General features: G+C 41.9%; 34 protein-coding genes and 1 long non-coding RNA gene across 55 annotated transcripts; 20 read left to right on the top strand and 15 right to left on the bottom strand.

The window, feature by feature from the left end:
- Positions 1-166: 166 nt before the first annotated feature.
- LOC6585002 (DM7 family protein GM11958) lies at positions 167-4,205 on the bottom strand. Its single transcript, XM_002010606.4, has 2 exons — positions 3,905-4,205; positions 167-2,503 (listed from the first exon to the last, which is right to left on the bottom strand). The coding sequence occupies exons 1-2, from the start codon at positions 4,008-4,010 to the stop codon at positions 630-632; spliced, it is 1,980 nt and encodes a 659-aa protein (XP_002010642.2). The 5' UTR covers positions 4,011-4,205; the 3' UTR covers positions 167-629.
- Positions 4,206-4,237: 32 nt separating this feature from the next.
- LOC122756758 (UPF0746 protein DDB_G0281095-like) lies at positions 4,238-6,213 on the top strand (the record flags this gene model as incomplete). Its single annotated transcript, XM_044007167.1, has 3 exons — positions 4,238-4,330; positions 4,391-5,903; positions 6,102-6,213. Coding segments are annotated over exons 2-3 (732 nt in total), but the record flags the coding sequence as incomplete, so codon positions are not given.
- Positions 6,214-8,063: 1,850 nt separating this feature from the next.
- LOC6584999 (neuropathy target esterase sws) lies at positions 8,064-19,946 on the bottom strand. 2 transcript variants are annotated; one of them, XM_015161046.3, is made up of 12 exons: positions 19,619-19,946; positions 18,770-19,516; positions 15,827-16,561; positions 14,683-15,548; positions 14,026-14,594; positions 13,275-13,693; positions 12,921-13,196; positions 12,656-12,842; positions 10,480-10,596; positions 10,012-10,223; positions 9,595-9,939; positions 8,064-9,523 (listed from the first exon to the last, which is right to left on the bottom strand). In XM_015161046.3, the coding sequence occupies exons 2-12, from the start codon at positions 18,869-18,871 to the stop codon at positions 9,002-9,004; spliced, it is 4,350 nt and encodes a 1,449-aa protein (XP_015016532.1). In that variant the 5' UTR covers positions 18,872-19,516; positions 19,619-19,946; the 3' UTR covers positions 8,064-9,001. The 2 variants fall into 2 exon arrangements, with proteins under 2 accessions (XP_015016532.1, XP_002010639.2); XM_002010603.4 differs by lacking the exon at positions 10,480-10,596 and adding an exon at positions 11,582-11,698 and having other exon boundaries at positions 19,619-19,945.
- A 12,826-nt stretch (positions 19,947-32,772) lies between these two features.
- Positions 32,773-38,208, top strand: LOC6584998 (protein singed). Its single transcript, XM_002010602.4, has 5 exons — positions 32,773-33,173; positions 36,027-36,447; positions 36,508-37,077; positions 37,135-37,383; positions 37,744-38,208. The coding sequence occupies exons 1-5, from the start codon at positions 32,969-32,971 to the stop codon at positions 37,835-37,837; spliced, it is 1,539 nt and encodes a 512-aa protein (XP_002010638.1). The 5' UTR covers positions 32,773-32,968; the 3' UTR covers positions 37,838-38,208.
- Positions 38,209-41,293: 3,085 nt separating this feature from the next.
- Positions 41,294-47,773, bottom strand: LOC6584997 (DNA topoisomerase 1). Its single transcript, XM_044008010.1, has 9 exons — positions 47,439-47,773; positions 45,775-45,998; positions 45,171-45,696; positions 44,586-45,131; positions 44,424-44,515; positions 42,637-43,766; positions 42,307-42,557; positions 42,039-42,232; positions 41,294-41,954 (listed from the first exon to the last, which is right to left on the bottom strand). Exons 1-9 carry the CDS (start codon positions 47,463-47,465, stop codon positions 41,852-41,854), a joined length of 3,093 nt encoding a protein of 1,030 aa, XP_043863945.1. The 5' UTR covers positions 47,466-47,773; the 3' UTR covers positions 41,294-41,851.
- Positions 47,774-47,862: 89 nt separating this feature from the next.
- LOC6584996 (cyclin-L1) lies at positions 47,863-50,048 on the top strand. Its single transcript, XM_002010600.4, has 3 exons — positions 47,863-48,578; positions 48,642-49,529; positions 49,595-50,048. The coding sequence occupies exons 1-3, from the start codon at positions 47,983-47,985 to the stop codon at positions 49,872-49,874; spliced, it is 1,764 nt and encodes a 587-aa protein (XP_002010636.1). The 5' UTR covers positions 47,863-47,982; the 3' UTR covers positions 49,875-50,048.
- A 190-nt stretch (positions 50,049-50,238) lies between these two features.
- On the bottom strand, positions 50,239-51,770 carry LOC6584995 (DNA damage-regulated autophagy modulator protein 1). Its single transcript, XM_002010599.4, has 4 exons — positions 51,602-51,770; positions 51,402-51,523; positions 50,815-51,202; positions 50,239-50,752 (listed from the first exon to the last, which is right to left on the bottom strand). The coding sequence occupies exons 1-4, from the start codon at positions 51,664-51,666 to the stop codon at positions 50,587-50,589; spliced, it is 741 nt and encodes a 246-aa protein (XP_002010635.1). The 5' UTR covers positions 51,667-51,770; the 3' UTR covers positions 50,239-50,586.
- Positions 51,771-51,846: 76 nt separating this feature from the next.
- Positions 51,847-53,164, top strand: LOC6584994 (RNA 3'-terminal phosphate cyclase). Its single transcript, XM_002010598.4, has 2 exons — positions 51,847-51,952; positions 52,012-53,164. The coding sequence occupies exon 2, from the start codon at positions 52,022-52,024 to the stop codon at positions 53,099-53,101; it is 1,080 nt and encodes a 359-aa protein (XP_002010634.1). The 5' UTR covers positions 51,847-51,952; positions 52,012-52,021; the 3' UTR covers positions 53,102-53,164.
- Positions 53,165-53,203: 39 nt separating this feature from the next.
- On the bottom strand, positions 53,204-54,279 carry LOC6584993 (tRNA (guanine-N(7)-)-methyltransferase). Its single transcript, XM_002010597.4, has 4 exons — positions 54,051-54,279; positions 53,568-53,982; positions 53,406-53,507; positions 53,204-53,347 (listed from the first exon to the last, which is right to left on the bottom strand). The coding sequence occupies exons 1-4, from the start codon at positions 54,173-54,175 to the stop codon at positions 53,243-53,245; spliced, it is 747 nt and encodes a 248-aa protein (XP_002010633.1). The 5' UTR covers positions 54,176-54,279; the 3' UTR covers positions 53,204-53,242.
- Positions 54,280-54,342: 63 nt separating this feature from the next.
- Positions 54,343-57,706, top strand: LOC6584991 (nuclear transcription factor Y subunit beta). The gene is made up of 3 exons (XM_032732598.2): positions 54,343-54,563; positions 54,708-56,055; positions 56,120-57,706. Exons 1-3 carry the CDS (start codon positions 54,520-54,522, stop codon positions 56,675-56,677), a joined length of 1,950 nt encoding a protein of 649 aa, XP_032588489.2. The 5' UTR covers positions 54,343-54,519; the 3' UTR covers positions 56,678-57,706.
- Positions 57,707-57,718: 12 nt separating this feature from the next.
- LOC6584990 lies at positions 57,719-64,938 on the bottom strand. Its single transcript, XM_002010594.4, has 9 exons — positions 64,458-64,938; positions 63,471-64,388; positions 62,170-62,600; positions 61,436-61,587; positions 61,156-61,372; positions 59,927-60,277; positions 59,068-59,868; positions 58,791-59,011; positions 57,719-57,965 (listed from the first exon to the last, which is right to left on the bottom strand). Exons 1-9 carry the CDS (start codon positions 64,594-64,596, stop codon positions 57,806-57,808), a joined length of 3,390 nt encoding a protein of 1,129 aa, XP_002010630.2. The 5' UTR covers positions 64,597-64,938; the 3' UTR covers positions 57,719-57,805.
- Positions 64,939-68,459: 3,521 nt separating this feature from the next.
- On the bottom strand, positions 68,460-79,047 carry LOC6584989 (coronin-7). 5 transcript variants are annotated; one of them, XM_044011352.1, is made up of 15 exons: positions 78,828-79,047; positions 74,722-75,305; positions 74,467-74,653; positions 73,843-74,399; positions 73,625-73,777; positions 72,484-73,056; positions 71,750-71,930; positions 71,590-71,666; positions 71,203-71,235; positions 70,940-71,112; positions 69,967-70,875; positions 69,552-69,897; positions 69,238-69,373; positions 68,932-69,026; positions 68,460-68,870 (listed from the first exon to the last, which is right to left on the bottom strand). In XM_044011352.1, exons 2-15 carry the CDS (start codon positions 75,028-75,030, stop codon positions 68,778-68,780), a joined length of 3,822 nt encoding a protein of 1,273 aa, XP_043867287.1. In that variant the 5' UTR covers positions 75,031-75,305; positions 78,828-79,047; the 3' UTR covers positions 68,460-68,777. The 5 variants fall into 5 exon arrangements, with proteins under 5 accessions (XP_043867287.1, XP_043867288.1, XP_043867289.1 ...); XM_044011353.1 differs by having other exon boundaries at positions 78,911-79,047; XM_044011354.1 differs by lacking the exon at positions 71,203-71,235.
- On the top strand, positions 77,009-78,992 carry LOC122757831. Its single transcript, XR_006358004.1, has 2 exons — positions 77,009-77,285; positions 77,379-78,992. It is a non-coding gene; the product is annotated as an uncharacterized LOC122757831 (long non-coding RNA).
- A 543-nt stretch (positions 79,048-79,590) lies between the features above and the next one.
- On the top strand, positions 79,591-109,493 carry LOC6584987 (guanine nucleotide-releasing factor 2). Of its 8 annotated transcripts, none has more exons than XM_044011345.1 (16): positions 79,591-80,022; positions 97,931-98,542; positions 98,622-98,812; positions 99,516-100,171; positions 100,757-100,926; positions 101,005-101,247; positions 102,347-102,812; positions 103,545-103,735; positions 104,787-104,810; positions 106,430-106,535; positions 106,617-107,317; positions 107,513-107,681; positions 107,761-108,294; positions 108,372-108,497; positions 108,574-108,705; positions 108,775-109,493. In XM_044011345.1, exons 1-16 carry the CDS (start codon positions 79,974-79,976, stop codon positions 108,905-108,907), a joined length of 4,503 nt encoding a protein of 1,500 aa, XP_043867280.1. In that variant the 5' UTR covers positions 79,591-79,973; the 3' UTR covers positions 108,908-109,493. The 8 variants fall into 8 exon arrangements, with proteins under 8 accessions (XP_043867280.1, XP_043867275.1, XP_043867286.1 ...); XM_044011340.1 differs by lacking the exon at positions 79,591-80,022 and adding an exon at positions 83,476-83,695; XM_015161045.3 differs by lacking the exon at positions 79,591-80,022 and adding an exon at positions 95,430-95,898 and having other exon boundaries at positions 101,008-101,247.
- A 2,095-nt stretch (positions 109,494-111,588) lies between these two features.
- Positions 111,589-122,184, top strand: LOC6584985 (protein shifted). 4 transcript variants are annotated; one of them, XM_015161038.3, is made up of 8 exons: positions 111,589-111,725; positions 118,743-119,086; positions 119,373-119,630; positions 119,706-119,900; positions 120,547-120,747; positions 121,583-121,678; positions 121,739-121,927; positions 121,992-122,184. In XM_015161038.3, exons 2-8 carry the CDS (start codon positions 118,747-118,749, stop codon positions 122,012-122,014), a joined length of 1,302 nt encoding a protein of 433 aa, XP_015016524.1. In that variant the 5' UTR covers positions 111,589-111,725; positions 118,743-118,746; the 3' UTR covers positions 122,015-122,184. The 4 variants fall into 4 exon arrangements, with proteins under 4 accessions (XP_015016524.1, XP_032588486.1, XP_015016525.1 ...); XM_032732595.2 differs by lacking the exon at positions 111,589-111,725 and having other exon boundaries at positions 119,706-119,849; positions 120,559-120,747; XM_015161039.3 differs by lacking the exon at positions 111,589-111,725 and having other exon boundaries at positions 119,706-119,849.
- On the bottom strand, positions 120,753-122,584 carry LOC6584986 (5-demethoxyubiquinone hydroxylase, mitochondrial). Its single transcript, XM_002010590.4, has 3 exons — positions 122,473-122,584; positions 121,058-121,541; positions 120,753-120,991 (listed from the first exon to the last, which is right to left on the bottom strand). Exons 2-3 carry the CDS (start codon positions 121,529-121,531, stop codon positions 120,833-120,835), a joined length of 633 nt encoding a protein of 210 aa, XP_002010626.1. The 5' UTR covers positions 121,532-121,541; positions 122,473-122,584; the 3' UTR covers positions 120,753-120,832.
- Positions 122,585-122,840: 256 nt separating this feature from the next.
- LOC6584984 (UPF0184 protein CG14818) lies at positions 122,841-123,388 on the top strand. The gene is made up of 2 exons (XM_002010588.4): positions 122,841-122,981; positions 123,054-123,388. Exons 1-2 carry the CDS (start codon positions 122,903-122,905, stop codon positions 123,281-123,283), a joined length of 309 nt encoding a protein of 102 aa, XP_002010624.1. The 5' UTR covers positions 122,841-122,902; the 3' UTR covers positions 123,284-123,388.
- Positions 123,377-124,958, bottom strand: LOC6584983 (WD repeat-containing protein 18). The gene is made up of 2 exons (XM_002010587.4): positions 124,117-124,958; positions 123,377-124,047 (listed from the first exon to the last, which is right to left on the bottom strand). The coding sequence occupies exons 1-2, from the start codon at positions 124,882-124,884 to the stop codon at positions 123,400-123,402; spliced, it is 1,416 nt and encodes a 471-aa protein (XP_002010623.1). The 5' UTR covers positions 124,885-124,958; the 3' UTR covers positions 123,377-123,399.
- A 79-nt stretch (positions 124,959-125,037) lies between these two features.
- Positions 125,038-126,941, top strand: LOC6584982 (probable dolichyl pyrophosphate Glc1Man9GlcNAc2 alpha-1,3-glucosyltransferase). Its single transcript, XM_002010586.4, has 4 exons — positions 125,038-125,220; positions 125,298-126,212; positions 126,270-126,380; positions 126,443-126,941. The coding sequence occupies exons 1-4, from the start codon at positions 125,153-125,155 to the stop codon at positions 126,894-126,896; spliced, it is 1,548 nt and encodes a 515-aa protein (XP_002010622.1). The 5' UTR covers positions 125,038-125,152; the 3' UTR covers positions 126,897-126,941.
- A 90-nt stretch (positions 126,942-127,031) lies between these two features.
- Positions 127,032-127,970, top strand: LOC6584981 (ataxin-1-like). Its single transcript, XM_032732597.2, has 3 exons — positions 127,032-127,292; positions 127,363-127,585; positions 127,644-127,970. Exons 1-3 carry the CDS (start codon positions 127,264-127,266, stop codon positions 127,968-127,970), a joined length of 579 nt encoding a protein of 192 aa, XP_032588488.1. The 5' UTR covers positions 127,032-127,263.
- Positions 127,971-128,283: 313 nt separating this feature from the next.
- LOC6584979 (serine/threonine-protein kinase Smg1) lies at positions 128,284-145,149 on the top strand. The gene is made up of 9 exons (XM_032732588.2): positions 128,284-128,722; positions 128,820-129,195; positions 129,252-131,514; positions 131,925-135,437; positions 140,210-140,508; positions 141,036-142,470; positions 143,155-144,126; positions 144,186-144,534; positions 144,598-145,149. Exons 1-9 carry the CDS (start codon positions 128,380-128,382, stop codon positions 144,795-144,797), a joined length of 9,750 nt encoding a protein of 3,249 aa, XP_032588479.1. The 5' UTR covers positions 128,284-128,379; the 3' UTR covers positions 144,798-145,149.
- LOC6584980 (D(1) dopamine receptor) lies at positions 136,430-139,250 on the bottom strand. Its single transcript, XM_002010584.4, has 2 exons — positions 138,253-139,250; positions 136,430-137,143 (listed from the first exon to the last, which is right to left on the bottom strand). Exons 1-2 carry the CDS (start codon positions 138,801-138,803, stop codon positions 136,459-136,461), a joined length of 1,236 nt encoding a protein of 411 aa, XP_002010620.1. The 5' UTR covers positions 138,804-139,250; the 3' UTR covers positions 136,430-136,458.
- A 2,470-nt stretch (positions 145,150-147,619) lies between the features above and the next one.
- LOC6584978 (E3 ubiquitin-protein ligase znrf2) lies at positions 147,620-150,992 on the bottom strand. Its single transcript, XM_002010582.4, has 6 exons — positions 149,341-150,992; positions 149,155-149,281; positions 148,990-149,085; positions 148,819-148,924; positions 148,671-148,743; positions 147,620-148,171 (listed from the first exon to the last, which is right to left on the bottom strand). Exons 1-5 carry the CDS (start codon positions 149,860-149,862, stop codon positions 148,686-148,688), a joined length of 909 nt encoding a protein of 302 aa, XP_002010618.1. The 5' UTR covers positions 149,863-150,992; the 3' UTR covers positions 147,620-148,171; positions 148,671-148,685.
- A 118-nt stretch (positions 150,993-151,110) lies between these two features.
- Positions 151,111-154,847, top strand: LOC6584977 (TATA element modulatory factor). The gene is made up of 5 exons (XM_002010581.4): positions 151,111-151,888; positions 151,948-153,532; positions 153,598-153,865; positions 153,936-154,163; positions 154,245-154,847. The coding sequence occupies exons 1-5, from the start codon at positions 151,279-151,281 to the stop codon at positions 154,461-154,463; spliced, it is 2,910 nt and encodes a 969-aa protein (XP_002010617.1). The 5' UTR covers positions 151,111-151,278; the 3' UTR covers positions 154,464-154,847.
- Positions 154,743-156,517, bottom strand: LOC6584976 (acidic mammalian chitinase). The gene is made up of 2 exons (XM_002010580.4): positions 155,537-156,517; positions 154,743-155,479 (listed from the first exon to the last, which is right to left on the bottom strand). The coding sequence occupies exons 1-2, from the start codon at positions 156,424-156,426 to the stop codon at positions 155,098-155,100; spliced, it is 1,272 nt and encodes a 423-aa protein (XP_002010616.1). The 5' UTR covers positions 156,427-156,517; the 3' UTR covers positions 154,743-155,097.
- Positions 156,518-156,608: 91 nt separating this feature from the next.
- On the top strand, positions 156,609-158,611 carry LOC6584975 (ras-related protein Rab-40C). Of its 2 annotated transcripts, XM_015161034.3 has the most exons (5): positions 156,609-156,787; positions 157,493-157,647; positions 157,710-157,933; positions 157,992-158,214; positions 158,283-158,611. In XM_015161034.3, exons 2-5 carry the CDS (start codon positions 157,515-157,517, stop codon positions 158,498-158,500), a joined length of 798 nt encoding a protein of 265 aa, XP_015016520.1. In that variant the 5' UTR covers positions 156,609-156,787; positions 157,493-157,514; the 3' UTR covers positions 158,501-158,611. The 2 variants fall into 2 exon arrangements, with proteins under 2 accessions (XP_015016520.1, XP_032588599.1); XM_032732708.2 differs by lacking the exon at positions 156,609-156,787 and having other exon boundaries at positions 157,740-157,933.
- A 2,915-nt stretch (positions 158,612-161,526) lies between these two features.
- Positions 161,527-163,501, top strand: LOC6584974 (glycine-rich protein DOT1). The gene is made up of 2 exons (XM_044011400.1): positions 161,527-162,187; positions 162,252-163,501. Exons 1-2 carry the CDS (start codon positions 162,182-162,184, stop codon positions 163,335-163,337), a joined length of 1,092 nt encoding a protein of 363 aa, XP_043867335.1. The 5' UTR covers positions 161,527-162,181; the 3' UTR covers positions 163,338-163,501.
- A 1,288-nt stretch (positions 163,502-164,789) lies between these two features.
- On the bottom strand, positions 164,790-166,063 carry LOC6584973. The gene has a single exon (XM_002010577.4). The coding sequence runs from the start codon at positions 165,541-165,543 to the stop codon at positions 164,893-164,895; it is 651 nt and encodes a 216-aa protein (XP_002010613.1). The 5' UTR covers positions 165,544-166,063; the 3' UTR covers positions 164,790-164,892.
- Positions 166,064-166,384: 321 nt separating this feature from the next.
- On the bottom strand, positions 166,385-194,130 carry LOC6584972 (putative protein kinase C delta type homolog). 5 transcript variants are annotated; one of them, XR_006357989.1, is made up of 16 exons: positions 190,206-190,413; positions 189,548-190,124; positions 188,235-188,563; positions 188,063-188,178; positions 187,914-187,999; positions 187,712-187,841; positions 172,390-172,491; positions 171,037-171,120; positions 170,567-170,703; positions 170,282-170,455; positions 168,945-169,099; positions 168,737-168,884; positions 168,490-168,669; positions 168,283-168,423; positions 167,915-168,216; positions 166,385-167,057 (listed from the first exon to the last, which is right to left on the bottom strand). XR_006357989.1 is itself a non-coding variant. In XM_044011373.1 (16 exons), the coding sequence occupies exons 2-15, from the start codon at positions 189,650-189,652 to the stop codon at positions 168,067-168,069; spliced, it is 2,037 nt and encodes a 678-aa protein (XP_043867308.1). In that variant the 5' UTR covers positions 189,653-190,124; positions 190,206-190,415; the 3' UTR covers positions 166,385-167,057; positions 168,058-168,066. The 5 variants fall into 5 exon arrangements, 4 of the variants coding, with proteins under 4 accessions (XP_043867308.1, XP_032588467.1, XP_043867304.1 ...); XM_044011373.1 differs by having other exon boundaries at positions 168,058-168,216; positions 190,206-190,415; XM_032732576.2 differs by lacking the exon at positions 166,385-167,057 and having other exon boundaries at positions 167,879-167,989; positions 168,058-168,216; positions 190,206-190,414.
- A 2,818-nt stretch (positions 194,131-196,948) lies between these two features.
- LOC116804553 (ubiquitin-conjugating enzyme E2-22 kDa-like) lies at positions 196,949-197,957 on the top strand. The gene is made up of 2 exons (XM_032732642.1): positions 196,949-197,455; positions 197,523-197,957. The coding sequence occupies exons 1-2, from the start codon at positions 196,949-196,951 to the stop codon at positions 197,955-197,957; spliced, it is 942 nt and encodes a 313-aa protein (XP_032588533.1).
- Positions 197,958-208,104: 10,147 nt separating this feature from the next.
- LOC6584970 (proteasome subunit alpha type-2) lies at positions 208,105-209,697 on the top strand. The gene is made up of 2 exons (XM_002010574.4): positions 208,105-209,061; positions 209,125-209,697. Exon 1 carries the CDS (start codon positions 208,205-208,207, stop codon positions 208,913-208,915), a length of 711 nt encoding a protein of 236 aa, XP_002010610.1. The 5' UTR covers positions 208,105-208,204; the 3' UTR covers positions 208,916-209,061; positions 209,125-209,697.
- A 19,287-nt stretch (positions 209,698-228,984) lies between these two features.
- Positions 228,985-229,784, top strand: LOC6584955. The gene is made up of 2 exons (XM_002010573.4): positions 228,985-229,227; positions 229,311-229,784. Exons 1-2 carry the CDS (start codon positions 229,111-229,113, stop codon positions 229,686-229,688), a joined length of 495 nt encoding a protein of 164 aa, XP_002010609.1. The 5' UTR covers positions 228,985-229,110; the 3' UTR covers positions 229,689-229,784.
- Positions 229,785-230,932: 1,148 nt separating this feature from the next.
- Positions 230,933-232,378, top strand: LOC6584954 (ubiquitin-conjugating enzyme E2-24 kDa). Its single transcript, XM_002010572.4, has 2 exons — positions 230,933-231,013; positions 231,127-232,378. The coding sequence occupies exon 2, from the start codon at positions 231,195-231,197 to the stop codon at positions 232,341-232,343; it is 1,149 nt and encodes a 382-aa protein (XP_002010608.3). The 5' UTR covers positions 230,933-231,013; positions 231,127-231,194; the 3' UTR covers positions 232,344-232,378.
- A 34,540-nt stretch (positions 232,379-266,918) lies between these two features.
- On the top strand, positions 266,919-269,388 carry LOC122756992. Its single transcript, XM_044007993.1, has 3 exons — positions 266,919-267,262; positions 267,795-268,350; positions 268,420-269,388. The coding sequence occupies exons 1-3, from the start codon at positions 266,919-266,921 to the stop codon at positions 269,386-269,388; spliced, it is 1,869 nt and encodes a 622-aa protein (XP_043863928.1).
- A 1,510-nt stretch (positions 269,389-270,898) lies between these two features.
- LOC6586912 (casein kinase I) lies at positions 270,899-272,305 on the bottom strand. The gene has a single exon (XM_002012480.4). The coding sequence runs from the start codon at positions 272,162-272,164 to the stop codon at positions 271,130-271,132; it is 1,035 nt and encodes a 344-aa protein (XP_002012516.1). The 5' UTR covers positions 272,165-272,305; the 3' UTR covers positions 270,899-271,129.
- Positions 272,306-281,001: the final 8,696 nt, after the last annotated feature.

The following is a 281,001-nucleotide window of genomic DNA, read 5'->3' as shown; positions in this document are numbered from 1 at the left end:
AATATGTATATACATATGTACATACATGCATGAAATAGTTTTTTTTTTAATTTTACAATTTTAAGTGTTTGAATAATTGCAAATTAAAAAAAAAAAATTCAATTTGGATAAATATAATACTTATAAATATAAATATGTTCGTAAAAGTGTAAGTGTATGCCTATATATGTATATACATGCGTGAATAAATATGTATATAAATGTATGTTTGTATAAATCAGCATGTAGATATATATGTAGGCATACGATTGCCCATGTATGTTATTGCGTGCATGTATGTGTATATTGCAGGTACCTATACATATCTATTCATTTGTGTGTACATAATGTATTCGTAACGAAATGTAGATTTGTATGTGTGTGTGCGTGTTGTATGTGTATGAAAATGATATATGTGTATATGTATTCATGTGCATGTATGTACATATGTACATATGTATATGAGGTATTCCTATGTCTATGTTTGTACTTTTCGCAAGGCACTTCAAACGTTATATGTATGTGTGTGTATGTTGTGCATGCATGTGTGATTATGTTAATTGCGTGTATATCGATATGCATATCGATAGATTGCAGTGCGCGCGCTGCTGCCAATAAGTATTTGTGTGGTATTGTGATGTCTGGAAGAACTATTTGCGCATCGCGCCGCACTTGAAGCACATTCCGCCCAGCCGGGATGCGGGACATGGCGGTGGCGGGATTGTGGAAGCGTCCGCAGCTGTGGACTCGTCCTCGGATGGCTTTGGTTTGCGACGTGGCCGAAAGCGTTTATTTCTCTCGTTCTGCTCGGCCACCATCTTGGCGATTATCTCGTCGCGGCGAACCTGCAGGTCGAGCCACTGTTCACAGGCACGTTGCAGTGTCTCCTGATCAAAGGTTTCCGAGGCCAGCTTGATACCGGCGGTCTTAAAATCCTTAATCAGAGCATCGATGACCGTTTGTTGGTTCTTCACTTTGAAGAACCAAATGCCGCCATACGGCTTTGAACCAATTGGCATTGCTTTCATTTCATTATTTGGGGCTTTGAATGGCGCTGTCTCTCGGCCATCTTCACTGTTGACGAAGGGCGTCGTCGAGCGATTATCTTCATCGGTTTCTTCCTCCAACGGCGACAATGCCGATTCCTCATCGAATTCATAGTTTTCGAGTTCGGGATCATATTCGAATTCGTATTCGTATTCGTAGTCTTCTAGCTCCGAACCATCTAGATATTCCTCTTTGAGGTATTCTGTCTCTTCACCCGCTGGTTCTTCACCACCTACTGCCCCCTCAAGATCGGGCTCCTCACCTGCTGCCTCTTCACCTGCTGGCTCCTCACCTGCTGCCTCTTCACTTGCTGGCTGTTCACCTGCTGGCTGCTCACCTGCTGGCTGATCATCTGCTGGCTGCTCACCTGCTGGCTGCTCACTTGCTGGCTGCTCGTTCTGGCGGTTGCTTGCTTCCGGTAACTCGTCGCCCATCACCTCCACCTCCTCTTCCAACCTCGGACGCTCTATGTTCATCATATAGGCCTCCCTAGGAAACAAGTACCTCTTCGGCGTCTTCTTGCCCTTCCACTGGCCAATGAAGATCGGCGGTATTACCGGATTGTCGCGCATGAACTGCGGCGGAGCATCTTTGAGCAACTCCATGAACAGGGATCGCGACAGGCTGCCGGACCCAAACACACAGCCGGCAGAAAAGCCGGGCGGCAAGTAGCGCCTTGGCAGATGAACTGGTTCACTCAAGACCATGCTAGATTCATTGCTGAAATATCTGGCTGGTAAATCAACCTTGGGCGTTCGCTCGGTCAGCGCAGCGTCGGCCGCACTCCTCACGTGCGGATGGATGAGTTCGGAGAGGACGGTGATGCACAGCGGTGTCGAATGGTACACCATCATCGGCACGATGCTCAGGTCGGGCACATAGATGGTGTAGTCGGACCTCATACGCTGAACAGAGCGATCCACGTTGTCCAGCAAATCGGTGTGCGAAATGATGTAGCCAAGGCACATCTCCGGGCCCAGATAGTTGGTGGGCAAGACGACATTATCGGGCGTCGCCAAGTCCAGAAGAGTGGCGCTTGTAGCCGTCGGAGCATTTGGCTGAGTCTGGCCTGGTGGAAGGCGACAGCCCACGAACAGCGGAGGTGTCATTCCACTGTAGCGCGATGGCAGCAGCCCGTTCGGATAGAGCTTGCGGCTCAGCACGCCGGTCGAAAAAATGCCACCAGCCTCGAAACCCTTTGGCAGCAGCTCCACTGGCAGATACATTATCTTATGGAGAGGAGCGTTGCGTGGAAACAATTTGGCCGGTATCTCGAACACTGGGCAACGCAGCTCCTCTGACTTCTTGGCAGCCTCCGCATCGTGACGATGCTCCTGCGGCGACAATGTGCACATCACAATCCCATCCATTTCGATGTGGCGCTTGCCAAAGGTCAGCTTCGTCAAGTTTGGCAAATAGCGTGGATCCTTGTTGAACACATACGGAGGTTTTTCGTTCTGATTCTTCTTCTTTCTACCTGTCCTCGACAAAAAAAAAAAAATATATATATATATATAAAATATATAACTATATAAAAATATATAAATTTTAAAAAATTATAAAATTTTAGCTACACGAAATAAAATTTTATAAAAATTGCTGAAAATATAATTATTTCTTAAAAAAAAATAGTTTTTGTATTAATTTTTAAAAATAATTACAGTTGCCAAAAAAAATATAAAAATAAAATAAAATAAAAATATTATGTATATGCTGGAAAAATCTGCATGAACTCAATTTATATTAATATTTAATGAATACTTTAATTTAAAAATTAATTCTAAAGCTTATTAATATTGTGAAACAAGTAAGAAAACTGTAGATACTATCCTGAACTAAACTAAGAAAAAAAGTACATTTAGTACGGTCCAAAATTTCTATTTCGATATATTTAAAAATATAAATTAAATAAAAAACTCATTAAAAAAAACTAATGACATAATGCACTTTTATTCTGAAATAATGAAAAATAAACAATAATTGAGCGGCTCTGGGAGTCGAACCCGGGGCCTCTTGACCGAGCGTTGCGCTGCCAATCGCAACGCCATTGCACTTCTTAAAATAGCGAGCGCAAAACTGAAATACATTCACTGCTGCAGCGCCATCTAGCAAATCTAAGCCAAACTAACTGCTAATGCGATTCGAAGAATATGCTAGAACAATTTTGAATGTATGTGTGCACACGTATACGAAAACTGTTGTAGCTGCTGCACGTGCGTTTCCTAATTGGCCAAACATTTTGGTATTTTTGAACGTTGATTGATCTAACGGAATTTTATGAAACTTTCAGCATATGATATACATATTCTATTTGGCAAATTTACAGCGTATAAAAAAAAAAAATATATATATATATATAATATACATATATACATGCATATATATATATATATATATATATATATATATATTATAATTTAATATTTATATAAATAAATAATAAATTATACATCAATCAATAAACGGTTGCAATTAAATATTGGCATAAAATAGAAATATTGAGCGGAAATGGAAATACAGTAGAATCCGTCGTTATACCCGGAATGCGCTATAACCCTAAAAGTTTGCTCATAAAATTTTATATGCATATAAAATGTTGTCTGAGGACCAGAATTTTCGTCGCTATAACCGTACAGACGCCATAACCGAACTCTACTGTATATATGTATGCAGAAAATTGAAAGCGAAAAATTTGCAAACGTTGACGTTGATGTATGTATGTATGTGTGCATGTGTGTATGTATATGTAAATCAAAATGTAACAGACACAAAAATTGTCAGCGACTTTCAGTTAGCGGTGCTCCCGTTGGGAGACGAACAGGAAGAAGAAGAGACACCAAATTTGAATTTCTATTAGTTGCTATTAAAAATGACTTGCCTGAATTTTGGACAGCTACTCCCACGTACACCGTTCTGGCACCGTCGGCCCGTTGCGCAGCCGCAGCCGCTGCAGCCGCTACAGCTGCCTCCACATTAAAGTCCATTTTCAGAATGAGTCGAGAAAAATCTGTGCGATTCGTTTTTCACAGCACAAAGCACGCGCTCTGCCTTTCAGTGCTGCCCATGAAAGCAATAATTGTCCGCTTTTTCGCTATTGAACAACACTAATTCGGTTAAGTTGCAGTTTTTTGGATTTTTTTCAATTTTACAATACTAGCTCCGACGCCAAAATAAACAAACTGCTTTAAATTGATATATTTACAGGCTTTTCACATTGAATCGATAAATTTGTACTATGCCAACTATGATTGAAGTGTTTGCTGATGGCCGGGGTGGGCAGGTGGAGCATTTGAGAGAGCAAGGGGTATGTCATAGCCGATCACTGCTCGATAATGTCGTAATTTGTTTACCCTGTTTCTTGCAGACTTGCAGGAGGCGCGTCGAGCTGCCGCCTGATAGATGTATACACCTGATACCGCTGATACCGGAACCCTTAGGCGCTACTCAGCTACTCAGTTCTTATATTTGGATGATGACACACGCATTGACAACGGCTTAAACGCTTCTAATTGCCAACAATAATTGATTGACGTCGGCCACAAGCTGAAGTTATTTGAGCCCGCTTCTGATGTTGCGCTGAGGTAGAGCTGACATTTGTTGTTGTTGTTGTTGTTGTTCATTCGATATTCCTGGAACATGACCCACACTTGATGCTAAGTGTGCCACAATACATACGTATATCCAGAGGCAGCCGTTGATGAATCACTCGCAATGTCCGCAATGAGAACGAGCAGCACAATTCTGGGGCATGATGACCCAGCCAATGTTAATCGTACTACACACACACTGCGCCACCGTCTCACCCGCCTCTTCCACATTCTTTTCTAGGGGCTGCAACGGGAAGAAGCTTTGGCCAGAGGAGCTTGACCTGCTCGAGCTTAACCCTGCCATACAGAGGACTCCCCACACACACCGCCTTAGCACCTCTTACATATTGGCAGACGCAGCATTCATCATCTGTAAAGATCCATATCTTATTGGCAAGAGGAAGCACAGCAAAGGCATGTGGCATGTGGTCAGCTGCCTCATGCAGTCCACATCCGCTGAGTCGTCGGAAATCTAGGTATGCATATGTACACAGCTGGAGCTCGATTCCTACTATGTATCCAGCTAGCCTTTGCCTGAGAGTTCAGTAAAAATTGTAGCTAAATTTAGGTGTGCACACAATTTCCAAAAGCAACAACGAATTGAAATACCAAACATCGCTATACGTACATACACACAGACCCAACCACGCATACAACATACAAATTGGCAATGGAGATGGCCAAGAGGAGCATGGGCAGCACTGGCGCAGTTGGCGCTGTTGGCGCTGCTGGCCCTGGCCGACACCGTCGAGCCGCAGCTGTCTCAACGGCCGCAGCGCCGCTCAAGAAGGCGAAAGCCAAGACCAAGCCCCTGGAGCTGCTCGTGGTTGGACAGCAGCTGACGATGCAACCCATGTTCAGGCGCACCACCAAGCCAATGGCAACAGCTGCTGCCCCTGCAGCAGAAGCAGAGGCAGCCGCACCAGCCCCACCAGCCGCACCAGCCGCAGCTCGTGTCAGCTACCAGTGTGGTCCGCCTGTGGAAGAGCAGCTGCTGGAGGATGGCGACTTCATGTACGTCTACAGGGCTTATCCCTTCGAGCTGTGGAGCCAACCGGCGCAGCTGGACATGCCGCAGGAGTCGCTGACATGGCTGGCCAAGCAGCAGCAGCAACTACTGCACTCGCAACAGCAGCAACATCAGCAACAGTCGCTGCATCTACAGCAACAACCACAGCAGCAGCAACAGCAGCAAGAACAACAGCAACAAGAGCAGCAGCAAGAGCAGGAGCAACAGCAACAGCAACAGCAACACGAGAAGCAGCAGCAGAAGCAACCGCAACAACGACAAGAGAAGCAGCAACAGCAGCAAGAGCAACAGAAGCTACAGCAGCAACAGCAACTGCTGCTCTCGCATCAGCAACAGCAACAACAAGAGAAGCATCAGCAGCAACTGCTGCTCTCGCAACAGCAGCAGCAGCAACTGCTGCTCTCGCAACAGCAACAGCAACAACAACAAGAGAAGCAGCATCAGCAACTGCTGCTCTCGCAACAGCAGCAGCAACAGCAACAACAAAAGCAGCAACAGCAGCAGCAACAGAAGGAGCAACAGCAACAGCAACAACAGCAAGAACAACAGAAGCTACAGCAGCAACAGCAACAACAACAAGAGAAGCAGCAGCAGCAACTGCTGCTCTCGCAACAGCAGCAGCAGCAACTGCTGCTCTCGCAACAGCAACAACAACAAGAGAAGCAGCAGCAGCAACTGCTGCTCTCGCAACAGCAGCAGCAACAACAAGAGAAGCAGCAGCAGCAACTGCTGCTCTCGCAACAGCAGCAGCAGCAACTGCTGCTCTCGCAACAGCAACAGCAACAACAACAAGAGAAGCAGCAGCAGCAACTGCTGCTCTCGCAACAGCAGCAACAGCAACAACAACAACAACAAAATAAGCAGCAACAACAGCAAGAACAACAAAAGCTACAGCAGCAACAGCAACAACAGCAACAGCAGCAGCAGCAACTGCTGCTCTCGCAACAGCAACAACAACAAGAGAAGCAGCAGCAGCAACTGCTGCTCTCGCAACAGCAACAACAACAAGAGAAGCAGCAACAGCAACAGAAAGAACAACAGAAGCTACAGCAGCATCAACAGCAGCAGCAACTGATGCACTCGCAACAGCAGCCGCAGCATCAACAGCAACAACTACAGCAGCAGCAACAGCAGAAACAGCCGCAACAGCAGCAACAGTGCCTGCCAATTGCCCAGCAGGTGCTCGACTCCCGCTTCCTGGCCGAACTCTTCGACGAGCTGCTCCTGTGTGCTGAGTGATCGTTGTGCCTCCTGCTGATTTCTTTCGCTTGAATACACTCTATATACATACTATGCATATTTATGTAAAGCTCTTCCTTTCTACTGCGAATATACTAAATCCAGAGTACTATATGTATGTATATATATGTATGTATATGGGATATGCAGCACAAGCAGATGCAGCAGAAGCAGATGCAGCAGTAGCAGCCGCACCAGCAGCAGCTCGTGTCAACTCCCAGTGTTTTTTGCATGTGGCAGAGCAGCTGCTAGAGGATGGGGACTATCCAGCTGGCAACCGGCGCAACTGATATGCCACAGCAACAGCAGGAGCAGCAGCAGCAGCAACAGCAGCAGCAGCAACAGCAGGGTCAACAGCAGCAGCAATGCCTGCCAATTGCCCAGCAGGTGCTCGACTCCCGCTTCCTGGCCGAACTCTTCGACGAGCTTTTCCTGCTGCTCTCTATTTTGTATACTCCATATATGTACCTACTATGCATATTTATGTAAAGCCGTTCCTTCCCTTGCGATTATACTAAATCCAGAGTACTCTACCCAAATATGTATCTATGGTATGCTTCTAGGCATGTGCGCAGATTAGCCAATTTCGAACTTTCGATCTTCGTAAATTATAGCTATTCGAACTCAATCGCACCATAGCTCTTAACTACATTTCGAATCAAAGATAAAGCTTCGAATATCTACTTTGAATCTATCTTTGATATACATGCTTTTCGAACTCACTAATTCCAAAGCTTCTAGTCAAATCCGACATTTCGCTAGATTTGTATTGATTTAATAATGAAACCATCATATTTGAAATCCATCTTCTATCGAAAATAATAAATCAATAAGCAATTGTTGACATAGGCAGAGTTGTTCGAATTATAGAAGTTTTCCAAAGGAGACGTCGTATTTAGATATCGAACTTGAAGCTACAACTTCTTGAATTAGCTTTCAATATCTACCATTGAAGTTAACCAACCAATTTTCATATGAATTCCAAAATCATTTCGAAATCGACCATTTTCGAACTAAATTTTTATTCGATTTGTTCCACTTAATATTTTTTATTGCCTGCTTTTCGGCGCAAAACAAGTGAACTGAAAGAGAGTAGAGAAGAAGTAGATGTGTGTGTGTGTGTATATATGAATATATTAATTCATATATTGTCTATGTATTATCAAAATAAAATGCCTTGCTTTCAGAATTGTACTTTCAAATTCCTTATATTTATTTGCTTGCTCAGCTTTAAAAAAAAAATTGAATAAAATAAAATCGAACTTTAACAAACACGATTTTCTTTTCATTTCTTTTCATTTATTTTAACTAGTTGCTAGGGAGCTGTGTTTTCGTATGTGTGTGTGTGTGTGAGTGCAAATTTGTGTGAGTGTGAGTTAAACATGTGTGCAGATAGTGTAGCGGAATGGAGGGCTGCAGAGATGCCAGCTGTACATACGAAAGTCCATGTAGCTGGCATCTAAATAGATGTATATATGTATATATATACTTATATATATAGTCCTTTGTATACATATAGTTATATATATATGCATATATAAATATATATACAGAATGAATGTATATCTAGTGTATATATCATCAGGTGTGTTTGTGTAAGTAAAAATATATATATGTAGTGATATATATTTTATAGATGGCTCTGTCATAGGAGCCATCAAATATACACATATGTATATAAATCAAGATACATATATATATATATATATATATATATATATATATATATATATATCAGTAATATACAAGGCGTGTGTGTCTTTTGTGTGTGTGTGTGTGTGTGTGTGTGGGAGAGATTAGCTAAAGCTATGCCTAAATATGATATACACTTATTCAACTGAACATTAACAAACTTCTTTTGTTGTCATGGATTAACTACATAATTAATGGAGGTTTTCTTAACCAACTTCGACTCCTATTCCGACTCCGACTTCTGCTATCAAATATATATATATATATATACATATATATATATATATATATATATATATATATACACATATCTACATATATATATATATATATATTCACTTATGTGTGTGTGTATGATAGTGTGTGTATCTGCGTATGTGTGTGTGGGATTTAGCCAATAGTTTTTGGCGGTCTTTCATAATTATAGCTAGTTTTTGGTATCGGCTTCTGTAACATTCTCCGGCTCCTGAATATGGCCCTGCTCCTGCTCCTGCTCCTGTTCCTGTTCCTGTTCTGACTCATTCCCCTGCTCCAGCTCCTGCTGCAATTTTCGCAGCTGATCCAGTTTCGCGTCTATGTCCACATCGCTAGAAGGCGTTTGAGTTGTCGCCTCGGCCATCGGAGCCGGATGCAATGTGGCTTTGCTGTCGCGCTGCATCGACCTGTCACGCTTGTGCTTCGACTTCTGGCGACGCTTGTGCTCCCTTTCCAATTTATCGAGAATTTGCATTTTATCCTTTGCCTTCATACTCAATGGCAAATGCATTAGATTCCCTTGACTGGATGTCGGTGTCGATGGATGCTTCTTGTTTGGCGTCGGCGGTGTCGATTGCGTCGACTTATCCACCTTGCGCTCCAGCTCCAGATCGATCTCCACATCCGAGTCCAGTTCAGTCTCTGAGAAGGATAACGAGTTGCCAGCACGTGGCACCTGAATGCGATGACGATCCTACACAGAATGAGAGTAAACAGAGTTAAGTTGGAAATCAGTTGGATCAGTTAGACCATTGGAAAGCATACCATATTGAGAGTCGTTGGCTCCGAGATATAGCCATCGAAATCCTCATCCTCGCTAAATATATCAACCGCATTTAAGGCATACGTCTCTGGCAGCTTGCAGACGATCTGCGCCAGATCAATGAATGTGTATTCGTTGAGCGAGGCGTGGTTGCCACGCTTTGGCGGCTCCTTGTTGAACCATTGATTGAAGCGGCCCAAGCGGCCCGCTTTAGCCATATTATCAAAATAATTTTTGCCAAAGACGTAGCCCACGTCGCGTATCTCATCGAAGCTGCCAAAGGCGAGTGTCTTATATTTATCAATGGGCGGACGTATATACTCGCAATAGTCCGAGTTTTTCACTTCCTGTTAATGAGACGCAAGAGAAATTCGAGAATCGAAATTAGTAAATATTCTATATAGATATTCTACTCGTACCTCTAGCTGCCGCACGCAGGACACGTAAGCTAAGCGTGATTGTATATCCGGCAGATCGGGCACTTTGACCGGCGATGTAAATGGATTCCACTTCTTATAGAGCAGCCACCAGCCACTCAGATCGTCACCATAGTTGGTTAAATCCGTGTCGTCCTGTGAGCCCACATCGATGGCAATGATGTGCGCGGCGCCCAGATTGTGCATAACATCGGCTACGTTTGTTATTTTTAGCATACAAATGTTAAGTGGGTGTACATGGTTAGCAGTGAATGTAAAATTGTGTTGGTGAAGAGCTATTGATTGAGTGATGGTCCAGAGTGGACGCAGAGTGTTGGATTCTGTTAATGTAACAGCCACGGATAATGTTGCTGTTAACAGTGCATGGAAACTCTTTTCCAATCAGACACTGTTACTGTACGTGAACTGTTACAAACACAGTTACTGTTACTGTTGCTGTTATTGGGTTACCTGGCACATTGTTCGTATAGCATCCGTCGAGCAGCAGGTGCCCGTCACGATAATCACAGAAAGGCGGAAAGACGCCGGCAATGGACATACTGGCACGGCAATAGCGCCACAGATGACCTGATCAAACGGTTGCACAAGCGCGCACACACGCGCACACACACACAGGCACGCAGAATGGACAATATGTATGTGTGTGGTGATGAGAGTGAGAGTGTGACAAACACACACACACACACGTATACATGTGCAAATGCATGTAGAGTTTGGTTTGTATGTGTGTGTAGGTAAAAAGAGAAGAGAGGAAGAGAGAAAAAGAATACACAATTTATATTGCCGTCGTTGCTGGGTGTGAATGTACATATGTATGCAAGTAGGTGTGTGTGTTTAAGTGCGCAAACGAAATAACGGTTCTATGTATATTTACTGTGGTACTACACTACGGTTCAAAAGGTGTTTGTTTGCTTGTTTGTACAGCATCAAAAGTACAACAAATAAGTCACATACAAATACAAATTACACAACTAAAAAACTTCAAAAGCAAAACTAAATGTGTCTGCTTTAAAATACAAACGAAATCAATAATTACATATGTATGTGCAATACAAGTTTGTACTTGTGAAAAGTAAATAATAATAAATAAAAAATAAAAAACAATATTTGCAACTAATTCCGTGTATGGAAAGTTTAAGTGTGTGTGTTTGTGTATGTCTGTCATTGGGTGGTGCGAATGGGAACGAACTCAAAATGTCCAATCGGAAATACGTTGCGGCGCTGCCAGCTGTTGACAGCGTTGCCAACATAATGGAATAAATATGGTTGTGCGCGCAGACTATCAGCGGACGGGGGGATCAGTGGGATCAGCGGAAAAGGAGAACAAGAAGTATATTCAATGCAATGACATTAGATACAGAGTAGAGTTGCAGTTACAGTTACAATTATAGTTTTACAGTCTCATTGACTCATTAATCCAACACTCTGCGCTCTCTTTTTCTCTCTGTGCCATCAATAGCTCTAAATTGAAAATTGATATTGAGAGAATATATTATATCGGATGTGTTTTTCTTTTGATTTTTTAGTTGCTAAGTTGCTAATTGCTATTTACCTGGCAAATTATTTACATAGCCGCCATCCAGCAGAAGATGTCCATCTTGTGGATCGCATAGGGGCGGCATATAGCCGCTGAGTGACATTGAGGAGCGCACATAACGCCACAGAGATCCTGCGACAGTTTGTTTTGGCAAGTGAGCGAGCATGTATGTGTATGTGTGTAAGAGTGTATTTGTATATTTGTGTATGTACGTGAGTATATTTATGTGCGTGTGTGTAAAGAGAGAAATAAATAGAGAGAGGAAAACAGCTTTGAGTGTGAGCTTCGTTTGTAAGAGTGAGCGTATTGACCAATCACAGTTCGTTAATTAATTCTATTTTGTTTTGGTTTTTTTTTTCGTTTGGCAGCAGGTTAGTTTCTAGCTAAGACACAAACACGTACGCACAAATAGGGCAGGCAGCAGAGTGAGAGAGAGAGAAAGAGAGAAACAAAATACAAGAGCAGCAAATTTGACAACAGATAATCCAACAACATTGAGCATGAATTTAGATTTACGTTAAATGAAAACATAAATGAAAATTTTAAATATATTTATTTATGCATTTGATATACTAAAATGCTCCTAGATAAACTATTAGCTATCCAGCTCCTTCTAAAAAAAAACCGTTGTTTTTTTTCGCTGCAATAATAACAACAATGATAATAGCAACAAGAACAACAACGACCATAACATTTACAAGGAGAGTTCTGCGAAGGCATTAGGTAAGATCTGCCACTAGATGGCGCCACACACACACAAGTCAAAATTGTCGCTCTCAAATTGGATTTACGTAAACGTCTCTCAGTTCCGTTGATTTCTGTTTGTATATATTCGTGCATGTATGTGTAGGTGTATAAATGTGTGCTTGTGTTTGTGTTCTATCTACAAGCTACATAAAAGAATCAAAACACCAATAATAGATAAACCAAAGACGTATTAAGCACTAAAAAACAAATACATATATGTACGTACATACATAGCAAATATGAGATTAAAAGAGTAAGATTATGAAACGCAAGCTAATAATACACGAGCAGCAAAAAAAAATGAGTGCATGAGATAGCAACAGCAGCCAATGGGATACTCACCGTTGGTGTGAATGCGATGGCAACTGGCAGTTATGTCAGTGGTGAGCGTAAAGTAGGGTATCCACAGATCCTCAATGCTCACATCGCCAAAGGTATCGTGTATGGTCTTGTTGAATTCACGGCCCGAGAACATCGATGTTATAGGGTATGTGAGGTCTAGCAGTTGAAGGAACCATTTTGTCATTTTCTACAATATATGAAATTATGTTTAGCAATCGACGCATTATGTTATATAGTATAGTACCACACTATTGGGTAATCATACCTTTGACCATTCGCGCGCCTTCTGTGTAACGGTAGTTATATTGCGCTCCGAACACCAGAGGGCGCCCATCAGCGCGCCAATGCTGACGCCCCCAACCATATCAATGGGTATACCCGCCTCCTGTATGGCTTTCAGCATGCCAATGTGGGCAGCACCACGAGCACCGCCCCCACCCAGGACCAAGCCAATCGAATTGCCAGTCAACCACCGAGCCAGACGAGAGAAATCGGAATGCATATTCGGCTCGGAGAGCAGCACGCGGCTATACAGATCATTCTAAACGGTAAACATAAATCAGAGATGAAATGAAATGGAACGAAATGAAATATGGAATATCGAATGCTGCCCACTCACAATGCGATACTGGCTCTTGCGTGTGAAGATGCGTTTCACACAGAGCACATGATGATGCTTGGTCACCCAGGGACGTGCATTGAGCCAGCTGAGCGTGTTCGCTGGCCGGGCGTTCGTTGTCTCCGGATAGAGCAGGACGAGCTCTTTTTGTGTGCGCATCGCTAGCTTATCGATCTCCCGCTCGAATTTGCCAACCATATGGGAGCGTTCGCCCAGGCCGACAATTAGCACCACATCTGCCTGACGCATGCACCGCTGTGTCCAGGGACTCAGCGCACTGTCGCATTGATAGAGCGTGATTATGTTGCGATCCTCCTGCTGTGCAAGCCACGAGGTCAGACGGTATTCGTTGGCCGCCTCAAATATATTGTTGCCCAGCTGCTTGCGCACCACCTCCGATGTGAGACGGAGCACAGGACCTGCAGAAGGGAGGAACGGGATTACACATTAGTTAAGTCAATTTAAAATCAAACAAAACAGAGATGCTAGCTTCTATAACTACAAAGATTATATAAATACGAGAAGAATGGGATAGCTTCTTCTTAAATGTCTCACTTTGTTTCCAAACAAAATTATTCTTGAAAGAAACCTACAGGAAATCTATTTTTTCCTTACCGAAGTAATATTTAATAAGACTTACAATTAATCTACGTAAGAATGTAAAAATCCTATACTAAACCGTGTTCCTCCCTCTCAGGTCGTTCGAGACTATCCAGACTAAATATCTTTCAACGAGCTAGACTAGACTTACCAATGGCACAGAGTGAATGATATAGCTCATAGGTGAAGGGTGTGATCGGCACATCGTCGGTGATGGGAACGAGGGCCACTGTTGAATATTTGTGCGTTACGGGATTGGCCTCAACGGGCGCACTGGATGCATTGGCGCCGCGTGTCTGCATCGAGCCCAAGAAGCGATGGCTAAGGAAACTAATTAGCCGTGTTACCACAATCGGATATCGCAATTTGATGGCATTGAACAAGCCCTCGGGCAATTTGGCCAGCTCCGAGTCGCGCACAGCCAGCACTGTGGTGGTGCGCGACGTTTCGGTTATCATCTCGACAATGCCCACCAGATCACCCTTGCCGTATTCGCCGACGATCTCCTTCTTGCCGCCCGGATGCGTGATGACCGAACGCATGCGTCCGCTTAGCACAATATATGTGCTATCGCTGCTCTCGTCCTGCCGATAGACGGCACGACCCGACTCCAGAAATATCCAATCCAGAGCGTAATCACACTGACGCACCAACGGCGACAAACGGCGCACAACTCCATTGCCCAAATCGAGGACAATGCGTGGACGCTGGCGCATTATTCTGGCAAAGTGGAGAAAACATAAGAATTAATTAAAGGATCTGCACTGAACTAGCTCTGCGGATGCAAAGAACTACGGAGCATACTCACTGATAGATAGCAGCACGGCGTATATAGGCAATACGGCTATTGCTGCGAGCCCTGATGGTATAGGCACTCGCCTCACCGGTGAGCATGGCCAGGCCGCCAACAATTTCGCCGGGATGCACGAAATGGATGAGCATGTCGTTTTTGCTGTCCTGCTTGGCGGCGCGCGTAGCATCCGCGTTGCTCTGGTAGACGGCCAGGGTGCCGGTCATCACAAACCAAATGCACACATCTTCGGCATTGCCCTCGGTGATTAGCGTCACGTTCGGCTCCAATTCGCGGACCTCAACAAATGGCTCAATAATGCTCGTATCCTCTTCACTCAGGCCGAGCTCACGGCGCAAACTGTCGACGGCCGATGATTGCACCAGACGCTGATCGATGTTGGTGATGGTGGCATTGCCCGTGCCATCGGGTGATTCCCCGCCGCTGCCAGTGGGTGTACAGGCACCCGAGCTGCGATGAGTTCCACCAACCGAGACACCGCTCGACTGTTGCTGTTGGTGATGGTACAGATCAATGTAGGGCGCATCGCCGTGCACCTCGGCGAAGAGCATGGCACTGGCATTCGGATTGGGATCCGGGTCGGAGAGTGTGTGCTCCTCGCGCGACATACGTGTGACCGGCGATGTAGCTGGCCGTGAGGCCATTGCACGCGATGCCTGTGAGGCCTGAGAGAGCACCGGCCCAGGCACCGTAACGGGCACTGGATTGCTGCCCTTGATACGCATATGGTTCTGCACGAGCTCCGCATTGAGGCCTAAGTAATTGCGCAATGCTGTGAAGAGCACACGCTGCAGCCGTATCATTATCACCTGTATCACACGTATCATCACATCCGGATTTTCGTTAAACACCTCCTCGAATGCCTGTCGAATAGGATGGAATATTAGTATTATAAACTAAGGAAGGTCAATAAAATTTGTGACTATATCTATTATATATTAAAATATACAGGGTATCTATAATATCTATCTCTCCCCTTTACTCTCTCTCTCTCTCTCTCTCTCTCTGGGTCTCATTCAAACCATACTCTCTCCCGCTGCATTAGCCTCTCACTTACTCACTTTCCCTCTCTCTCTTTATACTTTCCCTTCTCGATCTTTATATCCTACTCTTTCTCTATCTTCCACTCTTGACAACTCACCTGCATGGGCAGCCGAATGACAACCGACTTCTCCATGGCCTTAGCCGTAACTGTCTTGTAGTAGCTGGAATTGCCAGACAGTACATCGATGAAGCTGAGCAACGATGTCACGGATTCACCCTTGCGCACCGTCTTCAGCGAGAGTGTGCTGCCATCGGCATTGCAGATGTAGACATTGATCATTCCCGACTGGACGATGTAGACGCTGTCATCCGGATCGGTTATCTTGAACAGATAGTCACCGGCCATAAGCTGCAGCAGCTGGGTGTGCTTGCAGAGCTTCAAGAAGATCGGCTTCTCGAAATGCCCAAAGATGCGAATACTTTGGAGCATATAGAGAGCATCTGGTGGCACACGATCGCTGCCATCGATAGTCTCCTCCAGATATTCCGCCGGCGGCTCCACTGTCTTCATCTCGAGCGGACGATTCTCGCGCTGCAGCTGCAGGATGCGGCGAGCGAAGCGCATCACCGCACGCCGTTTGTAGCCCTTGCCGCTGCTGTACATCTGGCCGCTGACGTTCTTCATTTTGCGCAACATGCGGCGGCCATAGAAGAGCATTTTGTCGCGTTTGCGAAATCGCAAGCCGCGATGATCGCCGCCCGAGGCGGCGGTGAGAGCGCTCAGTGTACGGGCGCTTTCATCGCGCAGGCGCAACGATGCCAAGCGCTTGAAATACAGAAACCAGGCGATAAACAGCGCTCCGATAGCCAGCAACGCGCCATACCAGTACGTCTGCGGGCGGATATCGATATCGACGAAGGAGAAAAAGCAAATAAATACAAATAACAATTGTGAGCATGATAAACAAACAATAGAAACAATAATAAAGAGCAATTAAGATGTCAGCTGCACTGACTGCTGAATGGCCTTGAAACACATGTAACACAAAAACACATGCGACAGATCCACAATTATTCATAAGACATGCATATGCACATACATACATATACATATGTACAGACACACATACTCAACACACTAGCCATAATAAGTCTCTTCTGCATTAGCATACAATGTATATAGCGTATTAGAAGTTCTGCGCGCCTGTCAATTTGTATGCAAAACAACCGTAATGCATGGCTATACTTCCCATGAGCGAGCACACTTAACCATCCCACTCACTCCTCACTCACTCTCACACGCGCTCTGCTGTGCTCTCATTCTCTTTATGCTCTCACACTTTTGCCAATTGAGCACATTTTTGCATGCACAACGGCGACGGCGATGTTAATATTGAAGCGTCGCTGCCAACACTTGTTGTTGTTGGTGCTCTTTTTTTCTTGGTATTGTTGTTATTGGGCGCTCTGCCTCTTCCGCGTTTGAATTGCATTTTCTTTGCTTTGACATTCGCTATCGCTGCATTTGCGTTTGTTATTGTTATTGTTATTATTGTTGTGGTTGGTGCTATTTATTCGTTTATGATTTATTTCTGTAACAGGTTTCAGCATATGCGGCAAAAATAAAATCAAAACAACTTTGGTGGCAGCGGCACAACTATTGGGAATGCGCAATGAAAACAAAGCTCGACTGATATTGTCTTATTTCCAGTTAATTTGAAACGATAAAAATATTTTCTGTATAACTCTTAATACTCAGTATGACCATGCAACAAAAATCTGAGTACTCTAAATGTATGTACATACATATGTATGGATGTGAGTGCATGTATGTGTATGCGTGTACTTAGGTATTTGCACGCACCTACACGATGAGTTGTATTATTGTACACACATGCACACTTATACACGCATGTGAATGTTTACACATTAAAAATAGACTATAAAGAGAGTGTACATATGGATATTCAAGTCAAGGAAATGTCTGTAACAGGCAGAAACAAGCATACATAACATACATACACATACATACATATCAATCATATGTACTTATATGGAAATTATTTTAGCTGAAATTCTATGTTTATAACATTGTGAATTGTGAATATGAATATAGCATAGATCAACTAAATATTTATTATGGTGCCTATAGCGAGCCTTTGACATGAGTCTGGTAGAGGGTAGCGTATAGTCATGCCAACTGAACTTCAATATCTCCTTTGTATCTTAGAGCGACGCTTGGCAACAAAAAGTCACAAGACACGGCTTTAAATTGATTTGGCCCCAAGGGGTTAATTGAATTATAGCAAACTGATTTGGCTATCAAATGTTGTTTTTTTTTTTTTTTTTTTTTCATTTTGGTGGGGGCGGGTGCGTCGTTCCTGCACGTGCGTAGCTCTTTCTATTTGCCTTAGCCAACTAAATCCAATTGGAACTGGCATTGGCTGTCTAATCAGCGTAATCAGCTATGCCTGATGCGCTTGCGGGGTCACGCTTTAAGCTATTATCACTCCCATGCCCAACGATAAGACAAACACGCATACACCTACACATACATACGTAAGTGTGATATATGTATATGTATGTGTGTTGAAATGCTTGATTGTATCTTTAAGCATGTTTATATAAGTTAGCAGCATTTGTCTGCGAATCAAAACACGGCGACCGAACGCTTTATGTTGACGGAAGTGTGCGCAGCGCAAAATGCCAAACCCACACACACGCAACACGCGTACGTACGTGTGTATAAAACTTGCGCGTGTGAGTTAGCATAAAAGAGATGAAAATAAGACAAGCCGAACAAACGTAACAATAACAGCTGCTGCTGCCGCTGTTCAACGATCGCGCTGCGAAGAGTCAGCAACCACTTGCATGTTATCCTGCTTGAACTGAGCAGAACTTTGTACACACTCACTCACACACACACACACGTGCACATACTCACATGAGTCACGACGAGCCCCTCTCAAAACAAAGAAAGCGCGCACAGTGCACGTTTGTGTGTGTTGTATGTGTGAGCGCGTGCATGTGCGTATGCATGTGTACTTAACATTGACAGTTTGTTGCACTTAACATTAACATTGATTGACTCTGGGAAACTTACCGTTGTGGCGATTTGTTTGGAGACATATTGCGACCAAGCATCTGAGAATAATGTGTTGTAACAGCCGTTAACGCTCGCACGAAGCAATTCCAGGACATCCATTTGGTTGGCGTATGTGTGTCCAGCACATACGTCCTTGGTTGTTTGATTAATTGATTGACTGCTTAATGTTGTTATTGCCTTGTTGTTTTCCTGCTGCTTACATTCACACGCCTAAATGTGCTCTATGTAAAAACGCTTGTAGTTTTGTCTTATATCAAAGGCGGAACTACTATGTTGTGATTTTTTTTTTCTCCTTGCGTCTTTACAAGTGCGAGCGTGTTTGCATGTGTGTGTGCTTGCCTGCTTTTTTCTTTCTGTTTTGTTTTTGTTTGAGCACGCGCTACACTCTACACCCCCGCCAAATCGCAGCGGTGCGAACGAATAAGAGCGTGTGAGACAACAAGCGATGGCAGCTAAGAACTATTTGTTATTACTGCTCTTGTTGGTTTTTGGCTTTAGATTTTGTTTTAGTGTTGTTGCTATTGTTGTTGTTATAGTGTAAGCGTTGCTGCTGCATTTGCTTTGTTTAGTGCTGGTTAAATGGGTTCGAGTATTGGCCAGTGACAACCAACCCCCTCCCTGTCAACCGATTTGAGCGTTTCTTGTGCAATTTGTTGTTGTTTTTCTTGTTCTTTACTTATTATTATTATTTTTTTTTCTTTAATGCAATGCCGCAGTCTTTCAATTGTTTTGCTGTTGTAATTACTGCGCCCGTAATGTAAAAAAAAAAAGCAATGTAATAAAATAAAAATAAAACCAACAAAAAATAATAATAAAATTTGTGAAAAATAGAAACAAAAAACAGACGTTCTCCAATAGGGCCGAAGATTGTTTGGCTGGCTAGCTGGCTGGTCGGGTCGGGTCTGCGGGCGGAATCAATTTGCTTGTTGAATGAAACTGGTGAAAAACGTCGCCTTCGAATTGTAGTCGCGTGTACTTAAAATAATCTAATGTCGTTGCACACAAAGCAGCACACAATTTTCACGAAAAAAAAAGTTAAATAAAAGTGCTGCTCTCGACTTAAATTTAAATTAACTGAGCATTATTTCGTTTCGTGTTTGATTCGCGTTGTTCTGGCTTTAGGCTCTGGCTCTGCGACCAAGCTGTCAACTTGACTGCCTGCTGAGACGTCAGCTGTTTTTCGGCCTCTGTGAACTGGGCGCCAGGGCTGCCAACTAGTGTGACAAATCGCCGACCATTTGACAGCGCTGTTACGCCAACATTGCGAACCATAACAGTTGATGAACAGCTGTTCCCCGGCAATTTCTTTGAAAACATTAATTTGCCTCATTTCGATTTTAGCATTATTGTTCTTTTTTTGTTTATTTGTTGTACTTATGTTTGGCGTGCCAAACATAATTTGCGGTTCATAATTGACTTGTTTAAAATAGCAGAAAATCACGAGGCATGCAATGCAGAAATATATACACATATGTACATACATATATGTATGTACATATATGCTTTTAAAACTAAAAATGCTGGTTAAAGAGAAATATGCAACTGATTAGCAATTACATACTTATATTTGTATATATGTTTGTACATCTAAAGTATGGTACAGTCATTATTAATATTAATGGATTGTGTGTTTAAGGATTTGGTACGTTTGCTCTTGCCTTTGCAGTGACGGTGAAATCGGCAGCTGACTAGCAGACCAATTTTTTTTTCTCATTTATTTTGTTCCTCTTTTGTTTTAACACACGAAATATAAATGCAATGCAAGAAGCACTTAAGATGGGCGAATGCAGCCAGATTGAAGATGCATGCGCGCATTTAAAAAATTAACAGAGCATGGCGACAGTCGGGCTACCTTGCCACACCAAGCATGCAGCCCAGTCGGTTGCAGTTGGGCAGTTAGTTAGTTAGTTAGTTGGCTGGCTGCCTGGCTGGCATTAGCATTGCTTTGTGTGAATATGGATGGATGCATGGATAGCTGTAAATCAAATTGCGTGGCGGCTGCTGATTTAGCGGTAATTCGTCAAGTTCAAGTTATGCGCATTTCCTTTGCCCATTTACCGTTACATTTTTTTTTTTTTTTCAAACCCAACAGTCCTCTAACAGCACTTTCGCCGAGTTGGCAAGACTTGATTGGCAACAACAGTGTTCACTAACAGTATGGCATACTTAACATTATTCGAGAATACCAAATGCTATACTAACAGAATCACTTGAGCTCAAAATTATCAAATTAATTTTATTCTAGGTCAAATTGGTAATCTTTACATTTAGATTCACTGGTTTTCAGCCACTTACTCATTTGGTAGTTTTCTGTGGCACAGCTTATGTTATTGCCGCTCACAATAGCGTTAACAGCTTCGATGAGCTAACAGCGCACTAACAGACATGCTAGATTTAAATTGTATATGGCTCTGCAAAGGGATTCCATTCCAATTCGAGAGCAGGTCGTGAGCGGTTGTGTTCTTCATCCGAATCTTGTGATCCTATTGTGCGCGCATGCGTCTATCAGCAAATTTGAAATCGTGAAAAATCCTTTTGCCATACCAAACATATACACACACGCATACGAACGTGAATAGGCGCCAGCGAAACAAAAGCATCCAGCGGCATACGCGAAAATATACCTGAGCTTAAGCAATAAACAAACCAATTAAAGCGAAAGAAATATATTTCGATAATTGTTTGCCTGTAATTTGTTTACGTAAATATTTTTTTTCTGATTTTTTATTGTGAGTGTGAATTTGAACTAAGGCCAAAGTTACTTTGTTCGTTTACCTACCAGAATTTGAATTGGAAGTGAAGGGTGCAACAGACTTACACCCACACACATACATATGTAAACCTATACACACATACACATTCACACAAATAGAAACGAGACGATTCACACACAGGCAAACGCACTCACACAGAGGCAGGCGAAGGCGTGTAGTAGAAACACCGGCAAAAGCAGAGGAGCGCAAATAAAAAACGACGAAAAGCAACGGCGACTAAAACTAAAGCTAACCGAAGCAACCTAGCGGTGTAAAGAGACAGACAGACAGACACAAACAGAGAAAGATAGCGCGGGCAAAGGATAATAAGCAAAATTGCCATTTAAAACGGTAATTAAAACACTGTCAACTGCAGCAGCAGCAACAACAACACAGCGACGCCCAACGAGCAACAAAGAAAGTAAGTGAATTCCTTTCAACGTGCCTTGTCCAAACATGGCTTCAAATGCATTCGGGCCTGCTTCATTTTTTTCAACTCACACGCACACGCACACACACATAAATATAATCAAACTTGAACACACGCACTTCGTTTCATCTTTCTCTCTCTCTCTCAGTTGATGTGCTCCAGTTCCAGGTTTCAGTATACATCTTCACATTGCTGGCATCCCCCCACCGCACCACACCCCACCTCACTTCACTTGCCGCCCTCCCCATTAAGCACGGCATCGCGCACCTCTTGCAAGTCATAAAATCTATGGCAAGCGACGTCACAGTCGCTCTGGCAGCAGCTCTGTAAACTTTAGCTTCATTTCATAGCTTTTTATTTTTCGCTTGCCTTGTTTTACGATTTTCCTCCTCCTCCCCTTTAGCGTCCTCCTCTACTGCTGCTGCTGCTGCTGCTGCGCTGCCGCTTTTCTGTTGGCATTGTTTTTGCTGCGCCTCGTTGTTGATTTTTCCAACCGGCTTTTGGCTAATTGCCTTGACATTGGCATTCACAGTGGCAGCCGCCTCTATTAAGCTTGCTCTCTCTCAACCCGCTCTCTTATTCGGTCTCTCTTTCTCTCTCTGTCTGTCTCTCAATTTGGAAGTGTAGACTCTCTGTGGCCACGCACAATGTTGCCAGATGAATGATGATTACCCGTAAACTTCTTTTGCCTTGCCTTGACTTGTTTGCTCTCAATCAAACAGATAGACCGGCAGTCAAAAGCTCGCAGACATATCACGCACCCTCTTTGACTTCATATAAGACTTACATACATACATACATATGTATCTATACATATCAATTCGTAACTGTTTCTGTCAATCAATTTGTTGCTGATCTTGTGGCTGCTGCTTTGAGTTTGTTGCTATTCGCACTTTATTAACCGTTTATTGCTCTGATTTAGCTTAACTCAAAGTTGTAGCGATGCGAAGTTGGCCTTCTCAACGCTAACAAATAATATGTATATAAATATATTAAACATATATATATTTCTATGTATATAATATAGAACCCCACATCTCTGCTAAATGCATTTTCCTTTGTTCTTTGCGGGCTACAAAGGAATAAAATAAACACGAAAATTCCTGTGTTTGTGTGTGAGTGTGTGTGTGTGTGTGTATCTGTTGTTTCCATTTCAGCAGCCTGATGCGCTGCTGGGGCGTGTGCTGCCTGACTATCGTCGCTGTTGCTGCTGCTGCTGCGTTTTCGTTTCAGCTTCATTTTGCACGTGCCAACCCCCTCGAACTGCTCTGCTGGCAAATCAATAATTCTCCATCAGGATCTGCATTGAGCCGGCGGCGGTAGCACAGCCGCAGCGGCAGCGGCAGCGCAATTAGCAATTTGTATTCCAGGCAACAGCAGCACAGACTATAAATGCCAGTGCCCATCCACCCCTCACTCTCTCCCTCTCTTTAGCCCTCACCTGCCGCGCCTTACACTGAGTCACGTTTATATTTTATACCTATGTAAATATATATATATATATATATATATATATATATGTATATTTACAAACATACATATATATTGTGGCTAATGGCAACGACAACGTCTGAGACTTGGTTTGCATTGTCAACCATTTGCGTATCAACCAGCACGGCAATCGAATGCTTCCGTCGAGTGCCGGAAATCAGGTATATATATACACACACACATATACACATGCACGAACACATCGCACTTCACTCCTGCTAAACGCATTGCTGGAAGCCCCCTTGTCGCGAGGCAGTCTGCTCAAGACAATAATGTACATGATATACAGTGAACTCTACAATAAATGAATCATCAGTGTTCTACCATTGCAAGCTAGAAGCCATAGCTGCACCATTCTACCAATTGGAATTCTACTAAGGCTCTAATAATATATCTATGTATGTAATGTACTCTAATAATATTCTTGAATACAGTAAACTCTAGAAGAAATGAATCATCAGATCTTCCATTGATTGAGCATTCCAATTGGAATTGAACCAAAACTCTAATTGTAATTAAAAATGTCCCAAAATAGATAAAGAAATTAATTATAATTGCGTTGATGTGTAATGAAGAAAAAAGAAATAAAAATAACTATTTAGATTGCCCATCAAAACAATTGTCTCTCACCCAAGCAGTTCAGACTGTATGCAATACATACATACATACTTATGTTGTTATAACTGTGCACGTATGCATACGGGTGTATGTGTGTGTGTGCACGCCCTATCTCCCTCGCTCTGTTTGGCCATCAAGTGCAGCTGGCGACAGCCCGGCAAGAGCAGCTGCTGTCCTTGAAATAAGCAAAAGCAAACCCCAAACAGACACCACGCACTTTACGCACACCCTACAGCCCGCAAGCAGCAGAATTTTTGGATTAGGGTGTGCGTGTATATGTGTGTATGTGAGATTTATCTGGAATGCTGTTTATTGCATAATTGCATTGCTTTTTGGATTTGGCGAATTGTGACTTAGTCACCTTTGTATAGTTCTGCAAAATAGCTTAAATATGGCTGCTAATATTTATATTTATGTATGTATGTAATTATTTCTGCTAGGGCATTCAAATTATGCTACAGCTTATTCTATATTTATATTTGCTTTTCCTTTTCTTTATGCTCGTTTCCTTTTTTTTTTTTTGACAGTTTTTTTTAGCACAGCTTGACACTCTCTCCCTATCCTTTCTCTTCCCCCTCTTTCTCCGAACTCTCGACTCTCCCAAACACTCTTTGTTCTGCTTGCTGAGTCACGTCTGTCTGTTGTTTTTGTTGGTTTTGCTGCTGCTGCTGCTGCTGTTTTTTTTTTCTTTTTCGTGTCTTTTTGCAACTCCTTTTTTTGACGTTTTCGCTTTCAACCGAGCGCCACAATTGGCTTTAACTGCTTGTGATTCATTTGACGTTGAGGCGGCAATACAAATGCAAATTCACGAAAACGCACGCACATATGTAAGTATGTGCATATATGTACATAAGTGATATGTATTTATGTATGCATGTACTTATATGCTCATATATCAATGGCTGAGTCTTTATCAATGCAACACTTGCAGCAGCAGCAGCAACAGCATATCAGGCGCCTTTTTGTTTCATTTCTTTTATGCATATGCGATATTTTTGGAATGGGCGACGCGCTGTCGCCGTCGCTGTCGCAGTCTTTTCTTCCTTTTTCTTTTGCTTACAATAACAATAATTGATATGCTGTTGCTGCTGCTGCTGGTGAACTCTGGGCACAGTTCAATGCACTGTAATCGCAACGTTGCCACAAGTATCAACATTTCCGTTGCAGCGATGCCGATAAAAGCCAAAAACATTTCAATACATTTCGACTTGCCTGCAACGCCTTCGCCTCCTTTTTGCCATAGCAGGCAGCTTTTGATCGTGGTGGCTTTGATTTATGCCTTTGAGTGCACCGTGGCCCGTGGCCCGTGGCCTTTCGAGTCGTCGTGATCGTCAGTTGAAGGAGGTGTCGCTGTAAATACGTTTAGTGCACTGCTGCCAGGCACACACACACACACACACACACACACACACACACACACACACACACACACACTCGCACACATATTCAAGCAAGTGCAAGTTCAAGTTGGGGCTTGCATTTTAATAGCGCAAAAGTTGGCAACTGGTTGAGCTGGTTGTTTTTGGCTTTTGGTTATTTTCAATTTGCCGGGCGTATCGAAATATCGATACTTGTCTGCGCCTGGTGCTGCCAATCGTTGTAAATATCATGTTTTGATATTATAAGAGATGCCTTTCGCCTCCCCCTCTTCCACTTTCGCACCTTTCATCTTAGCCTGCCGCTCATCACACAGAGCTGTCTGCTATGTAATTTGCGGTTGGGTAAAATATTTATGCTCATTGTTTATTATATTCATTTTTCTGCGCCTATTGAAAATGCGAACAAATTATTAATTCGCCCGCTGTGGCAGCCATCGCCTGTGGCATTCGCTTTCCCGCGCTCCGTGGGCAGCACGAGTCTCCCATATGCATAAGTCTGTGTGTGTGTGTCTGTGTGCATGTAATTGCTGCATAAATCATTTGAGCTGCTGGCCAAGAGAAGCGGTAATTTCAGTGCTGCACAACAACAGTTAACTGTTTTGCTATAGATACATGTGAATGCATATACATATATATGTATATATGTGTGTGTATATGTATGTTAGTGAGTGGACACAGATTACGTTTCTATATATCAGAGACAGGCCAAGAGTTATTTATGTGCGTTCAATCAACCAAACTGAACCAAACCAATCCAATTCAATCCAAGCCAAAGTCAAACTCAAGCTCAAGCTCAAGCTCAAGATGCTACAGCAACAACAGCTGTAGCAGCAGCAGCAGAGCGCAAAAATAAAAACCCGAAACCGTTTGTCCGCCGTTTTGGTGGCTTTCATTGATTTCTCTATTTGAAATCATTTCATTTCATTTTGTGTTGTGTTGTGGGGCTTATTGATTTTGTGATTTTTTGATTGTTCCGAGCGCAGTTTCAAGCGCATGCAGAAGCGCACAACTGTAAATGCAGATACCAAAAATAAAAGGCTTAAAATATAGCTATTTATAGCTTTTAGCGGCATATTTGAAAGTTGCTCGAGCAAGCTATTTAGCTAGAAATGTGGCTAAGGTCAATTTTAGGCAGATACATATTTATGTATATTAAAAAAAAAACTTTAATATTGGTATTTATTATTATTATTAAAGCTACATTTGGTCACTCAAAACATTTGTAAAATTCAATTAAAAAAAAAAAAAATAGACGAAGCTGTTTATATTTCAAGTTCAAACAGCGACTTTTCTTAATTACCAATTAGATATAATCAGTCAAATGTCTTATGTGCAACTCTTGATTTTTTACTTCAGTTTAGCCGCAAAAGCTTTGTCGCCAGATTTGTCAAGTGTGGCAGCACTGACAGTCACCGGTTCAAGCGGTTCGCCCGTTTGCTATCTCTCACGCACCTCTAAATTGTAAAATTTGAAAATGTAAACTCAATTCCACAATTTACATTACAAAAGCAGCGCGAACGTTGTTCTAACGGTTTTTGGCAATAATCATGCCTGCTCGCTCGCACTTGCAGACGCTGCGGAACTGGTGTTTGACAGCTTTAACGTTTCCATTGAAACTTTTACTTTTTTTTTCAGCTCATCTTTTCAACTCTCGCAAGACAATCAATTTGTTGATTCGTCGCGTAATAATTGATTACTGCACTTGTTTTAGGCGCTTTCTAAAAGAAAAAATAAAGAAGAAAAAAAAAAAATACAAAAAATACAAAACTATGTCCAAAAAGCTAAAAACATGTTGGAAGAGTTGTTGCAGTGCATTTGAACATAATTGTACGTTTGTAATTATAAAACAATTGGAAAGGTGCTTGTGCCGAATGATTGTACAGTTTGCCGTTAATTGAGTCGGTTTTCAATTTAAAAAAAGAGTATTTTTTATTTTTTATTTTGCACATGCTTTTTAAGGCTTCATTTCGCCACCACAAAAACCGCAAAATGTTTTTAAAATAACAAGCATAATCAACCACGACAACAACATTAGCTACAACAACAACTTAAGCAACAGTAACTTAGTATTAATCGCCCACGAGAACAGCAACAACAGCAGCAGCAGCGGCAGCGGCAGCGCCAACAGCCGCCAGCAGATGTTGGGCCTGCATCGAAAAAGTTTTACATTTTACGACTGCTCTTATAATTCGCGGGCATCGCTTTTGCATTCTTGACAGCCATAAAAGTCACGATAGACACTAAAGTCGAAGAGTTAGCCTGTGAGCGGGATAGCAGAGTGTGAGAGAGGGAGGGGTGGTGCGAAGCAGGGAGGCAGGCAGGGAGGTAGAGAAACCACACCCGGCACACTGGTGCCAGGTCAGCTATTTACAACATGCGATACCCAATATTTATCTAGGCACATATGCACGCCTTTCTGTGTGTGTGTGTGTGTGTGTGTGTGTTTGTGCGTGCCCTTGAGCACTTGTAAAGCTACGGTAATAAAATGTAAAATGGCGTTATATGGTTTGTGCACTGAGAGAAAAATCATTAGCCACTAATTTCTACATAAATCTAAATAATAATTGAAGCTAAATATTTGTATTAACTTTTCAATTATGTTGGCCAATTTCTTTTTAATTTGAAACCAGTGTGCAATGTGGCAACGTCATTCATTGCCTGTCCTCTTTCATCGCATACCGCACCTGCAGATATATGTATATGTATGTGTGCCTGTGTGTGTGTGTATACGTGTGCATATGCATACATATACAATGCAAATGCAACGCTCGGTTGCGCGCGCGCGTGCGCCTCGAGCAGCAGAAGCAGCCACTTGGAAGTCGGTGGCATGTCTTAAAAACGAAGACGTGGGCCACTAATATTAATGTCTGCCGGCCGTGCTGATGTCTGTATCTGTGCATCACTAAGTGTAACCATTCTCCCTCTCTCTCTCTCTCTCGCTCCTACTCTATCTTTCACTGCGCCTCCCAGTATGTGTGTCTGTGTGTGTGTGCGTATTTTTAGAACGTCTGAAGCCGAGATTTGGAGCAATTCTTTTGTTGTTGTGCTTGCTGCTGCGCGACTTCCACAGCGCGGCGTCTGCTGCTCGTACAGTAAAAATATACCGTACGCTTGCAGCAGACATAAATATTTGTGCGCTGTTGTTGTTGATGGCAAACGTATTATAAGAAATTACGACACATGCTGACGCCGATTTAGTTTAAATTGTTTTCGGTGTATGCAGATTAGAGTCGAGCAATGTCCGTTGGCTATTCTAATGGCGCAGTGGCAACGCCAGAAGAGCAGCCTTGCCACCCCGCCCACTCGTCCTCTCTCCTCAATGTGTTGTTTTGTTATTGCATACATAATTGCGCAAAGCTTAAAGCAACAGCTGCAGTCTATACATGTGAGTGCGTGTGTGTATGTGTGTGTATGTGTGCTTGTATTTATCTGCATTTCTGTTTCAGTCCGTTGGCTGATGAGCTCGTATTGTTTGAATTTGCTGTGCGTTTATCAATTTACCGTTATCATTAACAAGATACACACGCAAAGAGATGAGCGATAGAAAGAGATACAGAGAAAGAGAGAGAGAGAGAACAGGGCAGGGCCACATATAGCGCGACACACGCAAAATGTTGACTGGTGAAAGGTGTGCGATGCGATAAAATTTCATCATATTTTACATTTTCCTAATTTGCTAAAAGCAAAGGTATATGTGTGCGTGTGTGTGTGTGTGTGATGTGATGTGCATATCTACAATCAATTTGTGTGTGCGAGTACAATTTCATTTAATTAGATTGCGTTTAATAATGCCACATGACGAACACACTCAGAGAGACACAAACTAGGCAAATAAAAATACAAATACAAATACAACTAGATACAAGAGTCAATAGTGTAATTTAATTGATTTGCGAGCAGCGCAGCAGCAGCGGCAGCAGCAGTAAATATCAAAATAAGAAGAAGCAGCGGTAAACTGGCCTCATGCCACTCAATTTGATTGAGTTTGACTGTATTGGAGTCTGTTTATGTCTCTGTGTGCGTGTGTGTAAATGAGCCAGTCGCTCAGTCGCTTGTGAGCTACTTAGCCAGCCGAGCCGTTGCAGCTGTGAGCTTTTTACTGCTCCCGTTCTTGTTCTTGTTCTTCAGCGATTGCTGCTGTCTAGTTATGTCTGCTTGGCCATTGTTGCCACACCATTTGCAGTAATTGGCGCTGCCAGCTCTTCTTTAGCTAACTAAATGCAACGGTGTTTAACTGTTTGCCGCTGCCGCTGCCGCTGCCGCTGCCGCTGCCGCTGCTGATGCGCTGCGGCTGTTGCTGCTGCCTTTCTTTCTTGGGTTTGCTTGCATTTGTTCTTTTTTTCCATTCCAATGTACATCTGTATATGTATGTATATACATGTGTGTGTTTATATATGTATGTATGCGCATCGCAGCCAGCTGGAGGCTTCGAAAACAAATCGGCATGCATAATTAATTATGATTTAGTTGGCTTTTCACATAAGTGTATGTGTATGTGTGTATGTGCATATACCTATACCTATACATGATATATATTTGTGTGTTGCAACGAATTGCAATTGCATTTAAAGCGGCAAAAATGTGCAAAACGAATGCAAGAACGGCGCTTATTGAATTTCACTTAACATGGAAAAGGGAAATACATATTGCTGCTGCTGCTGGCGCTGCCTCCGCCTCTTTCACCGCTGCTGCTGCTGTTGCTGCTGCTGTTAAAGCTGACTTTACAAGAAACCAGCGAGCATTGACTTTTCGTCCGAGCGAGATAGCTATATTGAATGAGAGCAATACACACATACACACACACTCACACATAAACACACGCTGTGAACTTTAATACTTTTGGCGATGCCAGATTAGCGCAAAAAGCCATTAGGTGTGCCACAGGGGGGAGGAGAGGATTTGAGTGTGTGTGCGTGTGTGCAGAGTTTTCACTTCTATTTTGCGTTTTATTTGATGTTAATCTGCCATCCGATTTGCCGCTGGTTAACATTTGCCTTTAGTTTATTTCATTTGGCTGCAAAAAGCCAACGCCCCAACGTCAAATGGCTTTGAGTCAAAATGAAAATCTCTCCCAAATGGTCAGCGCCGTAAGCCAACGCCTAGAAATGACAACAACAACAACAACATATGAAGGAGCCATCACCATGGGCGCCGTCGTCTCCTTTGCACGTCCATCACGCAGTTCGCTTGTTGTTTATGTATCTACGTGCCGCTGCCAGCCACAATCGCCCATCAGTTCAGGCTTGGCTCGCTTCCCTTTTTGAGAATATACATACATACATATGTATCTGTATGTATGTGTATTTGTATGCATGCAAAACATTAAAAAGTAACAAAAAACGAAGCTAAGTGAAGCACATTTCAGCTGCACACCTACCAAGTCGTTGCCGCCGTCCATCAACAGCACTTTGAGTGCTGTTCCTGCAGCTGGCTGGCCGGCCGCCCCCACATATGCGCTATACATTTTTGACTACCCTGCACATACATGTGATCATAAAGGGCATATTACAATTGAAGAGATTTGTGTAACAAGTAGAGCAAGGCAATAATATGTGATTATATTAAAGTTATATATAAAATCTGTAAAAGAATCTGAAAATCTAAATCTGAATCTGTAAAATAAACAATCTATTGAAAAGCTAACGAATAACTGATTTAAAAAAAAAAAACAACATTACTGTTTAGAGCAGCAGAAGAGAAGGAGAGTTAGGAATTCATTTATTACAGTTATTTATTTAAATTTAAGGCAAAGAGCCGAGTATCATAAATATGCACATATTTAATATTACATATGTATGTGTAATAGGTATACTCTTTAGAATATAAAAAGAACTAATCAAGTATTAGAGAAGGGTTCCATTGGATCGCCCTACTGGATCTATCCTTAAGATCTAATTTCTGTTATAGGGTATCTGCTATTCGTACAATCTCTACTTTACCTTTATTTGTTATCTTTACCCTGCCTGGCTGTTCCTGTGCGTTTTGTGGGTTTTATGCGGTTGAGTCATACGCCTGGCTGTATGATTCGCTGGCTCTGATTAGCTGGCACGCGTCACGCTAATGAGCTGCCCAAATACTTATGATCCACTCTCACACGCACACACACACACGCATGCACACTCACACGCACTCACACGCACTCCCACGCTCACGGACACACCTACATATGTATAAAAGTCGGCTAATTGGCTTACATGTGTAACTGTTAAATAGAGCCACTTCTCAAATGCTTAACGTCCAGCTTAGACAGATCTGGCAATAAATTATCGCTTTACTCCGCCGATGCTTCGATTACACTTACAAGCCACGTATCGATAGGTAATTAAAGACGCCGCCAGCGCCGTCGTCGCGCTGCCATCGCTAGCTGTTTGACATTTTGACAGCTGATTTGCCGGCGCTTGAATTTGAATTTAGATTTAAATTTGAATATAGCCATTGCTTTGCCTGCATGTTAATCATGCGACATGTGTTGCTGTCCATGCAAAGCAGCAAATAAACTGCAGTCGAACGACTACAAAAATACCCTACAAACAGGAATGCTGAAATGAAATAATATACACATACTTATACATATGCTGAAAGATCGAAATGTTCGACGTGTCATCGACTCTGCACAGCTGCTGCAATAATCCCGTTTTACAGCCATTGACTGTGCATGCTGGGTATGAATGAAAGATGCATTGCCTTATCTGTGTTTCCTGTTCAGCTTGGCGACATTGAAATGAATGTCAGACCAATATCAATGGATGCGTCTGTCTCCTGCAGTTGTCGCCAGTTGCAGCTCGCCTGTTGAATGTTGTGTTGAATGTTCAGCATGCACTGTACACATGGCTGGCGAACTGTCTGGCCCAGGCAGGCGATCTGTTTGCTTCGCTGACATGCACATAAATTTACCTAGCAGGCTGCACACACACATTCGAATGCAGGCATGTAAATCTACATATATACACATGTACCATCAGAGTTGCAAACTAAGTTATCGATACTTCGATTTTATGCTTTAAATGAACTTCCTGTCTGCTGCCAGCTTTGGCTCGTGAGCTAAATGCGTCGAGGATTGAATGCATCAACTAGTTTAATGCACATTTACATACAGACAAACGGACATATATATAGATGTATGGCAATTCTGATAAAATTTGAATTATGTTCCACTTCGAATTCTTACGATGCTTTGACATATACGTATACAATTTTGACATCTTTACATACATATACAAAGCTTCATCAGTAAATTTTTCACTCAAATACACACAAGCTTATTTCAATAAATATATATGTGCATTCATAAATTGTTTTTCCACACATTCATATATACTACACAAGCAGACAAGCAAAAAGCAAACTACGAAGAAGAGAGCTCCACTTGGCACCGTCGACTTGGCACACACAGTCCGTTATACCCAATAGCGACCCAGCGAGAGCAGCAGCAAGAGCAGCAGCAAATTCGTACAGCGATTACTCATATCTGTTCGGGTTCCAACTAGTTTGTGAAACAGCCGCCATCATTGCTCCCATAAGCACCATGAACGGCCAGAGCTGTGAGCTGGGCCACAGCAATGGGGACATCATCTCACAGAACCAACAGAAGGGCTGGTGGACCATCGGTCTGATCAATGGACAGCACAAGTACATGACTGCCGAGACATTTGGCTTCAAGCTGAATGCCAACGGGGCCAGCCTCAAGAAGAAGCAGCTCTGGACCCTGGAGCCATCGAACACCGGTGAAAGTGAGTAGATGACCAATATTTCTAGATAAATGTAGTGTAAGCATATGAAATGAAGACTATATATATAGGAATGGTCGATTGGTATGGTATTCTATAGAAATACATATATGAAAGGTGTGATATAATATCAGACTCAAGTTATTAGAAGAATCGAAGCTAAGCTATAGGGAAAGTAGATGACCGCAGATGAAATGTATACGAATCGTGAATCGAAGCTATATATGTGCCTAGACGTGTACATATTTATATATTTACATGTGTATTTATGCATCATAGCAGCAGTAGATATTAATAGTTAATAACGTGTAGAAGTGTTTTTGTCCATATGTCCATATTCTTATTCTTTGATCTCTATATAATAGATCCCATATAGATCATATATTAAGTAAATCATTCCATATAGATACTCTTATACATACAAATTATCTCACTCAATTTAGGCAAACTGAGCTACCAACATTTTTATGTAGACCACGAAATTTATGTTTAACTAAAATAATATCCATAGAATAGATATAATATCAATAGAAAGATATGCAGTAATATATTCTGGGGAAAAAAGCAAAGATTGAAGGTTGCTTTAAATTTCGAATATTTGCAACAAAAATCACTATAAAAGCTGGCAGACATAGGCAAATTATTATGAAGAGCTTTATGGGTAAATAATCATTGAAAAATTGACGATAAAGACAGCCCTTCAGAGTTCTAAGGATTTCGAAGCAATTGAAGGTAGACAATATTATATAATAATATAAAAAGTATTCAACATTAACGGAGATCAAGACAAATACGCTCTACCGATGACGGTATCTATTTTCTTAATTAATATGAAATGGAAGAGCCAAGTTTCTATTAACTATTAATACGGCTATCTGCCCCAGTTAGTCAGTTGAACAAGCTCTTGCTCACGACATATTTCTATATATATCTCAACATTCCAAAAAAAGAATAACTCATAAATATAACAGTAATTGGTGTGTGTGGTTCCGATTTCATCATTGTTCGTCACAGCGTGCTTTCACTGTGCTGGAGCATGGTGCGCTTATCAACGAACTTCACTGATAAGCGGGCTCAATTAATCTAAACAAACAGAAAATATGCAAATGGAAATGAAAATGAAAAAAAAAAATGAATAGGGAAATGAAGTTTTGATAATGACGAATGATAAAGCTTAATGATAATGATAATGCTAATGTTAAAGAGCATTGGCTGCATTTAATTGCTGGCAATAAATCATTTCAGCTGGCTCATAAAAATGAGAGGGAGGGAGAGAGAAAAGAAACGAGATAATCAGCTGCGGCTTTGGTTCATATATATATGAATATATTTGTATATAAATATATATAGGTATATATATTGCTCAGATATATGTATGTATGTGTATGCATATACTGCACAACATAAATCATCGTTACAATTTGCAGCTGGGCAAATAGATTTGCTGGTAAAACAAAGCGTTTTACGAATTTGGCATCATTTATCAAGAGACGCCACATGTTGCATGCCACAGCGCTGCATTTGCAACGGCACTGCAATTGGCTTTGGTCAGGCCAAGCCAAGCCGAGCCAGGCCAGGCCAGGCCAGGCCAGGTCTGGCTAAGCTGGTCTCTGGTCTCTGGTCTGTGGTCTCTTTAGTCTCTGCTCCGTTGGCTCGCTTGGCAATTATAATTAAAGCAACTCGTTTGCGCTTAATGCTGTTGTTGTTGTTGTTGCTGCTGCTGTTGTTGTTCTTGTTGTTGCATTGGCAATTAATATAAAATATTTAGTCGAAAGCCGAGCTCTGGCATTCGTAACGGCCATTAAAATAGTTCAGCCAAATTGAAATCGACGTTCAAAAACGAAACAATAATTTTTTAAGCTAAATTGCTTAATAATATCATAATACACAAAAAATATAGAAAATAACAAAAAAAAAAAAAAGAAATTCAATAAAAATTAAAGTTAGACCAATTGACAGATACCCTGTAATGTGATAGAGGCATTGGTGCAAACTAGCCCAATTAAAGCCAAATATATATTCAGCCCTGCGATATGCTACAAAAATCAGACAGCCATATCAATATTTATCGATAGAAAAAGGATATGAACCGAAAAAGAAACTACATAAAGAATGAATGAAAATTACTTAAATATTTATGACAGAGTTTAAGATCATTTACAATTTAGAATTATTAAAACCTAGAATTTTAAATTCATTAAACATATATAAAATACATAAGTAAAGCTTAACAACTCCCAGCAGTCTCATATGTACATATATAAACGCATATACACTTGCTTGCGCGTCAGCTTTAATTGGTATTAAAAGCAGCGAGCGCTTTGTGCCTAAGCCGCCTATCGATAACTAATTAAGCATCTTCGCCTGCTGCTGCCCATTTACTCTCTGTGTGTGTGTGTGTGTGTGTGTGCCATCGCTAAGTTGCCATTGACAGCTGACTGTGCTTGTTGTTGTTGTTGGCATTCCCGTTACGCGTACAGCAATTGCAAATAGCACACACAAGTCATGCAAGAGTGAATGAGAAGGAGAGAGCGAGAGCAAAGCGTAAAGTGAGAACGTAGCGTTAATTGGCTGTAGTTTTACTCTAAGACATCGAGTATATGCACTATGGCAAACATCATGTTTAAAGAAAAACAAAAATTAAATAATAATAAAATAAAAATAATTGAAATAAAAATATTAGATAAATATATATTTTTTAAGTAGTTAATAATAATGATAATTATAAATAATTATTTGATTTAAAATAAGCTAATAAAAGAGAGAAATATGTATTTTAAATATTTTAACAATTGATATTTGTATAATGAATTCATTCATATTTATTTTCTTTAATATTTTTATGCACTTTCATAGGTATTATCTATTTACGATCTCATCTGAACAAATATCTATCGGTCGATCAGTTTGGCAATGTGCTGTGCGAGAGCGAGGAGCGCGATGCGGGCAGTCGCTTTCAGATCAGCATCAGCGAGGATGGCAGCGGTCGTTGGGCATTGAAGAATGAGTCGCGTGGCTATTTCTTGGGCGGCACACCCGACAAACTCGTCTGCACGGCCAAGACGCCCGGCGCCAGCGAGTTTTGGACGGTACACTTGGCGGCCAGGCCCCAAGTGAATTTGCGTTCGATTGGACGCAAACGATTCGCACATCTATCGGAATCGCAGGACGAGATACATGTGGATGCCAACATACCGTGGGGCGAGGATACGCTCTTTACTCTTGAGTTTCGCGCCGAGGAGGGCGGCAGATATGCCCTGCACACGTGCAATAATAAGTGAGATATTCCAGCGGAATATCTAGAAGTCAAATCTCTAATTTGTGATATTGTCTTTAGATATCTTAATGCTAATGGCAAGCTGCAGGTGGTTTGCAATGAGGATTGTCTGTTCAGTGCTGAATATCATGGCGGGCATTTAGCTCTGCGTGATCGCCAGGGACAGTATCTATCGCCAATTGGCTCGAAGGCTGTTTTGAAATCACGCTCCTCAACGGTCACCCGTGATGAGCTGTTCTCGCTGGAGGACTCCTTACCCCAGGCCTCGTTCATTGCTGGGCTCAATTTGCGCTATGTGAGCGTCAAGCAGGGCGTCGATGTAACCGCCAACCAGGACGAGGTCGGCGACAATGAGACCTTCCAGCTGGAATATGATTGGTCGGCGCATCGTTGGGCATTGCGCACCACACAGGATCGCTATTGGTGCCTGTCGGCTGGCGGCGGCATCCAGGCCACTGGCAATCGTCGCTGTGCCGATGCCCTCTTCGAGCTCATCTGGCATGGCGATGGCTCGCTTTCTTTCCGCGCCAACAATGGCAAGTTCCTGGCCACCAAGCGATCGGGCCACTTGTTTGCCACTTCCGAATCCATTGAAGAGATTACCAAATTCTATTTCTATTTGATTAATCGGTAAGGGCATCGTGAACTCAGTCGATCTATCATCATTTAATCTATTTCTGGTTTTAGGCCCATTTTGGTGCTGAAGTGTGAGCAGGGTTTTGTTGGATATCGCACGCCTGGCAATCTGAAGCTGGAGTGCAACAAGGCCACCTATGAGACCATTTTGGTTGAGCGTGCACAGAAGGGCATGGTTCATTTGAAGGCGCACAGCGGCAAATACTGGCGCATTGATGGCGAGAGCATTTCGGTGGATGCTGATGCGCCCACTGACGGTTTCTTTTTGGAGTTGCGTGAGCCAACACGAATTTGCATAAGGTAAACTACACAGTTTATAAAACAAAAAACATTTAGAAATTGCCAATCTAACAGCAAAAACAAGTTTCGAATTATAAATAACGGTCACATTTAACATTCAGTGCGCAGACGAGTCCACTGTTATGGCTAAATTTCCAATTGGAATTTAGCGGCTCTGTAACGAGCTAAGCGATTGCATTGCACTGTTAGTTGTGTAACCTGCAGAGTATTCTGTTGGTTAACAGCCAACTGCTAATAACATAAGTGCACTACTTATGCACATAAGAAGTTTTACTTAAACGGCTTTCAACGGTTTTTTAACGAATATATAAATTAACCGTTATATATTGACTTAAATGTTGACAATTCGTTTCGTTTCAGATCCGAACAGGGCAAATTTTTGGGTGCCACCAAAAATGGTGCATTTAAGTTGCTGGATGATGGCTCCGACTCTGCCACACAATGGGAGTTTTAGATTGCAGATGCAGATGCAGATGCAGCACGTGTTTGGCAATTGCAACATTGATAATCTTACGGCAAAAACAACAACAACGCGTATCAATTTTTAGAATTTTAGCAACGTGTCGACTTAGTCCAAAACAAACAGAAATCCAAGAATTTTCGAACGCAAGAAACAAAAGTAAAAAAAAGAAAAATAATATAAATTAATGAAAAAACATAAATAAATAATAAAAAAAAGTCGCACAAAAATATATCCTACATGCGTATTCAAAGCGGAATCTTAAGGATAGGAGCATATTTATACATAAATATAAAAGAGATTTTTTTATAAACAAACCTATTTAGCTTTTTATACGTTTTTACAAGAACAAGAAACAAATCTAGCGTAGAGGAAACAGCAGGAAGTGAAAACCAATTTTGTCGCAAGTCCTTCCGTTTTTTCAATATCAGCAACAAGCAAATACAAATTATATACAAAATTTAATAAATTTGCGATCATATATGAAACATGCAAAAAAAATTTATATATATACAAATATATATACTTATATATATATATATATAATTATATTTATTCGATTTGTACTGCTTTTTGAAAACAAAAAAGGGCCGCTTAACTTAAAAACAGAAACAAAATTAAATTAAATAAAAAAAGCTTAAAAAAAAACAACAAAAAAGTTGCTTAAAACCAAGACATATTCCTATAAATTTATTTATATATTTATACATATTGAAATATGAACAATAATACATACACACAGACTCAGATACACACACACAGTCACAGATACATATATACACACATTCGAGCAATTTTATTATATGCAAAACTTAGTTTTAAGCGCAATAATAATATAATAAAAAAAAAAACTTAAAAAAATAAAAAAAAAAAAAAAAAAAAAAAAACAAAAACAAAAACTTTGATACCCGCAAAATTGCAATATCCGATTTTTAAGCTAACCTACGTAACATTATAAAAAAAACATATACATATGTCACTTGTCATTTTTTGTTACATATTTATTCTTATTATTACATAATTTAATTATACTATTTTTTGCTGTCGCACGTTTTATATCTTTATATAAATAATGTTTTTTTTTTTTAATTGAATCAATTTGTCACTCCAAGAAGAAAATCAACTAAAAAATCTGTCAACTTAGTCGCTTAAACTGAAAAGGATAAAAATAAACAGAAACGGAAATTATGTATGATAAATGATATAATATGAAATATACATATATATAACATACCTAAAATATAGCTAAATTTTTATTTGGAATTTTTGGTACAATTTTCGTTTTCAGCTCTGGCGTGAGGACGTCATTTGCCTGTTTTCGTGCAAAAGACAAAAATTTAGTATTTTTTATGTCCTTTTAGTCTACACTTAAAATGGCCGAAAAGTATGTGCACTCATACATACACACGGAGAGAGGGAGAGCGAGAGAAAGCAAAAACAATGCTACGCGATCGAATAAGCTAAGTAATGACTCTCAGATGGCAGGCTCGCTGAGAGCGCTAATGATTAAGAGAGTCTAGCAAACACGACGATGGAATGGAACAAATATACACATATGTATGTAGCTTTCTTTACTGCGTATGCATGTGTATAAAATGTTGCCAATGCAGCCCAATTGAAAAATGAAAGTCAGAATTTATTTCAGATTTTAAATGTATGTATACATATGTATACACATACGCATATATATATTTATTATACATATATATTATGTGTACATATGTGTTGTTGTGGTAGGTATATTTGCATCGTTCCATTACAATAAACTTATAATTTCTGTTTTTCTCTGCTTACATTATACTGTAATATGTGTGGGTGTGTGTTTATAAATATATATATATGTATATATATGTGTGTCGATGTGAGTGCATGTGCAAACACACACACACACTCAGAAGACAGTACAGGACTTGTCCAATTTTCTACCTTTTAAAAGCGTCACATTCTTTAAAATAAGACAAAATTAATATTTTATTTAGAGTATGAGTACATGTGCACACACATTCATGCACATATCTATGAATACATATGCATGTGTTCGTACATATATTTTGTTTTCTGTTCATTCCTCTTCGACTGTTATTCGTCTGCATATGAGATTAAGAATAATTCATGACCACGCACACTCTCACACATATCGATACTTGCATACAAATGCATGTATGTTTATGTGACCCGCCCTCCCCCAAGATCTGACAGCTCTTCCTTTTCGCGTTCCGCAATTCGCATAATTAAAATACAAATACAACTACATACATACATCAATTTTGGTTTACCAAGAATTTAGTTAATCAATTATCAAGATTCTAAATTTGTTGATTAGTCAGTTTCGATTTGTTTTTCTTGTCTTTACAATTGTGGTTTTTATTTATGTCATCGATCAAACGTTATTATTTAACTCACTTAATTGCACGTACAATAATCATATTAAATCCTATTTATAATGTGGATTTCTCATTTATAACTTAGTTGCATTCTTAATCTGTTTGTTTTTTCTTCTGTTCTGTTTTGTTTTCTTTATTGCGTTGTTCTCTCTGCTTTTGATTGTTGTTTATCATTTGTCCAACATCTGTTATTGTTATTGTTCAGAACGAAATTTGAAACCTGGCTATGTGTGTGAGTGCAGCTGGTCGTTTTATTTGTGTGATAATCATAAAAAAAATATAAGGCTTTCTTTTCTAATAAGTTCTTGTTGTTCCGCTTGCAGTGTTTGTACAAAAGCAAACTAGTTTTGGATAATTAGCATAAAAATAGTGAAAACACGCGGCCATCTTAAACTAAAAGAACTTGTAAAAATAATATAATTGTTTTAAAATTTAATGTTTAATTTAAATTTATAAAATGTATATAAGGTATATTTTCAATATCTGCATGTGGCCATTTTGTTGTGCACAATTACAACGTAATTACATAGTATTAAACTTGTTTATCTTTCTCATAAGGTGTGTGTGTGTGTCTGTGTATTGCCAATAGCGCTTCTTCGCTGTCCTAATCGAATAAATTATGCTATGCTAAAAGTGGGCTACAAGGTTTTTCATTTTTCACTTAGCACTTAATAATATGTATGTGTTTTTTTCTTTTTCTTTTTGTTTTAATTTATTATAAATTGTAGGTATAAACTTTTTGCTAAACGAAGATCAACTATAAGTATAAACATAAAATGTATTCTTTTTCATACACAATAAATTTTACAAAAAAAAAAAAAAGGTTTATATATATGTAGTATCCTTTTATATGGTAAAAAAAAATAATAATAATTGTAATAATAACCTATCAAAATAATTGATTTTTGTAAGACGTAAAAATTTATGTTCTCCGGCGGCGCTACTAACACATACATTCTCGTACACGTAAACACACAGCATGAGTGTGTGTACGTGCATATATATATGATGACGGGGTGTGTGATTGCTTATATAGTTATATATTTATTAACATTTTTCACTTATATATATATATATATATGTGGGTGTGTGTGTTTGTTTCCCTCTCTCTTTGTATTGTTGTTGTCGAGTACAGTGGGAGAGCGCAGGTGACACTACATTGCTGGCAAGTTAAACTTCAGCGTAGTGCACAACACTCCTATAAGCATTACAATAAAAATTATATTTGTTTACATACAGATACATATATGTATGTACATATGCACATAAACATATACTTAGTGTGTGTGTGTGTTTGTGTTGGTGTATGTGCAACTAAGACAAAAGCTACCAAAATAATCCACATCAAATATGTGTATCATTCTGCCTTATTCCTCCATGTCTCTTCGTATATGCATTCATTTGCATAAGCCGATGATAAGGAGGTTTGCCAATCCGGAGATGCGTTCCATGTTGCGGCGACTTTTTCTATTATGTATCTGGGAGCGTGAGAGGGAATAGTATATGAATTTGGTTGGTCTTCGCTCTCGTAGCTGCATTCCTGTTCCGATTTGTTTTATGAGTTTGTGGGTGTCGTTTAGTTACTTTTTGTTTTTCTTTGTTTGGTTGTGTTAAAAACAATTATTTAAAAACGATAATTCTCGTCCGCCATATGTATGGCCCACAGAAATTTGGTTCTATGCGTTTTATTAAAGATTTTCTCAATCGGCACGCCATACTTTTTACACCTGAACAATAAAAGATAGAGGGAGAGAGACATATTAGTATGCAACTCCCAATCGGCCTTAAAGATAGTTAGTTAGTTTATTTACCAGGCAACTGTGATGCGTGGATCGAGATAATTTAGTTTGGATGTGCCCAAGGCAATGGTCTTATTCTCGTCTCTATCAGTCTCTTGTAGTTCTAATTTTTTCAGTTGATCCTTCAAACGTTCCAGTTGTTTGCCCTTCTTATCGGCATTAAGCTTCTCTTTGACGGAACCACGCTTAGCCGCCTTTCTCAGATCCTGTTTAAAGAAAATTTTATATAGAGTATGATTTGAATTGAATAACATTGATAATAATGTCCATCATCACTTACATGATATTCGGATTCGCATTCATCAAGGGCATCCCGCTTGGCGCGAATTTTCTCCTTTAGGTTCTCCATCGACTTCTGATGTCCTTTCGGCACGGATCGCTGATGGTTACAGAGGATGGCCACCGCACGATTAGCGCGATTATAGGTCAACAGCTTCTCGGCAACCGAAGCGTTCGGATCAGTAAGCAGATCCAATTGGTTCTGCAGCGTTTTCGATGCGTTATATGTACGAAATACTTTAGCCGTGAGACCTGTCAATCGAATCCAAGTATGGAATAGTTAAGTAAAAGACCTTGGGCAATATTTATATAATAATCGAATCCAAATTACCTTCCATCAACTCTTTGAGATGCTCATTTAGCACTTGGGTATTGAGGCGATCGAATAGATCATCGCCGTCCTTCTTGTTTTCCATGAACAGTTCGAGATTTTTGAAGACGCGCTTTTCCACCTCGACCTCGTTGTAATAACGTATGGAATCCTTACCAGGAAAATCAAATACGACCACATTCTCTTTATTATTGAGCTCCTTGTGCAGCTGCACATGCTCCACACGCAGCGAACAGCAGCCAACGGTATCGGCTTGATCCTCATCCTTTTCATTGCCCGCTCTCAGCGCGAGCTTATCAATGAAATACAAAGCAACGGCACGTTGGCGGACACGCATCTCCTTCGACTTCCATTCGTCCCGATAAGTGGCGCGTATTTTGTCAATGAACTTATCCAGCCGGCGGGCTGTCTCATATTTAATATGATCCTTCTCGCCCTTTAGCTTGGACGATGGATTCAGCATGATGTATTTCACCTGGCCCTGCACGTTCTCCGTCCAGGATGCTAACCATGTAACGGTATTGTCGTGACGCACTTCTTTCCAGCGCTCGCCTGGCGGTGGCTGTGGCACCTTCGAGTTCTTGCCACAATTGATGGATACATCGCGGGCCGCAATTCTACGCTTGATCATACCCATCTTTGGATGCTCGCCTCGACCACGAAACAGACCGGGCGGCTCCAACCGAAAGTTGCCGATCTTCTCCTTATGACCGTCGATCATGCAGAAACCATATTCTTTGATTAGCGCCTCGCTTTCAACTTTTTTCGCGAGCTTCTCCTCTTTTGTGGCCGCCTTTCGTTTCTCAGATTCAGCCTGGAAGTATTCAAACATTTCTTGGAAATTGCATTTGCGAAAATCTTTAATGATCTCCTTCTCCTTGGGTGTCATTGTCTTGCGGAAATCCTTAAAGAAATTGTTATTGAATACGTCCTTGGTGCAATAATCGTGATTTAACATCTTTGCATAAAATGTGGCCGCCTCCTCGGTCTCCTCGCTGAGCTCCATTGGCTTGCCATCATAAAAGAAGCGCACATTTCGGGGCACACGCTCATAGGGTGGCGCGAAGACGGGTCCCTTATGCTCCAGTGTTGTCCATTTGACACCATCCTCACGTTTCTCCTCTTCCCACCTTGAAATAGTAGAAGCACGTTTTGTTTGAATTTTAGTTTTCTTAACAATGCCGTTATTACTATTGTTGTTCTTCAAGTTTCTATTCTCTTTGCTGGAATTCGTTTTAATACTAGCAGCAATTGTTGCGTATCGTTGTTGCTGTTTAAATATAACGTGAAATTCACGTTTTGCCGCAAACAACGACAGTGACAGCAAATTTGTTGCCATTTGCCATTTGCGCTCACATAACGCATCAAATGAAAATGAAAGAAAAAAAAAAACGAGTATCGGACATAACCACAATCTATTTGGCTGCACAGCTGTTGCACGCGTATCGCGGTGAATGGTCAAAAAATTACACACTCTTCGCCCCAGTCGTGTCACTGCCAAATGTGACTTTCAAAAAATAAATAGGTCAGTGACATTCAAAATTCATACACACACACACCCACACACATGAGCACGTAAACACACACACATACACTCGCGTAAGCATGTAAATTGTTAATGTTAATATCTTTAAACTAACGCAAAAGAATTTGCCTTTTACACTCTCGTTTGTAAACTAATTTCAGCTTGTTGAATTCCAGGGTTATGAATATTTTTTTAAAGAGCTGACCTAACTATCAGTCGTAGTTTGTTATCCTCATACTATAATTAATAAAGAGTTATTTACCATCTCCACACTTCCTCTTCTTCCTCCTTTTTGTCTTTCCGCGAACGCTTCGTTGGGGACGTTTGGCTGGGTTCTTGCTTGATCTCAGATTCCTGCATGATATAATTGAAGACGTTTAATAAACCATTTACTATTCATTTATTTTTGTTTCCCTTTGTTTACCTTTTTAACCTTTTTCTTTTTGGGCTTCCCGCTGCCGTATTCGTCATCTACCTCATTCTTGGGGCGTTTCTTTTTATTTTTCTTGTCCTTTACTTCTTTTTTCATCTTCTTGCGCGCAAGCAACGGAATGTCTTCGTCGTCATCGTCTCCATTTCCGTCCATTTCATCGGAGGGTTCTTGTTTGCGCTTTCGCATTGCTAACGGCATATCTTCATCCTCGTCCTCGCCATCGTTATCAACATTCATATTGCTGTTGTTATATTTGTCAGTATCGTTGTCATTGTCATTATCATTGTCATCATCATCATCCTCCGTATAAGTGGCCTCCTCTTTAGTCACAAACTCTGGCTCATCGGATCTGAACTGCGACAAGGAGTAATCACAGGAACTGGCCTGGGACAGATCAAAGTTATCATCCTCCTTCTTAACATCGACAATGTGTTCTTCGTAGCCATTTTTGTAGCCATTGCATTCTGATTGCAATTGCTGCTGCAGCTGTTGCTGCTGTTGTTCTTGCAACTGCTGCTGTTGTTGTTGCAGCTGCTGTAAGTGTTGCTGCTGCTGCAATTGGAGCTGCTGATGCTGTTCCTGAAGCTGTTGCTGCTGCTGCATTTGGTATTGCTGCTGCTGCATTTGGAGAAGCTGCTGCTGTTGCAATTGCGCCTGCAAGGGATCAGCGTGGGGCTGTGAGACGGGCTCAGGCTTAACGAATACACCATCATAGGCAGGATCTTTCGAGGATGAGCTATGCCTAGAACTTGAACTGGAATGTTTGCTTTTCAATGATGATGATGATGATGACGACGAGCTCTTGTGCCGTGAGCTCGAAGACGACGACGAAGACTTGTGTTTATCTCGACTGGAGGAGCTGCTGCTGCTGCTGCGATCCTTATCGCGGCGTTCTTTGTCCTTGGAGGACGAGCCACCACTGCTGCTTATGCTGCTGCTCTTATGATGATGGCTAGACGAAGACTTGTGCTTGCCGTTTTTATCGCGATGGCTGGACGACGACGACGACGAAGAGCTGCGATTTGAGTTACTGCTATCTCGTTCCTTATCCCTATGCTTGTCCCTGCTACTCGAAGAGCTGCTGCTACTCTTATGCTTATCGCTGTAAGCAAACATTGATACACAACATATTACAGCTAAAGCAGATCAATCAACAAATATTTTCATATTGGAGACTTACCGACTGCTGCTACTGCTGCTGCTTCCGCTTTTATGTTCCCTAGACGACGAGCTAGAGCTCTTATGCTCGCTGCTCCGTTCCCTATCACGATGCTTATCCTTGCTGGATGATTTATGTTTACCGCTGCTGCTACTGCTGCTGCTTTGATGGTGGTGATGGTGTCCATTTGTGGTTACACCATTCGATTGCACTTCGCAGCTGCCGCCATTTTGCACGTGTATATTCTGCAAACACATAAAAAGAAGAGAGCACGTTAATCAAGGGAAAGAAACAAATGCATGGACTAATAAAGATACGGATTGAAATACACACAGCTAAACGAAAATGCATCTTATGCACGTATCAATTTTGAGACTCTTCGCGGAAATATTTAGAACATTTTGACTAATCTTATAAACCTAATTGTAACACGCACGCATACACACACACATACACACTCTTTTATACACATCTATACAATTGTGAAAACATGTCTGCCTATAACTTACAAAGAAATGAAGTATTGACTACCTGTGTGATCGAATGTGTACATGTGTATAAATGTGTGTATGTGGCTATGTTTGTGTGTGTGACACATTTAAGTATCAACTCTACAAGTCAATTGTCAATGATTTACAAAACTCTTTATAGACGTGTGTGTGTGTGTTTATATGTAAGTGGAGATGGACACACCACACCATGCCACACCACCACGTGGTGAAAAATCAACCCTAATAAATTCAAAAATCTTGTACGAAAAAAAAAATTGAGAAGGCAAGAAGAAGAATATGCCAACGTAAGTTGACAGGATTTGGATGTGGGGGGTACGGGAAGTGGGTAGACTATAAAGTAAATGACAGCAGTACTCATGTTTCTGGTGTTTATTGCTCGTACATTCTGTCAAGCATTATTTTCAATGTAAGGTGTAACAGCAGCAGCAACAGCAGTAGCAGCGGCGGCGGTGGAGGCGGCAGATCAAGGCTGTTTTTTTATTTGTGTGCTTGTGTATGCATGTATGCACACACATGTGATTACTTCGGCACCCCCGCGCAGTGTGACCACATTTGTACAAACATCAAAAATACACAAAATACTACAACCGAATTCAACAAATGCATTCCATTCGAATTTGTTTTTTAAAAAACCAAAGCACTTTTTATGTATCTTCAAGTGTTATATTATCTTTTATTATTATTTGCATTAATGTGTTGTACGATTGAAATTGGTTTGCAAAAATTTCTATATATGAAATAAACACAAAGTCGATAAACAGCTGTAAAAATAAAAACAAATAAATTGATATTGCATACTTTAGAAAACAATGATTGTTCACGTAAAATACCATACTAGTATTTAGAGCAGCGAAAATCGGTCACACTGTGCCAAATACACATTGTCGTTGTGTCGTTGCCGTCTCTCGTCGTTTTCATACTGCCTGCCTGTCTCTGCCTGCTACTACTTGCATGCATTGTCGCCATTTTCGTAAATTACCAAAAGGCCTTTTACTCTTCATTGCAATGCGACTACGCATGATTTAGGTGCAGGTCGGTCGAAACTTGCACTGGTTGCAAGTACTTATGCATTTTTGCATGCGAAAATTAACAGCACACTTGCCCCTTTCGTCACTTCACTTTGCTAAGCGGATGAAAATTACATAAAAATAAATACGTCTCAAAATTACTTACATTTTCAGCAGCCACATCCCCACTCATTTTGCACAATTTCTCAGCTGGCAGTCCGGCGCTTACGGCTTTTTTCCCAACTTCACTTTACAATTTTTTAAAAAAATATTTTCTACACTTTTATATATTGTAGTTAGTATTATATGTCAGTTGTCAATAGCCGATATATGCGACTGCAACTACTTTTTGTGTCTCCGCATTTACTGCGTGATACTACAAAATGATATATTTTTTTTTGCTAAGTCCCCAAATATTACACTTAGAAGAGTCTCTTTTACAGCGCGCAGCGGCCACGCGAACACGTTCGTACCAAATCTACTTCGAACTGTATGCTGTTTCGAGATGTGCACATTCCACGCTAATAATTTCCGATAGTTTTCGAAAACAGAGTATCGATATCTGACTGCTGACGCATTATTTTAGTATTTTTAGTTTTCTTGCAAACGTTTTTTGGGTGCACACTGTTGGAAATTCACAAATTAATATACAATAGCATTTATTGTAATCAGAAAAAATAAGTCAAATAAAATAATAAGTTGGAAGTGAAATGGCCAGTCGTGGTGCAACTAGTGTAATCACCGCCACGACTGGCGTCGTCCATACCAGCCTAACATCAAGCTCAACGGTAACGGCAACAGCATTGCAAACAATCACCAACGTACTTACTGTCAGCTCAGTGCACTCCAACAACGTGAACATCTCGAATAATACGCACAGCGGTAACCCAGCTGCCGTTGCCACTGGAAACGATGGAACCGATGGAGGAGCTGCTAAGCCCATGTATCCCCGTCTTTTCAACAAAATTGTGCTAACATTGGAGAACAGCCTGATACCTGAGGAGAAAATTGATGCGACCCCATCCAGTCAAGATGGACTGGATCTTGAAACAGAGAAGGATCTGCGCATCCTTGGCTGTGAGCTAATACAAACGGCGGGCATACTGCTCCGTTTGCCCCAAGTGGCCATGGCCACTGGCCAGGTGCTTTTCCAGCGCTTCTTCTACTCGAAGAGCTTCGTCCGTCACAACATGGAAACCGTGGCCATGAGCTGTGTCTGCCTTGCCTCCAAAATTGAAGAGGCGCCGCGTCGCATTCGCGATGTCATCAACGTCTTTCATCACATCAAGCAAGTGCGCGCTCAGAAGTAAGTCGAGACAGTAAATTGCTTTCATTTGATATTTAATATTGATTTCCATCTGTTTCGCAGGGAAATTACGCCCATGGTGCTGGATCAGTACTACACGAATCTGAAAACACAGGTGATCAAGGCGGAGCGCCGAGTGCTGAAGGAATTGGGCTTCTGTGTGCATGTCAAGCATCCGCATAAGCTGATCGTCATGTATCTGCAAGTGCTGCAATACGAGAAGCATGAGAAATTGATGCAAATGTCATGGAATTTTATGAACGATTCGTTGCGTACGGATGTGTTCATGCGCTATACGCCGGAGGCGATTGCCTGTGCGTGCATATACTTGAGTGCGCGCAAGCTGAATATACCGCTGCCGCATAGTCCGCCGTGGTTTGGCATCTTCCGTGTGCCAATGGCCAATATTACGGATATTTGTTATCGGGTGATGGAGCTTTATACGCGGGCCAAGCCAGTTGTGGAGAAGCTGGAGGCAGCTGTCGAGGAACTGAAGAAGCGTTATATCGATGCACGTAACAAGACCAAGGAGGCGAACACGCCTCCAGCCGTAATAACGGTAGATCGCAACAATGGCTCGCACAATGCGTGGGGCGGATTTATTCAGCGTGCCGTTCCGTTGCCAACCGGGAAGTCGCCGAAGAAAGACTCACGTTCCCATTCGCGCTCACGCACACGCACGCAGTCACGCACGCCACGTTCTCGGTCGCGCAGCCATTCGCCGAGTCGCGAGCGTTCCAAGAAATCGCATCGAGATCGCGATCGTGATCGTGAACGCGATAGGGATCGTGACCGTGATCGTGACCGTGACCGGGAACGCGATCGCGATCGGGACCGCAGTCGCTCGTCCCGATCACGTTCACGATCATTGCCCAAGCACAAAAAGAAATCGCGCCACTATTCGCGTTCGCTGACGCGCTCCAGCTCGCCGCACAGCAAGCATCGCAAGAGGTAAGGCTGCATTAGCTATAAGAGATCTATTATATGCATTGATCGTGTCTTTTTGACTTTCACAGGAAATCATCAAGAGATCGCTCCGATTATTATGTAAAGAAGGAACGCTCCAGCAATCCGGGCAACAGTCTAAGCGACAGCGATAAGTATCGTAATTCGAGTTCAAATTCCGGAAAGTCTCACAGCCGCTACTCGCATCGTAGCAGTGGCGGAGGTGGTGGCGGAGGTGGTGGCGGCAGCGTAGGCAGTGGTGGAGGAGGTAGCGGAGCTGGTGGCGGACACAATAACCGTGGAGGACACAAACATCGCGACAGCGATCGTTCCAGAGATCGCAAACGTTGATTAAAATAACAAATTCTATGCCTAATTGTAACAGAAAGCGTTTTCATTTTTTTTTTTTTTACATTTTACATTTCTATTTATTTCGATTAAAAGAGATTTATAACTTGGAGTTTCACTGTAAAAAAGAAAAAAAACGAAAGTCAAATTGATAACAAATAAATGTAAAAAACTGTATATGTGCATAATATATTTGTAAATTATATATTCGATGGAGGAGAAGGAAATAGAGAGAAACGCTATTTCGCCTGTAATACTAGATTTGCACTATATCACAGTTAAGCGCATTACAAAAGCGAAAGTTTAGCACCTTTGCTGGCAAGTATGGGACACATAAAAAAAAAAAAAAACAATAATTAGCAAACAATTTGAAGTGATTGGAATTTTGCCGAGTGCTGTTTGAAATTCAGTTTCAACTCGAGTGCAGATTTATTATACATTCATTTTCAGTTGGCTGAAGCAGTCAAACATTAAATACTCGATCTACCTCCATGTATATTCATATGTATTCCATTAGGGACAGCTGATATTGATTAAAATCCTACACTACATATTGGTACTTAAGCAATAGGGGATAGCAGGTTGCGTATCCTATGTAGAGCATATCCTGTGGATTCAGTGGCCCAGTCGTGACTGACACTGCGACCCACTGTCGAATCTTCAGATATCTGCATACACTATATAAATCGTAATCCGAAAAAAACGAATGAATCATCTATACGTTCATAGTGTAAGACATCAATGAAATTTGCGGATGCTGTAGCGAAACATCACGGAACTCGGGCGTAAAACTAAGTATGAAGAACGAAAATATGGTGGCGATAATCCATTCCGATATGGTGCTTATTACGTGGTAATACCAGCCACCGTCCGACGGATACCTGCAAAGCGAATTGATTGTTTAAGTCTATTGCCTGGGTAAGGTGTCAAGAGTCGGTCTTACCACTTCCGCGGGTTCTGTCCATTGAACAGGATGTGGGACATGACGCCAGTCACAGCGAGCATAATGAACAGGATCGTGCAGCAGACGGACATGCCCAGACGCAAGTGAGCCGTTTTCCTTGTGCCGGCCATGGGATAAATGATGTACGTCATCAATGCCTGCATCCAAAAGTACAAAGTGCCGCAACCAAAGCAACAGAAGGCGCCAATGAAGTGCATAATCCGTACATTAGTTTCTTGAAAGTTGCCCACAACGCTTATGCCCAGACAGGACAGCATGCCGAACCACAAAGCCAGACGATTGTGTCGCACTAACGTGGCGTCCAGTTCCGGATGATGCTCATACAATTGCAATATATGGCGATATCGCACATAGATAGTAAGTCCCACTTGAAATGAAAAACGATCGTTAAAAGGAGAGGTAGAGAAAAACAGACAGACAGAGAACGGAAGAGCGAGAGAGAAAGAGAGAGATATAAAGAAAGTGAGGGGAAAGTAGGGTATACGGCAGGGTTCAATAAATCAGCAATTCATGACTCATTCGTTACACGCGAGATATGAATTGTTTTGAAATCTGGCGCAACTCACATAGAACACTGCCAATGTTAATTAATTGCCCGAATATACAGCTCTCCGGTGAATAGGTCGCTGCATCGCTTATGTAGGGCACTGTGGGCACCACATGTCCCTCCAGGACGGCCACAATGTAACTGCGCCAAATGCAAAGAACAATAACATATAAGGGTATTTTTTTTTCGCAATTAGAACATACAGCATTAGCGACTTACGTGCCCAAAAAAGTCACTTGAAAAATGAGAAAGGTAGCAACTGGCAGTAGGTAAACATTTGACATAGTGCCAGCAACAAGCTACACGGCAAATAATAAATTCAATTCAATATTTTTATTGCGCAGAACGAATTTCGTACACAAAGTAAATCGCAGTGTTTGTGGGTGATTGCAACGGCAGTGGTGCAGCCCTGCCAACTTGTTCGAGTAAAAACGAAACGTACGACATCTGGCAACGACAATCGATACAATTCGAACAGTCCATCACAGACTCAAGTGACATTTGAAATTAAAATCCAAATAAGTAACATATTTATCACAAGCAAAACATTTAAGAAACTGGTAAAAATCGGTATGTACATGCTAATACCTAATTTAAAATAAAATATTGAATTCGTTGTGCGACTGCAGGTAACCGGGCATGAGTTGTTTTGTGGAAATCGACGGCTCCTATTTGGAAGGCGGTGGACAGGCTCTACGTAATGCATTAGCCTTAAGTGTTGTACTTAATCGCCCAGTGCGTGTGATCAAAATACGTGCCAATCGCCCCAAGCCGGGTCTATCACATCAACATCTCCATGGCGTCAATTTGCTGCGGGACATCTCCAATGCTGAGGTGAAGGGTAATGTGCTGCACTCCACCGAGCTGACATTCACACCGCACACAATCATTGGCTCTATGTACAAGGTGGACACACGAACCGCTGCAAGCATTACGCTTGTTTACCAGATGGTAATGCCGGTGCTGTTGTTCGCTGGCACCACATCACGGATTGATGTGATGGGCGGGACAAATGTCTCGTATTCTCCGCAGGTGGAATATATGCAGCAAGTGCTCTTGCCCAATTTGAAGCGTTTTGGCGTTAATTTCGATCTGAAGGTCCTACACTATGGTTTCTATCCACGTGGCAATGGACGCTGCGTACTCGAAGTGGCACCGGTGCGTTCCCTGAATGCTGTTCAAATAAATGACTTCGGCCAATTCCGTGCCGTCAGGGGCTCTGCCTACTATTCCGGCCGGCTGCCCAAGTGCATTGCCTTCGATATGCAGCATTCGGCTGAACGTGAAATACATCGCTTGTGGCCGGACCATGAGTGCACCATACATGTGTTCAAGCATCCACCAGACAAAGCTCGCGACAATGGAGCTGGCATCATATTGACTGCAGTGACCAGCACTGGCTGCATCATGGGTGTAGCCACAGTGGGTGAGAAGAATATTGATGGGCACATGATTGGATCGAATTCCTCTTGCGAATTGGCTGGCTACATAAAGAATGACATATGTGTGGACGCCCACATGCAGGATCAGCTAATCATCTATATGGCATTAGCCAAAGGCTGTTCAAGTATTCGTTCTGGGGCTTTAACCAAGCACACACGGACTGCTATCTATGTTGCCGAGCTAATGGCTGGGGTCAAATTCAATATTGAATATGGGAATTTCGGACAGACGCTGATCTCATGCGAAGGCATAGGGCACTGCAATGCATATATGTAACATGTCTATACACACAAATACGCACCAAAACATACATTCATACACACACACGCACACACACACACAGAGAGATCAAATTTTGTCTGTTGCATACTTAAATTATTTACGTTAAAATATATATGTATGTATATATTTGTCAAATTAAATGCGACGGAAAATAGCCAAGAAATGTTCGCCCTTATTTCGTACAACCTTAGCGCCCTCCTCACTGCTCTGATAAAGCTTGGGCGTTATAGGATCCGCATTCTACAAATATATATCAATTAGATTCCAGTTTGTATCCAATGTGTTAAAAAGCACTTACGGCTTCCTCGTCGCTTAGTCGTTCAAACAATGGATGCTGAGTCATATGCGAGACTATCCATGTGTGCAAATCCTCAACATCCGTCATTGTATAAACGAGACCCTACGAATGGAACAGAGCTTAGTCAGAGGTATGAGATCGGTGTAATCGGTAATTACTTACCCCTTTTCTGAGCACATAAGCATATTCGGAGAGCAGAGCCTGATTGATGATGCGCCACTTGTGTTTGGCGCGCTTGAAATGCGGATCGGGATAGAGGAAAAACATCTTCTCGAGTTGACTTTTTTGAAAATAATTAGGTAAATATTTCATCGCATTGGTGCGTATACAAGCAATATTTTGGTACGTAGTCGCTTCGTTAGCATTCTTCAGCCTGAGCGCTGCAATGCGGTCGATCACATAGTCAGAGACCTTAACGCGTATCTCCATGCCAATAGCCAGCTTTTCGGGAAACATTTCGCCGAGGGTTACGAGAAAGCCTCCATAGCCGCAGCCAATGTCAGCAAATTGCACTTGTTGATCATCGCCCATGCTCGGATATAACGAGCGCCAGTCCACATCTTCAGGCCGGGCGGGACTGCAACATAAGGTACAAAAATTATTTAAGTCAAGCATCCAAACAAACATCACAAATTAAATGTTTACTAATTAAAACTGTGATCCGCTATGGGATTTGAATGTGCGCGCTGGCGGTAGAAGCGCTTCTGTGGCAGTCCAGTTACCGCGGACGCCCCAGTCAGCGTTTCACTCTCCTTACTATTAGCCACCATTTGGTAAAATTCTAATAATATATATACAAAAAATTATATCAACAATTGGTTTGGTGGCTAATGTGCTCGGCACATGCATGCCTATCGATGCTATTTAAAGCATCGATTAAATTTTCAACGCTAAGTTGACAGCCCTGGAGGTAAGCTGCCATTGTGACCTTATCGATTGTTTTGCAGCACCAGTTGCCATCCCTAGCGCATTGTGTATGCATTACGCATTTGCGAAATTTACCAGCAATAAGTTTTTAAAAATCAAATTTTACTACAATTGGAAACGGGGTGCTTGTGCTCATACCCTTACCAATAGCAGACGACAAACGCGCCCCACCTGAGATAACGTGGCCATGTACGCCACCAATAATGGCAGCGTAAATAAGGCGCCAAATAGGTGAGTCTCGGATCTCCGTGTGCCTCTGTACAGTGTGTACAATTTTATCGTGTTTCGTGTTTCTTTTTTTTTTTTTTTTTTTGTGTGTGTGACTTATTGTGTTTTCTGCGTGGCTTAATTTGTTTTGTTTGTTTTTCTATGCAGTAATGCCACAACTATGTTTGACAACACCATTACTGTCACGCCGATCAAAGTGGAACTCAATGACACTTTGACCAAGGCAGCGGCCACAACAACAACGCCGGCCCTTCGGCGACCAAACGCTGTAATTGTCACGTCACAGCAGCTGACAATGCCAATGCAAACGGGCTTATCCGTAACGAATAGTAGCGTTGCCGGAGCCAATGCAGGCTATGCGACGGGCATTAGTGTGACATCAACGACACCGACGACGGCGCCAGCAACAAAAGAGAAACCGACTAAAGCGACGCGCGCCCAAATCGTACGCAAGCCTCCACCAACGATTGACAACTTTTGGCCCAACATCCTGACGGAGGTGAATAGCATTGGCCAGGTGGATGCCAAACATCAGGTGCTGCCCTTGGCGCGTATCAAGAAGATCATGAAACTGGATGAGAATGCCAAAATGATAGCGGGAGAGGCGCCGTTGCTGTTCGCCAAGGCATGCGAATATTTTATACAGGAGCTAACCATGCGCGCTTGGGTGCACACCGAGGAGAGTCGTCGCCGTACGCTGCAGCGCTCGGACATCGCGCAAGCGATTGCCAATTATGATCAATTTGATTTCCTTATCGACATCGTGCCGCGGGAGGAGATCAAACCGTCAACCACACAGAAAACCAAAGAGCAAACCAGCTCGAATGTATCAACGGCGGCGGCAGCAGCAGCTGCGGCGGCTGCTGCTGCGGCTGCCAACGCATCTGTTGTCAGCAACAACAATGTCAACGCGAGCTTTACCACCAGCAACGTTGTGGGTGGCGCCAATGTACCTGCGGCTGCTGCGGCGGCTGCTGCTGCCGCTGGCCTTAAACTGGATCCCAGCGCAGCTGAAGTGCTTGGCTTTAGCACTGTGACTCCGGATCTGTTTGCGGCGGCAGCAGCGGCGGCCAATAGCAACCAGCTGCAACAACTGCAAGCACAACAGCATCAGCCGCAGCAGGTGCAGATCATACAGCAGGGCGGTGGGGCGCAGCAGCTGCAGTATTTCATTGCGCTGCCAGGACAGCAGCCGGCGCAGCTAGTGCAGCAACTTCAACAGCAACAGCACCAGCAGCAGCAGCACCAACAACACCATCAGAACAGTCTCGGCTTGAACATTGTTGCCCAGCAGCCGACACAACAGCTAATACTCACAGCCGGGCCCAATGGGCAGCTAACGGCGACGCCGGCGCCAGCAACCGCGGCACAGCAGCAGACGGCGCTGCTGCAGAACCTGGCACAGCAACAGCAACAACAACAGCAACAGCAGCAGCAGCAAATACAACTGTTGCAGCAGGTGGTGACGCCCACCGGCGAGCTGACCAATGTTCCGGTAAGTATTTGGTGAAGATTCCCAGCTCCCATTTGATTGCAATTGCTAAATGTTTGCTCAACAGATCGCCATAAATGCCAATCAGCTGCAATTGCTGCGATTGCAGATGCAGCAGCAACAACAACAGCAACAACAACAGCAGCAGGTTGCCGCTGTACAAGCGGCGGCAGCAGCGGCGGCAGCGGCACAGCAGCAACAGCAACAGCAGCACAATCCACAGCAGCAGGTGATAATTCCCACACAGTTGCTAACGGCACAGCAGATCTTGCAGCTGGGCGGAACGCCCACAAATGCAACAACTATAACACAGCAGCAGCTGCAACAGCAACAGCAGCAACAACAGCAACAACAGCAGCAGCAGCAGCAACAGCAGCAACATCATCACCAGCAGCAGCAACAGATACACATCACCAGCACCAATCCCAATATCGGCGGCAATAACACTGCCGGCAACAACAGCAACAATAACAACAACAACAGTGGCAATAGCAATAACAACAACAGCGCAGCATCAATATTCATAAATGCAACGGCGTCGAACGCCCAATTAGCAACGCAGGCGCAAGCGCAGGGTCTAAACGCATTAACCAACGATCGGACACTGAGCACCGGCTTTCGGTAAAACCCAACAAACGGGAGAGAGACGGAGAGACAAATTGAGAGAAAGAGAGAGAGAGAGAGAGATAGAGAAAGCAAAAGCCCAAAAGAAACGAATACATGGAACAGCAAACAGCAAAGGCAACGACAACAACCGAAAACCCATAAGAGCAACCACCTTATTACTAAGCTTAAGTTAATAATTTAGTTTAGGTTGATATATGTTTAGCATTGAATTGAAGTCGATGGCTCATCATATCGAAGCATCGGGAGGCAAGTCTGTTTATAGATTATTTTGGGCTGGCATTTCGATTGCGGCCCATTCATAGCCATTCAGCCATTCAGTTTCGCACTAATGTGTATACATATGTATAGAGGAGAGTTGGATTAGCTAGCGGCTAAGTAAATATGTAATTAATTAAGCGTTTGTATAAATACCACATATATATGGATGATGAGCTAAGAGATGTCATACAATTTTTGTAGCATTACATAATGTATTTTAGTCCTTAGGCAGCAAAGTGAAGCCAAAAATGTGAAGGAAAACAGTTGAGCCAAGGCCAGGGAAATGGCTCTCTATATCGATAAAAATGTAAATTAGAATTCAAATTGGAATTGGTGTCCAGCTTAATGTACATATCATAATGTATTTCATAATTGCTATATCCGATCCGATATATAGTTACAAATTTCATGTTGCCAATTGTATTCTTAAGTTTCACATAGTCTATGTGTGTGTGTGTGAGTGCGCGCGTGATTGTATGCCTGTGTGTGGGTGTTTGGTTGTGTGTATGCTTATATAAATTACGAATATCTAAAAATTATTGAACAGATTGAAAACTGACATAGGCTCAATTGACCTTTCCCTGGCTTTGCAACTGCTCTGCAAACACGACGCTGAGCTGCAGGTTTCACATTCTATTTTAACAATACGTAACAATAGAAAACACAATCCCCCTCAACGTATATATATATATAAATTATATATGGTATATTGTATTTGTATAGTTAAATATTTGTATTTAATGAAAGTAAATTTGCAAAACACAACTCATTTGAAAGCATTCACAAAATTGTCTCTCATATTATTTTTGTATTAATTATTTCATTTTTTTATAGACTACAACATACTCCGTTTAAGCTTGTCTGTGACTCAATTCTTTCTGGCCAATATTTTGTTAATATCCTGTAATTCACGCGTGCTCCAAGGCTCGAGAGGATCGGGCGGCGATTGAGCTTTGCGCGTCGCGGCTGCGGAGCGACCCCGAGTGTGCTTGCTCTCCACTTCCGCTTCGCTCTCCTCCGGAGATACTCTGCAAAGCGGATGGATATATGAGTATATACATAAATGTATATCAGAGAATATATATAGAGATATCAAAATATGTATAGAGTTGATACGAAAACAAGTTAACTTTGTTAGCTTTGGACTCTGTTAATGCTATTCAATTTCTGATCTAATCTATTGATGATTTATCTCTCATATTATAGTTGATGTAAGCATATTTCTTGATATATGGAAAACTCTTAGCTAATATATATTATCCTTATTTAGTTTCCGACCCATCGGATAGAGATCTCATCTTCTACTGATGTCTTATCTCTTATATTATACATAGTTGATTTAAGCTTACTGTTATACATTTCATCTTCTACTAATGGTTTATCTCTAATATAATTGATATATGACCCATTCGATAGGAATACCATCTTCTATTGATGCTTTTCTCTTATAGTTGATGTCTTATGGAAACTCTATGTGGAACTATCTGAAAACTCTTAGCTAATATATAATCCTTATTCAGTTTCCGACCCATCTTTTAGTGATGTTTTACCTTTTATATTATAATTGATTTCAGCTTACTTTTATACTTCTTATCTTCTACTGATGTCGCATCTCTTATATCATAATTGATATATGGAAAACTCTTAATTAATACAGAAACCTTATTCAGACATATTCGATAGGGATCCCATCTTCTACTGATGTCTTATCTCTTATATTCTATTTATACAAGAAATCCCTAATACGGCTGTCTTATCTCTCATATTATTAATTGATATATGAAAAATTCTAAGCTGGCTACAGCTTGTCTACAGTCCACCTGTACGGTAGACACCCGTTTGGTTCAACTCACTTGTTTCGGCGTCGAATTCGTGCGCTTTTGGCTCGACGCGCTGCCTCGTCCTGGCTGGGCTGGCTTTTGCGCAGATGGAACTGCTTCATTGTGGCATGCACCTCGTCGGCTGTGGGCAGATCATCGCTATCCACTTCGCCGTTGCCATCCTCGGTTTCCGCCTCCGCCTCCTGTTCGATGGTCAGGATTTCCTCGGCCACGGCCTCATCAAAGTTGAAGTCCTGCAATGGAAGCACAATGGGTAACAGATGTGCTCCTCCATGGCTCACTCACTTACCGGCAGCGTCTCCATATCTGGCATTTGTTGATTCCACACCGAGGTCATCGAAGTCTTTCCATTGTGGTTGGGTGAGCGTTTAATGTCCGCCTTGGAGAGCGCGTTGTGGGTGCGCTTGGCCAGCGACAGTTTGCCCAGGATGGGACCACCGCTGTCGCTCTCCTCCGTCTCCACCTCGGCGAGCATGTTCATGAACTCCTCCAGCTTCTTGGGGTCCACAATGTCCTTGGGATCCTGGAACAGATTGGTCAAATTGCTGGCCATGGGCGCGGGCACAGGCGCCGGCACGGCGGCCTTCTGTGGCGGCGGCGCAGCACCTGTGGCTCCGGCTGCAGTTGCTATTGGCGCTGCCGCTGCCGCTGCTGGCACGGATGGCTTCCTGGTCAGCTGGGGTTGCGTTTTGAGCGTCTGCTCCACCAAGTCGAATGCCTTGTTGGCCAGCTGCTGCAGTCCGGCAAAGTAGTGCGGATCATGTGTGTCCGGTCGCTGGTCGGACATGAGGATCAGCTCACGGAACGGATCCGGCACGGGTGCAGCCACTGCTGGCGTTGTTGTAGTTGCTCCAGCAGTTGAGCTGCGCAACGGAACTCCATTGCTGGCAGCCGGATTGTTGGCAAACGTCAGCATGTCCATGGCATTGGTGAAGTCGGACTCGTTGTGCAGATTGTACGGATCCTTGAGCTTCTGTTTGGTCACCTTGACGGGACTCGATATGGAGGCACGGCCCCACATCAATCGTCGCATCTCCTCACCGGTCATGCCACGCTTCTTCAGCGCCGTCAACGTGACCCGGCCCACGCGCTGCAAGCGAAAACCACTTGAAGCTAGAGAGGATTAGGGACTAGGGGCCAGGACTCACCTTCCAGTTGGAGACGGCACCTTTGCGCTGCTTGGCACGCGTTTTGCTCTTGCTCTTGATAACCATCACGCCGCGCACCTCGAAGCCCGTATCGTCCGCCGGACCAAGCGGTATAGAGTACGCCTCCAGATAGCCCTTGGCATCCGACTGCGGCACTGCTCGCTCCAGGGTGACCACAATCTTGGCCCATTGCTTCATCCACTCCTTCTCCGACTGCTCAATGACCGTCACATACGTGTTGCCCATCATCGCGATCAACATGTTAAGCAACAGGATCGGCACGAATATCATGAAGATGACGAAGACGGTCTTCGATAAATTCGGATAGGTCGTCTGGTTCAGATCCGGATACTGTTTCGAAGAGAAACAATTTTTATAAACTATATGAGAGTCTGTTGTATAACAATATGTATAGTATATATAAAGCATTATCTGGTTCTGGTCTATTTCGAAATTGTTAAGGATATTCTTATCTTTGAGCCAAATAATATTCCTTTTTTTTTTTTTTTTTTTTAATGTCTCATCTATTTAAAGAAAAAAGAAAAGATTGTTCGCATTGACGGGGAAATCACCCATTTTCGAAATTCGGATATATGTACCTTGGTTCTTTTCGGGGAAGTCAGATCTTCGAAGTTTAGTTATAGTTATAGTTAGTTATAGTTTCCTTCAAGAAATTTAGATCTTCGATTTGCTTCAATTTGGAAAACGATGAAAATGTTTGATAATTGAATTTTTATCGAATTCAGTCATTTTCTAACTTTGAAATTTTCACATTTTCGAATATATACCAAACTCCATTGCTTCTAAATTTTTTTAAAATTTAAATTTTGAAAGATTAACCATTTAAGATGTTTACGAACTTTGAAAAATATACATTTTCGAATTTATAGCGATTTCCATTACCGATTTGAATTTCGAATAAGCTTTCGTATTGAGCTATTTTTGAAGCATGAAAGTTTCCCTAGTTAAGATACTTTCGAGCTTCGACAAATTTACATTTTCGAACTTATATCAAGCTCTATTGTCGATTAAAATTGGAGAGATATGTATGCTCGAAAATTTAATTAAACTATATCAACATGAGTATATCAGATTTTCGAAAATATTGGAGATGGAGAATTTTTAAAAAAGTTTCCCAAGAGTAATAGATTTTTTTTCAGAGAATTACTTCGCTCCTGAGTTTAGACATAGACAGAATTCTATGTCACCGAGTGAATTGTAATACTCACATTGTAGTCACCGAGAGTGGTTTGGAAGAGGGCCATCCAGGTGCTGGTGTAGGTGTTGAACATGGTCGACTGCACCTGCGGATGTCCCTTGTAGAGGAAGTAAAACGCCTGCGAGAAGCCGCAGAGGACGATCGAATAGATAATGCCAAAGGTGAACATGTCGCCAGTTATCATCGAGTAAATCATCGTCACAAAGGGACCCGTCAAGCGTATGGCGCTGCCAAGGAGAAGCAGGAAAATGAATGGCCAGGCAGAGATTGACAGGGGATGACCTGCTTACCCGGCAAAGAACATGAGCAGGAACCAGCTGCCGGGCACGGCAAAGATCAGGATCGCCTCCTCGGTGTCCGTGTCGCCGATCAAACGGAATGGAATGCACGCCAGGATCAACAGATTCGAGAACAAGAATATGGCCTTGGCGGGCGCATGTGACTGGAGTGAAGGAAAGACGTGAGAGTCAGCTAATATGCAATATTTAGCCGAAAAACGGCTAGATTGCCAGTACTATAGTACAGTGGGTGTGTGTTAAAGAACAAGAGAGATAGGTGGAGAGGAAAGAGGGTGCGTATGTATGAATGAAAGAGAGAGAGAGAGGAAGAGCTCATGTGTGTAAAGGAGAGGGAGAGAGAGAGATAGTAAAAGTGTGTAAAGGAGAAAAAGCGAGAGTGCCTGGGAGATAAAGAGAGAGAGAGAGGGAGAGAGAGAGAGTAATGTAGAGAGTGGGAGAGAGTGGGTGATATAAATAGAGAGAGAGAGATAGACTACGTTATAGTGAGATTGAGAGAAAACTGAAAAAGCAATAACGTGGGTGAGAGAATGAGACAGAGTGCATGATAAGAGAGCGAGAGAGATGAATACAACATAGTCTTAGTCATGGTGTGAAAGGGAGTATCAAGCAGAAGGAGAGACTAAAAGTTACATGTGAGAGAAGAGGACGAAGAAAGCGATAGAAAGAGAGGGAAATAAGATATATAGAAAGAGAAGATATAGTGAGATATTAAAAACGCGTCGTACCAGCTGCTTGAGAAATGCGGATAGACCCTGATTCTTGATCTCGTCACCCTGCTGGAAGACCACATAGCTGAGCACCCCCGCTATGGTCGCCAGCTCGGCGCAGTAGCGTGCCACAGTCTGGGCATTGTAGTCATCTTCATCCGCAGCCGCAGCTGGCGCCATTGGAGCGCTGTCCTTCAGCTGCGCCATGGCGGCGGCATCGCCATTGTCCTCGTCGTCCAGGCCGTCGCCATCGTGTGCCGGACGCAAGTAAACGGATACGGACAGACAGAGCAAATGGGTGGACAGGATGAGCAGACGCTTTAAGAACTGATTCTGTGCGAAAGTTTTCCACTTCTCCTCCAGCAGGCGCTGTATTATCCCGCCGTCCAGCATGTCCAGATGCTCCGGCTTGGTGCCGTTCAATATGATAAACAGAGCCGAGTTCCAGTCTGCAAAAGGTCAAGTCACGATGTAAGAGATAACTAAAGAATTTTTGATGTAGCTTGATTGATTGACTGTTTGAATGAATGCATGATTGAGGATGAGCATAGAGGTCAGAGGCTGTGCGAGCTAGGTGCCCATAGGGAAGATAGAATCCAGCTGCTAATGCTTGATTGATGGACTTACTGACTGCTTGATTAATTGAAGGATCGAAAACTGTCGTATACTCCATACAATTTCAGGTAGCATCTCCCCATTGTTTACAATAGATAGTTAAAGCTAAACTTCCGATAGACCGATTGACACATTGATTGTTTGATTGAATGATTGATGATCTACATAAAGCCATATAATCTAGCATGCTTATAATTATAGGGAAGGTATGTTGAAACTGTGTGATTGACTAACTCATTAACTGATTGAACTGACTGCCTTATTGGTTGGTCGATTGAATGATTGAAGGAGCGTATAGACTGAAATTAAACACATAAGCTGAACTATGTAGAATCTGGAATTATAAGTAAAAGCTACGAAAAAGCTTTTGATAGACCGATTGACACTTTGACTGACAGATTGATGATCAGCATATAGCTAAAGCTGTAGGCTGTTGATAACTGTAGGCTATATTTGGGCTAGCTGAATGGTTTACTGTTTGACTGATTGAAAAATTTGTTGATTGAATGATTGAAGTCATGAAAATCGACGCATCACTTGAAGAAGACTAACCATATACTTCCCAAGCTGCGATTGATGATTGATACTCAACGTATAGCTCTTGCTGTAAAAGCCAGGCAGGTTAAGGTCTTACAAAAGGGTAGACATTCTAAAACTCTGAATGGCTGATTGATTGATTGACTCACTATATATCGCATACTCACTGGTGCGTCCGTCAGGCAACAGGGTGTCCAGCGCATTGAGCGGATAGCCGGAGCAGGTGATGTTGCTGTAGCGCCAGAACTCCCGGGCGGAGAGCTCCAACATTTCGCGAAAGACCTCGGCACGGCCCAGCTTGCAGGCGAGCGTTAGGGGCGTCAGGCCCGTCTGATTGACGATGCCATTCTTGGCTGGCGTCTTCGGGTGGCGCAGCGCGTAGCCGAACATGTCCAGCTTGTCGCAAACGACAACCATATGGAGGATCATGTTGCCGAACGAGTCCTGGGCATCCGGATCGGCGCCGCAGTCGACGAGCAGATTGTAGACGCTCTCGTTGGCACAGCAGGCGGCCCAGGCCAGTGGATACTCGCCCATGTAGGCGAGGCCCTCGTAGTCGGTGCTCTTGGCCGGATTCATGCGCTGCTGATCGCGCGGCAGAAAGAAGCTGCCAATGGCACGCTGATTGATGTCGGCCCCCGCCTCGATCAGATCGGCGACCAGCTCGTTGTTGCTGTACGCAATCGACAGATGCAGCGCACTGGCGCCCAGATACTCCTCGCCCTCCATCACGTCCAGGGCCAGATTGGGATAGACGCGCAGCAGGACTCGGGCCAGCTTCGTATGGATCTTCGAGTCGCAGATGATGAGCACGTGCAGCAGACTCTCGCCAAGAGCGCCACGGTATTGCATCTGCCAGCAGGCCTTGTGGTCCTCCCACTTGCCCAGCGGATCGTGTATCGACAGCGATGCCTCAATTGGTATTGTCACCTCCGTGTGATCACGATACTTCCAGCGCAGGAACTCGGCCCGATTGATCACCTGGCCCTTGCCATCGTTGTACATGAAGACACCGAACTGCTCTCGTATCAGCTGCTCCACGGCCACCAGGCCGCCCGTATTGATGGCATCGATCAGATCCCCACCTGCCATTCCATCAGATTCAGATTGAGATTCAGATTCAGATTACTTCCCAGTGGGTCCACCAAACCTACCTCTCTTGTAGTCGGCCAGCTTGTAGAGCAGGCACCTGCAGGCCGTTGCCGAGGACTGCGATATTACCGCATCCAGTATGGCCCCTGGCTTCATTTCGGGCGCCTTTTTCCTCAGACATTTCTTCAGCAGAAATTTCATCCCAAATAAATAAAACTAAAAGTCACCTCCGATTGCTTCTCACTGACCAACTGACTGGCTCTGCCTTTGGGTCTGGCTCTGACTCTGACTCTGGCGTTGCGCAAGCATTTTGGCTTTTGTTTGTTCGATTAGAAGTTCACTTGGACTTGGAGGACTACGTTGTCCCAGGCAACAGCAAATCGGACAAACAGATGAGGAGTTAGGGAGGGGGAGAGAGAGGAGGAGATAGAGGACGTGTGAAAGCTAGAAATTGGGTTAGAGACAAAAGAAAATTCTCGCTTTTCGTTTGGAGATGGAGAAAGGTAGAGAGAGATAGGAGGTAGAGAGAGAAATATAGAGAGCGAGAGACAGAAAAAAGGAGGTAAAGAGAGTGACAGACAGAGAAAGAGAGAAAAATTAGAAATGGTGAGAGAGAGAGAAATATAGAGAGCGGGAGACAGAAAAATAGGAAGGTAGAGAGAGCGACAGACAGAGAAAGAGAGAAAAATGAGAAATGGTGAGAGAGAGAGAGACATTAAGGAGGTAGAGAGATAGATAGGGGCATAGAGCTGGAGACAGAGAGAGAAAACAGATAGAGAAAGAGTTAGATAAAAAGAGATATAGATAGAACATACTGGAGAGAGAGATAGATAGAGAAAGCGTGAGATTTGGAGACAGTGAAAGAGAATCTCCATTCCTCTAATTCACACTTCTACGAGTCTATAGTCATGCTTATATTTCAGCCTGAAATCGATAAATATCGATAGCTTGAATGCATCAGATTTGTCAAAGTTTCTAATTTCCAATAATGTTATAAATACCTAACCGTAACATCTCTAAATACCCTGTAATCAAGTAAAGAGTTCAAACAAGAGAATTGCGGTTAATTTTGAATTGCATTTTAGTTTTTTTTTTTTTTTTTTTTTTTATTTTTTTATTATTTAATTATGTATATAAATATATTTGTTTTTATTTTAATTTAATGTTTTTTCTTTCCTTTTTTTTTTTGGTCACTTAAGTCTAGAGTATTGATATATCGGATATACTGTAAAATAAATTGTATAATATTTATGCCTTGTTTTATGTATTTTATCAGCTTTATCGAGTTTTTTGCCTGCTATATTTAAAGTTTTTCTTTGTTAAATCTTCTTTTACGCGTTTACAAAAATCTTTTTTCTTTTTTTTTTTTTTTTTTAATATTTTATTAATATAGTTTTTGTTATTTTTATTACATATACATTTATGTATACATATATATGCTTTGTATATATATATAAATATAAATAAGAGAGACATTCAAAAAGAAATACCTTATGTGTGTGAGTGTGTGTGTGTATGTGAGTGAGTGTAAGTGTGTGTGTGTTTGTAAATATGTTATGTACTACTATATATATATATGTATATATAGTTATCATAATATCGAGCGCGATGATTATTATAATTATTGTGGATGCTTTGGAGGGCGAACAAATTTAACGAAAAACAAATACGACAAATATGAATATATAAAAATATATAAATATTCACATAAAGAAACTAATATCAATATTGAGAAGGGAAATTTTTGAAAATATAAAATAAATACTTTTCTTTAAAGATCATAATTCGAATAGTTCTCATATATAAAGATATAAATAATACGTATATATATATAAATATATACTTCTATATATAAGTACTACAGAGATAGAGATAGAGAGTTGAAAATTGAACAATTTGCATATGAAGAATTGGAATATAGTTTTGGAATTGGTTTTTGTTTCATGAATTTACGTTTTGTTGAATAAATGCAATATTAAATTGAATGTGTATTGTTTTGTGGTTGTTGTTGTTGCTGTTGTTGTTGTTATTGACTTATCTGCTACATATATAGAGCATATAGCTCTAGGGCCAGCGCTATGTTACGAGTATAGTTTTATGTTGGTCAATCAGTCGCAAAAGTTGTTGTTTCTATTGTATACAAAATATATGTATATATATATACTTTACGGTTTATATATATATATATATAAATATGTATGTATGTTATCTATTGCCAAAGTACAAATACTTGTGTGTGTATATATATATTCTATATATTTAGTCTTAATGGAGTCTTTTGCTCGCTTTTCTATTGTTTGCATATATTTTTTGTTTCTTTTGTTTTTTTGTTATTTTATTTGATTTATTTTTTTTTTTTTCTAATGGCAACGATGCGATTTCAAGTCTTTTCGTTAAACAGTTTTGGAATTGTTTCATTTTCACTTTTGTTTTTATCAATAGATTTGTCTTTTGATCTGGCGTTACATATTTGATTTGATTTGATTTATTTCGTCTTTTGTCTTTCTCTTTCGTTTTATTGATCATTTTACGCTTAGTTTTTATGTTGTAAGTTAACAAAATACTCGCTTGATTGACTTACGCATTAAACGTCTCAGTGTTTAGTACAGTCTATATATTATCCTTCTGCTTCTTCTTCATGTTGCTCTTGTTCTTGTTCTTGTTTTTGTTCTCTATGTGTCATGATCACGTTTTACTGTCGCACAAAAAGGAAGACTAGAAGAACGGAATCCACAAACAGACGAGTAAAATTGCTTCAGTCGGCAGTATCCGACTTGTGTATACCCTGAACCCTGAATCCCGAGCCGAGCTGCTGCTGACTCACTCATGTCGGACTTAGACTTTCTGCAGCAACTGTACTTGCTCTGTATCCCTGTTTAAACTTGGTTTCTCGATACAAGATCTGAATGAAATTTTTAAATATGAATATGATAGCGAAATCTGCTGCTGTGGGAAATGAGTTTTATCTTTTATCTTGAAGAGATCTGAGGGAAATGCGCTAAATTCATAAACTGTGTAATTAAAGCAAGTTTGCCTATCAGATATAGCTTGATTGATCAGGCAATCTATATATATATATATCTATATTCAAGGGTTCAGCCCCGCCTGCTTTTGCTACATACAAAGTATACCCTTTGCACCCATTTCTAATGGGTTCAGGATAACGAACCAAAGAAAACGTCTGTCAAAAAAGCGAATTGTTTCAAAAAATGTCCTCTAAATATGCTTTGAAATACATAATGTAAAGAAGGTTTATATGTGTCTCTGTGGGTATATATGTGTGATGTAATGTGAGACTGTGTGTGTGTGTGTGTGTTGGGCCCGGCTGAACTGCTTCGCATGTGCCAAAGCGAGAGAGAATTAATGCAAAGCAATTTACTAACGAAAACTTATTGATGTAGATAAACATATAGATATATATATATCTGCATCAATATAATATATAGAGAGCACACTTGAAATTAACTGAGAGGTAAAAAAAAAAAACATAAAACAAAAACAAAAAACTAAAAAACTATACATGTAGTTCATGTAATATAAAATCTTGTCACTAACTTTCGTCTCCTACTTTATATCATTATCAACAGCATATATGGCCACGAACTTATACATACGTATGTATATATATATATACTTCTATACATATGTATAATCGAATCGAAAATCTATCGAAAGTCATAATTGTAAAAATATAATATATATGTATATATATATATATTAAAAATGTGTATATGTAAAATACGCTTAACTAATTTCGACTAACTACCTAAATAAACACAAAAAAACACACACATATATATATATATATAAATAAATAAATATGTATGCATATACATATATCTATACACAGGTTTGTCTGTGTAAGGAAAACAAATACAAGCACAAATACAATGCAAACAAAATATTAAACAAAATATAAATAAAATGAATCATCTGCCTTAACATTTGTAATTTGGCAATTTGATTGAGCAACTGCAGTTGGGTATATATAAACGGGTACAGGGTAACTGCGGGTATATTGGCACACAACCAGTTAGCAGTGCATAATTATATATCTTTCTTTCTCTCTCTCTCTCTCTCTCTCACTCTCACTCTTTCTTTCTATCGCTCTCTAAGTTCTAACAGCACCGAGCAGTTAAGCAAAATTAAGATAGAAATCTACAAGCAAAGCTCGCGAATTGCCTAAACTTGTTATCCTAGCCGGGTCCTGTATGTCAGCGTGAGTGTGTGTGTGTGTGTGTCTGTGTGTATTTGTGTCTGTGTCTGTATGTCATTGTATATATATACGCGTAATTATGCATCGTATATTCATATATACGCGTCGAACTTATCTATGAGTGTATATTTAATAATATATCTTATGTGTATGCAATGCGCAGAGGCTACTCCTGCCATTCGTTCTCATCGACACCTTCCATGTCATCCTGCTCCAACTTTGTGTTGTATTCCATACGCGCGCTCACCGACTTTTGGATCTGCAAGGTAAAAGACAAAGATAGAGAGAGCGTGTGAATGAGAGAGCGCTAGAGCACTCACCTCCTGTTGTTTGTTGGTCTCATATTCAGATTTGTTGCCGAACTGCGTGTGCTCCGGTTTCTTGACTGGCGCTGGCACTTGCTGTATGGAGGACACTGAAAAGAATGAAGAGAAGTGCATAAGTCTCACTGTGTAGGAAGAGACTAAGCGAATGAGAGAAAGAGACAGGGAGAGCGATGAAGGGGAAGTGCAGAAAAGAGAGTAGATTAAGAAGTTTATGTTCAGCTAGCAGAGAGAAGGAGAGGAGTTGTTAGCAGAGGAAGAGTGAGAGAGGGAGAGAGAATGAGAGAGCGGACAATCACTTACGTGTATCCATGCCCTCCGGCTTGAGGCTGACTTTAGCTGCGCTCTTGTCGTTGCACGCAAACCAATCCTCTGCAGACAACGTGGCGCTCCATGTGACGCGCGTGGGTGGAAACAAATCATCTTGGAATAGTTCACTCTACAAAACAAGAAGCATATAAATATCGTATATATAGGGTATATAATATATAGTATGTAAATGTATAACTAAATGTTACAATTGGAGATCTACATCGAGACCGAAATCTCTTGCTTTGTTTCACATTTATGTTGTACAGTGTAATTACACTGCACAGCCTAGCCAGTGTTCTAGTTACCTTAATGCGTGGCACCGTAAAGCTAAGCGGCTCAATGGTTGTATTTGTCAGCCTATACGCCTTGGAGAACTCCACGCTGGCCACATCGCAGTGATTCTTGGTCAGGAAACTGAGGCCCTGGTGCAGCGAGGAGCAACGATGGTGGGACAGCGGGCATATATATGGCTCCTCGTCGGTTATCTCATAGCAGTAGATGGTCGAGTCGCCCTTGCCGGTGACAAACAGCGTGGAGCTATCCTCATCGTAAAAGGGTATCAGTATTGATGGCGACACATCCAAACTGGCCGTATTTAGCGGTGCACTCAGCTTTTGTGCATTGTACACGCTTATCTGACGTTCCGATACCCTGTAAGAATATACCAAAATATATACATATATATACACGTATAACAGTTATCGCTCTGGTTCCACCCACTTGTCGAATCCGGTGCAGACAATGTAGTGGCCCTCGAGTGCCCAGGTGATGCGTGCCCCGCGCGTGCCCACTGGGCCGTTGCCCTCGCGTATCGGTGTCTCGGACTTGCGTGGATTGTAGACGCGTATTTTGCCATCCTTGCAAACGCTGGCGCCCAGCTTGCCGCACGGACTCCAGGCGAAGTCGAATATCTGATCCGTGTGACCGGTGAGGGTGCACTTCTCGGTCATGGTGCGCAAATCCCAGAGCTTGATGGTCATATCATAGCTGGCTGTCAGCAGCACATCCGCGGCGAGCGGATGAAAGCGTATGAAATAGATTTTATCCAAATGTGCTGTCAGTTCGCCTTGCGGCTCATTCGTTGGCTCAGTCAGGCCGCCCTCATCGATACGCCACAATTTGACAATGCCATCGTCGCAGGCCACCGCCAGACGCTGTGCATCAAACGGATCCCATTGGAAGTCCATTACATTGCTGCCATTCACCAGCGACGGGATGACTCCGTCCGGCAATCGGCCAGGGCGACTTAGCTCGAATATGGCAATTTTGCCGCCCGGCCCGGCGAGCGGGACAGCAACCCGTTCGTGATTGGCATGGAAGCCATTGCATTCGCCCGGTATCTGACGGCTCAAATTTCGCAAATTCTCAATGTGTGTGGACTTGTGGCCGGGCGTGCCCTTCAAGTGACGAAACTTGGACACCTTGCCGAAGACGGTGGAGGTGCGCTTTATGGATGCAGCACTGAACGCCGCCTCCATAGCCGACTTCTTTCCGCGATGCTCCTCCAATAGTTTGCCCTCGGGCACCGAGATGCGTTTGTTCTCGATGCCGCTCGCCGGAATAACATTGCTATTGCCGCCCAGCTGCTGGCTGGGCTTCAGTGGCTCCACCTTGGAGCTCTCGCGGCGCCTAAAGACGAAGATTCAATTTCAATTTGAATGAAATATTGAGAATTTCGGCAAAAGCTACTCACAGCGGCACTGGGGATTGCGCCTTCTCATCCACCTGGCTTTTGGATCGACTCTCGTAGACGCGACGTCGCTCGGCAATGCTGCTGCGCACCGCTGAGAAGCGTCGCAAATCGGCATCGGTGCGATCTTCGCCCTCCGTTGAGTTCTCCGACGATTCCGAGTTCTGTTCGAATATCTAAATACAAATGATTGGATAAAAAATATTTGAAGTGTGAGCAAAAATCTGAGATTCGAAGTAACAATTGAAATAAATCCTTTTGCAGACCTTATCTGATGATTCATCATCGTCAGCCGAAGACTAAAGTTGTTGTGGTTGTAGGTTGTTTGTTGTTTGTTGTTGCAGTTCGGATTTAGGTAGGCAAGTAGTAGAAAGTAGCACAGTAGAAGTACACAGGTGCGGGAGTAGTTTTGGGTTGTTAGTTATAGCAGGTAACATGTTTTAATTGTTGTTCGATATTATTGTTCATATGTTTGTTGTTGTTTGTTAATACAAAATAGTAAACGAGAGTAGAAACGAATTTTGGCACAGGCATGTAAGAGAGGTCAAGAGTTGAAAAGATTACTCAAGTGTGGCCGTAAGCATAAAAGACAATACTAACTAATATACACATTTACATATATATACATATATAAATATATCTCTGTAAATTACCTTGCGACGCTCCGATGTTGTTAATGACTTCTGCACGCCATTTCCATTGCCGTTGCCGGCCACATTTGGTTCGCTCTCTAAAAGAGAGTGAGAGAGAGAGAGAGAGAGACGGAGAGATTAGTCATTTGCTGCACTCTTCACTCTGCACTGTTTGACTTACTTTGAATTTCGATTTCTACAATGAGATCAGGCTTGCTGCCACCTGCTGGCGCATCACCGCAATTATCCTGTCCAACCGTTGATATATTCTCATGGGAGCCCGGCGCAACGGGCACGGCAAACACCTTATCGAAGGACACGTCGCCCGTGTTGCTAGAGAAGGGCTTCGGGCCAAGCCGTGGCTGTGAAACAAAGCAAATTTGAGTTAAGAACAGGAAATAAAATAAGAAAAGCTTGAATAAAAATTACATAAATTACAAAAATTTAAAAAAAATCAAGCTGAAAAGCTATAAAAATAAAACAGCTGAGAAGAAAATATTCTACGCTCTATAACTAAAACATTAGATTGAAACACCTAAAATAATATACACAAAATGTAGCAAAAATTATATAAAAATAATATAATACTAAAATTACAAAATTAATTAATTAAACAAAATTATGCAACAGCTGAAAAAAAATATTTCACTCTCTATAACTGAAACAATGCAATGAAATGTCTAAAAAAAAAAACAGTACACAAACATATTACAAAAATACAACAAATCTAATAAATCTATATCTAAAAAATTAAATTAAATTAAAATTAAAAAATTAAAATTTAAAAATTGTGAAATTTAACAATACAGATCATTAAAACTAAGCATTTTTCTTGAAATAAATAAATGCTACAAATACAAAAAATAATACAAATAAAACTGAACAAATCTTGACTTTGAGGCTTCACTGTGGCACCTTGTAGGCGGCTGCTGCAGTTGTGCGTGGCCGTGGGCGTGGCGTGTTGCACTCTGAATCGCCGCCGCTGCCCGACTGTGGCGTTGTTGACTCCGGCAGCGAATTGTTGCGCGAGGTGCGCGGCATCGGCTTCGGCGGCGAGTGGCTGCCGCTTGGCGAATTGGTGTCCAGTGCAGCCGATGAGGAGGCCTCCTCACTGCTGCCCGTCGAGTGCTCAGTGGGCGAGTCCTTGTCATCCAGATGGTGGTGCAGCTGCTGTGCCTGCTGATCCTTCTCGGAGTCTGTCTTGTATTTGGCCTCGAATTTGCGTATTAGCTCGCTCTGGTTCAGGCTGCACTCCTCCTTTGGCTGCACTTTGGCCTGATGCAGGCGCTTCTCATTGCAGTCGCCGGCGTTCCCATTGCCATTCCTCTCCTCACCATTGTTGCACTTGCGCAGCATCACGAAATGCTCATTGTCGTTGCGCTTGGCCATCGATGTGGTGGCGGGCTTTTGATGTTGATTCTGAGTCTTGCCCTTGGCCTTCAGGTTCTCAAGATTCTTAACGAAATCGCTCAAATTGCCACGATGTATCTATGTGTGTGTGTGTATATATATATATATATATGTTATATATTGTATATTGAGTTACTGTAGAGTTCTATTCACACAACTGTGATTACCTTATGCATATGCATTCGATATTTCACATTTCTGCTTAGGTTCCACTTACGTTCCACATTAACTTAAGTTGCTTAACTTATTTAATTAAACATATATGACTTTAGTGAGTATATTCTTAAACAACTATATTCTTACAATCACAATGGATTTATTCCATACCAACTATATAAGCACGTATTCTTCCAACATAAATACATATAGAGTATAGCCTAGCTGTTTGTTGTCATTTATTTAGATTTTCTAGAGTTTAAATTTGATATTTCACTAATTCATATTATTTGCCTAGCGCCCAATCTTATCAAATTCCCAAATTCTATAGTTGTTCTTTATACTTAACGATAAGCCTATATATACATACATATGTGTACGACGTATACGACTGTACGCAGTACCCCAGAAGCAATAACTCAAACTCTTTAAGCTTGATGATTTCTATATATATGCATATAAATACATATGTATATATATTTATACTTACGATAATGGGCTCATCGCCATGCTCGCGTTTCGCTGGGTCCAAATTCATTTTGGGCACTGCCTGATTGGTGCCATTTAGCCACTCGCTGGCAATTAGCTCCGTCTTATAGCCCGTTGTTTCCGGATATAAATCCGCATGGAAATCGCGATAGGTCTATAAGGATATGTTTCACACATTAAACAGGATTATAATTTTTTATATGATTTTTCGTCTCTTACTTTGCGTGGCACCTGGTACATAATGGGTATGACCATGTTGGAGGTAAGCTGAAGCACACGATTTACCTCAGCCTCCATCACTTTGAGGGCACGCTTGGGCACCAGGCAGGCGCCTTTGGTTTGTTCGCCGGTATGCCGAAGTCCTTCGATAAGATAGGGATCCTTGTCTGTGATCTCCAGATAGTTGATGGTCGTATCACCCTTGCCAGCCAGGAAGAGCATGTTCGTATCGGGATCGAACAGTGGCATCAATATGCCCGTCGAGCAGTCCAGCTCCAGTGTCTTTTCGGGCGTATTGAAGTTGCGTATATCGCGGATGATCACTTGACGCAAACGGGCCGCATCGAAGCCGGTGGTCAAGATGCGCGACTGGTTGCCCAGCCAGACGACACGCGAGTCCTTAATGCTCTGATGCGACTCAGCCACCATTTGTATGGGCGAGCCGGCGGCACGTGGATCAAAGATGCGCACACACTTATCCTTGCAGCTGGTGGCCAGGACGGTGCCATCCTCTCGCCAGCTGGCGGATTGAATTACCTCGGGATGTTCATTGTTAGCTGGGAGAGAAGCACGTGTCAATTAGCTACAGTTACAATTCGAATGCCCAAGTTTTGTGCTACTCACAGAAGATTTCCTTTTGGGCCGCAATATCGAAGAGCGCCACACAGCCAGCCGCTGTCGAGTACATTAGACCATCGGCTGTGGGATGAAAGCCGACGGTCTCTACGCGGCGCTGCTTATGTGAGAATACAGCCTCCGGGTCAGAGAGCGATTGTTCGAGTCCTTTTTCGGGTATGTGCCAGATTTTGACCTGCAAGTGTTAAAATATTCGATAGTTGAGTGAGACTTTCGTCTCAAATAGATCGATCTTCCACTCACCAGGCAATCCTGCGATGCCGTTGCCAATAGTCCATCATGAAAGGGTGAGAATTTCAAGTCTGTCACTGTGTCCGTATGGCCATGCAGCAATGGCATTGTCTTGCTTTTGCGTCCGCAATCATCGAGCGGCAGGACAGCAACACTGGAGCCGCTATGCTCCCAATTGAAGGCCATGAAGGCAGCGGATGCGGCAATATTATTGCCATAGGTTTGATAGCTGCCCACGCATATTTCGCGTACGCAAGCCTCCGCTTTTGGGACAATGGGCGCGGCATTTTTATACTTGGAAGCCTTAAAGCGCCAGGCCATTCTGTGTGTCTGTGTGAGTGTGTATGTGTGTGTGCTGCAGGTATGCGTGCGTGTGTGGCGATTGCAGTTGGTCTGTTTGATTCGCTGCTACCGTTAGCGATGTCTCACTTTTCCAATTCGAGAAGACGAGTTCCGCACAATTCGCTCACTGGTGGCTTGGCTTAGTTCTCTCCTCTTTCTTTCTTTTTTTTCTATTTCTTTTCGTCTTGCCAATTTGATATTTTCTGTTGCAATTGTTATTTATTTATATGTATGTTCGACTGCGGTCCGCACGGCTACAATTACAAACATGAAATTCTATTATTATTATTATGATTATTGCTAACTTAAGTTATCGAAGCCGGCCACTTCTGCAGCCGTACACCCCACATGAATCACCCTGTCAGTGCAGCCAGGCGATGGCACGGCTCCTAGCGGGAGTTGTGTATGAGGTGTTTGTTGTTTGTATTTATTTTTTAAGTTGAACACAGTTATATATAAATTTAAATGAAGTGCTCTATATTATGGCAGCAGCAGTACATCAATTACATTCAAAAAAACAAAATTTCTCTTTTGCTAAATAAACATAAAGTTTCACTTAGCGAGCGCTTGCTGCATGTAAATCAGACAATTCTTAGCTTTAAGGCCAAACCAGAAAAGAATTTAGAGTTTTTCAAGCTAAACTAGCTGCTTTTCGATCAAAGTCCGGCAGCACCCGCACGCAGCGCAACGCACAAACAGGCGCACACACATATCAATTGATAAGCTGTTGTGTGATATGATGTTGCTGCCTGATGACTGCCTGGCACGCCCACACTTGAGTCGCATTACTCACACAATATGTCAGATGAGCAACAACAACAATAGCACAAGCAACAGCCCATACACAGAAACTTGAAGTGCGGCAAGAATGGAAAAATGGAAATGGACAACTGGGACTTGGACTCGTCTGTCTGCTAATGTTGTTGTTGTTGTTGTTGTTGTTGCTGCTGCACTTGGCTATAATTATTGAGGACTTGCACACTCTAAGTGTGCATGCATATATAGATATATACATATATATGTGTGTGCGCCTTGTTTATCGCATAAAAAGAGAAAGCACAAAAAAAAAAAAAAAAAGCAGCAGCAACAATTGCGTTTGCGTCTGCGATGCGAGGAGAATGCCAAATGCCGATTGCCACAGAGATGCCGGATAGGCTTAAAGCATACACACATACATATGTACATATGAGTGTGCATACACGTATATGGGTGTGTGTGTGTGCATGCCTTGTCCTTTTTCCGCTTTAGCTTTCCATGCATACAAATTGTGGTAATCTAGGTGTTGGCCACTTGTAAGCGCCTTTTATAAACAAGTGCCACGCCTCATTAAAAGCCTAGACCAGAATGTGTGTGTGTGCGTGTGTTTTTGAATGGCTCATTGCAATTACCTTAACTGCCCTTCATAAATTAAGCTCTGCTTTTAGTTCCACTTAAATTCTGACTCTATCTCTAGCTGTTACTAACTACTAATCGCCTTTCAGCAATAATAGTTAAATCATGATTCATACGCAAGCTGAAGACATTAAGAACTAAGAGCTCTATCGAAATTTGCGCATGATTCATGACATTACGAATATTGTGGAATATAACATAAAAGAACAGATATGATCAAAATTCATTATAGACATTCATTATATATATTCATTATATTTAGGCCTATAAGTATGTAAATAACCCTAAATACACTGCTTAAACGGATTTTTATGAGCACATTTATTTATAATAATATTAAATATACAAATTGCTCTATTATAAGACTTTCAACGATTTAATTGTAAAATTATCGTTTTAATTTATCACATCTGTCTATAAACACTTATTTCAGTCTATGTCTAAGCAGGAAGAAACCGAATCTTTTTTTTCCGTTATATTTGCGACACTTGGTAGAACACAAACATAAAAAATATATATCAAAGTGGACTTTGTTCAAAGTTTTTGTTTTTTTCAAGCACTGTATATAAATAAATATATTTTTAATAACTGCACTTATTTGATTTAATTATTAATTTTTTCTGATTTTTTATATTTTGTCCTTTGTCTTTCAAGGTTGCTTAATTATGGTCCACTCTAAAGGCGAGACAGTTTGCCTGTCTTTGAGTGTTTGTCACTGACACACACATACACGTACACGTACACACTCACACTCACACTCGACATTCAAATGGAATTGCAAAAGTTTTGGGGTTCAAATCTCAGCAAGTGCCTCCAAATAGTTGATCGAGCACTTTTCTCTGGTAATTGAATTTATATTCTTCTTTTTTTATTGTTATTTATTTGCGATTTTTGTGTGTTTTCTTTCCACTTTGTATTTGTGTGTATTTGCACAGAGCCGCAACTAGCGGTTAATTTCAAGTGCAGCCAGCGGGGCTAGCAATGTACAACAACATCAACAATAACAGGCAGACGGCAACTGGAGCTAAATGTATTGACAAACGCCGCAACAGCGGTAGCAGCAGCAGCAGCGACAACAACAACTACAGCGAGAAGAAGTAGCAGAAGAAGAGACACAGTTGCGCTCACTTGACGACGCGTGCGCAAATTCAACTGGTTCGTTAGAAAGCGGCAAAACAAATGACCATCATTGGCTGTTGACGCTGCCAGTCTGCTGGACTGGATGGCTGGCTAGCTGGCTAGCTGGCTGCTGTTGGTGGTGCAGATGGTGGTGGTGGTGATGGCGGTGGTGCAGCCAGCCACCAGGTAATCGGGTCAAGTGATTTAGAAATATATAGAAAAAGAAAACTGCGCGCAACTGAGCGGAAGTTGGGTGGCAGCAGCGGCGATGGCGACGGACATTGGCGAAAAAGGGAATTGGAAATGAAGCAGAAACAAGTGCACAGAGCAATGCATTGCAACCTGCAGGAGAGCAGCAACAACAGCAGTATCAGCAGCCGTAGCAGACAGCGGGAGACAACATTAGCGGCAGCATCCGTGCTGCAGTTGCGAGAGAGAGAGTGTTAACGAGTGAGCGCGACAGAGTGAAGCTGCGCGTGTGTGTGTGTGCGTCTGGGGGTCTCTCTCGTTATGGCTACACAGGGTGTGTATTTGTGTGGGTGTTCGTGTGAGCGGGTGCAACCGTAAGAAACTTTGTTGGGGGTGGGTGGCAACACCGGCACCGGTAAGCCGGCAACGCTTTGAGCTACTGTTTTACTGTTTTTTTTTCTTCTTCCTTTTTTGCTGCTTCCCACCACTACACAAAGCGCAAGCAGTTAGAGTGAGAGAGCTAGATAGTAAGCTGGATTGAGAGCAGGGAAAGAGCGGGCGGGGTATAAGGCACAAGTGGCCTCCTGGTGGTGGTTCCGTTACGTGTTTGTTGTTGCATATGCATTTATTGACATTTTTCTTACTGCGTTTGTCATGCACTTAATGCTTGTTACTATTTTTTTTTTGTATACTGTGCCAAATGCGTGCAATTAATTAGGCGTTGTTTATGCACAGCACAAAAAAAAAAAAAAAAAAAAAAACACAAAACGGATGTGAATGTAAAAGGAGCCGCTGCTTCTGGTTTTCCACTGACTTGTTTGTTGTTGTTGTGTTCAGCCGGCACACACCCTTTTTAGCACTGGCGCCGCTGGGAGCGACACTACAACTACAAAAACAAGAAGGAGGAACAAGAACAGCGCAGCCGACGCTGCGTTCTGGGCAAACAAAGGAGCAGTTTTGCACCCGATTCATATACACGTACACTCATACACTCATACTCGCACTCTCACACACACACTCAAACACATACAGGAAACATGCAAAAATTGAAATGTTGCACACACAGACTCACTTACGCAGGGTGGACTATAATTGAACAATGCAATTGCATTTGCAATAATAAAATGAATCACAGCACATTAAACACTTTAACACTCACAATTTTATTTGGCACGCCCTTTCGACCAATATCCCGCAACTGCACAATTTCTTTTAATTTTTGTATAAAAAATGTTGCATCGGCTTTTTTCGGTGCTGTATTGCCCGCTGTTTCACACAGACATCGATGAGTCGATGTTATTTTTGTTATGTGCATCGATGTATCGATTTCTTGTCGATTACCGATTAGCAAGTGGTGAGCTTACCCATCAACTCGTGACACGATGAACGATGGCGCGAAAAAACTTTGGAATAAGAAGCTAAATGGATCGGTATACACTAATTTAGTTTCTGTTCCAAAACTTAAATTTTGATGATTTGTTTTTCAGAAAATCATAATTTATACATTGTTACTTCTAAATGCATTCCACTGTGTACAAATGTAATCGGTTTCATCAGGCTCATCGATATGTTTTTTACGATAACTGACAGAACATTCTCACCTACTGCTTAACGTGTACTATATTTATCAGGTGAAGGATTTTAAAGCTTCCAAACTAGACTATGTAATGGAAATATTTTCAATGGCTATGGTGAAATTCTTTCTTGAACAATGTACTAAAAATCTGTTCGGCAGTGTGACCATACTAGTCGTGGTCGTCTGGCACTGCGATAAGTCGCAATTACAGGGCTACAGTGGAATAATGATTGAGATGCCCTGTCAATTATGTATCGATAGTAACGTAACGATAGTGCCATCGATTGCTTTGCTGCTCTAACTGCTGCAGCAAACTGTATTATTTTTTTTTTGTTATTTATTAAATGAAGTTGAATTAAGTTGATTGCTTTGCAATGTCAAAGTTAATGTACAACCTGAACGCGACTCAGCGCAATTACGCATTGTGATAACGTGAAAGTAACGTAAGACGCGAGCGCTTGTGCTTTGCGGGTGTGCGTGTGTGCCAAGTGTATGTGATTGTAATTCTTCGTATGTGTATGTGTGCGTATGCGTATAATTTCGGTGTGCGGCTGCAGAAGGCAACGACACGGCGCGCCGCTGGCCAGCCCCAGCACCAGGAGCAGCACCAGAAGCGGCATCAGCAAAATACAACAAAACAAATTCAATGCTGTCACCAGCTAAGGAAAACAAAATGAGCCTCTTGAATAAAATAGGTGAGTTAAAAAAACGAGATAAGGAATATTTATAGAGCCTTAAGTTTTTGTTATTCCCATGACCAACACCTGCAACAACAGATTAACTTTATTTATATATGTATGTGTATGTATATACACATAACCCGGCGGCATCAGCAGCATATGCATGTGTGTATACATGTGTATGTACATATGTGTGTGTGCATGCTGCTGAGCTTGTTAATTCCTGCAAATGATTCACAATAAGCACGCACAATAACAACAACAACAACAACAGTTAGACAAAAGCTACAATCCTGTTTTTTAATTCCCGTTGACTCTGCCCACCCACACTCACAAACACACATTAACGTCTTCGTTGGCCCAAAATGTGCATTCGGTTTATGCCGTTGGTTTATCAACAAGTCTATTTTTAGTGCCTGCGCCTCGCAAAGTGTTAAGACTGAAGTAGCCCACGAAATATGCCTGTGTGCGTACATCCGCATCTGTATGTGAGTGTGCTTCTGTACATGTATGCACATATATACATATGTATATATAGATGTGTATGTATGTGCAACGCAACGGAACACGCCCAGAGCAAGCCGCCTGTTGGCTTCTGACGCCGTCGCCGCCCACCTCCAGGAACTCCTTAGGCTGCATTTTATTTTAATACTTCTTCCATTTTTCTCAATTTTGTTTGTCTCTCCGTCTCGCTCTCGCTCTCACATTCATAGCGCCCCTAGCATTTGCTTTCTATGACGCGCGTTTAGTTGCCCATTCGAATTCACTTGAAGGATATTACAGAATTTGATTCGCAGAATCAAGCTGCATTTGAGAATGCATATGAAAGTTGGTTAGATTTCTAGTTAAACGGCTAAAGGGCCAGAGCTTTTGCAGCTAACGGCGAACTTATTAAACCGATAGAAAATTGAGCAATCCAAAGCAGTTTAACCGTTTAACAGTTTAATGTTTCGGCAAGTTTTGACCTGGGTCAATTACATCTAATTGGCAGGTGACAGAGATGAGCACTGATGGGCGATGTGCGTGACACGAAAATTCGAATTTCACGAAAATTAAATTTAAATGTGGAAAATATTAGCTAAGTAGAAATTAATAATAAAAAAAAAAATTAAATAGATTTAGTATTTAGTAGTTAAATAGGGTATACAAAATGTCTGCAGTTATATATGTATAATACAAATTATTTAAAATATCGGTAAAAATAAAAATAATAAAAACCTGTACTTATTTACTCATACATAATATGTACATATATACATATATGTATGTATGTATTTATGTATTTGTACATGTGTTTGTCATGTACATATGTCAAAGCCAACCCGCACTCATCTCTAATGCAAATATTCAATGAGCCGGCAACGTTACCTCGCCTGGTATGAGTTGAAGGTCACGCACAGCTGCCCAGCTAATGTTGCCAGATTATTTACACAAATTGCGAGCGGCTAAGTCAAACACATTTACATGCTTTAATGTTATATCAAAAGCTTATCAGTTAAGTGATAAAAGCGCGATAGGACAAGCCAAATAACCAACCAGCCAGCCGCCCACTCTCCCACCTACGCGCACAAACACACGCACACAGCAACAACTGTCCAAAATGTCCAAGGTCATTAGGGATATTCCGGTTGCAGCTAACAAAAAAAAAAACAACGAAAAGGCCAATTGTTGATAGCTAACGACCCGCCGGCCGCCCCCTTCAAGCTGAGCCTAGCATGCGCTCAAAATAGAAACAAAAAAGCTTTTCAACTCTACCAGCAATTACCATTAATCAAGTCACAAAGTTATCGATAGATAAGCAACATCTTATAAACACACACACACACAGACGCAGGGGGATATGCACATACATAGAAATGAGCTCCAAACCTCCCTTGCAGGGTTTGTTGCCGCTTGCCTGGGTAAGTTAACTGTAAGTAAGCTTTCATACTTTTGGGCTTTCGACTTTCGGCCTTCGAGCTTTTTGGCCGAGTCAGTTTTTGCGGCGCATTTCTCCCTTTTATTGTTTGTTGTCCGTGCAAAGTCTCAGACGTTAGCAGCCGTCGCAGCGCGCGGCTTGCAAAAAGTAAGTAGTTTACTTTACTTTTTTATTATTTTTATTATTATTTTGTTGTTGTTGTTGTTGTTTTTGTTTTTGATTTGATAAGAACTCTGTTTGATAATGTGGCGACAAAGGCGACAGCAAAATGTTAAGCGCTGATCAATACGCTGTTCGCCAGTGTTAAATAGTGCTAAAAATAGCTGTTGCCCTTTGGTTCTGAATCGTTTTCCAAAACTATATGTGACTTTCGAATAGTTGCAAGTTTTCCAAAATTAATTGATATGTGAGTGTTTATCGTAGGTTGTTGGCGTAACTTGATCTTGAAAACTGAATAGCTTTTCATGTAGTTAACGATAATAGTTATTGATCTAAACATCTAACTGAAATTGTTTTAAATGGCATTACAAATAATCGAAATAAATATCTAAACAAACTTCTAGTGTTGCAAAGTGCGATGAAATGTGGAACTTAAGCAATTGCTCGGACAGATGATCTGTGGAGTTTTCTATTACACTTTTAGGCTCAAGTTGTATACCCTAACACCAGCAGCTATTGCAGTAAATGTTATAAAACATTATCAAGTTTCAAACCCATTTAAGAATAATCTAAACAAAATGTGTTAAGTGGAGAACTTAAGCAATTGCTCGAGCAGATGATCTGTTAAGCTTTTTATTGCATTCACTCAAGCTGTATACCTTAGATATTTCTGAGTACAGGGTATACAGACAATAGGCATAACAACACCAGCTACTGCAGTAAAGACAACAAAGCGTCGCATCATTCACACACACACACACACATATGTATAGGGCAAAAGAGAGCAGTTCATTGAAAGTGCAAATGTCGTTGTTGTTGTTGTTGCTGCTGCTCAGCGGGCCGTATGGCCGCCTATTGGCCGCGCGATTAGATTGTAAAAAGCGGCAGCAGCAGCAGCGACGGTGACGGCGACGGCGACGTTGACTGGCGCTCGCTCACTCAACACGCTCGCAGCTCCACAGCTCTGCTGCTCAGTTAGTTAGTAAACAGACAGACAGACAGTCAGTCAAGTCAATTCAGTTAGACTCACGCGAAATATATATATTTACAAACTACACCGCAAAAAAAAAAAAAAAAAAAAAAAATAGCCGTAGCAAATTAAAATAAAGTAAACGCGCACTCAACCTCGCCCCGTGATGATATCATCCGATTGTAGTTAGGGGTAGGGTAACCGACCACCCCCGGGTGCCGCTGCTGATCCTCAGATGTCGCATCAATAATTTGCTTCGCGGCTGCTGCGTGATTTACTTGAGCTTCTTGCTCTTCTTTAAGCGATTTTGTATTACTTTTTGTTTTTGTTCTGCTTGGGAATGTGCAAAGTGAATTAGTGCCGATAGTCGATTGCAAATCGTTTACTCATCTCTAGTGCTGCAAAAAAAAAAAAAAAAAAAAAAAAAAAATAAATTTAAAAAAAAAATCCATTTGTTACATTTGAATTGGATCGTGCATCGATGCGCGTTCTAAACACCGAGCTGCGCCTGCGCTTTCAAAAGCGCAAGCCGCGTCCGTTCAATCGCGCTGCCAGCGCTGATGACGCGTTGCCAGCGACTGAGGCAGAGGCAGAGGCAAAGGCAGCGCACGAGCAGCGGACTAACGGAACTGTCAGCATGCGTATGTATCAATAAATGAAGGAATGTACGTACCAGAGCCCGTGCGTATGTGTGTGTATGTGGGCGTTAATTGATAAGTTGGAATAACTTTGACCTTGACAGCTGCGGATCGATAAGTGTGCCCATAGATAAGAATGTAATTATTGCGTACGATAGACGTCGAACTGCATTTAACTTGAATTGTTAATTAATTAATTACTTATTAAGAAAATTGGGCTTAAAAGGGGTAAGATGAGATAAGTAGAGAATTATAATGGTTATCGATCACTGTAATTTATCGTAAATAATGATGTATATAAATATTATATCAGATAAAAAATTCACGTAGAGCAAGATGAAATTTGATTAACAATTCAATTATTGATTAATTGTAATGGAGAATATTTTATGAATATATATTTGTATTGTATATGACTATACTATATTGCAATACGAGCTTTACAAGTATTATCTTATAGATCTACGCAAGTTTTTATGTCAATTATCGCATCAACCATATATCAATATACATGCATATATATGAATATCTCTATGGGCCTAACACGGCTCTCAACAATATTGTAATAGCCTCAAATGCCAGAGAGCATGAGATAGATACATTGCATGAGCATTCCATAAGTATTTGCTATCGGAATTGTCGCTGAAGTGGGTGGGGCTTAGGGCGGACTCGCTCAATTGATCAATTTGTTTTGCACTCACAGCTGAATGAGCAGGGCAAACCTTTGTGATAATCGGCTCAATCGGCTGGAAGTGGAACCGGATGCTGTCTCAATAAAAATTTATAACAATTGGCAATTGGTAATTGTGTGTATCTGTGTGTGTGTGTGATTGTGATTGTGCGGTTCTTTATGGATAAGGGAGAAAGTTCAAACTGAAGGAAACTATTTTCAAACAAATTTCTATAAGTTAGAAATATAAAAGTGTGTACATTTATGGGGCAGTAAATTATAGGCATATTCTGAACAAAAAGAAGTTGTCATCTCAATATATAATATTATATTTGGCTGTGTGAATGTTATCGATAACGATAGTTGATATTGAAAGCAAATTCAACTTTTCTCCCACTCTTCAATGCATTATAAATGCGTAGATCAAATAGATATATCTATAGGCAAGTTTAAGATAAAGGTTTTTGTTTGGTTTCCAATCTAAAAAAAAAAAAAAAAAAAAATGTAACAACAGTTCGATTATCGATAACATTCGCTGCTTTCACTGCGCTTTCTAATGCGGCCAGTCTCATAAATATTTATGTATGTACATATGTAACTAGTATATTGTGTTATCAATGAATGATCTTGACAAATCATTTTGATGTGTTTGTCATTCAGCATCACTCACTCACTCCACTCACTCACTCATTCGAATTTTTTGGCAAATATTGATGATGGCAAAGTGCAAAAGCTGCTGTTGACACTCAACAATGACAATCCATTTAGAGGCAATAACAAAGCCGTTCGGCCGGGCCTGCCAGGGCTAAAATAGGGTATAGACCAAATACAAAGCGCACAACGAATCAATTCTATTAACGTCTTTCAATGCCAGTTCGATCCATAATTGAGTGCTGCTATAGTTTGAAATGAAGTATAATGGACTTTTAGTTTTTGCTATCACCGAACGCTAAAGAAAGAGTGAGAGTGATTTTGTTGGCAGTGCTCGACTATAAGATATCCTATATGCTGTCGAATTTTCAGCTCACCTTTAGATATGTATATAGAGATTTTGATTTGGCTGTACTCAAATGCTAGGCCAAGAGTGAAAATGCTTTTATTGGCAATGCTCGACTAAAAATACCCCATATATTTTATAGAGCTTTACTTTTTTCCATCGTTGAGGGTTGAAATAAAAGTGTGATTGCTATTGCTGGAAGTGCTTGGCGGAGACATACCCTATAAATTTTATACTTCAATTGAAGACATTTATCTATAGAGCCTTTGTTTTTTCTACCATCAGCTGCTGAAGTAAAAGTGAGAGTGCTTTTGTAAAAAGTGCTTGACTAGAACATACCCTATATACTTTAAATTTCCGAGCCCATCTTTAGTTTATAGCTGTAGTCCAGTTGGGACATGGAATGGCAGATGAATTCTGTTTGCAGAAATTCCAGCTCACCTGTATATACCATATGTATGTATGTACGAAGGTCAGATGAAACGACAAGCGCACAACAATTAGTTCATTAGGGGTATTTCTCATCCACAGCTTAGCAAGCTCAACTGTTTTGTACTACGGAAAAAAAAAAAAGAAACAAGTGCGATTTGTAGTTCCAATTAGTAAGACAATATAGGTATTCCGTTGTTATTTCCATGACAGACAGACGGGCATCGCTCGTCCCTGATGGATGATTGTGTTGCTTTACTCTTTCATTCTCAATTTTCATCATGTTGCGAGATGAAAATACTCGATATCAAATTGTATACCATAAAATTTTCAATGTTAACTACAGTTGGCTGCAACAACTGTACCCATTAGGTGCGCCTGAATAAGTCCTTTAAGTGCAGACAAATTCAAGTTCACTATTTGGTTACTTCAATTACAGTTGAAGTAGCGAAATTCCTCGGAACTACCTATGAATATATGTACTATATATAATTTTAATCAATTTGAGTAAAATGCAAGTAAGGAAACCCGTTGAGTTGAATACTCGGAAATTAAAGCACTAAGCGAAGTTTTTCAATTTGTTTAATCAGCCGAGTTGATTCAATTTGCACAGAAGTAAACTGAAATTCCATTGCGATTCGTTAGAAATGTGAATTTGCTGCTGCTTTTATTTTCAAATTTTCCTAGTTCAATTACATGGGGGAACAAAAGCATACGTAAATCATAGATACACAGATGTGCTCTCCCACACACATATATATATATGTGTATATATAGTTAGATATAGGTATATATATTTCCAGGTGGGAGTAGTACTATGCGTCCTTCCAATTCGTATCTCTCATCATTTTATTTTTTTTTGAATTTTGCATGAAATTTATTTGATGATTTCATTTGGAAGGAACATACAAATCATTCACATATATGTACGTATATATGTACGTATATATATTCGTATATATACGTCTGTGAATCGCTTTATATTTGTTAAATTAAATTTGTGTTTTGTATGCAATTCGCATGCAATTGAGGATATTACTTTGAGACTTAAATCGAAATATATCGGAAAGCATAGAGCAATTTCAAATACGCATTTAAGCGAATTCTAAGCGACAAAGGAAATTTGATTTTGCTAAAATCAATGCTTGATTTCCTAGAATTATTCTTTGCCCGTTCCCACTGAGCTGAACTATTTGACCTTTTCAGTCCACAAAAATGAGCTGAATAAATGATTTGCTTTAACTTGGTTACTTTGAGTTGCGGAGGTAATATTTAATGTATTGCGGATATTCCTTTTACTATTTTTAATAAGTTTCTTAAATAATTTAAAGATATTGATTCATACAAAGGAGTTGGGGGTCTTCCACATTTATTTCAATTTAAATTTTTCCATTAAAAATTATATTTTTATCAGCGCTTAGAGTTATAACTTTAATAAAGTTAACTAAAAATCCAATTAATAGATAAGAGATATTCCCTCAATTATTTGACGAAACTCCAATTTGATCTAAACAAAATTCTCATTAAAAATATTCCCTAATTATTTAAAATTGCCTTCTGTCCACATATGTATGTACAACAGTTAGTTTAAATAATACACTTATATAATTCATATATAGCTTAGGGATATTCCCTAACAATATCTACTCAGAAAAAAGTCGGCGTTAATCGCGCAGCATTCGAACGTATTGAATGAATAGATAAACAAGAAAAGTAAAAAGAAGTAGAAGAATGAAATGAGATATTCGCATGAAACGATTGTGGTATCGAGAACCCAGTGAAATCTGAATAACTATGCTGCTATATGAATAAACTTTGTATGGTATGTATGTATGTATGTGTGTGTATATAACATTACTAGGTGTTCGCTTGGTCACGTATGGCACGGCGCTTTCCCTGCTCGTTGTCAACTTGTTGATTGTGCCAAGGGGGCGGTGTTGGGGCTTGTCTCAGTCTTGTCTTGTCTTGACTTGACTTGACTTGCTTTATGCATTCATATATTATTATTATTTTGTTTCATTTTTTGTTTGTTTTTTGTTTACTTCATGTTTTGTCTTCTCTTTTTTCTTTTAGTTTGTGCATTTCACTTACATTCATTCAGCACTTTTGCTTTCCTATAGATTTCCATTTCATGTCTCGAGCTCTAAACGACGACCAAACCAACTATGTCATAATTGTTGTTGGCTCACCTGTTGCCCACCTCGCTGTGCCTGAGCGCTTTTCATGTACTCGCATACCTGAACGGTATATACTATTTAATATATTTATATGTATATGTCTGTGCTCATATATATTTGGCTTGGCCATTGTCTGAGCTGCGTGTTTGGCTTTCTTCTGGGCAGTCGACAAGGCGTTAAGTTTTCTTTGCAACACCAAAAAAAAAAAAAAAAAAAAAAAAAAAAAAAAAACCAACAACAGCAACAAAAAAAAAACTTTCATTCTTCTTTACCTTGTAGTAAAAACATGTTGAGCCCTTTGGCAAAAGGCAAGTATGAACACTGCATGGGCATACCCTTTACTCCATTTTGGCATATGCACAGATAGATCGAATACCGAGAGTATGAATTTTTCCCTTATCAATGGGTATACAGTAGAGTCCGGCTTTAACGATGCTGAAGGGACCCGGAAGATGCTTAACCTTATAAGCCTACTCATATAAGTTTGTCTGGGGACCAAAAGTTTCGTCGCAATAACCGTACGGAGGCTATAAGCTGAGTCGTTATAGCCGTATTCTACTGTATATATTGGGATTGTGGAAGGCATAAGGATAATGCTAATGATAATGACAATGCTGAATATACTAGTAATGATAATGACAATGCCCAGTATAATGATAATGACAATGAAAATAATGATAATGATATTGTTATGACAGTGACAATGACAATGACAATGACAATGACAATGACAATGACAATGACAATGACAATGACAATGACAATGACAATGACAATGACAATGACAATGACAATGATAATGATAATGACAATGACAATGACAATGACAATGATAATGACAATGATAATGATAATGATAATGACAATGACAAAAAACATATTTGTAATGATGTCAATGAACATTTTAATATAGAAATTAAATGATATGACAAGAATTATAAAAATTATGAAGAGTATTAGTATAGTTATTATGATAATAATAATGATGATTATTCGAAAGATATCTTCAAAATGTCGTCCCTTGACCAGTGGATCAAACAGTTTACCAGCTAAGCAACTCCCCATTCTTGGGCCCCACCTTGAAACTGAGCATCAACCCGTATTGAGCTTCAAGGTGAAGTTCAACAAAGAGTGCTATTGATATGATAATAATGTTGATTATTAGATAAATGATAATTACGATTGTGATAATGATAAATAATGATGAAGAGAATGAATGGGATGATACATATGTTGATGATAACAGAAATGATGATGAAATGATGATTGATAATGATAATGCGTATGTTATGATAATGATAATTTGTGCTGAGCTCGCTCAGCCATGACTAATGAGCAATTAATTTATGGGAGCTTTGACTTCTAGAATAGCTGTCCCATATTTGGATGGCTTAGTCATGTTTATTGAGAACCATTTTTGACAAGAAACTAAATTTGAAGATCCAAACGGAAATCAAAATTCAGCCATGAGTCAAAAGAAACTAAATGATGACAGTTTTTTCAATTTTTTTTTTTTTTTTTTTGTGAATTGTATTCAATAATGCAAATCATTCATGCAAATCGAGCACAGACCACTGTGCAGCTCTGATAAGATGTGCTAGGGCGGGGCATACGGGGCTGGGTGGGTAGATTGCGTAGGCGGTGCGATGTTTGTTTTAGTTTGTTTGGTTGTTTAAATTGATGACGGTCACAATCGTAATATACGAACATAGCTTAGAGCGACGACGTCATAGCTGTTGTTGTTGTTGTTGTGGGTGACGTGCAACCCGTCAAGAGATACACCCGCACAAGCACACACACAGAGACACACACACACACACACTCGCTTACGCTCACACTTGCTCTGGCTGTCATTAAATTCTCTGTAGGCCTCTCTTTATGGCCAGTTCACGAGCGAAATGTAGGCGCAGGGTATAAGCGTTTGTTTGCTCTTGCCAGACAGCAAAGTTGAAAACAAAGCCCAAACAATATAAAATTATTGATAAATTTGCTTAAGCTTAGCATAAAAGTCTTAGAGAGTTGCTTTTGTTGTTGTTGCTGATAGCAGAGGCAAGGCGAGCTGGCCATTTTCAGTATGCCAACTATTTACAGGGTATCTGCCAGGCGTCTATATACTTATTGTGTTAGCTTTTAGCTTCGTTTTTTATATCTCCTATATAGGCTCTCTTGGCCTAGGCTCTGAATTTGTAGTTTCGTTTTCGTTTACGCTCCGAGTTCTTTGCGACTGGTGCTTCTTCTATACGTTGTTGTTGTTGTTGTTGTTATTTCGCTGCTGCTCATATATAGCGCATTATTAATTATGAGGCGCGGTGGTGCTCAAAAGTTATCTAACCGTTGACCGGCAAACGTCGCGAAAAAAGCGCCAGCCTCAAAAGGAGTCAAGAAAAAACCCTGCTCGAAAATATACCAAAAAATACCGAAAATAAAACTGAAAAATTCCCAAAAAAATAAGAAGTGAAAAGGAATTGAAAAAGATTTAAGAGAATTGAATTCAACTTGTTTATATGAATATAATTATATATACATATATTAAACAGAAGAAGAAGAAGAAGACAAAGAAGTGGAAGAAGCAGCAGCACAAGTGCTGACAAACAAAAATTGCCAAGTATGAATAAGTGTATTAAATTAACGAAAGTATTTATTTATTTGAAATGCATGCGGCATGCATGACTGTAGACAGTGTACAAGAGTGACAGAGATAGAGAGAGAGAGTGTGTGAGAGTGATAGTGAGAGCGAGAGGGCTGCATTGGGTGTGTGGGGCGATTGAGTGAATTGAATGCCTGCTGCATGATGACCGCACCTGCGATGACGTCATGCTCAATGTATGTTTGTATGGCACAGGGTCAAATTAAGCCCTCAAACATGCCAATGTGTGTGTGTGCGTGTGTGTGTGTGTGTGTGTGTGTGCAGCATGAGAACGTGTCATGATCAATGAACTGTTACGACCCAAGTCAAAAGTTGTGTCAGTTGTTTTCTTCGTCTTCGTCGCACTTCTCACTCTTTACGCTTTACTCTTTCCACTTCTCCTATTTCGTTTTCTTTTAACAAATTGTTTGTCGTGCTAAGTTGTTGTTGCTTCTTCTTCTTTTGCTTTGTCTTTTCTTTTGTTTTTGGCGTCAACAACAGAGATTATGTCATGTTTGTTGTAGTTGATGTAGTTGCGTTTAATGCCGCGCAAAAAAATGGGTGTACAATGGGGCGTATACGTTGCACTGAAGTGAATGAATGAGTGAACGAGAATAAGTTTGTATGCCAACAGTTTGAACAGTTTCCTAGGCCATTTCATGACAGCTGAAATCATTTAAAGAGAAAATGTGAAAATATGTGCAACAAAATCGATTGGGATGCGTATAAAATTTAAATTATGCCATGCTTAATTTTCTAGCATACTTTGAGGCTTATCATAACACTGGAAATATCAGGATACCTTCAGCTATAGCGTAATCGGATTTTAATTACATTTATATCATATCATATATATGTATATATACGACTCAAAACACTGGAAATATCAGGATGCTATAGCGAAATTCATATATAATAGTCATCATCGACTAGGGGAATTTATATATACATCAAAGTATATGATCATATCACAATATATACATCATTTAAGTTTCTTTAAAACTCAAAGCTCAGCGCTTTGAGCCCATGTTGCCCTACAGTAAAGGGTATCTGTCGGCTGATCACAGGCAAACACTTGGTTTTATTGTTATTTTTCAACTGCTTTGCGCATTGTTGGCAATAGCGTTGATTATGGCTGATTGTTGATCGTGAATCGCGCTGTTGGCAGTTAGAAAGCATAACACATAACACTCATACACACACCCATACATACATACACACACTGACACTCACAGAGACAGCTCAAATTCCGCAAATTCCACAGCTGGCCGCTGGACTGAGTTTGGGTCTTCGCCTCTAGCTCCCTCTCTCTCTCTCTTTCTCTCCCTTTCTCTCTTTTTCTCTCTCTCTCCCTTTTTCTATCTCTTTCTCTTTCTCTCTCTCTCTCTCTCTCTCTCTCTCTCTCTCTCTCTATTTTTAAGAGAGCAATTATTGTTTTGTTTTCATTTCTTGCTCTCTCCTGCCTTCGACTCTCTCTCTCGCTCTTTTACTCTTCTCTCCCACTCTCTCCCACCAAACTGGTTACAGCTGAACAGTTCGATCGATTGATCGGTCAGTCGGTCGACTTAGCTGTTGTCCACTTTAACTGCATGCCATTTGCAAATGTTGGTCAACTATTTTGCATAGAGGCACTAAAAACAACAACAACAATAACAACAACAACATGACGATGATCATCGCGTAACTTGATTATGATCGAGCCGCCTCCTCGGGTGTGTGTGTGTGCGTGTGTGTGTGCCAAATTGTGCCGAAACAGGAATCTATAATCTCTCACCTGTTTAATGCCACCCAACTGGTTGAACCCGTTGCTGATCCAATTTCCAATGCCTCAAATTGATGCCAAAACGGTTCTGGTTACGAATAAATACATATTTGTATAGATAAATACCTATATACATATATGTATGTATGTATATTGTTTGAAACTCGATTTTGTGATTAATGATCGCCACAAATTGAATTTTTGGGAATTTGAATTTGATGTGGGCTATAGGCGTGTCGAAATACTCTATTTATGTTGATATTATTCCACTTTCAATATACTCTATCCATTGACGATTGATCAGACTCTGCTGCTGATCAGTTTGAGATCATCTATCGATAGCATTTAAAGTCATCTAGATTTCTTATTATATTCCTAGAAAATATGTAATGTTATACACTTGGATATACTAGTCATAGCTTCGGTTTAGCATGTGTTGAGATTTTCCCCATACATCCGCAACGGAAAATATTATATAGATATACTTTCATCAGACCAACAAAAATATAATACTGTATCTTCCACAATTTTAGTTGTTTTTTAAATCAAGATTTTCCTTGAATTATTGTTAAGAAAAGTTTATTTTGATCAAAAAGTTTATATAACAGATAGGTTTATTAATAGAACATGTATTACTCATCTAGATAAACAGCAAAATGATTTTCCTTGGAAGTTGAACTGAATCAAATGTTATTGTTCAATCTATGAGAATCATTCGAATTGCGCTCAGATCTAAGATATACTACTTGATGGTAAATTCAATATGAATATATATATATGAGGATAGATGGATGCTATATATGGAATATATTCCATATAGAAAAAGTTCCTGAAATCTTTCGAACTATACCCAATCTCATGAATACCTAGGGTATCTATCTAGTTCAACCATATTCCTATTCATATTTATTATTATTATTTCTATTGATTGAATAGCTGGAAATAAAAAAAACTCCGTTAAACTCGAGCACCAAGCAGTTACGCAGCTTTATTTTCACTTTTCTTCAATTTCAATTGAGTTTTTTATGTGGTATTTAATTTTTTTTTGTGGACTTCTCATGCAGGTAGTGGGTAGTATGCTTCGACTATAGGCTCTATGCATCTTTGGCTTTTATTATGTGAGTGCTCAGCTTCCACAAAACGATTTCAAGGCGAGTCACGATTGCAAATTGAAGAAAAACTCCAAGCCGGGCCTCAGGGCCAACGAACAGAGAAAGAAAAACAGAAAACAAAAATAATAATCTGTAATATGGGAGCCAAGTGTAGGAAGGCCAATAGGTGACAAGCCATGCACGACTAGCTAATGCCCTATAAACAAGGGCAAACAGGAGATGTAACCGAAATATATATTGTGTTTTATATGTATATTTTGATCAGCATTAGCAGTGGAGTTGTTTTCTGTACACCCCATTGTCCTTCTGTCCGTCTGTCTCTCTACCTATCCATCTCGATGCGATATAGATTTACTGTATACTATAGTTCATTAAGTTATTCTACCATCTGATTACTCTATTTAATATAAACAGTCAATAACTTTTTCGTTAACTCGATAAATATCGATATTGCATATCTATATTACGGTTTTTTATGTGTGATAGATTTCTATAAATAATTAATTTGATAAAGTTTTTGTATAACATTCATAAAATCGATAAATATCGATTTGATAAAGTTTTTGTATGACATTCATGAAATCGATCAATATCGATATTGCATTCGCAATTATTTAAATACAAATTTTCCTACTTATTTAGTAGAATTACATACAAAATTGTTGGCCTATTTACTGTAACTGTATGTATGTATTCGTAATATCGATAAATATCGATATTGTATTTTTAGTAATTTAAGAAAAATTTTCTTTTTCTTGTTGTTTTTATAGATATACATATAGTTAGGCTTCGATGAAACAGTATTTTTATGGCGTAGAATCGTATTCATAGACTTATATTTAAAGACAAAAGCCCCGCATTAGTATAACATATGTTAATCGATTGTTTCCAGGTCAACATTTTTAGCATATCCCACTAGGCATTAAATATTTTTTATGACAACATTTTGACGCACTCGTAAAGTGTATATGGAAATCGAGATTAAGAACAAAGACTTTAGGTTTTGTTTTATGATGCTATGCATATTCCAAGAGAAATTAGGAGGGTGTATATATATATTATATATACGTATCTTCTAAATATATATATATATATATATATATATATATATATAACTATTTGTTTATAGGGTATCAAATGCGTTGCTATGTTTGCTGTTTGTTAACAAGCAAAGAGAATGTATGAGAGAGAGAGAGAGAGAGTATGGCAGAGAGAGTTGACAAGCAAATGATAACAGAGAGCCAAGAGCAACTGTAGGCGAGAGTCAAAAAGCTGGGAATGTTGTTGTTGCTCTGTTGTCTATCAGTGAATGTTAAGTGAGTGTAAATGTTGCTGTTGTTGTTGCCGGACAATGTTTGCCATTGTTGTTGCTGCTGCTGTTGTTGTTGTTGTTGTTGTTGTTGTTGTGCGAGCAAGTCTTCATTTGCGTCTACGTCTTTTCTAGCCAAGTTGTGTTGGGAGCGAGTACCATTTGATGCGCTGCTCTGTGTTGTTGTTGCTGTTGTTGTTGCTGCTGCTTAATGGCTGGTTAGCGGACCTGGCGACTGGCTCGGGCTGCTGCTGCTGCTGCCGCTGCCGCTACGGCGTCGGCTGCTGCTGCTGCTGGCGATTGCCGTTTTGCGGATTTTCATAGTTCAGTGCGCTTTCCAGACGACAACGCTGACGACAGCAGCTGCCGCGCGTCTCTCTAAATATACAAAGATATATATATATATATATACAATTCTTTGATTTATTTAATTGGCAAACAACAGCGGCGACAATTGCTCTTGAAAAGTGCCAAAAAAAAAAAAATTAACAAGAAGACGGAAGAGAAAAGATAAAATTGAAACAGTTTTATAGCTCATAAAGTGCTGTGAATGTAACGCTTGACATCATAATATATATAATCACGCACACACATATGCCTAAACACCTGTTATGTGTGCTGGCTGTTGCTGTTGTTGCCGCTGTTGTTGTTGTTGTTATGCAATTGTAAAATGCCGCAATTTGATGAAACTTTTTTGAGCGACTGCGCGCTGGCCGAACGCTGGCGTTTCTATTCGTATACGGTGAAGCAACCGCTTCCAGATGATCAACATGATAAACATGATCAGCATGATCAGCAGCAGCCGCAGCAGCAACAACAACAGCAATCAAATCAGTGTGCGCGTTGGTCAAAGCGTGATAACAACAATAACAACAATAGCTGCAGCAGCAGCAGCAGCAGTAGCAGCAGCAGCAGCAAATACAACAACAACAACAAATCGACGCTGCATGACATCAAATTCCACAGGCGGCGCGAATATACAAAATTGCCACGTTTGGCTTTATCAACAGCAGCAACAACACCAACAACACCAGCAACACCAACAACACCAGCAACACCAGCAACAACACCTCAATGCACACCATTGACACCATCGTATTTGCTGGTCAAGAATGTGTTGCTCTGTAAGTGAAAGCTACAACATGTATGCATATGTCTGCACACACACACACACACACACACACACACACATTTACATCTGTGCAGATATGTGTGTGTTCATTGCGGGTTTTCTATTATTTGTTTGTTTTTGTTTTTGTTTTTTTTTTCTCTCGTGATTTGGGTCTGGGTGGGCGGCCGAGGTTCGTTTACCGTTTGGCATTTTGGCTCGTTTGCCGTGTGGTTGCCGTCGTTCATCATGCAAATCAAATAGCAGCAGCACATGTTGCATGCCCTATGTCAAATGGAGCATATTAGCTAAATGAGCTCAAGCTGGCGCCCAAAAGAAACCTGTTATCGATAGATACGGCTGTTGCTGCTGCTGGCCTTTGTCGTTATCGATTCATAGCTGCCTCTTGTACTTGTTTCACTCAAACTTCGTTCATTTAAAGTTTGTTATCGATAGTCAAATATCGATTCAAGTCGTATATCCAAAGTTGTTGTTGTATAACTTGTTTGAGCACTCTCACTTGATCATTAAAAATTAAAGATTAAAAATGTTATCGATATCAATATATCGATTAATTACCTACCTTTTTATCGATAAGTATCCTCCTTTCAGTCTGTCGCCTTGTGTTTCCTTTATCGGCTGATAAGTGCTACCGAAGAATAGTTGGGACACCCAAAGTAATCGTTAGTTATCTATTCCGATTTGTTAGAGTATCGCCTTTTCGATCTCCTGTCCGCTCTAGTCCCGCTCTTTCATTTAGTCTCTTTCTATTTCCTTCAAAAATTCACATTTGATTTCCATCGGCGATTTGAAACAATCATCGAATAAACAAAACAACAAATCTCCCATGATATATATGATGTATGTATATAGTATATATCTGAAATTTACGTTAAATGTGTTAAAAAGCGACACGTGAAGGTCTCTGAAACACACAGAGTTCATGACTAAGTATATATATATGTATGTTATATAAAAATATATACATTTGACAAGTTCATATACACGAAATCTATATATGTATATTATATATAGAATATACTATAAATAGTACTATATATAAATATATAATTCATTATCATCCGCAAAAAAAAAAAAAAACCAAAAGTAGCAAAAAAATGTCAAAAAATTCGCAAATTTATAAATTTCTTTATATATGTATGTGTGTATATAAATATATGTATGTATGCATATGTTGAAATATTTCAATAATTAATCCTCTTAAAAAAAAACTATAATCATACCATTTTAAGTTACATAAACATTTCTGCTAATATTAAAAAAAAAAAAAAAAAAAAAAAAATAAATCAATATTTATTTTTTAATAAAAAACCACATCATATCACTAATTACATTCATACTCATTATATATGTATATATGCATATTAGTTTCGATTATGATCGATATATGATAAAATTACAAAATTTATTTTTTAGAGTATGTACGACTTGCTGATGCACTACAGCAAGAGCATTTAAGTTTGTTTGAATTGTATATAGATTTTAATTTTTATACAATGGAGTTTATAGTATATATAGATATATATGATATATAGTAAATAGAGATGTTCTTAGAACCATCTACTTCTAGATAAAATATATTTATTCCATCAGAGGTAATCCCAACTGCCTCGGAATCTAGTTAAGGGTCTGTCAAAGTGTAGATGAAGCTTACAATTGAAATTTACAAATAATATCGCAGATATTCATAGCTGATTACAGGGTATACGCCATGAGAACGTGCTGTGATATAGTGGTACGTGAACCGTATTCTTGCAATTCGATAAGTGCTTAATAGGCGCTGCATAATACAACTGAATCATGACTGAATGCAATGAATCATGAATGCGTGATAGGTCTCTGTGTGTGTGTGTGTGGGTTGCCTATTATTGCTCAGAGAACGAAACGAATATCCAGTTGAATAATCCAACAGTCAAATACAGATCATGCAGCTCTCCATAGCAAAACCCAATTGAAATTATATACATATATACAATATATAGAGATCGAAAATAGCTAATTGAAGATAATGTTTTATCTATCTATAGACGGCAGCATCAGTTCTCCATCCACGCCCAGTAATTGCTCGGGGTCGGGCGGCGGCGTCGGCGTCGGCGTCGGTGGCTGCAACAGCAGCAGCAACAACAGCATCAACAGTGGCAGCATCTACACGGCTCACTCTTCCAGCACATCATCAACGCCGCCGCCACAGCCGCCGACAACACCGTTGCAGAGCGGACGAGCCGGTGGCGTGCCACCTGCACCACCGAGCAGTGCATCGTCGTCGTCGTCCTCTGGCGGCGGTGGTGGTGGTGGCGGCAGTGGATCGTCCGGCCATAAGAACAGTTTGAAGGGCACGAAATTGGCGCGACGAGCGCGTTCCTTCAAGGACGATCTAATTGAGAAGATCTCACTGATGCGCACCACAAACAACACGCTCGGCCGGTCGCATTCGCCGCACAGTCCGCGCAATAAGCATGCCACCAAGCCGCCGCCCACCACCGAGGAGGTGCAGCGATCCACACAGACGCTGGAGACGCACGTCAAGGACATATCGAATGCGCTCAAACACTTTCGCGATGTCATACTCAGAAAGAAGCTGGAAGTGCTGCCTGGCAATGGCACCGTCATACTGGAGACCATTGCCAGCATGTATTCCGGTGAGTCTCGCAATGAGTAATCCCCCCCCCCCCAATAGATCATGGCAATAACAAAAATATCCTCTCCCTCTGCTTGCAGTCATCCAGTCGTACACACTGAACGAGAACAGTGCCATCATGAGCTCGGCCACCCAGCAGGTGTATCAATCGCTTGGCAAGCTCATCAAGCTCTGCGACGAGGTGATGCTGAGCGAAAAGAGCACCGAATGCGCCTCCCTGAGTAACGAGAATGTCCGTGAGGTCATCGATCTGCTCGAGGATGCTGTGCGCGTAAGTATAGTAAAACTGCCTGTTAAGCTTAACTGGAAGTTAGGCAAACATAAGCTCAATCTATTTGAGGGTAGTCCTTTGTGCAGCCTTCGTCCGATATTTTGTCACAGCAAACTTTGCTTAGCTGTGCATTTGATCTGATTTCCCTTTATGACTAACTGACAGCTAGTGTTGCGTACCTAACTGTCAGTTAGTTAATCAGCACCATGTCGCATGTAAAGCAATTAAGCCATTAAGCCATTATTTCTCGTTTTCGCTTTGTCCGCTTTAGTTGGCTTTTAATTGAATCTTGGTCATTTATCATCGGCCTTCGCAAAGGCCAGCTATATAGTTTGTTACTGTGCACTCAATTAACCGCTAGTTACAATGCACACGTTAACTAACACGCTGATTACATTGCTGTAAAGTAGAATTGTTAAGAGATTGAAATACTTTAGAAACATTTGAAATTCATAGAAACCTATAAACGAAAGTCTAACTGAAAATCTTGTTAGAGTTAAAGTAAAAAAAAATGCTTTTTATATATGTATTAATTAATAGTTGATAGCTAAATGCAAAACCTTTCCAATGAGATACTAAAAATGAGGTACTAAAAAATCCAGAAGCTTGGCTTGCGGCAAAAGCTCTAATTGAGCTTGTAAACTCAGCCTCAATTCAGTATTTAAATAAATAAAATACTAAAATTTCCATTTCTTGCTTACAGAATTTGGTCACACTGGCACAGGGCAAACTCAAGGAGCAGGATCAGTGCACGTTTCGCTACAGCGGCGGTGGCCTGGGCGGCATCGGTGCCGCCGCCGATATAATGGGCGCCGTGACCGCCGCCAGCACGGCGGGCGGCAGTGTGCCCGGACTGCATACGCCGGCCGATGCGGCCGCGGCGGCTGCAGTCGCGCAGCGAACGTCGCTGCCGGACATTGCGCTGACGCCCAAGGAGCGCGACATACTGGAGCAGAGCAATGTGAATCCGATGCGCGGCTCTCACAGCACCGAGAGCATACTGCGCGACACGAGCCCGCCGCCAAAGCCGCCGCTGCCCAATCGGTCGAGCAATCCGCCGCCGTTACCACCAAAGCGTCGCAGCCAGCCGCAATCGCAGCTGGCGAATGTCAATGCGTCCAATAGCAATATGAATACCAATAACAATACCAATACCAATACCAATACCAATACCAATATCAATACCAATACCAATAACAATGCCAATGCCAATAGCAATAGCAATACCAATGCGAACAGCACCTGTCACTCGTCGCAGGCGAATAGCCCATTGCCCTATGCGCAGTCGCACAACATCAGCCTCAATTCGGATCTGGACTGCAGTTCGAATTTCTCGCTGCTTAACTACGGCGTAGATCGGTTAGTTGAATAATTAAAATGTTATAGTTACTGAATGTTCCATTTCATATTCCTAAGTAACTGGTTCATTATCTTTATTTGATCGGTTCTCTCTCACTATTAGTTCATTTACTAACTCTTTTAACTGATTCAATAACTCTTAAGTATCCTTTAACAATCTATTTGATGTTTTCTTCGAGGATCCATCCTTTGACTAGTTCATTTACCTGGTTCCCATACTTTATTCAAATATTCATAATACTTGTTCACTTTTCTCTAACTAGTTCAATTACTGACTCTCTTACCTGACGTCTTTTAACTGTTAATTTTCGTTATAATCCATTTGCTCTCTATTTTATTCAATTGATTTCCTTTATACGCATCACTCAGCTCTTGAGCTTTAGCTGAATAGTTATATTTCTTGATCTACTACGTGATCATTATAATTTTCTCCAACTAGTTCATTTACTGACTCTTTAACATGATTATTTTGTAATTCGTTCAATTGGTTCCTTTCTGCGCTCACTTTACCAACCCAATGGTTCATTTTAAGAACTACTGTCTCGCATTAAAAGTTTACTCACTGGTTCGTTTGTTCATTTGCAGCCTTTCGGTGCGTTCCCGTTCACCCGACGAGAACAGCCAATGCTCGTTCGACTCGGCGCTGAATCATTCACGCGAGGAGGAGGATCAATTGCAGAAGCCGCCATCGAGAACGCTGCACCATCAGCAGCATCAACAGCTGGACGACGATGTCGACAAGCTCATCAGCTACAGTGAGTATCCGCTAGCAACAACCACTAACCGAAGCAGCTCCAACTCAAACCACAACTCAACTTCCCCAATGCGCTCAGCAGAGAGTCCGAACGCTGCTGCAGTTGCTCCTGCTGGTGTTGCCAACGCCTTGTCCCAGGAGGCGGGCATGAGCAGCGTCCAGCTGACGCCGCACTTGCCGGCCGCCAGCTCTGACCCTGTACCGGGCTCTGGTGCTGGTTCAGGCTCCGGTTCCGGTTCTGGTTCCGGCGCCACTGAAGTCAATACGGAACTGCGCAAAGCGGCGGCTGAGTTAACCAGCAATCGTCATTCAAATGAATCGGGTATTTCTTCTATACTTCTACTGCTTAGCAACTTCTATCGCTACGTTCTCGTCTCTATGTATTTTCGAACTGGTTCCTTTTGGCTAAAAGTTATTCAAGTTTGAGAAAATCTTTCTGATCAAATAACTTTTCGTTAAGTTATTTATTTTTCGGAAGTTTTTTTTTAAACAAGAATTTCATAGTCAAATGTGAACTAGTTCATTGTATATATACTTGCTGTATCTTTCTGAATATCTTTTACTTTGGATAGAATTGGTTTTTTGTTTCGCTTGAATTTTTATTTGTGTTACTATTGTTTGTTTGCATTAGTCTAGTCTAAGCGTCTAACTTTACATTGTTGTAAAATATGTATATTTGTGTATTGTATGAAAAGGCTGCAAATCGAACCGTTTTTAAGTGCCAAATGGAACCACTTTGGTTCCATTACAGAATTTAAATAAAAAAGGACTAAAAATCTATTGAATGAAACACGCGAATAAAGCGTTTGAACTGAACGAAACACTTAGAGCAATCGCAATAGTAAACTGAACGAAACGATGCAACGACAACGAACACAACGATTCAACTGAACGAAAGACCCTAAAATAGTTCAAAAGAACGAAATGATTGCAGAACAAGCAGCAAACGAAACCTTTTTGATACAAGCTTAAATGAGAATTTAAAACAAAACTAGGAAAAAAAATTTCAAGTCTCTAGCTCTTATATCTTCTGAGATCGACGCGTTCATGCATACGGACGGACAGACAGACGGACAGGGCCAAATTGACTCAGCTCGTCGCCGTGATCAAGAATATATTTACTTTTTGGGGTCTGCCACGCCTCCTTCTGCCTGTTACATACATTTCAACAAAACCAATATACCCTGATTTCCCATTTTCAATGGGTTCAGGGTATAAAACGAACTGAACGAACCGATTCAACTGAACGAAACCGTTTGGCTTTGCAGCCTTTTATTTTGTATTGATTTAGCTTTAAATATTTGCGAGTTTCATCATTATTATTATTATTAGTTTGTTAATGTTGTTAACATGTTGTTTATAATTTGCCGTGGCTAAAGTTAACCCTACTAATTACGTTCTTATTTTATTCTTGAATCTAGGCTTCGTGTCGATGATGTCATTTCGCACCTCCACGCAGAGCGTCTCGAAGCGCTCCTCGGAGCACAGCGTGCAGTCTTCGACGAAATCATCGAGCAGCAATTCGGAGATTGTGTTCGGCATTAGCGAGCTGACCTCCGCCTCATCGTCGTCGTCCAACACAACAACAACAACAACCACATCCACATCCACATCGGCGTCAACGACGAGTCGCAGCAACAGCAGCAACAATGACTTCCATCAGCTGAGCCAAACGCAACGCCACATCACCAGCAACAGCATCACCAGCAACAGCATCAGCAGCAGCAGCAATGCGACGGCAACAACAATTAGCAGCGAGCAGTTGCAGGCGCTGGGCAGCAACTGCTCCTCGCCGGAATTGGCGCCGGCGTTGCCACCTAAAATGAATTCACGGGCTGCCATGAAGTTGCTCGATGCGGCCATGGATGTGCTCGACGATTGCAATTTGTAAGTTGGCATTGAAAATGATGATGAAATGTTAAGATGTACATACATATGTAAAACAGACAGAAGGAGGCGTGACACACCCCATATGCATACATATATTCTTGAACAGCAGCGACAAGCTGAGTTCGTCCGTCTGAATGTCTGTCCTTGTTCGCAGAGCCTCAAAATATTGTTTATATGTACATACATATGTATGTATATCCTTCTATACAGGCGCAGATCGAGTTTATTTCAAAAAAGATCGATAACTATTCCCATTCTAAGGCTATCGATTAAAAGTCTTATCGAATATAAGTCTTTTAGTTCTCTGTATAGCACTTAATATAGCCCATAAATGGCCATAAGGCAGTTCAAGCGCAGTCGCTGCGTCATCTGCGCAGTCTGCAGAGCATGTACTTATGCGTATGTATGTGTGTGTGTGCGTGTATTTTGTTATGTATGCATACATGAAGAAGCATGAAATGATTTGAAATAGCAGCTCTTTCTTAGGGAAGGGAAGGGAAGGGAATGGAAAGGATGGGAAGGGAAGGGAAGGGAAGGGCAGGGAAGGGAATCTCGTAGTCGAACAGTCTCGACTAGAGCAAACTTGTTGCACTTGGCAATGCTTTCGTTAAGTGACGAACGACACAGCGCTGCCAGCATGAAATATTCGAATACCTACAAATCTAACGGAAGTTTGTAATTTCTTGCACATTTTTTATACACATTTGTTCTCTCTTTCTAACATTGCAGCGAAATGGCAGAGCTGCGTCAAATGTCGCCGCACCATCATGCGTCGTCGACGCATCTGCAGTGGCACTCCAAGCATCACAGCCTAATGGAGCCGCCGCCGCGCAGCGCCCATCTGCCCACCAGCTGCAGCAGCGCCTTCGACAGGCAATCGGAGGAGCCGCCGCCGTTGCCCGAGAAGAAGAAGAAGTACAGTAAGTGCAATTGCCAAATGCGCACACATATTTATATTTTCGTTTTTTCTTTGTCTTCTCTTTGGTTTGTTTTTTTTCTTTTTGTATTTTTTTTTCTTTTCGATTCCTTTGTCTCTCTAATTTGGTGTAAACTGCATTGGTGTGTGTACATGTACATATACATACATATCTGCCTATGTATGTGTGTAACAATTTGCATGTTTCTGTATGAATTGTGTTTGCCGAACTTGAACGCTAGGTGTCGCCACAAGCAATGCCCAGCGGTGAGTTTTTGAAACTTTTTGTTTTGTTTTCTGTTAAGCTTAAGATTATGTTATGGGTGTGTGTGTGTTTGATGTGTAAAGCTCATTAGCCGCAAAACACACACACACACACACACACACACACACACATAGCTCATTTGAAGTCATTTTAGATGACTTTCTTTTTGACATTTTGTTTGGAGTTTGTTTTGTTTTGCATTTACAACAACAACAAAAACAACAAGAACATGCAATACATTAAACCAAATTATTGTTTGGCTCTTTAAATCAAATGCCACAACAAAAACAAAAGCAGCATCAATTGAGAAAACAAAAACAAAAACAAAAAAACAAAAACTTGCAAGCACGTGTCCCGCCCCCAAAAACCCCTTAAACCCATCCCATATCCCAGATGAAGACAGCAACAACAACAAGCAGCAGCAACAGCAACAACAGCAACAACAATCAGTCAACTACAACAACAACAACCATCATCCAACAGCCAACAGCCAACAACAACAACAACAACAATCAGTCAGCAATACAAATTCATCTATATATACATGCATATATATATATATATACATATATATAACATTTTCAGATTCAGATATATATATTCTATATATCGATGTATATATATAGCTATGTTTTTGTAGTGGGCAGTTAAGAATTTGTAGCAACACACACTTTTATTTATAGCACTCGTAACAATATCGCCACTGAGCAATACCAAATTAAAAAACCTTGCCAAATTGTTGTACGCAAAACTCTAACCCATCTAAATTATCGTTCCAATCAACATCTAGTGTTTCAGAGTGTCGCCTTCTCGGGTAAGTCCAGTTGCTAGCTGACTCTGTTCGCCATGTTTTTGGTTTTTGACTTCGTTTCTGTTTTTATCGTTCCTTGTTATTTCTTTCCTATTTTTTTTTCTTTTTTTTTCGAAATCTAAAGTTGCAATCTTCCTCGGCTGTTTGTCAAGTAAATGTTTGTAGAAATATTTTCAAATTAAATATTTGAAGAAATAAACAACAATTCCATTAGTTTCCAGAAACGCTGACAATGAAACACTTGCCAGGATATTTTGGAATTGGGCTTATCTTGAATGAAACGCTGGTAACAAAACATTTTGCAAGCTGTACTATTTTCAAACTGTTTCATTGCCAAACGTTCCATTTCATAATGATGAGCTTTAGATAGCTATTCCGTCTTAATTTCTTGAGAAATGTTAAAAATATATTTGGAAAATGGCTAAATGTTCAATTCCCATTATGTTCCATGTCATTATGAAAAAAAAAAAAAAAAACAAACAACTGTTATAGCTGCTTGAAATCTATTTAAAAGCTATTTAGAAAATGACTAAAATATTTCAATTTTTTTAATGATAAATTCAGACTTTGTTAATTTAAAAATCTAGCGAGCTCAATGTTTCATTTCAAAGCGTTTCATTTAACATTTCGCTTGGAGTCCAAATACATAGAGCTTACTAGAAGCATTCTGCTTGCTTTGCAGCCTATTGCGCCCCAACACGATTTGCTGTTGCATCGGAACTAGTTCCGACTCGGTGCTGGTTCCGGTTGAGCTTTGTTCTTTTTCGCTATACGTTTTGGTTATATTTGAGCTGCGCCGCACCCCTCTCGTCTTCAATTTCTTTCAGTTGTGTTATTGCTTATGTTGTTTGTTGTCCAGCGCTTACCTGTTGCATATGTCAAAGCGAATGAATACTGTACAGGCAAAAACCTGTGATGGAGTGAAACGAAGTCAACTTGTTGCAGCTGAAAGGAAAAAAACTGCAAAATGGAAGTTGGCCTTATAAATTTAGGAATTATTATAAAATTGTTGGAAATTGCTAAAACGTGTTTCTTTACCACACGTTCCATATTACAGTGATGATTAATCTGGAGAGTTATTATTTTATTTATTTTCAATTTTTCAATTGTGGTAAAAGAAACGTTGCAAAAATAAATTCTAATATTAAAAAAAAAAATAATAATTTTTGAGAATAATTAAGAAGTTATTTGGCTAGTGTTATATATGTTTCAATTCCAAGCGTTCCATTTTATAATTGTAAACTCTGCTACTATTGATATATATATTAAATATATGCAATATATATACGTAATATATCCTAAGCAATTTCCAGTTGCTCAACGTATATACGTACATTTCTATATATATATTTATATCAATCCATATAGTGTAACGCTTCTGCGTTCTATCAGTAACTGGTGTTTATGGCACCTGGAGCCAAGTGGAGCGCAGATCCCCCACATTCATTGATTGGAACTGTTGTCAGCTTGATCGCTTCGTTCGTTGCGCTTGTTTTGCGTTTGCGTTTCCCTTTTCTCATTTTGTTTCAATTGTTGTGACAGGTGCATTAACATTCTGTTTTTTTTTTTTTTTTTTTTTTTTTTCTCTTCTCTTCCGCCCCCACCACTTGAAACGCACACAGTTTTGGCTTACATGGAAATCTGTGCGCCGACTACCGTAGGGCCGAATCGGCATACGGTGCACGCGTACAACACCAGCCGCAACATGTCGCATAGCCAGACCATCAAGTAAGTCATGTTACATATGGTATAGATCCATGCCAATTGCTATAACTCCTTTTCTGCTTCTTCTTCTCGTTCTTGCTTTAGCATAATGTCGGTTAGCAAGGATCTGTCGCCGGATCTGGATACACCGCCTGCGCTACCCCCGAAGAACTACAAACAGCGCAAGTCGTCAACGACGATGGCGACGCTGTCGGGAGCGACGCCGCCAGCGATCATAACCACACCCCCAGCCAGTCCAAAGCCCATGGCGATGGGCGATACGGCGTTACGGAACAGCCGCATGACCACCGTCTGCGAGGAGCTGCACGATGCGTCCAATCCGAAGGATGAGCCAACGGGCAGCACCACGGCCACAGCGATGGCAACGGCGGTGGTGGATAGCAATGAGAATGTGGGCGGCTCCACCTTCTATTGCCACTCGCACCAATTGCCCAGCGAAACGTTGGCCGGTGCAGCAGAGCAACTGGCCACGCCCATTAGTACGCCGAAATTGTTGGATACGAACGAGGCGCTGGTGCCGGATCCATTGGTCAGAGAGCATGAGCTTGCCGAGCTGGACGAGGAGGAGGAGGTCGATGAGATGGAAGAGGAGGAGGAGGAAGACGACGAGGAGGAGGAGGAGGAAGAGGGAGAGGTCGATAATCAATTGCCAAATATGCTCGAAGAGATCGACATAACGCCATACCTAATACTCAAAAAGAAGGAGGAGGATGGGCCCGAGGTGAAGGGCGGCTACATTGATGCACTGATCGTGCACGCCAGTCGCGTCCAGAAGGCCGATAATGGTAGGCATCATCATCAGCATCGACGCCATCGCTCGACCACTCATAATAACAATAATAATAATAATAATATTAATACTAATACTAACACTAATAAGAGCAATACAAATGCGCCTCATAGTTCGAACACCGTACCAAAATTTCGTAAGCGTCCTCAGCCTAATCAAAATTCATCTGTTGTCCATTTCGTTCATGCAGAATTCAGCGAGGCCTTCATTACCACCTTTCGCACCTTCATCCAGCCGATCGATGTGATCGAGAAGCTGACCCATCGATACACATACTTCTTCTGCCAGGTGCACGATCAGAAGCAGAAGGCCGCCAAGGAGACCTTCTCGCTCCTGGTGCGCGTCGTCAATGATCTAACGTAAGTGATCAAATTGAAATTGAAATTGAAATGGAAATTGAAATCCTAATTGAACATTTGTATATAATTTCCCAAATAGTTCAACGGATCTAACCAGCCAGCTGCTCAGTTTGCTGGTGGAGTTTGTCTATCAGCTGGTCTGCTCCGGCCAGCTGTATTTGGCCAAGCTGCTGCGTAACAAGTTCGTGGAGAAGGTGACGCTATATAAGGATCAGCGTAGCTATGCCTATATACCCGATCAATTGGGCAGCGGCAGCGGCAGCGGCAGCAATAGCAACAATCAGCCCAGTCTGCTCGACTTGAAGTCATTGGAGATAGCCGAACAGATGACGCTGCTGGACGCGGAGCTCTTTCAGAAAATCGAAATACCCGAAGTATTATTATTTGCCAAAGATCAGTGCGAGGAGAAATCACCTAATCTCAATAAGTTCACCGAGCACTTTAACAAAATGTCCTATTGGGCACGTTCCAAAATCTTGCGCCTGCAGGACGCCAAAGAGCGGGAGAAGCATGTGAATAAGTTTATTAAGATCATGAAACACTTGCGCAAAATGAACAATTACAATTCGTATCTGGCGCTGCTATCGGCCCTCGACTCGGGCCCCATACGCAGGTAAGTTTAACTAACTAGACTGTGGATTAATATATATTCAAATATATATCAAATTTATATATTGCATTTCGTATCAGATTGGAGTGGCAGAAGGGCATTGCGGAGGAGGTGCGCTCCTTTTGTGCGCTCATCGATTCGAGTTCCAGTTTTCGTGCGTATCGTCAAGCGCTGGCCGAAACGAATCCACCCTGTATACCCTATATGTAAGCTAACTCAACCAGCTATAACTCAATATATATAATGTGTATATAATTAACAATATCTGTGTATCACTTGCAGCGGTCTGGTTCTACAGGATCTGACCTTTGTGCATGTGGGCAATCAGGACTATGTGTCCAAGGGCGTGATTAACTTCTCCAAACGCTGGCAGCAATACAATATTATTGTGAATATGAAGCGCTTCAAGAAATGGTAAATACTTCAAATAGACAACAACAATAATAATAATATAAATTATATATCTGTATCTATCTATTGTAGCACATATCCGTTTCGACGCAATGAGCGCATCATTGGCTTCTTTGATAACTTTAAAGATTTTATGGGCGAGGAGGAGATGTGGCAGATATCGGAGCGCATCAAGCCACGCGGTCGACGCCAAGTCAACTATTAGTCTATAAACCATACAGAAATGAACATGCATATGCAGCAGGAAAAGCTTAACAACACCAACTACATTTATAGTGCAATGTTTATATACACACAAATGCGAACACACACCCACACACACACACACTCACACATACATACATACATTAACTTATCTAAACTGGGTCTGAGTACTATATTGTTCGCTACTCTGCTATATGTATATATTATATATACATATATATATATAGCTATAGATACAGTTGCACATAAAATGTACCTTCAAACAAACTATATACATATATATATACATATATTTATATAGTTGGTTGGAATACGATATGTGTGTAGTTAAAGCAGAAAATACCGAAAATTTATATAAAAATAACTTATACAAACAGAATATATATATAGAGTATATACATATACATATGTATATACATGCATGGATATTGTGTGCAGCATACACGTGTGTGTATCCTTTAACAACTAGCTAAACGATTAACTTAGTTACCGTTACAATATTCGACAGCAATAGAAGCCCTAATTGTTTCTTCAAGCAAAATATTCTAAAACTAAAACAAACAAAACAAAAAACTATTAACAACGAATTTTTTAAAACTTTTATTTATACTTTCGAAAAGAAATACAATGTTAACAACAATGTAGACGTGTATGTAGAGCCAAAAAAAAAAAAAACAAACAAACAAAGAAAACTATCAGAATTTTACGAGTTTTATGTTTTTTTTTTTTTTTTTTTTTTTTTTTACAATATATAAACAAACAAGAAAGAAAGAAAACCCAACGTAAACAATCAACACAAAGAGACAAAGCTAAGAAAAACCAATTCTCATGTTTCATCCAAAATGACCTATCAATATGTTTATATATAGGATTGTGCATACAGCTATTGGGATTGACCTGTCGTCTGAAATCGTTTCATATAGTCCTCAAGAAGCCTCCAGCTCAACTCCAGCTCCAGCTCCAACGCCAACTAGACCACCTCAAGTTTCCAACTTTGTTAGCTGTTTGCACAATTCTGAAAAAAAAAAAACTTTTTAAAATTGGAAATTATAAATTATAAATTATAGATTCATTTGGCATTGACATACACACACATACATATATATATATATATATACACTCAATTAAACGAAACAACTTGAAAAGTTAAATCAAATACAAATTGCTTTTTATGCATATAGCCAACTAAATATTTATATATATACAGCAATTATATATACATATATATTATATATATATAGAAATTCCGTTGCATAAAAACAAACAAAATGAAATCTATTAAAGCTCTATACAAACAAAAAGTGTACATTAGTTAAGCTAAGCGAGAAAACTTTATTAAACAAAACAAACATTTATTTATATGTGTGCATATATAGGCATATGTATTCATACCCACACACACACATACATATTTATATACTTCTAAAATATACAAATTGTTTTGTTTTTGTTCATTTTGCATTCTATGTATATTCCAACTGTGCTATATATACACACACATACATACACTTACTCTCACACACACACACTCACGCACATAGAAACAAGACTGTCTTTAGGTATATATGTAGTACTATTTCATGTATCTAAAACAAAAGCTACATATATATATATATATATATATACATATACATATGTATATGCATGTTCGTATGTAACGCTTATAGAAATTTGTTGTAAACGAAAAAACTTTTAGCCAAGTTGCATGCACACCCCAACCCATACACACCCACACCTACACACATATACGTACATATACTATTATATACTATATACCATATACTATATGCGCTATATACTTTAGCTATGTACACATGAAAATGAAACGCGAACCTAAAAACCTAATCAAAATTTAATGCTACCAACCTATGTACACACACACATATATATATACATATATACATATATCTGATTTAGTCATTGCTTTGTATGTGCCTATTATAATAACATTTTTGATGTATATTTCAAAAGAAAAAAAAAAAAACAACAAAAATTGAGAAAGAAAAAACAAACATCAGTTACCAGTTTTTAATAACTCTCACACACAAAAACAATTTTTTTTATTATGTATGTATTGTAAATGTAATTGTAAACCTACAAAACTTTAAAGATATTACAATTTAAAAACTAAACTAAACTAAAAAAATAAAACAAAAAACAAAAAATTACATACAACTAAGCTAAACTAAATTTTTATTTTTTTTTTCTGTTTATTGTTTAATGTATTTTTTTTTTTTTATATATATATGTTTAACCTAACTGATTAGTTATATATATATATATTGTCATGTAATTGTACTTTCGTTTTTCCCAAAGTAGAGCAATTTTTAATTGTAAATGTATTTGTAACTAAATGTTATACATTTATATGTAAGAAAAACATAAAAAAAGAAATAGCTACAAAATAAATGTATTTTTCCTTTAATCAAGTGTTTTTATAATCTTTACATTAACTTAGGATCCTAACCATTTTTGTTATATGGTTAGTGCCTTAATATAAAAGCCGTTAAGTTAACATGGCAGTTAATTGAATTTGCTGTGGAGCTCACAGTGTTCTGCTAATTAACAGTAAAGTTGGTATTCAACAGGTGCACTCACTGGATCACTGCCTGCATTTAGTATTTTGCCGTTTTTGATCGTTCGTGGACATCGGTCACACTGCGCAGCAGTACACCAACAAAAAGTTAATACTCGTCAACGGTTTCGAACGGTACTACTCGCGTAGTCCTCTCTGCTAACGAATTTTGCAAAAATTGAGAAAGAACATTCACGTTTTTTTTTTGGTTGTTGTTGCAGTTACTTTAATGAATTAAGCCAATGTAAATAAATATGAAATGTTTACACTAATATTGTATGCGCGTGCGTGTGTGTGATTTATTTATTTAATAATTTTTAAATAAAATATAAAATTGCTTAAAAATGATAAATATGCAAAAAGAGGAGTAAAGTGTGTGAAATTTAAGCAATAATTTATTGCGCCAAAATGGCAAGAAAAAGAGCGCGCCGTAAAAACAACAACAACAACAACAAATAGCCCGCAACACTATTGCCCGCCGCTTGCAACGGTTAAATCTGAATCGATTTCAATCGTTGCCCAATGATCGTTCAATTAATATGCCTTCAATTTAGTTGATTGCCTTTAACGAACGCTCCGGGACGATGATAACATTTACGATGATGTTTATGTTTATGATTATGTTGATGAGGCATGTTGCATGTTGCAGGTTGCATGTTGCAAGCTTCCTGGCGACAAATGGCGATGCCGGCTAACAAGCGAATTGTCAATAAATTACGTAATGTCTCGATTCGAACCCTTTTTGCGTGTTGTTGTTGCTGCTAGTGACCCTGAACTGTTACTGCTGCATGTGTGCGTGTGTGAGTGAGTGAGTGAGAAGGAGCACTAAAGCTTTGAAGCTCAGCTTCAATAATCAGCTGAGCTTGTGAACTACGTGATCCTCAAAGCATAAGTACTTGCATATTTTGTACACTGAACAAAATTAGTGCTAGGCCAAGTTGTATTATAAGTCTGGAATAAAAAGTTTTTTAAATACTGTTTAATGGAAATGAAAAAGCCTATTATATGTCTAATTTATTTATTTGGCTAAAATATAACTTTTTTTTTGGCGTTCAGTGTATTCATTTTAAATTGTGTATTTTTGTATGGAGCCGGATGCAGTGTATCATAGCCGTTTGTTGGTTGCCTGTACTTGTTGTACATATACATATACGTATGTATGTATGTATTTATGTACATGTATTTATTTATTTATTTATTTTTTTTTTGTATATGCATTTACTTGCCTTGCTCGCTGTGTTTGCGTTTTGGCGCGCTTGAAAAGCGTGAAAGTCATTGTCCACACAGACACCCCTTGATTGACCCGCCGCCCCGTAAGCCCGCCTCCGCCTCACACTCGAGCAGCACTTCAGTGGCTAACAACCGGTGCCGCTGTTGCTGCGCTGCGCTGACACCTTGGCTTGTTGGTAGGCCAACCAGCCAACCAGCCAGATAGCCAGCCAGCCAGCCAGCCATCCAGCCATCCAGCCATCCAGTCAGCCGGCCGGCCGGGCCACTTGTCTGCCAGCAAGCACAGCAAACAAATGGATTGGTGTGCAAAACTCCTCGATCAAGATGCTATACAGCACTCACACACACACACACAAAGTTGCTGCACACAAGCGCAAAAAAAAAAAAACAGAAATCAGAGTTCTGTTTCTGTGAAGTAGCTTCTGCTGCTGTTGCTGTGGCTGCGCGTCTGCACGTCTGCGCGTCTGTCCGATTGAACAACGTGTCCCACTACCAGTCCCCCCCGAGTCCCGACCCCCGCCCGCCTCCTCCTCCTCTCTAGCTGCATCTCTTTCTCGCTGTGGCACAGCACCCTCTGCAGCCGAACACGTCCCGCTGCGTCTGTCGCTGTGTTTTGGCCAGCCTGCTTGTCTCGCCGCGCGCTGCACTGGACGCTGGCAGCGATGCTGACGTCGACGGCGACGGCGACGTAGACGTTGACAGCGGTACTTGAGCCCACTTGAAGACAGTCTTTGCTGTTGCTAGCCGTGTGCATGTGCATGTATGTGTGTGTATGTGTGTGTGTTAACCTCTATCTTCTTCGCACTGGCTGATCATTGGGCACATGGCCAAGATCATTCAAAATGTACATTAAGACTATATATGTATGTATATAAGTATAAGTATATAAGTATAAGTATACGGGAATCGTCTGGAACATTATGGATCTTCACTTAACGGTTGAAGCCGAGTCTGCTGCTTAAAGCTCATGAGCAAGGCTTTCCCCTTTCGTAAACTTTGAACTTGAGCTTGAAGTTGAACTTGGAGTTGAACTTGAGGTTGAAGTTCAACACATTTGATCTTTGTCCTTCTTTCTTCTCAGCTTATTATAAGCCTACTAAGTGGGCAATTCTTTGGCATCATTGCAGCTATTACTCTTAAATTATACTGATAAATATGATTTACTTTGTTTTTACCGATACACTGCTATATTTTAAGCTGTTATCCTTTTATACTATTGTGCTATTATACTTATGATTATATACGTATTCTAATATACAGTTATACTGCTAAGCTACTGAGCTATACTGTTATACTAGTACTGAGCTATTACTGTTATACTATTATATAGTTCTTCTGATAGATTACCATTATGTTGTTGCTAACGGATAAACAGTTCTGTTCTTCTGTTATACAGTACGACTGTTATACTGGAATACAATTTTATAGTTATACGTTTATATTTGTATCCTTTTATAATATACAGATTGAATGTTATACATGTGTATTATTATACGGATATACAGCTTTTTATTATTACGGTATACTGCTATGCTAGTTTCCCGTTAAACAGTTATATTGTAATAATGTTATACCATTTTTTTACATATTTGTATATAGTTTTATTGCTATTGTCATACTAATCTGCAGTTATACTGTTATACAGTTCAGCTTCTATACAGCTATTATACTGATATACAGATCTGCTGCTATATAGCCATAGTTTTCTGCTGTTATACTGTTCAACTGTTATACTGCTCTACAAAAATATATGTATTGTTATATTAAATACTGAGCTAAATCATTCGCCCAACTGGAGTTAGGTAGATCATCATATGGTCGTATATACCCGATCTGTGGATTTTCTGGCTGGCTGCCTGTTTCGCTGCCTATTGGCGAGTATTTGCTGAAGGTGTTTTTTCTCTCCTCTTCTGCATCTGCTTCTGCATCTGCTTCTTCTTCTTCAAGTGTTGTTGCTGTGTTTCATTAAGCAAACACGACTGCAAGTGTTGGTCACTTGTGTTGCGGCTGCTTCTTCTTTCGTGTTGTTGTTAGCATCGTTTTAATCGGTAGCCAAGTGAATTGAGCCTTGCCACGCCTCGCCTCGCCTCCTCTCGCCACGCTTGGCCTCGAGCTGTGCCAGCCTTTTGGCCATTGTTCTCGCTTGCTTCATATTCAGTTAGCGTCTGTCGACTCCTTTTGGCAACAATTTCTGCTGCCTCTTCTTACACAACGTCAAGTGTGTATGTATGTGTGTGTGTGTGTGTGTGATTTCTTGTTTTTGTTGTCATTTATATTGTGTATAGATTGTTTATGATCGCCTCTGTTTGTGCCCCTCTTAACAAACTGCTCGAGTTCGAGTGCCCGGTTAGTCGCCCTTTTTTCCCTAAAGAGACATATATATATCAGTATGTGTGTGCGTGCGTGTGAGTGTTTGTTTGTGTGTGCGTGCGATTTCCACAGCTCTTCCGTTTGCCGCTGACCAGGTCCAAAAACCCAAGCTGAACTTGTCTTGACATCCAGTCCGGCCGTCTCGCCGTCCCTCAGCCTCTCAGCCTCTCAGCCTCTCCGTCTCTTCGTCTCTTTGGTCTAGTCTGCTTCTTGTTCTCACTGACTGACTGACTTTTTTTTTTATTTTCACATTTCATTGTCGCCTCTCAGTTGCTGTTGTTGTTGCTTCTTTATTTTCTTGGTAATAAGGTGTGAGAAAGGCAATAATCGTAAAGAGCAAACAAATTGTTGCTGCTGCTGCTGTCTTCGGTTTCACGCTAAAATGTTAATCGCTCCTTTTCTGCTGCCTGTTGTCTCTGCTGTCAAAGCAATTATGTATAGATCGGACAGCCATACATATACCCAAATATATGGGCATTTATTTGAAGTAAATTTATGTCTTCATATCATCGGGCTGCCTGCTTGGAGCGTGTTCCCTGAGCCATTCGCTGGCATTCAGCGTTTTTAGGATATGATTATGATTGTAATTATGATTGTGGGAATGAGTGGTTGGGATTGTGACACAATTGAATGAGTAACGGCTCAATTGAATTTACTTTAAGCCTTGCCAATTGGCTTTTGCTTTGGTTTTTGTCATTCATCTTGAAAATCAGAATTTCTGATAAGGCAATATATGAAGAGTATCTAAATGTTATCTTAGGTATATTAATATTTATCAGATCTACATATATGTATGTATTAGATCTTATGTATTAGAGTTCATCTTATATCACAACTTTGGTATATTAGATATGTATATCCATATCGCATCTACCTATATGGAATCTATCTTTACTAGATCTTATGTGTTTCAGATCAATTTATATTCGATCTACCTATCTATCAGGTCAATATCCAAATGAGACCTACCTATATCACATTTTATATGTATTTGATCCCATATATCTGATATTAGGTACATCTAATCTGTATATGTTCAGGCCTGCCTATATCAGATCTATTATTATCTTAGTCATATTCTATCTTGATATATATCTGATTTACCCATATCTATATCAAATCTGTCAGATATGAGGTGTATACAATTAGATGCTAGGTATCGATGTTTAGAGAGAAACTGTGACTTAGCATACTTTGTGGATGAGTCTCACTAAAATCTGAGCAATAAAAATAAATAGTAAATAGTATTACCGATAATGATGTATGTATATTAATGAGACTAGCTAAGTTCTATTGCTGTCTTAAGCAATTTCTAACCAAGTTAAATATATTTGATATAGCATAGTAATTTTCTGTTACTATTTTAATAGATATCAGCTTCGTTTTTTTTTGCATTTTTCAACACTGTCTATGTAGATCACACCTTGAACAGCTGGCTTTATGTTTTGGAACTTCAATTTGTTTACATTCTAAATTTAGCTGTGATCAGATTGGCTACGTCCAGTGTATCGCAGCTCTAAACGACAATACGATCGCCGGCATGTGACTTGGCCATGCTTTGGGTCTGTGGGGTCACGTTTTATGTTTGTGCACTTGTAGCTAACGGCTAATCAGCAATCGCATCATATGTGTGTAGCGCTTATCATTGGGACATTAAATTCCTACAGATAGAATTCTATTGAAAAAGTCGAGGCAAATGATGCCAGCTATTTTTATAACTAAATCATGTCTCGCATATTGCGTTGTTTTTCTTGTTCTTTTTCTTTTTTTTAGTCATGGTTGTCTTTCAAATTCCAATTTGTATTTATTATAATTTTTTAAGAGTCGCAGCACTTCCGCCACAAGCAATCAAAATCCATCTACAGCTTCCCAGGAAAATCGTGGGTGCAAAACGCATTCCGGACTAATTAAGTCAGTCGGGCAAGAGATCACAGTCGAGGCAGCCGGGACGAGTTTAATTGAAGCATAAATGAAGCTACGTTTTTTTTTTTATTACTGTGTTGCAAAACGTTTTGCAACACAAAACCTAACCTCAAAGCCCCATAATCAATTAAAATTGATCAGGTTTCTATACCAAGTGCCTGACTGATGGGATTACTTAACTTGGCTTTGCCCTTTCACATAAACTGCACAAGCTCAATGCATTGGCATTTGAATGCTCGTGCATTTATGGTATAACCAGATGTCATTATCTTCAAGTAATTCCTCATAATCGCCATGTTTGATCTTATTAAGACACCTTAACATGTTTTCTTGGCCCTCCGTTTCGTTCACACAGACAACACACATATCTATATACATACATATATATATATATATATATATTAATGTGTATCTTTGGCCAGGCAAGTGTTCCTGTCTGGCTCTCCGACTCTCTGTCTGCCTCTGTCTGCATTTTTATTTCTTTTTTTTTTTGTTTCTCTTAATTTTTTTAATTTCTGCGTTGTCTGTCGCCTGGGTTCAGCCCCTCGTTAGCCCCTGGACCAACTTTTTACACAGCACCAACACCAAGTGCTAACAACTTTGTACCTGCTCTCTGCCTTCGATTCTTTGACTCTTCGACTCGTGGACCCACAGCCTCTGAGACTCACAGCCTCTCAGCCTCTTAGCCTCTTGGTAGCTCGTATCAGCAGCTCATTGGTCTCAGCTGCAGTTTTCATTAACGCTCGAGCGTTTGTGTTTAATACCCCTTTTTTTTTGCTTTGGTTGGGTATGCTGAAGACTGAGTCTTAGCTCTTAGATTGTTTTTACATGTTTTACAATTACATGTCTATTTTTTTGGTTTTTCTATTTTTGAGTAGAGTTTCATTCTGCTCTTTATGAACCGTACTTTTTTTCTAATCCTTGGCTATATCTGACTAAGCTTTCTTAGAAATATATTTACATATCCAACCGTTTTAGTTTTATATTAATTCTCAATAAATACATATTGAAATATATTTACATTTATAGATAAAAAATATGGGAATAATAATATTTAAAGATATTTTATTTTATATTATATATCATATATTTTATTTATAGTCGTTATCACACAAATATTCCCATTGGATTTGTGTCTTATAAGAAAAGTTCTTTGCTATAACGGTAAAAATAGTTATCGAGGGCCAAAGTCAATAATTGAAGTCAACTGTTGAGAGCTTAGACAAAGAGCATACTTTATATCTGATATATATGTATGTATGTATATAGAGAGATATATGTATATATGTACATATGAATGTGTCCAACTAGATTCAGTTATTGGATTCTTTGTGATTCCAATTGGAATGATCAATGAGACGCAGTTGGCCTATGTATGTATGTGAAGTGATATCAAACTGATTGAGGCGCATGCTAACTATAATGATATATCAATAAGTGTGCAAAATACAAACACACACACACACACTCACATGGATATCAGGTTTTAAAGCGCGACTATTTGATGAATACTTAACACAATATTTGCGAATGCGGCACTTCGTTGCCTGCACTGGGGCGGGGGTAAATGGAAAGTAAACAAATGGAAATGGAAATGCAAATAATCAAATATCATTGATTGCATGCTAATGAAATTGATTTGCATGAGAATAGTCTGCAGCATTGCCTTTGGATTTTCCTATTAATATTTTCACAAATTGTTTATTTTCCTTTCTTTTTCTCGTCGTTGCATTATTAGAAATATGCCAGAGCAGGAATTCAGTTGGTTGGTCAAGTGCGTCTATCTGGTGCTAATTGTGCAGACACTGCTGTGCATTGGCCAGCTGGAGTGTCGGCAGCATCACAATCGCAACAACAACAACAACAGGCGAGGTGATTCAGCTAGCTCGGAGGAGAATCACAGCAATGGAGATGTCGATGGCTTTGATAACTTGGCGGACAGTGACAGCAGCATCGGCGCTGGTCATGGCCATCGGCGTGGTCCGCGGAAGAAACATCAGGGCAATCATAATCGCCACAATCGTCTGGAGGAGCATGGCATATCGCTGTGGATCAACGAACAGCAGCTCAAGATGTTAAGCGGTGAGTTCGATCAATTTGCAGCACTGTGAACAGTTCGGTTCGGTTCCTAAGGTCGGTTAAAACTGGTTCGACAGGCAATTAGCATATGTTTGAAAATGAATCTAACTAGTTCTGGAACAGTTGCACTTTGAGCCTGTTCACTGAGCTTGCATTTTATGTTGGTTAACAGCAGCATAACTTAACCGATTCGAAACTTGACCGGTTATGGGTTAGAGCGCGAACCGCTTTCGTTTTGAATTGTGTGTAAATCTGAACCGTTGCACCGCTCAACTGACAATCCTTGCAGCTCTCTACTTTCCACAGGGCTACTCAGATCGCATCTATGCCATACACAATGGTCGGGTGACGAACGAAATGCGCGACACGACAGTCTATAGCTATCTGGTGATACCATCGGAGGTGAACTATGTGAACTTCACCTGGAAATCGGGCAGACGCAAGTATTTCTACGATTTCGATCGACTACAAACGATGGACGCCAGCATACTGAAGGCACCGACGCTGTCGATCAGCAAACGGGGTCGCATACCGCAGGAGCAGAAAAGTAAGTGCAATCAGAGTCAATCCATTATGGCAGCTGGCGCACCAATGTGGCCCATTTGATATCTATCTAAGCTAGATTTTAGCATATTCCTGCCCTGTACCGGAAACAGCTCGGGCACGGCATCATTCAATGTGGGCCTGAAGATACAGACTCGCAAGAATGCCTCCCTATCGGGCACACCCATACGTCTTAACTTTAAAAAGGAATGCGCACATAGAGGTGTGTATGATATAGACGCTTCCAACCCTACTTCACTAACAACTTTGCAAGGTAGTGTATATGAAAAGTCAATTTAATGCTTTATATCAACTTTACAAACTACACGTGGAAAGCGCTTAAGAACGAAAACTGTGTGAAAACATTTCTCTTCTTCTATTAATTGAATTGAAATTGAATATACATACACTTTTATGTAGTATATACATACATACATATATAGAGCTAAAGTCTTAAGCGATTTCTACTGTAATCACATTTGATCACTCTGTCGCTAATGCCTTTCGGATTGATGTACATATGTAAAGCCATTGCTTACGCCCACAACTGTTGAGCACAGCTTCCACTCTACCTTAGATTCCTTATGTCTGCTTCTGCCCTGCCTCCCCCACTCCATATCGAATGTGAGGAATGATTTGGTGTGCGTGGGACTTCTGCTTGGCTCTGATGCATTGTCTTTGTTTTTTCCTTCTCTCTCTCTCTCTCTTTCTCTCTGTCTGTCACACATTATGTTCTCTGCTGTGCACTTATTCGTATATTCATATTCATAATTCGAACAACTCTTGCCAAGCTTAATTGCAATCCAATCCACTTCAATGCTTATGTACACACTTATCAAACACACACACACACACACACACACACACACACACACGAGCCGAATCAAAAGCAATCTGAACTAAACTAAAAACAACTTAAGTTCCCGATCCAGAATGCAGTTTGAAGTGCGGCAAGAACGGATATTGCAACGAGCATCACATCTGCAAGTGCAACGTCGGCTATATGGGCCAATATTGTGAGACGGCCTTCTGCTTTCCGCAGTGCATGCACGGCGGTAATTGCACGGCTCCGTCGGTGTGCACCTGTCCGGAGGGCTATCAGGGCACACAGTGCGAGGGCGGTAAGTACTTTAACAGAATGTATCTTTAATGCTTAAGCTTCTATAACTAAACAAACACACGCACGCAACATTTCGATGTTAGAGCTTAGATCTTTTTCGATATGGCTATGGCCGTCTTGCATCCAAATTTAATGACCTCGGTAATGGCCTTGTAGAAGGGCGCCTGTTCGGCACCACAATCGATGCCCGTGTCGTGATGCTCCTGTTCCTCGTCACGGAACTTTGTGATTGTCGCCAGCAGCTCCTAAACGAAGAATATTTATCAGTATGGAACTGTTATTAGATTCCCTTTGTCTTGCGCTTCACTTACCTTATCCGGATTGGGTGATTCCATGATCTGACGCAGCTGATCATTGTAGTGCTCCACAATGACGGTCTCGACGGCCACAGTGCACGCCATGGCCGCCTTTTCGCCCAGCAGCGCTGTGCCGGCGCCCAGCGCAAATGCGGCCACATTCCAAATGGGTGCCATTATGGTGGGACGCACACGATGCTGCTGGATCAGCTGCTCGAACTGTTTGCGATGGCCCTTCTCCTGCTCCCACATATGCTCAATGGTCTTGCCCATGGGCCCGTTGCCCAATATGGCCATCTGACCGGCATAGATGCGATCGGCGCCCAGTTCGCCCGCATGATCCACACGGATTATCTCATCCGTCAAGGCGTTGGCGCGTGGCCGCAATGGTGGTGGCGTCTGTTGCTGCTGTTGCGTGCTGTTCGCCTGGCCACGTCTTGCCGGTGGCATAGCCATGCGAATCAATTGTAGACCCGTCCTGCGATACATCTTCTGAAGCCTGCAAGCAACAACAATCGATTAATAACTATCCCATTGCAGGTATTTGCAAGGAGAAGTGCTTGAATGGCGGCAAATGCATACAAAAGGACAAATGCCAATGCTCCAAGGGATACTACGGCCTGCACTGTGAATACTGTAAGTGCAATTAACTAAGGTCAGCTAGATATAGGTTAAATATATCCCAAATCCCTTTAGCCAAGTGCGTAATACCCTGTAAAAACGGGGGTCGCTGCATTGGCAACAATCTATGCCGCTGTCCGAATGGCTTGCGCGGCGATCACTGCGAAATTGGCCGGAAACAGCGCTCCACCTGCAAGTGCAGCAAGGGCAGCTGCCGGGGCAACAAGGACTGCAAGTGCCACACTGGATATCACTGTCGACGACGTAAGTGGCCGCCACGAGAGACGCATGCCTGTACGTCCAACTTCATTCCATTTACATTTTTCAGGCTTTCCGAATCGTGCGCATTGAGCGTGGAGCTGGGCCCCAAACGGCATAAAAATGTGACATGTAACATAACCACATAGCAATAGAAAGCAACAATTGGGCTCTACAGCATCAATATCAACAGCGACAACAACAACAATTATACTATTTAAAATGTAATGGACAAAATAAAATAATACTAATTGTGATACAAATTTTTTTGTAATTTAAAACTTTTAAATAAAAAAGAATAAGCAAAAATCTAATTAATTATAGGCGTATATTGTTGTTATGGCGTATTTAATTATGTATATTATCTTAGGCCTCTCCATTTGGCTGAGCACGTACACCGAAAGCAAACAACACACAATTTATTGTTAACTGTTCGCTGTGAAGTGGCAATGGTTGTTTGTGTGTGTGTGTGTGTGTGTGTGTATTGTGGCCATAAATACAAGCCGTTCAATGACAATATGCACATGTGTTTTTATGCCGCAACGACTTACTTGTACCAGGTAAAAGTGTTCAATCTAAATTTTATGCAACAGTCACCAGAATGTGTGTGTGTTTGCTATATATTGTTATTATAGCCGGCTGATTGACAGTCAGTGCTGTAAAACGTATGTTGAAGTAGCAATAAAATTGCCTTTATTTGAAAAATTCATCGATAAGTTGATCGAAATAAACGTCACCGCCAGGCATGGGCGTAGTTAGGGCTTGGCAGAGGATCGTCAATATTTTTATTAACTTTTATTATGTTTCGGAAAGCTAATGAAAATTAAATATTTCTACAAAAATAGTTCCCTTGTTTGTTATAAATTGTGAGCAAATGAGACAAAATGGAACCCCTTTGGTCATAGCTATGCATACGCCTATGTTTGCCTTATTAATCAAGCAAAAGTCAGCTGACGTTTTGTTTTAGCAGCAATAACAACGATGCCTCCCAGAAACAATCACGATCCGCTGTCCCCTGGCGATTCGGACAATACCAATGTTCCAGAGGCTGATCTCCAGGGTAATATGCTAATACATAGATAAAATATATACATATATTTAGGCACTTAACATGTGGTATTGCGTCTTGCAGAGATGGAGGATGTCAATCAGAGCCTTGATGCTCTAAGTTGTGCCTTGGACGCTGTGGAGCAACGTACTGAAGACATTTTGTCGCAGCTACGCGAGCTCCTCGACTCGAATCGCGAAATACGTCGTCAACTGGCGCAGGAAAATGACAGCGCTTCTGGTGAGCAGAGCGAGGATGATGACATGGACAGTCAGCCGGGTGACGAAAATCCACCCAGCTCACATATCAATTAAGCCCACAATTTTGTTTCTTTGCTAGTTATAGCAATTTGTTTCCACAAAACATTTATTGGTTATAAACAAAAAATATATGATAACATAACATAATTGTAAATCAAATCCTTATAAATTTATTTTTTTCGAGGTTTTTTGTCTTTCTTTGGCGGTTTGCCACTTTGTACAGGTGTCACAATTTGATCTTTAATATTAACGTCCTTTAGGCGCTTAGCGTCCAGCTTGAGTCGCGCATTCTCAGCGCGCAGCTCCGCGAGTTCCACTTGTAGAGCACTGGCAGCAGCTTCTGGCATTTCCGCATAAACAGCAGATGACTCCTCTTCTGGCTCGCTCATCGCAACGTCCTCGTAGTCATCTGAAAGGCTGACAAAGTTTCCGGCACTGCCATCGTAGCTGTTGTCAAAGTTTGGCTCGAGGAATTTGGGTGCCTTTGGATACTCCTCTGTGATGAGCAGCTCGATGCAATCATCGTCATCATCGGGACTAATCATACGCTTCAGATTGTCGGCAAATGATTTTTGTTCCTTGGGACCTGGATGAAATCGGGATGTGCTTATGAGGCGCAAATACAAATTCGTAATGGCGCCTGGCTGTGAAATGCTCTTCACCAGCTGCCGACTGACGACATCCCAGATGCACACCTGTTTGTCCTCGCCACCAGAGATCAGCTGTTGCGCATTCACAGACAGAGCCAAACAGGTGATGGCTGTGCCGGCGGTGTGGCCAACAAATGCCTGGCTCTCCTCCTCCTCTAGATGGTATTCCTGTAGGTGACAGTCAAGAAAATAGTAGAAAACTCAAATGAAACAGCTTTCAATGTTATTGGTATTTACCTTCATGCGCGGCACTTTATCCATGTGGAAAACAAGCACCTGACCCTCACTGGTGCCCACATAGACGCTCGTCTCTAGTTTGTCAACGATCACGCTGTGCAGGGAGACGGGAAAGACGATGCTCAAGAGCATTGTGCCGTCACTCAGATCATAAATCTTGCAGCAACGGTCCATGGAGACGGTGTACATGAAGGCGCGAATGCCACCAAGCCCAATGTGCACATCAGTCACCGCTAGCCCATGGTCATTGAAATTGTAAAGTGGAGCGTTCTCCTCGCTGTCGCCGCCTCCGAAGGGAGCAACCGCACGTGTTAAACTCCACACAAGCACGGCACCATCCTTGCCGCCGGTGACAAAATGCTCGCCGTTGTCCGTAAAGCGAATGCAATTGATGGGCTGATAATGCTTGGATAGCGTGTTGAGAAGTCGCCCAGAATTCAGATGCCACACGTAGATGGTCTCCTGTATGGCAGCGACCAGATAGGCACTGTCTGGCGTCAAGGCCAAGGCATTTACCTTGCCGGGCACCACGTAACGTATGCTGGTCATCTGTTCCTGCCCATTGATCGGCCACACATGCAACAAAGGCTTCGTACTGTTGGCTGCTATCACAAAGTGATCCTCGAGCATTTGGAGGCTGTGCGGCTGCATCGTGCCGCCGCCTTTGTAACGCATCAGATCCGTTCCCGTGCGCAGGTCTTGTACGCAGCAGGATGCTCGCTCATTATTAAGTGTGCTTATAAATAAAGCTTCGCCAATGTCTCCCATTATTAAAGACGAAGAGTCCACGTGCCTACAGGTGAACGATGTAAACAAAACGCTCAAATCCAATCCAAATTGCGCTTAAAAATACCGAAAACTTGTGGCTGCCTTGAAAATACCAAACATCGATAGGTCAGCGAACAGTCGATATTTACTGAAGAAAAATAGAAAGAATACCATCACAAACGACGTTAACGTGCGTGTTATTAAAAAACTAAAGAATAGAAGCTTTTCAAATGGTTCCCCAGCTGATGTCAACATTAATTGCAGCAATATGAGTGGCTACTTTTTGGATTTGGTGGCCATAAGCAGTGCACTCAAAGTGCTACTCTTTCCCGCCTAGTGAGTATAACTTTAAAGTGGCGTTTGCCGGCCGGCAAGAATTGGTGATTTCAGTTCAATTTCAATTTCCTTTGCAGCTATTCGACGGATTTTGAAGTGCATCGCAATTGGTTGGCCATAACACACAGTTTACCAATCAACCGATGGTATTTGGATGCAACAAGTGAATGGACACTGGACTATCCGCCCTTTTTCGCCTACTTCGAGTGGCTGCTCTCACAAGTGGCCAAATATGTTGATCCCAAAATGCTTATTGTACAGAACCTAAACTATGCCTCCGAGGCGACGGTGTATTTCCAGCGCAGCTCTATAATTGTAATGGATCTGATCTATATGCTAGGCGTTCACAGTATCCTCGCCGCCCTTGGTGTCGTACAATCCACACAGAAGCACATTGCTGGCTCCATGCTCCTCCTCCTGAATGTAGGTCTCATTTTTGTAGATCACATTCACTTTCAATACAATGGATTCCTATTTGGCATACTGTTCCTAAGCATAAGTGCCATGATTAAGAAACGCTACTTGTGGAGCGCATTTGCATTCGCCGTCCTGTTGAACTTCAAGCACATATTCCTTTACGTGGCGCCCGCCTTTGCTGTCTATCTGCTGAAGTTCTATTGCCTGGGCGAAGGAAAGTTTGTACAGAATACGATTAAGCTGCTCGCTGCGGGACTTACACCATTCGTACTATCCTTTGGCCCCTTCTGGCAGCAGTTGCCGCAGCTGATGTCGCGCCTGTTCCCCTTCAAGCGCGGCCTCACACACGCCTACTGGGCGCCCAACATTTGGGCACTCTATAATGCCGCCGATAAGGTGGCTGTCAGCGTCTTGGGGAGAAGTCGCGATCCCGATGTGCCCTCCACGACCTCTGGGCTGGTGCAGGAGGTGCAGCACATAGTGCTGCCCACAATCACGCCGTCCATTACGTTCGCACTCACTGTACTCTCTATGCTGCCCATACTGCTGAAGCTCTTCCTCACGCCCACCAGAGAGTAAGCAATCCAACTGTTTCACTGTTGCATCATCTAACCACGACTCACAATTGCCAGGCAAGCCAAACTGGTGTTCATGCGCGCCATTGTCCTCTGCGCCTGCTCCTCCTTCATGTTCGGCTGGCACGTCCACGAGAAGGCCATACTCATGTGCCTGTTGCCCATGTGGTGAGTAGTGGAAGTCTCTGAGTTTGGCTAGACTGTCAATTAATTCGTTGTCCAATCCACAGCCTGCTTGCCGTGATTGATCATCGAGATGCCAAGTTTGCGTACATCTTGGCCATCACGGGCTACTTTTCGCTGTTCCCGCTGCTCTTCGATGTGGATTTGCTGGTGCCGCGCTACTCGCTCTACATGGCCTACGTGGCCATGATGTATGGCCAGCTGGAGCGTGTGTATAAGACCAAGCCGAGCATCCATATACTTGAGTGGATCTACTTCTACGGCTTCATAGCCATTCCAATCTACGAGCATATAATCAGTCGGCTATTGGGTCTGCACTTGTCGCTTCCGTTCATGCCGCTGCTGCTCACCTCCGTCTACTGTGCGCTGGGCGTGACCTATTTCTATGTGCGCTACTATCTCTACGCCATGGACTTCCAGTGGCCGCCGAGCTTTGGCAAGCGTCGCCGCGTCACACAAATCAAGTCCTCAGTCTCAAAGCGAAAACGAAAAGTCCAATAAAAAATGTGTACAAATGTGTGTATACGAATATGCATGCCAACCCAAGAGCAATTGCGTTCCCTTGCCGGTTTTGTGTATTTCTAGGGTGTCCGGTTCAAGGCGCCTGGCGCAACAGCCGCAGCAGCAACACAATGGCTGTTAGCCAGAAACCTAGGTAGAGCCCTGCGGGCGGTGCCTGAGCTACCTGCCACTCTTGGGCAGGTAAACACAAATTGAAGTGCGTGAGCGATGGTCGGCGAGTGGGTGACGTTCCTGGAAAGCCCAGGGAAAGCACCACATTCAATTGAATGAATCGAACTGGGTGAGAGATTGAGTCAGTCTTCTATTGCAAGTGCAGCGAACAGGTCGTGCCAAAGACGGAAAAACCATGGAGCATCCATACAACCCATACAAAATGTTCGCACACACCAGTGACAAAACATTGCCGAATGTTTAATGAAATAATCACGATTCGAATCAATTGCAGCCCTCAAGACATTGAGGCGAGCGCCTGCTTCAGAAGAGGCACCTACATCGAGCTGTCGACGGGCGTGTTGCGCCGTGTGGAGGACATACGCACCGAGGATTTCATTCAGTCGGCGTTGCGTTGTCCGCAATTCGACCTCAAGGAGGCGACGGTGGTCAAGATAGACAGGAGCTCAGAGCATATGAACAAGATTACGTTTAGCTATGATATGCAGCATTTGAAGGTGCGGCCATTGCACATTTATTGAATTTGATTTGGATTTAATTTGTGCTCCGTTCTAGGTCACCATGGAGGTGGCATCGGCTCATCCTTTATTTGTGTATGGCCAGGGCTGGGCATCGTGCAACCCGCAATTGAGCTTTGATCTTTACGAGCTAAAGTGCCAGCAATTGCAGGTCGGTGACATTTGCCTTTCGTTGGTGGAACGTGAGCAGCCACCACCGCCACCGGTGGAGGCTCTGGATCTTCAGCCTGTTCCACTACTGGAAGCCCAATGGACAAACTGTCAATCTGCAGCACTGCCCCAGCATCCGTATCAAGTGTATGCGGAGATGGCAAATCTTGTGGCAGCCTATACACAACATTTGATTGGCAAAATGGCAAATTGACAAATTAATTCACTTAATTCATTTCTTATATATTGATTAAATATGTACTGTAGTAATGTATTTAGTATTAAATTAATAAAATCTTGAAAGTATAGACGTAAAATATATTTCTAAGTTCGTTTCCTTTAAACTTGAGCTCTTATAAATAAGTATCAAAATGATTTTGAATTTAAAATTTGTAAATAGTTTTTGCATAAAAATTTGAAAAAAAACTGCGATCTTTGTTTACGCAGTGCTGCCAAGCACTTTACTATCGGTTACCGAATCAATCGATAGTTGTGTGCTGAAAACCGTAACATATATCGAATAATGTGGACACACTGTTTGTCAGTGGTTGACATCTCCATGAACTGAACGTGAAAGCCAAAACAACAAAAACAATTCGGTGGCGCAAATTTAATGTACATATATGATCACAAGCCTTGGTGATCTTTCGATGAAAAGCGCTGTCTTACCGCTGGGCAATTGCAATAATGCCAACGAGGATGCATCGATACTGACCGATGGTTCTGGCTACAAGAGCAACAAAAGGAGCGGTAACAAACACATTGTGAACGACAACACCAGCAGCAACAGCAACAGCAACAACAATATTAATAATAACAACAACAGCAACATTAATAATATAAATGAAAATACGCTGTGGCCTCCAGCACACGATATGCAAGCGTCCGCCAACGCTAATCCAGTGCTGCGTAATATAAACAATGATATGACAAAGGGCATTTCGCGTAAAGTGCATCAATGCAGGAGTAAGTGACCCATCCATCCATCTATCAGCTCTCCCAACTGCCTATGTATGTACAGTCTGTAGCTGTAACTGTCTGCATTTGCTTCTTATATTCACAGTGCAATTCTCATCCAATGATCGAGGAGATAAAATGGGCGGCGACGACATGCGCATGTCGAAGATCATGCGCCGCCTGCACAACGAATCTAGCCCGGCGGCTGCTCTCGAACTATGCAATAAACTGGACATGGCCGTGCGGACTCCAGTCAATGTGGGCTATTTGACTCGGTCTTTTGACGTTATCTTGGATGGGATGCTGTCGTTGTTTAAACAATGCCCGGCCCCAGTGCTAGAGGAGTGCAGCAAAACTCTTGGAGTGATTGGCTACATCAATCGCATGTCATATCCCATCTATGAGGACTTCATTGTGAATAACTTTAGGATGCACAAGCGCATGCAAAAATATTTAATTGTTGCGCTACAGACGACGCTCAGGTGAGTGTCATCCCATGTCCACGTGAACCGTGATCTGTACGCCTGCTTTATTTTAGCTGCGACACAAAGGGCGATCTGCACATTTTTTCGGACAAGATAATGGCCCTATTGAAAGACTTTCTGGAGGGAGCCGAGAGCCCCGACATCTTCATGGGCATCAGTACGTGCATTGTGCAGTTCTCGCTCAATTATCGCGACACTTTCGAGTGCCATTTTACGGATGTGGTGGACATCATCATTGGCTGGCAGCTGGAGGTTGGCCAGCCCGAGGAAGTGAGGACGCATTGCGCCTACGTGCTGGAGCAGCTGACACCATATTTTAGCAAGCAATTGGACTTTAGCTATGGACTTTTAACCCAGTTCATCGAGGACATATCGGACAAATCGGAGCGCCTGGACGAGCGGATCGGCGCCTTCGTTGGCGCCTTCAATACGCTGCTCAAATGTCTCACCCGCATGCACATTTCATGCGAGTCAATCGTTGCCCTAGCACTCGTGCATCTCATCAAAGTGCTGCCCGCCATGCTGGAGAACCCGCACGGCGTAGGCGACGATGCTCTGATGAATATCAATGAGCTGTTCTGCATTTGCTTGCTCAATGGCTATGCCAATCCGGACGCAGAGACTCTCGACAAGTTAATCCACATGCAGTTCGAGCACATATCCAAATTGTTCGACTCTCAAAAGTTGAGTTGCCTGTATTTGCTGTTGTGCACGGTGCGGAAGCTGCGCGCTCGTGTGCCCGCCAGCCTGGTCCAACTGATCTTTCAGTCGGATCCCGCTGATGCTGCAGAGCAGACATATTTGACCAGCATACGACTACAGAACGAGACAAAGGCCCACAAGCTGCTGCTGCGCACCTGCCAGGAGACGTTGCTGATTAAGAATGTGCCCATCTTGCAGCAGGCATACAAGCAGCTCGTCCAGGACGTGGACAAATGCATCTCACAGCTGGCCCAGGCCGAGTGCGATTCCAGCGAAGCGGAAATCTTGCTCATCTTTCATTTGGCCACATTGGCGGCACTGGCCAAACAGACGTCCTCAATCATTGGCATGTACGCCTGCAAGCCATCCATACTGGAGCTCTTGATAACCAATTGTCGTGCTGGCGAATTGAGCATCTGGTCGAAGCATCCGACCACCCATCATGCCATACTCGGCCTGCTCGTCGTCCACTGCCAGGCCAATCACAATTTCCGCAACAACTCGAGTCTGCTACGCGAGAGCGACGCCGACAAGAACCTGCATCCGGGCAGCTGCCAGTCGCCGACGGCTCACAGCTTCGGTCAGATACTGAAGTTCTTGGCCCACTGCTTGGTGAGCAGTGCACAGCTGGCGCCGGTCAATATCAAGCATCTGCTCGGCTGGACAAAATCTCTGCTGGTAGAGTGTGGCTCGCGCTGCGCCGTATTGCTGGAGCATGACGATTTCATGACCATTTGCGAGAGCATTGCGAGCACAGCTGCCAAATACGCGCCCCTGGAGAGTGCTCTGTGCATCCAGGCCGTGCTCGGCTATGGCACATCGAATCTGAGCCTTGAGCTGCTCCTTTTGTATCGCGAGACGGCGCTGCAGCAGCTCCAATCGCTGGTCAGCAGCGCCCATGAGGCCTACGCCCAGATCTATGCCCAGCTGCCGCTCAGCTTGATCATCGCCCGACGCGTGCCCTCCGGCATTGGCAGCAATCACATTTGCGTCTGGCAGCAGCGCCTGAGCCAGTGCAGCGCCATGCGCGAAAATGTCTTTCGGGATTTCTTTGAGCGCCTGCAAACGCCGGAACAACAGCCATTCGGCGAGTGCTTGCGGTCGATGTTCATACGCAGCTGCCAGGTGACGCAGCTCGACGAGCGGCAGGAGAAGCTCTCCCAGTGCACGCGCCGCTGTCAGCGTCTGGCCACCGTCTGGCTGCAGTTCGAGGCGGCGCGCTTCTGTGTCGACCAGAAGCTGCGCACGCCGCTGGGCAAGCCGCAGGACACGTTCCTCGCCTTCGAGGCCATTGTGACGCGCTATGCCCGACTTCTCAGTGGCTGTGGCAAGGACAATGAGCGTCGAGACTTCGACGATCTCTCACTGCAGCAGCTCTCCAACACGCGTGCCAACTTGAACCTGCTGCTGGGCTTCCTGGATGCGCTTGAGAAGCTCATCTACAATGCGGCCGAGGGCAGCGCCTTTGCACTGCGCGCACCCGAGAAGCCAGTCAGCGCCTTCTTCCGGCTCAACAATCCCACATGCCAGTCCTGGTTCAATCGCATTCGCACCAGCGTCATTATCATAGCCATGCACTGTCATCAGCCGGAGCTGGTCATACGCTATGCCCAGGTAGGTTTCATTGCTTTCGATTCTCTGAACTCATTGAAGGAGTGAAAATATCCCAAGACCCTTGATTAGAGCGTTCAGCTAAGTTGATCTGGCCATGTCCGCTCTTTCTGATCGTCTGTCCGTCAGCATGAACTCTATAATCTCGTAAACTATAAAAGGTAGAGATCCAGAATTTGACATCTAGATTCTTGTAAAGTACACGCAGCCCAAGCATATAATTTTTTTCCGATAACTGTACCATATTCTTATTATCGATAAAAATCGATCGCTCGTTTGTTCTGCATCCATAATAGAAAAATTTAGTGTAATATTTGTGTTTGGGTGCAGAGTATTTCCCAGTCGAGCATTCTCTACCATACTCTAGTTTAAAAGACTTTGGAATTCGTACTTATTTCCGTCTCTTTTCACAGCAAATCCTGCTCACCCATAAGACGCAGGACTCCACGTACAGCCAGGCGATAGTCTACCTGGCCTGGGCCTTTGTCAGCTGCCAGGAATCGGACTCGCTGCGCGGCCTGTACGTGTGGGCGCGCGCGCGCAGCAGCAAGTGCTACAAGTGGCTGCTGTCTGCCGCAGATCAGGCAGCTGAGCGCACGGAGCTGGCGCTGGCCGGCTACCGGTCCGTTCTGGCCGATGGGGATCTGGAGACGCATACGCGCCAGTTTGTGCAGGCGCAGCTGTTCGAGTGCCTGCACTGCACGGGACAGTGGACGCAGCTAGTGGAGCTGAAGGCGAAGTGGAAGCGCGCCGGCGACAACATCCAGGTGAATCCCTTCCTGCACAAGAGCATGACGCAGCTGAGTGTGCTGGAGCAGCTGCTGGCCAAGAGCGAGGCCACATCGGACGAGCTGAACGCTGCGCTGCACACGCTGAGCATCTGGCCCAGCGACAACGAGCCGCACGCCAGCTTCTCGGCCGACTGTGTGCTCGAGAAGCTGGAGAACATTGTGCTGCAGCAGTGCCACTCAGTGGACGACCACAAGCCGTTTGAGGTGGGTCCACCCGTGCAGCAGCTGCTGGACATGAACTGGCGCGAGTGCCTGCTCAACTACAGCTGCGAGCAGCAGCACTGGCAGCAGCTGACGCTGCTGAAGCACATCACCCAGACGCTGAGCAGCAGCCAGGAGCCGCTGATGCTGCTGCCCATGGACAACAAGGGCAGAGAGGAGCGCCAGCAGCAGCAGCTGCAGCAGGGGCATCAACATCATCAGCACCATATTGGCAGCTTGGGCAGCTCCTTATTCCTGCGCTGCGTCGCCTGGACGCAGCTGCTGCGCAATCACTGCAACGTGAACAGCCTGGGCAATCTCTATCTGGAGACGGCGGCGGTGGCGCGCGAGGAGGGCAACCAGTCCACCTGCCAGGCCATGCTGGAGCTGTTCTTTGGCCAGCCACTCGCAGACGTTGCGGGCTACCTGTTGACCAATTCGCCGGACATCAACAATTTGCAGCTGCTGCATGGCTACACCGAGGTGGCCAAGTGCCTGCACCTCCAACAGCAGCTCCAGCCGCAACAGCAGCAGCAGCATTTGCAGTGCAGCGAGCTGAGCGCCATCAATGTGTGCACATCGCTTTGCCTGGCCATACAGAAGCAGCTGCCGCAGCCGGAGCTGACTTCCAATGTAGGGGCCGAGCTGTTGCTGACACTCTCCGATTGGATAGCCGCGCGCAGCTGCAACGGGCTGGCCACCAACATGTCCACCCACATGCAGCAGCTGCTGGAGCAGCTGCCCGAGTGCCCCTTGGCGCGCAGCGGGACACAGCCGACGACGCTGCCGCACGGCGAGCGATTGGTGGCGCGCCTGATCAATGCCAGCCTGCAGCAGCGGCCGAACAACGAGGAGGCGCTCATCGCGTATGGCAACTGGTGCTATCGCTGGGGCAAGAAGACCGTCGACAGCGGCACCGTGCTCAGCCAGGCGGATATCACGGCCATTGGCGAGGCGCTGGGCGGCGAGCAGCCCCTGGATGGCGACACGCTGCAGGAGCTGCTGGAGGCACTGCGCACGGAGCCCCAGCCGGGCAACAACTGCGAGGAGGACGAACTGCAAACGGATGCACAGTGCGAGCTGCGACTGCGACAGCTCAGCGTGCTGGCCGACAAGCCAGCCAGCGTGCTGGAGTCGATTGTGCGCATCTGGCGTCGGGCCATGGCCAATACCTTTGACTACTACAAGGCAGCGGCAGGCTCCTATTTCCAGTATCTCAGCCTGAAGGCGGGCTCCGGCGAGGGATGTGCGGTGCAGCCGCAGCAGCCGCAACAGCCGCGTTTCCATGTCGACGACAGCAACATGGTGACGACAACGCTGCGTCTGCTGCGCCTGATTGTGAAGCATGCCAGCGGACTGCAGGATGTGCTGGAGCAGGGCCTGAAGACGACGCCGATTGGGCCGTGGAAGGTCATCATTCCGCAGCTCTTCAGCCGGCTCAATCATCATGAGCCGTATGTCAGGAAGAGTGTGTGTGCGCTGCTCTGCCGCCTGGCCGAGAGTCGGCCGCAGCTGGTCACCTTTCCGGCCGTGGTGGGCGCCAATCGTGAGCTCCAGGCCACGCCCATCAACAGCAGCGCCAGCAGCGGCGGCGGCAGCGGCAGCAGCAGCAGCCCGGCACAGAGCTATGCAATATTGTTGAATGCGCTGACCAAACAGTCGCCCGAGGTGGTGCAGCATGTCCAGCTGCTGGTCAAGGAGCTGCGACGCGTCTGCCTGCTCTGGGATGAGTATTGGATACACTCGCTGGCGCACATCTACAACAGCTACGTGGGCCGTGTCAGCGGATTGGCCAGCGAGTTCAAGCCCGACGATCATGAGGGCAAGCAGAATCGCTTCGATAGCTGGCGCCCGCAGCTGATCAGCGATATGGAGGCGCTGATGGCATTCACCACCCGCGAGGCGGAGACCAACTACGAGCGCAGCTTCAAGCGGCGCTTCGATGCGCCCATTGCGAGCACGCTGGAGGCGCTGCGTAGTCGCCCGTACCCGGAGGCATGGGACAAGCTGAAGCAACTCTACCACGTGCTGCAGTCCAACATGCTGCGCGGCACGAGCAGCACTCTGAGAATGCAGACGATCAGTCCGGTGCTGTGCGAAATTGGACGCATGCGCATTTCGATGCCGGGCCTGGACGCGCAAGACGAACAGCAGCCGGTGCACATTGAGAGCGTGGAGAGCACCGTCTGCATTCTGCCCACCAAGACGAAGCCCAAGAAGGTCGCCTTCTATGGCAGCAATGGGCAGAAGTACACGTTCCTCTTTAAGGGCCTGGAGGATCTGCATCTGGATGAGCGCATCATGCAATTCCTGTCCATATCGAATGCCATCATGGCTACCAAAAATGATACGCCGCACAGCTGCTATCGCGCCCATCACTACTCGGTCATACCGCTGGGCCCCCAGTCGGGTCTGATCAGCTGGGTGGATGGGGTCACTCCGCTGTTTGCCCTGTACAAGAAATGGCAGCAGCGCCAGCCTCAGCCGGCCACAGGCGCCACATCGCGCCGCCTCACCGATCTCTACTACAACAAGCTGTCGCCACTGCTGGCCAAGCACAACATGCTAGTCACGGATCCGCGTCGCCAGTGGCCCTTGTCGGTGCTGCGACAGGTGCTTAGCGAGCTGCAGCAGGAGACGCCGGCGGATCTGCTCTCCCGTGAGCTGTGGTGCCATGCGGGCAGCGCCGCCGAGTGGCGCCAGTCAGTGCGTCGCTACACGAACTGCATGGCCGTCATGTCCGTCATTGGCTATGTGATTGGCCTGGGCGATCGCCACCTGGACAATGTGCTCATCAACCTGAGCAGCGGCGACATCGTCCACATCGACTACAATGTCTGCTTCGAGAAGGGCCGCACTCTGCGCATACCCGAGCGTGTGCCCTTCCGCCTGACACAGAATATGGTGCACGCCCTGGGTATTACCGGCATTGAGGTAAGTGCACAATTCATAAGTTCTATTAGTGTTCTTATCATGCTCCGCAGAGACTTCGTATTTAAGTCTAAGGTTTTGCCTATGCTAGCCCGAAAGACTCATTCTATATCTCATATGTCTTAGATTCTTAAATTCACCATATAATTCTAGGCGTATCTTAACTCCTTAAGGGCCTTAGCCTCCTAGCTCCTTAGCTCCTTAGGGTTTTAAGTCCTTAAGATCGTTAGCTCTCTAAGGTCCTTAGCTCCTTAAGGGCCTTAGCTTCCTGTGGGCACTAGCTCGCTAAGAGTTTTAGCTTTTTAAGGGATCTTAAATATCCTTAAGGTTCCTTATGGCTGCAGTTTCTTTGATCTTGCCCAACATATTTTAAACTTTTTATTTCAGCCGAACTTATTTACGAAATACCTGAAATAACTGCCCAACATCAGCTGTTATAAGGGGATTGTAATAAAATACCCTACCCTCATGTTGTGCATTCAATCTAACTAACACCTGGTGTAGTATTCTTTGTAAATATTCGTATTTCGCATTTGCAATTAACACGATATTTCAGCTTTGACTTTTAATTCAAATAATTGTTTAAGTTCTCCTATTGCCACCTGCTTTCTCAAGTTTTCCCAGCCCGACTGGACGACGCCTCGAACTGGGCTTTCAACTCACCCCACTCAAGCTTAGCAATAACAATTGCTAAAATGCTCATTTGAGTCTCTAGTTAGGATATGCACAGTGCTCATGTGTTCAGCTCTCTTTCAGAAGCCAACTGAGATAGAGAGCTAATAATGGGTCAGTATAGATTGTTTCAATGAGACGTGAACTCTGCGTGAGTTAAGGCTGGATTTCCTAATGGTTTTCCTTAGTCTGTATGCCCCATTAATCAATCCCATTTCACTAAACCGTCAATAAATGTCTTTGATTCTGTTCATTGTGATCTCCCAAGTGATCGATGTAGCACCCCTCGGGGTTTCTCCCCCTCCCATTAAAGGTATTCCTTCTTGTGATTTACATCCGATTTATTTTGTATTTATTGCGCGCCCTGGCACTGAGTTGAGAGTTTTTCTGTGGGCTTACATTCCTTGGCGGCTGTGTAGCCGTTGCAGCTGTTGCTATCGATGCGCTGCTTGACACTGTCCGAGGGCAGGTTGAGCTCCAGGTCGGCATCGATGCGACAGCAGCTGCTGGACTTGCAGCAGAGCGTCTGGGCGAACGCACGCCGAAAGCCGGCATTCTTCCATGAGTAGATGATGGGATTGAGCGCCGAGTTGGCCATGGCCAGCGAGAAGGCTGTCTTGTAGATCATCGAGTTGCTGCGGCACACGCGAAACAGCTGGGCGATCGCCACACAGAAGTAGGGCAGCCAGCAGAGCGTGAAGCAGCCCATGATGAAGACCACAATCTGCACGCTCTTCCAGTCCGGGTGCAGCATGCTGTGGCTGCTGTGCGTGTTGTAGACGACAGACTGGCGCAATCGCTGCGCCTGCTTGGACGCCTCGCGCATGATGCGCCAGTAGAAGACCAGCATGCATATCCAGATGATGGCGAATCCGGGCGTTATGATCCCAGCCACATACCATGGCAGCAGCACCTCGTCAAACTCGCAGCCCTGCGCCGCGGACCACTTGTTCCAGAATATGGGTATCAGAGCCACCAGAGCGCCCACACACCAGTTCAATGTGATGATCATGTAGGCGACGCGACGCGTCATATAGCTGCCATAAATGAGCAAGGATTTCGATTAGCTGAGCACTCAAGAGGGGACAACATACAAATTAAATATAACGAAAGCATCGGAAGTGGAAATAAGTATCGAGTAAGCCAGCTATCATCGCTAAAATTATACGAGTGTCATACGTTCATTTATGGACTGTAGACGTTGGCCTTAAGTGAAAATAACCCAAAACACGCTATAAAGATAAGATTCGGATATTGGAGATTATATGTACAATCGACCAAGACATAAACTGCCTATTGTAATAGTTGACTAGGCGATAGCTGCTGCCATTTGCCCACCTGGGTCAGATAATATATTCACAATGACGTCTACCGATATGAAAGCCCAGTGGAAAGCCCGCTGAGCTGGGACTCATCTTGAGGTATACTGAGTCAAAATTTGGTGTTCATAGTTCAAGAGATATAGCAAAGTAGAGTACGGTTATAACTAACGTATATGGGCAAACTTTTATGGTTATAGCGTCTTGCGGGTATGTCGATGGTTCCTTGAGCGTCGTTATAATCGGATTCTACTGTATATGATATCGAAATATTAGCTATATAAGATTCTTCTAGACATTGCACTATATTATGGGCTGGTTAGTTATACAAGGTATAAGCTATACTTGGTCTTTCAATGACTAGTTTAATGTCTTTAGCAATAGCTAACGTATCAGCCTAGCTTAAAATAGCTACTTGAAATCGATCTTTATCGATTTTTATTTTAACATTTTTCTTTAGCAGTTAATAACACTGTAAATCAATTAGTTTATCAGACGGAATGTATATAGAAGTAAGTCAGCTGAGTAAGTCGGAAAACAGAAACAGATCTGTAAGAATTTACAGTTTAAAATTCTTGTTTCATATCGACTTTGATCGATTTGACGATGGAGAATCTAATGATCATTATGGATATAAGAAGACTAAAATCGGATTAGTTTTTAAGTCGGAATGCATATAGAAATAAGTCAGACGGGGGGACAGCTAAGCGGATCGAAAGATTCCAATGCAATTCAGACTCGGAAGACAAGCAGATTATAGATCTGCATAGACTTAGTCCGACTCGAAACCCGAATTGTTATAGACAATAGTTCATGTGAAGACTTACCGTCTGTAGTGCAGAGCGTACATGACCGCGATATAACGATCCACGGCGATGGAGATGAGCGTCAGTATGGAGACGCAGCAGGCGCAGATGAAGAGAAAGAAGCGAAACAAACAGAAGCCGCGCAGTCTGCCCAGATCGAGGCTGCTGCCCATGTAGAAGACGACGTGATAGGGCAGGGCGACGCCCACAATGAAGTCGGAGATGGCCAGCGATAGGATGAACAGATTCGATATGACCGAGCGCAGATTGCGGCAGGTGCGCACGGCGACAATGGTGAGCGCATTGCCCACCAGAATGATGACAAAGATGATCGCATTGATGATCAGCCAGAGCAGGAGGCCAGCGTTAATCCGGGAGGGCAGCTGCGCTCCAACGGTGGCGGCAACAGTTGTCATATCCATATCCATGAGGGCATCCTCTAGCCCGTTAGCTGTTGTTGTGGCGAAAGTGCGGCTGCTGCTGCTGTTGCTGCTGCTGTTGCTGGTGCTGTTGCTGATGCTATTGTTGCTATTATCGCTGGGGTTTAACCAAGCGTACTCCTGACTGTCCATGACACCCACTCGACCCGCACGACCCGCACGACCCACACGACGATTCGGGAATCTCCCGCACTCAATACACAATTAACGTGAGCAGCTGTCAAAAAATCAGATCAGCCAATGTGAAGCGCGGCCACGAAACGCACCGAGCGCCAGTTTTGAGCAATCTGCCAGCCGGCCACTCCACATGGGGCAAGGACTTTGGTGTTTAGCCAGCGCAATATGTGGGCGTCGTTTGTTTACGTTTCGGTTCGCTATTATCCGCAGCACCAACTGATAACGGCGACCTGATCCAGCGTGAGAAACGCAATCCGCTAGCACAGCTCTCGACCACATTTCCAGCTACCCTACACCAAAGCAACGTTGATTTGCCACTGCCAATCGAGTAGGGTATGCTGCTCAGTCGACTCGATTGGCCCCACTGTGCGAGTGTGTGCGAGTGTGTGCAACTGTGTGGGGGAGGGGCTACATGATTATTAGCTATCTAATGTGGCTGACACATTTCTATCGATATCGATATGGAGGCATTCGTATGCGCTTAACGTATTTTTAGCACTTCACAAATTAACCCTAGGTGAGCCGCAGAGCTTACATCTATTAATGTATCAAGTGGTAATTGATAAGTGGATTATTTGTTTATCTACATTTCGCTTGGCCCCCGGTCGAGGCTAGGCGCATGTTAAAGTTCATGTTAGCGGGCAGCCAGAATGAGTCAATATAGAAAATATATTTATCCTCATGTTATGCCCATAATCAAACTCTAAAAACAGCTGACAGCGTTTACTTATGTATGACTGCAAAAAAATACTATATATGTATATAATATATATATTTATATATTTACCAGCTGGTTTAAGTAGCTTGTAAATTGACAGAGAAATCAACAAACAGAGAACAAACAATGTAAACAAATTTGATAAAAGCCCATTGAAATGCTAGCGATTTATCAGCTGCATAAATTGCCTAGTAAATAAACATTTGCACGCGTTAATGCTATGGGAGAAATGTGTTTGGCCAACGCGTCGTATGGGTAATAATCAGATAAACTATTTACGATGCGCAATCAAGTGTGGGGCCATCGAGCAAGCCACAAATTACGCACAATTTCAAAGTTAAAATCATTCAGCAATGGCTCTATCAGATATTGAATTTATATTTCTAGTATATAGTTGTATATGCAGGTATGCATATGTGGTATAATCATATGTATATCGTATAATCAGTCGTTGTAACAGTCGATATAAAAATGTTCTCTTATTTTACGATGCCTGCAATTTGTTTGCCTTTTTTGTTGTTGTTTAGATATGCCTAGCGATAAAGGCGATTCGTGGGACTTTATTTACGAGTCTATCTGTGAATCGTATCGATTTATGATCATGATACCATATTTGATAATCCATGTCTTTTTTTTTTTCTAGGGCGCCTACCGTCTGGGCTGCGAGTATGTGCTGAAGGTGATGCGCAAGGAGCGCGAAACCCTGCTCACCCTGCTCGAGGCGTTTGTCTATGATCCGTTAGTCGATTGGACAATCAACGAAGATGCCTCGACTCTGAGACGCGCTATCAGTGCGAAACCGCTGGCCTGTGCCGCCGTCTCCAATGAGCTGAAGTGCCTCAAGAAGGACAAGTGCAAGAACAAGCTCTCCGACTGGGACGCCAAGCGACGACACTACGTGAGCAAGCTGAAGCAGTGCCAAAAGTTTTGGTCCAAGTACAAGTGAGTTAACGAGTCGGTAGAGCGCTTTAAAAGACTTTCGACTTTGCCTTAAACAGAAATAGATATATTGGGTCGAGTCCTTTAGTAAAAAAGGCATGTAAAGCCTTCTAAAGTAGACTTAAAGTTATTTTTGGGCTGCCCTTTTTGATCAGTCTTTCTAGTTTTCGTGATGGGTTGCATGTTAGATTATTTTCTTTCTAAGGAAGAAAATCCCTTATTTTAATATATGTGTTGTAAGTCATGTTCCGTATCTTTAAACTTCCTACTTCAATGCCTTTACAAAATGTTTCTTCTGAAGGAAAAAAGTTCGTTATCTTATAAATTCTTAATTACACCAAAGCTGAACTAAAGTTCTTTGTGGTTTGAGCTCTACATTTAATCCTTCTAAAGAAGAAAGTTTAATATTTCAATTTGGAGAACCAATGGGCTCTCCTCTGAATACATTTCCTAACTGGAAAAAAGTTTTTCTATGGTTGTTAAAGTCTTCCCCGTTCTCATCTTGGTTTCTATCCGTATCCATAATGCAGACTGGGTGTATTGCCTCAGCTAACGGACATGATGCGAGAGATTGGGAAGCTGCAGCAGATACAGACGCAGCGCCTGGCCACGGAGCAGGAGCTGTTGAAACTGAACCAGCGCAGCGCCCTGATAGCCGAGATCAATTCACTGGGCACGGCCATTGAGAGTCACAGCTTCAATTCGGCCTCGCCGCGCTACGCCACCAAGCTGTACCACACGGAGGCGTTGGCTCGCCAAGTCCAGTTGCGTCAGCCCGACTTTGAGGCGGTGTCGTCGCTGCTGGGGAGCTATAGGCAATGCCTGGAGCAGCAGCACCTGACCGACTTCAACATGCGGCTGATTCACTTTAAGCTGGACGGAGGCAACTTGCACAGCGAGTACCTGGCCTTGGTGGAGCTGGTGCAGTGCCATTTGCCGCCCCAGACGCTGGAGTCGTACGAAAGCACACGCACCCAGCTGGACGAGCTGTTCGAGCGGCTGAACGATCTGGGCCTGCAGTGCGTGGAGCACATGCAGCAGTATGCGGCCATAATGGCCTACTATCCGGATCATCTGAAGAGCAACAACATCTTTGTGCGCTTCCACGAGAGCTATGCCAACTACTTGGCTAAATCCGAGAGCAGCAACAGCAGAAGCCAACAGAGCGCCGCGATCCAGTTCGACACGGACAGCAAACTGAGCACAGCCCGAACCTTGGAGGCGGTCCAGCTGAGTCTCAGCTGTCAGCTGCACGATTTGACGCAGCACTTTGCCCACGAACAGGCCCTGGCCCAGTCGCAGAGCCCGTCGCACGTCCTGCTGGCGGCTATAAAGCACAGCGGCTGCAGCAAGGTGCAGCTCGATGCGGCGCTCCTGCACACTCTGGAGAAGGCCAACAGTGCGTTCGCCCACTACGAGCGATCGGCTGTGGAGGAGCGTGAAATGAAACTCCTGGAGCATCAGGTGCAGCACATTCAGCTGGTGCGTACAATGTGCCTCAGTGTTACGGAGCCCGTGGACCAGGCCAACGATCACCTCAGCCAGCTACAGGACACGCTGTCCATGCTCATCCAGCTGCAGCACAGCTTCGAGCACGGCCTCACCGCCAGCCTGTTCCGTCTATTGCTGTTGCCAGCCAAGCAGAACCATTTGGAGGCAATTCTACAGCTGGATAGCAACACTCTGGCCGAGCGTTATCATCGATCAATGTCAGTGCAGCAGCAGCAGCAGCAGCAGCAGCAGCAACAGCAGCAGGAGTTGGAGCGATCGGAAAAACAACTGGAGCCGGTGGAGGACTCGTTGCAGCAATTGGCCATTCCACGAGCTTTGGAAACTCAGTTCATGCAATGCCTGCAGCCCGGCTACGATCTCTTCCAGCAGCTTACCAAGGCCCTGGAGCGTGTCACGCGCAATATTAAATTGATCATTGGCGATGTCAACGATGCTCCGACAGAGCAGTACATGGTGAGTGATCCAAGCTAGAGGGACTAAAGTTAGAAATATGAATGAATGAAGCCAGTTGATAGTTGAATGGAAGCTACGTAGTAAGAGTGAGATAATGGAAACAACAGCAATAGTAAGAGAGAGATAAGGATAGAAGAACGATCGAGAGATCGAGGCAGGGAGATAGGCTGAAATGAAAATGACAAAGACAGAACGAAGAATGCGTATGAAAATGACGCATGATTCAGTTTTTGTATACATATATATATATATATATAGATAAACAGTAGGACTAGAGAGTGGTAATAAAATATTTAGACATTTATCTTGAATGGCGTTAAAGATTAAGTAGCCATGCACATATATACCAATTGTGAGTGATCTTTGTATTAGAGGAGAGTTAGAGATGATGTCAGAGCAGAGCTACATAATAGAAGCTATATAATATATGAGATCATTGCCTTGGTATAATGAAAACGTAGAAAGGAAACGAAAGGAATACGGAAATTGAGGAAGAGAGATACCAGAGAAGAGCTATTTATAAGGAAAACTATATGTGAGATAAATGTTTAGGTTTAATAGAGATCTAGGTGTAAGGTGAGCTACAAAGAAAATATCGATTGATCAGAGGTAACGGACTTGGATTTCGAAGTAGCCCAAGAGAATGATAAGATTCCTCACCTAATTAAGCAATTTCGTTTGCAGGAACTGGGCATAATTAAGAATGCTGGCAACCTGATGTCAGAGAAATGCTTCTTCGATCTGGTGCTGCAGACGGTGGACGCCAGCAGGAGCTGGGATCAGCGACTGATGCGAGAGCCGGTACAGAACTTGGTACAGCGCCTGGAGATGACGTGCATTGTGGGCGTGGTGCCGTTGCTCTGCCGTTCCCATTACACTAACTGTTGCACCCGCGGCCAGGAGGTGGCAGCCGCCATTGCCCTGTGCTCGCCGGATGTGCTGCAGCTGTGCGATGGCTTCTTTGCGGCGCTGCAAGCGGAGGCGACGCTGCAGCAGCGCCAGTGCGAAATTGGTCAGCTCAATCAGCTGATCGAGGCACAGACGCTCATCGCAACGGCGCACTACTGGGCATACGGCGAATCGCTGGGCAGCGAGCTGAACTGTGGCCACGTCATCAGTAGGCAGAAGCTGTCCGAGGCAATCAGCCAGAACTTGCAGACGCTGTCGGACAAGGCGCTGGCTATGGAGCGACTGCAGCATCACCTGACCTCGCAGCTAGACCAGCTGCAGACCCATCGCAGCAACTGGAACCGCAATCACATCGACAGCCTGCTGCGCAACGAGCAGCAGCAGCACAAGCTGACCAGCAATCAGCTGGGCGTGATCACTGAGCTGAAGAAATGCGCCAGTGCACTGTGCAGCATCGAGCAGACGGACGGAATTGGCGGAGAGCAGGAGAAACTGCTGCTGGATAACATGGAGCAGTGGCTGCAGGCCTACCAGCAATGGGAGGTGAGTAATGCGCGGATTAGCGCCGTGGAGCAGGCGATTGTCCAGCTGCTGGATCCGGAGGGAGCCATCGATGACTGCTGGGTAAAGAACGTGCAGGGTCTGCTCGAGGATTACACGTGCAAGGTGCAGCGGGAGCTGTCGATGCTGGAGTCGGAGCAGCAGACCAGGCGCAGACTCATCTATGAGGCGCTCAAGGAAGTGCAGGTAAAATGAGTAGAATCACCTCGATTTCTTATTGAGTGTCTAACACATCGTTCCCTCAGCGCCACCAGGAACAGATGCCGCGCATTTACTCGCGCAGCCTGTGCAGCGACTCCGAGGAGCAGGCCAAATTGACACCGCTGGATATTCAGCTGCTTTGTGGTCATGTGCGCGACGCACAGCGCACCCTCATGGACTTCTTTCAGCGTGTGGTGGAGCTGCGCAAGGACATGAGCGGCGAACGGCATGCACTGCACCATGACACGCTCGCCAGATGGCAGCAGCAGCTGCAGCAAATCGAGCAAATGGCTCAGCACGGCGTGGATGACTTCTTCAGGGGCATCGAGGACTTTCTGCAGCATTCAGTGGACAGTGATTCGCTGCCATACGAAACGTTTACGCACAACAAGAGTAAGTAACATGGAATCACTTCCAATTGCCTCACAGTCAAGCAATCTTAATGGCTTCTTTCAGGTGCACCCAATCTGCACGAGCAGAAACGCAATGCGTATGGCGTGTCCGTGTGGAAGAAGATACGCATGAAATTGGAGGGACGCGATCCGGATAGCAATCAGCGTGCCAGCGTCGCTGAACAGGTCGACTACGTGTTACGCGAGGCGACCAATCCGGACAATCTGGCCGTACTATACGAGGGCTGGACGCCATGGGTCTAAGTTGACGGACGTGGCCACAAATTGCCAGCAAATGGCAAACGGGCATCAAAATCGCATAAAACGCATTATGGAACGGGGGTCGGTCACAGTGGCAGGGGGATGCTCGGAAGTGGAGTGCCTGTTGCCAAATGTATCTACATACATACATACATACATACATAATATATATGTATATATCTATATATGCAGGCTGGGGTTGCGCTAACAGGCGCATCGATCACCCCGCTCCCTTCCACATCCACACGACGACCTGCCCCCATCCAGACATCACAAAGTATAGAGGATAATACGACAAATATGGAAGGAGAGAAGGATAACAAACTACAACAAATGGATAGAACATAAAGGAGAACAGGACAACATCGTTTCGGTTGCTTTCGAAGCTCAACAGCTCAACATGCCCACACTCGGCCGAGCAACCCACACAGCGGGCGCCGCAGGACACAGCACCTGATGCGGCCGGCAGGAACACGCCCAAATGCAAGCAAGCAACTCAACGGGACTTGGAGCAGTTCGCGTATCCGTTGCACTTTTCAAATTTGAATTCTCATTTAATCACACTAAAAAAGAAAACACGACGCATATTATTATTTTCAGCCTACAATAGAACGAGAAAGAGAGGAAGAAGAATGGGAGAGAGAGAGAGAGAGAGAGGGAGGAAAAGAAAATGGCTTGTTATATATACATTTATATATATACATATATATATTTTATTTAAATTTAAGCTCAAAAGTTGTTTTAATTTAAGTTTTTATCCTTTTTATCGAACTATCCTACAGCTTACTTGGCATATTTTCAAACCATCAACAGGCGCGGGACATGCGCTCCAATTAGATTTGTTAACTTAAAGCTCTCATTTTGTTTGCTTAATAGTTTCATTCTTTTTGCGGTGAATCAATGCGATCTTCATTAAATATTAATACAAAATAAATAAAAATGTGTTTTTATTTACTTTAACATCAAGGAGATCTCCTTGGGCGATTCGGCAGGCTATCGATAGCACTATCGATACGCTCAAGCAGAGCTTAAGGCACAGAACTCGGCTCAGCAGCAATGCCAATTGGAAATTTGCGGTGCTAATTGGAACTGCAACGCAATTCGATTTGATGCATAACTCATGTGTAGCTAAAACAACAAAGAAACGAATAAAACGCCAACAACTTGAATATATCGTTTGTATTTATATATAATCACTCATTTATTTTCTAAATTTTCCACTTTAGCTCAATTTGCTTAACTCTCTTCCTTATTCTCTTCCACGCTTCGGCTGTCATTTTACTTGGTAACCGTTCGTTTATCAATTACGTTTATATTTGTTTTCACTTGGATAGGGTGTAAAAAGTTTGAAATGTTCTTAATAGGATCAAGACATATTTATTTACCAGCTAATGCGTTACTTATTTTCTGCTTCATTTTCTCGTTTTGTTTGTTTGTCTGTTTGCATTTATGTTTTCTTTGTTTCATCTTTCTATTTATATTTTTGTTTATATTATTCTTTAATCCTTAGGTATTTGTTGCAAATTAACATTAACTTTATTGAACTTCTTGCTTACAACTATTTTTGTTGTTATCTCTTTTGTGTGTGTAGATGTGTGTTGGTGTATGTGTCTGAGTGTGTGTGTGTTGTGTAATTTTACAAACAATACAATTAGAAATCAAAATTCCAGCTATGTTTAAATATTGTTTACATCTCCAACTATTTGTTTATGTTTATTTCTGTTTTTTTTTGTTTTTTGTTTTTTTTTTCTGTTCGGGAAACTTTTGTCAGTTAATGTTAATGTTGCTTTTACGGTTACACGCTATAGTTATACAATTAAATGTTTATATATATGTACAGTACATTAATGTATACATATCTATTTATTCATATATTTATATATATATATATATATATATATATATATATATATATAAATATATTTATATATATTTATATCATTTACAAAAGAACTTAACGAGCTGTCATCGTTCATTTATTTGTTATTACATACAAAAGATTAACAAATTAATATTAAAAACTACATTAAAAAAAAAAAAAAAAAAGTATACAATAGTTTTGTTATACACATATATATGTAAATATATGTTTGCATATATATTTTTTCGTATGTATTTACGGCACTGCTCGTAAGCTAATTTACGTTACGGATTGTGAATGCGGCTAGATCATTTGTTTATGTATTAGTTTATATAATTTTCGTTTTGTTATGGATAGATCCGTTTGTCTAGGACAGGAACTCCATTAGCCAATATAGGTTTTTGAAACATAAAATACAGTTAAATTGCCTTTAGCATTCCTTTGACCAGAATTTTCACATGACAGAAGTGTTTTCAATATTAGCAATATTTTCTCATTTTACTTGAAGTTTTTCATAGTTTTGTTTTGAACAATACAAACAGAATACAAATTTAACAATAAAAATGACGGGGGACAATTATATATACAAATAATATAAATAGCAATAATTGATTTATGACATGGATAAACACAAAATATTTGTCAAATTTGAAATAAAATAATAATAGAAAAAAGAAAAATACAATTATACAAAATGACATAGTTAAACAATTTTTTAGAGTAAGGCTTTCATCCGTTTTTTTTTTGTTTTGTTTTTGGTTGCTTTGCTTCTGTTTACTTATTTAAGCATAATTATTTATAGTGTTTGTGTGTGTTTGTGTCATTGTGTGTGTGTGTGTGTTTGTGTCTGCCTGTTTGTGTGTCTGTTTATCGATCTTTTTAGTTGTTGTTTTGTGTTTATCCTATTTTAGTTTTAGTTGTAGTTTTGTTTTTCATTTTAAAATAATAAATACATACATACATATACATTACATTACAATTACATCATATCCATAGTACAAAATATAAAATTTAACATCACATTGGTTGACATTCTTTTGTTGGTTGGTTGGTTGCTTCGCTTACATGCACTTACTTTCATCATCCTCCTCCTCATCATCATCATCATTATCATCATCAATATTAACTTTACATTATGCTTAACATCGTGTGTTGATTTTGCTTTGATTTACATACATTGTATAGTTTGTTTTTGTTTTTACTTTGTGGGTTGGTTGGTTTCGTTTACTTTTGTCCTTTGTCCATTTCTACAATTGATAGCATTTGAAATTAATCTGCGTGTGTATGTGTGTGAGTGTTTGTGGATTTGCTTAAACTGTCGGTCGGTAGGTCATAACGATCGATTGCTCGATCCGAATTTCGTTTCTCTTAGCCTCTGCTCTTCGCACATCCATTTCCATTTCCGTTTCGATTTCCATTTGCATTATTTTACATTTTCTGTTAACAATTGATGTTCTCTCTCCTTCTTCCTCTCTCTCTCTCTTTCTTTCTACAAAGTTGGCCTCTGCTTTCTAACCTGCAAGTACATATAAAGTCGTTCATTACAATGCACAATAGCCACACTAGAAACTTATATACATATACATATATGCATATCATATACATACAAATGCCTGCTGAGAAGTCGTCTAGAATTCAGTTTGATTTATGGCGCACGCTCTACGCACTGCTCACTCAGAAGTTAAACGACTTAACGAGCTTTACAATACAAATACAATGCATTAAGCACAATACACATATCTATATCTATACATTCATATATATATATATATATATATCAATCCATATATCTATACATAAGATACTGATTACACAGACCAAGCACATTTACATATCAATATGAATACATTAAATACTTATATACAAATGAAAAAGGGTAATTTACATATTCACATTTATTTATATCGCTAGCTAAAAAGTAAAATAAAAAAATAATATTGCATGGATGATGCATATGATAGCTACTTGTCAGTAGCAATTTATATACATAAATAATTTTGCGTATTCGGCATTACCTAATGAGATTTTTACTAATCTCCGGGATGCTCAGGACAGGAGCGATTCACCTCAAACCAACGATCGATGCAGCTGCAGGCGAGACGAATATATTAGTATATTGATTTATAGATTTAGTATGTATGCTACTAAGCGGCTTCTAGTTACCCTTTGTGGTATATGCATAGACATGGCAATCGAGCAATTGTATCACCTGGACTCAAGTCTTCAAGGCAAATGACGCACTCACCCTTGGCGTCCAGCAATGTGTCCTCTGTAAAATGCGAATGTGAATTTATGATAAACAATGCAAGCAATGCCGACATTCCGGCTGCATACCGTTATATGAGAGTCTTGGTTTTGTTAGGCACATGACTAAATGGCATTCAATATCGTCTGGCAACACGAACTTATTGCACACAGGGCATTTGATACCTGTGCGGAAGGAAAGAATTCAACATCGCTGACCAGGAAAGAGGTATATATATATATATATATAAGTACCATTGAAGGACCAAATGTGCGATGGAAGCGATGTTGCTGTATAAACGCGGCCAATGCCATTCGCTGATGTTGCCGATGCAGCCAATGCAATGCTCTCAACGATGTTTGCGCCAGTCATCGACATATCCTGCAGGACAATGGGCAAATGAGAATGGCAGACTGTGGGGAGAGTCGAGTGCAACTTACGCGTATTGAGTCACCAAACGCGCGTCGCTGTTGCATATAGCTTTGTGCGGCAGCCGCGGAACTGTTGTTGTTGCCGGCTGCCGCCTGGAAGCTATTGCTATTTGAATTAGCTGACACAGAGACTGAAACGGCGGGATGTGTGTTCGGGTACGTGCTGGATCCCTGCTGTAGTTGTTGCTGTTGCTGCTGCTGTTGTTGTTGCTGTTGCTGCTGTTGTTGCTGCTGCTGCTGCTGTTGTTGTTGTTGCTGCTGTTGAATGTCGGGCACTGAGCTGAGGCTGCGTGCACGCTGTCGATCTATGGACGTGGAGTTCGGCTGATTGTGATGATGATGATAGACCTGGAGACCGGGCAATGTGCGCAGCAAATTGAAACCCTGACCGGCATCGCCGCTCCGGCCGCCAACCGCTGAGCTCTGCACCGTTGTCTCGGTGGCAGTGGCACCCGTTGAGCTGCTTGAGAATGTTCTGGAGCGGGGGCTCTGCTGGCCGCTGGTCGCTGGTGTGCTTGCCTTTTGACCCATAGAGTTTGAGTTTCTTTCTATCTCGCGCGGCCTCTGCTTCTGCCCGCCCCCCGCTGCCGCTGCGCCCTTCGATCGCTGACTGGTTGAGCTCGCACTCTTTGCCACTCGCGCGTATTATTGCACTTTTCGAATTCGCTCTCAATTGGAGTCTCTTGCTCTCGCGGTCGCTCTCGTTGTGATGCAGCTTAATTTATTTATTTTGTTTTTTTTTGTTTCTTTTTTTTTTTTGCGAGCTGTCTTTGTTTGCTCCTTCGTATATTACGCGTGTGTGGGTGGGCGCGCGTGTGTGTGAAGGTGTTTGCCTGTGTATGTGTATGTGAGTGTGTAGGAGAGTTTCTGCGTGCGTTCACATTTAAGGAAACAAAACAAATGACAGCAGCAGCAGACAACAATAGCAAACAAAGTTGATGTTATGGATCAGGGTTTTGGGGGCTGGTGGGTGATGGGTGCTGGGTGGTGGGAGGTGCTTGGTGGGTCAGCAGCGGCGGCAGTAACGGGCGGCGTTGATAAATGCGGTATATAGATAAGTGTTTAAGTGTGTTTATGTGCCTTCTGCTGCCTTCGCCTGTGAAATGTTGTTGTTGATGATGATGATGATGATGATGATGATGAATGTGTGTACTGAAAGGTGTATGCGTGTGCGTGCGACCGTGTGTGAGTGCGGGTGCGGGTGCCAAAAGTGCGGAGCGTTGGGAGGGCGTTAATCGCACGTCGGTCGTCGGTGTCAGTGTCGGTGTGATGGTTCTTAGTGTTGGTGTCCGCTGTCGGTGCGTAGTTGATTGCTGCTGTTCTTGTTGTTGTTGTGATACCGAAAACCAGAATAGTTGTGGACTCTAACTACGCTTAATCCGCTTGATTACCACTCGCAATTTAAATTACTGTTTCCGTTTTCTCTATATTATTTTTAACATCTCCGTTTTCGTTTTATGTGTACTCTTTGCTTTGCTTTTGACCACCACAATTTATTGGTCGACCACCACAGCGTATTATCGCAGTTCCCGGTGTTGAAAAATGCCAGTATACCAATCAAGCTGATAGCGATATATCAATTCACTATCGAATGTCAGCGATATCGTTGGTAATGTTGTTCGATGTTTAACAAAAAAATTTTACTTTACGTATTTTGTTTATGTTTCTGATCTTAGGAATTGTAAATAGTACAAAAAATTAAATTTCTTTAGTTGCTCGTCATAGTTGGTAAAGACATTTAGTGCCGGGGCAACTTAAATCGATAGTAATGTATCGAAATTTCGTTGCGATATCAATAGATGTTGCCAACCAGCTAAGAAACATAAGTTTTTTAATAATGTGGTTGTGTTTGTAAAATTGCAGTTGTTGGCAAATTGTTTAATTATTCATGTGCTGCGGTCACTAAGCCTAACAAAGAAAGCGCACTAGAACAGAAACAACTTCGGCATGAGTTGGTTTGAAAAAGCCAAAACGGTTCTAATCGAAGCGCTTGACATACAGGATGATGACAACAAGGCAACAGATAACGCTGGCAGCAGCACAACAGCCAGCAGCAACAGTAGTAGTGCTGGATCGTCGATGGCCGCCGCCAAGGGTGCATCAGTAAACGCATTGAATACATCTGCAATAGATGGGGCCACATTCTACGACAATCCGCATGCCAACGAGATGGTTACCATTCCGCCCAGGGCAAGCGATGCCTCAGTGTCAGCACCAGCCAATCTCTATGCAAAACGCCAGTCGGCCACGTCAGATTCGGTAGATCTGCTGTCTTCGCCGTCACCGACGTCGCCAACTGGTGGCGGCGGTTTACGCAATTCCGAGTCATCACTGGAGCTTATAACAGCGCCAACAACTGCCAGTGAAGTAGAAATGAATATGTCGCCAGATACAGAACCTTCGCTGCCCGATAGCATAGTCATAATAGCCAGCAATGAGACATCCGACAATGCGGATGGCGACGTTGATGACGACGATGATGATGATGCCATTGATGAAGAAGATGATGGGCAAGTGATTAACTTGGATCAAGACGATCATTCGTTGCATTTGAATGGTGAGTATACCCTTGGCTCGAGCTAAATTGCATTTCAATTCTCATCTGCACTTCTACAGACTCTACCAAAACGATGAAAGCCTTGGTATTCAGCGACACCCAGACGGCTGTCAATGTATCTGGCGCTGGAGCTGGTGCCGATTCGGACTCGACGCAAAGCTTTGAGGACATCCAGCTACAGTTGAGCCACAAGAGCAAGTCGGCCGACAGTCCGGTCAGCACGGAGGCCTGCCAGCATGGCAGCAAGACGGAGTTGCCCGATCAGAGCTACTCGTCCACCTCATCGGACATTGAGATCATATCGAATCCGAATGGGGATTCCAGTACAAATAGCACGACGACGCGCACCAGTCCGCAAAAGTTCAAGGAGCTGTGCGGCGGTGTTAAAGGCCATGGCCATGGCTTGCATGGCCAGAAGCAAGGCAAGGGTCACCATCGCGAGCCATCGGAGATCTCATTGCTGTCGGAGGACTCGCAGTCGGAGCTGGACAAGCTGGTGCATCGCATAAGTGAACTCAATCAGGTTATCGAGGCGCGCGAACAGCGTCTGCTACAATCGGAGCGCCAGAATGCGGAGCTCCTGGAGCGGAATCAACAGCTGTGCGCCCATATGGAGGCGGCTAAGAATAGTGCCAATAGCAGCGAGGCCAACGAGGCGGTGCAACGTCTCTCGGCATTGGAAAAGAAGTTTCAGGCGAGCATTCGGGAACGGGATGCGTTGCGCATACAAATCAAGAGCCTAAAGGATGAGCTGCTGAACAAAATACCCAAGGATGAGCTGACCGAAAGCAACGAAATGATCATAGCACTGCAGTCCGAGGGCGAGAAACTATCCAAGGAGATTTTGCAGCAGTCGAACATCATCAAGAAGCTGCGTGCCAAGGAGAAGACCTCAGACACACTGCTGAAGAAGAATGGCGAGCAAATCTCACAGTTATCCAGCGAGCTGGAGCGCCTGAAGAAATCTCTGGCCGCCAAGGAGGAGATGGAGCGTTCGCAAATTGAAGCCGTTTGCCGCATGACCAACGAGAAACGGCGCGTGGATGAGGAGAACGCCGAGTATCGAAGCCGTATCGAGGATCTGCAGTCGAAGTTGGCGGCGCTCCAGGCGAGCTTCGATGGCGTCAAGGGTGATCTGCAGCAGCGCCAGCGCCACGAACAGAATCAAATGCAGGCCGAGAATCAAGAGTATGTGCAGCAGCTGAGCGAAATGCGCGAAAAGTTGCGAATCACCGAGCACAACATGGTCAAGCGGGAGCAGCAGATGCGCGAGGAGAAGCGCGATCTGTTGCGTCGTCTCGAGGCGGCCGAATCGCGTGCTGAGAGCAGCACCCAGGAGTTGAGCTTGTCGACGACGCCGCTCATCAGACAAATTGAATCGCTTCAGAAGACGCTCAATCAGCGCACTGTCGCCTGGAGCAAGGACGAGCAGCTGTTGCTCGAGAAGCTGGAGGATGCGCAGGCTCAGTTGCGTTCGCTGCAGCAGCAAGAAACGGTGCACCAAGAGAAGCAGGATCTGCTGCGCACCCGCTGCGATCTGCTCGAGGAAAAGCTGGCCAATGCTCTAATGCAATCAGAGAGCGCCAAGATTCAGCTACGTCAACAGGAGTTGGACGCCAGCATCAGAGAGAATGACTACAAGAGGTGGGGATGACCTATTCCAGTTTTATATATATATATATTAAATATCTTGTTCTGCTCGTGTCCAGCCAGCTGAGCTCGCTGCAGGAGCAACTGAAGCAGCGCCAGGACAAGTTGGATTCCTTGGCCGAACAATGCCAGCAACTGGAAGCGGAGCTGCGCAAGCTGCACGCCTTCCAGCGCAGCAGCGAGCTAACCGTGGAGGCAGTCAAGGCCAGCAACGAGATGTCCGAGAATCGCTGCCAGAAGCCGCTGCATGTCTCTCCGCCGCTCAGCCTGGAGGATGAGAGCGGCTCCAATGAGGATGCGCTGGGCGGCATAATTGATTGGCAGGGCGTAAGTGAATCAGTCGTACGAAAATTATTCTATACATCCAATTGAATACATTCTCATATTGTCTAACCAGGACGATTTGGAGTGCGCATCGAACAGCGGGCGACAGCCGTCGGGCATGATTCAGGGCGTGCATTTGAGCTTCTTAGCTGGTAATACCACGACGCTGGAGCATCTGCAGGCGCTGCTCAAACAGCGCGATGGTGAACTAACGCACCTGCAGTGGGAACTATCGCGTCTGCAGGCGGAACGCGGCGTGCTGGACAACGAAATATCCAAATTAACTATGGAAATGGAGACGGTTAGTGCAGTGACTACTCTAGCTTATCGTTGCCTTCATTCCTCATTCCTCATTCAATTCTTTACTTTCAATTCGATGCAGTTGAAGGAGAAAGTGCAATCTTATGAAGCCATGGAGAAGTGCTATGAGGATCTGCAGCATCGCTACGATGCTCTGCTGCAAATGTACGGCGAGAAGGTGGAACGCACTGAAGAGCTCGAACTGGACCTGGTCGAGCTGAAGCAGGCGTATAAGATCCAAATTGATGAGCTGCTCGCGGCGCCGCCTCCAAATCTTCAGCGACCAGCCAAGCCCACATGATTGCCGTCCCTGGCATGGTTGCGACGTGCCTAATAACCGGCAATCCAGTCGGATTTATATATCTGGATATATTTCTCTTTGTCGACCTTATGCAAATGCAAAATGCTAAATGCTTCGGGCATACTTAACGAAGCTGTTGTTTTCTTCATTCCTCTATTTTGCTTATGTATATGTGTATCAGCTGTGTCCCATTTCCAGCCAGCACTCCCGCTCCCTCCCTAGCCACCAATTATTAATTATCTATGTATAATCGTCATATTAACATACAAGTAAATATAATTTGCGTGTTAAAATTTCTAGTTATATTATGCATATGGATCGATTGTGATAATTTTTATTTATACTTATGCGTACATAAATTAAAATATAATTCGTACATCATTATTTATTTCGCTCTTTTACTTGAGTTCAAGATCTGATCTTTGGGCTGCATAAGAATTCTTCTCTAGGTGGAGACGTCTTTTATCACACAGTGCTTAACAAACTTATGGCTTACTCGTAATTAAAGCTTAAATAGTTATTTAGGTATCTCTGTTCACAAGAAATTAAGGTAACTAGGGATTGTAATACGTGAAAATACAAAATTTTACTATGTGGCATCATGAACAAGAGTTAGCTAAGTTAACTTCACAGTTTATGGCGCTCTTAGAATGGCATTTGCCACTTGAGTTAGTGGAAATACAGGCTTAGCGGGCTCATCGCCAGCTCTGTCCATGTAGCCACAGCTATTGCTCAGATCATCCGTGTTGAGGGAGAAGATCATTAGGCCGCCCACATTCATGGACTTGACATAGTTGGCTTTGCACGAAATGCTCGTCATGCTCTCATATGAGATCCACTCCTGCACACCGCTGATATAGGGCGAACAGGTGTCGTTGTCGTATGTGTAAAATGGTTCGATGATGAATTGATGGGCGCACTCGCAGGTCTCTGAGAGCGTAGTGAAGCCCAGTTGTCCACACTCGCCAAAGCCCGAGGCAGGCGCACCTATCCGACGGTTCAAGGGATTCATGAGGCTGTAAACGGATGGGAATGAATGCATTGTATTTTTATCCAAATCCCATGTTACTCACGTAAAGGAATGTCCATAGGTTGGCAAGCCGATGACCAAACGCTGTGGCTCCAAGCCATTTTTTAGCCACCAGTGCACGGTATAGTTGATGTTAAAGGTGGCCATTATGGAGTGCTCCGTGGAGCGGGCATAGAGCGGGGCATTCAGTCCAGTAAATGGCGTATCCTCGCGATAGAAATGAAAGTCGTAGGACATTAGATTCACATAGTCCACGTAGAGGTTGATTTCGCCAATGTCGTAGCCAAAGAAGGCGATGCCCTCGGGTGCAGCGACGGCCAAGGTTAGCAGATTGTTAGTGCGCTTCTCGCGACGCCACTCAAGGCGAATCTCGTGCAGCAGCTGGGAGAAGTGCATGCGCTCATTGTCGTAGGCTCGCGGAAACTCCCAGTCCAAATCGATGCCATCCAAGCTGGGATATTTGTGGAGCACGGCACGGAGTGAGCGCAAGAATTGTTTGCGCCGATCATGATTCGCTACCATGACGGCAAACTGGTGGCCACTGTCCGCACCGCCAATCCACAGCAGCAGCTTCACCTGCGGATGGGCGGCACGATAAATACGTGTCTCATCCTGCAGGACTTGCTCGAGGCGCGCTGACAGCTGCAACGTCGTGTTGACCAAATTGGCAATGCCAATGTTAATGTGCGTGCACAAATCTCCAGGCACATCCAGCAGGCTCAGATTGTCGGGTCCCGAAGCTGAGTAATAGCACACTAGGCGTTGGTTGCGCTGCACTTGCAGGCGATTCAGTACCTTGAAGTGCACCGTTAGTAAACAAACAAGCGCAAGACACGTAAACAACAGTATGTAGCGTATCTGAAGGTCATGCTTTTGCAGTCTTGATGGCACAATATTTCCATTATCACGTTGAATCTTGATATAATTCACCATTGCTATTGTTGCTGGCAAAATGTGTTAATGAGCAAGCAACGTAGCGTTGTTATTTGCGTTGCTTCAAAAGTCAGTGTAATCAAAACAAAAACAGAAAATCAGAAACATCGATAGCATGCGAATTCCATCGATAGCCCAAGATTGGCGATAGATGATATGTGGTTGCAACCCTGTTCGCATGTGCATATGCGTATTTGGGTAAAAAAAGTTTCTGTCGTTTGTGCTGCAATTTTTACGTTCGCCGTGCTTTTCGTTTGATTTTTTTTGCAAACTTCAAAAACAAAACAAAAATGCAATTGTTGAGCGTAAACATTAAATAGCTGCTGCGGCCGTACACTACTCTATAATAATATTGCCGTCTGTGAGTGTCAGTCTTAATGTTTGTATAATTTGCTCATTGTTTTTCCGTGTGTGAGACAAAGTGAGTGCGAGTGTGTGTGTTGGTGTTGCTGCTGTTGTTTTCGCCGTCATTGTTGTTGTTGTCGTCTCGCTTGCGGTGCAAAACAAAACACACCCAAATGACTGGCACCAGCCAAAAGTCGAATCAAACACAGTCATGCTGACCATAGGGTGGTGCAAACCGGCAAAAGGCAGAAATGGCTGTAGGATTCTATATTAATAAATACATATATGTATATATATTTATATGAATGTGTGTGTACGTGCTTTCGTTTTTGGCATATTCACGCCCATTTGCATATGCACATCTGTGTACGTTTGTATCTATTTGTATCTGTGTGGCTCTGCTGAATGACTCACTAGATAAATGTTACTCTGCCCACATACCAAAAAAACAAAAAAAAACTAATAAAATAATAATAAAATTGCCGGTTCGACTTTGGCACCTTGCGATTTCTGTACTGATTGTTGTTGTTGTTGTTGCGCTGTTTGTGTACGCGCTTATCTGGCGCAGTTTACGGCCCGCCCTCTCTCCCTTCTAGCGCCCCCTCAACCATACCGGTTAGCCCGGGCCACAAGCACTGCAAGAACTTCGGCTCGCATTCTTTAGCTTGTTAAAAATGGTAACTAACCTGCTTTTTTAATTTTTGTCTCGTTATTGTTGCAGGTTGAGCAACACGGTTAGCTATATGAGAACCATGACAAAAGACTACGATTATCTGTTAAAGGTGCTTCTGGTTGGCGACAGCGATGTGGGTAAACACGAAATACTGTCCAATCTGGAGGATCCGTCAACCGAAAGCCCCTTCTGCAGTGGCAATGGTAAGTGGGCCGACAAACATTGTTATATTTATGGCTCTGGCATACAGCCAACTCATATATAGATTGCACCTCTCACATATTGCAAACGGTAGCATACAAAACGACAACCATATTGCTGGAAGGCAAACGGGTTAAGCTACAGATCTGGGATACATCCGGTCAGGGTCGTTTCTGTACCATAATACGCTCCTATTCGCGCGGCGCTCAGGGTATTATCTTAGTGTATGATATAACAAACAAATGGAGCTTCGATGGCATCGATCGCTGGCTCAAAGAGGTCGAGGAGGTGAGTGCTCAAATCAAAACGCCTTAACCAATGAATAATATGTGAATATATTCTACAGCATGCGCCTGGCATACCCAAGGTGCTTGTGGGCAATCGCTTACATTTGGCCTACAAGCGCCAGGTGGCTGCCAAGACGGCGGAAACCTATGCCTCACGCAACAATATGTCCTGCTTTGAAATCTCGCCACTCTGCGACTTCAATATACGCGAATCGTTTTGCGAACTCGCCCGGATGGCGCTGCATCGCAATGGCATGGAGCACATCTGGCGCAGCAATAAGGGTACGGCAAATAAGCTATATTTGTGGCTGAATGATATTATGTTAATACTTGTATTTGTGTAATTGCAGTATTGTCGCTGCAGGAGCTCTGCTGCCGGACAATTGTGCGTCGCACTAGTGTTTATGCCATCGATTCGTTGCACCTGCCGCCCTCCGTTAAATCGACACTGAAGTCGTATGCCATGACAACGTCACAGTGCTACAATTCGTTAACGCAAAACTCGAAAAGTCGGAATCGCTGCAAGACGCCAACCAGCCACAGTCGCAACAGCTGTGCGATCGCGTGATTGCCGGCTTGTAGGTGGTTTCTCGTCTCTTCTGCAACTGCCTACGCAACGGCTGCGCAATTGCGCCTAAATCTACAATCTACTTATATTTATACTATCTAAGCTTCAACACACATACACACACACACACACACACACACACACACACACACACACACATTATACATACATACATATACACACACAACCCACATAACATGCGCGAGTATTTTCTTTAATACAAATATGTCATCAGCATTAATATTTATTATCGTATGAAAAAGAGCGAGAGAACGATGTTTATATTTTTACATCCTATACATACTACTTATTATTATTAAATATATATATATATAAACATATGTGCATCCACTAAACGATATACATATGAACATATTAATATATATATATATATTTTTTATTCTTTATAATGTTTACCATTATCACTAAAAAGTTAATAACGCATAACTGTAATGTTGTTAATATTATTATTATATTTGTATAACTTTAATGTCTAATACGCTGGATATAGTATACTGATACAAGGTATTCCTTCTTTAATTTTTTTTTTTAATACACATATATATATATTTATACATATGATACTTTAATTTTTCATTTTTGTTAACAATCAATGAATATTTGTAGAACTCTTTTTTTTTTTTTTTTAATTAAAAGAAGGCGTTGGAACAAACGAATTGATAAGATGATAATGATGATGATAAGATGATGTTTATAATAATGAAGATACTGATCACCATTATCACGATGATGATGATGATGATGATGATAAACATGAAAAACAACTACAACTAAAAACCACATGCGATATCTTTGTCTTTGTCTATGTAGCAATCCATCTCATTCTATTTCAGTGCAGCAAAGTGAAAGTTCAGCTGATGTGATACGTAATATATATATATATTGGAATATTTTGTATTATGATATATGGCATATATGTATGCTTTACGCTATTTGGTCATATATAGTTGAAAACTCGTAGACTTTTTGAGCCACATTCTATAGTCGGGCTGAGCTTAGAAAAGGTTCAAAAACGTTCAGCTGAAACAGGCTCAATCTGATAAGAATGATTGATTGATGATCCTTCATGAAATAAATCAAAACATATCTTCCGAGATTTTGATATAGATATAACACTAATTGGTATAGACTAACTATATTTATATAATAGCACTGCCAGCTTCTAGCCTTGGCACATTTGAAAGACTTTGTGTAAAAAGTTTTGAAAAATTTTGGAATTATACAAACTTGATAGATATACATATAACTATATATATGTACATATGTATATATCTTATCGAAAAGTGTCAAAGCTTTTTCTACTTCTATCTCTCCTTGTAGATATCTGTTGACCGGAGCGGATAGCTTTAGGGCTAAGGCCTCATAGATGAGCTTTACGTAAAGCTGATCTCTTCAGTTTAGTTTCTATTTAAATGCCGTTTCTTAGCCATCCACACGGCTGCCAATTGATGTGTCAACCACATCAAATTGGCTTTTATTACAGATCTTCGTATAGCAAGTTCACACCTTTGCTGATTGATTAGTCCATTGAAAGCACAATTTAACATTGTTTTCTCATTCACAAGTGTGTTTTCCCCCCAGTTTTGTGTTTTTTTTACACTTTTTCTTTTTATTACGGCAAAAGACCTGAAAAAAATATCAGCCCGCGGTTTCATTTTTAATGGCTATTCAAAAATTCGCAAAAGCTTTTACACAATCACAAACGAAACCCGAGTTGGCCAATTCAAATCTGACAACTGATTTCCATTTGATACCAAAACCAGCAAAAAAAAAAAAAAATTATAAAAAAAAACGAGCATAAAAAAACTTGGTTTATGGGTGTTATACTTAGTTTAAACGTATCAGGGAGAGCTTAAAAAAAATAAAAAATAAAAAAAATATATATACTACCATAGCTTAGAAATAAAAGCAAAATATTAATAAAAAAGCAATAAATGGCAGCCGAAAAATTTACATATGTTGACTTGATTGCATTTGTTATTGTGTGGGTCTTGGTTTTTTTTTTTTTTTTTTTTTTTTTTTTTTTTGTCATTTCACTCTTGTAAGGTATTTTACACTAAAGTATTGTGTGATGCGCCCTCTTCGGGCAGAGCTAAGGAACAGCTTTGCTATGCTAGAATAATAATAACAATTGAAAGCTAAATATTAGCCTTCAATACAGCTTTGAGAAGCCAAGAAGCTTTAAGTCAGATTTTGCCTATAGATATTGCGAATTATTCGTTTTTAGCGCATGAAATCGGTTTAATGTAAAAGAGGCTTAAGAACTTGAAATAAAACTGAAAGTTTGTATAACAAAAGTCTTGCTTCATAATGAGCTGAAATTTTGAGAGCTGAAAATAAGCATTCATTCTAAGAATTACTTCAGAATTATTGAGCAAATTTAGTACAGCTTTAAATAAATTGTAAGCTATGAAGAACGCTTTAGCTTTGCATAAAAAGACCAAAAATTTTTTTTTATAATATCAGTCGATATGTATGTAAAAGTGTAGATAGAAGCATAGATCAAATATTTATGGAATAAAGAGCATAGGAGCTTTGTTTTATCTCGTTCCTAAAATGTACTTGAAATGCATTCGAAACTACTCAATTTCATTAGTTTCAAAATAATCCCTGATTTAGCTCGAGCTTACAAAATTATATCTTAATGTAGCTTTAAGAAGCTTCGGAGATTTTGAGTTGGTGCAAATACTTCTAAGTAAATACGGATTGAAAGCCCTTTTTGAGGGAGTGAGTTTTCAACCTAGCTCAGTTGAGAGCTACGTCTTTTTAAGCCTAAATACAGATTTAAGCGGCCTTTAAGTTTAGTGATATCTTATAGTTTTGGCATAGAATGGGATCGAATATGATAGATCTATAGATGGCCTATTCAGCATAGAAGAAGTTTACTGTTAATATACTAGAGCTTTAATGAGCTTGGAAGCTTTTAAGAACATAGGGCCTACTACATGGCACAGAGAAACCATTTGGCATCAGTTGAGAGCTATAGATCAGCTGTTTATCATGTATTTAAGAGATCTTGCGTAATGCCAGATGGGTCTAGGGCTCGACCCAGACCCAGAGCACATCGAGCTGAGTGAACTGTAATGGTGCCATAGAAAGTGATGGATCTGAGGCAAATGCTGTCGAGGTCAGGCAATGACATGACCTACCTTTGATAATCGCGCCGGTTTGCTTACGCCTGATGCGATTTGGTTATTTAGCTTAAATGTTTATGTTTTTTATTTTTTTTTTTTAATGCTGGTCAACGGGTTTTTTTTCGTCTCATTTGAATATTTTAGCCATTTAGTGCTCCATTTGCCCCGCTCACAGTTCGGCTCGCCGCTGCCCTACCATTAAATCCGATTCGGGGGCCCGCGCCATCGATGACGAAAGCAAACAGCGGAATCTTCGCTGCCCGCCTCAGGCGAAAGCCGCAGCAACGGCTCATTGGGCAAGGCACCGGATAACGACAAATTCGACGCCAATGACGCTGACGCCAACGACACGACGATGTAGTAGCTGAAGAGGAAGAAGAAGAAGACGTATCAGCATAATGATTGCGATCGGCGTATATAAGCGTGCGACTGCTGGAAGATGATCATCAGTTGCCTGCCTCTTCGGTTGCATTCTTCAGCTACGTGAAGTTCCACAGATTTCGTCCCAAGCAAGAAACTTCCAGCAATGAAGGTAAGCCGACTTAGCTCCAGGCAGGATTGGGCGGTCATCCCTAATGCTCGCTCCTCTTTCACAGATCTTTGTGTGTTTGTTTGCCGCACTTGTTGCCACCTGTTCCGCCGGCATCATTGGCGGTGGCGGCGGCGGCGGCGGTGGCGGTTACAGTTATGGCATCGGTAGCAGCGGCGGTGGCCATGGACACGCCGAGGTGCGCACGGTGAAGGTCATCCATGAAGGCAGCCATGGCGGTCATGGTGGCTTTGGGCACGGCGGACACGGCGGACACCATCAGGAGGTGAAGACCATCAAGGTGATCCACCAGGAAGCACCAGCTGTGCATCACGGCTTCTCTCATGGCGGCGGCTTCGGTGGTCACCAGGAGGTCAAGACTGTGAAGGTCATTCACCAGGATGGCGGATTGGCTCTGGGCGGCGGCGGCGGCTATGCTGGCGGCTTCTCCCATGGTCACCAGGAAGTTAAGACTGTTAAGGTTATTCACGAGGAGGCACCAGCAATTCACCACGGATTCTCCCACGGTGGCGGCTTCGGTGGTCACCAGGAGGTCAAAACTGTGAAGGTCATTCACCAGGATGGCGGATTAGCTCTGGGCGGCGGCGGCTACGCTGGCGGCTTCAGCCATGGCGGCGGACATGGCCACCAGGAGGTGAAGACTGTTAAGGTCATCCACGAGGAGGCACCAGCTGTGCATCACGGCTTCTCCCATGGCGGCGGTTTCGGTGGTCACCAGGAGGTCAAGACTGTAAAGGTCATTCACCAGGATGGCGGCCTGGCTCTGGGCGGCGGCGGCTACGCTGGCGGCTTCAGCCATGGCGGCGGACATGGCCACCAGGAGGTGAAGACTGTTAAGGTCATCCACGAGGAGGCACCAGCTGTGCATCACGGCCTCTCGCATGGCGGCGGTTTCGGTGGCCACCAAGAGGTCAAGACTGTGAAGGTCATCCATCAGGGTAGCGGCTATGCTGGCGGCTACTCCCATGGCAGCGGTCACGACATCGGCCACGTCCACCAGGAGGTGAAGACCGTCAAGGTCATTCACGAAGAGGCCGCCCCAGCGCCCATTGCCGTCCACAACGAGTACCTGCCCCCAGCTGTCTCGGCTCCCCAGCCCGGCTACCTGCCACCCGTCGGCGCCTGGAAGTAATCTCCTCAACTGTGCCCAGTTGATCTGTGATTCGAACTGTGTCATAACTGTGACCTCCTTTGTTAAATAGTTTTAGTAACACCCCCCATTTTTTTTTCATTAGCCTAAGAAACATTTTTTTTTTCTGTTGAAAAATATATACATATTGAAATTTAGAAAAAAATGCTTAATATGATATGTACTTTCTTCTTGAGTTTGGAGTTTACGAATAGCAAGTTTTGAACTTACCAGGGGAAATATCTAACTATATTTTAAAATTTCCAAATCTTTTTCTATTTCCGTTTATTCCTATTGAAAATGGTTTGGCTAACAGTCGACTCTCGTTATTTCGAAATTCAAGGGACTCTTAAAACATTTCGAATTGTCGAGTGTTTAACCATATGAGTACGAATTACCGCGTCTTAGCAATGATTTTTAGTTCGAATTACTGAGTGATAACTTTGAATTAATGAGAGGTTCGAAATAACGCAGGTTTGAAATAACAAGAGTCGACTGTATAATGAAACTGAAGTTAAATATTTGGTGGCTTTATATTGTTAACTGAAAGTCTATCAAAATATCTGAAAGAAAAGACTTCATGTATATTCCCCATTTATTCATTTCAAAACAAAATTTTCCTTACAAAATTAGAAATATAAAGTTTATTAATGGATGATAATTAAATCAAGCTTAGTGTATCAGAAAAAAGCCCCTATTAGACTTGTCTCTATGCATAGTTCTCTATTTCAAACTTTAAGAACTTTTTCACAATGGAAATCTAGGTTAAAGCCTCTTTAGATTTTAATCAAAGTCTAAGAAATCATATAATATACCATATAAATATGATATAATAAGATATGATAAGATTTGAGATTATGATAGTTCCGATATGTAGATTCTATAAATAAAACCATGAATCTAGAAATCGGTTATCATGTATCATATATTATAGATAATATGCATATATATCATATATCATGAATGCTAAGCTTAGAGTATCTACTAGTCTAGTTACAATATCTATCTCTCTCTCTCTCTCTCTCTCTCTCTCTCTCCATCTCTCAGTTTTCTTAGTTCGCCACAGATTTTCTTGGTTTTATGTTGATTTTATTTAAGCTTCACACATTTACCGCTTGCCATCAATTTGGGGGATTGGGTTACCAAATACCCAGGCATCGCATATATCATTTAACTGTAGTTAATTAATGGGCATGCATCACATTTAGATTTCACATTCAATATGAATTATTGTAATTCCCAGATCTGCTTTAGCTAGTCATTTGCATACGGAGTGCAACTGGTTTTGGGTCCACCCACTTTCGTTTGGGCTTCGTTTCGTCAGTCCATTACCATAAGCGCTATGAGCTAAACGAGCTGATTAATAAGCCCATAAAATGTTGATTTTTCTTCTTCTTTTTTTTTTTTTTTTTTTTTATGTATCATTTTGTTTATCTTTAGTATAACATAAGAGCTAAATGTGTGTGTGTGTGTGCTGATGAAGGTGTGTTTGACAAATGTGTGTGGGTGTTTGTTGAAAATAGATTAGAGATTTTTCATGAAAAATGGGGTTCGCTTGTCAGTGGTAGATCCAATCTGGACGAGCTCCAAACATGCGTCGCTGTTGCGTCATGGGAGCCTGCTCCACGCTATTCCCACTGCTCAGATACTGATGCAGAGGCAGTGGGCGCGGCGAGGATGATGTTATCAGCGGAAGGCTTGTTGTGGGTCGCCATCTCGATGGTCGCCAGGGCGCGCTCATGTCCCCATCTAAGTTGTTGTTGCTCTTGCCGTGACTGTGACTGTTGCTCTTGGTGTCGCTGTGCACGCGCAGATTGAGCAGCAGCTCGCCATCGTCGTCGATCAGATTGTACAGCTGGATGCCTGCATCCGCGTCGGCTCCTCCTCGCATGTGGGCGCGCTCCAGGCGCACCTGTTGCTTGACCTTTGGCTTCGTTTTCCGGCGCACCGGCTTGGCGTAGCGAGCGGGCGGCAGCACACGCGAGATCCGCTCCTGTGCTTGCAGCTGGCGCAGGATGCCCAACGGCAGCACCAGGTCCGATTCGAATGGCAAGAAGCCACTCGCACGCACCTTGATTATATTGCGACGCACGGGGGGTAACGGTATCGGCAGCACCAATTCCCAGCGGCAAATCAGCAGCAGCACTAATAACAAAAACAACAACTGCAATCGCAGCGCAGCTGCCAGTGGTGGCAGTATCAGATTCATCGCTAAGCTGCGGCGGGCTGGCACATGTTCACTAATTGCAGTCCTTTACAACACTTGTCTTCCTTTCAGCTTTTTCAGTTTATTAACCGCCAATTGCAGCGCACATTAGGCAAACAAACAACAAACAGAAAAAAAAACGTAACAAAATAATGATGAGAGTTAATGACGGAGCTAATATGGAGTCAAGCAGCTCGTTCTAGGCCGGCATTGCACCAACTGATTTTGACCGAGCCACGCACTGCGCCGCAGACCGCCAGAGAGCAGGGCTTGCTCTCACATACATGCATACACTCGACTCACATACACAGGCGCACACAAAGAAATGAATTAATTAGAGAAAATTCCGACGCATGCTTTATGAAACGAGCCACCGCACAGTGGTTTACTGCTTTGAAATTAAACATTTTCCAGCTGAAATTTACAAATATCTGATTTTAATTATTTATTTTGACATTTTTTTTTACATCTTATTTGGTTTTCTCTTGAGCAATTGGCAATTATTGGCAAATCAATGGGCAACGCAGATCGATAAATTCTAACGACTATCGATTATCAAATAAAATGCAATGGCGATATTTAAATACTGTGAGGCGCCATGCTGCAAAATTTAACCGAATTTACATACTGTATATGTATGTTACATGGCAAAGAAAATAAAATTCAATGTAGTAAACTTTATTTGAAGAGCTCTATATCGAAAGACACAAAAATAGATAAGAAAATATCTATCTATCTATAATGCATCTCGTATGCAGCTAGTAATCGTGCACTATTCGCTAGATCTTGAACCACTGTGCATTAAATACTTTAAGCTTTGAAATGAAAATAAAAATATAACAGCTAACTTGACTGTGTTTATTGTTGTTGCTGCTGGTTGTTGTTTGTTGTTAACATTTCACTTCTTCTATCATTTTTATGGCCTACACACAAATTGTCGCATGTGCCTGTGTATGTGTGTGTGCGTGCGTGTATGTGCGGCTTTAGCTGTTTAATAAATGATTTATGCTACAGTTAACAAGAATAATTCTTTTAATGTTCAACTGGCGCTGCTTTTGTCTTTGCCCAGAAGCCGGTCATCACAACTGGCTCTCAACCTGGTTGGGGTCATAAATGGCGCTGCTACCGTCCAAGCCGAGGGCTCTCGCTCCCTCCTCACTGGGGCACACTCTCGCTTAAATTGTTCTTCTTGTTTGCCGTTTGCTGTTTTGTGTGTCACCTGGTGCTGGTGCTGTTGCTGGTGCTGGTGCTGTGGCCCAGCTCATTTGCATGAAAATGCTGCCTGGGGCGAACAATGGCTTATGCAAATCGTCCGATGGAAAAGCGTCCACCGATCACTGGAGCACAGCTGACAATGAATGAATGGCCCTGGTTAGCCAGTGGCTATAGCTATTCTACTATTTTCACTGGCATCGGTTCGCAATACGGTACAGTGAACTCGGGTAGGGGTGAACACTCTCGCTGGCCCATTATCATTCGCATTATCATCTCTAACGGCCAAGTCATTCAGTTAATTCCTAAATGAGATGCATGTAAACAGAAATGAACATAAATGTCTCTTTTGACTGCATACAGAATGCACACAGGAAAACCAGTTTAGGCCATCTCGAAGACTTTAACGGCTTTGAGATATGCATCTTCCAATTATAGCCAAGTTTAACTGGGAATACCTCAGATGCAGCCCGTAAGAGTCTGTTATGTTTATTATGGTGTGAATCAGTGTGAGAGATACATATATAGACACCTAAATCGACTTATAATGCATATGAGCATAATTCTTACGATTCTATATCAGCTCCTAATTTTAAATACGTAGCTTTAAGCGCTAAGAACATAAATATTTCTAAAGATATGCCCGGCTTGAAAATAATAGATTTCCCGTTGTATCTGTATTATTTACATGTTTTTCTCAATTTTTATTTTAGCATAACAAGTACATACTTAGACTTTGGTATAGAGCTAATCAAAAAAAAAAAAAAAAGGTGCTTGATTATAATATGTGATTCATATATATATATCCATATATATTGAAAATATAGCTATATATATACATACAAATATATATATGGTATATACAGTTAAGTTCTTATATGTAGATTTATATATTGCTAAGTGACTATCATTATAAACGTATTCGTAGCTTTGTAACTGCAATAGCCAAAATCAACTCCGATTTCCACATAGTACACACATACAATACATATATAGACATCGATCTGAGACGATACTTGGCTCAGCTTTACTTAGCTAGGAATCTGCACATTGATACATTTAAGTAAACCTATTTATGCGCATTTCTATATATCTATTAAAAAAAAAAAAAACTTACACAAAAAGATATTGATTGAATCATATAATAGATATATATACATACATATACAAATACTGTTGCTCTATGAAGTAATTATCGGGCTATGGCTCCGGAGGTTAGGTTCATGAATATGTATAGCTAATATTAGAGATAAATATGCTAAATATATATGGTCTATGGCCAGCACATTGACTACTAATATATACTTAGACATCCTAGTCCAATGTGATGTGCGGATTTGTATAGGTGAAGCCATGAAATTGTTTCTGATCCATTGATGCGAGTATTTCCTTATCGATGGGCGTTAGACGCACGCGTTCTCTGGTAAATACCCGATCGAAATATTGCGTATCCAACGGATGTTTCTATCAAAGAAGAGCCGGAAAGAAATATTGATGTATGCACATCGAGAAATCAATGGGTATACGTACCACTTGGGGTTTGAAAGGCGGCTCGATTTGCCTCTTTTCGAGCTGGTTCCAGTCAATGGGCCTAAAGAATATATGATCTGCTATATCACCAGCTGGACTATACTGTGACCCGATACGTTTCGTATAGTCCTTCTCCAGCAGCTGTAGAGATTTGGATTGATTCGGTCAAATGTATTTCTTATACGTGCAATATATTGATTGACTTACGCCTTTGAGTATGCCCGTTGCCTCGGCTGATATGTAGACCGGAAACCATGGAATTTCATTGCATATGGACCAGAACAATTCGTCCTCATCGCAGCCACTGAATGGCGATTGGCCAATGAGCATTTCGTAGAGCAGCACACCGAATGACCACCAATCGACATTCTGATTGTACTTTTCGCCCTGGAAGCATAGGAAATTCAAGTGTTATCGTTATCGTTCGAGGGCGCTTTACTGATCGATAACTCACCTTGATGATTTCGGGCGCCATGTAATCGGGTGTGCCACAAAAGCTATCGGCCGTCTTATCTAAGTATATCTGCAACTTACACATACCAAAATCTGCAATACGCACATGGCCCTCATAGTCGAGCAATACGTTATCCAACTTGAGATCCCTGCGAAAAAGAGAGTTTCAATTCGTATGCATATACTTATGGATAGTTGGCATTGCTCACCTGTATATGATGCCCTTCTTATGCAAGAACTTGAGGCCGGATATGATTTCGGCGCCATAGAATCGCGCACGATCCTCCGAAAAGCGTCCACTCTCCTGTATGTGAAACATGAGATCTCCGCCGTTCAGATACTCCATGACAAAGAACAAGTGACTCTGCGGGAGATAGAGCGAAAGAAATATGCAAATATACTCAGCAATACAATATATGTACATATATGTATAGAAATATATAGAGCGTAGGCACGATGTGGTTAACCTATTTCTAAGTGTTTTATCCACATATATATTGTATATTTTATTTTCTCTATTTTCTATTTAGAAAATTTTCTCAAATTTCCAAATTTCTGTGTCTCATTCCACCTTGATGCATTGGCATATTTTTCGCTGACTGGCACTAGCTAAAGGTGTGCACTGCGCGTATCGCTAGGCTCCCAAAATAAATGGGCGTGTATCCTCAAAGTCATAAATAATTAAAATACCTTCTAATCGGTGTCAATGCAAACAAAGAAAACTTATTGTTTGCTTTTACTGAATCTGTTTTGTTTTTATTGTATATAGTACATACATATAAGTATATGCTTTTTATGCCCGCTCACAAAACGTGACTAAGTATATTAGTTGGAGCGAATTTTGTTATATTATATAGATTATATTATATATTAGATATGGATATATGACACAGCCATAGCTGCAGTTGACAGAAAGGGAAAGTTGGAAAAGGTGAAAAAGTGGGATCTGGAAGCAGCTAGGGATAACACTGCTTAGTTAGACCATGTGGAAGGGTTCCACTGTAGAATGTAAGGCGGTTTCAAGCTGGAAAGCTGTTATGGAAGATGTCAGTTGAATTCTTTAGTTGAAAAATATAAGAGATAAGAGATAAGAGATCTGCCCTGTTCATCCAAATCTTTTCATAATCTGTGAACTGTGAACGGGTATTGCACCGTCGCTTGGATGCGACTAGAAAGTTTTTGAATGCTTCGTGGTCAAAATGTTAAGAGAACATTGTCGAACGCTGTGCCGGACGTGCGTGCCAAATTACGTGCTGCGCGGATCGGTCGACTATATGCCATGTCGTGTGCCCCAATCGATGGTCAAAATAGAAACAAAGCACACACACACACACACACACACACACACATGCACAGAGATAGTTAGAGAGAAAGAGAGAGGGCGAGCGTACTCTAATAATAGTACGTTTTACCTTTAGGCTGTTTATTTTCGTATCTTTCGGATACGTATGGCGGGTATTACCTACACGAGTCGAGAAAGCCCCATATGTATATGACCAACCTATCGACCTTGCTGGCGACATTGTCTTGCAAGGGCGCTACTCACCTCGGTCTGAAATGTGCAAAATAGATGGCACAGATACGGATGCTTGGTGCCCAGTGCCAAAACCTTGCGTTCGATTAGCGTGGAGTCAACGTCGTCGTCCTCAAGGACCACGTCCTTCTTAAGGCACTTGATGGCATAGTAATATGTCGTATCACGCAGCTCAGCCAACAGAACCTGCAGAGAGGGAGATAAATAGACAGAGAGAGAGAGAAAGAGAGAGAGATGGAGAGCGTGGAAGAGGGTAAGTTCCATGTTGATCTGAAATTCTTTCATTTGATCACTCACCTTGCCAAAACTGCCTTTGCCCAGCACGGCCAGAAAATGAAAATCATCTACCGAATAGTTCTTAAATCTAGGTATTACTGTTGCTGGCGCAGTGAAACGTCCGGATTTTTGGAATTGTGAATATGTATATGATGTTTCTGTACGACATCCCAGAAGTATCCGATAGCGATAGACAGATCGATAGATATATATACACATGTGTATATACATATATGTATACAGAGAGTGAGTAATAAAGTTGTAATACATTATAAAGTAGAAAGAGAGAGTTCTTTATATAGTATATAGGGTAAGTATAAAAGTTGGGATTGTCGCGTCCACAGTTAAGTCCGTTCGGTGTCCGACAGTTGGTCACTTGAGCAGCGTGGCATTTACTACAATATGTACATGCATATGTAGGTTAAGGCGTTGCGTGTTAAAGTGCCATTGGATTAGTGTTAAACATAGTGATTAGATTGGATTCGGCCTACCATCGTGTTCATCGCTGGGATCTATCTTATAGGCAGGATTACTGCTGGGCGGAGTGCTCGGCGAGTCTCGTGTCTCACGTGCGCCTAGTTCATGTGGGGAGGAGATCAAAGTTGGACGCGTTAGAAATACCGTTACGCATACGATATCACTCGATTCACTTAGTGTGTAGGTGTGTGTGTGTTTGTGTGTATGAATCTTTCTATCTATGTATCTATGTATCTATGTATCTATGTATCTATGTATCTATGTATCTATGTATCTATGTATCTATGTATCTATGTATCTATGTATCTATGTATCTATGTATTTATGTATCTATTTATCTATATATCTATGTATCTATGTATCTATGTATCTATATATCTATCTATGTATCTATTTATCAATCTCATTATGCATGTATCTATCACTAATACTATATATACCCCAGCAAGAGCGCCTATCATGCAAATGTGCTTTATCTTCTATTTGTAAATTTATCTATTGAACTTTCACACACACCCGCACACCTTGACAGTTATGAAATCGTAATGTCAGCCATATTTAAGCGCCATTATTTATGGATTTTTCTTTTAATATTTTCCTTTACATTTTCATTTTCATTTAAATATTCTCTAGATTTGTTGTTGTTTTTCCTTGTCGCTTTCAGTTTGCTTTGCAACGCACGCGCCCCCATCTGGCTGAGGCGCGTCTCGCTTCCGATACGAGGCGGTGTCTTTATACTCTTGTGGAAGGCATTTCAATTTTGGGAAATTAATAGATATATACATATGTATATCTATATGGATATAACTAAGTATAATTTATATTTCCCTTCCAGCATTCGATCGGACAGAATGAATATTATATATAGCATAAACTTGCTAGAGGAATTGAATGGAAATGCAAAAATTTTCTGTTTAAAGAAAACGAAAATTTCGGAGGAAACTACTCTTCAGTCGAACTATGTGATTATGGACTATATAAAGCTAATATATCATTGACATGTATAATATATATAGTTGACATAGAAATGGTCATGGGGCGAATCTTGTTTGAGCTGAAAAACTAATTTGTTAACATTAATCAAATATGAATTTTGAAAATCTGTTTCTAATTTTGTTTCTGATTGGAATGGATGCTGTATGAAATATACGTACATGTATATGGATAGATATAATTATGGATTCTTCTATATATTTAGCTAACTATATACCTATTCAAATCATGCGACATCTATTGATTTCCCTGCAAGAGTATTCGAGCTTCGACCTGCCGTAGCTAAGAACTTCCTTTATTGTTTATTATTTATGGAATGTTTTATGTTTTTTAATGTTGTTGTTGTTGGCATTGTTGTCTTATGTTTTTTTTACCTCGCTTTACGTGATTGAGCGCCTCGACGATGAGCTTCTGATTGACGCCGCATAAATTGGCCGTGAGCCGTTCGCATTTCTTGTGACAATTCACGTCACATTCTTTTTTTTTTTTTTTTTTGAGTATTTCAATTTCATTTCAGTTTTAATTTTTTTGTATTTTTTTCGATTTTTGATTTTTTGGCAGCATGGACAGCGCAAATGTTGAGATTAATTAAAACAAATCGTTATTAATATGATTATAAATTGCGACCGTGTAGATGAATAGAATATATATATAAATACATATATGTATGTGTGTATATATATATATTTATATGTTTATATTGAGCTAATTTGAATTGCGATTTATTGGCTGCACGTTTCTGGTCTAAGATTTACCTTTGGCCAACACCTGAGCAACTAGCCTCAAATTTAAGCACTTGGCTTTGTTTTTTATGAAATGCTTTGGCAGCAATTAAAAAACAGCTAAGCGTAAGCACCAACAGATTTTGAATATACAAATTGTGAACTCTATCAAAAGGAAATACACACACACACACGCACACGTACACACACGCGCGAGAGAGCATTCGAATCGCATTTGAAATCAAACGCACATCCGTTTTGGCTTCAACCCAAAGGGTGTGCGTATGCGTGTGTGTGTGTGTGTGTGCGTGTGTTGTGTTGTGTGCTTGCTTAATGTTCATTTAATAAACAACAAATATTTGCAAATATTTGCATGCAATCACATGAAATTGTAAACGAATCAACGCAAGAGACGATGATTTTATGCAAATATCACGCATACGCAGCGTGTTGCGGACGTGCGAGAGCAAGAGAGAGAGGGAGAGACTCGAACAGCTGATTGCCTGCTAGGGCAGCTACATATGATAGAAGAATACTCAACTTGTGCTATATTGATTATTGAACTTGACCAAAACATTGAAGAAAATTCGTGTAGTTAAAGCGCCACGGATCATCTTGAATACGGAGAATTTTCTTGTTTCCTTTTTTACAGCTTTTTGAACTCAAATCAATTTCGAACCAGAAAGCAATGGGAACTATGTGGAAAATAAATAAGGAAGTAATATGGCATAGGAAAAATAAAAACAGTTTCCTATTTCACATTCTCATATAGTGGTCTATGAGTATTTCCTTCTCTTTGCAGGGTATTCAGGGGTTGGGCGAGTCCTCGACGTAGCCAAATGCGTATTCTTTTCACACTTTCGATATCTATAGCTATGGCTAAGACACATATAGATAGAATGGATATTTGAATTTGGTATTGCAAATATTTGGAAAGTCTTTGTTTACATGTTTCGCATTTATTTAAAATTTTTATGAAACTTTTGCTTTCGGTAATTGTTGCATTTACTGTACGAAATGTTCGAGCATATTTCAAATGTTTTCTTGTGTTTTCCCTGCATGAGAATTCAGTTTCTCGTTAACTTGAGAGCAAACAGAAAAAAAAAACATAAGATGAAAGACAACGACAGATCCCGAGAAAACAAAAAAAAAAAAAAAAAAAAAAAAAAAACGACGACGGAACACGACGATGACCTAAACAATTTTGTATACAATTTGCTAAAAGTAAATTTGCCAAATTGTCTGTCTCTTGGTATCTTTGTAGCTATATCTCTATCTCTATCTCTATCTCTGTAGCTGTGGCTGTGGTTGCATCTTTTAGCTGTTCGCTCTCTAGTTCCACATTGTGCTAGCGAATTCTCAACACAATTGTTTGCTACTGAGTAACGAGCTGATTCAACCAAATTATATAAATATATATATGTTGGGCATCTTTGGAGAGCCAAGAGTTAACAGAATGTTAACTACATATGTTATTAGGTTTCATAATAAGATGAGACATAGTAAGGCATAATAGGCTAATGAGCAGCTTAGATCTGTTTCATTTCGAGGGCAGGGAGCAGCGATAAGGAGACTGGAACCAACTCCTTGCCTCTTAAGTGCACTCTCTAAGAGGTTTTGAGACTTCTCACACCTATTCCTATTACACATGAATGGTCAGCCTTGGACCCTTTACTCCTGGCGCTCTTTCGCCTCCTGCTGCTTGGCCAGCTACTCAGATTCATAATCCAATTAGATTTCAGTTAGTTCAATCAGTCAAGCGCTTAAGCTGATATCTCATATTGACCTGATTAGAGCACCAGATCTTTCAGATAAGGTCTATAGGTTGCTTGGCTTGGCTATAGGAACTCACGCGTTGACTGGACAGGATGCCTGTTACTTCTGGTGCTCCCTCAGCTCCTGCTGGTTAGCCAGCTGAACAGACTTATAATGCAGTCAGATTGTGTTATGCTTATAGAGATGAGATGATTAGATCATTTAGGCAAGTTCTATAGCCTGCCTCAAAGGGTTTTCAGGTAAGATCTTTAGTTTGGCGCATAGACTCGGCTATCAGACTTTACACAAGAATGTTCAGGAGACTACGAAGCCTTAGAGGTATTTATTACTTTTTGCCTCCTCAGTTTACTCCTTCTGATTAGGCAGCCAATCAGATGCATAGTCTAATTAGAGTTCGATTAGATGAAGTTCTAAAATGTCAAGTTCGATTAGATCGACGAGGCTGCTCTACAGGAAATTATAATCTAGCATCAGATATTCTTTAGCTGTAGCTATTTAGTAAGGCATAAAAAGCTACACAGATCATAAAAAGTAAATAAATATTGACAATATTTTGATGATATTTCTAAGAAAATGTTTCAAAATAAAATTCCCTGCACGAAAAGTCGATATCTGTCAGCTATGCATGGGACTAGATAGACATGTATATATGTGCGTACACATATATGAGCAGACTATATACACGCATATATGTATCGCACATATATAGCACTTTGGTAGTACTTATATCAAATTAGCTGGAACCAGGTCTAAGCACAGCATTTGTATTTGGTTTTCCCTGGAACTTTGACTTTGACTTCCTTTGGCGCTGACTGTTTGAGTGTGTTAAGAGTCAGCGGAGCAAAGTTTGTTTTTCAACTTTCGTTGTTTTCCCATTCGTATATATATATGTATGTATGTATGTATGTATTTGTCTCTGTACAAGTGTATAGTATATTGTGGCCATATTAAAGGCATTTTTGTATATACGCAGCTACACAGATTTATAGCATGTTTATTTGTTTTTCAACTAAATATTCCGCATGCCAAGCTCTCTCGCACTCTCGCTCGCACTCTCACTCTCCCACTCGCTCTCTCACTCACTCACCCTCTCACTCACTCACTCTCACGCTCTTTGTGAAAATGAAAGCAAATTGCATGCACAACAAGCTCTAAGAAGCATCAGCAGCAGCAACTGTGGGGCAGGGGGGCCATAGCGATGTGTATGTGTGTGGGTGGGTGGTTTACTTGTGGGTGGTGCAGTGGCACGTGCAGCTCTACACTCAAATGGCCAACACCGCCGGCCGTCTGTCCGGGTCGAGTCAGCTGCGATGAATGCCGTCTCAGTCGAAGTGATATTCGCTCGATCGCTTACCTAACATCTTTTTGGGGCTGGACGGCGCCGTGCCGCCCTCGAAGCCGGAATCATTGCTGCACGTGCTCATCCGGATGATTGATGGGGAGCTGGAGACGGACGGGCTGCCCGGCGCTGTGGTCGAGCTGCTCGCTGGCGTCGAAGCATTCTTATTATTATTATTATTATTATTTATATTGGATGCTGGGGCATTTGTGTTGCGTTTCTCAGTTGCTCTGGCCGCCTCCTCGTCAAAGTCGGAGGAGCTGGTGCTGCTGCTGCTGCTGCAGGCATCGCTGTCATCCTCGTCGCTCTCCTCGTCCAGTGAGCCGCCGGTCGCCTCGCTGCCCTCCTCGCTGCTCTCGTCGTCCGTATTCTCATCGGAGTAGACGATCTTCTCGCGCTTCCACAGCGGACGTGGTGTGGCCACCAGCGGATATCGTGGCGCCTCCTCCTTCACATAGCACTTGCTGCTCGTATCGATTTTGATTTTCTTCTGCGGATCGAAGCGTGCGGGCGCCGCATCCTTGCCCTTCTGTTTCTTCTTCTCCTTGCGCTGTTTCTTCTTCATGCTGGCACTCAAATTCGCGCTGGACAAATCGCCCGAGCTGTCTGTGTCGCTCTCTTCGCTGCTTTCCGCCGACGACGGTATATAGTCCTCTAGCTCGGCGTCCACGTCTCGCAGACACTGTGCCAAATTCGATACTGTTGCAAACTTTGATAAATTATTGCCGACGCCTTCGCCGCAGCTGTTGTTGCTGCTGTCGACAACAGCAGCCGCAGCAGCCGTCGCTGTCGTAGCAGCAGCAACAGCTCGTAACTGCGACGTTTGCTCATCGCCAGTTGTTGCTATTGTTATTGCTGCTGTTGATGTTGCTGTTGATGTTGCTGTTGCTGTTGCCGCTTCTGTTGTTGTAGGCGTTGCTGCTGTTGCGGCGGTTGCAATTGCTGCCGTTGCTGCTGCTGCCGCTGCTGCTGCAGGCGATGACGCATTTGTGGCCGCTGCCGCCGCATTGGCCGCCTTAGTGGGGGCCAGCGTTATAAATTGATCGGCATTGATTGGGGTCACATTGCTGTCTGGCAGAGTTGTTGCTGCTGCTGCTGCTGCTGCTGCTATTGGTGCTGCTGCTGCTGTGGGAGTAGCTGCGACTTTCTTTTTGGCTGCTGTTGCAGCTGTTTTTGGCTTTGTCGCTTTCGGTGATTGCACCTTTGACTTTGGCTCAGCAATTTCCGTCAATTTCGATTTGGTTTCCGTTTGTTGTTTCCCTGCAGTTGCAATTGTTGTTGCTGCTGCTGCTGTTGTTGCTGTTGCGTTGTCTGGTGGTTGCTGCTGTCGCTCATTATTATGCGTTTTATTTATTTTCGTTGCTGCCGCCGCTGGCGCTGCCGCTGCTGCCGTTGCCGCCACTGCTGTTGCCTGCTGTTGTTGTTCAGGTGACTTGGCTGCTTGCCCGGCATTTATTTTTGGTGCTGTTGTCGCTGTTGCTGCCGCTGTTTTTGCTATTGTTGCTGCCGTCGCCGTTTCGTTCAGTTTTGGTTTGCCTAGAGCTGCTGCTGTTGTTGTTGTTGTTGTTGTTGCTGTTGTTGCTGCTGCTGTTGTCTGTGCGTTTACTGTTGATGCTGTTGTCATGGCAACAGCGCTGTTTGCGGCGTTGCCAGACTGTTTTCCTGCAGCAGCAACAGTTGCTGCTGGCTTGCTTACTGCAGCTTTGGCCCCATCAATAGCAGCAGCTGTTGCCGCTGTCTTTGCTGTTGCTAGCTTTGATGTTGCTGGCTTTGATTTTGGCGAACTTGTTGCTGTTGCTGCTGCTGCGTCTACTTTATCGCTGTCGATTGCTGCAATTGTTGTTGTTGCGGCTGCCAACTTGGGTGTTGTTGGCGTTGACTTGGGTGAGCTGATTGCAGCTGCAATTGTTGCTGCTGTTGCTTCAGTTTTAGTTGCAGTTGGTGTTGCTGGCGTTGACTTTGGCGAGCTGATTGCAGCTGCAACAGCTGTTGTTTTCGCTGTTGCTGCTGCTGCTGCCTTGGGTGTTGCTGGTGTTGACTTTGGTGAGCCTGCAGTAGCAGCTGCTGTTGTTGTTATTGCCGTTGCTGCTGCTGTTGTTATTGATGACTTTGCTGTTGCTGCTGCTGCTGCTGCTAGCTTGGGTGTTGCTGGTGCAGACTTTGGTGAGTCTGTTGTTGTTTCAGTTTTAGCTGCTGTCTTAGGCGCTGTTGTTGCTGTTATTGTCTTTGCTGCTGCTGCTGTTGCTGTTGTCTTTGCTGCTGTTGTTGTCTTTACTGTTGTTGCTGTTGGCTGCTTGGTTGCAGCAGCAGCAACTGTTGTTGTTATTGCTGGCTTTAGCTCAAACAAAATTTCGGATCTGAGCAACGGTGTTGTAGGTGTTGCTGTCGCTGCTGTTGGTGTTGCTTGCTCGTCTTTGGGCGACAGCTCCGCTCCTTCTGGGGTCGCCTCCAGCTGACGCTCGCTCTGCGCCTTCCTGCGATTGGTCATGTAGAGCGTCTCCCGTGAGCCGATCTGTGACCAGAAATCTTCGCCACTCTCCGACTTCTGCAAGGCCTTGCGTATGGGCTTGGGCGTGGCAACGCCCTCTGTCTTAGCGGGCGTGGCCGTGAGCGTGGGCGTGGCAACGACTGTGGGCGTTGCTGTTGCTCGATTCTGCTGAATGGCGGCCTCATCGAAAGTAAAGATCTGAGCAACACTCACATGTTGCTCCTGCTGCAGCTCCTGTTGCTGCTGCTCGTGTTGCTGCTGCTGCTGCTGCTGCTCCATCGGCTTAGCTGCCTTTTTGAGCGGCGATGTCTTGGCCTTGGGCGAGGCTTTCATGAAGCCCTCCGGCAGCGACTGTTGCTGCTGTTCTGCCGGCAGCTTTTTCTTGGGCAGCTTGAATATCTTGTGTATCTGGTGATGCTCCTCCACGGTCTCCACATTGGCCGTGAATTTGGGCTTGGGGCTGCTGACCTGGGGCGGCTGTTCCTCCAGCTCCTGGACGCTGGGCATGTGCTGGGCCGGCAGCACCGCGTTATCCACGGCCACCACGGCTGTGATCTTATGGCGCAGCTTTTTGCTCTTCTTCTTGGCGGGCAGCTTGGCGCCGCCGGGCGCAGCTGCGGATTGGCCCTCGTCCGCTGTGGTGCTGTCGTGGCTGCTGCGGCGCTCCAGGTGTATCAGCTGGAAGCTGCCCGAATTGGACTTTTGCAGCTTGTTGAGCAACTCCTGCTCCTGCTCCTGTATGATGGAGGCGCGTCGTCGCAGCTCGCCTGCATTCAGATCGTCGTCGATCTTGTCGGAGGAGATGTCCTCGCAGATGTCGTGAAAGGTTGGGCACTGCACTAGGCTCAGCCGGCGTATGGACTCGGTTATCTGTGCCGCTTTCTCCTGTTGCTCCTGCTGCGGCTCCTCCTCTTCCGTTTGCTGCTCCAGCTCGGACTCGTTTCCGCTGCTGGCCTCCGCTGTCTGCAGCGTTGCTTGCGTCGGCTGCTGCAACTGAAACTGTTGCTGCTGCTGGCGCTGCTGATGCCGCGGCGCCAACGTCTCCTGCTTCTCGTCGCGTATGTAGAAACGCTCGCGCAGCAGCTCGCCGGGCGACTTCTTGTTGCTGATCGTGGGAAAGGCGGCCAGCTCTTCGGCCAGCTTCTGGCGCCAGCTTAAGCTGGGCTCCGCTGGCGGCGGCAGATCTCGGAACTGATGCTCCTGCTGCTCCTGCTGTTGCTTCTCGCTGGTCGCTGTCGTCTGCTCCACGCGCTCCTTGCTGCGCCTGCGTATGGTGGAGAGACGCACCACAGCTCGATTACGGCGTATGGTGGATCGGCGGGGCTGCTGCTGCTGTTGCTGTGGCTCTGGTTGTTGCTGCAGCTCCTGTTGTTGCTGTTCCTTTGGCTCTTCCCTGGCCTGTTCTTTGTTTGCGTCTGGTTCGCGCTTGCGGTCCACCGGCTCAGCCGAGCGTCTGTATCTCGCCGAGCTCACATCTATGTCCGCCGTATTGATGGCGATGGGTCGCGGCGGTATATAGCGATTGCTGCTGCTGTTGCTGCTGCCGTAGCTGGAGACGGATGTGTACTTGGGCGACTGGATGCGCGTCAGTGGCATTAGGCTGCTGTGTCCGCTGTGGCGACCCGTCAGCCCGGAGCTCTCCGTGATCGTAGTCAGCTTGGGCTGATAGCGCGAGGATAGGCCCAAGATGCTGCTGCTGCTGTTGCTGCTGCTGCCGATGCCGATGCCGCTGCTGCTGCTGCTGCTGTAGCTGGGCGAGCGCGGCGAGGGCAGCAGCGGCACCATATAGCTGCCCGGATAGGCGCGATTGTAGCTGGACGTGTAGCTGGGGCTGGTGGTGCTGCTGCTGACCAAGCTCGAGCTGTAGTAGGGCGAGTACAGCTGGCTGCTGCCGCCGCTATAGTAGTAGTTGCTTGAATCCGAATAGAGCGGCATTTTCCCTCTCTGTCTCTATCACTCTTTTGCACTCAACAAACACTTAACAAAAATTCTTGAATTTTTCACAATTTTCTTTGACTTTGTTTCTTTGCAATTGTTTATTCGGTTTTTGGCGTTAGTTCTCGTTAACTAGTGAAAGAAGCGTCTATATTTATATTGCCAGCACTGTATTCATCTTTTCTTTAAGCTATTTTCCATTCAATGCAAAATTTTGTCAATATTTTGATTGCCATTTCTATAATTTTTCAATTGAAAATTGGCTTTGAAAATGTTTACAGCTTAACGCTTGCATGATTTTCGAGTATTCAGATAGATATATATATATATATATATATATATATATATATATATATATATATATATATATATATATATATATATTTGTATTTTTTGAATTTTACAATATTTTTAGATCTAGAATTCTTGTCACATTTCTGCCAACAATTGTTGGGCTGATGTGATTGAAGGACTAATTGTTAATTGAAATTGAACAGGTTTATTGAAACGAAAACTTATTAAAATTTTGCTTGGATTCTAAATTGTGATTGCAATTGAATTGAAATAGGAAAATTCAAAGTAAATTGAATTAAAATAGAATTAAGTCTCATTGAAAGTCAAATCGAATTGACATTGGACACTTGGAGAGAAAATTATATAGTACTATATTTTTGGCTAATTGAAGGTCCAATTGTCAATTGCAATTGTACAGAATAATCAAATTGAACTGACAAGCTTAAATCATGAATCTTCTTTAGTCGTACGAATTTCAATTGAAATTGAAAATGATGTCGTGAGTTGAATTGAAAGTATTTTAGTTCAACTGAACATAGTTTAATCTTCTTTAAATTGAAGTTGACTTTAACATGGAAAATAGGGATTATTTAATATTCAATTGACAAAATTCAACTCGAAATTGAACATGAAAATTGAAACATATTCAATTCAATAGATATTACAATTCTCAATCAAAGTTTCGAAATAAAATTTGGCTCTGGTAATTAATAGAAATTGAGGCAGAAATCTATTGTGATTGAAATTGGAATTCTGATTGGAATTGAAATTGTGAAGAAGAGGTTTATCGTAAGTACCTAGCTTGAAAAGAAGCTAAAACTTTAAAGAGCTTTGATTGGAATAAAAGCTAAGAACTGTTAGAGTTCATAATTGAAGCAAAAGAGACTTTCAATCAAACTTAAAGTAATATTTAAGAGGATATACTTGGATTTTAAATACTGAATTTAGATTCTTTATATACATAGCTATATTTTTAAACTCAAAATCGGAAATTAAAGTAAAGCTTTAAGTGAAAATCTTTGAGTGAAGTTTCTTCTAGACTTTTCTTTGCAATTACGTTCGAGTGGCGGGCAAACGTATTCAGCTCACAAAAGAAAAGCAAAGAATGATGCTAACGGATAAATATGTATATTAGCTCCGACCACATGCGGCATATAGAAATAGACTATGTTCCATCTAGTATATAAATTTGTATGACGTAAGCTCACGAGTCGTCGTCGTCGTCGTCGTCGTCGTCAATGTTGTTGTCGTCGCCTTTGACGTTGCTAACCTCTGTCTCAACTGAGAATGTCTTTTACTTTGGTTGATTTGTCGCGGTTGATTCTCCCGTTGACAGTTGTGATATTATTTGATTGCTTTTCTGATTAACTTTGCAGTTTGTTGCAGGACCGGCGCGTTGTAAACCGAAGCGTAAAATCGAAAGAACAAAAACAAAAAAAAAGAAGAAGAAATAATGAAAAATGAAAAAAGGCAAATCCCAAGTACAGACACTTTTCAACGAGCCGAACGCATTAACGGAAACTACTGAAATGTGAAAAGACACCGCAAAAATGTTCAAGCATTGGAGCTGTTCCTGATCTCACACACACACACACACACACACACATATACAGTCAAGGCAGAGCAAGAGAGCAGCCAAGTTTCTGCAGAGACTGGGGCTAACTTCGATATTATTGATGCTGCTGTAGATGTTGCTGCCGTGCCTCGTACATGTTGCTGCTGTGTGCGTGTTGAGTTGGCCCAGACCAACAGCAGGCAGGCAGGCGAGGCAGGTGCGGCAGGGGCGGGGCGGGGCAGGTCGGGGCGGTGCTGTGTTTGCCTGTTCTTCGAAAAATTGCTCTCAGTCAAAGTTCTATATATGCTTGCTGCCGATTTCGAAATATGCCACACACTCAAACACACACACTCACACACACTCACACACATACCCACACAGTCATAAATTAAATGTCCGCGAGAACTGTTTTATTTTGTTCGAATTTCGAAAAACATCAAAATTGAGTTTTGAAATCGTTTTGGCATACGCTGCCGCGTCATTCGACATCTTTCTTTGTTTTTAGCGAAAGTAAAAGCTAGAGCAGCTGACAGAGCGAGCGAGAGAGAGAGAGAGAGTGAGAGAGGGAGAGAGCAACAGTCAGAGAGAGAGAGAGAGATTGCTGAGCGAATTATGAAAGGCAATCATCTGAGCAGACTTTTCGACAAGAGCAACGATCTCTGCTTTTTGCACTGTCTGTCGTCTTAATCGTTTCAAAACTATATTTATGAACGTGTGGAAATATTTGAGAAACGTAACTTTATTATCTAACACAATCAAATAGCTAATAAAAACGATGTTCGCTGTGCTGCCTCTGCCCCCAGGCGCACCGAATGACAGAAATTTTGATCAAAGCTAATTGGCTCAAATGGAATTTGCTATAAAAATTAATGATCTTTTTAAGGGAAGCACAAGATGAAAGATTCTGTTACAATTTAATTTGTGTTGCCATTTTATAGAAGAGATAGAACACCTGGGATAAGTGCATAGATGATAGCTAAGCATGTGCCCATATTTTATGCTATCCTCATAGCATATATACCAATTGACAGCATTGTCTTTGGTTCCATATATGTGTGGGAGGTATATCTATACACTGCTGCCAAGGATTTAAGATACCGGTAAATGCATTTTTCCAATCGCCACGCCCCTAATGGGCAGATCGGATTATTTTTTCACGGGTATATATTCAAAATTTCAAGTCTATAGCTGCAATAGCGGTTCATGTACGAACAGACAGTCGGACGAACATTGCACAAAACCAATATACCCGCCCTAGACTTGCTTGAATGAGTATAGAAACCCGCATACTTCACCCAAGAACTCAACAGATGACTAAGGAAAACTCACACCTGTTCAGCGTTCATCTGTTGCGTATTTGCATCGTTTTTTAACACATTTTCATTTTTCATTTCATTTCTTTTTATTATTATTTTTTATTTAGTACGCAACGCAATTTTGCCGATGATTTTGCAGATGATTTTGCAGATGATTTCGGTTTAGCAGAAATATATGAATTATAAATATTTCTTTGGCCATTAGGCAAATATTTTGACACTTATCTGGCACGTGTGAGCCAAAGCCCAATGAACGCCGTGCAGATGCCCAAACTGATCATTTCTAGTTTCTCTTTTTTTAATATTAAGTGAACTCTAAAAATAAATCTTATTAGAGATCCAATTATGTTTGTTGTCAACAAACAATATTCGCCAATTCGTGTAAGAGATTATATACTATATGGGATTATAATAAGTATATACGTATGTGTATACGTGGCTATATATCTATCGGGGCTGGCAAATAATGCTCAATTTGGAAGCTGATTGATTCGTACACCTGCTAGCAGAAATGTTTTTGCGCAGCTTTCGAATATGTTCGCCTTCCCCAAGGGAAGGAAACACTAAATGCTAGAGGTATGTTTTTTTTTTTTTTTTCATTTTATTTTTATTTTTTTTTTTTTTTTTTTTTTTTTTGTATTTTTGGTATTTTTGCCACACGACGCGGTGCGCTGCGACGTTTGGTGACGCTTTTCGGTTCCGCAAAATGCATTTATAGCCGGCCAAAGGTGAGAGCGAGAGAAAGAGAGAAAGAGAGAGAGAGAGAGAGAGAGAGAGAGAGTGAGAGTGAGAGAGGGGTAGCGCCAAACAACTAGAAATAGAACTGCAACATGTACGAGGAGGCATTCGTCGGGCGAGTACTTAATCTTTGCGATTTATAGCCAGGCCGACTTTCCATTATTTTTAACGTTTTGCTTGTCGCATCTATGGTGTCTCTGTATTGCGGGCATGCACAACACACACACACACACATATATATATATATAAATTCATGTATTTTTAGTATTTTTGTGTAATTTTTGTATACTTTGCTTGCATTCCTATCATGTCATGTTGTTGCGCATCCGTAAGAAACTTTGAGCAAAGGAATGGAAAATGTTTCAATTGTTGCAATATATGACTTTATAAATATTATATATGATTTCTCAAGTAAAGTCTAATTTTCTAAAATTCATCTATTTGTAGTATTTTTTATGATAGTACTTAGCTAGTAACTATCGCACTTTTAAGTATTTTCCTTTGCAGTATTATTCTCGAATCGTTTTAGTCTTTCAGTTATTTAGGCTGAACCAATCTTTCGCTCTAGTGTTAATATAATTTCAAATTTTTACCTTACAGTTTCCTCACATAATGTCTTAGCTAAAGGGTATTTCATAGTCGATCACAATCACTGTGCGTGCTGTTATTTTTGGTAGCTGCTTTGGCTCGCTGCTTGTTGCTGGCAAACGCGCAATAAATTGATTTCTAATACCGTCTGTCTTGGCTGTCTGCATCAATATTACGGATATATGTATGAAATGCGAATCGGTTTCTTAATTGGGATTAAACATAACGAGCATTTCCGTCATATCCAATAAGTTGCCAGAGGTGAGAGGATTCAAGGTCAAGCTGAAGCTTATCCTAAGGTACAGTAGGCAGAGGAACTACAGTATATGTAACAGCATATACCCAGTGATTCCATTACAGGGTATCTCTAGCAACTACATACATACTTTGTAAAAAGAAGATAGAAAGGATACCATTCAGAGTGCTTTCTAGCTCTATCATATGCCTATCTATCTATCTGATACATGTTAGTTACTTGAGTAAAACATACTGAAGGGTATTCCCATAGATCATATTTCATTTCTCTAAATGACAGGGTATCTTAAGACACATCACAGTCTTCACTAAGAGGATCAATAACAAGGCATTCCTAGTACTTTCCAAATATATCTCATATTGATTCGAATACTTTAAGCATATCTCATTACAGGGTATCTACAGCATCAACATTAGCAAAACTCAAAAGATTATTCCTTAGCTATTCAAAAGGCATCCCATATATGTCACATATCACGTCCCCTATATGAATATTATTTGAGTTGCGCATTTTACAGGGTATCCGCAGTAACGACGTTGCCCACACAAGTGCCAGCTTGTTAAGATTATTTATGCATCTCATCGCATACTCTCTGTTTTAACTGCAAAATAAATATTTCCCAGCTATATATTCGACATGCATGTAATTGCAGTGGGACGAGTATATATCAGGAGACGGTGCGCTCATTTCGCTGCGACATAAAAATACAGAATGTAATAAATATAAAACTGAATAAGTGGTATACCTATACATATACCTATATACATGCATATATAGAGATGTATAATGTATTTTTCTGTTTCGGCACTCTTTTTGTTAAATATATTTTTATTTCGACCTGAACTTTTATTATGCATTTTGTGCAATTTTAATCGCTGCCTGAACAAAGTAAACAGAACTTTTCACTGTCAGCGATAGAGCAAGAGAAAACAGAGAGAAGAAGATATATATGTAAATATACATATAGAGAGAGATAGATATATCAAGAGAACGAGTGAAAGGAAGCGCTAATCTCAGATTGAGCTTCACTTTTTTTTTTCAAGAGCTGTTGATCTGAAATGTTGTACCTAGAAGGTATAAGAATATATACTGAAAGAATTGTACTATCTGTACATCTATATCTATGTCCTTTGATGAGCCTCATTATATTTCATAAAATATATATTTCTTTCATTTTTCATTCTATATGCGATTTTTCACTCTGTAACTAATCAGACATGAAACTCTGAACAAAAACACTAAATATATATATTTACATATATATATATTCGCACACGCACAATTTATGGCGAAAAGTAACAATGAGTAACATTATAGAGGTCCATTTCCTTCCCCTTCTTGGCGCATTGGCAAACGAGATGGTTCGTAACAGAGACTCATGTTGTCATATGTAGCTGCTAGAGATGTATGTATATTAAATGTATTTGCATGTAGGGTAAAAACATGCCATTTGCACGCTGAGCGATTAAAATAAACGTTCTCGAAATTGTAACAACAGGAAGACATTTAACCAAAAGTGTACAAAAAATTGCACAAGGCTGAACGAGTCCCACGAAAACAAACGACGGCATTTAAAATACGTACGAAATATATTCACTTACATATATCAATACAAAATGAGCTAATTATGTATGGCTCTATATATAAACTACATATGTGTATATGTGTATATGCATATACGCATACATATTTCATATACTGTGCGACGTCATATGATAAGAGCTTTTGTTGTTTACTACATTTTAATAGATAGATAGATATACTATATTATTATTATAAAGTGTAATACAAGCAACTGTTAGCTATTGTCATCTACAACTGAAGAGTCATAGTCAAATTATGGTGGGATTGAAAGAGCATTAGATCAGATATTTGGCTAATGATAGGGGCTTTGATAGCAAAAGTGTTTAATCTAATTGCAGCTGGGATCATTGGGAATATTGAAATACATTAAAGAATCTCTTCTATCATATGAACTAGCATCATGATTTATTTATAAATCTATTTTAATTGTTCATTTTGCATACAGTACTGTACAATGAATCTTCAGGATTTTTATATAGAAAGGTTCTCACTAATAATATTCTTGATTTATATAAAACATATATTCTATCTACAAAATTATTTATAGATCTGTTCTTCAGTAGCATTTAATAGATTTTGAATTATTATTAGCTGTTTATGGGATATTAAAGAATGCTAGAGGTAGGTAGACCTATAGACAATGGAGCTAAACTAATTCGCACATTTATTCATTAGTTATTTAAGAGCGCCAAAGACTTATAAAATAGCGAGCTACACTGTTTGCTCTACACTTCCCAACATTTCAGAGTCAATTATAAAAGCTAACTGTTAAGTCTCCCATAAGAACTAACATCAGCCTTACAAAATACCGAAAATTCCACACAAATTCGAAATTTTCAATACCACTTCTATAGTTTTCGCCTTCTTCAGGTCATCGCATCAACCACTATTATGCATTATTCCCAGCTTTCCCATTTGACCGTTACATTTTGCTGGCTAAATTTCCCAGCTAAGAGTGGAAAACTTTTGGGTTGTTGCACTGACTAAAGCCAAAGCTTTTGCATAATTTGAACGCCTAGCGCCACCTGGCGTGCGCCAATAAATCGCAGTGCAAACGTAAAAGCTCTATAGACTAATTGTGCTTTTGTGGAGCTTTTGGACTTACCTTCGCACTTCAGGCCCTGTATGAAGAAGCCGCCCATCAAGGAGCCGCAATGATCACAGAATGTGGGTGACATAAACGTGTGCGGCTTGAATCTGTGCGGCATATCGATCTTGAAGCGTTCGCGCAGCAGCTGCAATTGGCATAGATTGAAAACTAATGAATAGGGGTCTTCCTCGTCAGACGAGTCGAGTGGGCCACCTACAATTGTGCTGGCGGAGTTGAAGACGGAGCCGGAACACTTGCCGAGCAGCTTCTCATGGCATTTCTTGTGCACAACGGTTTGGCAAACTGTAGAATACATATCGATTAGTTATCGATAGACGATTAGTGCGGCCCCATGCGATTACTCACTGATGCACTGGTAGCCCTGCTTGCCAAAGCCCCACAAAAACAAATTGCAGAACGCACAGAACGTGGGCTGACGGAAGAATTTCGCCACAAAGCGATGGCCATTGATATCGTGGGTTCTGTAAATATTACAATATCGATTAACTGAAGTTTTGATAGGGCTCAGCGTACTTACTTCTGGTGTTTGATAGCGCCGCGGCGATTCGTAATGCTGCGCGGTCGCGTGCGACGATCCACGTAGCCACCGCTGCCTGCACCACCAATCCCTCCCCCGACGCCACTATCCCTGTCCCTGTCTCTGTCCCGGGTGTATGCATCCTCTTTGGAGTGCTGGCGAGGTAGCTCAAAGGAATGCTGCTTGCCATAATGATAGTGATTGTTATAGTGATCATCACAGTCACGATCCCGTTCACGGTCACGATCACGCCGTACGCCGCTTGCGCTGGAGCCACTGAGGCCGCTCCCGGCGCCACTGCTGCTGGATGAGCTCGGCTTATAGCGCAGCTGAAAGAGATAGAGAGAGGGAGAAATAGAGAGAGAGAGAGAGAGAGAGAGAGAGAGAGGGAGATATCGTTATTCTACGTATAATTAATAATCAATCAATTGATTCAAGTTTAGCTTACGATATCAACCAGATCGTAGTGTTCAATGGGGTGGCTTTTTTTCTTCTCCTTCCAAAAATATAAGAGTCTCATTTTAATAGGAGTGCAAATTCAATATATTTCTAGCTGGAGCGACAGTGCTTGAATTAAATGAAGATAATACGAATTGCATCTATGCTTCCCCAACCGAACCAATTTGCCTCAGATTTCACTATGAATGAAAGCCCGACTACGTCTCCAGTTGATATATTCGATTTTACGGTTGCTTTGACGGGAATATACCGAGAAACAAGAACTAAGCTGGATATGCCTTGAATTTTTTAAGAAACTGAAAGTAGTTGGTTTCTAAGGAGCTAGAAAGATATTCCTATATAAGATAAGATATCCTTTTTTTTTTTTTTTGTGTAAACTAGAAGCTCTAGGTTTAGCTAGACCGGAACGAGATTACGAACTAGTTCCTTTTTAAAGCATTTACAAAAGATCTCATAACATTTTGAAATATGACCATTCTATCCCATAGATATATAAGCAAATGATTGGATATTAATCTAAAGAGAGAGAGAGAGAGAGAGACTACGACTTATCTTTTAACACTAATCTCATTGCATTTGGAGAACTGTAACTAGTTCATTATAATATCTTTAATATTAATGGTCTATGACTGTACTACATTGTAGTAATAACAATCGTCGCATGTAAGAGATATATTACAATATTTCTCTTCTATCTTATTTTTCCTCCTTCTACAAATAACGTTGAATTTAGAGATGTAAACAGTTAGATATCACATATTGGTATACCAAATTGTGTCTATAGGGTTCTGGAATCATTCTCTTGACCTGTGTAAGTACTTAGAGGATATCCAACTGGTTTGCCTTGCACTTACATCATGACCCTGGAGACGCGATGAGCCGCCAGTGCTGCGCGCTCGCTGGCTGCTGCTGGCGCTGTTTGTCTTCTGCTTGCGCACCTGGGCGCGGGTGAACATCATCTTGGTGGGCAGAACGGTAAAGGAGCGCTCCCAACCACATTCACATCCAGTTTCAGATTCAGTTTCGTATTCACGCTTGCCTCCGCTTCTGCGTCAACAGTTCAACAAAAGCTTCACGCGACGGTAACTAGAAGACTACGTCGAATGCCTCAATTCCGTATGCGATCCGCTCGCGCTCGCACATATACCAATGCACACATATATATACGGCTATATCTGCGTATGTGTGTATGTATGTGCGAGTTGAGGCAGTGCAGGCGGCAGGGGCTGCTGTCCGGCTGCCGTTTCTGGTTTGTGTTAGGTGCTTAACGATACGAAAGGCGAGAACGAAGCGTATTTCTTGTAAGTATTTATATTAAATAAGATGATCGGCGATGATCCGATATTGTTGTTGTTGTTGTTGCTGCTGTTGTTGTGTTGGCCTTCCTTTCAGTTCAACTGCAAGCGACTTTAAAGCCCCGCTAATGGACATCTGAAATATAGAAGCACTAATGAGAATCAAGTTTAGATACTCGCGATTTCTTGGGAATGTCTGTTAATAGATAATCTATACTTATGTATGTATATCGAGACATGTATATTGAGCTGATATTGCCAGCAGTAGTAGCTGAATTTATTTCTCGACTCTGCACTTCGTATTGCATTGCATTAGAGCAAGATCTGTGTTTACTTCATATTTCAGTTTATATTGCTGATCGTGCTTTGTGGTCAGAGCGCCGACTTGAATTTTCTAGATCATATTTAAATGGGCTTTGTTTTCATTTGAAATGAATACGTTATTTATTGATTAGTTAAACTGGCGAGCTTGAGCAGCAGCTAGAGCTGAGCAACTATGGAGATATCGAAAGAAACCTTTGTGCATTACTATCGATAGTTGTGTTGTCTCTATCGATATAAATAAGCAATGAGACATTAATGTATTTATTTATTTCATTTAAACTCACATTTCTAAATTTATTGGTAGCGTTTTCAGTTTTTAGCTTCTGTTAAGTTAGATATTATCGATAGTATCGAATCTTTGCTCTAAAATCATTGGAAATATCGATTGGGGCCAATGTCGACTGTTTCGCAGCTCTAACACAAGCTAGATGCGTCTGATCTCAAGAAATGTGAGTGAAGTAGAGTTGGGCTGAATTAACTTGACCAGAAAAATATGCGTCTGGTCTAGTAAAGTTAGTTCCATCAAGTTTTATGCTTAAGTTAAGTTAGCTTCGCCAGGGCACAGAAATATGAGTTAAGTTAGCTGCGCTTGCGCACAGTTCTAGTTAAATCTAGCTTGATATGATATACATATGATATGCATCGAGTCAAGTCAGGTCACAAGAAATATGTTCCAAGTTAAATGAAATGAGCTACATCTGCATTTCTGCATTCACGTTAAGTTGGCTGCGCCTGGGCATTCGAAATACGTAGTCAAGTTAGCCGTTTCAAGTTTTGCAGTCCGGATAGGTTGACTGCGCCTATTTGTATCAACAAAACGGATCATAATAAAGTATATAAATTATTGCATTCGTACTTCCTGCGAGAGGGAACTCAATAAATTACCGAAACCTAAATAAATCTTGAAATTAGCTCAAGTCTATGAGTTTCCTGTAAATATAAAATGTGGAAAACATGAAGCAGCAGCAACAGTGCTTGCTCATGCGGCAAATGGGATCGTGCCTAGAGGCAGGAAATGCCTCTCTCTCTATATAGTATATATACATATCTCTGATAAATGTGTGTGTTTACAAAGTGTCTGTGGGCAAGGCCTTCAAATAGTAAGGGCACTTTGTCACGTATTCCCATAATGATCGATAGACTGACTGACTGACTGTTCGTTCGATCAGGCTGTGATTAATGCGGCTCACTCACATACATACATACATACTCACAGTCTATGCATTCTACATATACGAGTATGTACTACATGTGTAAACTATTCAATCTGAGCTATGTCTTGAATGGGATGGATCATTCGATAAACAATGGACTCAACAACTAGTTGTTGTTGTTGTTGTTGTTGTTGTTCGAGTAAATGTATCAAATGTTATTGTTTATGTGTTCGATTCTAATTAAATGCTGTTGGCTGTCCAATTTCTGGGGAAGTTCATTTGAGAAATTGCACAAGAGCAACAAGAAAATAAAATGAAAACGAAAATGAAAATCAAATTAAAAAGAAAACAAACAAAATTTAAGTTGCGATATTTGACGGCATTTTGTTTTGCTTGAATGCTCATTTATATACAATTATATATGTATGTAAATATATATATATGCATATACATATATTTATAGCCCGAAATGTATTTGCACGCTTTTGCCTTGAAGGGCATTCACGCACACACACACACACACACACACACACACACTCTTGGTTGTTGTTGCATTTGTTTTAGGGATTCCACCAGCTCATGTTGTGGGCCTCTGATGAGTCGTCGTCGTCGTCGTCGTCGCTTAAATCTATGAATGTTGTTGTTGTTGTTGTTGTTTATTTTTTATACTCATTTATTTTTGATTTTTGTTCGTGCCACCAAAAATAAGTTTGCGATTCATACAAAATTGTTGCTGCCTCTGCCGCTGCCGCTGCCGCTGCCCAATATAAATAGAATTAAGTGGCGATTTGTGTGAGATTGCGTGCCAATTGATTGCCGGATATGATTAAAGCCAAAGCCAAAAAAATAAAAAATAAAAAGTGCCAAAACTATGCGTGTGCTCGGCTTTTGCTTTTAGTAATGAGTAAAACACTTAGCGGAGCGAGAGCGCATGAGTCGAAGAGAGGAAGAGAGAGAGAGAGAGAGAGAGAGACGGAGGCATTGCACTCGCAATTTGTTGCATAGCTTCTGGCGCATGAGCTGGCATGCGATGAGTCGAAGCAAATGGAGTGACTAAAAGAAATGTCCAAGAGAACTTCTTCTTCTTCTTCTTCTTCTGCTTCTATATGTACAATATAATAGATATGCTATATACACATCTGCATACAGTCATTATATGCTATTCTTTATTATAGCCAACTGTATATAGCTAAACATCTTTTGGCCAGATCTAAGCTGAATACTTAAACATATTTTTTATTGGTTTCTGTTTTGTTGGTGTTGTTGTTGTCTTCTCTCGCATCCTCTGCTTGGCATTCGCATTACTTTTTAACACATTTTTTATTACAATCTATAAGTGTCTCAAGGCTATCCAACAATAGAAATATCTAGCGGAATCTTGTGAAGTTTTATGTAGTTGGCATTTCATAATTTTGATTAAGTATTCATAAACTGATTATTTACACTATTTTGTTTACAAGAATTATATATTGTTGGAAATCAAGTGAAAAACTAATTGATAAGGATAGTGAAAGTTCGAAAGCCAAGTAAATGTTTAATTGAAAAGAGTTTATGTCCTTATTTATATGAGGTAGTCATCGACTGAATCTGCATAGATTCCGAGTTTTCGATTATTTTCACACATGCTGTATTTTGAATTAAATAAAAATCAGTTTTCCAACCGAATTGATGGGCTTTTGAATAGCCTACAGCTCAAATGCCCAGAACTGTATATTTATTTATAATCTATTACTTGGATTATATCAATATAATAATAGTTTCTTCTGCATCAGTTAAAGGTAGGTGGGTAGGCAATCAACTGGAATATTTTTCAGTATGTATAACTATATATAATTAAAATATATCATTTTAATAAATATATTCAACATCTTTAAAAAGTCAACAAGAAAATTTTCGAATGGATCCATTATATAAATCGGCTATAAATAATAATACAAGTTTCTATATCATACAATGATTTTATCCTAACAACTACTTCTGACCTGACTTTAGCTATTAATGAAGAAGGAGATGGGAGATTAAAGCAAAACAAATAAAAAAATAAAAAAAAAAAAAAAATTTTTACAACAAATTCTCCAAGATACAAAATCTGAATCACTCGACTACACAGATCGGTTGCAAGTATAAAAATAAAACTCCAAGTCAAATACGTCAAAAAACTACTTCTGTCCAAAGAGTTGCTAAGGATCGAAGAAGCATAATTAATAATACAATTTCTAATCAAGAAAATAAAATAAATAAATAAATGAGCTTTACCAGAGACATATATTTATACATATATGTATATGCATGTAGATATGGAGCAGCATGTGTCAAGTTCAGCAATGAATCGATTCAATGCTCAGATGAGATGTGGAGACTGGGATGGGATTGAAACTGAATCGGAATCGGAATTGGAATTGGAATCGGAATCGGAATCCCAATCGGGCTGGGTTGGCGGCAACTTCGATGGCAACAGCGTCGGCTACTATAAACACATTCCGCATTGGTACAAAGCGCGCACACACACACACGCACACAGATACAGGCAGAGAGGCGTATGTAGACACAACAATAAATATTTCGTAGTGAAATGCTTTTGTTTTAATGCCCCGCAAAACACAGCGCAAATTGACTGGATGATTGTGCGGCCGTTGCGGCGGCTCTGGCAGTCTTTTAAATATGTATCTATATGGCTATATAGCTATATATGTACATGTATAGATTGAGAGGTGTATGTGTGTGTGTGTGTGTGTGTCTGCGTGTTTGTGACGTCATCAGAGCCTCCCACGTAGTCCGGCTTCACTTTAGTACAATTCTGATTTTCTTACTTTCACGCAAATGATTTCAGTTGGAAAAAAATTGAAAAAAAAAAATAGCGGAACTTTTTTTCACTTTTCACTTTGCACTGGGTAATTGCAACACGTATACGCCGCGTTGTACCGCGCGAGATTTGTCACTTTGCCTCGGATTTGATAGACTTGCAATTTGTTTGATTATTCTTATTTTGTTTATTGCCAGCTGAGCCTCTTTTTATTTTGTATTTTATATATTTTCCATTCCGCCTCTTTTTTTTCTGTATTTATCGAGTCTCTGCGCTCGCTCGGCCACACAACAAACGTGAAGACGAGCGCACAAACGAACGTGCGGACAACTGAAGAATACAATATTTTGGAAGAACAGAAATATATATATTTGTATATGTATGGTAGGAAAATATATATTTACATATATGTATATACATATATTTGTTCTGTTCCGCAAATGCAAGGCGAAAAGGCAAATCTTACGCTCTGCGTTCGATCGCGGCACACGAAACAAAAAAAAAAAAAAAATTAAATTTGTATATGTAATATATGTTTGTATATATACAAATATATGAAGAAGCGAAAAGTCCGCCGTTCGACAACGGGCAGCGCACTGAATCCGCATCTGAAAGTGATATATAGTCAGTCAGTTGTTGTGTCTAGTTGTGTGTGTGTGTGTGTGCGTGTATTGCCTCGATCGCTCTCCCTCTCGCTCTCTCTCTCAGTCACTCGCTCTTTTTATCTGGCACTCTCTTGGTATCTTTAAATATGCATAAAGTTCCGAGTTATGGACTAAATATGATTTGCTCTTCACATTTCTATCGAGATCAAGTTGAAGCGGAGAGTGTACTAATGGGAGTAAAGAGAGAGAGAGAGAGAAAGAGAGTTGTTGGGCAAAACAAGAAATCGAGAGAGCGAGAGTGCAGGAGCATTCCATCACACTAACATCTGGTTTACAAGTCCTTCAGTTTGAGATTAATCTATATAAACTATTTGAAATACTCTGCAATTTACTATATAATATACATATACATAAAATAATATAAATATTATAATTTTATTTAAAAAATTTTTAAAATATGTATTCTCTTTTTGTATATAATGAATATGTATATAATTTCTTACAGTAAAAAAAATACATATGTATATTTAAAAAATAATATGTATGTATATAATTCTTTTTTAAATATTATTAGATTTTATATATATATGAATTATTTATGAAATTTTAAACTAACATAAACAATTTATGTATACTCTTAAAAAAAAAAAACATTAATAATATTAAAATAAAAAATAAACATATTTAATTATATATTTAAAAAAATCTTTTTTTTTATTATTATTTTCTTTTTTAATACCTAAAATTGTGTTATTTATATATATACATATATATTTTAGCAGCGAGTTTGCTCAAACTATTTAGCTCAAATTATTCAATTCCTTTTTAATCTTTTCTTTCTAGTTTTTTGGATATTCAAAAACTCACATATGAAAAAATTCCGCCGTAAGAAATCGTTTCACGTAGAGCATTCATCAATCGCCTGGGGTTGAGCGCAACGTTTTGCAGCTTCTATAGGCACGCGCCCTCGCGCTTCTCTAAATATTTCATTGTGTATATTTTTAAATTTCCAAGTGAGAGTAAAAATTGAGAAAGAGGGACAGGGGAAGACAGAGAGAGATATGAAGCAGAGAATATAAGAAAACAAACAAACAAACAAAACGCCCTTTAGTGGCATCATGTGGAATTTGTTCGATTGCAGATCATTGGGAGTTTATAGAGTCTTGTTTGATGCGGTCGTCGTGTCGATTGTGCCAGAAGGCGACTGAGTTCCCTAGGCTGGAGATCTGCTGCGCCTCTTCTCTATGATGATGCGCTATGACTGCATCCATTTAAGCGGTTTGCTGGCACTGCGATGACTCCAACTCTGCTCAGCGACTAAGGCTGGGCTTAAATGAAGCTGGCCTTGGTAGAGCTGGGGTTAGTCATATGAAAAGTGAATGGGAACTTCTTTCAAACTGAAGCTTCACATGCAGTTGCCGACTATCTAAAAATATTTCTATATATGTAATAAACTGTAGAGCATTGCAATATTAAAGAAATACTTACTCTAACATAGAATGCGATTAATGACTCTATCAATTTAGTGTAAGGCAAAAACCAATTGGTCAAAGCTTATATATTCCATTGAATATATCGATATGCGTGCCATCTCTAGCGTGAGGCAATAAACGATGGCTAAGGCTGACGATACGTGACTTGCGATAGTTGCTGTTATAATAAATATCTATAGTGGTATATATTAATACGAGACATATATCCATATATATATATATATATATATATATATATATATATATATATATATATACATATATATGTGCATGTGTGTATGCATTCAGGAATGTACATATACATATTTATTTATTGACAAGCTGCCGCAAAGCAGCGGCGTGTTTATAATAACAGAAAGCCCAGTTAAGAGCCCAGGCAAATAGCAGCCAGTGGAATTATAATCAAAATTTGGGTGACAATCGAAATCGGAGTAGGAGCAATCGGTGCGGATGAACAGTGTCATAAATTTGACGACTGACAATCGAAGCTCGACACTTTTCACATCGAGAAAAACTCTGAGACAGACAACTTGCACGCTGCTAGCTCAATTCTCCAGTGATTCGCGAAAACACGTCCAGACATGGCCGAGCGTCGTTTGAGAAGGGAACTGAATGAGCTGTACAAGCAACAGCCGCGCAATTGCTGTGTCTGGCCCGTCACCGGCGATTTGATGCTCTGGGAGGCGACCATTTTGGGCGTCAGAGACACGCCCTACTACTTGGGCGTCTTTTCGCTGCGTCTGCAATTTACCCGCGACTATCCATTTGTGGCTCCCCGTGTACACTTCCTGACAAAGATATACCATTGCAACATTGACTACGACGGATACATTTGCTGGGACCTTCTCAGCACCAGGTGGACAGCTTTCATTAACGTCTCAACCATACTGCATGCCGTGTGCGCCCTAATGCGCGAGCCCAACACCGACGACCCCTGTGACGAGATGATGGCGGCCCTCTATCGCGACAATCGCAGGGAGTACATGAGCAACGCGATCGACTGGACGCTGCGCTATGCGATCGCTCCAAGCGTCACTCTGCCGCCGCTGCAGCTGCAGCTGCAGCGCAGGTCGTTGTTCCAAAGTCGCGTACGTCGTCTAGGTGTAGGAGGAGGCAGACGTGGTTATGGTAGCTTAGAAGGTCCAGGCAGCGAAGGTAGTCAAGGAAGTGGACGTGCCCGAGGAGCCAGAGGAGCTGAAGGTGGCGGAGGTGCACAAGGAGGCAGACGTGCCCGAGGAGCCAGAGGAGCTGAAGGTGGCGGAAGAGCTGAAGGTGGCGGAAGAGCTGAAGGAGGCGGAAGAGCTGAAAGTGGCGGAGGCGCCCAAAGAGGCAGAGGTGCTCAAGGAGGCAGAGGAGCTGAACGTAGCGCAGGTGCACAAAGAGGCGGCGGTGCCCAAAGAGGCGAAGGAGCTGAAGGTGCTGAACGTTCCCAAGGTGCTCAATGCGGCCAAGCTGGTCAGGATGACGGCAGTGGGCGCTTCAATTCGCAGCTGGACTCAGGTGGCGCAGCAGTTGGATCAGCTGGGCAGCAGCTTGGCATGGATGAGACCAACAACGAGACCGAATCTGTCGCAGGCGAGGCACAGCTGACAGCTGAAGAGCAGCAGTTCCACTTTACTAACATATGAAACGCAAATTAGCTGGAAACATTCTCAACTTTTTTTTTTTTTTTTATTTTTCTAGTTTTTTTTTTAAACATTTGTGTACCAATACATGGCTACTAATATTTTGCGACTGTCTTCTTCTCTTCATTTCGAAATTCAGGCTGACAACAGCTGAGCTGCATAAGACGATACCAACTTCTGTTCCTAGGATTTTCTAGATGCAACACCATTATATATATATATCATAGATACATTTACAATACATATATCTGTATATAATATGTAGATGACTGATGAGGTAGTTCAACTGCATTCGTAACTTTGCCTTGAAATGATAAATTTTGTATGAACTTGTATTTTTTCTAAAAATTTATTGATTTTTATCAGTGATATTTCCCACTTCCCGACTGAACTTGTTGTAGTTTCTTTTATAGGCGAGCTTAAATCTTCATTTAATTAATTTCCACCTTCTGCCATCCCTTCGACTTTCAAGACATTCCTAGAGATATACCTTCAGGTATAGACAGATCTATAGCTAGCTTGAGCTCACTAGCTGAAGTGCAATACGGAGGGATTCGCTTAGTCTAACACATCGATAGAGAACCTTAATAGAGAACATACACTTAATTATTATATTATATAGTATATGATATTGTCTTAATAAATTTTATTGTTCAATTGACAAGACAAAATGGAATCAAGATCAATATAATCTCTATTGATATTAATATTGAAAACAACTTTACCGTCTCTTTCTACAGGATAAGGATAAGGATGGATATGGATTGATCACTGGGGGCGTGGTAAATTGAGAGAAGTTGCATCTGTTCAAGCTGATCTGCTCTATTGTTAAATCGGATAAGTCTATATATTGCATTGTCTGGGCGATATTGCTACCAAATGGACAGATAATGGGTATTATGCAGTCGGTAGCAGCCGCTATTACTTATTTCACACCATATACACTCCTCATTTGCCAATTCAAGTTAAATTTGAATCCCTTGAACTACTTTCTTGCTGGAATGTTTCAGTTTCTTTGGGGTATCAGTTGCTGATTTATTGACATAATTTGTGGGGCAAGCGAATGCGATTTGAATGCCATTAATCAGCAATGGGAGACAATAAGAATAACAATGGAATATGACGCTGCTGAACAAAATGACGCACTTGAAATACCCTGGAAATGGCAAAGTGAGAATAGAGCTCAGTTGTTTCTCTAAGAGCTTAAAGAAAATCTCATTCTAAAGTCTCTAAGACGTCCCGAGTAAAATAAAAGAAAAATTTCATCTCTAGCACTGAATGAAAATTCCCTTTTGCTAGGGCATAAACATATTGCCTCCGCTTGTGTGTGTGTGTGTATGTATATTTTATTATGTTATATTATTGATATGCAATCCCGAAAACTTAATCAAGCAAAATTTATTCAAGTTTTCGCTTTCGTGGCACAAACCCTCGCCACGCCCCTGTCGAGGGGCGACTTTCATTTTGTTGCTGTTTTGCTGGCCATTTGCGTGCCGGAATCTGGTCAAGCGCTTGGCCAGTTAAAGAGTTTTCGATTCGATTTTCTTGCCTTCAATCTTAAAGATACATTTGTATCTTTGGCCTTCCCACACACACACACACACACACACACACTCATACACACACAGCCATAACAGATAGTCGCGTGCGCTGTGCTTATAAGTAAGCTCCTCCCCATGTAACTGGCCATCGCATGCGGCCATCGCTTGGAGCTACTCCTGGGAACCGCATGAAGCTCGACCAGCTGTTGGCTTCGACGGTTGCATGCAGCCAACGCAAGCGCCTCAGATACATTTCACTAATAAATGCACTTGCCATACACATTTGTGGATGATGCAGTGCACTGCCGTAATCTACCGTCCGCTGTCCCGCTTCTCCTCTCCCTTATCGCTGTCTCCCTCTCTATACAGAAGGCATTGATTGTAGCAGCTGCATATGTTGCTTGGAGAACTCGCCATGTCTAAGACCTGAAAGGCGTAAAGGGTTTAAATAGGTTGACACTGGATGTAGATTCGATAAAAGTATTGATAAAGATAAACATATTTGCAGATATATGTAGATATGGCATAGACTCTCAGCTATGCTCGAACAGGAATGCATAGTTTATGTTAAAGGCGAGTTCTGAAAGTATTTATATAATATTTATAACTATGAACAATAAGAAAATTAATTTGTATTCGAAATTGGCAGAAGCTATTATTAGTGCTTATCGATACTCGATTATTGACATCGATAGCTGCCGTAAGCGACTCTGCGTTACAAAACTCCTCCCTATTGTCCGACTGAATTTCTAAACTAAAAGAAGAGACTCGCAAAACGTGAATTAATATTGAGAACTAGTGCTGCAAAACCATCGATGGACCGTCCATCGATTTTGTTTGAGTCCGATGGATTAAAACATCGATAGTATCGATGGTTCCATCGAAAATAGCTCCATCATTCAAAAATTATTGAAAATTCATAGAAAAAAAATTAACTTTATAAACATTTATACTCAGTAAGTTCAAAACAATTCATGATTTTTCGTCTTAATTCATAAAAATAATATTTGTATTCCAGTTCATCACAAAACAGTCTATCCTAAAAATCAACTTTGGTTCATATTTATCTTATAACTAAAAACCAAAAATTTCGACTGTAATTAACAAGTTTTAAAATTTAACTTAAAATTAAAAAACAAAACTTGACTATCTTTCACAAAAGTCTTGAGCTTAAAGCTGAAATTAATTATCGTGAGATCCATTATGTGCACGCTTTAAATGCTCTTGCATATTTGATGTGTTCCCGCTCGTTTTATATTGCTGCCCACACAACAGGCATTTCACAAAGTTTTTTTCTTGGCATTTTTCAAAAAACTTCCATACTTGAGATTTCTCAAATTTCTTTCGCTTATTCGGAGGCGCAATATTTTCAGTGTGTACCGTAACAGCAAATGAAGATTCCTTATTGGCGTCTGCAGGCGAAGAAGCACTTTTATCTAAAATCCAAAACAATTAGAAAAAACGTGTTTGCTATTAATTGTATGAATCTTACCAGATGGGATCAAAAAATGTTCCATTTTCCGAGGAGGAACCGCCAACAATTAAATAATGTGGTAAATAGGTATCTATGTGCTATATGTTAAAAAATAAATCAAATTGTTTGTGTAAAATAGATTCTAATTTTAATAATAATTTGAGTATCAACGTATGAACTTACTTGTGGCTTGGCGTCTGCAGCGATCTATCGACATCGAGAAAATTCCATCGACCTATCTAACAAAAGAAAGTCCATCGATACTATCGATATTTCCATCGATGGATTTGCAGCACTATTGAGAACATTAAAATAGTTTTTCTTGAAACCTTTTATTACCAAATCAAGTTTAACAAACTTATTGAGCTCAAGCTAAAAAGTTGAGAATATTTCCAGCTAAATTCTTGCTCATATACCAGTAAAATGGAACTGCAGCTCCCGTGCCTCGAGACAGCTGCGGCCATTGGAGCGGCCCCGTTGCTGGTCTCATCCACGCTTTGGTGTTGCCCAGCTGGCTCCTCCGCTCCACCACCTGGTTCCAGGTCGTCATTGAGATGGCTGTTGGCATCACCTGCGCCGCCTTGGCCCCCTTCGCCATATTGGATCAGCAGCGGCAGAGTAACGCTTAGAGCAATCGCATAGCGCAGCGTCCAGTCAAGTACAGGGAGTACTGCACCGAAAGAGGGCCGCCTTCAGCTCGATATAATAAATATATCTATATATATGTATATGTATATATATGTATGTGCATATTAATATCATGTTTAATTGTGCTTAAAAACTAGAACAAAACTATTCTTGAAACATAATTGGAGACACTTGGCACACTCTGATACAGTGTATACATATATATGTGTGTGTGTGTGTGTGTGTGTGTATACCAATTATCAGGTGTCCGGCTTGCGTGTTTACGAAGACATCGACAAATTCCAATTGGCATTGGGCTCAGCTCAACTTACATACATATATAAAGGCAGCCGGGGCTGGGCTTATGATATTGAGGGTCAAGCACTTTGTCTGACTTGACAGGGCAGTGGGCGGGGTCGGTCAAGGGGTGAGGGCGGAGGCTGAGGGCAACAGCCAAGATAGCATTGAAAGGGCTATATTCACGTCGTACAATCAATTGCTATTAGTTTTCATTACAGTCAAATTACCATAAAATCACATAGACCGTTAGTTGAGTTCGTGCCTTGCGGGCCTGTTCGCGTTGCCATTTGTCGCTGCCAGCGTTGCCACCTGACCGCAATGTACACACTTTTTCGATATTCATGGAATAATTACACTTTATCAAGACGGCGCAGTTCATGAATTAACACCAAAATGAAGCTGGGGCCCCCTCCAGGTCTCTGGCGAATCGAGTGGGGCAGGGGGGCGGCGGGCGCTGTCTGTTTCCTGTTTCGATAGTTTTGCCGGCTGTCCCTTGGCTGTGGCTTGGAAATTAGTCAAGTTTGTTACGTTTATGTGAGAGAATTACCGTAATTAGAATATATTGAGCAATAAAAGTGATTTTTATTATTGGAGCGCACAACGTGAACTCGGACAAGGAGCATTGTCGATGATGAGGACGACGACGATGGTGACACAAAGTCAGAGAGCACTGTAAGGGTGAGCACACACACACACACAGACACAGTCACAGTCACAGTCACAGACACAGACACAGGCACACAGGTATATCAATTGGAATAACTGTAATGGGGTCAGAGGACATTGTCGACATTTCTGGCCTTTTGTTGGTCATTTCATGCGGCTTCTGCGTTCAGCCAATAGCCATTAAATGGCTGCAGCACACACTTTTCTTATTGTATTGCAGCCCAAAAAAGGCAGCCGAGACACTCGAAGGAATGCCCATAGCGTGGCGATTCCAGCCTCAGCTCTTCCAAATGAAAATATTGCCTAGGCTTTTGTATTGGCTTTTGCATTAGCCGAAACAGTTAAAAGATGCCAAGTTAAAGAGCTTAAATCGTTATATGGGATAGGCAAGTGGGGGAATATACCTGGCTGTTCGACTGTGGGCAAAGGCATCAAATGGAAGAGAATCAGCGCAGAAGAGGAATCTTTGTTGGCATTAAAATGAGTTGGAGAGGGTAAAACCCTTTAGGATCAGACATGATTTGAATACTTTATATTTAACTATTGCAATTGGAATATTTTTCAGTTCGATATCGATTAGATTTGAAAAGATTTTTAGCGTAAGCTCTTGGAATTATGACATTATGAGACCAAATTACAATCAATCAGAAGTTAGGAGTTGATTAAAAAGACTAGAAATTGTTGATATATTTATATACTATTATTATTATTTCTTTCTGATTTTATTTCTAAGCTGTAATTCTCGGAATTTGAGTTCCAAGTCTCCGACTATTTCATTTTGTGTGTCGACAATCAATTCGACACCTTTTCTGATATCATTCAATCAAATTATTATTATATATGTATTAGGTATTCGAATATAGCTTAGTTGAGAGTTTGTTAGATTTTTGTTTGCCCGAAGTTGTTACTTAGTTTATCGGAATATGTATATTGGAATTTGTGGTTATGTTTATTGTAAATTTTACATTTTCTTAGAAGCTCGAAAAATTTGAAGGTTTTTATATTTTAGCTAATATTCTGTTGTCATTCAACCTAACATGTGAGCGAAATTTCGATGCTATACTTACTTCATATACTTACTTGATTTAATATGACGAATAGACAGCTACAAATCCAGAAATCTCTCGATTCGATGTTGATAATATTAATAGCAGCAGCGGAATTCTAGGAATTTACGTATCAAGATTTTATTTTAACTCCAGTAAAGATAAGCTTTTTATTAGTCTTAAGTATAGTGAATGGAACGCTCGAAGATTTTGGACTTCGAAATAGATTTGAGTTTCGGAAATTCATTGAGGCAGCTAGTTTATGGCAAGTCTACTCAAAATTTATATCATATGTACTAACAATTCTTAACTGTGGGAGTTGAGCACAGAATTTGCTTAATGAACTACTATTATTATATAGTTTTAATTATTATTAGATTATTATATTATACTATTATTATATTATATTAGAAAGCCGAGAGGAGTACCAATAGATTATACTTTCGAAGAGGTGCGAAGGGATTTCGAACAAAATTGTTGAGAATTTAATAAGCAACAAATTATAGCAACTATTATAGTTATATATAGTACTTATAGCAACTATTTATAGTTTCGCATTGGCTATAGCCCAATGTGTCCAACTACTCTCTGGCACTGCTGTCAGTTGCCACAAGCAACATCAGCAACAGCAACAGCAACAGCAGCACTCAACAGCTGTCCCATACGCAAAATGTGTAGCACTTCATAAAGACTGTGCCGAAAATTAACTTTGACACACACTCCAATAGCCAAAGGCCTCGCCCACGCCTTCTCTGCTCCTGCTGCACCCTCTCCCTGTCTCTGTGGGTGTGAATGCCATAAAAACGCAGCTCATTGGCTACTAAACATGCCGTTTATGAGCATAGACAAGCCCACGCCAGTCCGGCCGAGATGGGGATAGGATGGGATAGGAGTATTGTCGAGTCGATGGTCGCCTCTGCCGTAAAAGGAAGATGGACTAAGTACTGCGCCGTAGCTGTCATAGAGCTGACCATAACGTTGCATTGTGTGCTTACATTGACTATGTGTGTGTGTGTGTGTGTGTGTGTGTGCCAAGAAGCGAATGTCAATAGCCAAAAGCAGCTGTCAAAATACAGACACCCTATGTGCCCGGGCTGTTAATGTAATTTGACAATGAATCGTTACGTCTAAAATCTGACTGTACCAGAGGACCTAGCGACTTTTCGACCTTCCGGCCAGTCCGGCGTATCCATGTGTGCGGAGCTCAGAGTTCAGGGCTCTCAGCTCAACTCAACTCAACTCAATCGATTGGCAGTGCGGCATTTTAGGGCATTTTCTAGGTAATCGACTTTGATGGCCAGCAGAGACAGTGAACGGCAACTTAATGAGTTGCCAGCTCGCGTGGCGATATACATAGATGTATATATGGAGTATGTGTATATATGTATATGTATATGTGTATATAGAACATAAATCGCGTCTGGTCGTTTATGAAAACATTTGGCGAGATCGTTAAGTTTGAATTCGCATTAAACATTGGCACTTGGGGCCGACATTTTGTTTCGCTTGCGCAATGCAAAAAGCTTATGGTACAAACAGCAAAAAAAAAGAAGAAGAAGAGGAAGAAACAACGCATTTTAATAGAGCCGCACTTTCATAATGCTCTCCTAACGGCCTTAATGCGTGTGCACTTAAATCTATAATATAAGAATGCATAAAATATTGCATAGTATAAATTATAAGGGCCGTGGCGTGTGTTAGGGTGGACCTATTTTGCGTAGTGCGAGCGCTAGAGCTTTGCGAGTGAATGAGCTTGTCTCTCAGAGCAAGAATGATCATTATGAACAGCTGATAAGCTAATGAGCTAATTATCAAAAGGGCTTTTATCAGAAGGGCTACAGCAGCTTACTTTAGAATATTGAAACTAATCATAAAGGTTTTGAAGTTGATGTCTTCAATCGAATATATATATAGATATGACAATACATATATCTCACTCTCATAGCTTTTAAGCTAGAGAAAAGCAAGCTACAACGAAAATGAATGATTTCACTCTTAGCACTGAATCTTGCCCTGGCAGTAAAACTCAATAAAAACTGTATGATGCATGCATTTTATGGCTTAGTAGTTGCAATTTGATAATTTAGTTGTAATGGAAGCTTTTAGTTAATCAACAGGATTGATTAATAGAAATGGAGAGGCTGCAGCTATTACAGCGATCAAGGTCCAGCCTAAAGGCAAGATAGCAAAATTGCATTAAATTAATGCTATGTTAACGCAAAATTGCGTTCACAAATCCAATCTGCCAGTTCCAGTTGCCAGTTGCCAGTTGCTGGCGTCGATAAATGAGTGGAGAGATGGGCGCTTATGGGCCGAGGACCACATTGGATTACAGGCTGCACGGCCTGCTTTGTCAATGGAGAACGGCGACCGGCAGGAGGGGCCGGAATGGACTTGGACCTGCTGAAAGCCGAGCAGCTGTAATTTGGGGCAGCATCTTTCGGAGCACTTGAGGCTGGCTGGCAGCTTGCCTGGCTCCAGTAGCTACTGCTGCTGCTGCGGCAGCTGCTGCGGCAGGCATTCATTTGCACAGACCGGGTTTCGATTTGTGGTCGGAGCGGCTCTTGAAAGCCAACGGCCAGCAGGTGTGCCAGCAGGTGTGTCAGCTGTGCGTCAGGTGTGTCAGGTGTGCCAGCGTGTGCTGTGCAAAAACTTAACAAGCTGGTCAGGCGGCCAAATAGATAAACTGGCGTCACATGCTCCGCAATTTGACTCCATTGCACATCAGCTTATGTGCCAGGTGTTGGTTAAGGCACACACACACACACACATAGTATACAGGTGCATGCCAGAGACAAGCGTTTCAGATTTACAAAACATTTTATACATTGAGGGCGAGGGTCGCCAGTTGCAGCTCAGATTCCGCTAGATGCTGCCCTCTATGTTTGCGGTGCCTAGGGACGACTGTTGATGCCACGGCTCCTGCTCCTGCTGCTCCTGCTACTCCTGCTGCTCCTGCTGCTGCAGCAATTGCAGCACGTCCATCAGTGGCCCATTGTCTGTGTCGCGCATACATAATGAAGTGGACCCGAACCAGCAATGTGACTGGCCCTCTGGCCTCTGGTTACCCAGCTCCCCTGCTCCTGCTGCCACGCCTGTTGCATTTACCTGCAGCAGTTCCTGTTCCGCCTCGTCTGCCTAATGACGATGCCAATGATGATGATGATGATGATGCTGCTGCTGCTGCTGCTGTAGATAATGAAGCTACTGTTGCTGCCATTTTTGGGGCTGCAGCTGGCGATTGGCTGACTGTTTGAATAGGGCTTAGAGAGTGGAGGAAGTGCAGGTGGAAATGGAGGTGGAAATGGAAGTGGAACTGGTAGCGGAGTGGTACTTGTGCTCTGTATTGAAAGAAGCGCAATTAGCACTTCGATTGTGTGTCGGGCTGACGCGATTTGCATCAAATTAATGTCTTCATCAACGGACAAACAGAGGCGACAATTTGTATACGAGCGACAAAGGTCACCAAAACAGTGCAACTATTCAGAGGGAGAGGGAGAGGGAAGATAGAGGGAGACAGAGAGCGAGATAGAGGGCAGAGAAAGAAGAAAGAGAAGGAGCTGGTCAGGTCATTTTGCAGTATTTTATCAACAAGCTCTTCAGCTTCACTAATCAAGTTGAGTCCTGACTATGATATGAGAAACTGTGTTGCGATTGCTGAAAGAGCTGCTAGGACTGATTGACTGATGAAAGGATTGCGAGTGAGCAAATTTTTTACTTGGAAAGTGTTCTAATTAGTTGAAGTTGTACCTTAAGCTGAGCTCTAAGAATGTTTGCTATAAATGTTCTTGGCGGCTTTGCTTTGTGGTTCACTGAGAACTGAAATCAAAGCTCAATTTCAGCTACTGATTTGATTGACCTTGATTGACCTCGACCCTAGAGGTTAATAGGTGTAAGACGCAAGACTGATTTCTTGGTTTTCCTCGGCCTTCCTATAACATCATGTAGTAACTGAGCTTGAAGTTAAGCTCAACTTGATTTGAACTTTACGTGAGCTTAATCAACTTAACTTGAAGTTAATTTAACGTAAATTTAACTTGAACTTGACCAACGTAACTTGACTTGAGCTTAAACTTAACTTCCTTTACTTACTTTAACCTTAACTTGACTTTCACTTTAAGTTAGTTTGATCTTAACTTAAACTATATTTAACTTAAACCTAACTTGAACTTGACTTAACTGTTAGTTAAACTCAGATTTGCATTTAACAACAACTTAAATTCAGCCCGTAAAGAACTTAACTTGAGCTTGAATACTGCAATAAGGGATTATTCTTATCCGCAGGACTTCAGCAATCTGCTCAGGAAATGTAGATATTTCCATCATGAACTTTATTCCAATCTCTAATAAGTAAATAAGAAGAATTGCCTAGAGCAAGTAGGCCTTGTTAACTTTACTCCAATCTCTAATAAGTGAGTAAAAAAAAATTGCCTAGAGCAAGTAGGCCTTGCTTTTCACTGGAATATATATATAGGAAAAACAATTCGATAGACTCAGTCAAGCATACGAAACGATTCAAGTACTCATAAAAAAATATATTTTGTAATAATTGGACACAATGTATTCTTCGGATATAGATGAAACCAACCGATATTGCTACAATCTGTGCACATTTAATCCATTCGGGGAAGTGAAGCAGGTGGACTATGCCAACACCTGTGCTATGAAGGGTGAGCCGGCTGTGGGCATTGTGACCCTTGACGGCGTGGTGTTGGGCACCCAGAAGAGGTTGAAACTGAAGTATGCCATCGGCGAGTCGGTGGAGAAGGTGAAAGAAATCGGCCCCACCATGGGCATTACCTTTTCCGGCCTGTTTCCCGATTTTCGCATCATCACCAAATTGTACCGCAAGACGATTGCCGAATTCAGCCTCGTTCACGACCATCCATTGCCAGTGCACTGTCTAATGAGATCCGTGTCCACTTCCATGCAGGAGCTGACCCAGTCGACGGGAGTGCGTCCCTTCGGCTTATCCCTGCTGCTTGCCGGCTTTTCTGATAATCGTGGTCAGCTCTACTTCATGGATGCCGCTGGCAGCAATTCGGCCTACAAGGCCTGCGCCATCGGCCGGCATATGCACGAGCGCACGATCTTCCTGGAAAAGAAGTACCGCAAGCGCATGGATGCCGAAGACGGAGTATCGTTAGCAGTTCAGGCCCTGATGCTGAGGAGCCCAAGGGGACTATCCGCCGATCAAATGGAGGTTGCGGTTGTCGAGGACTACGGGATGTATCGCATTGATGAGGAGACCATAGCCAAATATATGTAAAATGACAGTTAGGCTATGTTAACTGTGGGTTAACATAGCACAATTCACAATGCAATTCGAACGGGTGGGATGAAACATAGCACAATTCACAATGCAATTCGAACGGGTGGGATGAAACATTTATTTTACAATTCACGAGAAGTTAGGTATGAAACAGAAGGAATGAAACACTGTCTATAAAATATCAGCTAAATTCTCTTCTTTTCAAGGAATGACTGGAATGAAACAGCGGTGTACTACAATACAATCCGAACGGATAAACTGGATGAAACATTTCTCATTTCTGACTTACAATTGAGACAACGTTGGATGTGAAACAGGTGGAAGAATTGGAGCGAAGTAAATTAAATACAGCACGGATGGAATGAAACACATAATACAATCTATGAGCAGCTCAGGATGAATGGAGCGAAGTTTTGAGTAGAGCAAGCTTAGCATGGAAGACTTTGGTAGAAACAGAGAGAATGAAACATGGGATAGGATGAACCGTTGGGCACTTTTTACACTTTGAATTATTGCAATTCTCTTACCTTTGATTAGTCGTGGAACACTTGGATTGAATGAAACTTGTATTATTTATACTCAATTGGGCATATACCATATATTTCAAATACATACAGACCTGGAAGACGACTGCATATGGAACACTGAAACGTAACCGACATTAGTTCAACTAATGTTGGGCACTTAAATAACACCAGAATAGAATACTTGTACTCGAGCAAATGCAACAAACAATGAATGTACCAATAAATCAGTCAACCAGCCTTGTTACAATGGAATGGAACATCAACTTTTTAATTCCTATTTCTAAGAATTTTCCAAGAGCGAAATGTAACAAATGCGAAGCGCGATAAGCTAGAATGTTAGCTAAAAGATTTGTTGCGTCGCGCTAAACTTTCTCACTTTTATTGTTTCCCTTTCCCACTTTCTCTTCCTCTGTCTCTCTCTCTCTCTGGAGGCATTTTCATCTGTTGCAGCGATCTGTTGCATCAGATTTGATGCATTGTTCCTGGAATACAGCCACGAGAAGTATAGTTAGAAAGACAGAGAGAGAGAGAGAGAGGGAGAGAAAAGAGTGAGAGAGCGAGACAAAGTGAGAAAGAGAGAGACTATACAAATGGAATCAGCACAATTCTGGGCGTTAGGATGTGAACTGGTGCACGACGATGACGAGGTCAAGGAGGGGGACGCGAAAGGAGACGCAACAAAGATGAGGACGATGATATTTTGCTCTCTTCCTCTCCCGTTGCAGATGTGTCAAGTGGCACTTGCGGCGTCGCTTGACCGGAGAGCAGGCGTGCACCGGCTTACAACTGGCTATTGGGATGCTGCGATGCTGCGGTGCTGGGATGATGGAGCCGGCGTTTCACCTGGCGACCAGAGTTGTCGTGTTTTTGTCTCCCGGCATCCTTTATTTATTTATTTTCTTGCCCGGGTTTTGGTTGCCCAGCCATTTCTTGTTTTCCCTTCGCTCTCTTCTCTTTTTTTTTTTTATACTTTTATTTCATTTGCCTTCAATGCAATTATACTGGATAAATATCTTCTTCCGTTTTAGCTGTAATTACAAAAGTTTAATTGAGTTTTCTCGGCTCGTTGTGTTCGTTTCTTTTTCCCTACTTCATTTTTTGTTTTGCACTTGTTTTTGTCCTGTTGTCGTCGTCCTGTTCACCGCTCGTCGACATCTCTGGCGCTGGCTGTCGTTGCGGCTGGCTAGGAACTTTATCCAGCATCCTCTCGCTCTTGCTCTCTCTCTCTCTTTCTCTTTCTCTTACTCTCCGTCTGTCTCTATGTTAAGTCGTCGTGGCAGTGAAGCTGTCGCCGTGGCTGCCGCTGACGCTTTTTTCCCCATCTGGATCTGTCTCCAGCTGTATATTCTTTTTATACCCTGAACCCATTGAAAATGGGAAATCAGGGTATAATGGTTTTGTTAAAAGTATGTAACAGGCAGAAGGAGGCGTGGCAGACCCCACAAAGTATATATATTCTTGATCAGGGTGACGAGCTGAGTCGATTTGGCCCTGTCCGTCTGTCTGTCCGTCCGTCCGTCCGTCCGTCCGTCCGTATGTATGAACGCGTCGATCTCAGCAGATATAAGAGCTAGAGACTTGAAATTTTTTTTCCTAGGTCCGTGTATATCACGCGCATATCAAGTTTTTCTCTATATATCGATAACTACTCCCGATATTTTATTATCGATTAAAAACCTTATTGAAAGCTAGTTATTTAATTATATCTCCTACACCTTTAAAGCTAGAGCTTCCAAATTTTAGATGTAGACTTATATGTATTTTATATAATTTCGATTTTTGTTGTAATTTACCCCCCACCCCTATATTCACCCCCTCACCCTCACCTTTGTAAAAGGCGTATTTCAAGTACTAGAGACGTGTGCTTTAGAATGTGCACACATTTTTACCATATGATTACGCTCTGAAAGTTTCATTAAGATTGTACATCTAGAAATTAAATTATTCAACAAATAAATTCTTATAATGTTGCCCACACTGCAGCGCAGCCCAAGCGCAGTCGCTGCTTACTGCGCAGTTAGCAGAGCGCGTTCTAATACGTGCGTGTGTATGTATGTGTGTCGAAAAGAAGTGCAGACTGATTAGAATATCAGATTAGAGGGTTCAGGGTATTTCCTAGTCGAGCAGTCTCGACTAGAGTCTTCTTACTTGTTTTATTGTTGATGTTGCAAAAACAAAAACAAAAACAAAAAAAAAGAAAAAAAAAAAAGAGTTGTTTTCAGCCTGCGAGGCCTGTCTATCTGCTGCCACGTGATTGTTTTTCGCCACAATAAGAGAGAGATAGCTAGACAGACAGACAGACAGACACCGAGTGTGCGAGAGGGAGGCAGAGAGAGAGAGAGAGGGGCAGATAGGCTGTCAGACTGCGGACCGCCTGAGGCTGAGTGATTTCTTCTACTTTGAACGTCCCAAGGACAGGCGTAATAAAAAGTGATTAAAACTGAGCGCAATTTGACTTAAAGCCGTCTGCCCTAACCTCACTCGAGCAGTGCTGCCAATTTGTTTTAAATAAATAGCGAAAGTGTTGAGCAACGGCGCAAAGCAACGCACACGCCTCACATGACAGTTGCTCTTGGATTTTAGCCGAGCGCATAAGGATGAGCGCTACAGATTCTGGTTAATTTATTCATTGCAAATTTACATGCTCATGTTTGCAAATTTAAAAACTGCACACACATGCACACACACACACACACACACACACACACAGACACATAGAAAGCGAAAAAGACGGCAAGTGCATAGTTAGAAAGAGTGTGACAGAGAGGTGGGCGGCATGGCGAGGGGGCAGAGATAAAGCCGAGTACTGGGGCCGTGCAAGCGAGTTTATTCAAAGCAGACTCTCCTAGTAATATGTAAATCGCATTGCCAGTGCCAAAGTGGAATTTGCTCAGAGTCAGCAGGCTTCCCAGTTGCAACTGCAACCGCAGGTCCACCTCAGCAGCGCTTCACTTCCATTCTCCACTCTCCACTCTCCGTCCTCAGCTATCCGCCTCTATGTTCTCGGTGCTCTACCACATCCACATTCACATTCGCATCAGCGCCTCCGTATGGCGAAACGTTCAGTTATTTTCCTATGGGAAAAATCCACTTGACGCTACCCCAATATTTACATATCATAGTTGGCTCCACAAATGAATTGGTGTGAGAAACACACACGCAACGAGAGAAAGAGAGAGAGAGAGAGAGAGGGCAGATATGGGAAGAAGTGTGAGAAAAGAGAGTGGAAGTACGTGCCAAGTCAATGCGACGTGTTGCGTTAAACACTCAAGCCTATTCACTTATATACATACATACACATTCATATAACATATGTTATATATTATATGTACAAGGTCTCGAAATTGGAAAATTGTATGCACTTATCTCTGATATATCTGTAGAAATAAGTACTTATAAATTACACATGTTGTGTATCATGTATATGTTATATAACATATGTTAAGTATTATGTATATGCTACATAACATATGGTAAGATATATTTTCTTGAGGAAAGTATGTACAAAGAATAATCCTTAGTCGTTTTATATAAAGAAATCCTTTAGTTCAGAAAGGTTATATATGCATATATAGTTTAAGAGGATATTTGGTATATATTGAGTATTATTTGAAAGAAAGATTCATGTTAAGGTTTTCCGAATAGAACATATGTCTGCCTCTTTTTTATTAATTTCATGTTGATGCTTAAAAGATTTGAGGCAGCAATTGAAGCGCTTGACAAGCTCATTTCACCCACCTCATTCTAAGCTACGTTTAATAAAAATACATATAAAAAACAAAGAACTTTTTTAGCAAATATAATATAGCAAATTAGATGCGCCTGAGTAATCGAATATTTATGATGGGACATGAACAGCAGCCAAAAATATATACATACCGATGTATTTACAGATGTCCAAGCTTCCCCATAAAACATAGCTACACGCTGTACCCAAGAAACCACACATACTACTACTACTACTACTACTACTACTGCTGTGGTACGAGAGGTGGGAGTGTGTCGCTTGTCAAAACAAATCCGTAAGAGATTACATTAAAAGGCGCATTTGGACAGCTCAATCGCAAAATAGAATACACCTATACGAACCGACAGACAGGCAGACAGGCAGACGTACATAACTTTATATGAAATATCTATATTTATATGTAGTCCATGTGGAATGCATGCGAAAATATCCCCATTGGATTTAGCAGACGCCAGCGTGCACCCAACTCAAGCCGAGTCCTTAAGTCCCTCTATCCCTTTTCCTTCAACGCGAATATTTTCCTTTTACTAGTTGTGTTTTTATCTCCCTTCCTGTGTGTTTGTGTGTGTGTGTGAAATTGATGGAGAGTTGTGTAATACGAACTGACAGTAGTTTTCATTACGAATGCATGCGATTTACTGTTTTTTACCTTTTTTATTCGATTTTCGAGTGGGCTGTGGTCGGGGCCAAAAATATGAGCAATGTTTGTTTAGTTGTTTGATATTAAGACAATTTGAGTTTATTAGTTGCTGAACTTTTTTGGCACTGCACACATTGGAGATGGAGTTAGAGTCTCACCTAGACTTTAAGGCGAATTGACACGTGGGACCTAGCACTTCAGATTGAGCACTTGAGCTTGACTCTTGAGCGGTACGAGATGGCTGACTTGAGACTCGAAAGTCGAGACTTGGGGCTTAGACTTAGAGTTAAACTTGGACTTGAGATCTGATACTTCAGATGAAACACTTGAGCCTTTAGGCTTGAGTCTGAGCTTGGCGTCAGTTCTGATACTCGATACTGGAAAATCGAGAGCTAAGGCTGAAGCTTGAACGTAGAGCTGGACTTGGGGCTTCAAGCTGAGATTTAGAGTAGAGGTTAAAAATGGACTTGACACTTGAGATGTGATACTTGAGTCAGAGATTTGGAACTTCGATATGTACTTAAGCTTTAACTGCAGGTTAGATATAGATATGTACATGAGGCTTCATATTGGAAGCTTCAGATTGAGGACTTCAGATTGGAGACTTCAGTTTGGAGACATCCGATTGGAGACTTTAAATTTAAGACTTCAGATTGGAGACATAAGATTGAAGACTTCAGTTTAGAGATCTACGATTGTGGACTACAGATTGAAGACATCAGATTGAATACTTCAGATTGAAGACTTCAGATTAGTGATAACCGATTGGAGACTTCAAATTTAAGACTTCAGATTGGAGACATAAGATTGAAGACTTGAGATTGAATAGATTGGAGACTTCACATTGGAGACTTCAATTTAGAGACATCACATTGGAGACTTCAATTTAGAGACATCCTATCGAAGACTTCAGATTGGAGACTCGAGTTTGGAGAGTTCAGTTTGGAGACCTACGATTAAAGACTTCAGAGTAAAGATTCAGAGATTCAGATTGGAGACTTCAGATCAGACATTTCGGACTGAGGACTTTGAATTGTAGACCTCAGATTGGACACATCACATTGCAGACTTCACAGTATAGACTTAAAATTGAAGTCTTCAGACTTGACTCTTGAGATTGAGTATTTGGCATTTACTGTCAGCTACAGATGTATAAATTAATTATCTAAATTACATAACATTCTGTGTAAATAAGTAAATATTTCTGCATAGGTGTTATACAGCACTATGTTTGCTCATTGACCAACACTGCTTTAGAGTCAAATCCAAATAGACAGCACTGAGCCGATGCTAACTGCATGTCAAATTAATGTCTGCTTGGCTTAGCCATGACTCAAGGCAATCAGTCAAGTTTTATTTATATGGGTTTATTTACATACATATACATATACGTACATACATGTATTTTGCTATTTCAAGTATAATTATGAATTAGCATAACGGCATATTATCTGCTTATTCATTTGATTGCACACAGAATGCTGGAAGACAACGAACGTTAGACAAAATTCACCTTTGACCAAATTTTATCTGTGATTTGTTTGTGGCTGTGGAAATGTAAGCAAATGCTTCTAAGCCGACAAAGCTGCTTACCTTATTGCTGTTGTTGTAGTGGTAGTCGTTGTTGTTGTTGTTGCGAATGGAGCATCTTGAGCAGACATTTCAACTGACAATTTGAAGGACTGGACACGCTGTTTGCCTTTGTTATGCAAAGAGCTGTCCTCTCTCTACCCGCCTCTCTCTCTCTCTCTCTTCCTCTCTCTTTATCTGTCTCTTTCTCTTTTGCCATCTATCTTATGCCTTATCTCTTCTCGAATTTGAATCTGATTCTGACCTTTGTGTAGGACCACAGTGGGCACTCTATAAATTGTATAACTATTTTCAATAACAGCACATAACAACAACGAGCGTGCTTCACGTTGAGCTATTCCCCTCGCCCGTCGCCCGTCGCCCGTCGCCCGTCGTCCGTCTCCTGCGTGCTGCTCCTGCTCCACCTAGGGCTTCTCCGACATGACCCAATCTGTAGAGGGGGCTATGACCAGGTTTGCCAACCTCTTGCACAGGTGCGGCAGGTCCCATTCCCTATTTACAGTGACTGGCTTCTCTTCTTCTTCTTCTTCGTCTTCTTCTTCTCTTCTGCCATTACCCAGCACTGGTTTTTGTCTTTGCTTGTTCTCGACTTTCGGCAACTTCTTGAAAGTACTTTAACCCCCGCCCACCCCATCGACTTGCTATGCACCAATACTTATCCACAATGTGTGTCTGTGAGTGTGTTTATATTATTTTCCTTCTTCTTTTTTTTTTTTTTTTTTTTTTTTTGGTAATTTAGCATATTTCTAAAGCATTTGTTGTGGCTGCTGCTGCTGTTGTTCTTGTTGTTGTTGTCGTCTGTCGTGTTTCAAGTTTTGGTTCACCGTTTGCGGTGTGCAAATGCAAATTGCTTGGCTTGCATATCCTTTATGTCTTTTGTTTTTCCTATATTTTCCTCGAGATATACCCTAATTGAAGAGCATTATTAGCTGACTATCTAAAGAAAGTCGTCCAGGGTCTCGCGCAACTGTGGAGGTCTAAGCCTCCAGGCAACTTATGTCGTCATCACACATATGTCAAGTAGATCCTAGATATATTTTATTTATATATCCTGTAGGTTATATACATGTATCATCTTTAAGTCATATATATCATATATTACATAAGACAAAGAGACATATCATAGCAGACTTTTCATCTTGGGAAATCCGTTTTATTTCCATCAAATAAATTACCTTATTTTTCAGCTCGTACTTCGTACTTCTAGTGTATTTAGCCTTCGGCTTAGTCTCCCATATTCAATTTCCTAATTTTTTTCCTTTGCTTTGCTTCTCCCTGCTGCAGCCTGGTTTGGGCGCAGAGGCAACAGATGCTGTTCTTACTGAAGTACGTCCAGCCGCGTTGATAGTTTTATTGTTGGAATGCATATACATATATGTATGTATATGAGCATACTGTATATACCCATCTATTTGTAAACTTTATATTCGAAATGACTGCATGTAAGCAGATGTCTTAAGCCGTCTATTAGCTCCCTAAGCAAAGCTAATAATGTTTAACAAGTTACTTAGTGCGTGAACAGGTCCTTTGCCTGTCCCAAAGTCCCAAACAGCAAGTTGGAAAGTTTTGTTTAAGCCATGTCGCTGCGCCTATTGAATAGTTCTGATCAAAGTCTCTAGCTGGAAGCTAATCAACAATAAAAGCCAGTTAATTTGCCTAGCTGAGCTACAGGACAGAGCAAGTAAGTCTTGGCGAGGCTCTGGTTGGCCTAGGAATAAGGCTAAAGAATCCCAATAGTTCCTAGAGTGGAATAATTATAATTTAATGCTAGAGGTCTGTCTAGCCTATGTTTAGATTATCATTCTTAATGTTAGCAGTTAATACATATCATCAAGATAGAGTCCCAATACATGCTAAGGCAGGAAACAGATCCTAAAACTGAAATATTCTAATTGAAAGCTATAGGTCTGTCTGACTGTATGAAAGGAAGTTGCTGGGAACTTCAAAGTCTACAAAAATCTATATAAAATATATGTGAGTAGACTTACAGAGAAGAGTCTAGCTGAAAGTCTTTTCTTTAGCCAAACCCTGACTCTAGTATAGAAGAAGTATTCGTAATAATTGAGTGGAATGGACTAAGGTTTGTATGTATATGTGTGCATATATCCACACATATAGAATACTTGCCAAACAGACCCCGCCAGCCACCTGACTGTGCTAAGACGGCTTTCAGTTGAGACTTCCTAAGGATGCAGCTCCACCTAAGAGTCTCACTAGACAGTATTCAATTCAGTCAAGTAACTGTCAATTGCTTTGGGTTAATCATCGGATCCATAATTGTGCTGTGCAATTATCGCGTCTGTCATGAAGATGAGCTGCAATTGTCTGCCGCGGACTAATTAGTTTCTGTTTACTAATATTTACAGTCCAGCTGGTTTCTGGATAATCATCGTCCGTTGTCCTATGTTAAGAGAGAACTAGAGGGTGGAAATATCTACATATATGTGGGTATACATAGATATATTTCATATATTCATTAATCATTGAATCAACAGTCGAATAGAAGTTAAATGCAATTGTCATGTCACACTGTGCACAGTGGTTGAGCCAAGACGTGCCACATTTCAAGTATCATTTCCCGCTTGTTGTCGGAGTTGGGGAGTTGCTGTTGTTGTTGTAGGTCCTTGGCCCTTTGGTGGTCCAGTTGCTGTGTTTATGTTGTCTCATGGTCGTGCGTCCAGATGTTTTGATTCAGTTTTAATTCATTTCAGTTGGCGGCGCCAGCGACTGTTATTGCTGCCATTGTTGCTGTCGTTTGTTCTTGTTGCTATTAAGAAAAACGCCTCCAAGAATAATCGACTAAACGAGCGAGCAAACGAGAATTGGTTGACGACCCTTCTCCGGCCTCGCACTCTCTCTCACTCTCTCCCGCTCGCTCCCACTCTCTCGCTCCTTCTCGTCGACATGCAGCCAACCAGCCGGCAATAAAAATATGATTGTATTTTCGCTTGAGTTGTTTTCATTTCTCGATGATGTCGAGGACCGTAGTGAGCGAGGGCAGTGGAGAGGGAGACGGGGCGGTCGGTCCAGGCGACCGCAGCTTTACCCCAATTCCTTCAGTTTCCACTTCCTGCCTCCATATACAGCTGCGGGCTTTTGGTCTTGGCCTGGCCCAATGCATGGTTAAATCAAGCAAGCGCTCGACCATTGAACCGCTCTCCGCTTTTTGTTGTTTTTGCTTCAGCTGGCGGATAACAACTTGGGGCTTTTGTTTTGTTTGCCGCCCCCCTCACACACACACACACACACACACACACACACACACACACACACACACACACACACACCCATAAGCAGAGTGTGTGTGTCTGAGAGAGAGAGCATTTGAAATCAGTACGGCAACTCGCATATTCGCTACATTACATTCTCGGTTGCCATTAATCGTGGGGCTGCGGCTACGGCTGCCCAGTTGGCAAGGGGCATCTTCACGAGGGCCGCCTTGCAGCTGCTCTGATGTGTCCATGGCTGGCTGTGCGGCGTCGTCCATGTCCTCCATCGACATCAGACCGGCTCGCCAAGTCTTTCATATTTACTCGAGTGATGTAATTTTTGAATAGCTTAAGGCTTTTCAAAATATTTAGCATGGCAAATCCTTTTTAAACGTTGATTTCGACTGCAGTCAGCGCCGCTTCTGCTTCTGCTCCTGCTTCTGGCCCTGGTCCTGGCTCTGGATTCGGTTTTGGTCCTCGGCCAAGTCTCGGTCCTCTGCCCTCCGTCGAGTGCTTTGCATATGCATATGCGTATTATTGTTATTAATAATAATAAATTAGATGGATGCCCTGCATGAGCAGCAGATTTTGCGTTTCATTTCCCACGAACGGCGACTCCTCGAGTCAAGTTCAAACATGATTATTCAACAATTGATTCGGAAGCTTAGCCAAGAGACCGCTTGTCCGACAGCTACCGACATGTAAGAGCTTATTGGAGTTATTGTTACAACTATCTTTTGTATTATAGCTGCTGCAATTAGAGCTGAGCTTCAGATTTGCAGTGTTGTTAAACGTTTATTGACTGTGGCGATTGTTAGTCTCTCCAAAAGTTTAGATTGCGGCGTTTCCTATCGATAGGAATTATCGATAGAAATGTGTTGATTGTAGATTGTAATAAATAACTTACTTATTGAATGAGTCTTCTAATATGTTGTCAGCAGTAAGACACTTTATGTGTTTTATATTATCGATAAATTGTCGATAAGTTTCTGATAGGCGGAAAGTCAATCATATCAGAGCATATTTAGCAGAGATCCCTGGATCACATGGTTGGTGATAGATGCCATCATTATAGTATAGAGTATAGTTTGAATACACTGTGTCAAGAAATTATCGATTAACGAAGAACAGAAGTGAAGAGAAGTGAGAGAGAGAGAGAGAAAGAGAGAGAGAGAGAGAGAGAGAGAGAGAGAGGGAAAGAGAAAGAGAGAGATAGAGAGAGAGAAAGAGAGAGAGAGAAGAGCGCTATGGTACGGAGGATAATCCGAAAATAAAGGAAAAGGCTAACAATTAGAAAACGAACTGCATATAATAGTATTCCAACGAATCGATACAGATGTGAAGCTATCGATAAATACACAAGTTATTGCAATTATGCCATTAATACAATTGACTAAGCCAAGGACTTCAGCAGCCAGTACTTGACTATAAGTTGACTTTAATTAAATATCATCTCTAACCCCTAAATAAATAAAATATTGACAATTGCCTAACTGATGCATCCGCAATTGCAGCGGCTTCTATGTGCGATACACTTTTGATTATTATCGAATTGAATTTCTGTTTACTTTTTGCACTTTTTTTCGCCAGCAAATGTCGTTGTTAATTTAATGCAGGCCCGAACTAAAAGCCTTAAATTGCATTAACAGCGATAAATAATTATTGCGTCAACAATGTGGGCGATGATTGAAACTGATTGAAGCATTAAAAAAAAGGGAAAACCAAAAGCTTTAAATGAAAATGTAAAAAAAGAAAAGAGACAAAGTGGAAAAATTGTAGGAGAGTTGATTAAAGAGCTAAAGTTGTTGCTTTATTTAGCATTTATTATCAATTTGCCCGGCATTTAGTGTTTAGCTGTTGCACAACACTGTTTGGCCAACTGACGTTTATCAGCACTGAACGAGCGAAACTTTTGGGCCAAAGTTGAAACGGAAATAGAAATTCGAGCAGCAGCAACAAGAACAACAGCAGCTGTTGCTGCTCAACTTTGTTGTAGTTGTTGTTGTTATTGTGCACAAACAAAGAAATAACAACAATGACACACACACACACACACATACACTAGTGTGTCCAAAAAAAAAAAAAAAAAAGTGCGCATAAACGCAAAAGGCAAATAAAAATTTGTAATGAAATTTTGTGCGCTGACATTTCGAAAAATTGCTTTTTAACCTTTGTGCCTTGGCTGTGGAAGTTGTATCTAAAGCCGGAGTCGTAGCCGTAGCCGTAGCCGTAGACGTAGCCGTAGCCGTAGCTGTAGCCGTAGCAGCTTCTACATGTCACTGACATGCTACACGTGTATCTCTTTGGCCTGGGTGCCGCCTCGTCCAGCAGCAGCACTACCTCCCTCTCTCACCTTTCCACCCCCCTCTCCCCCTCTCTGTGTGTGTGCGTGCGGTTGGGATGCCAAGCAAAGTTGTGCAGCATCGAAATCTGTAAGCTGAAAACTCTGTGACATGCTTTTAAGTTTTCGGCTGGCATGCACATGCAGATTATTATTAGGTTGTTGCCCCTCTGCTCCTGCCGCTGCTCGTTCAGGTGAGCTGGCCCGAGCGCCGCCCGACGAAGCCCCAAAAAAACTTTGCCCATGTCCAGCTGGACGATGCGGGACGGAGCTCGGAGGGCATTTGCCATTTGCGTTGCTATAAGTTTTGTTCTAACAAACCAATTACTCGCACCAATTTCCACAGGCTGCCTTCGACTTTCGCATCGCCTTACATGATGGAAGAGTTCGACTTTGAGCTGTGCCAACTGAATAGACACACGGCTGAGTGAGAGCGAGAGAGACAGAGAGAGAGAGAGAGATGCTGATGCTGAAGCAAAATACAAATACGACTTTCAGTTACTTTTTCATTATTTTGCCAAGGAGTTTGTCCTTTTGCGTGTGCGACACACTCGGCAAAGACACTTGGCTCGCATGTTCCCATATCTCAGGACCATCACTCTCCGTGTCTCCCTCTCGCTCCCTCTCGCTCCCTCTTTCTCTCTCAATCTCGCTGTGTGTATTGCAATGTTCAAAACATTGGCAGATGTCGCCGCACTAGCAAAAGTTACCAGAACGAGCCAGAGAGAGAGAGAGAGAGAGAGAGAGAGGGGGAGGGAGAGTGAGAGGGGGCGCTGCAACAGGGCTGGCAGCGGAAGGGGATCCGCTTGGCGTATGTACAGATGCCGAGACAAGGACAAGACATGGCAGTCAACTCTGCAGAAATGTCTAACAAAAAAAAAAAAAAAAAAAGTTCGTACAAGTTTACTTTCTTTTCTTTCCATATTATTTTCTATCTCTCTCTCTCTCTCTCACTCTCTTTGCTCTGTCTTTTTCTACTAATTTTTCTTGTTTATTTCCATTTTGGCAAAAAGGCGCTCCCCGCTCGCTGTTTACCTCCATGGCAATGGAGGCGTGCCAGCCTTAAAGCGGCTCCAAGCAGAAGAAAATGTCGCTGGTACAAATGTTGGCATCAATAAATCATTGCAATGGATCAACAATTGCGGCCAGAAACTTGTCAACAACTCGAGGCGAGCCAGAGAGCCGCCGTGGCCAACTGGCAAATATTTGTGATACAAATTCAATTAGGCCCATTTGGAAATGGAACGATCTTTGATGGAGTGGAAAAGCCTTAAAGGTGCGCCACATATTGATAGAAAATCTCAGCTGAATTCGAGCTCAACTGTCTCTGGATGGACTGCTAAATCACGGTTGCAGATACGCGGATAGACATTGAAGGCAGGGGCTAAGGCTGAAAGGCTGACATCTTTTAATATAGAGGCGAATATAAAGCAGAAAAAAATCTATCAAATATGCTCCTAAGACCTGTCTCTTCATTATATTTTTTTTTTGGAAATTTTGAATTACAACAAAATTAGTCATAGCCGTCTGAAGGGTGGCAGAAATATATGTATAACTAAATAATATAATAAAATTGGTATAAAATGTATATGAACTGATATATATGAACTGATATATAAAAGACATCAAAGTTTCTCTTATTGCAGACTATGTAGAATCAAGATATCTATGTATGTATATATAGGCTACATTCCTACGAAAATGCATTAGCACTATGAACACTGAAAATACCAAGCGAAGGCACTTTTAAAAGTTTTCACGTCATGGATTTTCCAAATAGATAGTATGTAGATACTGCAATATGTTAATGTTGTTCATGTTGAGTTCTATAGCGCTCCATTTGCTTAAATTTTTAAAATGTTGATCGATTTATTAATGAGTTTAGCACAGATCACAAATAAAAATTAAATGAAAATACCAAAAAATTAATATATAAACTTATTTATATATTGATATATGATATTATATATAAAGTTCTTGATTTACTATGATATGATATTTTATATAAATTTATTGATATACTATATGAAGTTTTTTTAAAACAATTATAAGATCTTTTCTATAGCATACTTTGAGGCGTCCAAAGAAATATAAAATGCGCTGTTTTTTTTTTTTTTTATAATGGTTCGCTTCTGATTCTTGCCCATTAAAAAAAAATGAGCAAAATGTAACGCTATTACCATGGGCAGAGCCCTATAATGCCTTCTTATTCTCACAACTGGAGAGGCCCCTGAGGAGATGAAGACAGTAACAAATGAAAGCTGACGAAGATCACAAGACTTGGTTCGAATAGCTTCAACCCTATAATATCTGATGAGATATTCATGAACAAATCGTACCATCACAGACTCAGCAGAGCAATACAAAAATATAAGCAATATTCTCACTTGATGTCCTTTGACTCCTTGCTCTTCAGAATGCACTCGCAGCTTAAATAAATATCCATAAGCAGAATTTAATAATCGAGTCAACTATATCAGCCTGAGCAAAGCCAATAGAATTTGTCTAAGAGACCTAAAACAGCATTTGACATACTTTGTACGGGACGAATGTCCGGGCGTATACGTGATAATTGAAGCAAGGCCGGGGCTCGTATTGAAGTGACGAGAGCTGAATGTGGCACAGCTGTTTGCGGCCTGAAGATTGTTAATCTTTAGTTTGAAATGTTCATCAGTGGAGGAAGTTGTCAACTTATCTTGGCGCACCTGAAGCATAAACATGCAGCTCTTTTGTGTTGTTGCGGCTGTGGCATGTGCCACATGCAGCAAAGTCCAGGAGCGAATGTTCCTTTCTTTTCTTTTCATTTCATTCCATTGTTGCTGTTGTTGTTGCTGTTGCTGTTGTTGTTGTTGCTGCTGTGTGCTAAGATTAAGTCGCATGTGGAACGTGTGTCTCCCTCTCCCTCTCACACACCTCCTCTCTCACTCTGCGCGTGTGTGTGTGTGTGAGTTGTCTTTGGGCTGCTTTGGCCGTTTAACTTCTTTCACTTGCACTTGCAACACACCCCACTTCCTCCTGCCCCTCCCACCCTCCACTCAATCCCACATCAGGCAGCATATTATGAAGATGAAGCAGCAGCGGCAGCAGCAGCAGCGGCAGCAGCTCGCGCATGCTGTTGTAAAAAGTTTTTAATTTTTCTTTTCAAACATTTAACTAAAAGAGCAAGTCCTTGCTTCCCACGCCAAAAGCGCTGCCAGCAATAACAACAACAGCAACAATAGGAGCATCAAGATTAAAGGGGGACTACGAAAGAAATTATCCTTCTCAATGCCCTAGCTATGGGTATTTTCATATCAACTATTCATATGTAACATCCACTAGGCTGAGATGCACGGGATGCTCTCGGGAATGTAAGCCTTCTAGTATATCATTGTGTCAGCATTAGACAGAGCTTTCGTTTGGATACAAGCTAGTTAAGTTGAATTTGCTTTTAGAGGAAAATAATATCATTTGAAGTACACGAATACTATAAAGATTTGATCTGGTATTGGTGACTAAGCTCTTTCAAGTGAGCTATGGGAGCGCATGGTGGTATATAAGAACATTCCCAAAGGACATGAACAGAGCAGAAGGACATAAACAGACTTCTACATTCCCATAGTTACAGTAGGATAACATCTAGTGCAGCATAACTCTAATATGATTGCCATATATCTTCAATTGTTCCACAGTTTGTCTCCCTCTTCTAGGGTATTTTCTAGCTGGACTCGCTTCTAACCTCAGCTGCATCTTCGGCCTTTTCTTCTTCTTCGTTTTCATATTCTTCGTCTTCCTCTTGCTGCTTTGCCTTACAACTTTTTGCTTGGCAAAATATCATACGCATAAAACAACATACGCCGAGACCGAGAGACCCTTTCCCTGCGGCCCCCTCAGACAGGACATCATGTGATCTGAATACAGAGCACCCGCTCGCTCTCTCTCTCTCTCTCTCTCACACTCTTCCTCTCCCTCTCCCTCGCAGTCTGCCCCTTTGCCTCTCTCGCTTTTGCGCTATTTAACTTGCTTTATTTTTCTTTTAATGAAACAGTTGTTGCTCGCGGCATTATTATGATTATTATGAGGCATGCAAAAGTTGCAGTTAAAGCGTCGTGTAAAATAATATTTAGATGCCAACTTTCTGGCTGCAGTTGGTAGCTAAGCCCGCATCGCCCACCCCTCTTTCTCGCTGCTCTTCAAATTTTGCAGTTTAATTAAATTTTGCCAGGGCCGAAAATCTGAGCAAGAAGACCGCCAAATGCCAAATGCCAAAGCCAGTTGCCAGTTGCCAGTTGCTAGTTGCCAGTTCGGATTGCACCGCAGCAATGTTGCTTTTAGTTTTTGCCAAAATCCCTTAAATTAATTGAGTCTGGCCGGGCTGAGCCCTCCAAGCTCTACATGCTAGAGAGAGCGAGAGAGAGAGTGAGAGAGAGAATGAACTCAGGCAGCAACCAGTTGCCGTAGTTTCTGTCACATCACAGATTGACTGCCGAAGCCTCACAGTTTACTCCCCTCTCTCTCTCTCTTTCTCTCTCTCTCTCTCACTCTAACAGCCACTAGCCCTTTCTCACTCTACCACTCTAGCATGTAGTTGGTGAAATTAAGTTGCAACCTTCTTGGCATCAGCTCGTTCCCCCTCCTTCACCCAGCTTTGCCGTCCCAAGTTTGAATAAAGCATTTGCATTTCTATGTCTTCGCTTAGATTTCAATTATTAGCTGCTTTCCTAATTGCATTACATTATTGTAATCGTCATGGAGCTTTTGAAGGGAGTCTTATTGATTTATGATTGCAGTCGATAAGCAACAAGTCGCGCTGCTGTCTTAACTCTCTGTTAGCATCCCAATTTACCTGCAATCGAAGTTCTTTTTCCACATGTTATCGATCGTTATGATATGCCTGCATATAAAAGGGTATTCTAGTTACATGCAATCGATAAATATAGTGCTCACAGCAACTGATAGGTTTGCTATCGATATTACGGCCATCGATAAGCTTTATAGTTTTTCTGGCTTATCAAATACTTATATCTAGCATCTTCAATCTTCTATCGATTAGTATTTCTAATCGATATATATTTTCTGTATATCGATAATTGTGTTATTGATGAAAGTAGCATTTACATTTCATAAGATGTTCCGAATCTATCTCATGTTCTCCCAATAAAAAGTCATTTAGTTGCCATAGCTTTCAGATTCTTTCAGATTTCTAAAAATTAAATTAACTTATATAAATTGGCTTTTGGAAAACAATGCAGAAGGCCACTTGAAGCGCTTGGTTGGGATTGCCTATACGGCTCCACAGACCCAATCCAACTGCTCGGCAAACCAATTTCGATAAGCATCTGTGTCTGGGTCTCTGTGACGGATGCCTGTCCGGAAGCACAGTTCCACTCGTATCGGAGTAGAATCGGCTTTTGGGCTTTGCTTTGCGGTCGGACATAATCTCTAGCAAAAATCTACTGTGCCCGCATGTTGGGCCATAAACATTCAAAGCAGCAAAATTTGTTAACCGAGTTGTCGCTGTCATCAACAGATGCGAGTCCCATTCGGTGCGCCGGGCTAGTTCCAGTGAGAACAAAGAAAGGCTCGCATTCCTACAAGTGCCTAACTCCCCTGACTGAGCGCCAACAATGAACGCACCGAAATTCTGTGCTAGTCAAAAGGATTTTGGATTTTTCACATTTTACCGGAAAATAAGTGCATGGCAATCAGACGAGGCAATTCAAGCCGGCAGAAATAGTCGATTATCAACCGTGCTCAACTATCGATAGCTACATGCGGACTTTGAGATATTTATATAGTTCTTATTTCCAGCAATACTTATTGAAACTTGTCGTGCTAAAGTCGAAAACCAGAATATATCGATAAATATTGATATGCGGTAGTCGATATTGATCGATATATGCATAGAAGGATATACTGATAAGAATTTAATAAATAGTTTCTAATGTTACCAACTAAATGTCGGTATTTAACTTATCGAAATCAATAATTATCGCTATTAGGCAACTGAGAAGACCTTACTAAATAATATGATCTTTAATGGTTTATTAAAATAATATATTATGCTCAATCGTCTTTTTTAGGGGTAAACTAAAGGATCAACGCTAAACTGTCGATAAATATTGGCATTATGCAATCTATATTAATCGGTAAAAACAGCTCATTGAGGTGAACCGGCTCACTCGCTCTTTTTTGTGAAGTGAGCCAACTCACTCATTTGGCTCACTGGCTCACTTGCTGATAGCTCATGAGCCGATAGTGAGCGAAAACGAGCTTGTGAGCCAAATGAGCCATATTGAAGGAGCTAGTTCAGTGGCTCAGTTCAGTGAGCCATTCATTTTGGCTCACTCACTCATGAGCTACCCAAGTCTAATGCATACATTTAAGGTTCATTTAAAACTCTACATATGTGCGATAATAGCTAGTCTTTAACTCGCTAAAATCGATATTATCGATATTGTGGAAATGGGAAGAAACACCTAAATAAGTAACAATTAAAATGTCTCAAGATTTGATTATCTTTCATTCAGATAGATGATAAATAAACAGATCTAGGCACAGACTCCCATATAAGGCTTCCAGCGTCTCGTTTAGTATACGAATCTCTATGAGTAGATGCAAAACTCGACTGACTCGATTCGACTGCAGCTGAAAATGTTTGCCAATTGTCTATATACATATGTGGAGGTGCACACATACAGCATGATTGACAACACTTATGCACACACACACGTACTCAGGAGAGTACATGGAACGACTATGGCAATTGAGCTGGCCACCCGGATGGACATCTTAATGGTGAGGACATCTAAAACAATTTCCCATTAATGACGACAACGTCAATTTCAGGCACTCGGCTACTGCAATGTTTTTTCATTATTTTCAGCAGCTATGACGTTGGGGTCCTTCGCTGAGGATGACGCTGTGGCTGCTGATGTTGGTAGAGTCGCTCTTTTATGATGACGTTACAAGGGCTCGCTGCTCCGCTGTCCGCCTGACTGACATGATACTGTAATGGAATTCAATAAAAGCTGAGAGTGCACAAACTGTTTGGCATGCAAACGACCGACGGCCTTTTCCGTGGACTTGCATCGCGGAGTCATCGGGCGTTTGTCAGGCTCATTTGTTAATTTTGTCGCAGTATTGCTGAATGTTACCGTTCAGCAGCCCATCCGTTGGTGGTTGTTCGCGCAGCACATGGACGCACAACATTCAACATGTGCCGTAATTTATGCCCTGCAAGAAATACACACATGCCCTGCCCGACATACACATAAGAAAGTGTGGTCCATCGGCTATGATAGAGCGTTTACAGCTGCATATTTTGGGCGAATGATTGGGGGTTTTTCTGCTTCCTTAGTTCTTTCCTTCCCCCATACTCATTCTGTAAGGCAGAAAGGTTGTTCAGGTTGTTCCATCTATTGAGATTCTTCCGGGTTCCTCCCTTCATTCTCCCTTTCTAATGTTGTCCATATGCGTTTTCAGGTATTCCATATTTATATTCAGGTTGTTTCATCTATTGAGACTCCGTTCTTCCTCACTCCCCTCCTCATTTTCAAAGTATTCCTTTACACATATATTGTAAATATATTTATGTTTTCCATATTATATTCTGGTTGTTTCATCTATCGAGATTCTTCCTGGTTTCTCCCTTCATCCTCCCTTTCTAAAGTTGTCCATATGTGTTTTCAGGTATTCCATATTCATATTCAGGTTGCTTCTTCCTCACTTCCCTCCTCAATTTTAAAGTATTCCTAAAGGAATATGGAAAACATAAATATATTTACAATATATATGTAAACATATATATTGTAAATATATTTATGATTTCCATATTCTATCCAGCTTGTTCCATCTATTGAGATTCTTCGTTCTTACTCGCTTCCTTCTTCCACCATCTTTAAAGTATTCTATATATATGTATGTATATTCAGGTATAGTTCTGACTAGCTCAAACTATTTCTCATGCCCTACACTCTGTTTCAGTGTTGTATAACTGGCTGAAAACATAGAGTGCTGTGCGTCGAGCTGATAAGCTCCTGCCTACGGAGCTCGCCTCAAAATTTCAGTCTGATGCTGGCAGGCATTGAAGCATATTATTTATATTTTTTTACTGGAAATTAAAATTGAAATTAAAATTTGTTCAGCTCATTCGAAAATGCCTCACATCGTGAGCCCAGTGTGCTCCAGCCTCATCATGCAGATGCTTTTGGACGGCAATCTGTATGTGGCCATCACTTGGGCCTTTGGTTACTTGCTGTGCTTGTTTATTTATGTAAGTATTCCCCATATCGTTGCCATTATCATAATCAGTATCGCAGCTATACGGATTCGTTCATTGGCTTTCATTTCCCGCAGGAATGGGATCGCTTGAATCTGAACATGCTGCTGCTCTATATGCTGACCGTGACTATCGAGTCCATGCGCATCTATATGGGCTACATCCTCAACCTGAGCCCCAAAGGGCCGCACTCCAAGCTGGTGCTCTTCGTGGCCCTGGGCGCCTGCTTGCCGATGATGTGCGTCAGCTGGTATCTGTACGACGATCACGGCCTCTGGATGCGCGTCATCTACAATATCTGGTCTGTCTTCATAGTGCTCGAGCTGTTTGTCGCTGTGGGCATCATCTGGAAGCGTATCACGAATGTGCCACACTTGCCCGACTGGTCGGCAATAGAGGCCAATCAGAGGGCTCGGCGTCGCCGCCGTTGCGCTCCGTGCAGAGCTTACTTGTAAATCGTTGAATCCGTTAAAAATTGTTCAATCCGTTCAAAATCGTTCAAATCGTTAATTGTTAATGCAGTATTGCAAATAAAAAAAAAAAAAAGCTTAGAGAGCCAAAAAAAAAAAAAAACAATGAAAGAGAATGTTAGAGTGAGAGAAAGGGAGAGCGAGAGGGAGAGCATCTGCTAGTTGTTGGATCTTCTGAGCACTTTTGCCATATTGCCTGCGTCTCGATGGGTGGCTAGTGAATGTGCTACTGCCACGCCCACATGTATACACCTTGGCTGCCCAATCCCTTTCGGTGTTGCTTTTATTGCATTTACTTTGCGTCCAGCGGCCAATGAAGCCGCTTGATGGCCCGACCGGATGTCGTTTTCAATAAAGCCGTCGCAGGCGTTAAGCCAAACACACAGCACAGCCCCAGCCCCAGCCCCAAGGCCAGCCCCAGCACCAGATGAGACACATGTGGCTGACTTGGCTGGCTGGATGGCACTTTAATTAATTTCTTTAAGTTCATTAACGTTTGACTTGTTCAAGCAAGCGAAAATGGCGATACAGCGAATGGGCGGTCGAATCCCTCAGTCCCGGACTTGCACTCCGTTTGATGGTCGTGTCAACTGAATATTGCCTTCGGCAGCGAAGGCATCCCTCCCAAGAAGACTATCCAGAAAGAAATTAAGTGCAAGGAATAAACTTAAAGTGCATTCAACATAAATATGGGCATATCGCAACTTTGTTGCTTGTCAGCTGATCTGAAATGAAAGCTAGAGCAAAGCTTGCATCGATAGACATCGGATAGAAATGATTTGCCTTGGCGATACATCGCATTAGCTCATCTCTAGGAGCAAGCAAAGAAACGATAGTTGGACGACGAAGAATATCGAATTTGTCTATGCAACTATATATACTTAAGCTTTGACTAGATCTTACATTCATGGGATAATGATCTATTCATATGAATATGTACATATATCGCATCAGCGGTAGCCTTATGATACGCATTTGGCATTAGAATGCGGTGGTACATACGATACTTATATTAATATTCCATATATCGCATCATCACTAGACTATCAAACGTATATATCGATAAATAGCCGTCATATAATAATATACCTATAAGAAGTGGAAAGAGTGTTATGCATATCACAATTTGATTTTTTAATTAAATATTAAAGATTAAAATAATAAAAGATTAAGGAATTCATTTTCGATTAACGATTAACGATTGTCCCATTTGGCACAACGATACATTCACATTACAAATCTATCGTCGGGCTGTCAAGCAGGCAGGTTGTGTTTTGAGGGATTTAGTTTCAGATTGAAACTCCAGAAATGTAAGTTCAAAAATCATGTGAGCAACGCATGAGAACAATAGAAAATTTCCAATAACAATTTTTCCAATAAAAAATTTTCCAAATTGCACAACCGTTTAATTTGAACCAAAAAGCGAGAGCGAGTGAGCGAGAGACAGATAGAGTGACAAATAGAAGAAGAGAAGCCGCGTAGCCCGATAGCATGTCGAACCTGTCCTGTAAAGCCCAAGGCAGCACGTCCGAAACGAAGAGCGTGCAGGAGTCGTCGTCCCCGATGGCAGCGAAGGCGCTCCCTGCTGGCGAGGAGCCGACTCGCGATGAGAACGCGCCCAGCACCAGCCAGGGACGCCAGCACCGCTGCAGCCACCACAGCAGCAGCGCCGGCAGCAGCAGCAGCCGCCACAGCGAGCAGCTGCTTCAGGCAGGAGCTGCCAGCAGCAGCAGCGGTAGCAGCAACGACAACGACAACTACAACGACAACATCAACGACGCTAGCCACAGCCGCAGCCACAGCCACAGCCGAGTTGGCTCGGCCACGCCCATGACCCAGCTGAACGGTCCGGTGATGCGCATCAAGCGGGAGCTGAACGAGATCATGCAGAATCCGCCGCCCAATTGCAGCGCCGAGATGTACAAGGAGGATCTGTTCCACTGGAAGGCGATCATCATGGGGCCCAGCGGCACGGCGTACGAGGGCGGCATCTTCAAGCTAGACATACGCTTTCCGGGCGCGTATCCCTTCCGTCCGCCACAGATCCGTTTCATAACGCGCATCTATCACTGCAACGTGGACAGTCGCGGCGTCATCTGTCTGGATGTGCTGAACGAGCGCTGGTCGCCGGTGATGAACATTGCCAAGGTGCTGCTGTCCATTTGGGTGCTGATTGGCGAGTGCAATCCGAATGATCCACTAGTCATGGGCATTGCCGACCAGTACAAATGCAATCGCAAGGAGCACGACAAGGTGGCGCGCTACTGGACGAAGCGCTTCGCCATGCCCAAGCCCAAGGCCAGCTCCAAGGCCGAGCAGGAGCTAATGCAGTCGAACGCACAGGAGCCGGACAAGTCGGATCAAGTGTCGAGTCAGGCGTCTGCTCAGATGTCGGATGAGGCGTCGGCTCAGGTGTCGGCTCAGGCGTTGGAGCAAGTGCTGGAGCCACTCTCGCTGCAGTCCGTGCCGGAGCAGCACGAAGAGGCATCTGAGCTGAACCAGAACCAGAACCAGACCCAGACCCAGAGCCAAACCCAGAACCAGGCACAGGCACAGGATCAGCAGGAGCCGGAGACAACGGTGAGCAGCGGAACAGGCAGTGATGCCGCTACTGTTAACCCGAACCGTAGCGAACTTTAGACAGATTTCCCCATAATAAACAGACTGCAAATTTACTCCAGCGTATATAGTGTGGGCCCGTGCGGGACGGTGCTGTGGGTACGGCGGGGCCTTGGGTGTGAGGTCAAGTGTTGGGCGTGAACAATTTGTGTAAATGCGGCAAGCGGACAAAAAATATGACTTGCATAATATGCCAGGACGCCCACTGCCACCTCTATCCGCTCACCCGCCCACCCGCTTCCTCTCCTCTGCTCAGCCCCTGGCACCCGCTTTGCTCCCAGTACAGTCCAGCTGCTGACGCCAGTAGATAGCTAGTCGAGCCTTTGCGCGTTCATGTCCATGAATATTCATGAGCTGCCAAAAATGAGGCGTGCATAAGGCGCTGCCAACGACTCGAGGCTGGCGTGGGAGTAGAGCAGGATGCGGGGGGCATGCTTGAAAAATGAATTGGAACGCGAATGGGTTGAACGGCGGTTAGAAAGGGTAGGCGGGTGGGCAGGAGGAGTGGCTGGAAGAGGAGCTGGAACATGCGATTGGAGTCAGTTGGCTGAAGGTGTTGAAAGCGAGCTACCAAACACACACACACACACATCTATACACATGTATATATAAACACACAGTGGGGACACGCGTTGAGGGAACTGCAGCGTTGGCAACTCTGAGATGCGAGTGTGAGGCATTTTGGCATGGGCGTATACCTAATTAGGACAAGAGATATATATCTCTTAAAATAGGTACTACAAAAATAAGGGTGTTGGGGAAATATTTATTAAGCTCGGTCCGATTGTGTCGAGCCGAGGACAATCACTGCAGAGGCTGCTCCAGGTCTACGACATTCAAATGCTTTATGTTCGCATTGAGTTATTGCATTAAAGAATGAGAGAATCGAAAGCGCAGATCTGAAAATAGCTAATTATAAAGTGGGCTGCGAGTCGAGCACAATTGGGTGTCAAGACACTGCCTAGACTAGAGAGAGAGAGAGAGAGAGAGAGAGTTAGAGTGAGAGGGAGAATGAGAGCAGTGGAATACGGCAGATCTAAGGAAAGCGACACTCAATTTGCGAAATGCGATAAATTGAATGAAAAGTGTGAAAATGAAGAGGAGTCATCAGCGACAGGATAAAAGAGTGGGCGGCGGCCTGGGCGGGTCAGTGTTGCAAGCTTAAGCAGAACTGAGGCGAAACACGCAAAAAAAAAAAAAAAAAAAAAAAAACAGAGAAGAGAAAAAATGTAAATGAAAATTCAAGGAAATTTAATAATAAAAACATCAGCATAAAGTAAAACGCATAAAATCCAATGAAATGTAAAAGGCAACCAGAGTTTCGTCCGCTGGACGGACGCCAGGACAGCAGGGATGTGTCCTTGTGTGTCCTGGTGCTGATGCTCGATGCTCGCGTGTGTGTGTGTGTGTGAGTGTGTACAAAATAGCGTTGGGTAATCACATTGCGTCGCTGTGTCCTGCCCTGGCAGGATATGCTCAATTGAACATGTTGATTGCTGACAGCGCAGACTCCGCCTCAGCCGGCGCATTCTCCTTGCCCACACAAATGAGGAGTCAATTGAAAATCAACTTAGAGCTTGCTTTAATAAAATTAGTTGTACATAGTAACAGCACCAGCACCAGCAGCAGCAGCACCAGCACCAGCAGCAGCAGCACCAGCAGCAGCAGCAGCAACAGTTCCATCGAGCTCCATCATCAACATCATCTCCAGATGTAGCTAGCCGAGCGTTGCGCTCCACACACAAAGATCCTGCGACGCATTTCTGGTTTACTGCAGTGCTGAAAGGGTAAAACACCTAACAAAATACAGTTACAAATACACACACACACAGACAGATGAATGCATATAATAGACGTGCATGTGTGTGTGTGTGTGTGTGTTTATGGCATTCTATATTTACCTGCCCGCATGACCCCAGCGGGTCAGTCAGTCGATTGGGCGTGCAGCTAGAAAAACATTTGAATGCAGCTCGATTGATGTTGAGCAGTGTTGAAAAGCGTGTAAATGAAATTAGAAAGCAGCTACATGGGCGACACGCCCCAACGCCCAAACGCCCCAACGCCCACACACGACCAGTCACGCCCAGCAGACCCACCAGCATGCATACATGCACAGCTCGCATATCCCTTCAGTTTGTACAGTCAACGCGCAGGCGACATTAGAAAAACAGAAACCAATTCGCAGAGGTTTTGTGTTCTCGTACGCAGCACCGACTCTCGCATGCCCTAGCTTGAAATTAGAAAGTAAACATAGATTCAAGCTCAAAGAATTCGTGGAAAAATCCTTGATTAGTGTTGCAAAACACATCAAAATGAGAGCAGCTCGGATTTATACTGTTTATAATTGTATTCTCGATTGCAATTGAGTTTGATAGCGGACAAACGTCACGCCAATTAAGTGCAATTACGGCCAGCACTTTCACCGGTCCACCTATCAAGTATCCCATTAAGTAAGGCTTCATTAGACAAACCTCTTCCAGCTGACCATCGAGTGCCGCAAAGCCATGCGATTGAATGCCTGAGCGAATTGGTGCATGAATGAAGGAGCGAATGCCAGATTGAAACTGGCCATAAAGAGCACTCAGCTTACGCTCACCATCATCGTCATCGTCATCGTCATCGGCATCGTCATCGTCATCGGCGTCGTGGCTGTCATCGCTTTGGGTTGGTCGAACTCGTGCGGTCCTTGGCTTTTGCCTAACTGCCTTTGTAGTTTAATTGAATTTAAGTGCGCCTCTACAATATGCAATATTGCAGAATGCGATGCATACACACACACACACACACACACATGCACACTCACACATGCACACTCACACACATACGCACTTGGGCGGCCTAAGTGCATTTCACTTTGTTGCACGATTTGGTGGCATGAACGCAAATGCAGTAGCTGCCGACAATCAAACTAAGCCAACCTAATGGGACGGTGCTGGACGGGTGGGAAAGGGTAGAGGCGGACATCTGCCATATGCAGAGTTTGACACAAACTGAGTTAGTCAAGTAAAATAGTTTTATTAATTGAGCCCTGGTGAGGGCAGCCAAAGCAGCCAGTGTTGAGTAATGCATATATGTATATTTACATATACATAAATTTACATACACACACACATATACATATACAGGGAAGCTGTGTAGCGCATGCAGCAAAATTTTTATTACTGAAAACTTTCGAGCAAAACGAAAATTTGCAAAGCAGAAGAAAAACTTTAAATTAGTGTTCAATTTTGTCGTTTTCTATTTATGTGCACATATTTATGTTTATGTTTACATACATATACATATATACATACGTGTTTATATAAATATGCATATTTTTTTGCAATGAGATAGAATAAATAGAATAATAAATTAATATTGCTAATCATTAGTTTAATAGCATGGGCCACATCATTTGATAATCAATGAGCAGTGTTAATCAATGCTAACAGCAAGTGTTGGTAAACAGCATTGAATCACTTACTCATAGATGGGAAAATTTGATTACGTTGTATGGCTTGTGATTGAATCATAAAGTGAACTAGAGTTTAACAGTTGACTGTGAGCTGCAGTGTTGATCAACGCGAAATTCGTTAGGCAAATTATATGTTAGCCACAATAAAATCTGATTGGAATGTGCAGGAGTGTTGGTAAATGCTGATCTAAAGGTATAAATATTGGCAAACACTAGTTAAAATGCCCTAAAAACTAGTGTTGTTAAATGCTGTTATGCAGATATAAGTGTGTTTTCAAACACTAAATGAATGCTGCCTGAAAAGAAACTGAATTGATGGACAATGCTTGAGCGCCGCTCTGAAGTACAACTCGATCTTTCTCAATTTTAGCACCGAACTAGGTCCGATCTACATTAATATTTCTAAATAAAAATAAGAATATTAAACAACACTTGTTGCCCAAATGTCAGCAAAGGCCCGCACGATGTGAACAAAGTAATTTGCGATTTAATCAGAAGTGGAGGATCTCGACAAATGAACTGAAATGCAGCCAAGCGGCACTTGGAGCTGGACATTCGCCACTCGGGCTACTTGGGCGGTCAGTTTTAGTCAAGTTTGGGTGCTTTGTTAAACGTCGCTTTAAAAACTTGCTCGTGTCCAGTTAAGGCACATAAACAAACCGTGGACACAAACAAACAGTCGTGCCGTGCCGCCAGTCCACCGTCCGTTGTCCATTTTGTCTGGCAAATAAAAAGCACTGAGCGAAAATCGATGTGCATATAAGAGTAGCCAACAAGTGCAGCACCAAAACAAGAAAAAACAAAAAGAGAAAAGGAAACCAGAAAAAAAGTAAGCGAAATACTTCCAACTATACGGCCAGCATATTAGGCCACGGTCTGGATCTGTTGGGTCCAGGGCATGGGCATGGGCATGGGCTGGGTCCAGAAAATGTCAGAGCGCCAAAAATGGTGACAAAAAAAATTTATATATATAGACGAGGAATAAAGTAAGAACTATCAGCTATAGCACGCCGACGAACAGATACTCTAAGGGGAGTTTGAACTGTGAGCTTGAGAAGGTAAAAGCCGGCTGGATTTTAATTTTGGTTAAGATGTAGCTAGACTAGCTAGTGAACTATAAAATTCTGATAATGAGTTCATCTGTAGGGGACTTCACTTGCGAGAGGATCGGATAGGATTACAAAGGGTAGATGTAGATCTAGTAAATATGTATAAAGACTTTAGCTTTGAGCTATGGAGATTATAATGAAAGAGTTTTTCTGTAGAGGCTTTCACTTGCGAGAGGATCGGATAGGATTACATCGGGTAGATATAGATCTAGTAAATATGTATAAAGACTTTAGCTTTGAGCTCTGGAGTTTATAATGAAAGAGTTTCTCTGTAGAGGCTTTCACTTGCGAGAGGATCGGATAGGATTACAAAGGGTAGATGTAGATCTAGTAAATATGGATGTCACAGGATTACATCCGGTAGAGGCTGATTCATTCTGATGTGCTAAGAAATAGAATAAGATGATATACTGATATATGCTATATCATATGATTTATTTGCCATCTATATAATACAATGAGTTCATCAACTATGTAGAGATACAACTATAGAGTTCTTGAAAAGGAACTCTCGCTTAACTCTGATATTTATATGATATAGCTATTCGATGTATAGCATTTTGATAGCTGGAGAACTCTTGTTGGCATAAAGCAACTCTCTCAGATGGAAGAGTATTTCCGAAAAAAAGAAGAAATTAAATGTCGACGCTTGGGCTTGGACTGCGCTGACCAAGGCAAACACTTGGCACTTGGCACTTTTTGATGTTGTTAGTGGCCATGTCGGCGTGGAGCCACAGCTCCAGCTATAGCCACTACTATTGCTGCTGCTGCTGCTGCTGCGGCTCCTGCTCCTGCTCCTGCTCTGGCCATTCCTGCAGGTGTCGCGACGGCCGCGCAGACTTGCAAACTATGCACATGGCGGTAAATACTCTACACGCCACGTGGCCATTGCCGCCTCCTGCTCCAGCTGCAGCTCCAGTTCCTGCCAGCCGCTTAAATTTACTGCCCTCAGGCATTTCATTTTGGTCGTCCAGCTGGAGAAGGAGCTCGAGCCGCTGTTGCTGTTGCTGTTGCCTCGCTCTGGGCGCAAACATTTCCGAAATGTGACAAAAAAAAGGAGCAAGGAAAAAAGCGAAAAGGTAAATAAAAAAGTGCTGGACTGAAAAAGATGCGATACATGACATTTTTTCTGTTTTCTATTTTTTTTTTTTTTGGCAACGAGCCTACCAAACACGGTATATCGGTAGCCAGTGTCTGATTGGAATGAATGTCTCTGGCAGCAAAAAAGGGGCGAAAAAATGACAAAGAAAACAGCTCAAAAACTAGCGTCATGCACTACTAAATGGCAGCGCGGCCATCGTGAAGGGCCGTACATATTCCTAAAACGCGCGAGATAACAAGCATTTAACAAACTACAGTCGATGCGGAGCAGAGGGGAGGGGAGTGGCGAGTGGCGAGTGGAACGTGATGCTCACTGGCAATGCTATGCCGTTAAATGCAACTGCCGAAGCGAATGCCATTCAGAGGTGGACCCTACTCAGATACCTAATGGCAAAGTTACAAGCCAGTTGCAGAAGCAAAGAGAGAGAGAGGGAGAGAGAGAGAGAGACAGAGAGAGAGAGGGAGAAAGAGAGAAATAGTTAAATGAATGAAGAAATAATGATGATGTGTTAAGCGCTTGTCTGGCCCGGACAAAGGACGTTCAATATGCTCCAATGAAATCTAGAGTACTCATATTCTGATTGGAATTGTGAGTACACTAAGGTTAAACATAGAAATAACTCTTATGAAAATAAAGCTGACTCCAATTGGGCACTCAGAAATTTATAATGTTTATAAGGTCCTCGGTTTGCTTAGGGACAAATGCTTAGAAGCAAGAGATAAGTCGCATGGGCTAGTATAGCAAATGCTAATAAGAAGTAGGTAATTCCAATTGAATATATGTTTTACTGCGTCAACTCTTAAGTGATATATTACTAGATCTATTAGAAAAGAGTGTTTACTTATCGTAAGCTAATAATAATAAGAAATCTTTGGCAGAATCTGTAAATTCTGGTCTCTAGAAACACTCATATGAGCATACTTACATAGTTATAGTGTCTTGTCACTCCACACTCTGCATTGGCTAAGCCAGAGAGTACCAAACTCCCATAAGCGACTTGTTCTAATTCCAATTGGATATCTAGCCTATTTATCAAGTGTTCTGAGTAGTCGTTAAGCAATTCAAAACTTGGTACGTTGACTGAAGGCAAGCGAAGCAAAAGCTAATAAGAAACTCAACTCGATTCCAATTGGCAATATTCTTCGCTCGGCTGTGCGTGTGCAATAACTGCAAATGCATTTCCAACTGCGAATGTTTGCCAATCAGAGGAGGCAATAATAATGCAATAAGAGCCGAGGCCTAAGGCAAATGATAAATCAAATCAACAAAACTCTTCATTAAATTTAGCAGCGCTCATTGCTCTGCTTCTGCTTCTGCTTCTGCTTCTCTGAGTTCTATGTGTGTTCCCTCTCCCGCTCGCTCTCTCTCTCTCTCTCTTTCGCTCCCAGGTGGCCTTTCCCATTGAAGCTGCTTCAGCTCTCTTGTTGCACATCATTTCACACGGAAATCAAAGACGCTTCCTTATTTTTCTTAAGTTCAAATTGCAGGAAATTACTTTGCCAGCGCCAGTGCCAGTGCGAGTGGCTTCACTTGTCCATGTTGCGAATCCAACCCGGCAACCGCCACCCCCCCCCCGCTAGCCGCTCCCCGTCCCCCCGCTCCCCTTGCGGATTCCCTATGGACGACTGTGTTCCTTCAATGAGTTTTATCGTTTTCACTGCAATTTCTAATATTAAACTCAAGGCAGGTATTGCGTCCCCCTCAGAGATGGCAGCTCCCACTCCCCTCTCCCCTCTTGCTCACACTCTCTGTCCTCCTCTGTCGTACTCACAGCTAAACCGCGGATGTTGAGCAGCAAAATCCTAACTGCTACTTATCGAGTCGCGACCTCTGCCTCTGCCCCACCCCCTCCCCTCCCCCTCGCGCTCAACGCTTCATGCTGAGCATTTTCATTTTCATTTTGGCGTCGTTGCCTCGGAAATTCATCAAAATCATATAAACTCGTTCGCCTCGAAAGACCCCCCAGACGCCCCCAACGGCCCTTGGCTCCACTTCGCTGCGGTTTATCATTCGCGAGCAACAGCCAAAAACTCTTGACGGACCATCTGCATGTTTTCTTACACGGCAAACCGCTGAATGTTGTTGTTTGGCTGTTTGGGTGCTCGACTGCTTGGCTGCTTGGTTGTTGCTCCTGCCAGTGGCAGTGGCACTCGAGCAATATTTGATTTTCTTCTTTGATGCCATTAGTTTTTTGCTCCCATTGCCCCATCCGCTGGCAGGGGCCGAGCTACACTTTGGCCTGAGCCGCTTTCTTGTTGCCGGAACCATCCACTAACCTAACCATTCTCCTTATCTATCCACCTCTCCCTCCCTCTCTCTCTCTCTCTCTCACTCTCCCTACTCTCTGCAATCGCGCACTTGTAGCTAAACTTTTGTAAATGAAATTGCAAAATGTTATATTTTTCTAGATTCTCATTTCTTTTCCCCGCCCGCTACTTTTCTCGCAATCTTGATTTGGTATCTTCCTTCCTGCCTCCACTCTTTTTCTACTTCTGCTTCTTCTTCTTGTCCACTTGACAGGCGAAGCAGATAATGCGTTTTGCGACTGTTGCATTTGCAGTTCGCCAGGTGCTTAGAAACCATTCGAGTAATTAAAGCTCGGCTACAATGCGCTTAAGCAATCAGCTCCAGAAGCCCGCCCATTGCCTGTACATGAAAATATTGCTCAGATACACAAACACACACACACACCAATGCACGCACACGCACACACATACATATAGCATACGCACAGAGCTATCGCTGTATTCCCCGAACTCTATATATATACCCCAAGTATTTGAAGTAGTTGAACACCTGGCATAACAGTTCCTAACAGTTCCGGCGCCTTTTGTAACACGCCTGTGTGTGTGCAAGTGCGTGTGTGTATGTGTGTGTGTGTGTAGTAAATCAACAAAACCCAAAATACAAACAACAACAATAACAAATATAAGCATGGCAAATGAAAAATGCTTCCACTCTGCACAAATGTGTTACACACACACGCACACACACACACACAAGCCCACTCACACACATACACAGCGCAATCTCAGTTGCATTTTAATTACCGAATCAAAAATCACAGAAGCGGAAATACTTATGAATTTCTTATGAGCCTGCAAAACGAAGAAAGTGCCGACGAGACGCGACGTCGACAGCGCACCTTTAACATGAGCATGGAGCGAACTCAACTGTTCAATGGAAGCCGGCGAGGAAATGCCCTAAACGCAGTGAGAGTTGTAGAGAATACGATTAAGCCATTAAGGAACTATAATAGGAACTATAAAAGAACTCCTGAGATGAAGTTTGTGAAATTACTTAAAGAGAGGAGGAGAATGAGGGAGATAGTGAGTGGAAGAGAGGTGGAGAGAGAAAAAGATACAGACAGAGAGAGAGAGAGAGAGAGAGAGAGAGAGAGAGGAGAAAAGGAAATGCATAATGAAAGAGAGAAAGGACAAGAGACAAGAGAAAGAGAAAGGGAGAGAAACAGAGAGAGAGAGCTAGAGAGAGAGAAATAGATGGAGAGAGACAGACTTTCCTCGCTGTTGAAAGAGAGGAAGAAAATCATTAGAAAAAAACTTGAGTGAGATAGTGTAAGAGGTAGAGAGAGAGAGACTAAATTATACAGAGATATAGATTGAGGTGGAATAAGGGGTATCAAGATGGAGATAAGGTAGATTCCAAATGCGAGAGAAGGAGAGAGAGAGAGAGAGGGAGTACGACCGATATAGTAAGAGGAAGAGGGAAGAGCAAGACCTCCCAAATAATGAAAGAGAGAAAAAGGATAACAAAAACTGAAAGTGATAAGTGAAATAAGATTAAGAGAGAGAAAGAAAATGATGTGGGAGCGAACGTAAAAAGAAAATGGATATGAGAGAAGAACGGTGGAGTGCAAGAAAGAAAATCCAAGGGTTTGATTTAGAGAAAGAGAACTGTTTTAAAATGAATTAAAAGAAGAAAGTTGTGTTTTAAGCTAGGATAAGCTAGAGTAAAGGCGAAAGAGAAGTTGAGAGAGATCGAAAGAGATATACTAGATTACAATTTAATTCAGAGGTACTACAATTTTCCTTTCAATAGTTTTCGATCTTTTTCAAGCCTATCTGATGAGAGGGGAGCAATCATTCACATAGGAATACATTCATGGCCATATTTTCAACCCTATGCTGCCAACTCGTTATCAATTCGATGTTGCCCCAACGTGTGCGATAAATAAGCAACAGTAGAGACGCAACAGCAGCAGCAGCAGCTGCTCAGATGTAATGTGGCTTCACCTTTGGCCCTGAGCGGGCAGCTCGAACAGTTCTCCGAGTGCCCCGCACACTCGAGCTGCTGTGCACAACAGTCGCTGGAGCAGAAGTGTGTGTTTGTGTGTGTGTGTGTGGAAATTCCAGAAATTATCCATGATGTTTGATGTTGATTTGATAAGAAAATATTGATAAGCTGTGTGGCAACTATTCGATTGCACCTGGCTGTTTAACAGCGGCAGCAACAATATTTACAATCAAATACACACAGAAAACGAGTGAGAGAGAGATAGAGAGAGAGAGAGAGAAGGAGAAGAGAGAGTAAGAGAGCAATACTGAGAGTGAGAGAGAGAGGGTACGTACCACAAGCAGCCAGACAAATTGGTTTAGCACATGCGTCTCTGCACTTTGCTTTTGTGTATATATATGTGTGGGTGTGTGGCTTGGTGTATACACATACATGTGTGTGTGTGTGTAGCACATGTAACGTCTTGTCACATCTAGCATACAAAATATGTACCATAAGATCTTTAATTCTAGTCCCGTGTACAAAAAGCTCAGCACAAGGTTTGAGGTCCGAGTTCAAGGTTTTTTGGGTTTCAATACCCTCTAAGCATCAGAAGTCCCTCATGTTGTCTATATCTATCAATCAATCTATTCCGTGTTTGTCTCTATGCAACTATGCTGGGCTATTTATAAAAAGATATACCATTCTTATCTGGAGAAAATAAGTTATATGAAAAGAGAAAGGAGATAATAAAGTATGAATTATTATGGTGCTAGGATATCTTTTTAAACTTCCAATCCAACTTAGATACTCTTATAACAAGAATAGAGAACTAGCACTTAAAACTTATAGGATATCTGCCAGAGCTGCATTCGAGTCAAGTCTAGAGTGAAGTTGGGAATGTTTTCGGCCATGATCCTTGGGCTGGGCGGCTGCTCCCTTTCGTTTTGCGGCTGGACTGCGGTTGTCCGACACTAAAAAATGATATACTACCTGACATTTCATCTGCCGTCTGTCCTCTGTCCTCTGGCGTCTGCGAGACGCTTCACACTTTGCGGCTTTCGAATGGAACTTATTTGGTTTGCTCCGCCCGCAGCTTTACGTTTCATGGCTCCGACTCCTGCTGCAGCTAGAATCTCTCCTCTGCCAGCGACTCCCTGCAGTTTCTTTGCGGCTGCTGTCTAGCTCGATGAGACAACAAGCTTATATGTCTGACTGTCTGACAGAGCGCCAGAGAATCGAGCAGGAGGGGCAGGCCTCTTGTTTGTATAATGCAATTGTTGTCAATTAGCGAGCTGCTGCAGCAGCTTCAAAGTGTGCAACGGGCCCAAAGCCGGAAATATGAAGTCGTCTTTTAATAGGCTTTTGCATAATCCTCTCCTATAAGCGAGCATAGAGTGAGAGAGCGAGAGAGAGGGGGAGACGGGGGATTTTTATTTGTATAACATTTTTATTTATGTTTGAATTTTAATTTAGGCCTTAGGGCTTGGTTTATAAACTTTGTTTTGGATATACGAAGTACTTAGGTTTCGGCAGAGGCTTTGGCATATCTCAACTCATATAGATCTTTAATGTCTATATAGATATCGTTATATATATCCATGAGACTATCTACCTATCGGTATGCTCATCGATCTGGCTATGGATCTGCTGGCATATCTATCTAACGATCTGTATATTAGTATATTTGGCGACCTATTTAAGTATATCTGTTGCTATGTCTGTCGGTATATTAATCTGATCTGGTGAATAGATCATCTATTTATGGATATGTCTCTCAGAGCTAACTTTTGATATGTCTATAGGTCAATTAATATATCTATCAGGCTATATGTCTATAGGTCAAAAGGTCTTTCTATCGATATGTCCACGGGTCTATGTATCTATTGGTTATTCTATTGATTTACTTATCGGCGTATCTATCGGTATATCGGTCTATCGATTGTTATGCCTATAGCTCAGTGTCTGTTTATCTTGCGAGTTATCTACTGCTCTTTCTCCTCTGGTATAACTATATATTAATCAATCGGTATGTCGTGTTTACGTTTATTTAATCTATCTATCGCTCTATTTTTCATACATTCATATAATTTCCATATTTGTCTGCACACACAGTATTTCTTATATTTCTATACATATGTTTTCTCCCCATCTTTATAAGCATTCGAGGTGCTTTTTATGTAGAGCTGAGCTTTTCCATTTTAGTGGTAACTCAATCTGAAACGATTCATCTCGAACTACAATGGCTTCAGTCGGCTGAATCTAGTAAAACATATGACTATATACAATAATGCTCAGTCCCGGTTTAATCTGCATGAAAGAGCATTTGATATTCGCGTAGTGGGCAGAGGAATTTTGTATTTGTTTTCAAGCTTTACATTTGTGTCCCTTTTTTTTGTGGGAGGGGGGAATGGGCTCCAGTTTGTGTGGGTGGCTTTTGGGTGGTTGGCAATGAAATTTTTGGCTACTTTTCGACTGCTGGTAATTTGTTGTCTGCTGCCTGTTGCGAGTGCAGTGGCGGTGTCTCCGCCTTCAGCTGGATGAGTACGCACATATATTTGTGCTTAACAATTATTTATTTATGAGGTAAACATCATTCAGTTGCTGCAGCAGGAGCAGCAGGAGGAGCAGCAGTAGCAGTGGCAGCTTTATGAATACATAAATGCGCCGTCCATGCCACATGCCATATACCACATGCCACATGCCACATGCCACATGCCACATGATAGCCGTTAGATTGGCTGGACGGTTGGCTGGCCAAATGACCGTTGCAAATTTGATTGCATTTACATATGCAGATGCAGATACATTTACTGATGCACACTGGCCAAAAGGGGCGTGGCAGCCGGACCCCGGCAACGGAGTGCGGCGAGAGAGGGGGTGGCCAGGCAGAGAGTGCGCCACTGCGAGAGCTTTGCGTTTGTAATTGCAACAAAGCCATCATGATTTTTGCTTACATTTGGGCTTAACATCGAAAATGAGTTGCATCCGAAATGCGGCTCAATTGTTGTTTAAGTACTTAACAAATAAATCCCCCAGCTGCAGCTGCCGCCCCTCATCTGTCAGCTGCTAGCTAGCTAGTGTGAATGTAATTTGTCCGTTGACATCCAGTCAAAGTTATTTATTTAATTTCATTTCAATTGACTCGGCCAACAATCCGACTATCGTCCAGGGCGCCACGAGCTGAGCCTCGGCTCAAACAACTTTCCAACTCTTTCTGAATATTAAATGCGACTAAATTATACGAATTCTGCTTTAGAATGATGATGATTATCTATCTGATATGAGCAGGGAATTGAGCTCCGAATATATATGAGTCTTGCTGCACTTCATCAATAACAAAGTTGGGCCAAGAGGAGAAGCGAAAGTTTCCTCGATTTTCTTTCCCTACAGCTCGCCTCGCACCTCGAGAGATATTAATTGAATATAACAAAATGAATCAGTGCAAAGAGGAATACAATTGTATCGATTGCTATATTCAGCCAAAGATAAAGTAAAAGAAACATCAGACCAATAACTGTATTCAGCCAAGGAGCAGCAGCAGGAGCTCATTGAGCAGCAGCCCATTGAGCAGAGAGCCGGAGCTGGGCGGGGGCAGCGCAGCCAGCGGAATAGGTGCTCAAATATTTATGCCAATTTCGGTTGGCTTTGTGCTGAGTCGGAGAAAATACAATGACTACAAAATGAAACTATTTGCGGCAACGCCACCGATATACAATAACCGAAGCGGCTCCACTGAATAAAACATGGGTGCCGGCAGCACGGGGGCTCAGCCCTTCGGACGAGCGCAAGCAACGTCGAGCGAAGGCGGAGCGGGGAGCAAAGGAGCAGCGGAGCAGCAAAGTACCGGAGCAACGAAAAAAATATAACTAAGACTCGAATGCTTTTTGTTACGACAATACTAGAGATGAACGAGCAGCGCGTGGAAGAATACATATATGCAAATATATAAATATATATATAAATATATATATATATATATATATATATATATATATATATATATATATATATATATATATATATATATTTATAAATATGTTTATATAAATAAAAAATTAAAAATTAATAAATAAATAAAAACAAATTTAATATACAAATAAGATAACTAAATAATTTAAAATAATAAAAAAAATAGACAATAAAAAGAATAAAATAAATAAATGTAGAAATAAGATAACTAAATAATTTAATATAATTAAAAAATGATAATAATAACAAAAATAAATAAATAAAAAAAAAATATAAATCTGTTTATAATATATGCATATATTGTTATATGTGTATGTATTCATATATATTCAACAAATACAAATAATAGATTTAATAAAATAACCAAAAAAATATTATATAAAAAATAATAATAAATTCTCAAATAAAAATTAAATTAATAAAAATAATAATAAAAATTAGAACATAAAAATCAATTACAATACTTTTGGGCAATATTCGAGTCAGCTATTTATATGTATCGTAAATTTCATTGATATGCAAAACTTGCACTCCTTAAAATATCGTGTCACGCTGTCATCTCTAGGTCCAATTGCTCTTGAAGTTGCGCTCTGCTCGCCGCCCACTGCTCGCTGCTCCCGGCTCGCTGCTGGCTCTGCTCCCTGGCTGCCCGCTTGGATAATCATCTAGGCAGCCGGCAATGAATTTCGCTTTATTAAATCTGTCCCGTTTGGATTGTTATGGCGCAAACTTGATATGGATATGGATATGTATATATACATATATACATATAGATATATGTATGTATATGTATATGTATATGGCTGCGCAATTACACACTGCAGTCTGTATGCCTGAGTGTGGGTGTGCGTAAGTGTGTGCATGTGTGTGTGTGCGCGGCACATCAAATATTTATAAACGTGTTCAGAAAGCCGTCGCAAGCAATCGCTTCATATTCAATATTCAGTTGTACCACGGCAAGTGCAGCCAATTGCCAATCGACATTATTCGATATTGGAGCGAGCCACGCCCCTTCCTACCTTATACATATATTCAGCAGCCTCCCTTTCCATGACCGCCAGACCCAAAGCAAAGCACCACAGCAAACTTCAGACAATATGAATTTTTTCAATTATGTAAAAAAATTTAATACAAATACATAAAAATATATACAAATTTGTATAAAAATTTATATAGTTTTTAAAGTTTGTCGGAATTTGAAATTCATTGAATTAGCGTTTCTTTAAGAACTAGTTCAATAAACAGTTTCCATAGATCGAATTCTATTTGGGTTCAGATAATAATGGGTATAATAAATTACAGAAGAAAGCAGGAAATCAGCTTTCTGCTGAAGAATCTTTGAATGAAGTGTGGCTAGTGTTGCTCTTGAAATGGAGCATGATAAAGTGTGAAATCGATTTAAATCGATTTCAGAAAGTTATCGATGATTTGTAACAAACTTGAGCTGCAGAGGATGGGAATTGCAACACGTTTAGATCTGGTAGGCAATCTCTTATACCTGCAGAAGGTAAAAACTCAGAAGACTTTTCTCCTACTCTTGATCAAGAATATGTTATATATAGGATTTCTGGTATGAGTTATTCTCGCTTTACAATGCAATCCAGTAATACATAACAATGTTGGCAGACAATAATAAATCTAGTTAAATATTTGAAATGCTGTTAAGCTTGAGCATCCAGATAAAGTGCGTGTCAAATATTTACAATGCAGATACAATGCACGCGCATAATTTTGAAGTTGCTGCTTGAAAATAAATGAAAGCAAATAGAATTGAACAGGTTGTCATAGTGCTTGTTAAATTTGGCATGAACATGCTGACAAACGGGGCCTATTTGTTTGCTCTGCCGAGTGTGTGTGCGTGTGTGTGTGTGTGTGTGGGTGTGTGTAAATTACTATTGAGAGCCGTGGAAAAGATGCGTTGCGGCAGTTGCCGACGACCGACCAATAAAATGCAATGTTGGTATAAAAACAAATTCACGCGGGTGCGACAAACCAAATGACAAGGACATTAAGCACACGCGCAAACACACACACACACAGCGAGTGTGTGTGCGTGTGTGTGTGGAAAAGGGCAACTTTTGCAATGATTTCCACATTAGATTTTATTTGCACTTTCGTTGACATTTGCGCAGCCCCAAAATACACGCAACACAAGTTACAAGTGCTGTGGGTGGTGGGTTGGGGTGTAGGCCGGTGGGTGGGGCCAGTGGGGGCGTGCAAGGTGTTTAAAGCGACTACAAAATCTCCAAAGCACACTTGACTTAAATGTGTAGAATATGTGTGCAAAAGGTAGGACAAGGACTATTAGGAGCAGCATCAAACTGGCTGCGGATGCGGATGCGGATGCGGATAAAGCCTGAGCCTTCCACTGGGCCTCAGACCTGAGACCTGAGACCTCAGACCTCAGACCTCAGACGGTGCGGATGTGCAGCCAGTGGAGCGCAAAGCGACGAGAGTTGTTGCCATTACCACACGGAGTCCACAGCTCTGTATGAGAGAAGGGCAGGTGGACCACATATGACACTTGTTAATCCAACAACAACAACAACAACAACAAAAACAACAACGGTAACAACAGCAACAACAAGTGGATGAAGGCAGTCGATGACGAGCAGAACATGAAGCAATGCTTGCTTGCCATGCAGTAAAGGACATAAAGTCTACGCTAGTTGAAGACAATTCCTGTCAGGATTTTCCTAAGCAAAAGGCAAAGCGAGTGTGTGTGTGTGTGAGAGAGAGAGAGAGAGAGAGAGAGTGAGAGGCAGAGTAAGAGCAAGATAGAGACGCACACGCATACCAATAAAAAGAAACGAAACGATGGCACATTTGGAATCCTCATTGCAACGAAAGTGATTTTAATAATAAATGAATTTTTTGTTTTCCTCTCATTTTTTTTTTTTTTTTTTAAGGCTGAGACTAAGGTTGAGGCTTACGTCTGGCACTTCGGCCTCGGTGTGCCGCTCGCATAGTTTTTTTTTTTCGGGACATCCACAAAGGACACTTCTTTGCGTTCGCTTTAGTGGCATTTGGCTTGGGCATCGACAGAATTCCTGCATCAGCAGAAAACCCAAGAACATAAAAGTTCCGATGTGATTCAACTTGAATTTCTCGAAATCTTTGCAAATGTTTGCCATCAAAATATTGAAAACATTTCGACGTACATCATTTGATAAGCGAGTCGCTTATTTATGTTGCCAGACAGATATTTTGAATTTATGATTAGCTGTGCAATGAAAACCGGAAAAGATTTGATATAAGCCTTATATTAGGAGTTTATTATATTTTTTGATCAACTAAACGTATCAAGTGAGCTTAAAATTGTATGTAGATATTTCTTATTTTCTCGGCAAGCATAATTACTATTTACTATTCTGGGTATCGAACATACAGAACATGACGGAAGAATGATGAAACCTAGGGGGTCTCTATATTTGTGATCAGGTGTAACAATTCATTCGGTTTATTTATTATCTCCTTGTCTGTCTGTCCGTTCAACGTTATACTGATATTTCGTCTATCCGCCGTATCGTCCTTCGTTCGTCCTCCTCCTCGGTCGTTTCGTATGTCACTTCGTCCGTCCGTCTTTCCGTATGCTCGTTCGCCCTTCCGTCTATTTGTTCGTCTGCCCAACTTTCAGTCTGTTTGTCTATCATTCTGTCCTTCCGTCCGTTAGTTCGTCCTTCCGTTTGCTCGCTCTACCGTTTGTCCATCCATGTGTCTTCTTGTCCATCTGTCCTTGTATGTGCTCCAAGGAACGTAAAGATCTTGGAATGAATAAAAGTTAGAAAGAGATGGGATATTTCTTGCATAAGCTATGCCAGTTATGCTGATGCAGTTGGTTTCAAGTTATCTCTTTCGATATCCATGAAATCGATTAAAATCGTAATTCCTTAAATCTACTATTTAAATGAAAATATGGTTTTCAGATTATTTTCTAGTCGGGCTCTCCTAATTAAAACTTTTTTCACTTCTTTTAAGCCACATCAAATCTAATTAAGTCAGGATTATAGATAAATGGTTGAGTATCTAAAATCCCCATGTCACAAAATCTAGTCAATATATTTTGATATTTAATTGCCTTTCGCAATATTTTCTCAAGCCCAACCCGCTTGAATTTATTTATTATACTATAAGTATATATGTCTAGGCCACATCTTTGGTTTCTTTGAAGCGAATCCATTTTGGTGCTCGGCCGCAATTTATGACGGCGTGGCTTATCAAATATCTCGGCGTGGCGCATATTTCAGAAACTAATTGACGCTGCGCATCCGAACAGTTGGCAATTATTCTAGTCGAGAAAACTAATCTCAGACTTTCGTAATGAATTTGTGGCATTTTGCGTGTTGTTCGCCGCGATACGCTTAAAAATTAATAGCTTACCTCAAAGAGCGCAGCCGAAATTCATAATTATACTTTGTACAAGTGCATGGCTCTGGACTGAGCTCGCTTTCCTGGCTTTTGGGCTTCGCGAGGGGTTGGCGCTGGAGCTGGGGCGGGGCTGTGTGCGGGGGGCTGGGGGTGGATGATGCTGCCTGGATATACGATGCGGCCATAGGCTCAGGTTCGGAGCTCGGGTTTTGTGCTTTGGGCAGCGGTCATAACTCATAAACATAAATTTAAATTAGAAAACAAATGAAAGCGCTAAAAGCGCATGCCGTTAATTTTCGCTGCCGCAGCCGGAGCCAGAGCCAGAAGAGAGCTCAATCAAAGGATTAATCCTGGAAAAGTGTTACAAGCGCACAAAAGTCGATTGTTTAAGCTGCCAAGAGTATCTATTATCCAAAAAGCAGTAAAAGCACATTAAAGCTTTAGTTCAAGCTAAAGCAGCAGTTCAAGCACATTTCAGCTTTTGATTAAAGCAAGCTAAAAGAAAATACAATTCAGCAAAACCGATTTGCCTGACTGACCTAATGGGAGCTCTGCTCTGATTCCACAATAGAAGCTTTTTATGAGACTAATAGTCGATCATATAAAATACATTTTGATTTTAGTCTGTTAAATTAAGTAATGTGTGGCAACAAAAGCTTCTCGAAAAGCTTATTCAAGTTTTTGGTTTGAAATGCAACAATTAAAGCTCTTTCTAAAGCTTCAACTGAGTATATAATAGAGAGATCATAAAAGAGACTGTAAGCTTTGAAAGCTCATGAACAATGTCTACAGAGACGATCTCCTGACACTTAATCCAAGCTTGGACTGATCACAGTTTAGCTTGTGTGCTACAAACCCCAAAGCCGTTCAGTTTATAGTGCCAGAAGGGACTGCAATATGCAATATGTCAGTGATATCTAGTAAAATTTTGGATAACGAGGTGTTATGAAATGAATTCTAATGGCATAAAGCTCGTTGAATGACTTTAGTGATTATTTAGATATACATCAATTGGATGTGGAGGTGCCAGTCGAGCAGGTCTCTCTTGGCGGAGGCTGGTTCGTTTGAACTTTTGATATGGGAACGGATCGATAAATAAACGTTGCGCTGAATAAATTCATAGCAGCCACAATCAAAAATAAACACAGCTCACGAGCTGTCGATGGCTGATGCTGATGCTGATGGCGGAACTAAACCTCAAATATCAATATCAATGCCAGCCAACCAACAGCTAGTAGTTGTGATAATAGGAAAGGGCAAGCGTCGAGTTAAGCGTCTGAGAGGGGCTGCGGGGCTGCGGGGGTGCTGGCATTCAGTAAAATGAAATGGAACCAACATAAACAAAAATGCGACCACAATCGATGGCCTCTTCTGCAGCTGGGCAGCCTGGATAGCCTGGTTGGTTGGAGTAGTTGGAGTGTCTGGGTAGCCTGTCAGGGACTGTGGCCTTGCCTTTGATGTGGCTGCCCAACAGCAAAGGCAACCGACTGGGATTCCCAAACTGGGCAACTTTTCTGCTCTTCTTCAATTTTTTGTTTTGCGCCAGAGATTGGGGCCAGCGGGGCGCTCTCTTCTTATTATAAGCCACATTAATGCACAGACATGCGCCTGCAAAAAAAGGTTCAGAAACTCTAAAAACTCCAAGCGCAAAAGTAAAAGACGAAAAGGCACAGATGATGAGGGGCAGGGGCCCCAAAGAGAAGCTCCAGCTGAAGTTTCGGCCAGCGATACGCATACGTATTTGTATTCGTATACGTATTTGTATTCGTATTCGTATTCGTATTTCGGGGACTGCAGTAGATGGGTTCTACTGGGTGGCTTGGGTCGAGTGTGGGCGGAAAACAGTTTTAATTAAAACAAAACAAGGCTGAGCCGAGCTGAGCCAATAGCGGGAGAGCGACACTTGAATATGCTTACGAATGCTAGCATTGGGCTGTTCTCGAGCAATGCGCTTTGAATGTTGTGCCAGGTGGCAACGCCAAACGATGTTCGGCAATTAGTTCGCTATCTCATTAATTTCGATTGAGCGTGTGCCATGAAAGACCTTGCTGGCTAATTAAAGACAATGCTGAATCTGGGAAAAGAAAGAAAGCGCTTGTACTCAAATCTACTCGAGCAAAAAAAAATAAAATAAAAATAAAATAAATAAATAAAAATAAAATAATAATAATAAAGAAAATATAATAAAAATATTATTAAATGGGATAGCTCATGATATTAATAAATTAAGAATCACGTGAATCACGTAATTATATTCTTGCCAAACGATTTAAGTTGAAGTTAAAATAAAAATAAAAATATACATATTTTTTAAAATACGTTTGGTATGTTAATTATTAAATACAAATACATAAATACAATGTATAAATAAGAAGAGAATATTTATTTCTTAGCCATATTGTTTTTAATTATTTAATATTTATTTTTTAATTTTTGAAATTTATTTTGTATAAATTTAAATATCGAAATAGAGAAAAAACTTAGTTTATTTCTTAAATAATCAATTAAATTATTTATATGTATTTGTTTATTTATAAGAATAAATATTTATTTATTAATAAAATATATTAAATATTTATTTCAATATTTTTTTCTCGTTTTATTTTGCAATAATTTTTATCTATTAATTAGCTTGAAGCAATTTTATTTTAAAGTTTATTATGTTACCAAATAGTTGGCCAATATCATGTAGCTGTTAGCCAAGTTAGAGCATGGCGTCGACCGCAAGTCAGAGCGAGTGCGCCTATAAATAAATAATGTTAAGATACGTGCGAAAGAGAGGCAAGAGAGAAGACACACACACACACACACAGATAGATGGAATGGCTATAAATGAAATGAAGTGCAGTGCGGAATGAAGACGCGGTGCTGGTCATAAAGTCCGCTAAGAAATGTAGACATTTTCGGCCCCTTTTGCCGGCCAACAAAATGTGCGGAAAATGTGACGGTCAACAAATTATCAAAAAATACCAACGGCAAAGGAGAAAGAAAGGAGTAAAGGGACGCTGACAAAGGGCAAAGAATAACAAACGCGGATGTTGGCCAAAAGTAAAACGTGAAACAAGTGCGAGAAAAAAAAGGAAGTAAAGGCAAAAGCAAAGTGAGGCAAGAGCAAAGGGCAGAGGGAAAAACAATTGGGGGCGCTACGAATGAACAGCTGTGAATTTCAACGCCCAGCGCGGAGGTCAGACGTTTAGCTAAAGAGTCAAAGCCAAAAGAAACAACAAACAAGAAACAGACAAACAAATAGACAAACGAACAAAGCAACAACAACAACAACAACAGCAACGGCAACGGCAATAAGAATAACAACAATAACGAAGCGAAGCGGAAACGCGCCCCAAAGAGCTGGCCTACAAAATGGCCAAAATGAAAAACGAGTCAGCAGCGTAGGGCCCGAATGAGGTAGTCGAGTGCATGCGACTGCATGATACCCGCTCAGAGCAGAGCACTCGACGGATTTCGATTCCTAATTACATTAAAAATATCAAAATTGAAGGTATCGATATGGCAAACACTTATCGATATGATGTGGTATATAAGATATGTATGTTTCTTTATCATTAATCGATATTCGATTGTGCAAAGAAATATTAATCGATTTTTAGCTAAAGCCCACCACTACTTCCCATTATAAAGCGCTTAAACCTATCGATAATTTATCGATTTTTTATTTTTTTATTTAGATTTGTATGTTTATATCCATAAACATTTTCCCTAATATTGTATTTATCGAACATATAGAGAGAATTCCAAGAGAAGAACCAATATACCCGTTCGACTTGTTCGAGTAGTGTATATTAAAAACAGAGCTGACCAGCTGCTATCGACTCTGGCGTGGCATCTAAATAATGGGGTTAAGCACTGTAGAGAATGTGTAATCATATATTGCCAAGTTTATGCTAGTCCAGGCTTAATTATCCCATTAAGTGAGACTCGAAGAACTGCCGAAGCGTTGCCAGATCGTTGCCTGATTGATAGCATTTGCGTATGGCATTCTGATGAGCTGCACTTAAGGTAAGCTGTTTGCTAATTAAGGTGTAGGCATATAATTGGCACATGCTAAAGATGCTGTGAAACGTGCTTAAACGTTGCCAGATCGGGGAGAGATTTTTGCTAGATGTTTAAGATTAATGGTTGATAGGTTGGGTTTTCCCAAGTAAACTATTGAAAGGAGAGAATAAAGTATGTCAAAGCATTGTCGAAATAATGCTCAATGAAAATGTAATTACCGGCGTTGCCAGATTTTATTATGATATATGTTGTATTGTAGTATGATACACTGATAAAAAGAGGAGCTACAGCTGAAGATGGGTTCAAATTGTCATAAAGTTAGTTGGTCTTGCTAAAACTTTTAAAGCGTTGCCAGACTGTTTCTTGGTAGTTAAAAGAAAACCTATAACAAATTCTCAGTCTGATTAAATGGTTCTGCGAATAATGTTGCCAGATGATTTGCTTTCGAGTTACTTTCGGGTCTCTGGAGCTGCCATATTGCAGATAGATAGATGAGTTGCTTATCCATTAAGACATAATCATTAAGCATAATCATTTACATATTTCCGTTTCTATAGAGTTGCCAGATAGCGGACAAATTGCTCATCCTTAATGAGAGTAAACAATTTCATATTTATACATAGGTAAAGCATACAAACTTATCCTATCTAGGCGTTGCCAGATCGTCAGGCAATGTCATAATACTCAAATAGAGCTCTATTGATGACCGAATTCAAATCAAATACTATCAATGCCACTGATGAATGAACTCAATTGCCAAGTCAAAAACTTGACCTGCCAAAGGTTGCCAGCGGATGGAGAGGAGGTCAGGCAATGCCGGCAAAAATTAAGTTGTTACTTTAGCTGCGAGGGGTTCTTCGTCTGTTGTTGCTTCCTTTTACTTACATATATATGTATATATCATACATATCTACTTAGGCGTACGTATGGACATATTGTTGCTGCCCGGTGTCTCTGGGAGCGGAGCGAGCTGTTGGGTCGCGTCTGCGGGCTGGAAAGGATTGGCTTGTGCTTGACTCGGGCCGAGGCGGTGGATGTGGCAGTGGCTGTGGCTGTGGTCGGCTCTGTGGACAGTCCCAGTGTTTTTTCACTTCTCTGTGTGCCCTTGCCTATGCGAAACCTTTTGCCTTTCATTTTGGTCAACTTGCACTTGGCGTCGACTCGCGTCTCTCCCCGGCCATCTCTCATCTCACCCATTCGGCCAGCTCGCAGTCAGAAATGTTTTTTGCTCTGCCGCCCTCTTTTTTATATTTTTATTTTTATTCTTAGTTCTTTTTTTGTTGTTTTTGTATATTTTGTGTTTCTTTTTGTTGTTGTTGTTGTTGCTCCTTTTTGTGGCTAAATACAAAGGCGGCTGGTTTTTGTGCCTGTTCCTTGTTATTGTCCACGTTATTGTTGTTGCTGCTGCTGCTCTAGTCCGCAAGTAGCAAAAGTCTGCCTCTGGCTTGGGCTGTGGGTCTTTTTTCTGTGTGTATGTGTGTGCGAGCCCGGTTGTTAGTTGCATGAATATGAAGTGGTCTTATAATCCACACCAAACAACAAAATGACCCAAGTGCGAAATTAAAAGGCGAAAATGTGCTGAGGGGAGTTGCCACAGTGTCTGAGTAGGGGCTGGGCCTGGCAAGCAAGGGAGGGGGCTACTACGCGACGTGCTGACTGCAAATGGACGAAACGTTCATTTTGTTGTTGGCATTCCATGAAGATGTTACGGCCGGAAGAAGCCAACGGACGAGCATGTGACACAAAAACTGGACAGTAATCGAGTACAATTCACACCACACACCACACACCGCCCACCGCCCACACCACCTACTGCACACCATCCCCATGTACATGAACCTCCTCATCCATTTACTTTAACTCCGGCCCCGTCAATTGTGATTAAAGCGCAGTAAAGCTCTGAGCATAAGCCGAAAGTGCCAGCTAAGCCAATTAGCTTTATTCCAACTGATCGGAGAGCATTATAAATAGTTGCTCTATATATAACAATAACATTGCTCAGCTATGCTGAAAGTTAACAGCTGTTGAAAACTGTGCGAAATGTTAGCTAACAGACGCTCTCAATGCGCCCGCGCAGTAGACGTTCTCTCTCTCTCTCAATCACCCTCTCTCTCTATCACTCTCTCGTTAACTGTCTCTTATATTTATAGCAGGTGCTGAAACTTGGCTAAAAGTAACGGTTGCCTTAATAGCCAGAGTTTCAAATATCCAACAGATTTGAATTGTGTTTCGTTCATGAATCTCTTTGATGTTAGCTCCATACAAAGTAGAGCTCCTGCGCAGGCAGGAGAACGAAAGTGTACTACAACTTACATTGTAAACTCTGATATTCTCTTATATTGCCATATGATAACAGAAATTCGGAGTCCTTAGTCGAAGTTACATTCAGGGAAGGTATTTATAACTTAATTACAAATTTGTTCTGTGGTGTTTTATTTTGTATAAGAAATTAATTTGTAATTTTTAGTTGTATTGTATTGTATTATATTAATTTGTTTTATTCATAATAAATAACTATATAATTTAAATTTTAATTTTTTTTTTTTTTAGAAGTTTATTTTATTTTTTTAGTTTTGATCTTCAATATTGACAATTTTTTGAAATATCAATATATAATTTTTAAATATTTTGCTTGTTGACTTTAGTGATTTTGAGATGGATTTCTTTAGAACCTTTTTTTGTGATATGCTGAAATATAGAAATATAGATATATCAAAATCAGCATGCAAAAAAATCTATTTCCAAGAACTCCATTTCAATAGTAAAACTTTGAAAGGGATTTCTGTTCAGCTTTTGCATTGCATATCATTAATTAGATATTAGGCAGAGCAATGGAACCTTAATGTAAAATTTACTCTGAAATCTGTTAACTGAAGGCAGAGTCAGAGTCAGAGAAGTAAGAGCTGAGCTAATGAATCAAGGTGTTATCCCATCTCATTTATTTATTAGGAATATGCCTATTACTGTTCCTGTTATTTGTGCTTTTCGTAAAATTCTCCTTTGAACTGCATTATGACTTTATATAATGATTATCACTTCAGCACCTAACAGACTTATGAATTCAAGTCATATTTTTTCTATATGGTTTTTGTGCTCTTGACTCTATTGTTACATATGCTTGAACAGCTTTCCAATACATACATTATTTATTACATTTAATATACTCCTATAATCGTAGTTTATCATCGATAAAGATGAGCCCCTGAATTTTTTGGGCTCACTTGGCATTCCAATCGCATTGACAAATGACATTCGAATCGCATTGTGATACCAATTACAGTGATTTGTAAGAAAAACTAGACCACAGCATTTATATAGCTGTTAATAATAATACTCCATTTATGTTATGCTTTGTTTGAAGGAAACTTTTTAACATTGATACAGAATTTAGTACACTCTGCTTGAAAGCACTAACGAAAGCTTTGTTAGCATTAACATAGATGCGATGTTTAGCAAGTAACAGTTAACTGAAATGTTACATTTAACAGTACAGTTAACATGCTGTTAAGTAACAGCGCAAAAAAGCTTGTGTTACATTTTCACGAATATTAATAGCTTGTCTTTTGGGACAACAGCTAAAAGCACTTCAAATAGGGATTTTTGGGGGCATTTTTCAATAGGAAATTTTAGGGAGTTTTCATTTGGAGGCAATTTGAAATCGGAAATTTTAATGGGCAAGCATTTCTGCCCTACTTAATGCAATGGCGGTAGGCCTTAACCTGATTGCCTGCACGGCCGTAGATTACGTATACGCCAGCGTGTCGCAATGCTGATTGCATGGCCTGCTGGCGGCTGGCTGCTGGGAGGACTCTGACTCCGTTTGCGGCTGCTGTGAAGGCCAGCGACTATCAGCGCAGCATCGATAAATAGAGAAGACAATGGCGTAAACAAGGCCACCGACAAGTCCATTGTGTATAATAAATTTCCAATTATGATCGGTCGACTGTTTGCGGTTGCCGAGCTCCGTGCATGCAAGTAGGCACAGTTGTATACATATACATATACACATACATATACATATACTCATGTATGTATCTATCTGTGCTTAATTTATACGCTTAACAAATTGGATTAATTATGGAACCATGAAAATTGGGTTAATACCTTTTGGTTAAATAATTGCCAAGCATTTGCTGGCCATTGAACTCGACAACTGTTGCAGCAGCACTTAGTCTCTCTCCCGCTCTCGCTCACTCACGATGAGCCTCCATGCGGTGTCCTGCTGCAGCGCGTGGCACGTGCTGTTGCAATTACAATGCGCTAATAAAAATAAATGAGTTTCACGCGGCGATCAGCTGCCATTTAATGTAATTATTTATATACAATTTACAATTTGGCTCGCTTAAACGAATGCGCCAGGTCAGCAGAGCCCAAAGAGAAGCCGCCAAAATGCCAGCCAATCCACCCAGCCACCCAAACAGTTATGTGGCCTATCCACTCTGATACATACACACATATACGTGTATGTATATAGGTGTACACATCCAGTAAACACGTGTCGGCCGCTGCTTAACTCGCGCTTACTTCGTTTACTTATGTTTTGATTTCCGCAAGTGTAATTAATATTTCACATGATAGCCCTGAAATGCAACCACTAGGGCGTGTGGGCGTGGCAGCACGCATTAAAAAATCCGTCCACAAAGCTGTCTTTACCTTTGCCCTTGCATAATTTGCTTTAATGTGATTCCCTATGGGGCATCGCATTTATTCCTCTTCTGGTCAGAGCGAGAAACACAATAAATGCATAGACTGAGCTCGTTACGATGCTCAAAGTATTTTATCGACTATGGAATATACATATATAACTTGCTTATACTGCTACAACTTCGTTTTCCTATTGCATTGTACAGCTATTTCAACATCTCTTGCATCTTTACATCTATCTTTCCAAACAAAAAGATAAACCATATAGTATCTCTTCCCTCATATATTGGGTTTTTAAATGTATTCCCTCTTTAAACTGTTTCGCGGAATTGTCCATAACAAGGACATTAAATTCACTCAACTTTCCCGGCTCGAAAGCTTTGCTAGCGCCATCTACAGCATACGCTTTGCAACAGTTTCAAATCGAATTTCGAATTGAAAGCTGCTGAAGCTAACAGTACTTGAGCTTTGAAGTTATGTTAAGGAAATGTTAAAGTTATGCTAAAGTAATCAATATTTGTTGACTGTACTAAATGTTAGTGTTAACAGGGCTCAACTCTTAATTCTAGAAAGCTAACTATAACTAAACTGCAAAATGGGTATGTTACAAAATAAATAATAGAAATTGAAGTGTTAAGAACTGTTATAAAATTGTTACAGCAATTGCCACTTTATTTATAATTTAAAAATTTGTATAATTAAATAAATTTTATTTTAATTAATTATCAAATAGAAATAAAGTGTCATATATAATATGAATATAGTATATATATTTACACTTAACTCACCTGTCACCTTATCGACCTAGTTTTTTAAGAGCTCTGCTCCAATTGCAGCTCTGTTAAGCCATCGATAGCTCTTCCATCTCTTTCATCATTCTGCTTGATAGCCGTAGTGAATTAGTCTAGTATTCTTCATTAAATGTGATGTTAAGATACCGAATCAGGGCATGGAATCAACACTAATTAATAATAATACAGACTCTCTTTAATGGGTATGTCTTGGTCTATTATACCCCACTGTAATCAATAAAAATAAATTAAGAAACAATAATAATAATAACAACAAAACCAACAAATAAGTGAATTCCATGACTTTTGCCGCTCACAGACGGAACCCTTTTAGCCCCCACCCCTCCCCCATCGACTACCCGCCCCTGTCAACAGCGAGCCGGCGGTCTCTGGGCCACTTTGGAATCTTTATTCATAGAGCGTTGGTGACGTTGTCAGCCCAATTATTTGGTTATTAGTTATTTATGCAGCCGCCGTCGCTTATTCGTATAAGCTGCTCAACCGGCCACAAGCCGGAGACCCCTGGACCCGAAGACCCGACTCCTGCCCCCTGGCTCTCGACTCTGCCCTCTGCTCCAGACTCGTCTAATTGCCCAGCATGATTCGCATGTCAGAGGTCAAAATATGTTGGCGGTTGCCCATTGTCCAGGTAATCAATTGGCCAACTGACTGGGCCTATTCGATTGCTACGCGCTACTCACTAGCGAGCCGGAGGGTCGTGCAGGGTATACCCGACGGCTGGCCGAGTTGAGGCACTCCATTGAATTAATATCGAGCTTAATTTTCAATGATTGTGCTTTAATTAATGCAGCAAACAGCTAAAGCGCTTGAAGTATACGGCGACTAGATACCCTGTAAAGCTAACCTTATGGAGGGGAATCGTTTCTGAATGCACATATTTTTATTGGCTATGACTATCAGATGTATTTGATTGGGCTATAAATGAGAATTTACTTCTCGTTTAAGCATGTGTCCTTATACATCCTCCTTATATATGTACAGGGTATATTTAACGAACGAAAAATATGCTAAGCGATTTGCAAAAATTGAAAAAAAAAAAAAAAAAACAATGGAGTATAGCCGGGCAAACTAACTAACGGCTATTGTTTGGCCAATGGGCCATCATTTACATGGACTATCACGGATTCGCATGGCTTCGCTCTTCCTTCCACTCTCTCCCTCTCTCTCTCTCTCCCTCACTCGCTGTGTCACATAGTTTCAAAATATCGACTGGCCATTTGGCATGCCTTTCGATACAAAATTATTTTATCCGAGTATGTGTATGTGTGTGTGAGTGTATGTGTGTGTGCCTTAGAACAATGGCTTTAAATTAAAAGTGGAAATCAGCGGCAAAATATGCACAGCGCGTACTTGCTCCATCTCATATTCCCTCTCTCTCTCTCTTCCACTCTGTCCTTCTCTCTTTCGCACGCACTTAAGCCACACTCCAGTTGTCCTGCTCACTCTTGCTGCCCGCTGCAGTGCACAATGGCCTGCATTAAACATAATACGTGTAATTATTATCGTTTTGCATCAGTTTCTATATGACCTATGCTCAGCGCAGTGGCGTCCGCTTGTTTACAATGCAGGCAAAACTGGTTGGCAACTGAGCCTTGAGCCACGCTGGTTGATCGAGTGAGAAAGGCAATTCCAAAGAGAGATAGCAATAGTTAAACTGAGTCATAATCAGATCGGACAAAAAGTCTTATTATTTATTGCTTTTACATGATCTGTTTTCCTATCTATCTCTATATTTCTCTAGTCGTCTCTCTTCTATCTCTCTGTTTATCTCTGTCTCTTTCCCTCGGCCTCTCTCTCTTTCTCTCTCTCTCTCTCTCTCTATCTCTATCTCTATCTCTATCTGTCTATATACTTCACTAATTGTCTCATTCTCTCCTGTCTTTCTCTTAATATCTCTCTCTCTCTCTCTCACTATCTATCTATTTCATTTTCTATCTATCTCTCTATCTTGGCTCCCTCTATCTTTATCTGTCCATATCACTCGCTCTCTCATTTTCTGTCTCTGTCCCTATCTCTCTCATTTGATTTCTTTCTCTCTCTCAACTTAGCTCTCTCTCTCTCTCGACAGATCAGTCATACTTATAGATATGTATAATTTCGTAGCATTTGTTAATACCTCAACGCCCTGTATTGGTGATATGGAGCAACTTGTAATCCCTCTTGGTATCTACGCCCCTGTAAAACGTTCTCTGGTTCAATTCAGCGAGCCACACGATTATTGCCAATTTATCGTTGATTGTTAACTATTTATTAACGAATAACTTTATAAATGAGCACTGCACAAATACACACACATACATACACACGCGCACACTCACACGCATACACTCACACAGACAATGGCAGTGCAATCGTCAATGGTTGCATTTCAATTGCATTTGCAAAATGTAATTTTGTCATAATTCCATGGCAAAGTCAATTTGTTCTCTCACCTGCAGCCAGGTGGAAAAGCCGGGACTCGAGAATCTGGGCGGCGTGTGACTCATTAGCGTATGATGCAGCGATTGATTGATTTTAATTTGTTGTTCAATTAGTGGCGCTCATTCAATACCAATTTCAATGCAATCAATCAAAAATTAGGAGAATTTATCTCACACCTGCGTTTCCCTTTCAGTTTGACATTTTAAATTCCACTCTTTTTTTTTCATCTTTTTGGTATTCCGTAATTAAAAAATTGATTTCAATTTCATTTCATTCAGTTGTGCATGTTGCATGTGTTTCGATTGGATTGATGCCGCGTGGAACTGAACCAGTTCGCGTTTGGGCAAATGAGCTAGTTGAGTAGCAGTCTAAAAGGTTTTTATATTTACGAATTAGTTGGTGAAACTTGGCAGATAGGCAAGGTAGGTTTTTCTTTATAGCGCATGAGTTTTGAACTAGTTCCGATGAACTAATTTTTGAATATTACAAATGCTCAAAAACTTGATGAATAGATCTATGATCTTGAACTGGTTCCGTAGCTATGAACTGGTTCCGTAGCTATGAACTGGTTCACAATTACTAACTTCATATAAGCTCATGCTTCATTTATGAACTGAGCTTAAAAGTAAACAACTTTATAAATATTTGAGTGTGTCACATAAAAACGCACAACTTTCGTATCGATAGTTCTATATATGTATGTATGTATGTATATACATTTTTTCCCCCCTTTGATATCGATGCATAAAAAGCGGCTTGTTCGCCCTGGCACATACATACAATACATACATCAATTCGCACACATTTGCGCCCGCAGGCATGCAATAAAACTTTATTTATGATTCACAGATAGTTTTCGAATAGCATTTGGCCGAACAGAGCCGCTCAGTTATACTAAACCAGGTAATGCCATGCTTTGGAAATCTCGTAACTCTTCAAGTGATTTCTATAATCGCATTTGGCTTTTACTGACTCTGACTGTGAGAGAGAGGGGGGGGATGGAGAGGGGGAGGGTTTGCTATGTTGCTTTGAATGCAATGTATATCCATATATACACATGTTTAAATAGCTAAAATATATATTTATACAATATATTTTTAATTTTCTCTATGCGTTGCGGACTGTAAAATGTGCTTAGGCTGGCATTCAGGTGGGTAGCTGGCATTCAGGTGGGTAGCTGGCATTCAGGTGGGTAGCTGGCGGCCAGGTGGGTAGCTAAGGTCTTTGCGGCCGCCAACAAGTGCCAGCAAATGTGCCGTGAAGAAACCATTTAGGATTAGTTTAATATGATACAAGCACACACACATAGACACACAGACACACACACACACACACACTCGCACATACAATGGGAGACTAGAGGCACAGTGGATAAGGCAGCTGAAATAGGCAAACAGTGCTTAAAAATGGCCAAGCCGCAACAAAATGTTGACTACTTAGACACGCTCCCACACTCACACACACACACCTATACACGCACACAAGGACAATACTATTAGCAGCGTAACGAAGGACCAAAATGAAAGCTAAGGCAACAACAGCAACTACAACAACAACAAGAACAACAAAATACCTCATAAGAACGAAAAGAAAAGAAATGTTGAGCCGGCATAAGAACACGGACAAGCAAAATATTGGTTAGCTAAAGCAAGCAGCCATCAGCCCCACCTACTTAGCCCACACCCACCCCCGCATACACACACACACACACACACACGTACACAGAGAGAAGAAAGAAAAAAAAAAATGACAAATTTGCAAATGTTAAGACGAAAAGAAAACATCAACATAAGTTATAGGCTTAGTGCGTAATCGTTTTTCGTAAAACGATGGCAGCCAGCGACAGCCGCATGGACGGAGCCGCATGGATGAGCCGCAGGATGAGCTGCAGGATGAGCCGCAGTGCCCGATGCTTGCGACGAGCGCAAGCCATTTGCAGCCAATTGCAACATGGTGGCAACTCTACACACTACAATTGCTATCAATGAGCGCAAGCTAAATAAGTATATAAGTATATGTATAGATAAATATAGGTGTACTATAGTAGAATAAGTGCTCTTTGAGGTAAAAGTGTTATCGATAAACTAAAAGTGCCTATCGATTCAATGGCAGTGTATAGCTCAGAGCTTGTCAATACTAGGTAAACCATAACTATGATTAAATTGAACATTAAAACAAGAATAGTCTATTCCATTTATTAATAATTTCTATACATAGAACAGTTATCGATAAATGTTTCAACATTTACAATCACAGATAAAAATTTCAATTTTTAAATATGTTCATGATGCTTTCAAAGGCGCCAACGACATCTACGTATTTATCGGTATTCTTCATAATCGAAACTGTATCGATAATCGGAGAAGTATCGATAACAACATCATAATTGTTCGTATTCATTACTGATCATTAGTTACTAAAACTAGTTGACAAATAATCATAAATAATCTCTACGCACTGCATTTATCGATACATTTAGAGCTTCGAGTCCTATCGAATACAGTAATCGATATTTTTCCTTTATATATTTATATATTTACACTCATTATTTAATATTTTCCGCGCAGGTATAACCTCTTGAGCCCGACCCAGCCGCCTAAGCATGTACAGGCTGGAGCGCCACGCCCTCCACCGCCCCCACCGTTGCCAGCGCCCACAGGATTGTGCGCTGTTCAAATTAAAAATGCATAAAAGCAAAAATGTGGAATTATTGTGATAAAATAAACACAGGAAAGCAGCCGCAGCGCAACACTAAACTACGTGAATAATACAAAGAGAAAGAGATAGCAAGCAACTAAGACGCATAGACGAGTGAGACGCAGAGAGAGAGAGAGAGAGAGAGGGAGAGAGAGAGAGGATAATAAGAAAAAAGAACGTGACATTGGCCTGGCTATTGTGAGGACTCGGTTCTCGGGGCTGATGATGTGGATAAAATAAACATGGGACATTGGTTTCGGTTTGGCTGGGGCACCGAATGGACGTGGTGAGGGAGGGCCTGGGCGGCTTGGGTGGCTGGGCATTCGCCAAGGACAAGACAGACGAAAGCGTGTTTAAACATTAAAAGGACCATTAGATACGCCTTAAAGTATGCTTCAAGTAGATTATCTTCCATCAGTTTTGTTTGCTTACTTGGAATTGTTTCGCTTCATTTTTCTCGTTTGCAAACACACACACACACACACACCAAATAGAGATATGTGTGTGTGTGTGTGTGTGCGTGTCCTTTCTGCACAGCTCAAGTCGCTCGCCTTGGCTTTACTTTACTTTACTTTACTGTACTTTACATTGGCGCTCGCACACAGTGAGGCGTCAATCGGTGGTCCACGGCCCGCTAGCTGCGCTAGCCAGGACGAGCTGGCAGTCGGCAGTCGCCATTCGGCGTTATTATAAATTGTGCGCGTGTCCTTGTAAAATAACATCAAGTGAACCTAAAGGCCAGCCCCGGACCAGAGCAGCTCGGCTCAGCTCACTCCTGGCCTGGCCATTGCAAGTTTTGTCCCTGTGCTGCTTCTTAAATTACCAAGAGTGCGCGTTTTGTGGCGCTTATTGCTTTTGCCCCGCCTACTTGGCCGCATTTTCAGTAAGACGAGAAAAAAATTGAGAGACAGAAAGGAGGAGAGAGAGAGGAGGGGAGGGGGGAGGGATAGGGAGCCAAGCAGAGGCTCGAGTCGCCTTGACTCAATTTAAAGCTGCATTTGCTATATTTTCAAACATTTCACATTTCAAATTCAACCTAACCTCAATGTGAAGCTCCCAACCTTACTTTGTGACATAATTTGATTGAATCATTTATGTGCAACTTCATTCGATTACTGCGAATTGTCTTTGCCTTTGCTTTAGCCTTTGCGAATTACCCTTAAGCCCATATAATTTACTCTGAGCGTATTTTTGCCCCGAGTCCATAGAGTTTTAAGTGCCCTCTTACGTATTTAGAGAAGCTATGAATCTTTCTATATCCCACTGCAATACTAGTCTATTAGTTTGTCTTACTTGAGCATCCGTCTCACTTGCCTTTAATCGATAAAAATCGATACATTCGATACTTAGGTAGCTCGCTCTATGCCGATGTCTCTCAACTAGCTAAGACCTAGGCTATGACATAGGCAAATATTGTATACATGATATTTGCAGAGTTGAGGGTATCTGCTAGTCGAGCACTACCGACCCGCTGACTCCCCCGCACACTCGATTCACCCAATCAAGCATATCGGCTTATGTAAGCGTAGGCAGCCAGCGTAACGCATTTCCAGCTGCATTTTTAATTATTCCATTTGAGCCAGCGGAGCCGAAGTTAATCGAATCCAAGTTGCGAGCATCAAGTGCAATTGCCTCCAATTAGTCAAAATTATCAGCACAATTCCATTAGGGCGTATCAGCGCAATCAGCAGCAATTACATTAGCGCCTGCCAGTTTTACCGAGCCCTGCGGCGGCTCCTGGTCTGCCATTCAGCCCGAAACGCTGTCCTCATGCGGCCGCCAGTTGGCCTCTTGCTGCTCTGCTGCCTCTGCCTTGGCCTGCAGCCAGGACAGCTCTTTGGCTTGCCGCCTGTCGATCGGGATGTGCAGCGGCTGGGCGAGGCCACGCTGCATGTGGCAAGTCGCTACATTGCCACCAGGATCAACACGCTCCTGGTGAGACAGCATTGCCACAACTGCTCAGCACTCGTGGATCATCAGCAGCGACAGCTAGTTGACCAGCTGCTCCAGAAGCTGGCCCTGCACATGTCCATCCTCTTCTATCGGCCAACCGCCTACATTCAGCAGCCCTGGGACTATACGCTCATCGTGGTCAACGAGGCCGAGGCCTTTGAGTGAGTAGATCGATTGAAATGATTGTCATTTGTCTATCTCTCTGAATGTTCTATCCAACTCATGAACGAGAGAGAGATCAAGAGAGAGAGAAAGAGAGAGAGAGAGAGAGAAAGAGAGAGAAAGAGAGAGAAAGCGAGGACTCCTTTCTCATGCTAATTTACCTTCCATGGATTTGCTTTGATCTTAGTCTCTAAGACCCTCTCTCTTTGTCTTTGACTCAACTTCATATAAATTTGCTCTCTTTCTCTCTCTCTCTCTCTTTAATAACCCTTTCTGTCTCCGTGTCGCTTGTTAGCTTACCTAACTATGATCTTAGGCTCTCTTTCCCACTCTCTATTATTCTTTAAGAGAGGTCTTTCCCTCTTGTTACCCCTCTATCTCTGTCTCCCATCTTCCATCTCTTAGCTCTGACCTTAGACTCCATCTCTCACTCTCTCTCTCTCTCTCTCTCTCTCTCTCTTTGACTTTACTTAACTTGATTTTTTACTCTCTCCTTCTCGTTCCCTCTCCATTCCTCTCTCTATCTACCAGGCAACTCCATTTGAACTATACGCACCCTCTGCAGGAACGTGAGTTCTACTTTCTAATTGTTCTCATGGCTCGCTTGCCGGAAAGCGAACTGCACCGCTCAGTGGGTCGCATGTGTAATATGGCGCTCTTGAAGCGCATCATCAATGTCGTCGTGCTGGCAATGACCAGATCGGACGATGACCAGATCGGACTCTATTCGTACAGATTGTTCCGGGAGCACTGCACGCCGGGCATCCACACCTACCGGAGCAATCAGTTTCGGTCGGACGGCAGTCTGGTGCATCCGGAGCTGTTTCCCGTACGCTTCGCCAATCTGAGCAATTGCGCCTTCAATGTAACGGGGCATGTGTTGCCGCCGCACTTCATGTACCGTGCGCCAGATGGCGCTGCTCTGCCCGCGGACGGTGCTCTGATTGACATGCACGACTTGCATGGCATCGGCGGCGAGCTGCTCCGCCTGCTGGCCACGGCGCTGCGATTCCGCGTTCACCTCAAGATACCCATGGAGAAGAGCGAGATCTTTAGCACTGACAGCCTCAGCGGCTGCTTCGCACAGGTGAGAGGAGGATTATTGGATCATTCAGCTCAGCTAGATCACTTTTCGTTTTCGTTCTCCCCCACTCAGCTGGCAGCTGGCGAGGCAGAGCTGGCCATTGGCGGCTTCAGCGGCTCGGACATACGGCGCCACATGTTCTCCACCTCGTCCGTGTATCACCAGAGCTACTTCATCTTTGTGGTGAGGTCGGAGCGCTACCTGGGACCCTTCGGCCAGCTGATACGTCCCTTTGAGTCGGTCGTCTGGCTCTGCCTGCTGGCCACGCTGCTCGCGGCGCTGATCTGTGTGCGCTGCCTGGGCCGACGGCTGCGACTGCAGCATCCAGTCGAGAACCTGCTGGCCTCAACCACGGGCAATCCGGTGCCCATGCACCGTGTGCCGCAGAGCAGCTTCCTGCGCCACCTGCTGGCCAACTGGCTGCTGCTGACGCTCGTGCTGCGCTGCGCGTACCAGGCCAAGCTGTTCGACGTGCTGCGCATACCCAAGCAGCAGCCGCTGCCGCAGGGCCTGACCGGGCTGCTGCGCCAGAACTACACGCTGCTTAGCAGCGGCTACCACGACTTCTATCCGCGCCAGCTCACCCAGCTGACGGAGGGCAACTTCTCGCAGCGCTACCGGCTGCTGCAGCAGGCGCAGCGGGGCTCGCGCCTGGTCACCATCTCGCTGGACAACAATCTGGCGCACTGGCAGCGCCAGCACCGGCGCAGCAGCCGGCTCACCCACATCCGCAAGCCCATCTACCTGTACCAGCTGGTCATCTACTTTCCGAACAGCACGATTCTCAAGTTCAGCATCGACCGCAAGATCGAGCAGCTGCTCAGCTCGGGCGTCCTCGCGCACATCGAGCGCCGCTATCTGTCCACGCCGCAGCTGGGCGACGTCGGCAGCAACGTGGAGCTGGTCACACGCATCACCAACGACATGCTGCACGGCCTCTACCGCTGCTACGCGACGCTGATGGCCCTGGCCGGGCTGCTGCTGCTGCTGGAGTGCCTGGCCGGGCGCAGGCTGCGGCGCCTGCTGGACTGGCTGCAGTAGAGTCTCAGGTCGTAGCTGATGGCTTCGGCTTCGCTTCTTGTTGGCTGCTGGGCACTCAAGGGCTTTGAATGCTTTCAGCCTGCTTAATGGTCAACTCAAATGCTATGCCCACACTTTGCACCGTTTTCTTTCTCTCACTCTCCCCTCTCTTTCACTCTGCGTGTGTGTGTGTGTGTGTGTGTGTGTAGTAGCTCTTTCTTTGGATTTGTTGCACACATGCCCTTAACGATTGATTCAAGTCTTGTAATGCATGACCCTATAGCCTCTGTGCATGTGTGTGTGTGTGTGTGGAGCAGCGGCAACTGGCCAAGCGGCACGGAGCGACACTTGAGTTAAGCTGCGCAAACGTTTGCATAATCACGTTCCAATTTAAATTGCTCTATTTGCCGTTTCCCCACTCTCTCTCTCTCTCTCTCTCTCCCTCTCTCTTGAGAGGGGGACGGTTGGCGTTGGCATCTCTCAAATTGGAAAAACTGGACAATTTTTATTAGCTGTCGCCGCTGAAGCGTGGCTGTTGATGCTGTCCATTCCACCAACGCCCCTCAGGCATTCATTGTCTCCCTTACACACTCTCTCTCTCTCTCCCGCTCTCCTTCTCACAATCTCTCTCTATATATATCTATCTGTTTGTTGAGTGTGCTGCAACTATGGCAACATCTGATTGTGTTTTTGATTTCTTTCTATCTCTCCCATACGCCCATCCAGAGCTCAAGTGGGTGTGAAGGGGCGGGGATTTCTGTTGCGGCTTGTTGCTCCAGGTACAATGAATTCAGGTGAATGCAGTTCGCTTGCCTGCTAAGCACTTCTAGTTCTCCTACACCGAATTTCTCAAGAGGTTTTGCGAAGAAATGTTGGCCAACTTTTTCTTATTTTCGATATTGTTGCCCAATTCGAAATTGTTTTCTTTAGATAACTAGAAAAAAAGCGGAAATGTAATTTTCTCATATTATTCAATAAAAAAAAATACAGAAAAATAAAAACAAAATAAAATAAAACAAATGTAATAAAGTTTCAAAGCTTACTAAAATTATATTTGTTTTTCGCGAAACCAACATGAATTATTTATATAGTATTCCCTCTTACGCTGAGATGATTTCTGGTGTGTTCGAAGCTCACTCAGTTTATGGGCAACGCCTTTGTAATTGGAACTAGTTCACTTAGAGTATCTATTTAAGGGTATCTAAAGCTCATAGCTTTTTTTTTTTTTTTTTTTTTTTTTTTTTTTATTACGTTAAGAACTAGTTCATTTAGCCTAGCTCTCAGTTTATTGGTAATTCATTTGGAACTAGTTTACTTAGCGTATTATTATACCTATTCAATGGTATATAAAGCTGGTTTCTGTTTGGTCGATTACCACCGGAACTAGTTCAGCCTGGCGCTGACTCCATCTATTGGTAACTCGAAATTGCTATTGGAACTAGTTCACCTAGCATATTACATCTACATATGTCGCGCATCTGGAGGTTACACAACTTAGTGATAAATCATTCACCATTGGCACTAGTTCATATAGCTTATTATTATCTGTTTATTGGTAATACGTAGTTTAATATTGTAATACACTTGGAACTAGTTTGCTGAGCTTGAATACTTTGGGAAACATTTAACTATTATGAAAACGGGCATCGTATAGTTTGCAATAGATTTACGATTTGGGCTCATTCATCATGGATATTCCTGCAACCATACTCTAATTTCGATCATGTGGAACTAGTCTGTAATTCCGACATTTTGCAAGTGGCTAACTCCAGGATCTTGCCTTATCGTTGCGTATGATTGGATAGCCACTGCGTCCATCATCCGGAAGATATTTGCCGGGAGCATATCTGCTGCCTACGCCAGGATTTTTCTGATCACGATGAAACTCTAAACTGAGTTTCTCCCAGTCGTAGATCAGGTCCCTTTTATAGTACAGCTTGTTGAACAGCCCGCGGAACCTCTTGCGCAGCATGGCGTAGTCCGGCTTGGTGGTGAAGCCTAGCTTGTAGCAGTAGTTCATGTACATGGCAAACTCGTTGGGATAGTCACTGCAGAGCTGCTCGCTGCTCAAGGAGCGCTTCATCTCGTAGATGGCCTCATATTTCTTCTCCTTTGTAGGGGCCGGCAGGTTCTGCCAGGGCAGGCTGCCGCTCAGGAAATAGATGAGCAGATATCCCACGGAGACAAGATCATCGCGACGCGATTGCTCGATGCCCTCGTGGGCGTTGATGGACGCAAAGCGCGCCGTGCCCGTCAGGCTGCAGTCCTCCCGGTAGGGTATGTGCACATTGGAAATGGGATCCCAGTACTTCTTGGACAGCCCAAAGTCGATCAGATGCACGAACTTGCACGTGAGATCATGGCCGATACACAAGTTCTCCGGCTTGATGTCCCGATGCACAAAGCCCCGGCCGTGCACCTGCTCCAGGCGCAACAGGAGCTCGTCCGCCAGCATCAGCACGGTCTTCATGGTGAACGCATGCCCGCAGAACTCGAACAAATAGTAGAGCGACGGACCCAGCAGATCCATGACCAGGGCGTTATAGTCATCCTCCTCGCCATAGTAGTGGACGCGCGGTAGTCCCAAAGCCGGACGCATTGTCTTGTACACGCGATACTCGTACGCCAGCTGCGGATGCGCCGTGCGCTTCTTCTCCAGCTTGATCGCCACACGCTCGCCGGTGTATAGCGACTTGCCCATGTAGACGTCGCCGAAGCAGCCCTTGTCGAACTGGTCCAGCAGCTTGTAGTCGCCCACGAAGTATTCGCGTACCTCGGTTCTGCGCAGACTCTCCATTTCGTGTGGATGCCCGCCCCCTGCTACTCGCTTAAAGCTATTACGAAAATTTCACTTTTTCTATTCTTTGAATGTGTGTGTTGACTGGTGTGTGTGAATGAGGTTAACAAACATTTTTTAAAATTAGAGCTGCGGCTTTAGTTCCCGTTAACAAATGACATTAGCTGCAAAGCCTTCGGCTCGATTCGAAAAGCACATGAAAGCTGTGCCAAGCTCAAATGAGCAAAAAGCTCAGTTTGGAGTTGAAGCATTCAACAGCTTGAGATGTAGCTTTGCGAGCTCATGCATGATGAAAAAGCTTTGTTAACACTTCAACTCGTTTAAGTGCATACAATGTAATTGCAGTATCCAAATAGATGCGAGATACGATGCAGCTTCGTTATACGTCAATTTTATAGCTTACTTATATAAAGCTATCTATGAGTTAAAGCTTTTTATCTTAGAAGAACAGTTAATACAGCAGCAAAAGGAATTCTGAAAGCTATTTCAAACTGAATTATCAATTTTTAATTAGAATAAAACATAATTTCTTAAATAATTTCAAATATTTAATTCCAATAAATAACATAAAAAATCCCATTCGAGGAAGCGAAGCTCTGTGAAAGCTAGGATGAGCGCAATGTATCACACACGGCAACAACTCAAAAGCTGCAAAGAGCACTTGGAAGTATATGTAAAGCAATCTCATAGATAAATCCTGTAAAACAATCTCTAAGTTAAAGCTCCATTTAAGCTTGTTTTACCTTATGAGCATAGTTCGTGTAGCAGCAGAATGCAAAGTGTTTGGAATTTAAAATCCTACTTAAAGCTTTTTTATCCGACACGAACTTGTATAATTTAAAAAATTTTAATTTCAATAAATAATTGATTGGTTTTATTTTGTAATACATCAAACGCTATTTAATGAATTTTTGCTGTAAGCTTAAATTAGTTTTTTCACTCGAGCCTGATGAGCAAATTAAAAGCCAAGGCTGTTGAAGTTCAAGCTGAAGTTTTTAAAGTCCCGTACAAAGCAGACAGCAGTAGCAGGAGTAGCAGCAGGAGCAACACACGCTTGATGATGTTGGCTGATGGGCTGACATGGTCTCGGTTTTCAGTCTCACACACCCAGAGTGAAAGAGCGAGAGAGAGAGAGAGAGAGGGCACGGAGAGAGAGGGAGAGGGCATGCAATGCGTGTGCGTATCGATTATCTGCGCCGTTGCAGACGAAGACAATCCGTACCAGGATGAGGCGTATGACAAGAAGGCAGGCAACAAGCAGAAGCACCAGTTGGAGTTTACGGCGACGACGACGACGACGACGACGGCGACGGAGACGTCGGATCAACTAGCCAGTAATAATGTCTTTCGCTGACATTTGACATTTTGGCTATATTTCACTCACTTTGTGACAACTGGCAACTTGGCATTCAAATATAACCAGCGCCGGGCTCCAGCCGCAGTGCCCGATACCCACTCCCGATAGCAATACCAATGGCCAGACGCAAGTTCCAGTTAGCTGGCACAGTCATTCATTCATGCTCAGATGTTTAAGAACAATAAATTTGTGACTGAGCATGTGTGCGTGTGTGTGTGCGAGTGTGTGTGCGAGTGTGTGTGTGCGCCGCAGACAGACTAAATGTTTGGCAGCTTCGTCTGCCGGCTGCAAAGCCCAATGACAAGACGGGCAGCGACATATTTGCCTCGAACAGGAGTCGCAGCCAGAGCTGCAGCCGGAGCCAAAGTCATGGCCGGACTCGGAGCTGGAGTCGGTGTCGGTGTCGGTGGTGGAGCTGGAGTCACAGCCGGCGGATTGTGGTGGCCATTATCATCAGTGGCAGCAGTCGAGTGGCTCGGCATTTACATCATAACATGGCCAGCTGATGGATAGACAGATAACCAGCATTAGCATTAGCGGCACGATGATGACCCAATCCCCGCCTACATGGGAGTCAGCTTCATCTTCATGGATATCCCATCCGCTCACGGCGCTCTGCCTTCGCCTGTGCCTGTGCGTGTGCGTTGGCGTGGGCGTGGCATGGCATGCTGATGTTGAAACATGCGGGTAAATTATCTTTTCATTTCCGTCAACGTCGTCGCTGTCGTCGTGGCAATTGCCACGTCCTCCCGCATACGGCCGCAGCAGCAACAAATTAAAGTGCTGCAAAATGCTCAGCTAGACAATACCCTGTAATTGCATGACATCACTCACACAAATCACAGACTAGCATCGCGATAAACTTCTTCATCATTTGCTCAATAAAATGTTATCGATATTTATCGGTTTTATTTCGATATTTATCGAAATTATTCACTATTAATTAAGTAAATTAAATAAATACTTATTTGCTGACTCTCAAATTCCATTAGACATGTCTGCAAATTCTGATTGGTAATTATCGATATATTTTAGTGATTCGATTGCTACTACCCAAGCCCCATTTATGAGCCTCATCCTCAAGCAACTCTCTACAGGGTATATATTAACTGCGGGCAGTCAGGCGAATGGGCAGCAACGATTCAATTGCCGGCTCTTAAGCTTTTTGCCTATCGGACATGCCGTCCAGCCCTGCGCGTCCCGCAGGGACTGCTCGAGTCCCATGTCGAGTTTCATTAAGAATGCCGCGAGAGGACATACGTAAACAATGGACGCATTCTGTCGTTGTGTGCGGCACTTAAAAGCGGCTTAAATCAATTTCTTTTCCTTTTGCGCTAATTGTTAGCATCAAATTATGTACATTCAGGCAAGTTGATTATCGGACAAAAACGACCGAATCGAAGTTCATAATTGATCGATAAATGAATGGGTGGCTGAATAAAGGATGGCCTGTGAGGCAATTTCCATATGCTTGGAGTCGATAATTATCGATAATGCAGATGGGAATGCGGATTGTCATATACATTGTAATAAAAGTGGATAGCAGAATTATATATTATCGATTTCCAGCTTCTATAAATGCAAAATGATTCAATTATTCAAATCGATAACTATAGACACTAGAAATTATCGACTTGACTAAGTTATTTATCGATATTTAAAGTGTCAGCTGCATGAGACCGATAACATGACTTGATCTGACAAGCTAATCGATACTCAACGTTTAATGCGCTTCAAAGCGATAACAATCGATAACTGAAATGAGCAGTTAGCACTACCATGGCCAACTCGAATGACAGCGTTGCCACCTGGCCTGAGCTGCTTTTTGGCAATTTCCCCTTCAGTCCAACACCACGGCAGCCGCATGCTTAATTTGCAGAGTGAATTCCCCAACGCGTTGTGATAAACTACGGAATTTGAACGTGACAAAAGTTGTTGATGACTGAAGCAGCAACAACAATCGAAGCAACAACAACAGAGAGGCAAAAGTGCAATTGCCAGTGGGCGGCAATGGCGTAGGGCTGAGGCAGAAGTAGAGGCCAAAGTAGAGGTAGGGCTGGAGATTGTTGCTTGTTAGACGAGCCGTAGCAGCCGCACAACAAACAGCAAAATAGAAATGACTTTAATAGCTCATCAATGATTCAAGCGGAAATCCGGGCTGTCCAAGTGCAGTCGGTTTATTGGATACCGGAAAGGCATTATGTAGCCGTTGTCCGTTGCCCTGTCCTGACTACTGCTTTTGTTGTTGTTGTTGTTGTTGCGCTTGTTTATTTGTTTGATTGGGCTGACTGACTACAGCAGCAGCAACAGCAGCAACAGCAGCAGCAGCAGTAACCGTAGCTGGGTGTCTGCTTAGCTGAAATGATTTTCACGCTGTCTCCAAAAAGTATGCAACAAAATTTGCATATTGTTTTGTCATACGTCTGCGCCCTGTCCAGGCAACGTCTGTCCATGTATGTGTGTGTAGCATATGCACCCCATTTAATGTGTGTGTGTGTGTATGTGTGTGTGTTTGTGTTCACTCACACCTTGGTGCATCTACATACACACATATATGTATGTATGCCCTGACATTTCCCCTCGAATGCAGCCCTTTGGCACCTGTCTGTGCGCCCGTTCCCCCAGCTGCCCGCACCACGGCCCTTCGCCCCGCTCGGCTGCCATTCTCGGTTTTATCTGGCTATGTTTGTTTGAACATATATCTGCATCATTATTATCATCATTATAGATGGCACACGGCCAGTGGCTATGTGACAGTAGCCGCTTGGCTTTTGTATCTCATTTATTATGCAAATCTGAACGAGACTGCAGCTCGAACTGGGACTGCGCCTGGTCGACGGGGGAGGGCTAGGGGCTGGTGGGTGGTGGGTCGACTGGGGACTGGGGGACTGGGTGACTGGGGGACTAGGGGCTTGCCTTCAATATGGGGCGGCAAATGGTCAACAAGTTCAACAGCTACAACAATTATGTTGTTGCACTCACACGAAGCAACAACACGTTGAATTACTGGACATGGCCAGGTCTCGTCCTCAGTCCCCATTCCCCTCCCTCCCTCACGCTCATCAGCATTGAGCACATCCTGTGCTTTGGCATTGTCGCCTTCGTCTATTACTCTGCAGCTGCTAGCAATTACAGTTGTTGTTTTATATATACTCTAGCAGAGGGCATGTTAATATCGGTATAAACTGTGTCTCTCTCTGTCTCTCTCTCTCTCTCTCTCTGTCTCTCTCTCTCTCTCCCTCTCCCTCTGTCTGTCGCACAGGTGTTGCCCGTAGTCAAGCTGAAGTGTGTGGCTAGGTGCCTGGTAATGAAAGACATTCAAATATTCATATTAAAGCCATGACTATCAGCATTTCGAAGCTCATTATCATCATTGTGAAGGGCATTTAACCAGCGGCCCCTCAATGAGAGATGTGCTCTGTTTTTTACGCCTTGTTTGTTTGTTATTTATTTGTTTACATTTTTATAAATTATGAATGTAATTTTTAAATTATTACACACCCACACATGCACGCACACCGGCGCACCACCGGCGCCCATTAATAATGAAGCTTATCGAGAGTAAATATTACAAATCAACCAAATTAAACAATTTAAACGCCAATTTGAATGCTGAAATGCATCTCGTGCAAATTTTGAATGAAATTAAAGCAATTAAGATGACCCTAGAGAGGTGTGATACAATGGATAGAGGGAAAGAGGCAGCAGATATAAAAAGGAGAAAAAGACAAAGAGACAGAGAGAGACATAGATATATTGAATGAGAAAGACACCTATATAAAGACATAGAAAGAGAGAAAAAGATAAAGATATAGAAACTAAAATATATATAGAGAGAGCAGCAAAGAGAGGGCGAGAGAGAGAGAGAGACGGAGGGAGTGTGATAGAAAGACTTATATAGCGATAGAGAATTAAAGAGAGAGAGAGAGAGAGAGAGAGAGAAGGGAGAGATAAATAGAAATAGAGAGGCATAGAAAGAGATGGAACATAGAGACACACATGGAGAAAAATAAACAGAGACAGAAAGAGAGAGAGATAGAGAGAGAGAGAGAGAGAGAGAGAGATTGCTGCAAATAACTGAAGGCTGATATCGTTTCTAATTGATTGCCTAGAAAAGGAAGAGCTTATCCATTGCATGAAACACACTAGCCCAAAAGAGACTGGGTAAGCTTATCTTATATGGCCATATTGAGTTTGTCTTGGTTTGCTTTGGCTCCAGCTCAAAGTATGATAAATTGAAACTGGGAACCGATTCATATTAATCATATCATTCGGATTAAAATCTATTCAACATATTTAATGCGAGAGAAATGCTTGATTAAAGCTAGGCTCGAGGAGGGGAGATTTGTCCCGTGGCAATAATAAAATGTAAATAAAAATTTCAATTTTGTCAGTGTTCATCAATTACGTGTTTTAATTGAAAATTCCAAAGTCAATAGCAAAAAAATAAATATAAAAGTAAATATAAACCTATAAAAAGCTCCATATACAAAGGAATATATATATCTATATATATGTATGTGTATGTAAATATATATTATATAGAGATGTATATATATAAATTTCAATATAGCTTATCTATCAATTTCAAATGCACAGAGTTCTGTTTATTCAGGCCTACTGAATATGCCACGCGCCAGAGGGAAAGAGATGGAGAATCAGCTATTTGTGCGAGAGAGTGAAAGAGACGGCAATAGATATAGACAATTGGAACTGTGCGCAGTGATTCGTCGCATTTTGTTTGCCGTCAAATTGGTTTTCAATTAACATAAAGCCGCAAAAATTAAAATGCGATTGAAACAGCGAAAACAATTGTATTTACTTATCGAAGGACTCCCCATGGAAGAAATAAAACAAGCAAGAAAAAAAAAATTAAAATATATTTACTGTATATGTAAACAGAGGCAAGGGAAAGAAAGAGAAAGAGAGAGAGAGAGCAAAGAGGAAAAGCGAATGGTAAATTACATTTACCAAAAAGCAAAAAACAATGGAAGTAAATGATTCTAGAAGACATCAAGAAAGGAAGTAGAAAAGATATATTAGTGTTGTTCTCTATCATTTATATATATGTCGGATCTTCGATATCATGTTCGTAGTTATCTATTTCTTCTTAACGCTGAAGCTATGTGAATTCCGTGATTGAAGTAGTAGTAGAGTACAAGAGTAGTAGCGGTAGAGTCGTAGTATTGGTAATTGTAGAGTGGTGGAGTAGATAGAAGTTGTAGTAGAGGAGTAGTAGTAATAATAGTACGGTAGTAGTTAAAGTATATAGATTGTTAGTATTAGTAGGTTAAAGTAATAGTAGTAGTGATAGAGTAGCAGTATTAGTGAAGAAGTAGCAGAAATAGCATTAGTATTAGATTAGTAATGTTAGTAGGTAAGTCATTGGAGTAGAAATTAGGGTAGTAGAATGTTGTAAAAGTAGTAGTAGCATTAGAGCATTAGTAGAGTAGTACGAGTAGAAGTAGAGCACTAATAGTAGTAGTAGAGTAGTAGTATTAGTAGTAGAGCAGTAATAATAGTAGTAGTAGTAGTAGTAAGATAGAAATAGTAGTAGTAGAGTAGTAATAATAGTACTAGTAGTAGTAGTAAATTAGAAATAGTAGTAGTAGAGTAGTAATAGTAGAACCAAAATAAAAGTTGTAATGGTAGAATAATAATTGTAGTAGTAGTAATAGTAGAATAGTAGTGGTAATAGTGGAATAGTAGTAGTAGCAGTAGAATAGTAGTAGTAGTAGTAGAATAGTAGTAGTAGCAGTAGAATAGTAGAAGTAGTAGTAGAATAGTAGAGTAATAATAGTTGTAAAAATAAAGTAGAAGTGGTAGAGTAGTAATAGTAGTAGAATAGTACAATTAATAGTAATTAGCGTAGTAGTAGAATAGTTAGAATAGTAGTAATTAGACTAGTAGTAAGTAATAGGTAGGTAGTAATTAAAGTATTAGTAGAGTAATAAGTGTAGTATAATAGAAGAATTAGAGGATTGTTATAGTAGTAAGAATAGAAAATTAGTACTAGCAGCTGAATAGTAGTAGCTTTATTAATAGTTGAATAAGAGTAGTTGTAGTAATAGTTGAATCGTAGTAGCTGTAATATTGGTAGTAGTAAAGTAATAGTAGTTGAATAGTAGTAGCAGTGTGGGTATAGTAGTAGAGTGTAGTATAGGTGCTCAGTTCATTAGTCGTGCGATTAACAAGCTGCAGTTGAAGATAATTTTCGAAGTATGCGCCGCACAGGCCTCAATGAGCAGGAATCTGGTCTCACTCCTAAATGCAGCGCTACGAGAAAAAAGTGATATAAAAAAGCTAGAGAGAGTCGGGCTAAGAGAGAGAGAGAGAGGGGAGAGAGAGAGATAGAGTGCGAGGGAGTTGGGGAGGTGAGGGAAAAGAATAGCAAAAGGACATTTTGCAGCGAGGCTGTGTGAATTGTTTCGACGATGCTGGCGATAGGGAAACAATAAGAAGGCACATCCGAAGGCAGCCAAGGAATGCAGAGCAATCCAGGCGAGGCGTCCTTGTACAACTGGCTGTCTGCCTTTGGCTGTGTGTGTGCGTGTGTGTGTGTGCGGGTGTGTGTGTGGGTGGGTGTGGGTGTGTGTGTGTGTCAAAACAAATTTCATTTCACATTCAATTAAATTAATTTTAACACCATTTGCAGGCGGCAGCACGACAGCAGGCAACACAAGAAGATGCCAATGCCAATGAGGACACAGCAGGATGCTGGACAGCAGAGATGGAGTTGGTGACTGGGGAGCGGGTGCTAAAGTTGAGAGTTCTGTTCGGGCTGCCGCATGCCTTTGCCACGTTTTCCACATTTCTTCACTTTACCGTTAATGGTTTTATCTTTTCCTTATTGTTGCCGCTGAAACGCAGCATCGCCAGCCTCAACACCCCCAACCCGCCCACCGCATATAGATCGATCGAGTCCGAGACCGAGTCCAAGTCCAAGTCCGAGCCTGAGCCTGAGCCTCTGCCTCTGCCTTGGCCCCTCCCCTGGCCGAGCGAGCGAGCGAATTCGAACAGCGAGTTAATATAATTACAGAAATAAAGTCTGGAATTTTAATTAAAACACAACTTCATTTACAGCCGCAGACGACAGGCGAACGCTGAACAAACAGTCGAGTGGGGATGAAGAGCGGCAGCTGTGTGGAGTGTGCTCGCGTGTGTGTGTGTGTGCGAAGTTTGCGGGGTGTGTGTGGCAGGTGTTGCCGCAATAGACAATGACAAACGAATAGCCGCAGTCCCAGTTCGCAGAGTTCGAATGACTGTCATTTGGACTAGAAAATTTCGATAATGAAATTCGAACAATTAAGAATAAGCGATAAAGGGATGGCAGAGAGATGGGGAAAGAGAAAGAGCGAGCGGCAGACGGAGAATGGAACAAACTATCGCTACAGACTAAGAAAGGAAGAATTGAAAGCATTTTATGTGATGCTTACTCCCCACAAAGTCCTCTTTGTCATCCGAGTTCATTTGAGTGTCT

This window comes from Drosophila mojavensis, unplaced genomic scaffold, assembly GCF_018153725.1.
Source record: "Drosophila mojavensis isolate 15081-1352.22 unplaced genomic scaffold, ASM1815372v1 contig_136, whole genome shotgun sequence".
Classification (NCBI taxonomy): domain Eukaryota; kingdom Metazoa; phylum Arthropoda; class Insecta; order Diptera; family Drosophilidae; genus Drosophila; species Drosophila mojavensis.
The sequence above is the reverse complement of the archived record's forward strand: the minus strand, read 5'-3'. Positions and strand labels throughout refer to the sequence as shown.

Bases quoted from the DNA above. Each gene is read 5' to 3' on its own strand.
- LOC116804553 (XM_032732642.1), top strand. From the start codon at position 196,949: ATGGCCGAGCGTCGTTTGAGAAGGGAACTGAATGAGCTGTACAAGCAA. The intron at 197,456-197,522 runs GTACGTCGTCTA...CAGGCAGCGAAG, and splicing joins GGTCGTTGTTCCAAAGTCGC to GTAGTCAAGGAAGTGGACGT.
- LOC6584989 (XM_044011352.1), bottom strand. From the start codon at position 75,030: ATGGCCTGGCGCTTTAAGGCTTCCAAGTATAAAAATGCCGCGCCCATT. The intron at 73,778-73,842 runs GTAAGAGACGAA...ATATCCTTATAG, and splicing joins TGTACCAGGTGCCACGCAAA to ACCTATCGCGATTTCCATGC. The intron at 71,236-71,589 runs GTAATTTACAGA...CAACAACTTTAG, and splicing joins CAACATCGGAGCGTCGCAAG to TCTTCGGCTGACGATGATGA.
- LOC6584977 (XM_002010581.4), top strand. From the start codon at position 151,279: ATGAGTTGGTTTGAAAAAGCCAAAACGGTTCTAATCGAAGCGCTTGAC. The intron at 153,533-153,597 runs GTGGGGATGACC...GCTCGTGTCCAG, and splicing joins AGAGAGAATGACTACAAGAG to CCAGCTGAGCTCGCTGCAGG. The intron at 153,866-153,935 runs GTAAGTGAATCA...TTGTCTAACCAG, and splicing joins GCATAATTGATTGGCAGGGC to GACGATTTGGAGTGCGCATC.
- LOC6584995 (XM_002010599.4), bottom strand. From the start codon at position 51,666: ATGTCAAATGTTTACCTACTGCCAGTTGCTACCTTTCTCATTTTTCAA. The intron at 51,524-51,601 runs GTAAGTCGCTAA...CATTTGGCGCAG, and splicing joins CAAGTGACTTTTTTGGGCAC to TTACATTGTGGCCGTCCTGG. The intron at 50,753-50,814 runs GTAAGACCGACT...TTCGCTTTGCAG, and splicing joins GGACAGAACCCGCGGAAGTG to GTATCCGTCGGACGGTGGCT.
- LOC6584985 (XM_015161038.3), top strand. From the start codon at position 118,747: ATGCCAGAGCAGGAATTCAGTTGGTTGGTCAAGTGCGTCTATCTGGTG. The intron at 119,087-119,372 runs GTGAGTTCGATC...CAATCCTTGCAG, and splicing joins GCAGCTCAAGATGTTAAGCG to CTCTCTACTTTCCACAGGGC. The intron at 120,748-121,582 runs GTAAGTACTTTA...ATCCCATTGCAG, and splicing joins GGGCACACAGTGCGAGGGCG to GTATTTGCAAGGAGAAGTGC.
- LOC6584999 (XM_015161046.3), bottom strand. From the start codon at position 18,871: ATGGATGTCCTGGAATTGCTTCGTGCGAGCGTTAACGGCTGTTACAAC. The intron at 16,562-18,769 runs GTAAGTTTCCCA...ATCCGCCCGCAG, and splicing joins CCAAACAAATCGCCACAACG to ACGTACTGGTATGGCGCGTT. The intron at 14,595-14,682 runs GTGAGTATGCTC...CCACTTTGCCAG, and splicing joins CGCCGTGCTGCTATCTATCA to AATAATGCGCCAGCGTCCAC.
- LOC6584998 (XM_002010602.4), top strand. From the start codon at position 32,969: ATGAACGGCCAGAGCTGTGAGCTGGGCCACAGCAATGGGGACATCATC. The intron at 36,448-36,507 runs GTGAGATATTCC...TATTGTCTTTAG, and splicing joins CTGCACACGTGCAATAATAA to ATATCTTAATGCTAATGGCA. The intron at 37,078-37,134 runs GTAAGGGCATCG...TTCTGGTTTTAG, and splicing joins TATTTCTATTTGATTAATCG to GCCCATTTTGGTGCTGAAGT.
- LOC6584954 (XM_002010572.4), top strand. From the start codon at position 231,195: ATGTCGAACCTGTCCTGTAAAGCCCAAGGCAGCACGTCCGAAACGAAG.
- LOC6584982 (XM_002010586.4), top strand. From the start codon at position 125,153: ATGAGTGGCTACTTTTTGGATTTGGTGGCCATAAGCAGTGCACTCAAA. The intron at 125,221-125,297 runs GTGAGTATAACT...TTTCCTTTGCAG, and splicing joins GTGCTACTCTTTCCCGCCTA to CTATTCGACGGATTTTGAAG. The intron at 126,213-126,269 runs GTAAGCAATCCA...CACAATTGCCAG, and splicing joins TTCCTCACGCCCACCAGAGA to GCAAGCCAAACTGGTGTTCA.
- LOC6584986 (XM_002010590.4), bottom strand. From the start codon at position 121,531: ATGTATCGCAGGACGGGTCTACAATTGATTCGCATGGCTATGCCACCG. The intron at 120,992-121,057 runs GTAAGTGAAGCG...TTCTTCGTTTAG, and splicing joins AATCACCCAATCCGGATAAG to GAGCTGCTGGCGACAATCAC.
- LOC6584970 (XM_002010574.4), top strand. From the start codon at position 208,205: ATGTATTCTTCGGATATAGATGAAACCAACCGATATTGCTACAATCTG.
- LOC6584972 (XM_044011369.1), bottom strand. From the start codon at position 189,652: ATGATGTTCACCCGCGCCCAGGTGCGCAAGCAGAAGACAAACAGCGCC. The intron at 170,456-170,566 runs GTGAGTGATCAA...CCCTCTCTGCAG, and splicing joins GCAAAGGCAGTTTTGGCAAG to GTTCTGTTGGCTGAGCTGCG. The intron at 169,100-170,281 runs GTGAGTAGCGCC...TATCTCCCGCAG, and splicing joins TTTGCACATTTCAGACCGAG to AGTCACTTGTTCTTTGTCAT.
- LOC6584987 (XM_015161044.3), top strand. From the start codon at position 95,445: ATGCCGCAATTTGATGAAACTTTTTTGAGCGACTGCGCGCTGGCCGAA. The intron at 107,682-107,760 runs GTAAGTGATCAA...TTTCCCAAATAG, and splicing joins CGCGTCGTCAATGATCTAAC to TTCAACGGATCTAACCAGCC. The intron at 108,706-108,774 runs GTAAATACTTCA...TATCTATTGTAG, and splicing joins ATGAAGCGCTTCAAGAAATG to CACATATCCGTTTCGACGCA.
- LOC6584991 (XM_032732598.2), top strand. From the start codon at position 54,520: ATGTACGCCACCAATAATGGCAGCGTAAATAAGGCGCCAAATAG. The intron at 54,564-54,707 runs GTGAGTCTCGGA...TTTTCTATGCAG, and splicing joins GTAAATAAGGCGCCAAATAG to TAATGCCACAACTATGTTTG. The intron at 56,056-56,119 runs GTAAGTATTTGG...TTTGCTCAACAG, and splicing joins GCGAGCTGACCAATGTTCCG to ATCGCCATAAATGCCAATCA.
- LOC6584994 (XM_002010598.4), top strand. From the start codon at position 52,022: ATGAGTTGTTTTGTGGAAATCGACGGCTCCTATTTGGAAGGCGGTGGA.
- LOC6584997 (XM_044008010.1), bottom strand. From the start codon at position 47,465: ATGAGTGGGGATGTGGCTGCTGAAAAT. The intron at 45,999-47,438 runs GTAAGTAATTTT...ATGTGTTTGCAG, and splicing joins GGGATGTGGCTGCTGAAAAT to AATATACACGTGCAAAATGG. The intron at 42,558-42,636 runs GTAATTTGGATT...TTCGATTGACAG, and splicing joins TCTCAAAGAGTTGATGGAAG to GTCTCACGGCTAAAGTATTT.
- LOC122756992 (XM_044007993.1), top strand. From the start codon at position 266,919: ATGCGGCCGCCAGTTGGCCTCTTGCTGCTCTGCTGCCTCTGCCTTGGC. The intron at 267,263-267,794 runs GTGAGTAGATCG...TCTATCTACCAG, and splicing joins AACGAGGCCGAGGCCTTTGA to GCAACTCCATTTGAACTATA. The intron at 268,351-268,419 runs GTGAGAGGAGGA...TCCCCCACTCAG, and splicing joins TCAGCGGCTGCTTCGCACAG to CTGGCAGCTGGCGAGGCAGA.
- LOC6584979 (XM_032732588.2), top strand. From the start codon at position 128,380: ATGATCACAAGCCTTGGTGATCTTTCGATGAAAAGCGCTGTCTTACCG. The intron at 128,723-128,819 runs GTAAGTGACCCA...TTATATTCACAG, and splicing joins TAAAGTGCATCAATGCAGGA to TGCAATTCTCATCCAATGAT. The intron at 144,127-144,185 runs GTAAAATGAGTA...TCGTTCCCTCAG, and splicing joins AGGCGCTCAAGGAAGTGCAG to CGCCACCAGGAACAGATGCC.
- LOC6584984 (XM_002010588.4), top strand. From the start codon at position 122,903: ATGCCTCCCAGAAACAATCACGATCCGCTGTCCCCTGGCGATTCGGAC. The intron at 122,982-123,053 runs GTAATATGCTAA...TGCGTCTTGCAG, and splicing joins TCCAGAGGCTGATCTCCAGG to AGATGGAGGATGTCAATCAG.
- LOC6584976 (XM_002010580.4), bottom strand. From the start codon at position 156,426: ATGGTGAATTATATCAAGATTCAACGTGATAATGGAAATATTGTGCCA. The intron at 155,480-155,536 runs GTGAGTAACATG...ATCCGTTTACAG, and splicing joins ACCTATGGACATTCCTTTAC to CCTCATGAATCCCTTGAACC.
- LOC6584955 (XM_002010573.4), top strand. From the start codon at position 229,111: ATGCCTCACATCGTGAGCCCAGTGTGCTCCAGCCTCATCATGCAGATG. The intron at 229,228-229,310 runs GTAAGTATTCCC...CATTTCCCGCAG, and splicing joins TGCTGTGCTTGTTTATTTAT to GAATGGGATCGCTTGAATCT.
- LOC6584996 (XM_002010600.4), top strand. From the start codon at position 47,983: ATGGCCAGTCGTGGTGCAACTAGTGTAATCACCGCCACGACTGGCGTC. The intron at 48,579-48,641 runs GTAAGTCGAGAC...TCTGTTTCGCAG, and splicing joins AAGCAAGTGCGCGCTCAGAA to GGAAATTACGCCCATGGTGC. The intron at 49,530-49,594 runs GTAAGGCTGCAT...TGACTTTCACAG, and splicing joins CACAGCAAGCATCGCAAGAG to GAAATCATCAAGAGATCGCT.
- LOC6584990 (XM_002010594.4), bottom strand. From the start codon at position 64,596: ATGAAATTTCTGCTGAAGAAATGTCTGAGGAAAAAGGCGCCCGAAATG. The intron at 61,373-61,435 runs GTAAGCAGGTCA...TCTCCTTGGCAG, and splicing joins CTGCTCATGTTCTTTGCCGG to CGCCATACGCTTGACGGGTC. The intron at 59,869-59,926 runs GTGAGTCCTGGC...TTTCGCTTGCAG, and splicing joins GTGCCGTCTCCAACTGGAAG to CGCGTGGGCCGGGTCACGTT.
- LOC6584975 (XM_015161034.3), top strand. From the start codon at position 157,515: ATGAGAACCATGACAAAAGACTACGATTATCTGTTAAAGGTGCTTCTG. The intron at 157,648-157,709 runs GTAAGTGGGCCG...ACTCATATATAG, and splicing joins CCCCTTCTGCAGTGGCAATG to ATTGCACCTCTCACATATTG. The intron at 157,934-157,991 runs GTGAGTGCTCAA...TATATTCTACAG, and splicing joins GGCTCAAAGAGGTCGAGGAG to CATGCGCCTGGCATACCCAA.
- LOC6584993 (XM_002010597.4), bottom strand. From the start codon at position 54,175: ATGGTGGCTAATAGTAAGGAGAGTGAAACGCTGACTGGGGCGTCCGCG. The intron at 53,983-54,050 runs GTAAACATTTAA...CTTATGTTGCAG, and splicing joins GCGGATCACAGTTTTAATTA to TCCCGCCCGGCCTGAAGATG. The intron at 53,348-53,405 runs GTAAGTGCTTTT...ATATATTTGTAG, and splicing joins GACTAAGCGACGAGGAAGCC to AATGCGGATCCTATAACGCC.
- LOC6586912 (XM_002012480.4), bottom strand. From the start codon at position 272,164: ATGGAGAGTCTGCGCAGAACCGAGGTACGCGAATACTTCGTGGGCGAC.
- LOC6584973 (XM_002010577.4), bottom strand. From the start codon at position 165,543: ATGAATCTGATACTGCCACCACTGGCAGCTGCGCTGCGATTGCAGTTG.
- LOC6584983 (XM_002010587.4), bottom strand. From the start codon at position 124,884: ATGGGAGACATTGGCGAAGCTTTATTTATAAGCACACTTAATAATGAG. The intron at 124,048-124,116 runs GTAAATACCAAT...TGTCACCTACAG, and splicing joins ATAAAGTGCCGCGCATGAAG to GAATACCATCTAGAGGAGGA.
- LOC6584981 (XM_032732597.2), top strand. From the start codon at position 127,264: ATGGAGCATCCATACAACCCATACAAAAT. The intron at 127,293-127,362 runs GTTCGCACACAC...AATCAATTGCAG, and splicing joins CCATACAACCCATACAAAAT to CCCTCAAGACATTGAGGCGA. The intron at 127,586-127,643 runs GTGCGGCCATTG...GCTCCGTTCTAG, and splicing joins ATGATATGCAGCATTTGAAG to GTCACCATGGAGGTGGCATC.
- LOC6585002 (XM_002010606.4), bottom strand. From the start codon at position 4,010: ATGGACTTTAATGTGGAGGCAGCTGTAGCGGCTGCAGCGGCTGCGGCT. The intron at 2,504-3,904 runs GCAAGTCATTTT...TGTCGAGGACAG, and splicing joins AGTAGCTGTCCAAAATTCAG to GTAGAAAGAAGAAGAATCAG.
- LOC6584980 (XM_002010584.4), bottom strand. From the start codon at position 138,803: ATGGACAGTCAGGAGTACGCTTGGTTAAACCCCAGCGATAATAGCAAC. The intron at 137,144-138,252 runs GTAAGTCTTCAC...CATTTATGGCAG, and splicing joins TACGCTCTGCACTACAGACG to CTATATGACGCGTCGCGTCG.
- LOC6584978 (XM_002010582.4), bottom strand. From the start codon at position 149,862: ATGGGTCAAAAGGCAAGCACACCAGCGACCAGCGGCCAGCAGAGCCCC. The intron at 149,282-149,340 runs GTAAGTTGCACT...ATTGTCCTGCAG, and splicing joins CGTTTGGTGACTCAATACGC to GATATGTCGATGACTGGCGC. The intron at 148,925-148,989 runs GTATGCAGCCGG...CGCATTTTACAG, and splicing joins ACCAAGACTCTCATATAACG to AGGACACATTGCTGGACGCC.